A 283,584-nucleotide genomic window follows, 5' to 3' on the forward strand; every position below is an offset into this window, starting at 1 on the left:
TTTCTGTAGGGTGAGAGAACTTACCCCAGAATAGTTTGATTGAATGGGCTGACAAAATGGCTGTTCCATGGTATTCCACCCATTCAAGACCCAATGCCCAACCCATCAAAATACAAGAGACTGCCAAGGGATTGCATATGTATTTGAAATGTAGTATTTGCCATGGGCCATATCCTAATTTGGAGATAATTAAAACCTCCCCCCCCCTATTTTTCTTTACACCAAAGTAATGTAGGGGGCTAAAGACGTGCCAACCATCCCCTTATCTTGACTAGACTGTGGTTCATGTTAACATTCAGCAATGAATTTATAGTTGCCCCTTCTGTGTAGGCTGAATTATCAATCTACTCTAATCCTTTTCTCTCCTCCCCACCCCCATCAGCATCAGCAGAGTGAGACAGGCAAACCCCACTTCCAGCCCCGCATGCCCCAGATGGCTAATTAGGATCATGAAAGGAGGAAACATGCTCTGTAGCCTTCTGCACCTGGAGTGAGCCCTCTTGTATTAATTTTAGATGAAACACAGATCTGTCCTGTTTGTTGATTCAGCCTTTTCCTCACTTCTGCTTTGCATTAAACAATTCAGATTTTATCCTCTCAGAGTCACTTTTCCTCCCTTAGTTCCTGCTTCTTTAGTCAGAAATAGCAGGATACTTGAGCCTCTACAAATATATTTAAAATGTCAGTCCCCGTTGCAACATTTATTCTGGCTGGTACCTCTGGCCAATCTAAGGCTGCAGTCCCAAGCATACTTGCTGGGAGTAAGCTCCACTGAATTTAGTCAGGCTTACTTCTGATTAAACATGCATAAGATTGTGCCGTAGGCCCTGCTGATTTAATTGCAATTTACCCAGTTGATGCACATCAGGTTCCCGCCTAAGAGAGAATAATATGAGAGCCTAAAAGATCAGCCTAGGAGAAAGTAATGAGAAGTCTGGGGAAATATCCCTGGAAAAACAGAGAGTGCTTGTTTATATGTTATGTCTTATATATCATGTAGAAATTTTATTTTGTCTGTGTGGAATATATATATATATATATATATACATATATATATATATACACACACACACACACACACACATACATACATATATACATACAGGATATATATATTCCCTTTTGTTGAGCATGTCATTGTCTTTTATTTGTTCTGTTGGAAGCAGTTGTAAAACCGAGAGACTATGTGACATGCTTGACAAAAGGGAAAATTTCTGGATCTATAGAACACTTACTCCCAATGGCTTTAATCTGGAGGACACTGCATAGGCATCATACCACTCATACCTCTGGGTTTTTTTTTTTTTTGTCCTTAGGAACTTTCATCTCCTGGCATTGCAAGCTGTCACTCCTGATATTCATTTAACAGCAGAGCTACTGATGAGGGCGGAAGCTGAAACGTTTAGCTAAAATGCACACACACATGGAATTGTGTAATGTTTGAGCTAAATTGCCTACTCTTTAAAGAGAGGGACTGGCCATGGATGGGATGGAGAGGTGCTAAGTGGGCATGGTTAAAGAAGTGGGACTTTAAGATCAAGATGAATAAGTGCCTTGAAGATAGGGTTTCCCCCCTGTACTTCCAACACTTCCAACTTTTCTTCTTTTTTGGCTCATCCCTCATTCTGTGTGTCTGCTTTTCAACTGCAAGTGTTTTGAAGTGCTTAAGAAATCCCTTCTTCGTATATTAGCTAAGCTACAATTCCCAGTGTTGAGGCTAGCCACTCTCTCCCATCCACTGTCCCCATGTGTAATATGAGGCTTATAATATTAGCCTTATGGATCTGTTGTAAGGACTGCTAACATAAAGCATATGAAGTGCTCTGTGTGCTCATAAAAAGCACTGTATAAATACGTGCTATACTTCCTGGAAGATGGACTGTCGGCAAGGGACGGGTTGCGCCTCACAAAGGCTGGGAAGAATGTGTTTGGCCACAGCATGAAGAAGTTCATCAGGAGGGCTTTAAACTGAATCCTACAGGGGAGGGAGATGTAATGTTGGGGGTAACAATGGAAAGGGCTCATGCACCCCAACGGAAAGAACAGCTCTAATAGCCCCCAATAGTATTCTTCAAAAACATGTAGGAAGAAAGCCAGATTATAAAGCACATGGTCTTCGATGTCTATACACTAATGCCCAGAGTATGGGAAACAAACAGAATGAACCTGAACTCTTAATACAGGAGGGAAATTATGACTTGATAGGTGTAACTGGGACTTGGTGGGATAACTCTCATGACTGGAGATGCTCTCCGTGCTCTCTCTTGACAGCAATTGAAGGATATAACTTGTTCAAAAAGAACAGGAGGAACAGAACGGGAGGTGGGGTTGCGTTATATGTGAGAAATATGTATCTCTGCACAGAAATACAGGAGGATGAGCTTGGCAGCCCCATCGAGAGCATCTGGGTTAAAATAAATGGAGCAAAGAATAAGAGGAACATGGTAGTCGGAGTCCACTACCAGCCACCCGATCACGGAGAAGACGAGGATGAAACTTTTGAAAAGCAAATTGCCAAGGTTTCAAGGAAGCATGATGTAGTAGTAATGGGGGACTTCAATTTCCCCCATTATTTGTTAATAATTATTTGATATTTGTTGGGAGACAAATTCTGCAAAACATGACCCCTGCAAGAAATTCCTGACTTGCATTGCTGATAATTTCCTCATACAGAAAGTAGAGGAAGGACCTAGAGGATCGGCTATCCTTGACTTGGTCCTAACCAACACAGATGACTTAGTGGATCAAGTAGCAGTTACGGGAACTCTGGGAGAAAGTGACCATGTTATACTTGAGTTCTTGGTTTTAAAGGAAGCAAAAGCTGAGTGTAGCCAAATGTGTACCCTGGATTTTAGGAAAGCCAATTTTAATAAACTCAGAACAATGATCAGTAAGGTCCCATGGCAAACGACTCTAATGAGAAAAGGAGTCCAAGATGGGTGGGAGTTTTTAAAAAAGGAAATTCTCAAGGCACAATTACAAACAATTCCAAGAAGAAAAAAAGGCGGAAGACAACAGAAGAAGCCAATGTGGCATAACAAAGAGCTTAGAGATTACCTGAAAACAAAAAAGGACACATACAGGAAGTGGAAGGAAGGCCAAGCTACAAAGGAAGAGTACAGGCAGGTAGCACAGAATTGCAGGGATGGCATCAGGAAGGCTAAAGCTGAGAACGAGCGGAGGTTAGCAAGGGACGCTAAAAACAACAAAAAGGCTTTCTTCAGATATGTGCATAGTAAAAGACAGAGGAAAGAAATGGTGGTTCAGCTATTAAAAAAAGATGGCAAAATGATAACGGAAGACAAGGAAAAGGCAGAAGTGCTCAATTCCTACTTTGGCTCAGTCTTCTCCCAAAAGTGGGCTAGATGAAACAACTATCAGGTGGATCTACAGTTGGCTACAGGATCCGACTCAAAGAGTGCTTACCAATGGGATCTTCTCAAAGTGGGGAGAGGTAACGAGCCCAAGAACTGGGCATGTTTAGCCTTGAGAAGAGAAGACTGAGGGGAGATATGATAGTGCTGTTCAAGTACTTGAAAGGTTGTCACAGAGAAGAAGGCCAGGATCTCTTCTTGATCACCCCAGAGTGCAGGACACGGAATAATGGGCTCAAGTTACAGGAAGCCAGATTCTGGCTGAACATCAGGAGAAACGTCCTGACTGTTAGAGCAATACGACAATGGAACCAATTCCCTAGGGAGGTAGTGGGCTCTCCCACACTGGAGGCATTCAAGACAAGGCTGGACAGCCATCTGTCCGGGATGCGCTGACTTGGATTCCTGCATTGAGCAGGGGGTTGGACTCGATGGTCTTGTAGGCCCCTTCCAACCCTACTATTCTATGATTCTATGATTCATTCATTTCTACTCGCCCACCCCAACTAATGTGGCATTAGTTCCCATTTGCTCCGCAAAAGTGGAGGAATATAGCACTGCATGTACCGTGGAAAGAGCTATTTAGTTTCTGTGAAAATGTGGATTTTGACCAAATCTCTTGAAAAGTGTTTCTGTTTAGATTGGCCCCCTATAATCTAGTTATCTACATACGCCAGTTCCCAATGGTGGACTTCAGGGCACCCCTTTACTTTCACCTTTGCAGCAGAATGGTTGCCATTCCTTTGAATGGGGAGGAAAAAAGCTGCACTTGAAGATGCTGTTACAGTGACAGCGAAACCTGCCCTTCACCTCTAGCACTGTGGCCTGGTGAAATATACTTCCACACACAAAATTTGCAGTACGCAAACTCTCCTTCCACATGCGCACACGTTGTAATTATTAGGAGGATGGCATTTTGCTAGTTTCTTAAAAATAAAAGCTCATGGGTCCCATACGACAGACGCTGCATAATTGCTTTTGGAAGTCTATAACACAATGAATAACAAATCTACTGCAACTTGGCATCCACGCAGTTTCCAGTGTTGACTTCACTTTCAGTTGACTGACTTCCATTATCAAGGTTTTATTAACTACTCTAAAACAACGATACAGCTGGCATGCAGGTGTGCAAGGGTTTTCTCATCTGCTGTTGCTGGCTACCTAATCACAAGCTGGGATTCCTGAATCCGTGCCTGCAAATGATTCTCACAGCTGTCTTATTGCCACATGCCTTCCTGATCTCAAACAAATGATTTCTCAGTCTCTCTCTGTCTCCCCTCAACTTTCCATGAAGCGCATCTCAGTCATGTTCTCCTCTGAGCTAGGGCAAGGGAATTTGTATTGTTTCACTCCCTGCACTTCGCCAGAAGGCTGGAACTTGGAGGGTAGCCCTTTTCAGGGTACTTATTCATATGGGTATTGGATACTTATGGTATTTAATTATACATTTCTTTACATATCCACACGTTAAGCAGGGTCCAGACAATCCAGACAAACAGTGCTGGTCTTTAAAAACACAATTTATTTGCAAACACAACAATAACAACAGCAACAAAAACTAAAAAATGGGGGGAGGGAGAAAAGATAAAGAGGGGGGAAAGGATTTAACACTTCAGTTTCAAATATATATGTTAATATAAGCAGACCATATATCTAAGCATCCATACGAAATTGACAGCTGTCGGAGATCTGTTCAAATGTAGCAAGAACCGTCAGATCTTCAGTCTACTTAATGAGAGGTGGTGGGTGCTTATCCTTCCAAGTTTGAAGTTCAAGTCTCTTCTTTGCAACTGTAAGGGCTATCAGTACCCACTTTTGCTGTCTGTTAATCCCCACATCATAGGGATGTAACTTAAAAGCGCATGTACATCCGCTATTGTCACAGATTTTTCAAGAACAAAATTTATACAAGTGATGACTTCTGACTAAAAAAAAGCCACGACAGGACATGCCCACATCATATGCCTCAAGAAGGCATTGTCTTCATTACATCTCCAGCATCTGGCAGAGCTAGCCAGTGCTACTCTTTAAAGTAGGACCAGTTTCCCCAAAGTAAACTAAAAATAGTTCATTTGCTTCTCCTTTGTTGGCTATGTGCTCATTACAGCCTTGGAAGTTTTTATATCTTGGATTATGATGATGATTATAATGATGACAAAAACACATCACCTTTTGATCCTGCTTGTTTCCCTGTTCTAAGGGTAATCCTATGCATGTTTAGACAGAAAAAAATCCTACAACTCCCAGTATTCCCCTGGATAGGCCATGCTGGGAGCTGTAGGACTCTTTTCTGTCTAAACATGCATGGGTTCGTGTCCTAAGTGTAATAAACTAGTTAGTGAGCCAGTGTGATGTAGTAGTTAGGGTGTTGCTCTAGGGGACTCAGAAGAACCCAGATTCACATCCCAACTTAGTCATGAAGTTCCTTGGGTGAGCTTGGGCCAGTCACGGTCTTTCAACCTTTAACCTATCCTACAGGGTTGTTGTGAGGATAAAATGGAGAGGGGGAGAATCATGTAAGCCACCATGAGGAATGGTGGGCCATAAATGTAATAAATAATAAATAAAGGATGTATTTACAAACACGTCATTTCTTATTTTATTTAACACAGGACCTTTCACCCGCCCTTCCACTTCACCAGGTGTGCTTGAGGTGGCTTACAATATTTTAAAAATAATACAAAGAAAACACAACAAAAATCATAACAATCCATCCAAGCAAAGAAATTGAATAACACAGAGCAAAGCCACCAAAAATCCAAGCAGTGAGATTTAAAAAATCAAGCAGAAGGCAAGTCAAATGTTTGCCTAAATGTCAGCTGGTGGCAGAAGACCGTAACTGAAGGGACAAGGTGAACCTCTTGGGGTAGCAGGGATTTGCATCATGTGGCTACTGCCCTTTCCTTGTTTCTACCAAGTGCACGGGGTGGGCAACCTGGTGCCCTCCAGATGTTTTGAAGTACACCTCCCATAATCCCTCACCACTGCCCATTCTGGATGAGGCTGATGGGAGTTGCAGTCCAAACATTCGGAGGGCACTGAAGAACCTTTCCAGTTGAATGTGTTTGAAGTGTGAAGGTTTGAGGCCTACCGAGGCAAAGGGGGAAAAGGTCAGGCTTAGAGGCCTGGAGCTTTCTGTTGGGAGGGGGTAACCCCAAAAGGAGTAGTTTCATTTCCCCAGATTAGTGTCAGTTTCATTTTTCCAGTTAAATTTCATTTCTTCAGGTTTGAATCAGTACTTTCAGTTTTGGGGGAGTAGGGTATATAAAGACCATGAGAGAGCCAGTAAGAGCAGAGACAGCCAGAGCCTGAAGTGAGAGCAGAGCCTGAAGAATGAGCAAGAAGAAGTGGCCTAGAAAAGTCTAAGTGCAGGGTAAAGGAACTTGTGTTTTGCAACGTTTATTTTCTTTTAATGCCTTTTGTATCACTCAGCTGTATTCTGTAAATACGTTTCGTTGTGAATTGCTTGTTCTAAATCTACTAAGGATGCTGTTGTGGTTAAATCCTGCGTCTAGATTGCCAGTCACCCCATGTCTACAGCCTAAACTCCACGTTATTGGGAAAGGGAAGTTTAAAAGAAGGAAAGTGGAACTCTTAAGGAGGCAAGAGATCCTTCAAAAGTTGCTCAAGGGGTCCAGGTCATTAACGGAACCTTGACAGCAGGGGACAAGCAGGACCATAGTGCGGGAGGTAAAATAGATATTAGAAAAACACCACAAGTCTCCAGTGTCTTTCCCCACAAAGAAGCTCACCCTGTAAAAGGTTGCATTCTGAAACTTCCTAACTCTTGAGCACTAGCAGTGCTAGGCAGTGGAGTCTGATGTCAGTGGGGCAGTGAATCTGCTTTGGGTTTCAGTCAGAATTCTAAAGAGTTCTGACTGAAACCTGGAGCGGATTCATCACCTCACTGACATTGGAGCCACCAGCCTCCACTGATGCTAGCGATGCCAGTGAAGCTTCTGGGAATCTATTCTATAGCATAGTGTTATTTTCTGAGAAGGTCTGTTGTTATAAGTGCACAGAAACCTTCCTTTGCTGGAGTCCCGAGTTCCACAAAGCCCCCACACATATCTTAACCAGGCCCGTAAATCGACTCTGTGCATATCCAGCTTACAATAGTCCAGGGATACTAACATAGTACGGGAGGGTGAACCGAGCTTTGTCCTCTGGACAAACTCTCTTTGCGGCTGAAACAGTAGCTAGTGTCTCACAGCTTCTTGCTTTACCACCAGTTCCATGGTAGGTGGACAATGGACTTCCTCTTCTCTTCAGGTGACACAGGGAGGCATGAAGCACATCTGGACTGTTGCCAACTGCTGTTGTAGCATGGCAGCCTAGGAGCCATGAGGAAAAAAAGATTAGCCCTTCATGACAGCTGCTGGGCATTGGCATCAGAATGCGCACTCTGTTACGGAACTATGTTCCAAGCTGCTGCGTGCCGTGCAAGTCTTCCTATGATGATTAACAAGCTGTTAAGCCAAATGTGGAACCCAATAAACTGTCTTGCTAACCAAACATTGTCTGAAAATCGCTTTCTTCTGTCTCAGTTTTAAACTTGGGTCTACTAGCATAAGAAGAGGATTTATTGGCACATCTGTGCATAGAATAACATGCGCCAAATCCAGCTACCATTTTTAATCTCTGCTAGTGTAGTTGTCAAAGAGAGAGCCAGGGTGCTGTGGTGGATAGAATATTGTGCTCTGACCAAGGAATTGTGGGTTCAAACCCCATGTTTGCTACCCTAGATTTCTTAGAGGGGAGGCAAGGTATAAATGGAGTAAATAAATAACAAACAACAGCTTGCAGGGCCAAACCAATTCTCCACATGATGATTCCTATGTTTGCTGTAATTCTGTATTAATTGATTATATCTGTTTTGTGCAAATCCGATTCTGTGAAATGAGATTCTGTGAAACTTGCCAAAGAAAGGTAGGATATAAATCTAATACATGAATAAAGTAACTCCTTTATAAGGGATAGTAGGGAATGCTTGATTCCGTGATTAGGCATTCCACAGAATCATGCCAGCTGAATCAAATGAGCTTCTGGCTCATCTGGATTTCTCAACAGTTTCATACAAAATTAAACAATTGTTGCATATATATTTTTAAGGAATGAACTACCGGAATAGGTGTGATGTGACTTTTGACCCCAGGGTTTTATTCTATCATGGTCTGACTAGGAGGCCGAATCTACATGACAACGGAATGAGAAGTGCATCGGGGTATTATCCGGATTTTCATGAAATCAGCTTTGGTCTGTCAGGGACACACAAAGCAAGAAAAGTGGAGTATACAGCACCAAAAAAAAAAAAAACACTTTTCCAGTCACATAGAGTTTGAAATTTTGGGGTTGGGTGGGCAGAGCGTGGGAGGAGAGCTGAACGTCATCGACCCAGGAAGTGCCGCGCAGCGAATGAGAGAGGCTTTTCCCCACCCCTAGGCCCCCCAGCTCTTATAAATCAGAGAGCAAGTAATACCAATTCTGTAACTAGCCTGACTTGCCCATTCATCAGACTGCTATTTCTCCCCGTCAGAATGGCGATTTACCTCAATGGGACTAACTGGCCTGCCTTGCTCAGGTATAAAAGCACCACAGCGCTATTCCTCCCCGTCAGAATGGGACTTTCATGGTGGCTTCCTCCTCCTTGCCCGATTTATGAATGAGAAACAGCAGAGAGTGGAACTGCTCCTTTGCTCCCCGACCCCACCATCCCCGCTGCCTCACGCTTGCCTGCTCCATCCCTGGCTCCAGAAAGGCAGGGTGCTCGTTGTAAATGGGCAAAGAGGCTACAGCGGGAAGTGGGAGAGGAAGCCTCCAAAAGCCCCTATTGTGAATGGGAAAAAAGGGAAGGGTGGCCCTACCTCTTGACCACGCCACTGCCAGGTCACAGCCACATCACAGAGACACCCCCAGGATTTAATGCAGGGTGTGGGTGGGGATGGGGCACACAACAGTGGGACCGTTTGGGAGCCAACTTAACTTTAAAAAATGGAGCGAGTTTCCAAAAATTTGGCTTTTCAGGCCAGAAGCTGCTGGATGCTGCGGATTGGGGACCACATCATGTGCCATGAACGATATCAAAGAGTTCCCACTCCACACTAAATCGACTGTGAAGATGCCTCTAGGAGACGCACAACACTTTCACACCAGTGACTGCAAAAATGCCATATTTGAATTTCTCTGTTTCAAAACTGAATGAAAACCCAGATTGACTGGGACATAGTATGTTCTATTAAAAATGAGTTCTCTTGCATTTTCAGTGCCCCGTTAGCATTCAGGTGCTATCACCAGAGACTTAAAGCCGTTCTTATGAACACTTCTGAAAAGAAACCCCACCCCCACCGCTGCATCTTGAGATGGCATATACTAGAAGTGAGGGCGCAGGGCTATTTCACGTGTACCCCTTCTACATGGTGGTCAAATGATAAAGTCCCCACAAGTTGAATTGGAGCTGGTGGAGGGGAACAGGAATTATAGCACAATAAGCTGATCTTCTCAATGCTTCAACAATAATAAGAGCACACCTCATAATAGCTGTAAATTCCTTTACAGAAACTAGTGAACGCTGGTCTATTCTCCTCTGCAAGTTAGCATTGTGTAGCATTGTGAATGAAACGGGGAACTGAAAATCCCGTGTTTTCCTGAGAACGTTTCCCCAGGGGAGGTTTTGCCATGAGCCTCCCTCTCACCAATCTTCTGCAAATGTGTGTGAGCGCACGTATATATATATATATATATATATATACACACACACACACACACGCATACACAGATACATATACACACAGAGATACACACACACACACACACACACACAGATACATACACTTAACCAAGTTTCATGATGTTTATCTGAAGTCATTATCTCCTGATCATTTATTGTGCCTGTCTTTCTCTTCTACTTAAATTCTCATTATACTTTGCCATTTCCAAGGACCATGAACTTCGATTAGCATTTATTTATAACAAATTCCTTGGAATTATTCCTATAAGTTAAGTGAGAACACGTTCTCATTGTTTGTGGTGAAAGATACAACACCATGGAGTAAACAGGCACGTGCTTAGATCAGGTACCATTCCATCAGAGGTCAGCTCTAGAAGTTGTAGCTGTATGTTTTGGTGCAACCTCCTTAATCAGGTTCACAAAGTCCGTTTTTTCAATGCACGCTCTGCACACGTCTCCCCAGCTATCCAGGATCTTCCTCAGCTCAGCCACTCTCATCTTAGAGAGGTCTACCGATGTTAAATCAAGTTTTCTTTCTGTAAAAAATCTGCATCATAGGTTCTGTTTATTTTTAATTTACTTAATTTTAAATAAAGAAGCCCCCTCCTCCACAGTTCAAGCTCTCGCAAAAAAATTGCTCTCCCAATTTGCATGCTAATACACACTACAGAGACTGTCTCCAATTACCAGCCAGATGCCCATGGAATCTCATGGGTGAAGCCCATCCTCCATTGTGTATCTAGTATACCACCTCTGAACAAGACGGTTCTATTTAGCTAACTTGAGTAATAACCTTTGAAGATTTGTATGTGACTTTAGCCCTGTTTAGGTGTTCCAGCCTCACATGGTTAGAAACACATAAGGGAAGGTGGGGGCCACTTATGAATCCCCCCAAATGAGGAAACACATCACCAAAAAAGAGGATGAAAGAGGACACCAATTTGCATAAAATTTGCAGATGCTAATGTATATGCTTAGAATCTGCCGATGCTAATCTGCAAAAATTTGCTAAAGGATGCTAACATTTGCAGATGCTAATTTATAAATTATTATAATAATTTAAATAGAAATACAGTACACCTCACCATAACGTGGAAGGCTGTGATCAGGTGGCCTGCGTACCCTGCTCAGTCTTCTGTTCAGGTGCTGGCAATGGGCAACTCCAAGGCCTAGCTCTTTCTTCTGATGGTTCTTTATCTTTATAGTAAGGTTGGACTGGACTGTCCATCAAACAGAGAGCTGTCCTCTGTAAAAGAGGATAACTAGCCACTCCAAGAGTGAGATCACACTTGCTCTCCTCTCCCCCCCTTGTTGGCCTGCAGCATTCCACATGTTGTAGGGTCTGAAGTGGGGAAACTACATGTGTAGGGTTCCAAGTCATGCGGGGAGTCTTCTTGGGAGCTTATAAAGTGTAGAAACTGAGCTTATTTTAAGACAGGAGGCTACATTAACCTGACATAAGGTTTTTACTTACATATAAGAGTAAGTATAAGTTAGTATAGTATACATTGATAGTATAAGTTAGGTATAGGATGGGATAGCTGAAAGAACCAAAGATCACTAGGCCTGGTAAAATACTGGTTCAATAGGTTTAGTTTGTGCCAGAGTGAATTTTGGGAAGTATTTGTTTGGATAGTAGAGTCATTTGTTTTGGAAAAGAGAGAAGTTTTAAGAGAACAGGTTGCAATTAATGTACCTTTTTAGATATGTTGCCAACCACAAAGTACAGAGACAGGATGCTTAAGGAGAAGTCAGGGACTTTTCGAGTTTCTCTGGAATTAGCTAAGTCATCAGTAATAACGTTAATTTTATTTATTTATTTATTCACTCATTTCATTTCTATAAAGCTCTCTTTGGCTTTGGTTTGGAGGAGGGAGGTACTTAGATTTAGTGTATCAGGCTTAAATGAAGCTAGACCACCTTATAATAACCAATCAGTAGTAAGCTTATAGCATAATGGATAAAGGGTTAGCATAGGACTTATAGGTATAAAAAAGAATTTTTACCTGATGTGTGAGGTTCCTGCCTATTATCTCAATTCTGAAACAACAACTTCTTTTTGGTGGGAGAGGGGACAGAGCCTCTGCCAACAGAATGATAAGACTAACTCTTTTCTTCCTATTTCTATATTAACTATGAATGGTGTCTGTGAATGAATCTTTATCATAAAAAGTAGTTTATTTCACTTGAACCGGTTGCATGTGTAAATTATATATTTGTATATGAAACTCAGCATGTTATTGTGTCAAGACAGCCATATCTCCTAGCCTAAGGGCATCTCTACACCAGCCTAAAATCTTGCATTTAAAATGTGGCTTTCTGCTTCCATTTTAAATGCAGGATCACCACTGACTCCCTTTACATGCACTTCCTTCCCCCACCCCCTTCTCCCCATATCAGAGTCTTGCATTATCTGTCATTGATCTCGCTCCTCTTTTTGCCGCTTTAACTCTTTTCACGGAAAAAAATGAAGCGGAACGCAACGGGGTAATTTGATAGCTCATTATCTGTGAACTATTTAAAAATGGAACAAAGGGCATTTAGTGCAGGAGGGTCCCGGCAGGGTCCCGGCGTCATGTAAAGAGCCCGCAAACTTCTGTGAAGGAGCCATCTCAATCGCAGGATAAAAGCTCAGTGTGATGAAGCCCTCTGTCAAATTGTAGAACACAGGAAGTAGCATCCGGTCTTAATTCACATTTCTTTCAGCCTCCATGCATTGAATAGGGTCCGTGCTTGAGACCTTGGACCTGCAACACATGTAGGGCCATGGGTTACAGGGACAAGAAAGAGGGGGTGGGGAGCTCTGCTCCCATCCCCCAGGTCTAACTGCATGAGGCTTGAACATTCAAATAGGGTGTTTATCTAATCCTTTTATAAAAGCCATCTAAGAGCCAACATAAACGTTCTGCTATGTGTGATTGGCTTACTTACCTCTGTGTACGTGCATGCAGCCCCAATTTGGATCAGGACCATGCTGATTCAGGAGGGGAGACTTAGGGCATCTCTACACCAGCCTAAAATCCTGCATTTAAAATGGGGCTTTCTGCTTCCGTTTTAAATGCAGGATCACAACTGACTCCCTTTACATGCGCTTCCTTTCCTCCCTCCCCTTCCCCCTCCTTCTCCCTGCATCTAAGTCTTCCATTATCTTTCATTGATCTCGCTCCTCTACTTGCTGCTTTTGCCCTTTTCATGGAGAAAACTGAAGCGGAACACAATGGGGTGATTTGATAGCTCATTATCTGCAATCTATTTAAAAACGGAACAAAGGGCATTTCGTGCAGGAGACGCCTTGAATGATCACGGCGTCATGTAAAGAGCCTGCAAACTTCCGTGAAGGAGCAATCTCAATCACAGGATAAAAGCTCAGTGTGAAGGAGCCCTGAAACTCCCCACTTCCCATTTTTATGCCGAAATTCCACACACACCCCTGGTGGGGTGGGGGTTAAAAAAAGAAAAAAACATATCCACTGGACTCTTTTTTCAATCCTCCCCCCAGTGGGGGTGGAATTTCAGTACAAAAATGGGAGGGGGAAACTTAAATCCCCCCTCCCAAGTCGCCATGGTCCTGATCCAAATTGGGCCCCCACGCAGTTACATGGAGGTAAGTAAATTAAAGAACATCTAGTTTGGCCCTAAGTTAGTGGCCACTACCACCACACACTATGGAAGTGAAATAATATGAGTTGTAGGAAGAAATACTTTCTTTTGTTGATCCTGATTCTAACTGCTAGGTTTTATAATTTCAGAATGGAGGAGTCAGCCACGCTTTGCTTCTTTGTCCCAGCAGCCTGAAGTCTGCACAGCAATTGTAGAACCTCATCCAATTAAGTCTGCATCCTCTTAAAACACTCCATCTCAAGAAAGACTAAGGGCACAATCCTATACGTGTTTAGACAGAAAAAAGTCCTACAGTTCCCAGCATGCTGGCGGGAGCATGCTGGGAGTTGTAGGACTTTTTTTCTGTCTAAACATGCATAGGATTGTACTGCAAAACACAAACCTCATGGCTTCATCATCAAGCCAGTTTTTTCTTCCCTTCCATTTTGCTTAACATCCACCCCACCCTGATTAATAACTATGGAGAACTCAAACGCGTCCTCATTATTTCCTGACATTTTGGTTGTTCCTAATAAAAGTATTACCTAATGGTGATTTTGAAATTTTTGTAATGGACCAATGTGGTTCCCTATGCTTGTTGAACTATTTTATTGGGTGGTCCCAATTTCTGGTATTGTGAGGAAGAAAGTTAATCTGGATCCATTCTTTTAACGGTTCATAATTTCATAATCCTCTATCATGCCTGCACCCCATGGTCTACTTTTGAAAACTATAAAGCCTCAAACACTTTAGCTTTTCCTCATAGAGAAGGTTCCCCAACTTCCTGATCATTTTATTTTTACTTTTTGTATACGGTTCTGGTTACTCATCTCAATGTGAAAATAATGAAGGCCAAATCCTCTGGGAATCTTCACAATGACTTCAGCAGACTTTGTTCCCCTCCTAAAAGCTCTTTATTGGCATTTTAGTCCTGAGGATGGTGAGTGTGAGTAATATTTGGATCCAAGAACTTGAACAACTTTATAGTTAGAATTCTGCTAGTACCAGAAATTGAGAATGGAGAAGCACTCAAGGTTGACTCTCCTCCTCATGTAAATCTAAGATGTCTTAAATGTACAACTGGAAATGAAAAGTGTGAGTGACACAAGTCAGGACCAGCCTATGTTTTCAAACTGAAAATACACAAACTCAATATAAAGCGTGGTTCCCCATCCAGTGGTGTTTTCATTGGCAAATGCTGTGTACCATGTGGAAAGCCCCTAATTTTTGTACGTTAACAACTTGGCCACCCTCTTTCTATGGCTTTGGACCTAAACAGGATTTCCCCCTCCACCGCCCCAATTAAGCTTATATGGACAGGTTAATCCTTGAGGCACTTTATTAGCAGAACTCACTTCCAAAACCACTGAAGGCTCAGAGGCGGTGACAGCTCTGAGAAACTGGCCAGCAGCCATCTAATTTCCTGCATAAAAATCACGCTTGGAAATATATGTGGAACGGAAGTAGTACATGGCAATGCCTGAGCTGATGATACAGAATGCTTTTGCCTCTCATCAAAACTGTAATTCTGACACCAGTGAATAATACTAAAATGATGAAACCTGACTAGGGAAAGTGAACTTTATTCAGACTACTTGGTTTGTTGTTAATACTTAACTTAATTCAAAGGCATTATATAATAGTTCTCACATCTCCTCCTTAAAAGATGCAGTCATTTAAGAAGTGGGAAAGTGGAAATCCATATGAATCACCCAGCAATAAGAGAGAAATTGTGGCAACCACTTCTTAAAGGTTGAAATCATAATTCCAGATCAATATGACTCGTTTATGAACAACTACAAAACACAAACCTGAAAATCCCCAGACATGAGGGAAAAAATCTTTTAAAAATCTTTCTTGTGGCAAATGATAAGAAGAAAAAGGGAACCACATGGGCAGAAGCAAAAAGTGGCCACCATGAACAGAGTGGCCATGTTTAGCTTATCATCCACCCTTGTTTGCTCTGCATGTGCATTTCATCATACCGTATTTGAGCTCACAGATCTGAATGTCTGTTTTCTTCAGCTTCTCACAGATTTTAGACACAGGTACATGGGCACTCATTGGACGGCTGACTTCACTAAGTATCTTGGTAGCTGCATCGCTTGTGGCCCCAAGGTAGTAACACTACGGGGGGGGGGGGAAGGAGCCATGTTGTCAACAGCAATTCAGTGCTGTTTGGGTCAGAGACCTCTCCCTGTCCCCTCCCCAAACTCTCACAGCTGAAGTAATTTCAATTGAAGTATTTGAGACAAGTGAAAGACAGAAAGAAGGACATACCAAGCGGTTTTATTTTCCTTTTGTATTCATGCAACTCCTGACTAATTCATTCTCTATAGAAGCCATGGAGAAATCAGAAAGCTTTTCTTTTAAAGAACTGTAAAATCTTTCCAAAAGACCTTGACACACTGTAACAAGGAAATAAAACAAAAAATTAAAACACACACAGACACAATGCATAAATAAAACAGATGGCTCTACAAAAAAACAAAGTTGACTGTGAAAGATGAAAGTGGCTAACTTTGCATACAAAATGAGTTGGGATTATTATTATTTTAAGTGGAGGTCTTTCTTTCTTTCTTTCTTTCTTTCTTTCTTTCTTGCTGGAACTGGCTTGCCATCTTTGCAGCATATGTACATCCGATCTGGGAATGGTCCCATCCAAGAGTTGTTGGTACTTTCCCATGCCTCTATGTAGGTACTGTAGCTCACGACTGCAAACATAGAAACACTGATCCAGAGAAACTCAAGCACAATTTCCCCCTGGGACAACCCTGCAGTTACTATGGGAGGCTGGTGCTGTGAACTTTATAGGTCAGTGATGGCCAGTTGGTGACTCGTTTGGGTGGAATTTGGCCCCTGACTGACCTCATAACGCCGGAATGAGCCAAAGAGGTGTCTGAAGGCACAGGAACTAAACACTGGCAACAGAGAAGCCACAGAATATATAGCTTTCAGTGTTACAGTGAGGGCAACATTATACTCTTCTTTATTTATTTATTGCCTGCTTTTCCACTTCAAGGCCTTCAATTTCGCTTACACAATACCAAAACAAAAACAAAAAAGTATGTGATTCCCTTGTTCAGAAATGGATGTCACTGTTGGGAGGACATTGGAGATGCACTCTGATCCTTCTTCCCACAATTAACCTCTAAAAATTGTGTGTGAAATGAAGTAATTAGATCTCTAGTAGGAAAAGGTTCAACACATTTTCCACAGATGTGCATCTTTGTGATGTCATATTAATGGACATGTTAACTCTTCCCATATTGTAGGCCAAGGAGAAACTAGGATAAAAGAGTATTTAGAAATATCTCGTACTAATTTTTTCCGGCCAGTTCCCTATCTGTAGTTCTAGGGAAAGTGAGAACCTTCCTCAGTATTTGTTTCCATGACTGTATTAACACAGCTGGAGAAGCGCTACTGGTTCACACTGGAATACAGATGAATTGTACACATTAGAAGTTGTCAATGAGGGTGTCACCAGGAAAGTACCTACTTTTGTAGTGGCAGCAACTAAGCTTCGCCAGAACTTTTTGGAAAGCAATGCATTACTATCATTTAACGCAGTACTGTAAATGGTACCAGTTACCGCTTTATTTTATTGAGGGTTTTCTCATTTGCGTAGTTTTCTTCTGCATCAGAGCTGTTTGTTCTGGCTTGAAAAGAGGCAACCTTTGGTACTGTCACTACAAACAGTAATTAACTCTCACCTGCAGTGTCAGGCAAATATAACACCAGCTTGCTGGGGTTGGATGCCCGGCCTTATCTCCATCTATTGGCTTGTTGACCTCTAGTGACTGAATCTTGTTAACTTCAAGTGTTCAAGTCATTTATGGTGTCTCAGCTTTCTGACTGTGTCTTTTCACCTTTTAATCTCACCAGGCAAAACAGGTTCTTTTTCCCCGGCCTTCCACTTTCCCATCTTTATATCCATCATCTGTACTGTCTACTATGTTTCTGTAATGGAAACCAGCAACTCAATGATGTTTGTTAAAGACCCGGGCCTATCCTATATGTGGTAATAAATTTTACTGCAAAGCCACTATGCAGCTGAACACTTCCTTACCAGCATTAAAAGGTGCAGTGTAAATGTAAATAATATGGTTTTTCTGTGATGCCCTTATGCCACCTACAGGAAATACCACAGCACTTCTATCAATGGTTAGAATATTGCAGCCACACTGGGGCTGGTTAGAAGGAGCATGCAAGCCCCATGTTACAACAGCTTCAAGGGCTACCAGTCCATTTCCAGGTACAGTTCAAATTGCCAGTTAAGACCTACAAAGCCCTGAAAAGACTGTATTCTCCTATGTGAACCTGCCCAGGTATTAAGATCTTCAGATGCCAACATCCAAAGTGCCTTTGGTGGGAACTCAAGAGGGTCTTTCTGGTGGCAGCTTCCAAGTTCTCTGAGACTCTTGACCAAGGGAAGCCTGTCTAACACCGTTTTTAATTACGTTTTGCTGGCAGGCAAATACATGTTTATTCAAACAGTCTTTTGGCCTTATATGCTGACTCTGACAGCCACTGAAAGAGTTGCAATTTATTCAACTGGCTGTTGTTTTTATCTGTTTTATTGATGTTTTACCTACCTGTTTTTATGTTTCATTGTTTTGTATCTGCCAATTTGAGGTTAACACTTCACACATCTGATGAGGGCAGTGTCCATGAAACCTTATGGCTTGCAATTCCCATCACTGGCTATGCTGGCTAGGGCTGATGGGTGTAGGCCAAAACATCTGGAGGGCTACATGTTGCCCACCCCTGCTTTAAGGTGCTGCAAGACTTTGTTTTTGTTCTGTATTGTTATGGGTTTGTATTGTTATCATTCAGTCTGAATGATTTCTTAAGGATTCCTCCAAACCTGTAGTTGTGAAAAGAGACTGGCAGAATGTGTCAAACCTGTTGGGAAGTTTAGCCTGGTAGATTCCCTACTGTTAGCCGAGTGGTGGATGTCCTCAGAGATGGGCTATGTAGACTGTTCTGAAAGGGAACTTATCTTTCCTTCCTCTCTCCCTAAGGAATGTACTAATCCAGAGGTCTGTGAGAATAATAGAAGCAAACTAAGTCTGTAGTTAGGGCAGTCTGTGCTGGAACTGGATCTGAAAAGAGGAAGAGAGCTGACTTTGCTCTCTGTAGGAAACCCTATGGCAGTATGGGTTCCCCTGGCCATCTAATGGGAGCTGGAATCTGTTGGGAGTGTGCTCAGCCTGTATATATCTGCAAATAAACCTTATATCACAGAAAAGCTATACATCGATGGTGATGTCATTCTAAGGAAACTGAATCCTTGGTAAGTTCTGGAACCCCTGAAACCTCTCACTGCACAAAAGTGGGGTGCACATGCCTAACAGTATTTAACTTGTATTTTACTATTGTTAACCACATTGAGTACCATTTTGTGGAAAGGTGGGGTACAAATTTAATTACATAAAGAATGTGGTTTGTAGAACTATGAATTAATGCATAACTGATCTCTAGTCATGAAAAGCCTTTCCTTCCATAAATATGCTATAAGAATACTCATAGGCTTGTCCTTCCAAACGTGTGTGTGTGTGTGTGTGTAAATTCTAGGTGCAGTATCTACCACTTAAATATGCTCATTGTTGTATGCTACATTTGTTCTGAAATCCAAAGTATTTTGTTTCTGCCTGATATATACCTTACAGCTAGAAATAACTGACATGTGACAGGCCAGTTCCTAGATTCACAGTTCAATCCTAGGCATGCTTAGTCAGAAGTCCCACTTTCTTCAGTGGGGGGCTTACTTTCTAGTGTGTTTAGGGTTGCAGTCTCAGTAATTAATCCAGCTGGTATTTTTAGAAGGGAGCATTTCAACAAGTGCAGCTTCCCCATGGGCTCTCTTCCTGTTAAGAATGTTTCGACTTTCCCCCCTGCCATACACAAAAGCAGCCTGAAGAAGGGATAGATGAATTTGATGAACTCATGCAAAGTCCTCTGAATGGGCCTTTCATATCTTCCAAAGCCTTCTTACTCTGAAAGGATATCAGAGATGTTTGGGGGAGCTGGGTATGCATGGTCACCTATGACACCCACGCTTGGCATGTTCCTCAACTAGTTTTCACTTAGACCTTGCAGAGGGGGCGGGAAGGTGACATTCCTCCAACTTATCCAGATACCTTCATTTATGGCAACAAGCAAAGTCCCTGGAACATATAGTCTGTTTCCCCTGGTTCTTTAGTGACAATCATTTCTTCTCTGTACCCTTCTCCTGGATCGAATTCCAGGACAGTGGAAATGGCTGGTGGTAGACTTTCCCTCTGCTGAGAGGAAGACTGTTACCATTGTGCGTATCTGTCTCCCGCCATTTACCCATCCAGCAGAACTGGATGCTTCCAAAAGCCCAGGAAAGTGTGGCCTCACTAAATTATGCTGAGGTGCTTTTGCTTGGAACGGTTCACTGTGGGTCATGGATTCAAATCCTGCAGTCCATTGTGCTGGTCTCTCGAGTCTAGAATATGCAGGCAGGTTTTCCTCAGGTTCCCCAATCTCCCCTCTGCTTGAGGTATGCTGATGCCTATTCCGTTTGTGAAAAACACTCCCAGATCGGGTATTGTAATCCTTGTATTGATTTATATTGTCAATTCATAGATGAGCAAGGAGCTGGTGGCCTTACAAAACAGCCTTTTATTTTATTTTGCACCAGAAGCCTATCCTGGTGTGTGTGTGTGTGTGTGTGTGTGTGTAAGCTGTTCATATCTCAGGTCCTTATTCATAACTGGGTGGCCATCGGGAGCATGTAGCATATAAATTGGATTTTTTTGGAATGGGCATTAACTCATAGGGGATAGCCTGCTGTTGCTCTGGGCAAATCTTATTTTGCGGCACACAGCTATTTAAAATCCCAGTTGAGGGTTTCTAAGCTGCTCTGACTTGAATTAAGAACAATATTGTTTAGGAACCTGGAATGTAAGATCAATGAATCAAGGTAAGCTGGAGATGGTCAAACATGAGATGGCAAGATTGAACATCGACATCTTGGGAATCAGCGAACTAAAATGGACAAGCATGGGCGAATTTAATTCAGGTGACCATTGTATCTACTACTGTGGGCAAGAATCCCTTAGAAGAAATGGAGTAGCACTCATAGTCAACAAAAGGGTGGGAAAAGCAGTACTGGGGTACAATCTCAAAAACGATAGAATGATCTCAGTACGAATCCAAGGCAAACCATTCAACATCACAGTAATTCAAGTCTATGCCCCAACCACTGAGGCCGAAGAAGCTGAGGTTGATCGGTTCTATGAAGACCTACAACACCTTCTAGAACTAACACCAAAACAAGATGTCCTCTTCATCATAGGGGACTGGAATGCTAAAGTAGGAAGTCAAGAAATCACCGGGATAACAGGCAAGCATGGCCTTGGTGTACACAATGAAGCAGGACAAAGGCTAATAGAGTTTTGCCAAGAGAACACGCTGATCATAGCAAACACTCTTTTCCAACAGCACAGGAGATGACTCTACACATGGACATCACCAGATGGTCATTATCAAAATCAGATTGATTATGTCCTTTGCAGCCAAAGATGGAGAAGCTCCATACAGTCAGTCAAAACAAGACCTGGAGCTGACTGTGGCTCAGATCATGAGCTGCTTCTTGCAAAATTTTGGCTGAAATTGAAGAACGTAGGGAAAACCACTAAACCATACAGGTATGACCTAAATCATATCCCTTATGAATACACAGTGGAGGTGAGGAATAGATTTAAGGGATTAGACCTGATAGACAGAGTGCCTGAGGAACTACGGACGGAGGTCCATAACGTTGTTCAGGAGGCAGCAACGAAATCCATCCCAAAGAAAAAGAAATGCAAGAAAGCCAAGTGGCTGTCTGATGAGGCTTTACAAGTAGCTGAGGAAAGAACGGAAGCGAAAAGCAAGGGAGAAAGGGGAAGATATACCCAACTGAATGCAGAGTTCCAGAGAATAGCAAGGAGAGACAAGAAGGCCTTCTTAACTGAACAATGCAAGGAAATTGAGGAAAACAACAGAATGGGAAAGACTAGAGATCTCTTCAAGAAAATCGGAGATCTCAAAGGAAGGTTTTGTGCAAAGATGGGTATGATAAAGGACAAAGAAGGCAGGGACCTAACAGAAGCAGATGAGATTAAGAAGAGGTGGAAAGAGTACACAGAAGATCTATACAGGAAAGATCTTAATGTCCCTGATAGCCATGATAGTGCGGTCACTGAACTTGAGCCGGACAGAGCCTCTTGTTGAGGGTGAAAGTGGAGAGTGCAAAAGCTGGTCTGAAACTCAACATTAAAAAAACGAAGATCATGGCATCTGGCCCCATCACTTCCTGGCATATGGAAGGGGAAGAAATGGAAGCAGCGACAGATTTTACTTTCTTGGGCTCCAAGATCACCGCAGACGGTGACTGTAGCCATGAAATTAAAAGACGCTTGCTCCTTGGGAGGAAAGCTATGGCCAACCTAGACAGCATAGTCAGAAGCAGAGACATCACCTTGCCGACAAAGGTCCGTCTAATCAAAGTTTTGGTTTTCCCAGTAGTAATGTATGGCTGTGAGAGCTGGACTCTAAGGAAGGCTGAGCGCCGAAGAATTGATGCTTTCGAACTGTGGCGCTGGAGAAGACTCTTACGAGTCCCCTGGACTGCAAGGAGGTCAAATCAGTCAATCCTAAAGGAAATCAACCCTGAGTGCTCATTGGAAGGACAGATGCTGAAGCTGAAGCGCAAATATTTTGGCCACCTAATGCGAAGAGAAAACTCCCTGGAAAAGACCCTGATGCTGGGAAAGACTGAAGGCAAAAGGAGAAGGGGACGGCAGAGGATGAGATGGCTGGATAGCATCCCCGGTGCAATGAACATGGACTTGAGCAGGCTCCGGGAGAGAGCGCAGGACAGGGAGGCCTGGCGTGCTGAGGTCCACGGGGACACGCCGGAACAACACAGTCTACTTCAGCGGAGCAACAACAGGTGAACAAAACGCCCGTGCGAGCGGGTGTCACGTGCCCTTGCAGGCCGGAGAAGCGAGACACGAACAGTCCACGGAGAGCGCGCAACCGCACCCCCCCTTCGTCAGCTCGGCGCAAGGGTCTCTGCTCGGCAAGCGGCGGCGGCCCAGGCCGAAGCCGCCCGGCCCCGGGCGAAGCAGGGCGGCCGCGCCACGCGCCTCTTGACGGCGCGCTCCCGCCTCATTGCAGCAGCAGCAGCGGCGACGCCTCCCTCGATCGCAAGGAGAAACCTGCCTCGGTTGCCGCGCCCCTTGACGTCACGCCGAGCTCTGTCTGGATTGGCTGCCCTCCTCCAGCGGGTTTTGTTTTCCCGGGTTGGGGAAGGGGGGGGGGCGTGGAAAGGCGGGTGCCGGGTGGCCGTTGCGGAGCAACGGGCTGCCGCGAGGTGCATTGTGGGGAGGAAGGCGCGCGGCCGGAAGGAGGCGGGAGAGGAGCGCGCGAGGCCGGGCGCGGATGGCGGCCATCGGGGTCCACCTCGGCGGCACCTGCGCGTGCGCTGCCGTTTATAAGGTGGGGCTGGGCCTGGGCTTCCCCGTAGGGAGGAGGGGGAAGGTGCCTGCCGGGAGCAGGGCGTGGCCAAAGCTGCCCTGCGGGTGAGGTAGTGCCGGCTAGTGGGTAAAGCAGCTGGGCGGGGCGTAGGGGCGGGGCCGAAAGCCTTCCCGCCTAGGCCCCAGTCCGCCGCCTGAGGCCCTCTGCCGCCTCACGTGAGCCTGGCAGGCGCACGCGAGAGGACCGCCCGCTTTGCCGCCCCTCACGTGTGGAACGACCTGCTGCTTGAAATGCGCCCGCTGATGCCCTGGAAGGCCTTCAAGCAGGAATCAGGGCGCAGTCCTGGGCATGTTTGGGCAGGAAAAAGCCCTGCAACTCCCAGCATTCCCCAGCCACCTGGCTGGGGAATGCTGGGAGTTGCAGGGCTTTTTCCTGCCCAAACATGCCCAGGTCTGCGCCCTCAAAGGCTGTGTTATTCCTGCAGTCCCTCCCTCTTTAGAGCTCTTGTTCCTTTTGCCGACTTTTGTACAAGCGGCGCTGTTTTAAGCGGCGTCTGATAGTTGGATTTTTTTTTTTAGAGGAAATGGCATTAGTTCGAAGTTGTTTTTAGATATATGTTGTCTGTCTGTATCATCCGTATGCTTTTATGTAAATGATTTTTAACTGCATTTTGAGTTATGTATTTTGAGCATTTTTGCCCCACCCTTCAGCCGAAAAAGGCTCCCAGGGTGGCTCCCAGTGGCTAATGTTTAAAGTAGTTTAAAGCTCCTGCCCTCAGGCTTACAGTCTAAAAGGTTTTTAAACTTTGTATACTGTATTGTAATGTTTTGAAACTTCTGTAGATCGCCCGGAGAGCTTCGGCTATGGGGCGGTATAGAAATGTAATAATAATAACAGTGAAGCCTGGTCCAGCGGAACGAGGTGGGACTGAAGTGATAGTGTGGCTACGCTACTTCAGACTGCAAGTGTGGGAGGCTTTTTTTTTTAATGGCCCCCTATATCTGAACAAAAGCAACTTGGAACATTCCTTGCATGAAGAAGAGGTGCTGTCGGCAAAGGACTGCGACAGAACCTTTGTCTCTGATGTGCTAGTTTTCTATTGCCATGTGGTCCTTTATCCATCTGACTCCCCCAACATGATGCCTCTGGCAGCATCTGAAGCAGTAGGGCCCCTTCTGCTCGTTGCTAAATGTGTTGAATTACAACTGACTCTACATTTAGGGCGCAGGACTATGAGCGAAGGACAGGAAGGCCTGGCGTGCTATGGTCCATGGGGTCACGAAGAGTTGGACAGGACTGAACAACAACAACAACAATTATGCATGTTTAGACAGAAAAAGCCCTACAATTCCCAGCATGGCTGGCTAAGGAATGCTGGGAATAGAATAGAATAGAATAGAATAGAATAGAATAGTAGTAGGGTTGGAAGGGGCCTACAAGGCCATCAAGTCTAATCCCCTGCTCCATGCAGGAATCCAAGTCAGAGCATCCCTGACAGATGGCTGTCCAGCCTCGTCTTGAACGCCTCCAGTGTGGGAGAACCCACCACCTCCCTAGGGAATTGGTTCCATTGTCGTATTGCTCTTAACAGTCAGGAAGTTTTTCCTGATGTTCAGCCGGAATCTGGCTTCCTGTAACTTGAGCCCGTTATTCCGTGTCCTTCACTCTGGGATGATCGAGAAGAGATCCTGGCCTTCCTCTCTGTGACAACTTTTCAAGTACTTGAAGAGCACTCTCATATCTCCCCTCAGTCTTTTCTTCTCAAGGCTAAACATGCCCAGTTCTTTCAGTCTCTCTTCATAGGGCTTTGTTTCCAGTCCCCTGATCATCTTGCTTGCCCTCCTCTGAACCCTCTCCAGTTTGTCTGCATCCTTCTTCAAGTGTGGCGCCCAGAACTGGACACAGTACTCCAGATGAGGCCTAACCAGTGCTGAGTAGAGGGGAACTAGTAGTTCCCGGGATTTGGAAGCTATGCTTCTATTAATGCAGCCCAAAAGAGCATTGGCCTTTTTTGCAGCCACATCACATTGTTGGCTCATATTCAGCTTGTGATAGACAACAGTTCCAAGATCCTTCTCACTTGTAGTGTTGTTGAGCCACGTATCCCCCATCTTGTCACTGTGCATTTGGTTTCTTTTTCCTAGGTGCAGAACTTGGCATTTATCCCTATTAAATGTCATCCTGTTGTTTTCTGCCCAGCGCTCCAGTCTATCCAGATCACTTTGAATGTTGTTTCTGTCTTCCAAAGTATTAGCTATCCTGCCCAATTTGGTGTCATCTGCAAATTTGATCAGCGCTCCCAGCACCTCCTCTTCCAAGTCATTAATACAAATGTTGAAGAGCACTGGGCCCAGGACTGAGCCCTGCGGTACCCCACTCGTTACCTCTCCCCAGTTTGAGAAGGTCCCATTAATAAGCACTCTTTGAGTCCGATTCTGTAGCCAACTGTGGATCCACTGGATTGTTGTTTCATCCAGCCCACTTTGAGCTAGTTTGCTCATCAGGAGATCATGGGGCACTTTGTCGAAAGCTTTGCGGAAGTTGAGGTATATTATGTCTACAGCATTCCCATGGTCCACAAGGGAGGTTACTTGATCAAAAAATGAGATCAGATTTGTCTGGCAGGACTTGTTCTTGACAAATCCATGTTGGCTTCGAGTAATCACGGCATTGTTTTCAAGGTGCTTCCAGTTGGATTGCTTTATCATCTGCTCCAGAATTTTCCCAGGGATTGATGTCAGACTGACTGGTCTGTAGTTCCCAGGTTCCTCCTTTTTACCCTTTTTGAAGATAAGGACAACATGAGCCCTCCTCCAGTCATCTGGCACTTCCTCCGCCCACCATGATTTCTCAAAGAGAATAGACAGCGGTTCTGAGAGTTCTTCTGCCAGTTCCTTTATTACTCTAGGATGCAGCTCATCTGGTCCTGGAGAGTTGAACTCATTCAAAGTAATTAGGTGTTCCTTGCCCATATGCCTGTCGATCTCAAGCTGCAATCCTGCCCCTTCAGCCTGTACTTGGCCAGGAGGGTCATAGACCCTCTTTTGGGAGAAGACTGAGCCAAAGTAGGAATTGAGCACCTCTGCCTTTTCTTTGTCATCTGTTATCGTTTTGCCATCCTTATTTAATAGCTGAACAACCATTTCTTTCTTCTGCCTTTTACTATGCACATAGCTGAAGAAAGCCTTTTTGTTGTTTTTAGCATCCCTCGCTAACCTCGGCTCGTTCTCAGCTTCAGCCTTCCTGACACCATCCCTGCAGTTCTGTGCTACCTTCCTGTACTCTTCCTTTGTTACTTGGCCTTCCTTCCACTTCCTGTATGTGTCCTTTTTTGTTTTCAGGTCATGCCTAAGCTTTTTGTGAACCCACATTGGCTTCTTCTGTTGTCTTCCACCTTTTCTTCTTGTTGGAATTGTTTGTAATTGTCCCTTGAGAATTTCCTTTTTTAAAAGCTCCCACCCTTTTCTCATTACCGTCGCTTGCCATGGGACCTTACTGATCATTGTTCTGAGTTTATTAAAATCAGCTTTCCTAAAATCCAGGGTACGTGTTTGACTACACTCGGCTTTTGCTTCCATTAGAACCAAAAACTCAAGTACAACATGGTCGCTTTCCCCCAGAGTTCCTGTAACTGCTACTTGATCCACTAAGTCATCTCTGTTGGTTAGGATCAAGTCAAGGATAGCCAATCCTCTAGTTCCTTCCTCTACTTTCTGTAGGAGGAAGTTATCCGCCACACAAGTCAGGAATTTCCTGGAGAGGCCATGTTTTGCAGAATTTGTCTCCCAACAAATATCTGGGAAATTGAAGTTCCCCATTACTACTACATCATGCTTCCTTAAACGTATAGGCCGTGATCCCAGAATCCAAATCTCTCTCATCGGCACCACCTTCGTAGCCAGTCATTCACCCGGAGTATTTTTCGTTCCCTTTCTATCCCTCTTCTAACTACTGGAAGGATGGATGAGAAAACTATCTGGGCCCCAAAGTTCTTGAGTTTCCTTCCCAAAGCTTCAAAGTCTGACATGATCTCTTCGTAGCTCCACTTGGCGGTATCATTTCTTCCCACATGGATGAGAAGAAAGGGATACCTGTCAGTGGGCTTTATGAGTGCAGGCAACCTTTCAGTCCGTCTCTAATCTGTCCTCCCGGGAGACAACATACCGGGCAAGTCCACGGGTCTTCGCGACATACTTGGGTCTCGATCCCACGCAGCAAGGAGTCTCCCACTACTACCACTCTTCTTCTTGTAGGCCTGGGTTTCATCACCTCTGTTTGACTGACCTTCAGCCTTTTGCTCACTCTCATGTAGGTTCCCCTGTAATTCTTCCTCTGCAGGCTGTCCTCCAGTCTCATCCGCAAGTACCTGGAATCGGTTCCACAGCTCCACTGCTTCCACTGGTGCAGAGTGGCGTCTAGTTCTTCTCCTCCTAACTGTCACCCTTTTCCAAGGAGTATCCTCTACTCCATTTTTCTTCACCTCAGCATTTCCCACTGCCTCATCTTGCTGTTGCTCTTCAAGCTTCTGGTCTGCCCTTTGCTGCTGTAGTTTCTCCATTCTGTCCAAGAGCTCTTCGTGTTCTCTTATTCCCCGGAGGGTCGACACTCGCTGCTCCAGTCCACTTACTTTTTCTTCCAGCAGCGTGATCAACTTGCACTTGTTGCAGGTGTAGGCCATGTTGTTCTCAGGCAGGAAAACAAACATTGCACACAGCTTGCAGGTCACCACCACTGGAGAGTCTTGTCCTTCCATAGCCTCTTTTCCCTTTTTGTGTCTAGCTTTGTGATTGTTCTAGACTAGCCTGTGCCTGCTCCTTTGCTCAGTAGAAGTTAAAAGCAGAGTCCCACTGGTTGGGAAGTGTGTGTTACAAGACAAATAAATGAAAAAAAGTTAGTTATAAAATAAAATAATTAAAAAAAAATGTTAGGGGCCTCCCCCTTGACCTCTCCTGGCCAACTCCTTTTTGCTCCCCCTGTTCGCTCGCTCTCTGGGAGCTTGCTTGCTTCTGTAGTCCCTGGACCAGCTGGAGCAGCTTGCTCTGTTCTACTCAGCTGGGAGGTGGGAAACAGGAGTTATAGAACTTTTTTCTGTCTAAACTCTGCTTGCCTATTCCATTTGTTTTGCCTGAATTTCAATGGTGCACAGTCTGTGCAACCTCTCTCTGTTTTTTCAGTTATTTGGACAGAGATCAGATGTATGTTCTCCTGCATCCAGGGTGCTTATTCATGGGTGTGGGAGAGGGAGGCTGCCTAGGTCAGTCTTCTGCAACCTGGTGCCCTCAAGATGTGTTGGACTACAACTCCCACAATGTTGGGAATTATTAGAGTTGTAGCCCCAGCTTATCTGGAGAGCATCAGGTTGGGAAAGGCTGGCCTTGGGTTTTTAACTTTTAATTAGAAGCATAGTGGAAGTAAATCATATTCATGAGAATGTGGCTAGAATAGATGTTATAGTTTAAGTGTTGGAAATCAGAATGCAGAAATTAACCCCAAATTATTTATTATATATGTAGAAGATTCGCATTTTATACCAGCTCTCTTTTTGTAGAGAACCTTATACTTTAAAATGTATTGTTAGGGGGCTTAAGTTGTTTTCTTTTGTTTCTCTTTCATTCATTTATGAAATCTATGCATTACTTTTCACCATGGAAGCAGTCTCAAAGGGACTTAAGCAAGAAAAGAACCCCCCCCTCCCCAAATCCATAATCAATATAACAAAGGGAACATAATCCATAAGATGGTCAAGTTGTTCATACTGTTTTTTCTCCCTTTAACAAAATATGAAATTTCTTATTTTACTAAAGTCTGATACAAAGCTGATTCCAGGAGTAGTGGTGTTAGGGGAAGCAACGTTAGTTTGTGGTGGGTTTTCTTGAGAACAATGTATAAAACACTTCACATAAACAAAAGAAAGTAGTTAATGTATCTATACCTAACTCCATCAATTCACTTTTGCTGGGGTAGAGTTTTTGAAACAAAGCCCTCTCATATCTGCGCATATGTGAAATCTGCATGGAAGAGGCCACATTGCATTGCCATTGTATTCGTTATTTCAGGGTTTTTTCCTACATGTCTTAATGGTTTTATTACACTTATCTCTTGTAATTTTTTTCTGTGAGATTCAAGGAAAATTACTTTCCTGACCACTCTCTGATAGTATAACAGTAATATTTATTAGATTAAGGGAGCAATCCTATGGCTGCTGGTCAGCGGCTAGACGGCCATAGGATATCTGGTTTTCTGGGAGACGACCTCGGAACACTAACCTCCCCCTGCTTCCATGCTGCCTCGGAGGCAACGCGGAACAACAGCTCCGTGCTCGCAAGAGGAGCACGGAGCAGCTGAAAAGGGGTGTTCCTGGAAGGTTTCCGGGGTGGGGAAGGTGGAAATGCCTATACGACACATCCTATGTGTTGTACAGCAGCCTCCTCCCCCTCTCTGCCCTCCTGCAGCTAGACAGCTGCAATCTGCTGTTCAGCCGAAAATGCAGGGCAGGAGAAGTGCGGAGGGAACGATCCTCTCTGTGCTTCTCCTGCCCTGCATTGGATAGGCTGTCACCTCCGAGTTTGGAGGCGGCTGCCTGTATGAATAGGATTGCACCCTAAGACTGCAATTGTATGAACACTTACTTGAGAGTAAGCCCTATTGAATCCCATGCAGTGCACTTCTGAGTAAACATGCATAGGATTGCACAGTCAGGAGAGTATTTTTCTTATAATATCTTGGTTTGGGAATATAAAAATAAAAACATACTGGAACAGAAGGGCTGCACTGAAGAGTTCCCTTATTCATTATTTGTCAGTACTTAAAATTTACTCTGCTTTCCTTGGTAAGTTAATAAAAGATAAGGGTGTATTTGCTAGCTTCTAGTTCAGGAATAGAATCTAGCTTCTGTAGGACAGAATGTTTAAGTCAGGGTTGGGGAGCCTTTGGCTCTCCAAATGTTGTTGAACTACAACTCCCATAATCCCTGATCACTGACCATATTGGCTGGGGCTGATAGGAGTTGGAATCCAACAACATCTGGAAGGACACTGGTTCCCCATCCTTGGGTTAAGTGATCCTAAAAAGACAATGTTAAAACTTTTGAGGGGATTACAAGATGTAATAAACTTTGTCATGTTTCATTTGTCAATGAGTTCTTATCTGAGCTTTGTATTCAACATGTACGTTGCTTTTTTTTCAGGATGGTCGTGCGGATGTTGTTGCCAATGATGCTGGTGACAGAGTTACTCCTGCTGTTGTTGCATTTTCAGAAAATGAAGAGGTAATTTATCTTTTCCAGTAAAAGCTTGCTTTATTATTTATAATAAAACAATAAAGATCTTTTAAAATTCTTATTTTTGCAGGTTGTTGGTCTGGCAGCAAAACAAAACAGAGTGAGAAATCTTTCAAACACAGTTGTGAAAGTGAAGCAAATTCTTGGGAGGAGGTATGGAAAATGACACTGACCTTCATTTTGGGATTTAGTGTGGACTTATTCACAGAATAGAATTGTCAAATAAAAGTGAGCATTATTTCCAAGTAATGTAAGACAGTAAAGTCTGAGAAGTCCTACCTCTTGAAGCATAGTTTGTTGTTGTTCAGTCGTTCAGTCGTGTCTGACTCTTCATGACTCCATGGACCATAGCACGCCAGGCCTTCCTGTCCTGCGCACTCTCCCGGAGCGTGCTCAAGTTCATATTCATTGCATCGGTGATGCTATCTAGCCATCTCATCCTCTGCCGTCCCCATCTCCTTTTGCCTTCAGTCTTTCCCAGCATCAGGGTCTTTTCCAGAGAGTTTTCTCTTCGCTGAAGCATAGTTACTAACTGGCTATTTTTTGGATAGAACTGCTAAGTATAACAGAAATGGTCAGTAGTTGTTAGGAAAGTGGGTTGCTCTGTTTTAGTTTTTCATTTGTTTGACCTCTTCCCCCCCCCCCCCCCCGAAATAACAAGTCCAAATGTTGTTACCATATTTAAATCAGGGACTGAAGCAAGACCTCATGAAAAATTATTCTCGTACAACGAACATGTAAATAATAAAATAATATTTTAGTTTAATATTTTAAAGTGTCTTTCAATTTTGCTTGTTTTAACAGCTCTGGAGACCCACAGGCCAAGAAGTATATTGCAGAAAGTAAATGTTCAGTAAGTAAGAGTCTACTTCATATTTTTCTCCCATAAACAAGATTGATTTTCCCCTCTATTTCTGGTATCCTTTCTTATAATATTACAGCGTTCTTGCTTTTAGTTGTTCAAAAATGTTTTTTGCACATAGGATGTTGCCTGTGGAAGAGGCATGTTTTTGAGGCAGCAAATGCTATTGTGTGGGACTTGTTTTATAAATTGTACTAGTAGTGGGTTAAAGGGTACTTCTAGTGGGGAAACAAGGCTTGTTTTGACAAGGATCAGCTTTCTAATTATAGGAGCAAAGAAAATAATACTATTGGAGCAAATATATTTCTCCTTCAAGTGTACTCAAGATGGTGTACACTCAACACACACACTAGAGATCTCTTCAAGAAAATCGGAGATCTCGAGGGAACATTTTGTGCAAAGACAGGCATGATAAAGGACAAAGAAAGCAGGGACCTAACAGAAGCAAATGAGATTAAGAAGAGGTGGAAAGAATACACAGAAGAACTAGACAGGAAAGATCTGAATGTCCCTGATAGCCATGATAGTGTGGTCACTGAACTTGAGCTGGACATCCTCGAGAGTGAAGTCAAGTGGGCCTTAGGAAGCATTACTAACAACAAAGCTAGCGGAGATGACAGTATTCCAGCTGAGCTATTTAAAATCCTAAAAGATGGTGCTGTTAAAGTGCTGCACTCAATATGCCAGCAAATTTGGAACACTCAACAGTGGCCACAAGACTGGAAAAGGTCAGTTTACATTCCAATTCCAAAGAAGGGCAATGCCAAAAAGTGTTCAAACTACCGTACAATTGCGCATTGTACGCATTGTACGCAATCAAAATGGTGATTTTGAGCATCACCATTTCACATGCCAGCAAGGTTATGCTCAAAATCCTACAAGCTAGGCTTCAGCAGTATGCGAACCGAGAACTACCGGAAGTACAAGCTGGGTTTCGAAGAGGCAGAGGAACTAGAGATCAAATCGCCAACATTCGCTGGATCATGGAGAAAGCAAGAGAATTCCAGAAAAGCATCTATTTCTGCTTCATTGACTACGCTAAAGCCTTTGATTGTGTGGATCACAACAAACTGTGGCAAATTCTGAAAGAGATGGGGGTACCAGACCACCTTACCTGTCTCCTGAGAAACCTGTACGAGGGTCAAGAAGCAACAGTAAGAACCAGATATGGAACAACCGATTGGTTCAAAATTGGGAAAGGAGTACGACAAGGCTGTGTATTGTCGCCCAGCTTATTTAACTTATATGCAGAGTACATCATGAGAAACACTGGGTTGGATGAATCACAGGTCAGAATTAAGATTGCTGGGAGAATTATTAACAACCTCAGATATGCAGACGATGCCACCCTAATGGCAGAAAGCGAAGAGGATCTCAAGAGCCTCTTGTTGAGGGTGAAAGTGGAGAGTGCAAAAGCTGGTTTGAAACTCAACATTAAAAAAACGAAGATCATGGCATCAGGCCCCATCACTTCCTGGCATATGGAAGGGGAAGAAATGGAAGCAGCGACAGATTTTATTTTCTTGGGCTCCAAGATCACCGCAGACGGTGACTGTAGCCATGAAATTAAAAGACGCTTGCTCCTTGGGAGGAAAGCTATGGCAAACCTAGACAGCATAGTAAGAAGCAGAGACATCACCTTGCCGACAAAGGTCCGTCTAATCAAAGCTATGGTTTTCCCAGTAGTAATGTATGGCTGTGAGACCTGGACTCTAAGGAAGGCTGAGCGCCGAAGAATTGATGCCTTCGAATTGTGGTGCTGGAGAAGACTCTTACGAGTCCCCTGGACTGCAAGGAGGTCAAACCAGTCCATACTAAAGGAAATCAACCCTGAGTGCTCATTGGAAGGACAGATGCTGAAGCTCAAATATTTTGGCCACCTAATGCGAAGAGAAAACCCACTGGAAAAGACCCTGATGCTGGGAAAGACTGAAGGCAAAAGGAGAAGGGGACGGCAGAGGATGAGATGGCTAGATAGCATCACTGATGCAAGAATATGAACTTGAGCACACTCCGGGAGAGAGCGGAGGACAGAAAGGCCTGGCGTGCTATGGTCGATGGGGTCATGAAGAGTCGGACACGACTGAACGACTGAACAACAACAACAACAACACACACAAAGAATCCAAGAGAAAACCTTGAAAACTGACACACGGATAGGAACAATAAATACCAACAGCTGCTGTCTTGTTAACATTCAGAAACTTGATGGAATAGAAAACCTTTGTCTGCTTTCCTAAAATGGTGAGCATCCTTAGGGCTGGAGTTCTTAATTGTGGGGTCATTACATAAATGCCCTGTTCAAACATCTACAGCTTTCATTTCACAGTATCATTTTGATATCAAGAGGTGGATAGTTGAGGAGTTCACAAAGAAGAGCTGTTGTGTAGTATAATAGGCCAAGGCCATTGATAGCTGCAAAACTCTTGGGGCAGTATTAATTTTTTGTGTTCTTTGGAGCTCATTGTGGACTCTTATAGCTTACATGCTGTTATTCTTCAGGTCTGTGTGCTGACTCTCTTGACTTACTGTGTTACGTAGAGTGACTGAAGCCATTGTTGAGGGAAGAATCCCACTGACGTTTTTGAATCAAATCTTAGAACATTTATTACTATTTATTCAATATATAACCCAGCTATATGCAGAATATTCTTCTCTGATAAAAGGAAACGTGCATGAACTGTAATTACAGATACGCTTAGAGAGATTCATATTTGTATGTGTTTGTGTTCATTTGTAGGTCATTGAAAAGAATGGGAAACTTAATTATGAAATAGATGGTAAACTTGTTTCCCCAGAAGATGTCGCAAAATTGATCTTCAGTAAAATGAAAGGCAAGATACTCAAATGTACTGTTGTGTCCCCCCCCCCCCCGAAAAAAATTGATTTTACTGACTATACTGTTTGATTTTACTCGTTATGCTGTTTCTTTCATGTGTAGAAACTGCTCAATCTGCTTTGGGTTCAGATGTCAATGACACTGTTATTACTGTACCATTTGATTTCGGAGAGAACCAGAAGAATGCCCTTGGGTGAGAATACAGTTTTCAGGAGGGTTTTTATTAAGCACATTTTACTTCACGTAAGCTCACATTTTGAGCATATTTTCAGGAATTTGAAATATCAGAACCAGAGAGTAGAGTATTTGCCTTGGACTGGGAGATTGGATTCAAAAGCTCAGTTCAACCATAAACACACTCAGAGGCCTAGAGTGGTTCAGTATTAGTCAGCAGCAGTTCTCATCTGTCAAGCTGGAATAGATTCCCTGACACACTTCACTGGGTGGCCAGAAGTTAGACAGCCAACTCATAGCTACCTGGAGGACATTTTTACATAGCCATTTTATGTGGTCGTGATGTTCAGTTCTCAGTGGAAACTGACTCTGGAAACCTTGCTGAAGGCTGGTGTCTTGAGCAAAGGCCAGATAATCACAAATGTATAGATCTTGGGCACTCTGATGTTTCAATGGGAAGACCTAGCCAGTAGTGACCTCAGCTGCTCCTGGCTAGTTTTTACCAGTTAGAACAAGCAGGGGTCTGACTTGCCGTCAATTACCCATATTCCTCCCTCCTTACCCTACTATGCATTCTGTGTTTGGTGGACAATTCAATTCAAAATAATCTATAAAATAGGATAGGGTTCAGGCCAAGATGTTTTGCAGCTCAAATGGCACCTCCATCCCATTAAGACCAACACTTTAAAAAGCCTTGCTGCACCATTCAGACACAGATTCCTGCTTTCATCTCTATCTCCACACACACCCCTTTCTTCTGGTGCCACCTGAAGCAGGTCACCTCACCCTGCTGTATGGCAGGGCTGGCCCTGGCTCAGCCTCCAAGAACTTGTATTCACACACTGCCATCAACACAGTGGTCATCAGGGTTTTCATATCTGAGCTTATGTGAAGTAAGTGCAAGTTTGTTGTAATAGATGAATCTCTTTCGCTTCAACGTGAAAGTGGTTTACATTAATGTAAACTTTTCTTGGTATTTTATGCTGCGCCTCTTTCACTTGTCATGACATTTATGCGGTTTTAAAAGTACAATATATCTTTGGCTTGCTTAAGATGCGTCTTATAGTGGTATATTAGATTCAGCGATACCATTACAAGACAGGTATCTTCGCTGTTATGTATTGAGACAACATTAGTATGAAATGACATACCGATCTCTAACAGTCATGTCTTTATCGCAGAGAAGCTGCTGTGGCAGCTGGACTTAATGTTCTTAGGCTAATTCATGAACCGTCTGCGGCTCTACTGGCTTATGGAATTGGGCAAGATTCACCCAGCGGAAAAAGGTAATAATGAAGGTTTGTTGACGATTAGTCTTCATGCATCATTTTTGCAAGGAAATCCTAAATGCGCTTACACAGAAGTAAAACCCAATGGAACTCGTTAGTGTCTTTAGTATTACTGATTTGGTGTTAAACAGTGTGACATACTGATGCTTGGACAGGTACATGTGACCACTTGCATGTTGGATCCTTGCCCTTCATGACTGGTGAAATCTAGCAGGGAAGGGACAGCTGTTTGGGCCTTCGGAGAGGGGGCAGTCCCAGGTTGCCTGAAAGAGGCAGCGGTAAGAGCACTCCTTAAGAAGCCCTCACTGGATCCAGAAGATCTGAACATTTTTAGGTCGGTTACGCAGATGCTTTTCCTGGCCAAGGTTCTTGAGCTGATCAGATCCAGGTACTCTTGGATGAGATTGATTTTCTGGATCCATTTCAGTCGAAGTTCAGTCCTGGTTTTGGTATTGAGACTGTTTTGGTTGCCCTATATGATGACCAGTGTTGGGGAAGAGACAGGGGGAGTATGTCTCTGTTGATATTCCTTGATCTCTCAGCAGCATTTAATCCCATCAGTCATGGTATCTTTCTGGAGCAGCTGTCCAAGTTGTGAGTTGGGGGCACTGCTTTGCAGTGGTTCTGCTCCCACCTGGATGGTTGTTTCCAGAAGGTGGTGCTTGGGCGTTATTACTTAACTCCATGGATTCTCCAGTGTGGGATTCTGCAGGGGTTGATACTATACCCCATGTCTACATGACACTGCTGTGTGGGGTCATCCAGAGTTTTGGGGTGCATTGTCACCAGTATGCTGATGACACACAACTCTTACTTCTCCTTTTCATCTCAGGCAGGAGTGGTGGTAGATGCACTGAACTGGTGTCTGGCCTCAGTAATGGTCTGGATGAGAGCAAATAAACTAAGACTCAGTTCAGACAAGACTGAGCCTGCTGGTAGATGGTTCCTCTGTTCAGTTGGGTGAAGTGCAACATCTCTGGATGGCGTCCCTTTCCCCGTGAAGGAGCAGGTGTGCAGCTTGGGGGTACTCCCAGATCTCATTGTCATTGGAGGCTCAGGTGGCCTGTATGGCGTGGAGTACCTTCTACCAGCTTCAGTGGGTAGCCCAGTTGGGACCCTACTTGGATGAGGTTAGCTTAGCCTCAGGGGTCTATGCTCTGGTAACCTCTAGGTTAGGTTACTGCAATGCATGGTACATTGGGCTGCCTGCTAGTGCAGAATTTGGCAGCCAGGTTGTTGACTGGGCCTACACCAGTCCTGGCTCATCTGTACTGGTTGCCAGTTTGTTTCTGGGCCAAATTCAAAGTGTTGGTTTTAACATATGAAGCTCTGTATGGCTCAGGACCCCAGTACTTCAAGGACCGCCTCTCTGGATATGAACCTGCCTGGTCCCTGAGGTCAGTTTCAGAGTTCCTCCTTGGTGTGCCCTGTTTGAGAGAAGCTCTGTGTGTGTGTGTGTGTGTGTGTGTGTGTGTGAGAGAGAGAGAGAGAGAGAGAGAGAGAGAGAGAGAACAAACAGGAACAGGCCTTTTGTGTGATAACACAAAATGTTACAAGATGTTTATGGTAGGCTCTTCTGAAGGAAGCTCATCTGATGCCAACACCGTCATCTTTTCAGCACCAAGCAAAGATATTGCTTCTAATTTATGTGCGGGGGAAACTAAGCCAAAATTATTTGACAAAGATCATGTTACAGTTCTTTAATACTTTGCTTATAGTATTGTAAGAGAGGGAAACATTTTTCTCCCTCTCTCAAGTCTTGAACCCAAGGTCAGCCTACAAAGCTGCTTGGTGGGAGATTCAGGACAGATAAAAGGAAGTCCTTCTTCACACAGCGCATTGTTAAACTGTGGAATTCACTTCCACAAGATGTAGTTGATGGCCACCAATTTTGATGTCTTAAAAGGGGATTGGACAAATTCATGGGGGAGAAGGCTATCCATGGTTTCTAGTCCTGATGGGTTTATGCTACCTCCAGTATCAGAGGCAGTGAGCCTATGTAGAGCAGTTGCTGGGGAACAGGGGCAGGAGGGTGCTGTTGCACTCATGTCCTGCTTGTAGGTATCCTGCGGGTGGCTTGTTGGCCGCTGTGTGAACAAAATGCTGGACTAGACAAACCTTGCTCTGATCCAGCATGGCTCTTCTTATGTTCTTATGTAGACTGACTCTACTGTAAGAAAGAAAATCAGGGTCCTTTGCAACAGAATGTTTAAACTCATGAATTCTAACTAAATGTCAGTGGCAAGGAGCTGAAATTTTAGACTTTAACCAGTCTCTTATACTGTGTTTTAAATGGAGTTCAAAGACATCATTGTAGTGATTCCGAGAACCTGTTGTGGCTTTTAGTTGGGTGCTAATGGAGCCAAAGGCATATTGACCTTGCTTTTTAATTTAATTTTATTTTTGCATATGGAAGCAATGTGTTGGTGTACAAGCTTGGAGGAACATCCCTCTCTATCACAGTTATAGAAGTCAACAGCGGACTGTATCGTGTTCTTTCCAGCAACACAGATGACAGTATAGGCGGTATCTGTTTCACAGAAGCCTTAGCACAACATTTAGCATCTGAATTTCAGAGGTAAGTACTCCAGAATCTAAAACAACACATGGTGTTGTATACGTGTCTAATATGGAATGGTTGCTGTTAATTGCCTATTTTATACTCTGGTAGGTTGTCAGCAAAATTTGTACCATGCAGCAGACCTTTTTGAATGATATATGTCAGAGCAGTTGAGATTGACAAATGGTGCACTCAGATAGTAAAAAAAAGTTGTTACTGCATATTTGAAGTCCATTGTTAATTCAGCTTGGGGGAAAATCCCAGTCTTGTAAAGAGTCACTTGCCTGGTTGCCTGTTGTAAGAACTACTTCCAGGCAATCAGACAGGGAAACTTTGCAAAAGGGTCCCCACCCCCTTTCAGGTCATGGCAGATTGGTATGGGCAGGCAGGCTAGTACAATTTTTTGAGGTTTCTTGACTTTAGTGGACTTAGTTGCAGGACTGAAAGATCCTTGGTCATTTCGATCATGTACAATTGCAAGCGGCATGACAAAATAGAGCACTACTGCGTTCTGTTCATTTTCAGTAGGAGAGTTGAGCACATTCCTATCCATGTTCAGACAGAAAAAGGGCCTACAGCTCCCAGCATCGCTCCAGCCAGCCATATCCTTGGGCATACTGGGAACTGTAGGACTTTTTTCTGTCTAAAGATGTGTAGTATTGTGTCCTTAACTTCTGGCTTTGTGCTTCAGGAATACGTGTTAAAATAATTGTTCTCTTGCCAATAAGCACAAACTTTCCACTTTCAAGATTAGCAACTTGCCATATTTGTATTTTGAATTTGGAGCACATGATAATTTGTAGGAGCCAGTTTTTTTTAATTTATTACATTGACTTCTCTAACTTCAAGGGTAAGCAATCACTAGTATTTCAGAGTAGCTTTCCTTTAACTGTTAATGAGACATTTTCTTAAATGCAGATCTTATAAATGTGATGTGAGGGGAAACCCCAGGGCCACGATGAAGCTAATGCACAGTGCCGAAGTTGCAAAGCATTCATTATCAACACTGGGAAGTACAAACTGCTTTGTTGACTCCCTGTATGACGGTCTGGATTTTGATTGCAACGTTTCTAGGTAAGCCTAAATGTTATGAAATCCCTGGATGTGCAGTTGTTGTTTTTCTTGACTTTTTTTGAGGAAGCCTTTCAAGTACCTTGGATGGCAATCTTAGGCCTTGTTCCCTCTGCTTCGGTTGGTCGACGTGCAGAGGATGGGGACATGTGATGGGGTCTTTTTGTTGGTAGCATCCAGACCAGCCTTCCTCTGCCCGGTACCCTCCAGATGTTTTAGACTGCTGCTCCCAGCATTCCTGACAATTGGCTATGCTGGCTGAGACCAGTGGGAGTTCAAAACATCTGGGGGCACCAGGTTGGGGAAGGCTGATGCAGACTACATGGAATGCAAAAAGAGAACTTATTCTCAAAGGTGCCAAAGGGAAACTTCTTTATTTGAACCCCATGTGTTTCAGAGACAAAAGCTCCTTCGTCAGGGGCTGAAAACAGGCTAAACCAGCTTGCAAAGGTGGTGGCGGCCATCTTTCATACACCATCAAGGCTATCGCCATTTTATAAGATTGCCCCAATGAAGGAGCTTTTTGGTTCAAATAAAGACATTTCCCTTTGGCACCTTGGAGAATATGTTCTCCTTTTGCATTTTGTTCAGTTTGGGTGGCTCTCTTCTGTTTTTTGCTAATGTAGGCTATGGAATTCTTTGTCACTTGAGATCAGCAAATTACTTCTGTAAGCATGTTTACACTTAAAGCAACCTTGCTCAGATGTGTTTTTTATGAAAATGCCTCCTGAATTGAGCTAATTATATGTTATTGTTGGTGATATTGGTTGCTGTTATTATTGTGCTGCTGGTAATTCTGCTGATTATTTTGTTCTGTAATGACCGTTAGCTGCTCTGAAGATGGGATAGAGGGGTGGGGTATAAATCCTATAAATACAATCTTAAACATGCTTTAAGTATGTTCAAGAAAAATTAGGATATATAATATGCTGCCGTGTGTTTATGATGATACTTGGGTTTTAGTAACAGGTAGATAAGAATTATCTAGGTCTACTCCACTTTCCTTGCAGAGGGTACTGCCATAATTACAGTATCACAGGCTTCTTATGTTGGAACAGCTACACCAGGGTGTACTATTGGATTGCCCAATAAATATTTCCTTTCAGAAGAACAAATAAGGATTATAAGTGTTCCTTTTTGTGTTTTGCTTTTAAAAAAATTCAGGGCCAGATTTGAACTTTTTTGCACTGCACTTTTTAACAAATGCATAGAAGCCATCAAAAAACTCTTGCAGCAAGTTGGACTTACAGCAGATGATATCAATAAGGTAACAATGGAAATAATTTTGTTTATTTCTAATCCATTCTTGATCTTCTCTTGTTTTGAAGAATACTTGTGAATATGCTCAACGCATTTCTTAAGGCAGTTGATACATCAGTCTGGTTTGGATGATTTTTCAAGGCTTAGTAAGCCATGGTTTTTAAACCATGGGAAGAGTACTGGGGCCAAGCCCTCCTCTATAGCCCATCCCCCTTGAGCACCATTTAAGAGTTTAGTTTGCAGCTTGTATTAAGCTAGAGTCCCTGGTTTGGATATAACAGATAACTTTGGCTTAATCTAAGCCAGAAACTAAGCTCTGAGATGGTGTGCAGGGAAAAGGGCTAGGAAGGCATGCTCAGCCCCACCATTGCTCCCAGCCTCATAAACCATGGTTTATGAAGTCTCAAACAATTGTCTGAACTGAGGTATGGTTTGCAGCAAGCAAACTGTATAAATAAGCATGCCTTCGCTAGAACATGCCCCTTTGAAACAAGCTGTATATTAACATGCATCCTCCTGTATATATGAGTAGCACAAATAGGAGGAGTATAGTCCTGAGTAACATGATCATACATACTTAGTGTACAGAGCTGTTGTATAGATAGAACAAGCTTGTAGATAGCCACTCACCCATGGTCATCTCAGGTTAGTAAGAATTGTCTTTGCGTGGCCAGGCAGGGAAGACTATCTTTTTGGTTGTCTGCAAGAGCACTGGCTCTTTTTCTTCTGTCTTTCACACCATTGATGTGTCACAAATGAGTAATGTAGCTATGCGTAGCCATCTTTATGGCTCGTAATGTCTACAGAGCTGATATAAGAGATCTCATTGCCCAGATAAGGATAAGATAGCTTCAAACCTCAGTTGTTTTGGTATGCTTAGCAGCAGAGTTTTTGTTTTTGGTATAGAGCACTTAGGAACTATTCCAGAATTACTTGTATGCTACCAAATTATTCAAAATTAGAAATGCTGCAAGTACAAGAGGCAGCTAATTGTGTAATGTCTGCTTTCCATCCTTTAGCTTTTTGAGCAAATATGGGGGGAGGGGGGTGCTTCAGTAGTACCAGCGTTTTGGCCACTATTGTGCCTAAAAACATACTTACTTTGTTCTTCAATGAGTTTCAGGCTGTTGAGGACAAAGTTCAATGTGTAATCTAATCTAACTGCTCAGCCTCAGAACAAGAAGGATTTATATAAGAATCTCTTCCCCCAAATCATGAATCTTTGTGCAATCTCCACATGAGTTTTTGAAGCTAATATCTTCATTAGAGCATTTAAAATGTGTCTCACCTTCTAGGATTAATCTGGATAAATGATGTTCCGCATGAGTAAGATTTCAGAAAGGTAGTCTGAATGTTCACTTCCTGGTGTACACAAACTGTGTTTTTTTCCCCCCCCACCCCCGTTTTGATGTTGTCATGTTAATGCTTTGATGTCCTCTAGGTGGTTCTCTGTGGTGGATCTGCTCGAATCCCAAAACTGCAACAGTTGATCAAAGAACTTTTCCCCACTGTTGAATTGCTGAACTCTATTCCTCCAGATGAGGTCATTCCCATTGGGGCTGCCATAGAAGCTGGGATCCTGTTAGGAAAAGATAGTATCTTCTTAGATGATGAGACGTTGTCTGTTGAATGTTCTGCCAAAGATATCTTAGTCAAGGTAAGATTAATAGAACAGCTTTAGTTTTTAACCATCTTGTGCTTTTGGGATCATATTGACTCTATAGGTATATAAAAATATAACTTTGCTCCTAATATACCCCATTCCTTACTTCTCCTACACTAAAGGGTGGTGTTTCTGAGGTGTGTAAAGTATATTCCACTACTATTCCATTGTGTTTCGGGGGGAGGGGGGGCTTTAATGTGACAGTTTTCCTAGAAGGATTTTGGGAGTCACTTAGACCCTAGTTAAAGCGAATGGGTGGTGGAACGACACTGTGTACAAAATTTTAGCGGTCTAAGTGACCCAGGCATAATGAAAACACATATTTAATATATTAGCTATCTTCTTTTAATGCACACTTAAGATAAGGTGTTAACCATTCAGTGTTCTTTATTGATGCCTCAGGAGGTTTTGAGTTGAAGGAAAAAAGTGTGTTGGGTTTTTGTAAGGTCCCACAGGAATTAACACTGAGGGTCTTCACAGACTCAAATACTGTTCTGTATAGGCATATCCCTGTACTACAAATCATAATTTCATGTTTTTACAGTAAATATTTGTTGGTCAAATACTTTGAAAAATCCTGTGCCTAAACTGGAACAACTACTTGATCCCAACATCTGATTAGGGGAGAGCAATCCTATGGCCGCTAGGCACGATCTTGACAGCCATGGGATTTTTTTGGTTTCTGGGAACTTGGAGACATCACTCCAAACTCGGTTCCCAGAAACCATGCTCCTGCCCCCTTGTAGCTGCTGTGGTTCGTTCTGTGCTGGCTGCTTCTCCATGCCCGCAAATGGAGCGTGGAGAGGGTGAAAACGGGACTTCCTATCTGCTCTCCAGGCCCCTTCCCTCCCCCTTCTTGAAGCCATGGCTAGACATGCAAAAACTAGCATCTGGCCAAGAATGCAGGCTGGCTGGAGCACAGAGGAGAGGGTCCCCTCTGTGCTTCATCCGCCCTGCATTGGCTAGGCGTCGGCCTCAGGCTGACGTCTATGTCAATAAGATTGCAACCCTAAAGCACTTTTCATGAGCATACGATTTGACTAGTAGTATTGACTCAATACAGATACTTTCTCAAAAGCTACTTACTCAAAATCTCACCTTTTGAATAAGGGTCAACCTACGTGTTGTAATTTTGTGTGTGTGTCGTTGGAAGTAATCAAGCTGTCATGACTAATGATGGCTTCACATATGGTATCATTTCTGCAAAGTGCAGAGACTGCAAATCTCTCTTGTTTCCTAGGCAATGGATGAGTCAGGGGATGATAAATTCACAGTGGTGTTCCCATCAGGAACTCCTTTGCCAGCTCGAAGACAGCATACTCTACAAGCCCCAGGAAGCAACGCCTCTGTCTGTCTAGAATTATATGAATCTTTGAAAAAAAACCCAGTAAAAGAGGATGACAGGTTTGCACAGGTGAAGAAAAACATGTTTTTTTAATGGTGCAAACTTATGTGTGTTTACTTGGAAGTAAGCCCTGCTGTGTTCAGTTGGTCATACTCCCAGGTAAGCATGCATAGGATTGCAGCCTAAGACTTGTATATCTTACTTGTATATTCCGCAGGCATTTAAAGCGCTTCTGTCATAAATACCTCATGTCAAACAAGTTGTAGAACCTCCATTGTTTGTAGATCAGGATTAACAAAAACCCAGTTTTTCAAATTTAGATTGAAAAGTTACTAGCTTAAGTACTAAGTTATCCTTTAACAGAAACTTAAACTAAATAGAGAAAAATACAATTTAAATCTTGGTTAATATTAAATAATCTGAACTAAGTTTGGAACATTTAAGGTTGTTTAGTTTCATAAAATATTTTATGTATTATATACAATTTACCTGTAACATTTTGATGTATGGTTGACATTCCTAAGGAGCTACAGCTTGTTTGACACATGGGACAATATCCAATGGGGCTGCTGTGCTTACACAATGGATGTAGCACTAGTGTAAACAATGGCAATAGTATAAGCTGGCGCACTGGCTTTTCCCCAGTGTTGCACTACAGGTTGCTTAAGGTAGTGCTATGTCAGTTGAGTCAATTATCCATTGGATACCCCCCCATAATCAGTGAAGTTATCCATTAAGCAGTGTATTCTCTAACATAGTTGAAAATTAATAAAAGCAAATTTATCTAAAACATTTGCATAGAACGACTCTGCTTCTGTTTAGTGTAAATAATACTCTAGTTGTAAAGCAACATTGTTTAATGGTTGGATTTGCACCAGTGTTTAGGAAATCTATGAAGTAGAAACTGTGGGAAACGTGATTTTAAACTGATGACTTAAATTGGCCTTTTTTAAAGTAGCCACAATTTTAAATCCATCCTGTTGTAGATAGATTCAGTTGAATAAGTTACTGTACTGAATTGCTTTTACTTGACAATTGTTTCATAAATCAGTGTTTTACTAAATCTTTCCTTTGTTACAGAGAGAGGGAATGAGGAGCTTTTGAAGTAAGCATTTAGTGCCACTTCAAAGTTTGAGATCTTGATGCCAAACCATTATTGTATATTAATCTGTGTAAAGGTTCATCAAAGCAGAAACTATAGGGTATTAAATCAGTCAGAAGAATTAAGAATCAAATGTATATAGCACTCGATACAGAGTTAATATTATGTAGGTAACAGGGATCTTGTAAAATTAGGCTTCACAATGGATTATTGTATTTCAGAGCAAACTTTGTCCTTCTTAGAGCCCCCTTTTCCTAAAAATTGCCTCGACACTTTGTTATAGCTGAATTTTATATTAGCCTTCATACCTGGTAATGCAAAACACTGGTGGCTCGATTTCAGTGGAGCTGTGAATCCATTCCAAGTTTCAGTCAGAACTCTAAAGGTGCTATCCAAGGTGCTGAACCCTATCCTTCTTTAGAGTTTTGGCTGGTTCTGAGTGAAACCTGGAATGGATTCACAGCCCCACCGAAATCAGCCACCAGCCTCCACTGGTGAGAGTTGTTTAAGCCATGCTTACCAGATTTACAGGACAGAACCCCCGAGCATATGCAACCTGGCGTCCATGGGCACCACAGGTTAAATAAGCCACGATGAGCTGCAGTGTGTTGTCTGAACTTCGTCATTGTATAAAACTAAGTGCTTTTTAATCCAGTCCCTACTGCATTTTTTAGGTTTTGACAGTGGTCCAGCCTGCTAAAATGGATTAGATGTACACAACAGAGCATCTCAGTGTTTTTATTTCTTTATTTTTAAACAGATTATACTTCAGGATTTAGATGTAAAGGAAGGTGGTCTGCATGATATACTAACTGTTCTCACAATGAAAAGGTATTTGAAAATCAAAATATTACTTCACAGGTTCAGCACAGTAACTACATACAAAATACATATCTCAGAGAACTTGATATTTTTGGAACTGTTGGCAATTGTATCTACTTTCAGAATGTTGCAATAAATAAATTTGTAGATAAGATATTTATACACTAGGGAAGAACTAAAGAACAACTATTGTCTTTCTGTTCAGTTCTCCTCACTCTTAAAACAGAATATGTTTCCCAGATGTTTGAACCATCAACCGACACTGTGGCTCTCCACCCCCCTCCCCTGATCAGTGGGCAGGCATCCTTCTTGCAACTGTGGGGTAGCCTGTTAATACTGCTATCTGGGGTCCTGCCTTTCTCTTTGCCCAGGCTGTTAGGACTTACAGATTGGATCATGCTTTCTTGGCAATGTCAATTCTGGGATTTCCCACACCTGCCAGCTGTGGCATGGCTGCATCAGGGAATCCCAGTACAGCCTTACTCCTACTTAGGATGATGTCACTGTTTTTCCAGCGGCAGCGAAATGGGAACCAATGCTGGATGGGGCCTTCCTATTTGAATATGAATAGGCATAGAATGGTAGATGCACAGAAGAGGGTGGTTTAATTTCTCAAGACCCACTTCAGCCCCTCCTACAGCATGCTCTGGCACATAGTGGTAGAATTAAAAAAACCCCTTATATTCATTCACACAGATATGGTTTTCTAGTCTTCAGATGTTGGTACCATAAAAATATCTTTCTCTTTTCTTAGGGATGGATCATTACATGTTACCTGTACAGATCAAGACACTGGAAAGTGTGAAGCCATTACTGTAGAAGTGGTATCATAGCCTCAATTTGGAAAATTCTGTGGTTTCTTGGCTACTTGTCCCTTCAAACCAATAATTTTAAAAAGGTCTTAATTGGAAGATGCCATAATTTACAATACAGTCATTACTAAGAAGTATTGAAAACCCACTAATCATATTACCTGGTTTCAACCAAAGAAAACTAAAATGTTTTTTCAAACAACTGAAAATATCCCTGATGAGGATGGGAATGGTTAAGGCAGCCTCCATGGTGTTGTAGTGTTGTTTAACTGGATTATTTTGTGAACAATGTGCATTGGAGAGTATAACCTGAGTATTTGTTAATGCAAATGGTAATAAAACATGGTTTTATATTGATTACTCCATACTCCCATTTTTAGTAGCTATTACACCAAATCCACAGGGAGAGCAATCCCCTGGCTCCTAGGCAGTGTCTATGGGGCTGTGGATATTTTGAGCTCAGAGAGGAGGGAAATAGAGCATGCTGAGAGCAGGGGAAAGGAGGGACGGGGGAGGCCCACTTATGCTGTATCCCAAGGCCTCCCCAGCCGCCTCCTCACTGCCTCATGCAAAGATTGCCTGTGCTGCTTCTCCTACCCTGCATGGGATTGCGCTCTAAGCGAGTTTACACTGGGTTAAATAATTTATTTGAGTTGTACCTCGCCTTTCTACCCAGAAGATAGGACCCCAGTGGTTAGGTTGGCAGGGTCCTCCACAGCACTCCCTGGTGCTTTTTCAGTTCCTTTTCTAATTATGCCCAGCATGGAATGTGCCACTTTTCACAGCACCCACATGCCAGCTTGACATTCATTGAGCTATTCGCCACAACCCCAAGACCTCTTCCTCTTCTTCATCACCAGCTTGGGTCCCTTAGTATCAGCATATATGTGAAGTTGCGATTTGTTGCCCCAAATGTGCATCACTTTACATTTGCCTGCATTTGCCATTTTACTGCCTACTCTCCCAGGTTGGAGTGATCCTTTTGGAGCTCTTTGCAATCCCATTATATTTTAAATAATTTGGTATCAGCAACAAACTTGGTCACCTTACTGCTTACTTCTGCAAACATGTGGAGCAGCTCATTCATGTCTGCCTCAGCATTCACCTTACACAGTTCTTGACAGCAAATCCTGCCACAGTTTACTATTTAACTCTTCCTTTGAAATAAACACAGTAGCCCTTTTCCCCCACCCTTCATGGCAGTATTACTTTTCACAGAAGGAATATGTATTTCTCCTCTGGGGATGTGGGCTGTATTTCATATAATATTTTTTAAAAGCATAAATAGTGTGTCCTTTCAGAAATGTGTAACTCCCTCCATCCTAGAGAATGTTCCTGGCATTGAAAAGGGTGAGTTTCCAGCCACAAATCTTTGGGGTACAGCTGGACTACAAAGAATATGCACTCATACACACACACACATACCTGAATGGGTGAAAAAGACCATTTCTTAAAGGCGCATTTAAAAATCTTTCATTAGACAAAGATAGTAAAACCAAATTCCTGCTACCAAGGTATAGTTGCCCGGCTGAACACTATACTAGAACAGCATTCTTTATTGAACAATATACTGTCTAGATATACATAGTATAAGCCATAAAAAAGTACTAAAATATCAAACGTTATATACAGATTATCAAATCTATCAGTTTGTGCGTTCCTTGAAATCATTTTCTTAATTTTTTAAAAACTTTTACTATGGTCTCTGTTTTCTGGAACTCTAAATTGCAGCGTGCAATTTATTTCTGGTTAGATCTCCATTTGCTCTCAAAGTTTTCTAAAAGAACTATTCTGTGCATTTTAATGTTAATTACAAAAAAAAAAAATCAACATCAAAGAGTGACTTTGTATGCAAGATGGAGGACACAGGAAGCAGAATTAGCCAATAGTTTCAAAGGCACTAACTCAACTTGCACATAGGTCAACCGTTAGAATACATGATTCAGATAGGCTGATATTTAATAATACTAGGGGGGGATGTTGATGTTTTTTGTTTTGTTTCCCAATCAGTACAGATTCTCCCCTGCTGCCAACTTTTTATATAGGCTGCACAGTTGGTCTGCTATCGGGATCTCTGCTTCAGGGGTAGAGGGGATTTCAAAGTCAGAAGAGCTCTGAGAGTCTAGCTGGGCCTCAGGACTGAGTGTCCAGGATCTCTCTTTTTTGCTCTTCTCAAGTGCTGACTGTGTTAGAGGAGGTGCTGCTGTGCTCTCTTCCTGGGCCTTGACTTTGCATTCAGAGTTAATGTTTGTGGAAGGCGCATCACGATCCCAAGGCTTGCCACTTTGTGAGTCCATTTTGCTTTCCCCAGTAGAGGGACGAGATGCATAGAATATTGCTTTGTCCATTCCCCTCTTGAAAGGGCTAAGCTCAAGATTCCTTCTCTCTTGTGAGGAAATGAGCACAGTATCTGCTAGGCTGTCCCACCCTTGGCTGCCTTGTTCAGATATGTGTGTTGACTGAGAAGAGTTCTGGGAGGAGATGTGAGTAGAGTCACTGAAGTCCTCATTGTCACTGAAAAGGTTGGGAGACTGGGGCTCACTTGAATCTGTGGGGGGTAGAGCATTGTCCTCGTGTTCAGAGATATTGGTATCTTCCATATCACGCTTAAAGAAGGCATCCCACTTTGGCACTTCCAAATGAGACTGCTGCTGGTCCTTGTTTTGCTTGCAAGTGGACTCTGAATGGACCAGTCCTGGATTTTGCAGCAGAGTGGTGGAGTCTGCACCAAATGGCAGAATTTCAGCTAGAACTATCTCTTTCTCAGATTCTTCTTCCTCATCGTCATCCTCACCGTTGGATTCTTCACACTCCACAAAATCTACCCGCAAGGAGGTAGGCATGTAAGATGCCTTGCAACAACATGCTTTGTTACTGTCTTGATGGTTTTCCGGAAGAGGTTTATTCTCAGAGGGTGTAGTCTCTGGCAACAGTTTTGGAATCTTGTATTTTATAGGAATCAATTCGGGATCGAAGAGATCATCACCACCACCATCATCTGTCACAACAAAAAACAAACCCAGGAAGATCACAGAAGGTGGCGAGACACTTGAAGCCAATCTAATCTACAAATCCCTTAGAATCATACAATGCATCTTTTCGTGGAGTGCTTCAAACTCCAGTCAGAAGGAAAGGGGAGAATCATTCCATATCTATATTGCCAAAGCTCTCAACCCGTTAAAAATGGTATCATTATACATGCTCTTTTGTGAAAAAACAATTCCCTGCACACAAGAGACCTAGAACATTGGTTGCCTAAACCATTCTGACAGATGTGCTAGTTTTCTACGTGTGGGGAGCTTTCACTGGGTGAACATTAACCATGCAATTCCCTCACTTGAAGTGGTATACACCAGGATTCTGTCGGATCCAGTCTCTGGACAGTATCGCCTCGTTCTACAGGTGGAGCTCTTGCATGAGAAGTGCTTCTTCATACAGAAAATCCCCACATACAGAAAACTGCTAAGTTAGAAAGCTAGTTTAGAATCCTTCTCCCTAATATGCCAATTTTCTATGTGTTTGGTTTTTAATGGAGGAGTATTCCATTACATGAGAACCCCCATCTGAAGTGAAACAATCAAGACAACTTTACCACCTCATCTTCTGTTGGTCAGACCCAAGCATTAGTCTGCCACTTCTAGCACGCTTACTTTGAAGCACGGCCCTTTGAAATGAGGATTGAAGTTTTATTTCTCAGCTGACTCCAAGGTACCCAGACTCAGTTTGGAGCAATTCTAGCAGTAATACCCTTAACAGGAGTGGCACCTTTTGAAGCTGATTTTATCGCAGCAATTGTACATACACACGCAGACATCGCTTCAAACAGTGCCTCCATACAAGGCTACCCATTTCACAAGCCTGAGACAATTGTGTGGGAGCTGCTGTGAGTTTTGAACTAACCCTGTGGGGGATATCTTCTGGAATTTGCCAACGTGGTATAGCAGTAAGAGTGTTGAACCAGAACTGGGGAAACCCAGACTCAAATCCCCACTTAAAGCCATGAAGTTCACCTTGGCCAGTCACTTTCTGCCAGCCTAACCTACCTCACAGGGTTATTGTGAGGATAACACTGGGGATGGAAAATAATGATGTATGCCATCTATGTTTCTTGGAGAAAGGTTGGGATGCAAACATAATTAAGAAATACATTAAATTTGTTGCAGAGATTCTGTAATTATGGCATAAGCATGATTCATTGGTTCCAAACCACAAAGTACTCATTTCTTTTGCCATCTTTTATCTAGCTTGGGGGCGGGGGGGCGGGGGAGAGGAGAGAGAAGTACCCTTCTCTTACCTGTATCTGTTAGGTCCAAGATTCTGGCTCTTTTCAGTGCTCCGAGGGGTTTATACTGTGGCTCGATATTTCTGCTGTACATTCTGCAGAATGGCTTTAAGCTGAGAAGAGTAAGCAATGCTGAACATCACAACACTTCAGACTTGTAGAACACTAATTTGACTTTTCAGCTCACTCAGCTCTACTGCCCTTTTAAAATTAAAGAAATTCAGAGATGTGTAATGCACAAGAGCTGCTAAGATCAGCAGCATTACTTTGCTGGCCCTAGAGAGGTATTCATGCCCAACCCAAGAAAAGCCCACTTAAAAATTACCTTTCTGCTCCAGAAAATAAGCCCCCTTTCCCAAAGTTACCAGCTCTTTAGTACTTTTATGAATGGTATTGTTAATAATGTGATTGTCATTGTCAGTACTCTCTACTTTTAATTTCCCTTTGGGGGGGGGAGGGAGGGAGGGAGGGAGGGAAATTGTAAAGCCAATCATGTATACTCTATATATCCCTGCAACTCTCTGTTCATTTGATGAAGTGGAATACAGTTCAAAAAAAGCTTATGCCAGAATACATTTGTTAGTCTTTAAAGTGCCACAGGACTGTTTGCTTTTGCTGAAACAGACTGAACACAGTTACCCTTCTGGAAACAGTATATTTTACTACACTGCTCAAGAGATGAGGCTCCAACACACCACTGAAAAAAAAAAATATTAGAAGTGATAATTTCACAATGAAGCAGGTTCGCCTAATGGCTGGTGGTCATGATCCAAATACCTTTGATGCGCCTCAAACACACACACACACACCCCCCTTATGCAAAAATAGTTTGATTTTACTGAGGTTACCATTAATGTAGCAAAAGGGACCAAAGTAAAGAGACAAAAAGAGAGACTTGCATTTCTAGAACTCTGTCCTCTGTTGCACCCACTGGAATTACGTTGGGATAGACATTCACTGGGCAAATATACTTCAAGAAATCCTGGATCTACAAAAGGGGATTAGAGGAGGAATTGTTAATTATCAGCATGTAATGCCTTACAGTCCCTTTTTGCGTTATGATTTGCAACAGCCTTGAGAGGTCGGTAGCTTTTCTCATTTTACAAAGAAGTGAGATGGAGAGAGAATGATTAACCAAAGAACACAGTGGGTTTGTAGCCAAGATGGCAAATGACTTCCAATTCCAACACTACCCACTGACCCACACCAGCCCTCAGTGGTACTTCATCACCACCTTCATCCATTGCTCAGTCGGTGCTATGATCTGCACACCAGGTTGCTATGCTCTTAGGATGGCCCCCATTCACTTCTGTGAATGAATCCCAGCAAGAAAAGAGAGCTCAGAGTTTATACATATATATTCATATTCCCACACAACACTGATTTATACGGATGCCACTTTTTAATCCATCAAATTCCATATCAGTGAGGTAAGGCCACTAGGCTATCAAGGAGCTTACTGCAAACCAGAACTCCTTTAAGGACAGGACACAAAATGTGTTCAATGAAGTTTTCAATATCAGCACCTACTACTAGACAAAGAAGGCTTGAACATTCCAGCCAGGAGACCATCAGTGCTGCCTTGTTCAGCAAACACTAAAAAACAGGATCACCCATTCTGGGATCATTTGAAGCCCACGGACATTCATTACGGACTACTTCCTTTGGCGTACTTCAAGCTGCCCATCCTCAGGGCAGCAGCTACAAGAGTAAGCTGCAAACCAGGGTGTTTCTGGTTCAGCACTAATGACTGCAATGAAAAGAGTTTGCCTAGGCGTGCCACATCCTCTCAGCCTCGGTTCTTATCTGCAACTTGGAGATAACAGTGGCCAACTTCACAGGTTTGTGGTCAGGATTACCAAGAGAATGTGTGTGAAGTGCTACTTAAAGGCTAAGTGTTACTAGCATCAGTATACTTTTACTAGCCAAAAGCACATGTGACCAGGCAGGCAACAGACTTAAGTAAGGGCACCTGCAATAAACTACCTACAGTAACTGTTCTGTATGTTAAAGAGCAGGGAGTGGGGAACCTCTTGCAGCCTGAGGGCCAAATTCAGTTGCAGAGAAACTCTGGTGGGCGGGGCAAAAGGGGCGGGGCCAAAAATACAAAAGATGCCAGTATATTGTAGCTCAAAGCTCTTGTTGCCGATCTCGAAGCCTTATGACAGGCATGTCAACCTTTTAGAAGGGGGAGGAGGGAGAACACACACACACACACTGGGGAGCCACCCATCAGTGGTTGGGGAAAGGCGGTGGGGCCAGGGGAAGGGAGCATGGCCCTGTGGGGAATCCTGGGTTCTGCCCCCAGGCCACAGGTTCCCCACCTCTGTAATAAAGAGAATATCATTTTGCATGCATGTTATAAAAGGAATATGATTTTATAAAACACATATGAGCTACATACCTCACTGTAAGAAGAGTGAAAGGAAAAGCAAGCTCTGTATGAACTCTCCCCCGTCCTAAACAGAAAACACAAATTGAATGATTTTTTTCCTGCTGTTTATCAATATGTGAACTTGGTACAAAAGCAGCAAATCGTACATAAGAATCTACTTTAAGGAACAGCAGAACGTTCTCTAGAGTATGAATCCTCCCAATGAATTTAGTTAAGTTATGGAATTCGCTAGTGATAGGCACTAGGCTGTTGCATGGAGGACAGGCCTCTCCATGGCTTTTAGCCATATCCATGTTCAGAGACCTGTATCTCCAATAACCATATGTCTGGGATAAAAAAATAAGAGAAATTTGTCACTGTTCATGCCCCATTTGTGATCTTCCAGAGGCATTTGGCTGATCTCTGCTCAAGACAGAATGATGGACTGGGGGGCTTTTAGTCTGATCAAGCAAGACAGTTCTTATGTTCTTAGTGTTCTGTATACCACCTAGACCCTGGTGCTTAAATGTTAAATAACAGCAATTGGAAAGCCAAAGCTTCGCTTCACTTCACAGCATTTTGGTTTTAGAGATCAATGTATCCAGAAAAGACTGTGAAGTTACATTCCCAAGGCGACTGAGCAAGCCGTGCAACATTTTTTTAAAAAAAGAAAGAAAAAGTAGGCTCTGCTCACCTTGCTATTACATTGGTTTTCCTTGTCCTTTCTCCAAACCACATTGTGGATGGCTTGACGCTAATTATATGCAGTGGTCTCCTGTTCTGGGAAGTCATTCCACAAGGCAATCTGTTTCCCCGGAAAAATTCATCATCCTATTGGATAGACGGTACCAACTGAAACACACAGGCAGACCACACACAAGCAGTTCTCTTTTCAATATCTAAAGTAAATTTGCAAATTCTTCTACCTTATTCTCTTTCCCTGTTGTAAGTGAATCTACCCACCACCACCTACTGCTTTCCCTTTGTTTATACACCTATGAGCATTATCCTAGTTTCTCTAACTCTGAGGTAGCCACAGTGATATGGGGGGCACCCGTGGGCTCTAACACTTAACACCAGGCATGGCAACATGACTGCTGATAGATACGCACCCTTGGATGGCGACACGCGTGAATCTGGGTGTGCTGATTTGAAGTGACATGGTAGAGGATTTCTGGCATGTTGTTAAACATATCCAATCTGTTCACATGCACCTAAGGAATTATGTTCACAGTTATTAATGCCATTCTAGACTTAACTTAGTAAAGAGGCAATAAACTTCACATTCCAGAGGAATTTTCCTCCTCACCAAATGCAGGAGGAGCAGGATTGTGCCCACTGTCTTCAACAATGGTATGTGAATGTTAATGTGAAAGGACCCTTCCCATATTCCACTGTATAGACTAGGGCTCTTCCTTGTGATTTGTGGCCCTTAGACCAGGGTGAGCAACTTGTGGCTCTCCAGATGTTTTGGCCTACAGCACCCATCAGCCGTAGCCAGCATGGCCAATGGTGAGAGCCGGTGGGAGTTGTAGGCCAAAACATGTTGCCCACCCCTGCCTTAAGCCACCTAGTTCTTACACCCTCATAGGAAGAAATATCTTTTAACAGGGTGTAGGGAGGTTGGTCATGACATGGAGCATCCACTTTTGTTCAGGGGGCAGCAACCCCCAAGAGGCTTCACACCAATGATGGCACTAATATTAAGGATGCAGTTGAAGCTATGTGATCTTAACTCTGCAAACTTTTCAGATACTAATTCCAATATCTGGGGTTGGCAGGAGGGGGTCAGGAAAATAGTATGCCAATAAGAGTGTCTGGTAGTTCTATTGCTTTTATGCCTCCCCTTGTTGGTGTCTAGGTTGGCTTGCTTTTTAAAGCCAACTAATTTTGCCCACAGATCCCTTTCCCTCCACCAGCACCAACACCAACCCTGTGGCATATATTATCCAGATGCTGTGGCTTATGTAAGGCGGTCTAATATCTGAAAGCTCTGGCTTTCTGCCAGATAGAGGGTCCTTAGAATAACTGCATTTGAAGGGTCCCAAGTCCACCGAATGGCCCTTGCCCAGTTCTGTATTTTAGTTGCAGCTGGCTTATGATGCATTCCCAAAGAAGTCCTGCTGAATGGGAAACTTACCTTGACTCCAAGCTCCTCGCTGAGATTTGTGAATAAATACTCATAGCCGTAAGCTGCTTTGCAGTTCAGCCATATCACATGATAGGGACTGAGAGAGATCCAGCTTCGTACTAACTCTAACATACCCTTCATACATTCTTCCTATTAAAGAAAAAGAGTGCAAATTATGGATTTCAAGTTAAAGCCTGGTCATACCATGAATTTATGGTGGCTCAAAGCTGAATTTAATTCAGTTTTGCCTGCAGCTGATCTATGCTGTCTAACATCAAGCCATCTAACAACTTGTGTGGGCACTGCTGGAAATTTTTTCCATGCTTCAAGATCCAGGGTTCAGAAGAGTGCCAGGTGTCCCTCTTCCTGTCTCTGGCCATTCCACTGTGGGCAACAGGTGGGTGTTTCTACTCCTGTGTTTGTTTATAGATTAACTCACATCTGTTGCGCAACAGTACATTCCTCTGACAAGGAACAATTATTATACAAACATATTATGCTCCATCAGGCTGTTGGTCCATTTAGCCCAGGAAGATCTTCGATTGGCTCCAAGAAAGAACATCAGGGTCGTAGGCCACGAGTGAGCAGGGCCCACATCCCAAACTGGGCAGGTCCACCCCACAGCTGGTATGTGCTCCCTCCCAGGGCATGATTGCCCAGACTGATACACACACACTACACACACTCCTCCCTCGTGAAAATGCTCCCCACTTCCGGCAACTTGGCTTTTAAAACTAAAAAGGGCTGATTGCAGCACGGGGTTATCCATTCCGCTCTCCAGGAGCAACCCCCACCCCGAAAATGTCCCACACGCTACAATTCAGCTTTTAAAAAGCCCGATGGCTTCCTCCACCTTCGCATGCTGCAGAGAAAATCACTTCTCTCTGATCAGAGATAAGAGAGTTTCCCTGACTTGGGGAGAAGCTGGTGGGCTAAATGGTGACCCCCCCCCCCAATAGGCTGTATATGGCTCATGGATCAGAGGTTTCCTATGCTTGATCTAGCCTAATATGGTCTACTCTTGACTGGCAACAGCTTTCTAGGGGAGGGTCTCAGGCAATTTCTTAACCTTGCTACCAGAGATCCTTTTAAACTGGAGATGCCGAGAACGGTACTGGGGTTTTCTCAGTGCAGGCCATGTGCTCTACCATCAAGATTTGGGCCCTCTCCAAAACAGAGGGTGGATGTCAGTGAGATCTCTGGCTGTTTTAAAGGACCATCAGTGAGAACAGAGTGCAGGCAGGCAACCAACCCCCACCCCCTAGAATAAAGCAAAATAAAGCTACACTGGTAAATTGGGTTCAGGATACTCAATAACATGTAAATAAACATACAAGCCCAACATCTAACAAGCCTGGACCGTTATAGGTTACACAAGCCCTTAGTGGAATATCTGGGAGTGCTGGTCACTGATCTTTCAGAGGACAGTGTAAGTATGGATGCCAGGAGTTCCATACAGAACTTTTCTGGCTAGCAGCAAGACAAGTGAAACAACATGATTTTATCTCCTTCACTTTACTTACCCTGCTTGGTATCTGATAAAATTTGGGGTCGCAGAAAGTGGTGTCTAAATACACACTCTGGATGTCTTTCACTCTGGGAGAGAGAATGGCAATATTGTTATAGTACCTGGTATAGCAATATCAGATGCATGTTACTCATCAATATACTCAGGATTTGTCAAGATCCTGAAAGGTTGCATTTGCTTTCACAAGATGTCCACTACAGCTATCATTCCACAGAGTGACATGCGGATGCCGGACACCGACGGCTTGCTTGTCATCAGCTGCCAGGCCAAACATGCAACTCCTTTTAAAGGTTTGGACAGAGATACATAGTCTGGTGCTCGCGCAGAACTGGATCACACACTCTGTGTGCTGGGCTTCAGATACCTTGTACCCCAAGGATGGGGAATTGCCAGCCCACGGGCCAATTTGGCCCGCCAAGCCAGCCCATCTGGCTGGTGGGGCCTCAGGTGAGGCCACTCTGTGAAGCCCCTGCCCCCTCAGAAGAGAGAAGGGGTGGGAAAGGGACTGAGCGCTCAGTCACTTTGCGTTTAGCTGGTCGGGTCCCAAGGTCAAGGCTCAGCCGCTTTCTGGAAGGGCCGGCTAAGCGCGCTTCACTTCTTCTTTCCCTTCCTGGCATGGGGAAGGTGGAGGAGGAGCAAAGCTGGCTCCAACTGGTGCTTTGGCCAGGGACCCGGTGGGATCCTGGAAGCGCGCCCCAAGTGTGCATCACTTCCTTTGCCTTCCCCACAGAGGAGGAGGAGCAAAGCTGGCTCCAGGCAGGGACCCAGGAAGACCAGGTCAGGGTGGACCCCCACCCCCTGACGTCCTCCAGTTCACTGGGTAGGGTCCAGGGGGCAGTTCAGTCCGCAGACCTGAGGGAGCTCCCCTCCACTTTACCCCCTCTGACACAGGCAGCTTCCAAGAGCCATGCCCCTCACATCTACATCATTTTCAGCTTGACCACTAATAAGCAGGGTGGTGGCCAGGAGAGATGTCATGAGGTTGCTGTACGTGCACGACCTGTTCTCCAAGACCCTCGTCTCTAGGGCCTAGAGCATGGTGGGGGCAGAAGTCAAGCAGTTAGATGTCAAGCCCAAGATGTCACCACATTGGCTGACAGGCCCACTTAGTACAGGTGGTAGTGCTTAGTGGCAGGTCTGCTCTTTGGCTTTGCTCACCTGTGGGACCAGGATTATCAGAAAGAGGACCCTTTCTGAGGGCACTTGCCAGCCACAGGTGGGGAGAGCAGATTTCACCTGCGAGGTGCACGGCTTTTCAACAGTACCGGGTCACTGCCAAGGGGATAGAGTTATCCCAGCAAAAGTGTCATACATACCAGGTTAGGAGCTGTGGAGTTGTGCTCCCAATAACCAAAGCAGAGATGTGTCCCAGGCCTATTACAGCCAGCCCAAGATTAATAACCCTCTGCACACATTACTTGCCTGTCCTCAGTGCCCATTTGTTCTAGCGCTCTGATTGTTTTCCAGTACCAACATAGTCATCAGAGGTTATCTTACGCGTAAACTGTTTGTCACAAAACAAGGATTTTTGGATCTGCCTCAACGGCTCCAAACTACTGATTCTGTAAAGAACTACAGAGTATGAAGAAGCCACACCATTTACGATCAGTTACCTGCTCCCTGAATGCAAAAGCTCCATTCTGGCCACTTCTCCTTTCGCAAGTCTGAAATCCCCAGTGTACAGCACAGTGCCATTTTCTCCTTGGAACAAAAACCTGATGGAAACATATGCTTGTATGTTTCAGCAATTCACCCAGGGATTACCCCACCCAGTGGCAAAACCAGTGGTGCCCCAGGCCATTTTGGAACTTGCTCATGGGGGAATACAGTCCAAGGCCAACAGACGCCTCGCTTGTGTGTTTGCCTCCACATGATCTAGGAACATGTGGACAGAAGAGCAGGGCCATGCAAATGCTAGCCCCGCCCCCAAAATTTCTGTCCCCATTGGCTGGAGTTGCAACTTTTGTGCTTTGCGCAGAAAGCCTGAAGGGGGCATCTTCTTGAAATGTCAACTCTGGAAAAGCCAGGAAAGGAGGTTCTGCAGTGGCTCTGGTTTCCAGTTAACTAACTCATACGTTAGGTGAGCAGTATGTAGTGAAAGGGTAAAGCAAGGATAGGAAACATGGAGCCCATTGTGCCTATGGATACTGCCCCAAACGAAGTGCCCTGCTGATGCCGGTTACATTTTTATTTAATTAAAACGTTTTTTTCAGGTGAAGAGGAGTGCTTTGAAGTGGCCCCCAGCCACCCACCACTTGCATTCTTCTGAATGCCTCTGGGCCCCACATGGACCCAGCGACATTCTTAGAAAGTAAAGATGGTGGGTGGGTGGAGGCAAGAACTTCACTCTGAAGAGCTCCTGGCCACCCTCCAAAACAAACAAGAATGGAAGAAAAGAAGAGCCTGACCCCACTGCTGCTGCCTGGTCAGTGGGGAGGCTTAGGGATGGCAGTAGGGAAACTGGAGGAGGGCTGGTGGTGACTTGGAGGAGGAGGAAGTTGGCAAACTGTGGGCAATCGAATAGGGTTGGAGGAGGAAGCAGGGGGACAGGGGCTGGTGTTTTATGACTGGCTGGGCCCGCCATGGTGGCCATTTTGTGAACGGGCAGCCTCCATAGCAGCCATTTTGCGACAGCACCCACAACAGTCAAAACTCCAAATGCCTCCCCTGGCTCCAAACAGTTGGAGACCTGTGAGGTAAGGCATGCAGAACCAGTGCAGATGTAGTATTCTCAATATCTTGGCCATGCTTATAAGACTGCGAGGATTGTGCATTCCCTTTTCCTGGCCCCCACCTTCTCCCATGAGAATCTCCCTGCCCCCCAGCCTTAAGTACCGTTTCATGTTACATCAGCATTTAATGTCAACCACAGTTAAAGTTAATGAGCTTCCCTCTTAATTATGGGAAGAGACTCAAACCCTTGTTTCAAATCTGGGGTAAGACTGAATCCTGGCTAAGGAAGGCAAAAAAAAAAAGGGGGGGGAGTCAAACGAAGGAGAGAAGCATAATGCCCACAGGGCCCCCCCCCCTTTTATTCTGTGAGCTGCTGTGTTTAAAACTGCTGCCTGCTTAACTGATGTTAGTTTTATTTTTTTTGTTCTCAGGTTTAATTTTTACCTTATTTTGTACCACGTTGATTTTATGAAAGCTGCCTGATGTACTTTTGCAGAAAGGCAGGGTATACATTTATTATTATTATACCTGATTAATAATAATAAGGCCACCACCATTGTACTGGGATACACTATACAAGTTAACTGCATTCAGTTCGCATGCTGTGAAGCCCATAACCAGGGAAGGACATGGAGGAAGAGAATCTTGACAAACAGATCAAGAATGAACTAATTGCAACTATATCCTTATAGCGGCATAGACTATTATTATGACATTAACAACAATTTTTTTGTTGTATTTTCATCTCTGCCATTAACTATTTGAGGGGAAGAAAAATGCATACATGACTGATCCCGGGCAGTGGCCAGCTGGCAGAAGTGTTACAACTATATCTTCTTTCTGAAAGGAGACACAAGAGAAAGAAAAGACATACATTTATTAGTTAATCTTAGCTATGGATGTAACTATTCTTGTCTGGATGCTGTGCAAAGTGAAGACAAGGAGATGGGGCCAATATAGCCCTGTTCACCCAACACATCTGGGGATATGAACATGGGAGGGAGGATCACACCCTCTTGCTCTGCCCATACCTCTGTATGTTCATCTGTGCAGTCAGAGCCCTTCCACAATCTACTCCAGAGTTTACCTGGAGTACTAATTTTTTTTAGAGAAATGCATACATATTAGAGATGCACAAAAGAGGAGCAAAAAGAAGACTTTAGGACAAATGTAGAAAAATGAAGTAAACTAGTCAGTGCACTTCTGTTTTGTTGGGTAAGATTGAGGGTTCAGAGCTTAATTAGCACTCCTACCTTCTTTGGGGAATATTTTGATTAAAAATTTAGAGCAGCCAATATAACTACCTCTCCAGATGCTTCCTCCACTAGAGAAATCTGTGTTGGAGTTTCAACTTCGAGGGCAACCTACAGCAGACAAACAAAACAAACACACAGAGATGCATTCTAAGAGACACAAACTATATTTAAGGCGTATAGAGAATGGATGTTCTTATGGCATCATGGTAACTGCTATTAAGGTTTCAGTGACAAATGTGTGCCTCTAGGAGGTATGCCAATAATACAGCTTTCCCTAACCTTGTGCCTTTCAGATGTTTTGGACAACTCTCATTAGCCCGTGAGCATCTCCAATGGTGAGGAATGGTGAGCGTTGCCATCCAAAACATCTGGAGGGCACCAGGTTGGGGAAGACTATATTAATCTATGAAAAGCAACCGTGAACGTGTACTTCTTGCAGAACATGACTAGATCACATTCACCAAATCAAGAAGCCAGGCTCACTCAGAAAATCAAACTTTTTGTTTTGTTTTACTGAGGCTGTTCTTTTCCCCAGTCGTGTTCCTTAATTTCCTTGAAGCCTAATCCTCAGTGCTGCACCAATGGATGTCTCACAAAAAGGGCTGGAGGTTGTATCAAGCAGTAGCTTGAGGATTGCAGAATCCAAGATGCTTATGGATTTCTCTCTGCATTAAGAGACAACCAACATCTTCTGCAGTTGGGTGGGGGTCGGGGGAGAACCTGAAGTTGAACACTTTAAAGGAAAGATAACTAGAGGCTCTCCCTTCATAGCCCATTTTACTTAAAGATGTGACAGATAAATGAGGAGATGAAGTAAAACTTACTTGCTGGAACACTGCTTAGGTGGACTTTCAATTCCTAATACTATTGCTATTCTACCTTTGCACACATTGCTAGTTACAACAGTTTTAAGTTGCCAAACAGTGTCTGTTTTCAGCCATTAAACTAAATGGTCCAGTTTGTACATAACAGCAGGAAATCTTGGGTTAATTAACCCGCAATTTGCCCTGACATATCAATTCCACATTGCGTAATCAACCTCAGATTGGAGGTTGATTTGTATGTGCGAATCCGGACACTATAGGTTAATTGTGGGTTAAACAACCCATACTTAACCCACAGTTAGTTCTTAGGTTAACTGTGGGTTGTTTAACCCATGATTAGCCTATAGCATCCAGGTTTGCATGTCACAAATCAACTTCCAATAAGGCTGAAACAGCATGTGCCGGGGCAAATCCTGGGTTAATTAACCCACAGTTTGACGCTGTTATGTGAAAACAGGGCCACTGTTAATATACAAGAAGAGGAGTAACTTACAGTGTGGTTCTCCCAAAATTTATATCGTGGATTAGTCAGTAGCAACTCCTTTGTCACTGGTGAACAGTACAGACGAACTGTCAAGCTTTGAAGACAAAAGAAAGAGATATGCGGCTTAATATATATATCATGTCCTGTATCAGAGAGCTTCAGCTACTGGGTGGTACAGACATATAATAATAATAAATAAATACGCAAAAAAAATGAACTATTCATTCCATGCCCTCAAGCATGTTTGGGGCTTGAGTTTCTAAAAAGCAGATTCCATGTCACCTTGTGAAACCGGCCATTTCCATGAGCAGTTTGTGATTTGGCATAGCTATCTATGATTTAAAAGATAAAAATCCCACCTGGATAGCTTTTGTATTCCAGGCATCATCTGCTGCATTATGTGCCCTTTGGTCTTTTCCACCCAAAACAGAGCAAAGCACCCCTCTTATATCAAACATGCACTAGTTATTAGCCCCTGCCCAAGCTATGTGTTTGCCAAAATTTGAGTTCCAGATTCTAATACCTTCTCTGTGACCACTGAGCTATCTTTAGAGAAAAAGAAAGTGAGAGAAAGTTGACTACATATAAAAAATCTACATTGCAGAAGGTGCATGTGAAGTATGCCTAAATAAATCTGCAGAGTCCTTAAACTATTTTTAAAGAGAGCATGGGCGAGGGGGAGGGAGCAAGAGAACAAACTTGAACTATATTTTTCCTCATGTGGGAGAAAATGCATGGGCAATTTTTGCTAGAGGGGCTGCTAGGAGCTCAGGTTACAAAGACAGACAATTTCAGAGGCAAAAGGGTGCAAACTAATGCACAGCACATCAGAGAAGGTACAGATTACAATACTTAAGGCAGAATCTGAGAAACTTTCATTTTAAAAAGAGAAAATAGTTTCTTGTCCCCATTAAGGAGACTAGCTTGAAAAGTTTTGAGTAGATTAAAAGGTGCGCTTCCACCCCCCCTTCTACATCTACATACTTACTGCCCCAAAATATCCTAAAGGGAGGTAGTCCAGAAATCCACAATGATTAACCCAATGAGACACTTGACCTCCGATCGAATTATGCAACTGAAGAAAAGCTTCTTGTTCCCGATGAGATTATTTCTTTCCAACTGAATGTGATGTTATTGGAAACTTTTTATCATGAAATTTCCACTTAAGTTACCGGTAAGGCACACTAGAGTATAAAGTACCCAATGTTTCGAGGGTATACTTTGGATAACATAGCTAGTAAGTGACACAAGCACCTGCTTGTTTTTCATACTGCCCCACTGTGCAATTGTGTAATTCTCTACAAATGTGTACAGTAAGATGTGATTCTCTTCAGAGAATTACATGGATCACCTACTTTTCTGGTGAAATGAAACATCACTACAAAAACTTTTTTTTCATGTCACCGAAGTCAATATAATTATGTTAAAGAGACTGATAAAACTGCCAGTTTTGGAGAAGGATCTTGCAGAAAGGAAAACCCTGAATGAACAAACAAAAGCTGGAAAATGCAAAGGAAGAAGGAAATAATTAGCTGTGGCAAAATATTATTTCAAAGAATCCAGGGTGGTGGAATGAAATCTGATTTCCCCACTACACAAGTTACTGGTTCCATTACTTTAGCAAAAGTTGGCAGAAACCATTCGTTACCTGCATGCCAGTCTCCTTTTCATGGAAGGGGCCCTCAGTCCTTTCATGTGATCTGAAGATTCAATAAAAAAGATTCTTTCAGAAATCCACCATGTTTTGGGAACATCTTACAAACTTGGGCCTCAATCAGGGTAATACCTTGGTAAGGACAGGCACCAGCACCGATTCGAAGCTCAAAGAAGCTGGCTCAATATACATGCTCAAATACTACTGTTTGGTATAGACTGCTGCTGATTTTTTATGTTGATTGCGGATAATTCTAAAAGGCTGCAATACTTGTCTGAGTGGCTAGATTAACTGATTTTAAAATATTGCTTTCAGTACAGGTAACTTTTAAAAACTGTAGATGGCAAGCACCATCTTAGAAGAGGCCTTTCTGTCTCACCTGCAGGGAAGAATGCCTCCCCATATACCTGCTATAATCCTACAAGACACCTGATGTATCATCTAAAAACAAAGGACGTATGCATCTTGTTTCATAGCCGTTGTTGCATATATAGTCATATGCAGTTTTAATGAATTAATTGATCAATCAACTAAAACTCATACAGGTAACTAAGAGGGTGATAAAAAATAGACAAGGCAAAATCTTTTAGCAGACCAACTCTTATTTATGTCAGAACAAGCAAATTTCCGAAGTTAGAATTCTTCACCATATCGCCACACTCTGACAATCAAGGCAGTACAAAGCGGGTTAATCCCTTCTGTTTCCAGCATCCAGGCTGTGAGTGCCGTTGCTTATGTTGCCAAAACAGCACCACTCACACATACAACGAGGAGGCATCAACAGGGTTGAGGAACTCTTAGGTTTTGCAAGGGGACAAAGAATATTTAGAAAGAAGACCTTCAGAGGAAGAACCCCCCACCCGCCAAAGAGCCCGAGTTGGTCACAGAATGCTGGCTGAGTGGAAAAAATGGAGGGGAGGGGATGGAGTACTGTGAGGGCACTGAACAGCAGCACTCTGCACTGCAACATTTGGCTGAAGGTCCCACTTGTTACATTTGAACTCAAGCCTTGAATTTGCATGGTATTGAATGCAGCGGAGGCTGGTGGCTCCTACGTCAGTGGGGTGGTAAATCCACGCTGGGTTTCAATCAGAACTCTAACGGAGCTGTCCAATGTGCTGAACCCGTTCTGGGGATAGGCTCCAGCACTTTGGAAAGCTCCTTTAGTGTTCTGACTGGTTCTGGCTGAAACCCAGAGCGAATTCACCGCCCGACTGACATAGGCACCATCAGCCTCCACTGACTGAATGACATAATACCTAGGAGGCATGGTTCCACAGAAAGGGCAGAGCCGGAAGGGAAGATGATGTTTAAATAAAGCAGGGATGAGGAACCTCTGGCCTGATCCAGCACACCAACTTCTTCTTTTGCTGGGATGTAATAGCGGGGCAAGGCCAAAAAAGGCCCCACGACCACCACCTACCGGAAACCGGAAAAGCCCACAGCTAATGACTATGCACCATCACTCCTGCGTGCCCCAGAATTGGTGCAGGAGGATCCAGGATTGAGGAAACAACCTCCTTCTCTTGCTCCTTATATCACCTAACCGCAGCAGCATAAGGAAGTCCTTGATTGGCCTGCAGAGTTTGAGTATTCCAAGCTTGCTTGGCCACAACACAGCCCTTAAACATAGCATCAATAAAGCTGAAGGGGGGTGGAGGAAATATAAGGCTGCACCCGAAATGGCTGATACCCAATAGTCACATACTCCAGAAGCTCTCATTCCCTGAAGCGGGAGAGAAATCATAGTAGGACATCGTTCACGATGACGCTGAGAAGACAAACAGTATTTTGAAACTGATCCTCCTCCAAGGCTTTTTTAAACATCATTCTCAGAGAGTGCCAAAGGACTCATTTGTACTGCTGTAAAGTGCTCTATGTGGGGGTGCCTTCCAAAACTATTCAAAAATTTCAGCTGGTCTAGAATGCTGCAGCCAGACTATTGAACGGGGCTGGTTACAGGGAGCACGCTACTCCCTTATTACAGCAGCTTCATAAGCTATCGGTCTGTCTCCCAGCAGAATTCAAAGTGCTGGTTATGACCTATAAAACCCTATACAACTTAGGACCAGGCTATCTGAAAGACTGCCTTCTCCCATATGAGCCTGCCCATGTCCTAAGACCTTCAGGAGAGGCCCTTCTTTCGGGACTGCCACATTCAGAGGCACGTTTAGTGATGATGCGAAAGGGGGCCTTCTCGGTGGCCACTCCCAGGCTTCAGAACTCCCTGCCGATGGGTGCTAAATGTGTTCCCTCTCTGCTGTCCTTCCGCTGGCAGGCAAAGACTTCTCGATTCAAATGGACCTACACTGCATAAGTGGATCTGTTGGGTTGGATGCTGTTTTTACTCTGTTATTGCTGTGTTTTAATGTATTTTGTTTTGTGATGGTTTCTATTATAAAGTTTTACCTGTGCTTCTAAGATGCTTTGAGTACCATTTTTCTTGGTAGAAAGGTGGGGAACAAATAAATAAATAAAAATTTAACTCCCCCCACCAAATAACTCCTTTCATTTCCAACAGAGAACGAGGAAGTTGACAGCTGAGTTTAATTTTCCAGAAGATATTAAGCCGAAGTAACTTCTCCGTTTGCTCACTGGATTTGCATGCAACAAACGAATCTCCAACTTGCAAGCATCTACCCTGCACGATATCTCCTACTGCCTTTTTAATCCGATCCAACTCCAAAGGCCTACTATCTCTAAACTTAGTATCTTTCATCACAGCTTTAATTATAATGAAAAAATCCTGCTTCCTTCCCTCCCTTTGAGATCCCACTCTCAGTTCTTTGGATCCTGTTCCCATACTGTCCTCCTCACCCTCTTCTGCACTCTCACTCACGCACCTGCCCTTGCTTTCCTGTTACATCACACCATCCCAGTGGAGGCTGGTGGCTCGGATGTCAGTGGGGCTGTGAATCCACTCTGGGTTTCAGCCAGAACTCTAAAGGAGCTATGCAAGGTGCTGAACCCATTTTGGGTTTGGGTTCAGCACCTTGCATAGCTCCTTTAGAGTTCTGGCTGGTTCCGACTGAAACCTGGAGCGGATTGGCAGCCCCACTGACATCCAGCCCCCACAACACCAGCCCTATCCTCTGCCATGCCCACTCTCCGTCCAGGCGGGAGATCCAGGTTCTAGTCCTCACTCGGCCATGGAAGCTCACTGGGTGACTTTGGGTCAGTCCCTAAGTCTCAGCCCAGCCTACCTTACAGGGCTGTTGTGAGAGTAAAATGGAGAGGATTATGTAAGCCACCCTGGGTTCCTTAAGGAGAAAAAAAGGTGGGATATACATGCAACAAGTACATAAATAAATACTTGCCCTGTCTCTCGCCTGACAGAGATTGACCAAGGCTGCTTCTGTGCCAAAACTAAGCCTGAAACCAAACTGAAATGGGTCTAGATAATCAGTTTCATCCAGGAGTGCCCATACGTTGGGCCCTGGATTTGTTTCCAGGCCCAATTCAAGGTTCTGTGCTTGCCTATAAAGCCCTAAATGGCTTACGGGCCAGGGTATTCGAAGTATGATTTCTCCCATATGAACGTGCCCATATGTTGTGATCATCTTCTAAAACCCTGTTGCATGTCCCACCACCAAGAGGTTCAGTTAGTGGGAATGCGAAACAGGGCCTTCTCTGTGGCAGCACCCCAGTTCTAGAATTCCTACCTAGGGGAGGTTAGACTAGCCTCATCCCCAGTCACTCTCAGCCCAACCTACCTCACAGGGTTGCTGTTGTGAGGATAAAATGGAGAGGAAGAAGATAATGTAAGCTGCCCTGGGTTCCGTAAGGAGGGGAAAAGGCAGGATATAAATGCAATAAATAAATAAATAATAAAGAGGCAGGATGAGAGCCAGCGTGGTGTAATGGTGCTGGACTGGGAGCCGGGAGATCCGGGTTCTAGTCCCCGCTTGGCCATGGCAGCTCACTGGGTGACTCTGGGCCAGTCACAGGCTGTCAGCCCAGCCCACCTCACAGGGTTGTTGTTGTTGTGAGGATAAAATGGAGAGGAGGAGGATAATGTGAGCCGCCTTGGGTTCCTTGCGAGAGGAAGAAAGGCGGGGTATAAATGCAATAAATACATAAAAGCCGTCCCTCTCAGCTACGTCGCTACCTCCTCACTCGGCAGGAAGCATTTTCAAGCTGTTATTGATTCACTGCATTTTTATCCTGCTCCTCAGCCAAAAAAGGCTCCCGGAGCGGCTTACAATCCATGAACAAAGAAGACAGCTGTTTTCTTGTTGGATTTATTTATTTTTTTAAAGTTCCTCGTTCCAAGTTGTCGTTAGATATCTGTTGCTGTCTATACGCTTTTACGCAAACGGCTTTTAAACCTCGTGCGCGGTATTTTAACGTTTTAGCTTAAAACGTTAAAATTTTAACGTTTAATGTTAAATTAAATTAATTAAAATTAATTTAAAATTAATTAAAATTAATAATTTAAAATTAATTAAAATTAAATGTGGGGCGGTATAGAAATGTAAGCAATCATAATAATAACAATAACAATAATAAAGAGTGAGGGCCCCGCCAAGGTTCCCCCGAGCGCTACGAGGCGCCGCGCCCAGGCGCCGCGCCGGCTCCCCTCAGCGCCCCACCAGGCCCCGCCCGCTGGCCCCGCCCGCTGGCGGCACGGGAGCCCCAGCGGAGCGAGCGCTCCCGCGCCTCCCAACGGGCCGGCGGAGCAGGGCCGGCGCGGCCGCCTCACCCTTGTGGCAGTGGGACAGGAAGTAGGCCCGCGCTCGCAGATTCTCCCGGTCGAAGCGGTCTATCGAGAGGCGCGGGTACTCCCGCATCCGGCCGCCGAAGCTGCTCATGGCGCTGCCCGGCGGCCCGTCGCGGCTCGCTTCCGCCAGGCTTCCTCCGCGCCGCGGCCTCATTGGCTGAGGCGGAGGCCAATCGCCGGAAAGCCTCGGCGCTCACGCGGGGCCTAACCAGCCCGCCCCTTCCGGCCCTGGTGGGGCGGCTGAGCTTGGGGCCTGGCTCAGAGTTCAGGTCGTGGCCGAGAGATCGGCCGCAGCCTCCCTCACGCCGGGGCCTTCAGACTGTCTGACCCTCCCTCCCCTTAGCGCGCGATCCTAGGCACGGTTAGACAGCGAAAAGTGCATGCTGGGAGCTGTAGGCCTTTTCCGCTGTCTAAACATGCCTAGGATTGTGCACTTGCTTACTGTAGCCCAGATGTTCTCCCGCGCTTGTGGCCATGCAGCCTGCTGCTGCATGCAAAGATCTGTGGATCGACCCTAATCCAATGCTGGTATGAGAGGAACAGGACGGCGGCTTAAGATCACACGCAGAAAAACGCCCTGAGGACAAAGCAGTGGCTCTTTCCAAATCAGGCTGGGATGTATGAACGGTTCACTACCGCAGTTCAACGGGCTCTCTGTTAAGAGGGCAGGCAGTACACATGCCTCAGCGGGTGAGAGCATGAAGGCTCCATCTGGAAGCAGAAGTTGGTTCCTACTTCTTTATGGGACGGTGTAAAAGCTGGATCCATTAAATCAAAAACGGATCCTGATGATTTCATATGATTTTTAAAGCGCCCCCCCCCCACCAAACCACCCAGTCACAGAGCACATCTGCCCCCACGGTCGGAACCATAAAAATCATGGATCCGGAACTTGTTGGCACTGGCACCGCACAAAAACAAGGATCCGAGGCACGGATCCTCATGATTCTTACAGGGAAAATCCCCCAAACCACAATCAATTCACAGAGCACATCTGCCTCCCATGGACTGACCCATGAAAATCACGGATCTGCCACTGGCTGGCACCACCATGGCACAAAAACATGGATCCAAGGCACAGATTCTCATGATTTTTAAAGGGAAAATCCTCCAAACCAGGATCAAATCACAGGGCATATCTTCCTCCACAGACTGAATCATGAAAATCATGGATCCAGCACTCATTGGAGCCACTGAGGCACAAAAACATTGATGCGAGGCATAGATCCTCATGGCTCCTCTGCATTCTGCCAGGGATGGACAGTGTTGGATTCTGCCCTTAGTTTCCACAATTCAGCAAGTTCAGTCCTAGAAGGTATCCAGGGCACCCTGTGGTAAAATACAACTGTCTGGTTCAGTCCATGGGCACAGATGTTGTGTGATTTGATTACTGTTTTGAGGGATTCTTTGTAAAAAAAAGATCTGTGTCTTGGACCCATGTTTTGTGCTGTGGTGACGCAGTGAATCACTAGGTACATGTGTTTTCTACTACAGTCCCTGGCCACAGATATGCTTTCTGATTTGACAGTGAGTAGCGTGGAATCCACTGTAAAAATCAGATCCATGCCTCGGATCCACAGTTTTGCACTGTGGAGGCACCCATGAGTGCAGGAGCTGTGATTTTTCTGGTTCAGTCCATGGAGGAAGATGTGCTCTGTGATTTGATTGTGGTTTGGGGGATTTTCCCTGCAAAAAACATGCAGATCCATGAGGATCCGTGCCTTGGATCCACATTTTTGTGTTGTGGTGTCACCAATGAGTGGCAGATCCATGATTTTCATGGTTTGGTCCATGGAGGCAGATGTGCACTGTGATGTGATTGTGGATTGGAGGATTTTCTCAGGAAAAATCATGAGGATCTAGGCCTCAGATCCAAGTTTTTGTGCTGTGGCATCACCAGTGTTCCAGATCCATGATTTTCATGATTTAGTCCATGGAAGCAGATGTGCTGTTACTTGATTATGGTTTTCCCTTTAAAGATCAGGACTCATGAGAATTCATGCCTCGGATCCATGTTTTTGTGCTTTGGCAGTGCCAATGAGTGGCGGATCCATGATTTTCATGGTTCAGTCCATGGAGGCAGATGTTCTCTGTGATATGACAATGGTTTGGGGTATTTTTCCTGTAAAAATCATGAGGATCCGTGCCTCAGCTCCATGTTTTTATGCTGCAGAGGCAGCCACGAGTGGCAGATCAATGATTTTTATGGTTCCGTTCCTGGAGTCAGATGTGCTCTGTGATTTGGTTGTGGTTCAGGGGTGTCCCCTTTAAAAAATCATATGAAATCAAGAGGATCCGTGCCTCGAATCCATGTTTTTGAGCCATGGCAGCACCAATGAGTGCTGGATCCATGGTTTTTATGGTTCAGTCCATGGAGGCAGATGTGCTCTGTGATTGGGTGGTGGTTTTATGGGTGTCTGTTTTAAAATCATATGAAATCCTCAGGATCCTGTTTTGATTTCATGGATCCAGCTTTTACCCAGTCCCCCATTTCATAGTGGAGATGGCCTCAGTCATCTATAGTTTGGTAGTTGGATACCAGAGAAAGGGCCTTTTCGATAGTGGCACCGAAATTGAGGAATTCCCTTCCGAATCATGTTTACTAGCCATTTTCATTAATATTCTTTAGGCATCTGGCAACATCTGTCCTGTTTTCTTGAGATTTTAGTGGCATTTAGTTGCTTTTATGGTTTTGGTACTTCCCCCTGAAATTAATATTGATCTTTTGGATGCTTTTATTCTTGTTTTATCTGCAGCTTTTGGTGTGTTTTCAAAGAACTTAGATAATGTTTTTATATTTGTGTTGTTAGCTATCTTGTTGTTTTTAATAAGGTGAGATACAAATTTTTAAAAAATGTTCAGGACCAGGTATTATAAGAGTTGTATGTACAGAATTAAAGTAGATATAACCCCAATTTGTTCCTGCACTGATCCATGTGGATAGGTAATTGTTAAGTATAAGCTTCACCCCAAAGGCTAGGGATGCTGGAGAAATTTGAGATGGATGAAAATGAGCTTGGATTTCTAAGAATCTGACCTGAGGAATCCGCTGCGGAGCGACCCCCTCAGGCTGCGCGGAGCCCGTGGGCTTTTGGATGATTTTTTTACTTTCCCGAAATGTATGCATATATGCCTCAACCTGTCCTTGGCTGAGCTCCCCTGACTCAGAGCCTATGAGTAGCTGTTCCTCCACTCACGCCTCCTTGTGGCTCATGCCTTCAGTAAGGGGAAGAGAGGAATCTGCCCACATCAGCCCCACCCCCAGGCTTCATAGCTTTGGGTGGGTGAATTGTGTAGACCTAAAGCGGTGCTCCTGTTCCTATTCCTTAGTGCTCCTGTTCCTATTCCTCAAGCCTTGTAGTCCTGAGGGGTAGGTCTCAGGAAGCACCCCTCCCCTTCATCCTCTAGTGAAGCCTCAGGGTGTTTGCCACATTTCTTTCCTCTTCTCCCATCTTACTCATGTGATACCTAGTTATGCACCTATTGATCCAAGTGGGCAACATTTATTATTGGTTGCCTGCCTCCACAACCCCAGGTCAGTGTGGAGCTCTCTGAGTGCAGTGGGCAGGTGCCAGACGCTGAAGAACTGGCATGGGGATGAAGGATTCTCCAACTGGGTCCCTCCATCTTCCAAGCTGGCCGCTTGAGACTTCTGTGACCGGTCTGCCATCTCCCACCTTCTCTGTCTGGATGGGTGCTGAGCTGCTCCCTTGCCCATGTGTATAGGAAGCGGGGGGGGGGGGGTGAGGGAGAGGTATAATTTCACCTAGACCACATCATGAAGAGAGAAGACTCCAATGCTAAGGTTTACTAAAGGCAACACCTGTTTTATCATAAACTTTTGGAGAAGTCTTCCCCAACCTCTGCCTTCCAGATGTGTTGTACAACTTCCATAATCCCCAGGGTGAGCTGGGAGATTATGGGAGTTATAGTCCAACACATCTGGAGGGCACCAGGTTGGGGAAGGATGTTTTAGAGGATCTTAAATGGGAGTTTTTTTCTGTCTATCTACCTCCCATCCCACTAGTACAGGGACCCTTTAGTATGAGAAGCGGAGCCCTTCTCCTTGTGCTCAGCCACACAGGTCCACACAGCCAGTGAGGAGCAGAGGGAGGCCTGCCCACATCACCACCACCCTGGCCTCACAGCTTTGGGTGGGTGAATGGTGCAGGCCTCGAGAGGAACTCTTGGCCCTGTTCCCTCGATTCTCATGGCCTTGAGGTCTGAGGAAGCTTCTAGTGATGCCTCAGCATCCTCACCAAACGTCTTTCTTCTTCCCTCCTTTTGCCAGCATTACACCTGCCATAGATAGAGGGGACTTGCCTCTGCTTACTTTCCCTCCCCTTCCATGTAAGAATACACTCCCCTAGGCCTTCTTGCAAATCTTTCCGGAGATGTTGTACCCCTCATCAGAGAGATGTACTCCATCATCCTGATTCAGGTGTGGCAAGGAGGGCTTGATATCCAAGGGCAGGACGAGAAACCTGCCTCCAGCTACCAAGTATTTCAAGGACCTGTTCACCTTTCATCTGGCCTCATCCATCTTTCAGACCTCCATCTGAAGGGATCCAGGACCCCATGACTGCAAGGTCCTCTGGGCCTTGAATGTCAGTGGACTTGCCTGTTCTTTCATGCTAGCTCACTTTCTCCCGAAGTGAATCAGGATAACTGAAGGAAGCAAGCTGCCATGAAGCCCACGCAAAAGGACTGGGAGCAGCTAGCTTTTCCACGCATTTCCATGGCACTTCTGGCAATCCACCAAAGGCAATCTGCATTTCACTGCTGGAGCCAGTGACCCTCCATGACGCCCCAAACATGATACTGTGACCCAAGAAAGATCTCCCCTCCTGCTGGCATCTGTGGAAGAAACATGTAAGTGCAATATCCAAGTATCGTTAATAATGGGTTTCATTGCATCCCTCCCATACAGTCATGTGTGACTGGTGAATTTGGTTGATTTGGCTCATTTGGAAGTGACTGTTCTGGGCTACTCCGTTCCATTCTGTACGTGTTCTGGGCATTAAGGGGTTAATAATATACTTTTTCAAGGGTTTCTGTCCTAAAATATTGTTCTCAGGTGTCTCTGACACATACCATAGTGTTTGGCATGTGTTTTTTTTTTAATTTTAAATAAAAGAACCCATTCTGGCCCATTCCGAGTTTTACACTGTCCTGTTCCATATTCAGCACAGAGATGCTTCTGGAGCCTGAATAAGGAATGGAAGTTTCTATGCCACTGAATCCCAAAATATATAGTCTTGCGGGTGGGGGTATAATTTGGGGTGGTCCAATGTTTATTGGGGGGCACCCATGCGTCCAGTTCCTTATTCATTAATACATATAGGGTGCAATCCTATGTATGCTTCGGCAGAAAAAAAAGTCCTACAACTCCCAGTGTTCCCCAGCCAGCCATGGGTGGCTGGGGAATGCTGTGACTTGTAGGTCTTTTTTCTGCCTAACCATGCATAGGAGCGCATTATTCTTGGCTTGGGGGCAGACCGCGTGGGTGTCTTGTTTCAAAATGAAGGGTTGGGCTGGACCCGATGCTAAGTCCGGCCATCTCCTATAGGACAGCTGTCTGGCTGTGTTAGTATGTTAACAGTGGAGGCTGGTGGCTCTGATTCCATTCTGGGCTTCAGTCAGAACGAGCCAGAACTCTAAAGGAGCTAGCCAAGGTGCTGAACCCTATCTCCGAAACAGAATGGATTCACAGCCCTACTGAAATCAGAGCCACCAGCCTCCACGGGTGTGTTATTTATTTATTACATTTATATCCTGCCTTTTGTCCTGAGGAACCCAAGGCGGCGTACATAATCCTCCTCCTCTCTCCATTTTATCCTCACAACAACCCTGCGAGGCGGGCTGGGCTGAGCGCCGGTGACTGGCCCACAGTCACCCAGCGCGCTCCCGTGGCGGAGTGGGGCCTTGAACCTGGCTCCCCCGGCTCCCAGTCCAGCACTCTAGCCACCACACCACACGGGCTCTCATCCTGCCTTTTTTTATTATTTATTTATTTATTTATTTCATTTACATTCTGCCTTTCCCCCCTCTTTCGCGGAACCCAAGGCGGCTTATGTTATCCTCCTCCTCTCCGTTTTATCCTCACAACAACCACCCTGCGAGGCGGGCTGGGCTGAGCGCCGGTGACTGGCCCACAGTCACCCAGCGCGCTCCCGTGGCGGAGTGGGGCCTTGAACCTGGCTCCCCCGGCTCCCAGTCCAGCACTCTAGCCACCACACCACACGGGCTCTCATCCTGCCTTTTTTTATTATTTATTTATTTATTTATTTCATTTACATTCTGCCTTTCCCCCCTCTTTCGCGGAACCCAAGGCGGCTTATGTTATCCTCCTCCTCTCCGTTTTATCCTCACAACAACCACCCTGCGAGGCGGGCTGGGCTGAGCGCCGGTGACTGGCCCACAGTCACCCAGCGCGCTCCCATGGCCGAGTGGGCCCTAGAACCCGGCTCCCGCGGCTCCCAGTGCTCACTCTAGCCACTACGCCACACTGTCTCGCTCTCCATGAACGGCAGCCCACAGCGTGTTCCGGCCCCGCAGGCCCCAGCTCCTTACTCCTAAGCGTGGCAGCAACACCTCCATCGAAGCGCCGCGCTCACCCGCCGCCATCCACGCCAGGCCGGACAGGCCAGCGCGCCGCCGGGGCCACCGGACGCGCCTCCTCAACGGCCGGCGAAGCGGCTCAACCGCCGTCGCCCCCCGGCGCGAGCAGCTGAGTCAGGTGCTCCTGATTGGCCGCTCAGGGCAGCGCCCGCCCCCACGCGCCCGCTGATACGCTGCGGCGCTAGAGGCGGCTGCCATTGGCTCCTCCGAGGCGGGGAGCAGGAACGCCGGCAGTTGCTAAGCGACCGTAACCGCTGAGGGGAAGGCGGGGGGCCGCGGAGAAGAGGCAGCCGAGCTCGCGTGAGGCGCCCGTCGGGGAGCTGTTCTCCAGGGTGAGCGGTGGCCCCACTGCGGGGTCGATGTGGGGGACTCGGCTGGGGCCGGCTCTACGGCAGCTGGCTTGCCAAGGGGGGAAGCGCGATGCCTGGGAGAGTCGGCCAATACGAACGTCCCTTTCCCCCCCCTTCCCTCCCTTTAGAAATGAGCGTTGTTGATTGGGCGCCTTGCAGGCCCCGCCCCCGGGCATCGTGGCCCCGCCCCCGGGCGCGCCCCGCCCCCTTTCGAATGCCAACCGCGCGCTTGAATTCTCCGCAGGATCGCGAGCGTCGCGAGAGTTGATGTCGCGCGGCAGGCCCGCCGGTTCATTCTCCGGGGGGTCGTGTGGCCGGCTGGCCTCTTTGGCCTGCGCGCGCCTGTGGCAAGAGGGGCGAAAGGCCCCTCGGCTCGGTTCCTTGGCTAGCTGATGGTCCAAGCTAGGTGACGGGGTCAGACACGTGTTTGTTACGAGGCCCGCAGGCACTCTGTCAGCAGAGGGGCAGAGAGCCCCGAATGTTCGGTGGGGCAGGATTTTATACAGCGAAATACAGGGAAAATCATAGAATCGCAGGACAGCAGGGCTGGAAGGGGCCTGCAAGACCGTCGAGTCTAACCAGCAGCTCAGTGCAGGAGTCCAGGTCAGAGCATCCCTGACAGGTGGCTGTCCAGCTTCACAGAATCACAGGATAGTAGGGTTGGAAGGGGCCTACAAGACCGTCGAGTCCAACCCCCTGCTAAGTGCAGGAGTCCAGGTCAGAGCATCCCTGACAGGTGGCTGTCCAGCTTCACAGAATCACAGGATAGTAGGGTTGGAAGGGGCCTACAAGACCGTCGAGTCCAACCCCCTGCTAAGTGCAGGAGTCCAGGTCAGAGCATCCCTGACAGGTGGCTGTCCAGCTTCATAGAATCACAGGATAGTACGGTTGGAAAGGGCCTACAAGACCGTCGAGTCCAACCGCCTGCTCAATGCAGGAGTCCAGGTCAGAGCATCCCTGACAGGTGGCTGTCCAGCCTAGAATCGCAGGATAGCAGGGCTGGAAGGGGCCTGCAAGACCGTCGAGTCCAACCAGCTGCTCAATGCAGGAGTCCAGGTCAGAGCATCCCTGACAGGTGGCTGTCCAGCTTCATAGAATCACAGGATAGTAGGGTTGGAAAGGGCCTACAAGACCATCAAGTCCAACCGCCTGCTCAATGCAGGAGTCCAGGTCAGAGCATCCCTGACAGGTGGCTGTCCAGCTTCATAGAATCACAGGATAGTAGGGTTGGAAAGTGCCTACAAGACTGTCGAGTCCAACCGCCTGCTCAATGCAGGAGTCCAGGTCAGAGCATCCCTGACAGGTGGCTGTCCAGCTTCATAGAATCACAGGATAGTAGGGTTGGAAAGGGCCTACAAGACCGTCGAGTCCAACCGCCTGCTCAGTGCAGGAGTCCGAGTCAGAGCATCCCTGACAGGTGGCTGTCCAGCCTAGAATTACAGGATAGTAGGGTTGGAAGGGGCCTGCAAGACCGTCGAGTCCAACCAGCTGCTCAATGCAGGAGTCCAGGTCAGAGCATCCCTGACAGGTGGCTGTCCAACTTCATAGAATCACAGGATAGTAGGGTCGGAAGGGGCCTGCAAGACTGTCGAGTCCAACCAGCTGCTCAATGCAGGAGTCCAGGTCAGAGCATCCCTGACAGGTGGCTGTCCAGCTTCATAGAATCACAGGATAGTAGGGTCGGAAGGGGCCTGCAAGACTGTCGAGTCCAACCAGCTGCTCAATGCAGGAGTCCGAGTCAGAGCATCCCTGACAGATGGCTGTCCAGCCTAGAATCACAGGATAGTAGGGTTGGAAGGGGCCTGCAAGACCGTCGAGTCCAATCAGCTGCTCAATGCAGGAGTCCAGGTCAGAGCATCCCTGACAGATGGCTGTCCAGGCTAGAATCACAGAATAGTAGGGTTGGAAGGGGCCTACAAGACCGTCGAGTCCAACCCCCTGCTCAATGCAGGAGTCTGAGTCAGAGCATCCCTGACAGGTGGCTGTCCAGCTTCATAGAATCACAGGATAGTAGGGTTGGAAGGGGCCTGCAAGACCCTCGCAGGCAACCCCCTGCTCAGTGCAGGAGTCCGAGTCAGATCATCCCTGACAGGTGGCTGTCCAGCTTCATAGAATCACAGGATAGTAGGGTTGGAAGGGGCATGCAAGACCCTCGAGGCCAATCCCTTGCTCAATGCAGGAGTCCGAGTCAGAGCATCCCTGACAGGTGGCTGTCCAGCTTCATAGAATCACAGGATAGTAGGGTTGGAAGTGGCATGCAAGACCCTCGAGGCCAACCCCCTGCTCAATGCAGGAGTCCGAGTCAGAGCATCCCCGACAGATGGCTCTCCAGCCTAGAATCACAGGATAGCAGGGTTGGAGGGGGCCTGCAAGACCGTTGAGTTCAACCGGCTGCTCAATGCAGGAGTCCAAGTCAGAGCATCCCTGACAGATGGTTGTCCAGCCTAGAATCACAGGATAATAGGGTTGGAAGGGGCCTACAAGACCGTTGAGTCCAACCCTCTGCCCAATGCAGGAGTCTGAGCATCCCTGACAGGTGGCTGTCCAGCTTCATAGAATCACAGGATAGTAGGGTCGGAAGGGGCCTGCAAGACCCTTGAGTCCAACCCCCTGCTCAGTGCAGGAGTCCGAGTCAGAGCATCCCTGACAGGTGGCTGTCCAGCTTCATAGAATCACAGGATAGTAGGGTTGGAAGGGGCCTACAAGACCGTCGAGTCCAACCCCCTGCTAAGTGCAGGAGTCCGAGTCAGAGCATCCCTGACAAGTGGCTGTCCACCTTCATAGACTCACAGGATAGTAGGGTTGGAAGGGGCCTGCAAGACCCTCGAGGCCAACCCCCTGCTCAATGCAGGAATCCAAGTCAGAGCATCCCTGACAGATGGTTGTCCAGCCTCATCTTGAATGCCTCGAGTGTGGGACAGCCCACCACCTCCCTAGGTAATTGGTTTCATTGTATTGCTCTAGCTATGCTCTAGCAGCCACATTACTTGGAGGGACTCATACAGTCTGTCATCTGAAAAAGGGCTGAATGTGCTTTTCCTTGGACAGGATGGACACTTGCCAGCTACTGACACTCAGTGACTGCACAAAGTACAATGCTATCAGCCTGCAGTCTAGGGAGGAATCCATCCTCCTTTTGATTCTCAGAGAACTGCTGATAGCCTGTAATCTGCTTCTCACAGACTGAGACCAAAATGAGGGTGAGATCCTGTGTAACATGGAGGAACTCTGGTTCAGACTTAACACAAGCACATGCATTTGTTGGACACCTTATGCATATGCCAGCGCAATCTTAAAACTGCCTTGCTACTCTAGGGTACACACAACACATTAGGGGTGAGGTTAAAGGATTCTTTCCGCACTCGCCCCTCACTCCCAGAAGGGGAATGGCGACGCCCTTAAGAAAAATAGAAGCAGTGTAGGATGTGGTCTAGTGGAGGTTCAGCACCATGGCTAGCTCCTCCAGAGTTCAGGCTGGTTCTGACTGAAATTCCCAGTGGATTCAGAGCCCCACCAAAATGAAGAGCCTCCAGTGGTGTGGGGCAGAAAGAGGAACCTGTCTCCTAAATTATAATTTTATCAGACTCCGGACTTAGGTTAGGGTCATAGGAGGAAGCTACCTTATGCCAATTCAGCCCATTAGTCCATCTAGCTCAGTATTGGCTACTACAGCTTTCTCCAACATGGTGCCCTCCAGGTCTTTGGGATTACACCTCCCATCGGCCCCAGTCAGCATGGCAATGGTCAGGAATGTTGGGAGTTGTAGTCCAAATCATGTGGAAGGCACCAGGTTGGGGAAGGCTGGTTTACTACAAGTCTGTAATCCTACTTCCCTGGGAGTAAGTCCCATTGAATTCAATGGGGCTTACCTTTGAATAGACGTGCTAAGTGGGCTGTAAGGGGCGGAAGCTCTCCAGGGTTTCAGATAGGAGCCTTTCCTTGCCCTGGCTGAAGATGCCTGGAAATTACCCTTGGACTTTTTGCCATTAAGCTATAGACACAAATGCTCACATGTATATATATCAGGCAGTGGTGTACTGGGTAATTGCATTTAAAAAAAACATTCATAAATGATTAATTTTATGTATTTTAGTTGGTTTATTTAATTATTTATGTGGCAGGCATGCACAAATGTACTACTGGCCCTAAATTATTTAGGGAGTGCACCCAAAAATGTACTACTATGCATTTTACTGACGGTAGAACTGAGCAATAACTACTCCAGAGAGCTTCCAATTTAAATGTGAAGCACAAAACTGAAAAAAGCGGGAACAAGAATAGCATAGCATACAGATAGCCGCGCACTTTTGAAAGAAGCACACCAAGTGATTTTTTACATTTATTTTTTAGGTTTATAGCATTTTCCCCGCACAAAATGTGGCTGTGAACTTGTGATGTAATAAATCATTTCAGATTTATGCACACATCAGTTACTCTAGTTTAATACTGAGCTACTTTCCCTGATACTCTTGCTTTACTTCTCCTGCATCATCTGATCGAGTGTCAGGAAGCAATTAGTCCTATGAACACTGTCAGCTGCTGCTGCTCATATGACTTGAAGATGGCTTGCAGGTGGCCACTGGACCAACCGGAGTAGGACTTAAAATGAGGGGAAAAGAAGTAGCAAGTAAATCGAAATGGCTCATTTTTTCTCATCAAGTTGCATAATCTATCTTGAGGCATTTAAACATGGAGCTATAACTGATTTCTTTTCATATTTCATAAATGCAACTATTGTGCAGCTCTGCTTTAATTTTTTAATCAACAGTTTCTTTGTACTATTTCCCTGTATCTATAGTTCAGTTGTAGGTGTTTGTTGCATAAGTTTTGGAGGTCTTCCTCCATGACATGTCTCTTCAGATGATTTAGGTAAACCTATAATTTTGAGATCATGGGCTCTATCCAATGTTAGGTCCCTTTTATTTCAAAGGGTCTACTCTAAGTAGGACTAACATTGGATGCAACCAAAGAGGTTCTGAAATAATAACTTAAGGCTGCAATCCTGTCCCACTTACATGGGAGTAAGCTGTGTTGAACAAACTAGGTCTGACTTCTGAGTAGACATGTATAGGATTGCACTCTAAATACATTATTTTACTTTGTTGGAGCATTTTTGTTTGTGCTAGAGAACTTTTTAAATTATTGGTTGGGTCATCATTTCTTCAGCCTATTCACAAATTAATATTTCCCCAGCTTTAAAGGTCCCTTGCCTGTTCCAGCTAGTGCAAGAGAATGTCTGGAAATTACACATCTCTGTGGTAATGAAGGTGAATGGTGGACCAGTAATGCAGTCAGCCAGGGCGTATCTCTTCATAGGTGATACCAAAAGCGCATACAACACTTTCCTTTACAGTTCTCAAGTTTATTCAAAATCTCGATTCCTGTGTATTCACAGCTGCATTGAAGTCATTCACATGTGCAAACAAGCAAAACAATAAGATTCAAAGGCACTTTTAGTGGTGTGTGTGAAAACACTTCCTACTTTAGGCTAGAATGCCATTTACATTTTTTATTTCCAAATTTATTTGTTTTTGCAGGAGTTCTTATGGAAAATCCTGTTGTGTTCATGGATAGTAAGGATGTGTCATGTACAGCTTTCCCCTCAGAAGAAGCACCTATGATAGATGAGCCGGGTACGTCCTTCAGTAGTGAAGCAGATAGCATTGAAGACATGTAAGTGGTGATCATCCAGGATCTTCAGGTTAATATACCATTGAAGTCCAGCTTCACTCTTCATTGACAGATTTTCTTCATCTGTGGACATGAATTGTCTAAGTAAATGTTAATCCATCATATCCCAAGGGTTTGGGATGAGTAGTGGCACTAAAAGGTCTCCGTTGGTGATGCTGAGATCCCGCAGGCTGTTGGTTCTAGGGGATTTCAATGCCCGTGCCAAGACCGCCAGATCAGAGGCAGCTGACATACCTTGGACTTGGTTTCCTCAGCAGGGCAGGAAAAGGATGATCTGAGGGTGGAGGAACTTCCCTTGTCATGGTCAGATTACCTCCTGGTGAGACTTAGTGGCTTTTCCCCTCTGCAGAGGCAGGGGACCCATTAAGATGGTCCATGCCTGGAGGCTGATGGATCTAGTCGGTTTCCAGTCGGCTCTGGGGGATTTTCCAGCTGACAAGACAGGCACTGCTGTCAAAGCCCTGGTCAACCTGTGGAATACGGAGATGTCCAGGGTGGTTGACACAGTCACTCCGCAGCATTCTTTCTTGCTTAGTAGCGTCCAGATGGCTCTATAGTATATTCCAGAGATTAAGGCAATGAAGCAAGCTGGAAGACAACTAGAACACAAGTGGATAAAAACTCCTGATGAATGCAATTGAACTCCAGTAGGTGATCAACACTGAGCCTACTTAATGGCAGTGAAGGCAGTTACTTCAGTACCTTCATTGCATCCTCCCTATGTTGACCAGCAGAGCTTTTCCAGGTAGTTTGGGGCCTGCTACACACTGGCCCAAAGGAGGTAATTAAACACTCGGCAGCCTGCTGTGAACTATTTTCATTTTAAGGATACAGTTGCTTGCTTCCGTTGGGACCATGATTCCCCCATTTTAACAGATCAGTCTTGTGAGGTGTCCAGAGCACAGTGTGGTCCACTTTGAGCGTCAGTTAATATGGCTCAAGGACATGGATGAGATGCTTGGAGAGGTATGTTCAACCACTTGCATGTTAGATCCTTGCCCTTTATGGCTGGTGAAATCTAGCAGGGAAGGGACAGCTGATTGGGCCAAGGGGGTGAGAAATGACTCCTTATGAGGTTGCCTGAAAGAGGCAGGATACCCCTGTAAATGTCATGTGTTTGCTACATATAATTTCATTTACACACAATTATGGCATCTTGTTGTTTAGAATGTGCTAGCTTTGACTTGAGTTTTACTCTGAAAGTTAACAAACTATAATGAATTGATTGTGTACAAATATTTAGTACTAGTCTTTGGACATCCACGTTCAGTCAAAATTCTCTTTCAGCTCTCAGTTTTTGTACATTTGATTGTATTTTTAAAAAAATCACCTTTAGCAAATCAGTTGGTCATGTCTCTGGAACCACAGCCAGTATTGACATCAAACCGAAATCCATACATCGCGCCAAAACATGGTCAGATGAAGTTGAGAATCTATACAGATTTCAGCAAGCTGGATATAGGGATGAAACTGAATATAAACAAGTGAAGCATGTTGATATGGTAAGATCTGATCATTATACAAGCAATTATATCTTTCAATAGTACATACTTGTAAAGTCTTGTGTATGATGAACCTACCTGTAAACCATGATCAATATTGGAGGCCCTCCTCTGAAGGCATCCTCCAAAGGATCGTGTCTAAATGATACATAAATTATGCATAGTCATTGGCTGGGATCCAAAACACTGCATAACTAATTCCATATGCTCAAGATCTCTTTGGACCGATGATTCTGGAGCATCAGCTCCCCCTATCTGGCACATAGCAAACCACCTTTGAATCTGAGGGGACTTTCAGAAGCAGTGTATGACATTGTGTAGTGGGTGGTGGGGTCTGCTGTTCAAAGAACAAAAGTCAGAAATCCCACAAGGAATAACCAAGCCCTTTGGAGCAAATAAAGTAGCTCTTTGGAACCTCGCCACCATGATTAGGAAAGTGCAGAAGCGGCTGTTTATGTCATGCATCCGTGAGAAATAGATTCTCTCTGCCTTTTAAAAAACCGAATAACTGGTATTTATTTACACAATAACTGGAGGCTCTGCTTCCCTTGACTAATCCACAGGAATCTCTCCCGCGCCCACACGCATGAACAAAAGGAGAATTCTGGGATTATAGCTGTGTCTCATGTACATGCAGTACAGCTGGCATTCAGCCAAGGAATTGCATGCAGACCTTCCTGCCAGAGGAATTGCTGTGGCAGGGTCCCCCTCCAGCAGCCATGAAACCAGATTAGGCTGTAAAGAGGCAGTTCTTAGGATGCTTTGGTGTTGATCAGCACCAAACTGAGGTCATCTATTTATTTACTCAGTAAGGTTGAGCAATGAAACTGTTTCCTCCCCAGAGGGACATCATGCACCAAACAGGCTGTGTTTACACCCTCTAGCATTTCATTCTGAAGAAACAATTGTGTTGACGTTGCCCTTCCCAGGTGAGCATTCCATACAGTTGCAGTCATCAAGGACCTTGGTGTCACCATCACCAAATGTTGAAAATCATGAGATGTGAATAAGGACCAAGCTGGTCCTTTTTGCCTTCTAGTTTCTGATGCTTAGGGCATGCCTTTCTACTTTCTTAACCATCATGGAAACTGGGGCTTTCTGTGTTTTGGCTTTAATTCAAAGCTGAGACTGTGGCAAGATCATATGCGCTGTATGATGGCTGGTCTTTTATTGTTTAGAGCAGATTTTAGTTCAGCCATTCACATGAGGAACTGAACATCCTAAATTCACTGCTGAAAACACTTGAAAGTATCCTTTACTAAATGAGATGAATGGCCCACAAGTCTTTTCTATGATAGTCACAAGAATGGGTGTAACAGTAACATATTGTGGGATTGAAGATTTGACTTTTTTAACTTTGGTTCTCCAAGTCTTTTTAATCCTTCCGAGAATCAGTGACACAATTAAGAAGTTATAAAGGCAGGGACACAGATCTAGCAATCTTTCATTTTGTGAAGGTGGCAGAAGTATGGAGAGGCTTAGCGGGATACAGAAACAGGGATCATCAATGCTAAATGAATGGGAAGACCTTTCCTTTATCTCAGATTAGAATCTATCAATTTTACCAAGTATACAAAATATATTAATGAAATACAGAGAGGACATGTAACAAAATGTTGCAGTGTGAAGAGGTCCTGCGCAGGTTTCCATCCATTCCAACCCACAGTCCCCACTTTTCCATTGACCTGTGTTGTTGTCATCTCCCCCCCCCCGGTTGATCAGCATTCTATGCTCATAGGATGCTCAGTCCTCACTGGGCTATTTTTGGTTCCCCTACCTTTAGGGTGTTTTTCCTAAATATTTCTTCTATTTCTATAAATCTTGGGGTTCCTCCACACTCACTGATAATTCCCTCTTGTGCATGAGTTGTGCCATGTGGGCTGCATAAGGATCTGCACTTGGAGAATCAGTTTGCTATTAGTAGAGTCACCTATTTTATTATTTCAGGGGGTTAGTAACCTGCTCTTCAGGCAGCAGCCTCCAGAGTGGCTTAATAACATTAAATGAAAGTGTAAAATAAAAAGATGAATAGGTGAATAGAAAGATCTTCACCTGGAGTTGAAAAGGTATCTCAGGTGAATCTCACTGTTCCAGACTTGGAGCACCACAATGGGAAAATCTGATCTCCCATGGCTTAAAGGTAGTTCAAAAGCAGCATCTCGAACCAGGCCCAGACATTCCAGGTGTTGCCAGTTCAAGTCGCATGCAGCCGAATTGCACATCTGTAGTCCTATAAAAGAAGCTGGAGGACGGCTGATCAGCTGTTAGGCACTGAATGGGGAGGAGTGAGGTTATAGAGCCAGGGTTGGCGTCAAGGGTAGGCCTGGTCAGGCACCTGCCAAGGGCCCACACCCTAGCAGGGGCCCACTGACAAAAGCCCCCTGTACGTGCTCCTCTTCACCACTGCAGTCTGCTTGTTCACCTGCCTCTCATTCTGACCCAGACAATGGTGGTGGTGTGAAGAAGGAGCAGCAGATGCCATGGCCTACTTGCTCACTGGCTCTCTGTTCGTCAAGCAAGCAAGTGGTAGCAATGATGAGAAAAACGAGCAGGAGCAATAGCAGCTGGTGTCAATGGTGGTGAGAAGGTGGACTCATTGAGGGAGGGGCCCCCAAAAACCCTGGAGCCGGCACAGCATTGAGCCCTCAGTTTCACCTCCAGATAGCTGATTGGTGGCATTCCAGCTTTCTCTGCATTCACAGCCCTGGCTGGTGGATCAGGCTGGGGAATCACATGCGCGGCACCCATTTGCATGCCTGATTCCTCCATCCAGGCATGGATAAATGTGCACGTAGCCCCCAGCTGGACTGGGGTGTCTTTATCGTATCTTTTGTTACTCTTGCGTATGGATATGTTCACGTTGTGTCAGCTGAAACGTGAGCATTTTCCTCCTTGTCGTGCAGGTGGAAAGGTGGCCAGAAACTGGATTTGTGAAGAAGCTTCAGAGAAGGGACAATACTTACTATTATTATGACAAGGAAAGAGAATGTGAAGATAAAGAAGTCCATAAAGTTAAAGTTTATGCTTACTAATTTTTGTTACACCCCATTGTTTTGTTTTGTAAAAGTGAAATGGTTTGAAATTATTATGATTATTTTTGTTGTGAATGAAATGGAAACCATTAAAAGAACTGAAACTAACTTGATCTGATTTTAAATATGGCTCCATTCTTTCATATATTTTTTAAAAAAGAAACTTTAAAAATTGCAAAATGCGGTGGGTTGAAAGTCCAGTTAGTTTTTGGAACTCTGAGACTGCAATCCTAATACCCGTTTCCCTCCCTCCTGAGGAAGGGGAATGGCTTCTTCCTTATTTTGATTAAGATGGTCAGTAAAGACTATTCTGTTTCACCAGGCTGTTAATGTTTAATGTTCTGTTGCTCTTGAATTTTAACACCAATCTTAAATTGAATTGTGTAGTTTTTTGCTCCTATGTTTCTTGGATTTATGTGAAACTTTCATGTTTTTATCGCGCATTGCCTTGGGCACCTTCTAGGTAGAGGGTGCAATGTATACATTCAATAAATAAATAAATGCCTGGGAGTGAGCCCTGCTGAAGTCAGTCAGACTTACTTTTGAATAGACATGTATAGGGTTGTGCTGAGAGTGTGTATTCACTTGGGCCTATGTGGTATGTTTTCAGAGTGGTGTGGTCGCAGCTTTCCGCATGGCTTGATTCTACTTCACTTTAGTTACACATCGGTGGCTGAAATTATATGGGATGGGTTAGTCATGTGGGTACTGCCCATAGCAGCCTTCCCCCATATCTAGGCTGCTGACCCTGTCATGGTAGGAGGAAAGATATCTTCAGCTTTGCTTCAAATGAGCACCAAATGTGTGTTGATTGTGTGGGGAAAGAATATTACCTGGAAAGACCCTAATACCCTGGTTGCTAGCTAATTTTAACAGATGCCATATGTTAAACTGAGCAAGGGCTGAACGGCTAGCAGCACTGGCAAAGGGCTCTTCAGCTCCTCCCCCACCTGACTCCCCATGTGAGGCTTTGGCAGAACCTTTCCTTTAGACCAGGGGTATCGAACCACTTTCAGCCTGAGGGCTGAATTCGGTTTTGGAGAAGCTGGGGGTGGGGGCGTGCATTCCGGTGGCGGTGGTAGGCAAAGGCAACGTGAAAAAGCTGGGAAACCAGCAAATGGTCAGGGGAAAAGGGTGAGGCTGTCTGGGAAATCCCAGAGGTTGGATTTGGCTGATGGGCCAGAGGTTCAGCCCCTGAAGTTGCTCACTCCCATATCCCTGTGTCTTGGCTTGTTGACAAGTACAAAATTGTGTGGGCATGAAGGGGCTCCTTGGGATTACAGTCTGTAATGGAGGCCAGATGGAGAGCCTTTTATGGACTGCATTTGCCCCTCTCCCATTTACTTATCAGGTCCTAATACATGAAAACTGCAGTGTCCTCACCGCTCAAAGCTTAGGTACAGAAAGGGGTGACCTGTTTTGCAGGGAGAATGGAACGGGGGCAGCTATTTCATCAGTGGCGCCAACATGGAAACTGCCACACAGCAAAACAGTTTGAATGTTGGGCTGCGATATAAGACAGTACTTTGGTGAGCTGGCCCATCTAGACCCTTGTGCGGATCTCTGGGGCAACGCCACACTGTGCCTGAGAAACAAAACACGGAGGTTAGCTAATGTGATTGGCTAACGAGATAAATGTCTATCCTCTGTTTTTATGGGACCTGAAAGCAAGAGCACAGCTCTCCCATAATCGAGTCCTGGATTCCCCTGTTCATCTCTAGCAGAATTAGATTGAATGGTTGAACATATCAAATCCTGCCTGCTGTATACAAAAAGTATCCTGATGAAAATATAAAGCTAGCCTGTGTGCAGATATAATGTAACCGTGTGAATTATGGGCCTCAATGTTCATTGCAGGATTGCTGCCAAAAGTCCCATTGTGTCTTCTGAAAGAACGTTCTGTCTCCATGGATTCTCTGCTACGCCATTCAGATATTGGCACTTCAGGAAGCACATGGGAAAAGTACAGGGAAGATAAAAGCTTTTCAGGGGAGGTTGATGGTTTAGTGGCAGAGCGCACACCGTGCCTGCAGAAGGTGCCAGGTTTAGTCCCTGACATCTTCAGCCCAAAGAATCTCCGATAGTAGGCTCAGAATGACATCAGATAGCCACTGGAAGTTGACAGAACTGAGCTAGAAGGATCAATGGTTTGACACAGTATACGTTAGCTGCATGTATTCATGTGCAACCTTATGGGGCAGACCTATGGCCTTTCCACCACTGTATGACATTGGCCAGTTGCAGGTGCTACAGCGAAACACCAATAAGGTACTAATAAGCACTCCAATCATTGGTGCTGACTTCAATCTTGCATCAGCTTCATATTTCATAACACCCATTGCAAGATATACCCATTGCGCTCATTACATATACCCATGTATATGCCAGCCATAATTGAACCTTCTGTGGCTTGTAAGGCACCTAGAGAGTGATCAGTCAAGCAAGACATCAATTCAATTAACAACAACAGGTAGTTTATACGAGTATTGGTGTGAGCCAGTGTAGAACCACAGGACTCAGTCTGAGAGCCTGGCCCCCAGAACCTTAATGCACCACTAGGACAGCTGGTTAGAGAAAGGAACCACAGGCCCAAGCCAACAGATAGAAACCTCTGGGCTTCTAGTGGGTTGGATACAGGACCTGCTACTGTTGACAGAAGGGCTGTGCTCATGGAAGGTGCCTCTGCCCAATTTTTGGAGATCCACCCTTCCTCCCCAACACACCATAGCTCATCCCATTCAGCAATGTCCCCTGATCTTCTGCGTAGCATTTTCGGGGGGCTGGAGTGGCTGCGGTGGGACGGGGGGTGGGGCAGGGATGTCCACTTCTGCCAGCCCAAGTTACATATGTCTAAATCTAGATCCAACCCAGTCAGTGTGCTTAGGATTGCAGCCGAGCAGCACAATCCTAAGGCTTATAACGGCTCTTAAAGCTGCACCACTCGGACCTGGCTATCAAATGCCCTACTTAGCTCAATGGGACTTCCTACTAGATGTGCTTATGACTGCGGTCATTACCTGATTATTACAACCTGACGATTGCACCATCAGCTATGACTTGCAAGTATGAATGCGCCATCACAGATGTAATGACACAGATAGCACTTTCCTGTCGCATCACCCTAGATGCAGTGTTTTTTTATGGAGTCAGTTCATACATTTAGCTGCCAAGGGTACGATGATCCAGTCTAGAGAAATAAAGTGATGTACATGCATGTGTGAACAAGTCCTAAATCAAACGTGAAGTATGATGACAATAAAGTCACGAGGATTCTTCTGTATGTACTATTTACTCATCTTTAGAAGTAAGAATTTACCACAAAAAGGCCAGCTATGTCAATGAAATATTTTTTTGTTCGTTTTGAGAACCCATTGTTAAGTACATATTGATAGAATAGGAGAAATGTGATTTAAAACAATCCTTTCAAAAGGAAATGCTTTGTAATAATCACAAGTAATTATATTTTACATAATTACATTTACTTTGGGAACCATTTTAGATTAGATTTACCTTGGGAACCCTTTGGGAATAGTACTAGATCAAACAGACTTCGGCTACTGTCCAAAATACTAAATCCCCTGATGCTTGGAAGCATGTTGGCATCCTGTTTAGCCCACACCCTGGATCTGTCCTGTGTTGATAAGGCCATTTGCATTCTGACTAACTCTGAATTAACTAAAGTTGGCAACTCTCCCAGAGCAATGTTTTTCAGATTGTCTTCCGGGAAATCCAGGGGTTCCTCCCTCAAAGCACAATGTCTGTCACTAATGATATTTCCCTGCAGTGCACAACCACAGGGAAGCCTTTGGTATTTTCTTGGGCGCACTCCTGATAGAGAAAGAATCATGGAAGCAGTGCCCTGCGTGAACTGAGGGTGTGCTCCAGAACTTCCTATATTCAGGGAGCCTGTTGAGCATTGACTTCTCTTTTGAGGAACCCCAGAGAATCTGCCATGGAACCTTACTTGGTGCAGAAGGCTCATCAAGTTGAAAGTAACCCAATCCAGGATTGTACATAGCAGACTCCAACTCAGTGCTTGACAAGTCAAGGCAAATAGATCAGCACATCAGCTGCCAACCTAGCGCTGTTCTCTTGATTTTTGTTTTTACTTGAGGGCTGGTGTGGTGTGGTGTCCTCAGTGTGGGGAAACCCAGCATCAAATAGCCACCCAGTTATGAAGCTTTCTGGATGACCCTGGGCGAATCACCATCTGTCACCTGCAGCTATCTCATAGGGTTGTTGTAAGACCGTAATGTTATTCTGAACTCATTGCATTAAGGGTGACATACAAAGAAATAGATAACTGGAGTGTCCAGTTGTTGTTCAGTCGTTCAGTCGTGTCCGACTCTTCGTAACCCCATGGACCATAGCACGCCAGGCCTTCCTGTCCTGCGCTCTGTCCCGGAGCGTGCTCAAGTTCATATTCATTGCATCGGTGATGCTATCTAGCCATCTCATCCTCTGCCGTCCCCTTCTCCTTTTGCCTTCAGTCTTTCCCAGCATCAGGGTCTTTTCCAGAGAGTTTTCTCTTCGCATTAGGTGGCCAAAATATTTGAGCTTCAGCTTCAGTATCTGTCCTTCCAATGAGCACTCAGGGTTGATTTCCTTTAGGATTGACTGATTTGACCTCCTTGCAGTCCAGGGGACTCGTAAGAGTCTTCTCCAGCACCACAGTTCGAAGGCATCAATTCTTCGGCACTCAGCCTTCCTTATAGTCCAGCTCTCACAGCCATACATTACTACTGGGAAAACCATAGCTTTGATTAGACGGACCTTTGTCGGCAAGGTGATGTCTCTGCTTCTTACTATGCTGTCTAGGTTGGCCATAGCTTTCCTCCCAAGGAGCAAGCGTCTTTTAATTTCATGGCTACAGTCACCGTCTGCGGTGATCTTGGAGCCCAAGAAAGTAAAATCTGTCACTGCTTCCATTTCTTCCCCTTCTATATGCCAGGAAGTGATAGGGCCAGATGCCATGATCTTAGTTTTTTTAATGTTGAGTTTCAAACCAGCTTTTGCACTCTCCTCTTTCACCCTCAACAAGAGGCTCTTTAGATCCTCTTCGCTTTCTGCCATTAGGGTGGTATTGTCTGCATATCGGAGGTTGTTGATAATTCTCCCAGCAATCTTAATTCCGACCTCTGATTCATCCAACCCGGCATTTCTCATGATGTACTCTGCATATAAGTTAAATAAGCAGGGTGACAATATGCAGCCTTGTCGTACTCCTTTCCCAGTTTTGAACCACTTGGTTGTTCCATGTCTGGTTCTTACTGTTGCTTCTTGACCCTCGTACAGGTTTCTCAGGAGACAGGTAAGGTGGTCTGGTACTCCCATCACTTTAAGAATTTGCCACAGTTTGTTGTGATCCACACAATCAAAGGCTTTAGCGTAGTCAATGAAGCAGAAATAGAAGTTTTTCTGGAATTCTCTTGCTTTCTCCACGATGCAGCGAATGTTGGCAATTTGATCTCTAGTTCCTCTGCCTCTTCGAAACCCAGCTTGTACTTCCGGTAGTTCTCGGTTCGCATACTGCTAAAGCCTAGCTTGTAGGATTTGGAGCATCACCTTGCTGGCATGTGAAATGAGCACAATTGTGCGGTAATTTGAACACTCTTTGGCGTTGCCCTTCTTTGGAACTGGAATGTAAACTGACCTTTCCCAGTCTTGCGGCCATTGTTGAGTGTTCCAAATTTGTTGGCATATTGAATGCAGCACTTTAACAGCATCATCTTTTAGGATTTTAAATAGCTCAGTTGGAATACTGTCATCTCCACTAGCTTTGTTGTTAGTAATGCTTCCTAAGGCCCACTTGACTTCACTCTCTAGGATGTCCGGCTCAAGTTCAGTGACCGCACTATCATGGCTATCAGGGACATTAAGATCTTTCCTGTATAGTTCTTCTGTGTATTCTTGCCACCTCTTCTTAATCTCATCTGCATCTGTTAGGTCCCTGCCTTCTTTGTCCTTTATTGTGCCCGTCTTTGCACAAAACGTTCCCTTGAGATCTCCGATTTTCTTGAAGAGATCTCTAGTCTTTCCCATTCTGTTGTTTTCCTCGATTTCTTTGCATTGTTCATTTAAGAAGGCCTTCTTGTCTCTCCTTGCTATTCTCTGGAACTCTGCATTCAGTTGGATATATCTTCCCCTTTCTCCCTTGCTTTTCGCTTCCCCTCTTTCCTCAGCTACTTGTAAAGCCTCATCAGACAGCCACTTGGCTTTCTTGCATTTCTTTTTCTTTGGGATGGATTTCGTTGCTGCCTCCTGAACAGTGTTACGGACCTCCGTCCATAGTTCCTCAGGCACTCTGTCTATCAGGTCTAATCCCTGAAATCTATTCCTCACCTCCACTGTATATTCATAAGGGATATGATTTCGGTCATACCTGAATGGTTTAGTGGTTTTCCCTGCGTTCTTCAATTTTGAGGATTTTGCAAATTTTGCAATAAGAAGCTCATGATCTGAGCCACAGTCAGCTCCAGGTCTTGTTTTGACTGACTGTATAGAGCTTCTCCATCTTTGGCTGCAAAGGACATAATCAATCTGATTTCGATATTGACCATCTGGTGATGTCCATGTGTAGAGTCATCTCTTGTGCTGTTGGAAAAGAGTATTTGGTATGATCAGTGTGTTCTCTTGGCAAAACTCTATTAGCTTTTGTCCTGCTTCATTTTGTACACCAAGGCCATGCCTGCCTGTTATTCCAGTGATTTCTTGACTTCCTACTTTAGCATTCCAATCCCCTATGATGAAGAGGACATCTTTTTTTGGTGTTAGTTCTAGAAGGTGTTGTAGGTCTTCATAGAACCGAACAACCTCAGCTTCTTCGGCCTCAGTGGTTGGGGCATAGACTTGAATTACTGTGATGTTGAATGGTTTGCCTTGGATTCGTACTGAGATCATTCTATCATTTTTGAGATTGTACCCCAGTACTGCTTTTCCCACCCTTTTGTTGACTATGAGTGCTACTCTATTTCTTCTAAGGGATTCTTGCCCACAATAGCAGATATGATGGTCACCTGAATTAAATTCGCCCATGCCTGTCCATTTGAGTTCACTGATTCCCAAGATGTCGATGTTCAATCTTGCCATCTCATGTTTGACCACCTCCAGCTTACCTTGATTCATTGATCTGACATTCCAGGTTCCTAAACAATATTGTTCTTTACAGCATCGGAACTAAATGGCTGTTACTGAACTATGCAGCCTATGACAGCCTGGATCAACTATCCTTTTGGCCTTTAGGCCCACTGAGAAACCAGATAAAAATAAAGTGTATGTTTATATTTCAAACCTGGTTCAACTGTCATGGTTTCTCTCCTTGGGATCCTGGGAACGGTACATCTGTGTTGGGCATGTGGTTTGTCTAACAGAATTCACGGCACACTCAAGAAACTATAGCTCCTGGAGATCCTTCACAAAACAATAGGATCTGCTTAATTATCTGCAGAACCTCCTACTCTGTGTGAAAGACTTTCATACAGGTGTGATAGAAATTTTTAGTGTAACCAGTCAAAGTTTCTAGTGAAGATAGTCCCTATGTCTCAAGCCCCATCTATACAGCTGATTTAGTGTGGAGCAACAGGACATCAGAGTCATTCGTGACAGATAAAGCTGTTGCCAATCCGCAGCAACCCCACAGCTTCCCTCTGGAAATGGCACATTTTCGGAAAGTCCTTTTAGTGCATCTTTTTTCCTTAAAACGCGGCTCCCGCATGGTTCTGCTGCAGTGTGCCCCATCCCCCCCGCATTAAATCCTGGGTGTGCCTATTTCTGTGACCTGGTCAGGGGGAGGGGCCACTCTTTTTTCCTCCATTCCCCCTTTTTCTCAATTCGCAGTCGGGCTGCTTGCCCATTCACAATATCTAGCCTCTTTCCCCCATTCACAGTATCTAAGTATTGAAACAGTACTGTTTTAAGTATTCAAAATAGTGCAGTAGCTGCTTTCCCCATTCACAGTTTGTAGCCTGCTTTTCCCATTCAGGATATCGCAATAGCGCCGTTTCAAGCATTCACAATAGTGCAGTAGCTGCTTTCCCTTTCACAGTATGTAGCCTGGTTTTCCCATTCAGAATACCTCACTAGTGCTGTTTCAAGCATTCATAGTGTCCCAATGGTGGATGAGAGGGGAGAGGTGTGGGGTAAACTACAGGGGCTTAACTCCGTACTTCCAGTAAACTTTCTTGGAGCGTGGACAGGGGTGGGAAACAAACCTCTCTCATTCACCTGATGAGCACCTATGGGTTGATGATGTTCAGTTCTGCTCCCTGGACTCTGCCCACCCAACCCTGAACTTTCAAGTTCTGTGTGACCTGGGAAAGTGGGTTTTTAGGTAGTGTATACTCTGCTTTTCTTGATTCGTGTGCTGCTGACAGACACTGTAAATAAAGACAGATTGTCTGAGTAGCTATGGCAGAAAAAAATAGTAAGAGGTCTTTGAATGTATTAATGTACTAAGGGCACAATCCTATCGGTGATAAGCTGCCGCTTCTGAACTCAGAGGCGACTGCCTATCCAATGCAGGGCAGGAGCAGTGCGGAGGGGATCTTCCCCTCTGCACTTCAGCTGCCCTGGATTCACGGCTAGACAACTGATTTCGGCTGTCTAGCTGCGGAAAGTCAGAGCGGGGGGGAGGGGAGGGGACGGGACGCCGGACGACGCATTGGAAGCATCAGAAAGGCACTTCTGCCCTGCCCCCAGGAATGCCCTGTTTTTGCTGCTCCGCGCTGCTCTTACGAGCATGGAGCCGATCTGCGCTGCCTATGAGGCAGCGCGGGAGGGGGTGGAAGTCGGTTCTCAGGGAACCGACCTATCCTATGGCCGTCTAGCCGCTGACTAGCAGTCATAGGATTGCACCCTAAAGGACCTACTTCAGAACTATTCTGTGAGTTCAGCCTCTCTTGACTGCAATGGGAGTACTTTCTGAATTTGGAAGTGCTCCATCCTTTGTTATTCATCATGGACAGAATGCTCTGAGGTAATCATGGTATAGGTCTGGAAAAGGTCAAGGCACAATCATTTTTGTTGATTGCCTGACTTTTAATTCCAATAATACAAGAACTTTTGTTGTTGTTACAAGTGTTGTTGTTGTTGTTATTATTAACCTCCTATTGTTGCCCAGTGTTGGTAGAGAGCAAATGAAAAAGTCACAAACAAACCCTAAAATCCCCTGGAATAGTTAAGTAAAATACACTAAGGAACAGCACTGGAGCCCTAAATGTCTTAGAGCATTTTTTTTTTAAAGGCTGCAATCCTACCCAAAGTTTCATTATCATTAGTTCATTTGTATTCCACCTTTTCATGGTAAAACCATGCTCAGAGCAGTTTAAAGTAACATCAGAGTAATACACATAATGGGCTTCATCACACAAGGCAAAAAATCCTGCAATTTACTAGGGCTTCTGCTTCCGGAATCTTTGTGGGATTAGATCGGGTCCTTTCCACCTGGCTTTTCAAAAAAACTAAATTTCTACGTGTTTCATTATAAAGCCAGTAGGTGGTGCTATTGTTTTATTTGCAAAAAAAGCAACTTTAAACAGTATACCCTCATTTATGTCGACTCCATGGTGGGAGGAGGGAAAATGCCAGACTTTCGTCGTCATGGAAAACAACACAATATTACTAGGAATGGCGGAGAATTCCGCCACGGACTCCAATGAGGCTGGATTCTAAAGAATCCAGCCCCCCAGAGTCCGTGGCGGAATGGAGCACTCACCTCTGCCTCCCCCCGGAATCTGTCCAGGTCGGATCCCTCTTGGCGTCGATTCTGTGGAGCTGGCCGCCTGCTCCGCATCACTGGTGAATGTCGATACGACCGACAGCCATTGCTGTGCCATATCACTGTATAAGTAAGTCTCCGGACGCAAATGGCATAGTGGGTGCCATTTGCGGCCATAAAGCTGGTAGATTAGCCTAAATGCAGCTGTAAATGGCTGCATTTAGGCTAACCTACTAGCTTTATGGCCGCAAATGGCGCCCACTACGCCATTTGCTTCCGGAGACTTACTTATACAGTGATACGGTATCGCAATGGCTGCCGGCCGCCCGTATCGACAAAATTTGCCAGTGCTGTGGAGCTGGAGGCCGGCTCCGCATGATCGACGTGGAGCGGAGCTGGCCTGGATGGATTCCGGGGGGAGGATTCCCCTGCGGAACGACAGGTAGGGAATCCGCCCATCCCTAAATATTGCTCACAAAAGAGTGGGAGGTAGGGATGTACAAAAGTCACTTACCTTTTTGAAGGGTGACATTCGCGGTGGAGGGGAGGCGCTCCGTCCCTCCCCCCGAAATTCTGTCCAGCTGGCTCCACTCCGCGGAAATTCCACAGAGCCGCCAGCCAGGCCTGCCCGCAGCCCGACATCCGGCTGCTCGGCAGCCTGCAGGGACGCAAATGGCGGCGGCCATAGCCGCCGCCATTTGTGTCCCTGTATTTTGCTGTGATAGGCTACATAAATATTTACGTAGCCTATCACGGCAAAAAACCCAACAACACAGCGAACGCAAATGGTGGCGGCTACGGCGGCTGCCATTTGCGTTCCCTTTCTTTTTGCTGTGATAGGTTATGTAAATATTTATGTAGGCTATTACGGGGGGGGGGGGAAGGGAACGCAAATGGCGGCCACTACGCCATTTGCGTTCTTTTTTCTTTTTGCCGTAATAGCTGACGTAAATATTTACGTAGGCTATCACGGCAAAAAAAAAAAAGGGAACGCAAATGGCGGCTGCCATAGCCCCCGCCATTTGCGTTCCCTTTTTTTTTTGCCGTGATAGTCTACGTAAATACTTACGCAGCCTATCATAGCTTCTGCAGGGACGCAAATGGTGTCCCTGCGTTAGCCATGATAAGCTACGTAAGTATTTACGTAGCCTATCACGGCTATATGGAAGAAGCAATGCAGCGTGGACGGCACCAGGTAGGTGCTCCGTTCTGGGCCCATTTCGCGGGGTGGGGGGGCAAGGGGCTTCATTCCGCCATGGATTTCGGGAGGCCGAATGCACTGGCATTCAGCCTCACCGAGCTCCGTGGCAGAATTCTCTGACATCCCTAGTGGGAGGTTCCCTGGAGGAGGGCTGCATCGTGTACAGGACCTGCAAACGTCTATGAGCAAGCAATCTCCATAGGAGGAAAAAAGCCCTGTGTGAAGGAGCCCAATAAAACAATATTTTCAGACAATTCTCTAACAGTTCCAAGTCATACCAAAAGTTAAATAGTCATACATACAGACTAATTAAAACCTCTCACATTAATAAATATAGACCAAGAGTAAACGATCCAATAATCATCCAAACTAAGACCAAACAGGTTTATTTAACAAATGTAAACACTAGGAAAAATAACTTCAGGCACAGTAGCCTTTGTAGCTGAAGTCAGCCACGGCCCCGCCCTCCCAAGCCAGGTGGAAATGAGCAAGAGAAGAGCGATCACGTCCTGCACGACTCACAGCTAGATGTTCTCTCCTGAGAGTAAGCCCCACTGAACCCAATGGGACATACATTTGAGTATACATGCATAGAGTTGCACTATGAAATTAGTATTATACTGCAGTGATGGGCTTACATCTGTCATACATGGTCTGCCTTTTTGTTTACTTGAATCCCTGTGGTACACCCCATGTGGTTTACATGTTCAAAGCAAGAGAGCATTATTAGGGTCTCTTAGGGAGCAATCCTGTGGCCGATGGCTAGATGGCCATAGAATATTTGGTTTTCCAGGAACCGACCTTGGAGCCAGTGCTCTGAAGTTGGTTCCCAGAGAACCGACCTTCCCTCCCTTCCACACACTGCTTCGCGGGCAGCACGGAACAGCGCCATGCTCCATGCTTGCAAGAGGAGCACGGAGCAGCCAAAATGGGGCATCCCGGGGGGCGTCCCGGGATGGGGAGGGCGGAAATGCCGGTACAACACATCCTTTGTGTCGTCTGGCAGCTTCCTCCCCTGCTCCGCCCTCCCACGGCTAGACAGCCGAAATTGGCCTTCTAGCCACAAATGCAGGGCAGGAGAAGCGTGGAGGGAACAATCTCCTCCATGCTTCTCCTGTCCTGCATTGGTTGCCTCGAAGTTCGGCCGCGGCCGCCTATCTGCATAGGATTGCGCCCTTAAAGCATGACTGATCTGGGTTAAGTAAGCCATGAATATGAACTCCTGTTTAAGAATATATGAGGTGCCTTCCTCTCTTAGTCCACCTTTCTTTGTAGGAATCCCAGGAATGCTAGGTGGTCTACCAGAAACTGACAGTGGTGCACTGGGGAACATATTCTACCCTCATGCCCACTTCTGTTGGATGTTTCCTCTTTTCTGTCATGGGTTGGTGCTGCTCTTTTTTCCTGAATTAGGCACGTTCAAAGAAATGGGTACTGCATTAGGTACAATAAAAGAAAATGTCATGGCCGTCCATGCCCACAGCTTGCAATCTAACAAATAAGACACAAAGGATTAGGAATGGGAAGAGAAAAGCCTAATTAAAATAAAGCTTTTTGTTTTCATGCCATGTAACACTGATGAAAGCTCCTGTCAATCCTCCAGGGCAGAGACTGTGTCAGGAGGGGAAGCTTGCAAAAAGGAGGCAGTGTTAAGAAGCTTGCATGTAGCAATATGATGGATAAGAGAATGTGAAGGACTCCAACTTTTGGGGAAGGCGAGAGAGCAACGATGTACATCTCAGCAAACCAAGTAGAGATTCATGGCTTAACGAGTGTCAGAAAAAGAGACTGCGAGTCAGAGAGTAACAAGAGTTCAGTGAAGAAAGAAAGGAGTGAGAGGACATGTGATACGTTCAAAGCAAGAAGAAGTGTATACCGAAGGCCAGATGGAGCAGGCAGCTAAAGTAAAGACAGAGCAATAAAGAGGAGCCAGATGACAAGCGGTAAAGATGAGCCGTGTTGCAGAATTAACAGTGGACACCAAAAGCTGGGGGTGAGAAATAAGCACGACATTCTTAGCTCCCGGGTTTGTGTTTTCTTCATTAAGGGCGCAATCCTAACTAGAGAGGTGGCCGCCTCCAACCTCGGAGGTGACCGCCTATCCAAAGCAAGGCAGGAGAGGCACGAGGGGATCATTCCCTCCGTGCCTCTCCTGCCTTGCTATTTTTCGCTGGACAGCTGGCTGTCTAGCGGCGGGGGGGCCAACTGGGAGAGGAAGCTGCCATACAACACATGGGATGTGTCATATGCGCAGCTCCGGTCTCCCTGCCCTGGGACGCCCCCAGCCCCGCCTCTTTTCAGTCACTCTGTGCTGCTCTTGCGAGGATGGGGATTCTCCGCATGAGGGGGGTGGTCAATTTTACAGGAACCGACCTCGGAGCACGGGCTCCGAGGTCGGTTCCTGGAAATGAACATATCCTATGGCCCGCTAGACAGGAAAGGCCATTCTCATCTCTCGGCTTGGCCTTCTAGGGGACAGTCCCATATTGTGATCTGTAGTCCTGGGGCCTTCATAGTTCCTATATGTGCACCGTGCTGCTTCCATTGGTGCAAGCTATGAGCATTTTTATCATGATTAGTCTTTGCATTCTTCATGTGTGTACAGCAGCCTGGACCAGTGTGCTAGCAGTCACCGAGAAACAGCACGAATAGGTACAAGCTCATTTGTAATATCAGATGGGTGGGAAAGAAGAACCTGAGGATCACTTGGTCCATTGGAGACTTGGCCCTCAGGCCAAGGTCCAAGATGGCACAACAGCAATCTTCTTCAAGACATTGGATTATTTGATTTCATTGTTACTATTTTCTCATCTATGTGTTAAAGGAGATGTTCTCAGTTGGGTGTATACCGATATGCTTTAATGCTGATAATCCTAGACAAACCTTGCAAAATGCCTGTTGTAAACCCAGAGATATACCAGGAACATGGCCAATCGCTCAGATGTCACTATCAGCCTTTACTTGTGTTGGTGGAAAAATGTGGAAATACCGTTTCCCCCCTGACATTCATATAGCAAATTGGCAATTGTCAGCATTCACATGAGGACATCAACGTTCACCATATTTTGGACATTCATATATAAAATAGTTTTGACATGCAAATCATGATCCAGTCGATTTAAGGTTTTCCAGAGCATTATAAACCATTTCTTGTAGGCTAGCTACCCCCTGCCCCTTCCCACAGAATTAAAAATGCTTGGCGCATACTTCATTTAATCTTAAGAGACCCTCACAGAGATTTTATCCAGTGCTGGTTAAACACAGAAAACACCGCAGTGTTTCATCTGATAGATTTTGGATGTGCCTGGAACCCTTCACCGGCTTGATTTTATTTCTAGTCAGGCTACGCCTTTCTTTGCCCAGCAGTTTCATGAATGTATCAATATATGATGAAGGACTTTCCCTATCAGACTTCAAAAGCATCGCTTGATTCAACAATGCTCTCTGCGTGCAAGGCAAATGATGCTTGAGAAGTTAAGGAGACCAGTACAAGAACTTTCCCACAAATTGTACTTGGGATTGGAATAGAGGTCAGGAACAACGTAAGTAGCTCAAGTCTGAAGAATGACTCAACTTTCAAAAACTTTTCAAGAGGTCTCTAGATCTCTTTGATGTGCCAAGGCACGCACTAGAAATGGTTTAAGCCAGATACTGCTTAAATGGCAACGCAATATTGAACATAACGTGTATACAAAGTATCGCAAAGATCAATGTCTTAATAACGATAAGGAACAAGGAAGAAAATTGTACCAACTGCAAATAACTTTTTTTTAACGAAAGAAAACGCATTTACAAGCATTTACTAAGTTTCTATGTTTATTGAGGGAGGAAGCAGCCATATATAGAAACTTAGAATTCAATTTCTTCTGGTTCAATACTGTTTTTTTTTTTTTTAATTAGTTATTACTTTGAGATTTTTTTTGACTAAATAGATGCATGCATTTTGGATGTATGTATAGTTTATTTTCCCCTTCATGGATCACTGCCTTGTTGTGGCGAAGGGGCTTGCGTAACTCAGTGAAGCCATAAGCTATGCCGTGCAGGGCCACCCAAGACGGACAGGTCATGGCAGAGAGTTCTGACAAAATGTGGTCCACTGGAGAAGGAAATGGCAACCCACTCCAGTATTCTTGCCAAGAAAACCCCATGGAACGTATCACAAGGCTAAAAGAGATGACGCCGGAAGATGAGCCCCTCAGGTCGGAAGGTGTCCAATATGCTACTGGGGAAGAGCAGAGGGTATTTCCAAGTAGCGCCAGAAAGAGTGAAGTGGCTGGGCCAAACCCGAAAGGACACTCAGCTGTGGATGTGTCTGGCGGTGAAAAGAAAATCCGATGCTGTAAAGAACAATATTGTTTAGGAACCTGGAATGTCAGATCAATGAATCAAGGTAAGCTGGAGGTGGTCAAACATGAGATGGCAAGATTGAACATCGACATCTTGGGAGTCAGCGAACTCAAATGGACAGGCATGGGCGAATTTAATTCAGGTGACCATCATATCTACTATTGTGGGCAAGAATCCCTTAGAAGAAATGGAGTAGCACTCATAGTCAACAAAAGGGTGGGAAAAGCAGTACTGGGGTACAATCTTAAAAATGATAGAATGATCTCAGTACGAATCCAAGGCAAACCATTCAACATCACAGTAATTCAAGTCTATGCCCCAACCACTGAGGCCGAAGAAGCTGAGGTTGATCGGTTCTATGAAGACCTACAACACCTTATAGAACTAACACCAAAAAAAGATGTCCTCTTCATCATAGGGGATTGGAATGCTAAAGTAGGAAGTCAAGAAATCACCGGGATAACAGGCAGGCATGGCCTTGGTGTACAAAATGAAGCAGGACAAAAGCTAATAGAGTTTTGCCAAGAGAACATGCTGATCATAGCAAACACTCTTTTCCAACAGCACAAGAGGCGACTCTACACATGGACGTCACCAGATGGTCAATATCGAAATCAGATTGATTATGTGCTTTGCAGCCAAAGATGGAGAAGCTCCATACAGTCAGTAAAAACAAGACCTGGAGCTGACTGTGGCTCAGATCATGAGCTGCTTCTTGCAAAATTTCGGCTTAAATTGAAGAACGTAGGGAAAGCCACTAAAACTTTCAGGTATGACCTAAATCATATCCCTTATGAATATACAGTGGAGGTGAGGAATAGATTTCAGGGATTAGACCTGATAGACAGAGTGCCTGAGGAACTATGGACGGAGGTCCGTAACATTGTTCAGGAGGCAGCAACGAAATCCGTCCCAAAGAAAAAGAAATGCAAGAAAGCCAAGTGGCTGTCTGATGAGGCTTTACAAGTAGCTCACGAAAGAAGGGAAGCGAAAAGCAAGGGAGAAAGGGGAAGATATACCCAACTGAATGCAGAGTTCCAGAGAATAGCAAGGAGAGACAAGAAGGCCTTCTTAAATGAACAGTGCAAAGAAATCGAGGAAAACAACAGAATGGGAAAGACTAGAGATCTCTTCAAGAAAATTGGAGATCTCAAGGGAACGTTTTGTGCAAAGACGGGCATGATAAAGGACAAAGAAGGCAGGGACCTAACAGAAGCAGATGAGATTAAGAAGAGGTGGCAAGAATACACAGAAGAACTATACAGGAAAGATTTGAATGTCCCTGATAGCCATGATAGTGCGGTCACTGAACTTGAGCCGGACATCCTAGAGAGTGAAGTCAAGTGGGCCTTAGGAAGCATTAGTAACAACAAAGCTAGCGGAGATGACAGTATTCCAGCCGAGCTATTTAAAATCCTAAAAGATGATGCTGTTAAAGTGCTGCATTCAATATGCCAACAAATCTGGAACACTCAACAGTGGCCACAAGACTGGAAAAGGTCAGTTTACATTCCAATTCCAAAGAAGGGCAACGCCAAAGAGTGTTCAAACTACCGTACAATTGCGCTCATTTCACATGCCAGCAAGGTGATGCTCAAAATCCTACAAGCTAGGCTTCAGCAGTATGCGAACCAAGAACTACCGGAAGTACAAGCTGGGTTTAGAAGAGGCAGAGGAACTAGAGATCAAATCGCCAACATTCGCTGCATCATGGAGAAAGCAAGAGAATTCCAGAAAAACGTCTATTTCTGCTTCATTGACTACGCTAAAGCCTTTGATTGTGTGGATCACAACAAACTGTGGCAAATTCTTAAAGTGATGGGAGTACCAGACCACCTTACCTGTCTCCTGAGAAACCTGTACGAGGGTCAAGAAGCAACAGTAAGAACCAGACATGGAACAACCGATTGGTTCAAAATTGGGAAAGGAGTACGACAAGGCTGCATATTGTCACCCTGCTTATTTAACTTATATGCAGAGTACATCATGAGAAATGCCGGGTTGGATGAATCAGAGATCGGAATTAAGATTGCCGGGAGAATTATCAACAACCTCCGATATGCAGACGATACCACCCTAATGGCAGAAAGCGAAGAGGATCTCAAGAGCCTCTTGTTGAGGGTGAAAGAGGAGAGTGCAAAAGCTGGTTTGAAACTCAACATTAAAAAAACGAAGATCATGGCATCTGGCCCTATCACTTCCTGGCATATAGAAGGGGAAGAAATGGAAGCAGTGACAGATTTTACTTTCTTGGGCTCCAAGATCACCGCAGACGGTGACTGTAGCCATGAAATTAAAAGACGCTTGCTCCTTGGGAGGAAAGCTATGGCCAACCTAGACAGCATAGTAAGAAGCAGAGACATCACCTTGCCGACAAAGGTCCGTCTAATCAAAGCTATGGTTTTCCCAGTAGTAATGTATGGCTGTGAGAGCTGGACTATAAGGAAGGCTGAGCGCCGAAGAATTGATGCTTTTGAACTGTGGTGCTGGAGAAGACTCTTACGAGTCCCCTGGACTGCAAGGAGGTCAAATCAGTCCATCCTAAAGGAAATCAACCCTGACTGCTCTTTGGAAGGACAGATAATGAAGCTGAAGCTCCAATATTTTGGCCACCTAATGCGAAGAGAAAACTCCCTGGAAAAGACCCTGATGCTGGGAAAGACTGAAGGCAAAAGGAGAAGGGGACGGCAGAGGATGAGATGGCTAGATAGCATCACGGATGCAATGAATATGAACTTGAGCACGCTCCGGGAGAGAGCGCAGGACAGGAAGGCCTGGCGTGCTATGGTCCATGGGGTCACGAAGAGTTGGACACGACTGAACGACTGAACAACAACAACAACAACAACAATAGTTTATTTTCTCCAAACTGTGTACAGTTTGTATGTCTGTGTACAGATGTCTGAAAAGAACATGGTAGCAATAGCCCTCTCGTCCTGTTGCCCCCGAGCAACTGGGATGCAAAGGCACACTGTCTCTGATCCTGGAGATAGTATATAGCCATCATGGCAAGTAGTCACTGATGGCCTTATTCTCCATGAATTTCTGTAGCCCTCTTTTAAAGCCATCCAAGCTGATGATCATCACTACATCTTGTTGTCGCGGATTCCTATGCCCTATACCCGCCGTCCCCAACCCGACACCCTCCAGATGCTTTGAACTTACAGCTCCCAATGGCCTCAACCAGTACGGCTGATGGTCAGGATGATGGGAGTTGTGGTACAAAACACCTGGAGGGCACCAGTTTGGGGATGACAGCCCTATACTATGAGCAGCCCCTTCCTCTGTAACCTTTTCTTATATGAATGCTCAAGACACAGATAGAGTCTGTGAAGGTATGATTGGAAGGTATGCTGGAAGGTATGATTTAGGAATAGTTAAAAACATAAGAAGAACCCTAGACCATCTAGTCCAGCATTCTGTTCCCAACAGCAGCCAGCCAGGGCATGAAGGCAACTCAAGATCTCATACCTAGAGGGGGCACCACTCCAGATATCCATGTCTAATTACTGTTGATAGATCTATATCTGATATATCCCTGATTTTGTCTAATGTCTACTTTTTTTTTTTACAGCTGTCTAAGTGAATGGGCATCATCACATTTTGTGGCAGTGATACACTTCCTTTGACTCTCTTGACCCTACTGCCAGTGAACTTCATCAGGTGACCCCAAGGTTTAGAACGCTGAGAGAGGGGTAAAAAGAGCCCCGTGTGACGGCCAGCCCAGATGACCTTTTTCAGCTATTTTGCTTGCCTGTGCAAATTGTGCCTGCAATCTTCTGTGAGCGACTGTGGATGTGACACTGCTCAAGCTAGCAGACTCCTTTGTGCAAGCGGCTCTTTGTCCAGGTAAGTCCCAAGGGTGAGTGAGCTGCAAACATGGGATTCTTCTAAACACGCGGCTTAAGAACGCAGGGAGTGGTGACAAGCGCATGAACTGTGGTTCATGTTGCTAAGAGTGCAGTCCAACTGAACTCAATGGGGCCGACTCCCAGGTAAGCGTGTACAGGACTGCAGCCTTCGTCAATTAACCCTTTCGGCACCAGGTGAAGACCTTTTTATCTTCCCAGGCATTTTAGCTTTCTAGACTTTTAGCTTTGCTGTTTTAAATCTGTATTTTAAATTCCTGCACTGCTGCTAGGTTTTATTGTGGTAGTATTGTTATATTGTGGTTTTAATGTTCTATATGTGTTCTATTGTTTTACTGTGTGCCGTTCGGTTTTAATTTTTGTGAACCGCCCAGAGAGCTTCGGCTATTGGGCGGTATAGAAATGAAATGAATGAATAAATAAATAGGCAAATCTATACATGTCTACTCAAGAGTAAGTCCCACTGATTTTAGGGATAGGATTGCAGCATAAGAAGACTTCAGGCCTATGCAAACGAGCCAGTACCACTGAAGTCCATGGGAGTTACTGTTCAGTAAGCATCCACAGCAGCCTCTGCCAACCTGGTGCCTTCCAGATTTTGGGGCTTCAGCTCCCATCAGCCCAAGCCAGCAGGCCCAATGGTCAGGAATGCTGGGGATTGTAGTCCAAACATCTGGAGGGCACCAGGTTGATGAAGGCTATTCCATAGGATCAGGCAGCCAGTTAAGCCTTATCCTTAAGTGAAACAACGAACTGACAGGGCTCAAGAAAAGGGGCGTTTCCAGTGCTAAATACAGCACTAAAAGCATAGTAGAAGTTCAGTGCAAATGCTACAGATTACTCAAGTTTGTTTGTGCTTTAGAAGGAATCCACACATGATCTGAGCATCTATCGCCCAGGTCCCCTACACAGAAGATTCTAAGGTATATTCTTGGTTCAAGCAGGGAGACAGAATGCCAGGAGCAATGCGATAGTGAAATGTGCTATTTATGGCATGGTTAATAGTCCTTGAACCTGGGGTCCCAGCTGAGCATCTATCGCCCAGGTCCCCTACACAGAAGATTCTAAGGTATATTCTTGGTTCAAGCAGGGAGACAGAATGCCAGGAGCAATGCGATAGTGAAATGTGCTATTTATGGCATGGTTAACAGTCCTTGAACCTGGGGTCCCAGCTGAGCATCTATCGCCCAGGTCCCCTACACAGAAGATTCTAAGGTATATTCTTGGTTCAAGCAGGAAGACAGAATGCCAGGAGCAATGCAATAGTGAAATGTGCTATTTATGGCATGGTTAACAGTCCTTGAACCTGGGGTCCCAGCTGAGCATCTATCGCCCAGGTCCCCTACACAGAAGATTCTAAGGTATATTCTTGGTTCAAGCAGGAAGACAGAATGCCAGGAGCAATGCAATAGTGAAATGTGCTATTTATGGCATGGTTAACAGTCCTTGAACCTGGGGTCCCAGCTGAGCATCTATCGCCCAGGTCCCCTACACAGAAGATTCTAAGGTATATTCTTGGTTCAAGCAGGAAGACAGAATGCCAGGAGCAATGCAATAGTGAAATGTGCTATTTATGGCATGGTTAATAGTCCTTGAACCTGGGGTCCCAGCTGAGCATCTATCGCCCAGGTCCCCTACACAGAAGATTCTAAGGTATATTCTTGGTTCAAGCAGGAAGACAGAATGCCAGGAGCAATGCAATAGTGAAATGTGCTATTTATGGCATGGTTAATAGTCCTTGAACCTGGGGTCCCAGCTGAGCATCTATCGCCCAGGTCCCCTACACAGAAGATTCTAAGGTATATTCTTGGTTCAAGCAGGGAGACAGAATGCCAGGAGCAATGCAATAGTGAAATGTGCTATTTATGGCATGGTTAATAGTCCTTGAACCTGGGGTCCCAGCTGAGCATCTATCGCCCAGGTCCCCTACACAGAAGATTCTAAGGTATATTCTTGGTTCAAGCAGGGAGACAGAATGCCAGGAGCAATGCAATAGTGAAATGTGCTATTTATGGCATGGTTAATAGTCCTTGAACCTGGGGTCCCAGCTGAGCATCTATCGCCCAGGTCCCCTACACAGAAGATTCTAAGGTATATTCTTGGTTCAAGCAGGGAGACAGAATGCCAGGAGCAATGCAATAGTGAAATGTGCTATTTATGGCATGGTTAATAGTCCTTGAACCTGGGGTCCCAGCTGAGCATCTATCGCCCAGGTCCCCTACACAGAAGATTCTAAGGTATATTCTTGGTTCAAGCAGGGAGACAGAATGCCAGGAGCAATGCAATAGTGAAATGTGCTATTTATGGCATGGTTAATAGTCCTTGAACCTGGGGTCCCAGCTGAGCATCTATCGCCCAGGTCCCCTACACAGAAGATTCTAAGGTATATTCTTGGTTCAAGCAGGGAGACAGAATGCCAGGAGCAATGCAATAGTGAAATGTGCTATTTATGGCATGGTTAATAGTCCTTGAACCTGGGGTCCCAGCTGAGCATCTATCGCCCAGGTCCCCTACACAGAAGATTCTAAGGTATATTCTTGGTTCAAGCAGGGAGACAGAATGCCAGGAGCAATGCAATAGTGAAATGTGCTATTTATGGCATGGTTAATAGTCCTTGAACCTGGGTTCCCAGCTGAGCATCTATCGCCCAGGTCCCCTACACAGAAGATTCTAAGGTATATTCTTGGTTCAAGCAGGAAGACAGAATGCCAGGAGCAATGCAATAGTGAAATGTGCTATTTATGGCATGGTTAATAGTCCTTGAACCTGGGGTCCCCAGCTTCTTGCGTTCAGTGGGCACATTTGGAAAGCTGAGAGAATGTCATGGGCACTCTCGCAAGATGGCTGCCCTGGGGGGGCTTGCCCATTCATAAGATGGCTGCCATGGTGAGTGTGGCTGGTCACAAAACACTCCTTTCCTGGAAAGCAGGCTGGTGGGACAAAAAGAAAAGTAACTTGCCCAAGAATCTAAATAAAGATGGTGCTGGAGGGCAGAACTTCACTTTCCAGCACACCAGCCTCCCAATTAAAATGGGAAAAACCTTAAAGAAGTAAAAATCAGAAGGGGTAGGGAGCCTGATGGATGCCAAGAGAGCTGTCCATGGGTACGTTAGAGCCCAGCCACAAGCACCGCGTTGGAGACCCCAGCCATGAACTCTGCTGCCCTAGGTGCCTGTGTTGTTGGCCTTTATGGCCAAACTAGCCCCCTTGGGAGGGCAACATTTCTAAGAATTTGTGACCTAGTGCAGCGTGCCATACGATCAGCTTTAAAGCAGCATCACACAACTGATTTCAAATGCACAGTGGCAGTCATATTCTAAGATCACTCCCACACAAGATCAGCTTAAGTTGATCCTAGATGTGTTTTTTGGGAAGTAAACCCCACTGAGATCAAGGTGCTTACTCCCAAGTAGGAAACAGCCTTAATTGCCAATCAGTCAGGTTATTTTGGGTGATTTTTAAAAGTTGTCGCTGTACTAGCACAATTGTGGTAGCTGAACAAGAAAACAGAACTGACCTTACCATTTTAAATTTGCATCTATGGAAAGGAATCCAAATATGAAAATGAGAAATGGTCAGTGCCTTTTTTCCACTTTGAAATCCAATTTCTTCTCCTTCCAATTTACCCCCCACCCCTTACAGACCCCCTAAGAACATAAAACATGTTTTACACTGTAATCCTAATGCCTGTCTACTCAGAAGTAAACTCCACTGAGTTCAGTGCGACTTATTCCCAGGTAAGGGTGCACAGGATTGCAGCCTTACTTCATCAAGCCGAGATTCAGTCCGTTTCCCACAGTGTCTGACCAAGACGTTTCTGAGCGCTCACCAATAGCACACGAAGCTGGCGCCCTTTCCCTGGAGCTTGTCTGGCGTTCGTTAGGTATATACTGCCCCTGAACTTGGAGGATCCATTTCGCTTGCATGGCATCTGGGATCTAATACTGAACTCGCGGAGTCTTCTCTGTGCAATCAGGGCGGAAACGAGAGTGCAGCTCCCAAAATGAAAATAAGTGTGACTGTTCCTACTGTCAATGAAAACCGGGAAATAAATACTGCGCCCGCGGCAAAGCTCTGCCCTTGAGTTTCTCGTCCCCTGCGAGTCATGTCGCTCCACGGAAAACACAACGATGCTCTCAGCATGAAGATCTCTGATCCCCTCCCCGTGCAAACCGAAACACGGATTTCCAGCAAGGTGCGGGTATTCCCTGGTTTGCGATTGGATAAGCCAGGCCAATGAGCTCGCCGGGGAAGGGAGTACTAGGTTCGGCCGGGGAGGAGGGGCGGTTTGCGACAGTGCCCGAGCGCGAGATTAGCCGGCGAGGGAGCGGGAACCTGCCGCCGCCGCTTTAATTTCGGGCTTGTTTCGTCCCGCGGCGCATCAGAAAGGTAAGGAACGGCGGTGGAACGTTGGCGCCGGCAACGTTCGGGGTTGGAACGTTCGTTGCGGCTGCTCTGCGGACACGTGTTTGCCCGCCAGCTTGGCTCGCGGGAGGAAGAAGGCTTCGTGTGCGCGGGGGGCGGGGGGCTCCTGCTGGAGGCGGTGGGGAAGGGTCCGTACCTTCGTTGCACGGTTCCGACTTATTCAAAACGCCGTGATTCCGGCCCTCCTCCTTTTCCCACCCCCTTTCTCTCGGAGGCACGTTTTTTAAAGCGAAAGATACCTTGCGTGCGCGGGCCAGCGCCTGGTGTTTGCTGAGGTCGCTGCTGCTGCTCCCGAGCCAGAGAAGGGTTAATCCGGAAAGGGCTGCTCCCGCGATTGCTTTCTAGGGGACCGGGGGGGGGGGAGCGGGGGTGCGGGCGCTGAACCGCCGGTAGTTGCCTGAAAGTGGTGGACGGAGGAGGAAAGTTTATGGCGCTTTGATTTAGAACCGGAGACCCTCTTTGCAATCTGGGAGGTCAGCGGCGTCAAGTGCTAAGGAGATCTGATTTAATCGGGGTGGGTCGGCGAGGGGCAGGAAGGGGAAAGGGTCGGAGGTGCGAAAAATCGCGCCTCGTTTGCACGCTAGCCCGCCGCCCCCATCTCTTTTTTCCTCTAGATCCCTCTGGCTCCGGATTAAATCCTGGCATGAGCAAGACCCGAAGTAAACCCACCAGGCAGGTGGTGTTGTTACTATGAAAGCCCAGGGCATCTGCTCTCACGAGAGTGACTCTCAGCCCCATCGTGCGGGTTACCTCGGAAGTGATTCCCGCCGAGTTCAGTGGGCCTTACTCCCGAGTTATGGCTGCAGCCCTGTGCATGCTTGCTTCGGAGCGATCGCGGCTGAACACAGCGGGGCTTGCTTCCGAGGAAACGTGCATAGGAGCGGGCTGGGCTGCAGGTGTGCGCAGGGTTTCTGTGCTTTAGTGGACTCTCCCGTTTCGTTCCCCTTGCACAGGCAGCTCCGTAATTCTTCCCCCCCCCCCCGGGAGGGTGAATCTTGCGCAACAGATCCAGCAAAGCAAGAAGCTGTGTGTCCGCACAGGCAGCGGCAGAACGAGACGACAGAGTGCTTGAGGCGGTTCGAATACTACTTCAGCCTGCACCGGAGAGGTGCCGCTTTTGCATGCTACTCCACGTAAGCGCGTTCTCCTACACTGAGATCTGGTACGGAGAAAGGGTCTGTTTTTGTCCTTTGTCTAACGTGGTGCTTTTCTGTTTGCAGGGAGATCTTGACATGGGAGAGCATTCAAAACTGTGACCCTCCGCCTGCGGTCTGAAGTGGTGCGGTCCGTTCTAGCACCTCAGCGTGCCACCACCTGGTTCTGCTCTGTGTGTAGAGGAGGCCGGCGCGGGGCTTTTAGAGCAAGATGGGAAACCTGTGGCCCTCTAGATGTTGGGCGACACCCCCATCATCCCTGACCACTGCCCGTGCTGGCTGGGGCAGATGGGAGTTGGAGTCCAACATCATGAGGGCCACATGTTCTCCAGCCCTAGATGGAGCAGGGGAAATGGACAAATCTGTGCCATGTGATCTTGAAATTCACAGCCCTTCTCTCCGGCCCAACAGAGAGTAAACATAAAGCGTTGATAAACCGGGCATGTCATTGGGACTTATACAGACTTTCGCATAACTCTTACCTTTTCTTTCTCTTCCCAGCTGCTGATCATGAGGAGGAAAGCCGAGGTTTGGTGGGGAGCTTTGGATCCCCGGCTTTGAACCAGAAGCTGAACGCTACACTACCGGAGTGATGCATTTTCTATGAATAAACTCTTCCCTCTGCCTGATGCGTTGTCTGCCCTGGGCCATGGGCTTCAGGCCTCTTTGAAACAAGGGATGGCCCTGTCTTGAGAGGATCTGCCTATGTGGGAGTGAGCAGTTTAAAAACTGAACTTGAGAAGAGTTGGAGAAATAATGGAGGACTTTACCACCAGAACCTATGGGACCAGAGGGCTGGACAACAGGCCGCTGTTTGGAGAGACTTCACCAAGGGTAAAATGACATCCCTCATGGTTTACTTGCCTAACGTGCCTTCTGCCCTCCAGAAATGGGGTTTGTTTGCAGGGCTGGCCAAGACAATCTGTTGCTGCAAACGGCTGCATTAGGTGCACGCTGGGATCCTTTGCAGTGTTGCGATGTCAGCTGCAACTTGGCTGGAGTATGGCTGCATGCAGTCCAAAAACTGCCCCCAGCATCCTTCTCATCGTTGCAAAGGATTTTGGGATGCATCTTTCCAACGGAGTGCTGGTTCATTGGCGCTTCTAAGGCGATAGCTACCAGAGCAGCTGTGTATGTGAGGGAGAGATTAATTCAGAGAAGAGGTTTGGCTGCATTTTTTTGGCGGCTTTTCTGATTCTCGCTGGAGTGTCATGTTAGTGGCTGGTGGTTTCTGAGACGTGCAAGGGTTATCCATTCCATGAAACGCTGTGATTGTGTAATGTGTACAAGCCTTGCACAATTGCATGCCTTTAGTATGCAGTGCTTAAAACTCTCGCTCACTTGTGGGCTCTTCTGATAAAGAGTGCTTTGTGCTTTGGCAAAGCATTTTCCATGATAGACTTGCCTTGGAATCCCCTTGTTTTTAATGGGATTATTTCAAGGGCCTTTCTCTAGAAGTGCCCGTGTTTTTGTGAGTCTGGTCTGAGCAGTTGGTCTATGGAACTGGAAACTCTGAATCATTTTGGTTACATGGTGCTTTCGTATGAATCCATGCTCATCCAATAGCGACCATACAGTGCAATAATTCTTATTTTGAGCATTAATTATGGAATGTTTGTGTCTTCAGGTGCGCATAATGGTAGAGGTGCACCCCAGCTGATGTCATAATAAGTTGTGTGATCCAGCGTCTGCTGCAACTTTGTAGAGCAAATGAGAAACCTTTGGCTCTCCAGATGGGAGTTGTAGTCCACCAACATCACCTAGCCATTGGCCATGTTGACTGAAGCTAAGGGAGGTGGAGTCCAGCAACATCAAGAACCGGGGTTGGCAACGCGGCACCTGCAGGCGCATTTACACCTGCCTAGACCCCTGACAGCATCCACCCAGGCCCCTTCCTCACCCCAACCCCTCACTTTCTCATCGCTGCTTCTCCCTTCCTCCGCAGCCAGGAAGCAGGAAATCGGCAGCAGCGCAGTGATGATGATGGGGGTGGGGTGGAGCGGCACAGAAGTGGCGGCAAGAGAGAGCGGGCAAGAGGGGAGAAACACACACCGGCAAGCCGCTGGGCAGGAGGAGCAGAAGTGGCCACATAGTAGGCAGGTGCGGCAGAGGAAAGGAAATCATGGTTGGCAGGCAGAAGAAGGAGGTGAGCCAGGTGGCAGGGAGGAAGACAGAAGGAGAAGTGGTGTGGGAAGGAAATCCAAAGCAGGGAGGAGGAGGAAGGGGGCAGAGAAGAGAATATCAGAGAAAAGAGAGGACACCCCTCCCCCCAAATGGCAAATGCACTGACAGGCCAAAGAAAAAAAAGGAGAATGCACCCATTGGTGGCCTACTCTTGATCTAGGCTTGAGGGTTGATTAAGGGTTGCCTGATCTAGAGGGCCACAGGTTCTCCACTCTGTTGCAGAAGAGGCTGGATTATTTGCAGCCTAGGTGGGACCTTTTCTACTCTCCCTTTCTTCTGTTCCCTCCTCCCTTGGCTGTGGTTACAGATTCCCTCCACAAAACATTGGCAATTAGTTTCCTATGTATATACCAGGAGTGTGAAAATTGTGGCCCTCCAGATGTTTTGGCCTAGAGCTCTCGTAAGCCCCCAGTTAGCATGGCCAATGGACAGGAATTCTGGGAATTGTAGTCCGAAACATTTGGAGGGCACCCGGTTGGGGGCTGGCATATACTATGTCTGTAGGGCTCTGTAGCTGCTTTTCTACCTTGGCTCTTTTTAGTTGCTGAAGACTATGATTTTGTTTGAAAATGTGATGGGCTTTGCTCCCAGCTCCCATGTTTGTTCTTTTGGGACCAGTTAGATACTTATTTAGAACCATATATCTTGTTTATAGACCATGTTGGAATAATATGGAATAAGTAGTCAACTTGGAACATTTATTAGAAATTGTGTAAAACATTAAAAAAAGAGAAAAGAGCAGCAGACAGACAAGTGAACAAAGGGAAAAGACAAAAAGAGAACCTAAATTCATATTGGAAATATAGTTCCGTCTTGGCCTCAATGATTGTTCAAAAACTTTATAAACAAAGGTTATATCTCAACAAACCTGTCAACATGATATCTACGAAATAACTTCTTGAGAAATGACTTGATATTGTTAATAAAGCAATACCTCACGTGAAAAAAAAAAGTCATTCTGAAATACTTGGCATTTGTGGCACTTAGCAGTAGACCGCGGTATGTATTCCTTCCTTTACTCACGGGGCTTCTTAAGGGATTCGTCCTAATCCAGAATGTGGAATTCAAAGCTGTCTGAAAAAATAGACGCCTCTGGCTATTCTGAAGCTGCACCGCCTTGGGTGAAGTGCTTGTTGAAGCAAATGGATCAGCAGGAAAACTACAGGTTTTTTAATGTTGGGTTTCTGTATGGAGTGCTGCGTAACTGCCATTTCCAGTTCCTTTGGTGGTTAGGAATTGTTTCTGTGTTTGTAGGTCGCTTCAGAATGCCTGAATGTGTTTCTGGAAATTTAATTGTGCTGTCTTGCTGACATATTGATAAAAGAAAGCTGATCCTGAAGAGGAAGGAACATTGTTGAGCTTAGTGTAAAGACTGCATAGCATGGGGTAGCTTCTGAATTGCTCAGTGTTAGTATTTTTTAATATTGCAGTTGACATAAGATGATACTATATAAAGTAGGGCTCCAATGGGATTTAAACTACGATTTTTTTTTCATTGTTCAGTACTGAAAAAAGTTTGAAACAGACCATTGTTTTCTGAGTAGAATTTTGCACCAAACGTTAGAAGAAACTTGTTCCATGTGTATCTGTGGCCCATTAACCATGTAATCCTATAAGCATCTACTTGGAAATAAGCCCCACTGAATTCATTGGGACTTGCTCCCAGGGAAGTGTATATAGGACTGCAGCCTTGTTTGAATTTTCTTCTAACACAAGCCTGCGCATAGTTACTTGGAAGTAAACCTCGTTGTCTTCAATGACGCTTACTCCCTAGTAAGTGTGTTTATGATTGCAGACGTAAAGTTGCAAAAGAGTGACAGCGGTTTTCTTTCCAATTTCCCAGCATTTCTTTCTGGCCCGTTGTAATCAGTGGGATCTTTACTATACAGAAAGTGTATCTTTCTTTTCTACATTATTAGTCACTGTTCTTAGTCTAAAAATGTAATGTGGAAAGGATGGATATACACAACTGGATTGCCAAAAGATGTAGCAAGAGCTGAGCCTCTTGTAGTATTTGGCTCCCTTGCAGACATAGCTGCATGAATCCGGTCCTCCTCTCCACTCCTTAAAAAATTTAATAGCCCTTTAGGTCACTGGTCCCCATTATTCTACTGCAGTAATTCCCAAACTTTTGGGGGGTGCACAGGTGTGCCACACAGACAACGGTGAGTGTGCCGTGAGAAATGAATTAAGAGAGGAATCCTGTGGTCCCTGGGTGAGCGTGCCAGGGACCATATGACAGTTCAGACTCCCCCCCCCCCCCGAGGTTGGAGGCAGTGCTCCAACCTTTGAAGCAGGAGTCGAAGAGCTGACCCCCTTCCCATTGCAGCTGGTGTGGAGAGAACTGCTCTGGCTGCCTCCCTGAGGTGGGAAACCTGACCTCAGAGAGGGGGAAAACAGGTCGTTCCAGTGGACAGGGAGGGGAGGAGACTGGAGAGGCCAGGATACGATTTATCCTGAGCCTCCTCCCCCTCAGCCCCCAAAGTGCCCTCTGGCAGACTCCCCCTTGCTCGGCCTCCTGGACTCCAGTCCACAGAGCGCTGTGCTTGCCTGACTCAGCATGCGGCCTAGTTGGGCAAGCACAGCAGTCCCCGGTGGTCTGCTGAGCTGCCATTTTGTGAAAATGGCAGCTTGGTTTTTTTGTAAACATAATATTGCATAAATGGCAGCTGTAAAGGGGCCATTTACGCAACATTACAGGCATAAACAGCCCCTTTATGGCTGCCATTTGCCCCATTTATTAAAAAACTGGAGGTGCCATTTTTCGCAAAATGGCGGCTTGGCAAGGGATTGGGCAGCTGCTTGCTGGGTGGCTGCAAACTGTGAGGCAGCTTGTGTAGTGAATAGGGCCGGCCGGTGAGGGCTCGGCTTGTGGTGCAGATGGAGGCGAGTCTGTCCAGCCCTAGACAACTGATGCATTCAGTTGCAGATAATGTGTATCGTTAAGAGGTGCAGACAAAAAGGCTCATAAAAGGAATTGCTTGGCTGCGTGAGCCTGTTCTGATAGTGTGAGTCCAGGGCTCGTTTATTTGTTAAATGTCCCTTGAAAATAAGCCCACAAAAGTTACTAGCCTATGAAGCAATTTATTTACTTGCCTGCTTGGGGCTGGCAGAGAAGAGATGGAGAGCCCTGTTCCTCCTGCAGCAGCCCACTGCATTTCTGGGCTGGGTGTGGGGCAGAATGCTCTGTCCCTCCTCCACCAACCTACAATCTGTTTTCCCACAACCTAGCTGAGGACTGATCAGCTGGGCTGCTGGGAATAATGGGTGAAACTTCTGGCTCCTCTGCAGGACACACACACGGAGGCTGAGACCACAGGTTGCCCACAGGTGGTGTATAGTAGGGGTGGGCAGAAGGTAGATCTCCAGACGTTTTGGACTTCAACTTCCAGATGCTCCCGGCAGCATGGCCAATGGTCAAGAAGTTGATGTCGAAAACACCTAGCAATCCACTTTCTGCCCACCCCTTCCTACTGTAGCTCCTCTCCATCCCAGGGGAAGAAGGAGAATGAGGCGGGGAAAAGGAAAATAGGAGGCAGGAGAACAGAGAATGGAAAGGAGAATGGTTTACGTAGACTGGGGTGGAAGACGGCTGGGCTCTACCACTTAGCCTCGCTCAAGGCAGCCCCCAGCATCCTCTTGGCACTTAGCAAGTCTCACTTTGATCAAACACTGTCCAGATCTGGGGGAGAGAGAGAGAGAAAAGGGGTGTCCCCTTTTGTCCGTTTTGTGTGTATTCCAGTTTCCTTCTCTGAGATGATGGATGAACTGGGGTGTGTGTGTGTGTGTGTGTGTGTGTGTGTGTGTGAGAGAGAGAGAGAGAGAATATTGAAGAGAAAATGAAGAAACGAATGGATAAATGAAGTGGGGGGAGAGAAAGGGGGTGTCAGGCCCACTTTTGGCTTCCCCTCCAGATTGCAGCCCCTAAACACTTTCCTCTAGGGAATGCAGCCCTCAGCTGCAAAAAGGTTGCCCACCCCTGCGCTGCAGACTGCTTGAGGATAGGTGGCCATACTTTTGAAATCCTTCCCCGGGTGTGTAACCTTTAGCCTAGCCTGCTCCCTGATGTGATAGATATTTTGTCCACAAGGAAGCTTTGAAAAATAGGATTTCCCCCCTCCGCTGCAGTCTGGAAGTCTGCCCGCTTTGTTATGCGTAGTGTGTTGATCTGACTGTTCCCCCCGCCCCCCCCCCGCCAATTCTACATGAACTTCAGAAGGTTTCCCTTGTCCGCCTCTCCCCCCCCCCCCCCACAACTTGGTCATCCTGGGTGACTTCTCTTATTATGGTTGCAGTGTGGGGGGGCCCGCATACCTCGTTTTGTGTAATTTATAGAATGGCATGAAGCCAAAGACAGTGGTGGATTTAAAAGGCATCTGTGCAAATGATCTAAGCAGGCAGTTTGACACATAGAATAGCTGACATTTTATGATTCCTTGTATTATATACTCTGTTCTATTTATTTTACATATCTTAATTTATCTGCGTTTTGCTGTTTGGTTTTAATAACTGTTTATGTGCCAATAGAATCTAGGCATGACTGAAGATTAGATTCCTGTCTCTTCTCTGCCACAACGTGAACACTGAACTTCCTAGTCTTCTATCAAGCCTGCTTCTTTAATCAACCTCCGCAATACATAGAATCATAGAATAGTAGGGTTGGAAGGGGCCTATAATACCATTACCACAGAGTCCAGCCCCCTGCTCAATGCAGGAATCCAAGTCAGAGCATCCCCGACAGATGGCTGTCCAGCCTCATCTTGAAGGCCTCCAGTGTGGGAGAGCCCACCGCCTCCCCAGGGAATTGGTTCCATTGTCGTATTGCTCTAACAGTCAGGAAGTTTTTCCTGATGTTCAGCCGGAATCTGGCTTCCTGTCACTTGAGCCCATGATTCCGTGTCCTGCACTCCGGGATGACAGAGAAGAGATCCTGGCCTTCCTCTCTGTGACAACCTTTCAAGACTTGAAGAGCGCTCTCATATCTCCCCTCAGTCTTTTCTTCTCCAGGCTAAACATGCCCAGTTCTTTCAGTCTCTCTTCATAGGGCTTTGTTTCCAGTCCCCTGATCATCTTGGTTGCCCTCCTCTGAACCCTCCCCAGTTTGTCTGCATCCTTCTTAAAGTGCGGTGCCCAGAACTGGACGCGGTACTCCAGATGAGGCCTAACCAGTACTGAGTAGAGGGGAACTAGTACTTCCCGGGATTTGGAAGCTATGCTTCTATTAATGCAGCCCCAAATAGCATTTGCCTGTTTTGCAGCCACATCACATTGTTGGCTCCTATTCAGCTTGTGACCTACAACAATTCCAAGATCCTTCTCGCTTTGGGTTGATTGGGAGAAGGACAGAGAAACTTCATAGGGGCAGCGCCTTCCCCATGTTTTCTAAATGCCAGTGGCTCTTCTACATTGGCTTTATGGTGCTCCACACAAAATGTAACTGTTGCACTTCTTGCTGCCTACTTACAGTGGATCCGCTTACTCTTCCAGATGCTTTCTTGACAGATGCACATTGAATATTGCAGTTCTCTGTTTGCATCTGAGGAGGGTGGCTTCTGCAATACTGACAGATTCCTGCCATCCAAGTGCAGAAATTGTTCTCCCCAGAAGTTACACTCTTCAGGTTGGTGGTCTTGAACCTTCAAAGGAATGCCATATCACCTTCCCATAGCAAGAGAGGTAGCAAGCTGTCTTCCATTTCTTTTGCACTTGGGGTTTTCAGTATGTGAGGTGGGTCACCCAGTGGAGAATCAAGCTGTTTGCAAGGTGAGATTTACCTCAACTTTCCTGAGGACAAACGGCAGAGTAGGAAAACTCCCGTATCTCACTAATGTGGGTCTGTTTGTGTGCACAACTATGACAAATGATTCCCATTAACCTTAAGGCAAAGGCAGATGACCTATCAAAGAAGAACTTGTATTGCACGTCCCAGCTGCTGGCAGAACCCAACTTTGCTACTAAAATGACAGGGACATGCAGCAGCGAATAGAAAGCTCACTTAGACGTTAGTCTGACCTCTTCTTCCATGCTTCTGCCAGGCTGGCTGGGGGTTTCAAATGTTTAAAAAGGGCTGCATGAAGTGTTACTCGTTCGTTTGGTGCCTACGCTATGAATTTTTTGGCACCACCTTCTTATTTTTCCAGAAATTTTAATAACTGTTTTTAGATCAGTGCCCTGTTTGTTTTACTTTGGTTTTATGTGTTCGTGTGTTTCTTACCCTTTGCTGCTGATTTTATCTCGGTCTTGTTACGTACTGTTTTTACTTTTATGTTTTTGATCTATTCTACGCCACCCAGAGAACTTGGGTTACTGGGTGATTTAAAAGTATAATTTATTAATTAATTAAAATAAAATAAAACGTACATAACAAGGAAACTTTCATGCTGGCTTCTTCAAACTTGCACAACTCTGTTCCAAAAGCATGCTCTGGAAAAAAAGGTTTGTTTTTTGGATTGAACAGTCCTACAGCTCTAAAAAGGTTATGCCTGTCTTCACCCTTGGAATACACAGAAGCCTTGTACTGTAGCTTATGTAAAGTTAGTGATGCCTTTCTACTCCCCTTCAGATTGTTGTCACTCTTTCAATGTCCTCGCGGATCAGTGTGAACTGCACCTATATATTCTGTTTTATAGTTCTCTTTTAAAGAGTTTGCAGATCCCTTTAAAAGAGATCTGATTTATGCCTCATAAATCTGAGATTCAGCTGTCGTTTAGAAATGTAGGCTTGAATTACGGTGCCATAACTCCTGTCCTTTTCGTCTCTCACTGTTTTGGTAACTGGCAGGAGTTTGGGGAGAGTGAGGTTGCTGGCAGCCTATTTTTCAGTAGCCAGGCAATGCTAAAACCATGTGAACTTCTGTCTTGCCCTTTCTCTCATTCTTCTGATGCTAAATGAAGACCGCAGTATGGGTGCGATCTCTTGATATATGTTTCTTTCTGAATTACTGTCACAATGAATATGGTGTTATCCATATTATTCTTAATGTAAATGTTTTATTTGATTTATAGCTCCTGAAGAAGGAGACATCTCTGAAATGCATAGAGCACAATACATTTTCCTTTCTCAAGCACCTGCCTGGCTACTGAAAAATAGGTTGCCAGTGGGTCCGCCTCCCCCTTCTTTGATGTTGTTCTGTAACTGTTGGTCAGTCGCTCACATCAGTTTTGAGGAATATGGGCCCATTTCTCCTTACAGAACTGCTTCAACTCATTTACATTTGAGGGCTTCTTCGCACGAACAGCTCACCTCAGGTCCTGCCACAGCATTTTGATGGGGTTTAGGTCCAGACTTTGACAAGGCCATTCTAAAACACAGAGTTTCTTCTTCCGCAGCCATTCTTTTGTAGATCTGCTTGTATGTTTAGGATCTTTGTCTTGCTGCATGACCCACTTTTGGTTCAGTTTTAGCTCACGGACGGATGGCCTGACATCCTCCTCTAGAACCTTCCGATACACTGCAGAATTCGTGGTTGTGCCAAGGTCCTGAGGCAGCAAAGCAGTCCCAAACCATTTTATTTATTTATGTATTTAAAATATTTCTTGGCCTCCTTTCAGGGCAGAAACCCTCCCAAGGCAGCTTACAACAATAAAATACATTTTAAAAAGTTAAAATATTAAAAGTGATAAAAACAACAGGTAAGAGTTGCCACTGGGCAGGTTTTTCAATGCCGGGGCCATTCACCAGTCTAGGCACTTACACTCATGTGAAAAAGAAAGTACACCCTCTTTGAGTTCTATGGTTTGACGTATCAGGACATAATAAAAATCATCTGGTCCTTAGCAGGTCTTAAAATTAGGTAAATACAACCTCAGATGACCAACGCATGACATATGACACCGTGTCACTATTTATTTTACAGAAATAAAGCCGAGTATTATTGTGGGTGGTTGACCTTCATGAGAACTGCAGCATACATGTGGGGGAGGTTTAGCCCTTCCCTTCCCAAGCACAATTTGGACTAGAATGCACACCTATGCTGATATTGGCCGGGAAGAAAGCCCGTATCAGCACCAACAGGAATTTGGGGGGTTCCTGTTATCAGTGTTGAGGGGATTTTTGTGTGGGTAAATATTCCCACCACACATGCTGCAGTTCTGATGACCCCCCCCCCCCTTGCTGTTAATAGCACAAACAATCCTGACATGCTTCTCAGGGATTTTCGTGTCTAGTGCCTATCCTCGTGTCTAGTTTGGCTGTGAGTGCTGTCCACTATTTCTCCCCAAAATTCCAATGGTGATGCCAATGGTGACTGCTTTCTTTTTTTAACCCCTGTGTGTGTGTGTGTGTGTGTAGTGGGGGATTTGGGGGAAAAAACTGGGTGGAGGGAGGTTTAATCTTCCACTCCGGACGTGCAGTGGTCCTGATCCGAATCTGGGCTGCACACAGTAAACAAATTATCCGCAGCTATGCAATTAACATATTGTGTAGTTTGATCCCTAGTAATCCCTTAATACAGCTACAGGATCTTATGAAAGATGCCGTCTGGGATTGGGGCTTCTCCAGTGGCGTTTAAGATTCGGGATGGTCTTGTGCTGGAAAAGGCCATGGCAGAGAAGCTGACATTAAGGCTGCTCCGTTTATTCCCTTTTTATTTATTTATTTATTTTATTTATTGCATTTATACCCCGCCTTTCTCCCTCTCGCAAGGAACTCAAGGCGGCTTACATTATCCTCCTCCTCACCATTGTATCCTCACAACAACAACCCTGTGAGGTAGGTTGGGCTGAGAGTCTGTGACTGGCCCAAAGTCACCCAGTGAGCTTCCATGGCCAAATTGGGACTAGAACCCAGATCTCCCGGCTCCCAGCCCGTCACTCTCACCACTACACTACACTGGCTCTCTTCCTTGGGGGAAGAAAGGATGTGTATGTAGGAAATCATTTTATAGTTTTGTATGGAGATTCTTGCAGCAGTCCCTGACTTGCCTATCACATGGTATGTAAATGCACTGGGGAGCTGGAATTGACTGTAACTTCCCAGTATAGGTGGCAAGGGCAAAACAGACACTTGAGGGATAGTCAGATGACTTGGTTCGCACGACATAACAAACTATGGTAGTTTGTCACCCTTGTTTGTTTCAGTGTGTCTTGTCGTGTTGTCTGAACCCAGCACGATGGCTTAAGTGTGGGTTGTTAACCACACACAAGCTACCCTGAGAACCCAATGGCTTGTCGTTAGGTTGTTCAGGGTGGCTTGTCATGAAGTTAAAAAAGGAAAAAAGGTCTCAATTTGCTAGGAAGAGGAATATAGCTTGTCCCCGGCTGTGTCAGGATTCCCTTTTGTCCCTGCTGAACTTCAGTAGCCAAATCAAAACACAGACGCTTCTATCCACGGCTCTTTAATCCTTTTATTTCAATGGGTCATACAGATACAAATTGTCAGTAGCTCACAGGGTCTACAAAGGAAATGCCTTCAGGGAGTTCAGAGGGAAGCTACGAAGGTTGAAAGTTGCCCACCGTTTGAGAAAAGGCGGGCACGCTATCCTAACTTAAGGGATGGGGTGGGGATCTCCCTCTATCTCATGAGGTCTCTACGTGTAGCTGTTTCCTCCAGGCCAGTCGGGCAGATCGCCTCAGCTCTGCCCCTGCCATCTCTCTCTTGGCTCTGTGTCTGCACCTAGCGTCTAAGAATTCAGGCTCTCCAAGCCCCACCTCTCCCCGTTCGCTGTCTCTCACAGGGGTGTGTGAAGAGAGGCCCTCTCCATCCAGCTGGACTATTAAAACATGAGGAGTCTGTCTCTCCCTGTCTGGAAGAGTCTGGGAAAGTTCCTCCCCCACGTTTTGGGGTTCCCCTTCGGAATATGAGCTACTCTGCCACTGCTTATGCTCAGAGGCTCCCCTGACAGGCTGTGAGGAGTAGACAAGGAATGCTTTTCTTAAAGTGTTAAATAAAGAAAACCCTTGTCCTAAAAAGTAAGGTATGCCCCCACCCACATCCACTCAACATATATATTTGCCATATCTTTCAACACAGGTGCTTCGCAAGGCAAGAAAGCTGGGGGTGAGGGGGATTTTATTTATTCATTTCATTTCTATACCGCCCAATAGCCGAAGCTCTGTGGGCTGGTCACAAAAAGAAGACTCTCCTCACACCATGAGTAAAGATGTGTTGTGCTGCAAAGGCCCCTGGGATACGTGCTGGGAGCGGGCAGGAGGACGAAAGGGGAAACAAACCACGGCAAGCTGGTGGCTGCCTTATCATCTGTCGGTAGCAGTGTGGCTTAGCGAGCGATTAGCCAGCCCACCATGGCTTGTTTTCAGCATGGCTTATCGTGAAGTGCAAACCGGCCCAGCAAGTCTATATAGAAATTCCCTATAATTTCCGGCAGAGAAGTCTTCCCCCCCACTCCCTTTAGGAAAAACGGAATTGAAGTAGCAGCTCTTGGTTTTTGCATTGACAATGCTAATTGGATGAGGTCCCGCTGTAAGATACAAAAATTCCTTCCATTGCCAAACTGCAAATGTTTACCTTCTGGAGACTTAACTTGGAGCAAGGCAAGAAAGTGGGACTTGGGGGAGAATCTCATCACACCATGAGTCTAGTATGGTATAAATGTCAGTTTAAGGAGGAGTCCTGCAGGATTTGGTGTGGACTACATGTTACATGCAAAATAACATGTAGCAAACTTTCATTGGGAACAATAGCTTTAGGAGGGAGAGATACAGAGCGGAGATGTGTTGTGGGGGGAAGGGTGTTTAACTTTTCTGTCACCCCTTTTTCTGCTGTAGCTCCCCTTTGTGGACAACCGCTTGCCCAAGTCTGGCCAGCCAACCAACTGCTTGACCAAGCCCGGCCAGCCGACTGCATGCTTGCCCCTCTTAGTTTATTGCATCTAACAGGGAGGGTTTGTTGGCTGGGTCCAGGAGGCTGAACATTCCTCTTGGAAAGAGGCAGTGATCAGGCTGCTCCTGAAGGAACCTAATCTGGACCCAGAAGATTCAAAGAACTATAGGCCAGTTGCCAGCATCCCCTTCCCTGGGCAAGGTGTTTGATTAAATGGTTGCCAGTCAACTCAAGGCCCTCTTCAACGAAATACATTTTCTGGATCCCTTCCAATCTGGCTTCAAGCCTGGTTTTGGAACAGAACTTGCCTTGGTCGTCCTGTGGGATGACTTTTATTGAGAGAGGGGAAGTGCGAGCCTGTTGGTTCTCTTGGATCCTTCAGCAACTTTCAGTACCATTGACCATGGTATCCTTCTGGCTAGGCTGTCTGGGCTGGGTGTTGGAGGTATGTTATTGCTCTGTCCCTTGGCAGTTATGTAAATAACTTTACAGTTATTTCTGTCCCTTTACAGTTATGTAAATACCGCAGGGCTGTATTTTATCCTCCATTCTGTTTAACATCTACATGAAACTGCAGGGGGAGGTTGTCTGGAGGTATGGACTGAGGTGTCGCCAATACGCGGATGACACCCATGTCTGTCACTCCTTTTCATCAAATCCAGGTGAGGCGGTGCGTATTCTGAATCAGTGCCTGGGTGCGGTAATGGACTGGATGAGGGCCAATAAACAGACTCAATCAAGACAAGGTGGAGGTACTGTTAGTGGGTGGTTTGTCTGTCCACAGAGTGGTGTTCCACCTGTTCTGGAAGGGGTTATGCTCCTCCTAAAGGATCGGGGTTGCCGTTTGGGAGTGCTCTTGGGTCCACCATTGTCATTGGAAGCATTAGTGGCCTCCATGGCTAAGAGCACTTTTTATTAGCTTAGGCTGATACACCAGCTGTGACCCTATCTAGACAGAGATAACCTTCCTACTGTTATCCACACCCTGGTAACCTCCCAGTTGGAGTACTTCAATGCATTGTATGTGAGGCCGCCTCTGAAAACAGTCCAGAAGCTTCCACTAGGCCAGAATAGGGCAGCAAACTGTTAACTGGAACTGGATGATACAATGATGATAGGTTTTATGATCTCCTTTGGCTTTTGTTCCGTTCTTGGGTCCGATTCGAAGGGATCCCTTGACTCATATCCAATTCAAAGTGCTAGTATTAACCTTTAAAGGTCTTAGAGGCCAAGTTACCTGAAGGAATGTCTTCTCCAGGATATTCCTACCCCTTTGGTCATCTTCTGATGTCCATCTCGGGATGCTCCCACCAAATGAGGAAAGGGAAGTGGCTACTAGAGAGGGCCTTTTCAGTGATGGTGCCCTAGTTCTTCTCAAAGAAGCATGCCTGGTGCCTACTTGTAGTCTTCTCAGCACCAGGTGAAGACTTTTTATTCAATTTTTAAAATATGGTGGTGCTTTTTAGATCTTTGCACCTCTGCTGTCGGTTTTGTTTTTATTCTGTGGCCGTTTTAATCAGTTTTAGATTTTAGATTGTTTTATTATATTAGAGAGCAATCCTATGGATGCTAGTCATTGGCTAGACGGCCATAGGATATGTGGTTTTCCAGGAACCGACCTCAGGGCCCGCGCTCCGAGGTCGGTTCCCAGAGAACGAACCTTCCTTCCGCGCTGCCTTGCAGGCAGCACAGAATAGCCCCTTGCTTCACGCTCAGAAGAGGAGCGCGGACTGGTGAAAACGGGGCGTTCCGGGGCGGGGAGGGCAGAAATGCCGGTACAACACATCCTGTGTATCATCTGGCAGCCTCCTCCCCTGCTCCGCCTTCCTGCGGCTAGACAGCTGAAATCGGCCTTCTAGCCGCAAATGCAGGGCAGGAGAAGTGCAGAGGGAACGATCCCCTCCATGCTTCTCCTGCCCTGCATTGGATAGACAGTCGCCTCCGCGTTTGGAGGCAGCTGCCTATCCCCATAGGATTGTGTCCTTAATGTATTCTGTGATTTAACCACAGATTGGGAATATGGCCCTCCAGATGTTGTTGGCTTTCAACTCCCATTAGCCTTAGCCAGCATAGCAAATGGAGAGGGATGATGGGAGGTGCAATCTAGCCACAGCTGGAGGGCCACAAATTCCCTATCCCTAGTTTTAACCTCTATTTTGTGAACTGCCTAGAGCTTTTAAATCCATTTATTACACTTCTGTACTTCTCAATAGCTCTCTGGGCAGCTTACAAAGATTTAAAACCTTAAACATACAATATTGCACATAATATAAAAACCATTTAATACAAACATATAAGCAGACAAGTGACACATACCCCTTAACGGTTTTAACAATCAACAAGAAATCCCAGGACCCGATTAAAAACCTTATCATATACTGCCAAATGCCTGAGAGTAGAGAAAGGTCTTAACTGGGAGCCAAAAACATAATGGTGTTGGGTGGTATAAAAATACAATACGGAAATGTGTAGTATAAATGGCGTGAGACAAGATTATCATCATTAGTTTATTATTATTATTACATTTATATCCTGCTGTTTTCCTACTGCAAGGAACCCAAGGAGGTTCATAAGGTTGATGAGTCTTTGGATCTCAGATCTAATCTGTTTAAAACCATAAAGGTCAAAGCTGGAACCTTAAATTCAGCCAGGGAATAGATTGGCATTCAGTAAAGCTTACTTTAAAATTGGTATAATATGGTCTCAGTTGCTGGCTCCAGGTAAAAATCATGCCATTTTATACTGGACCAATTTGAAACTGCTTTGTTGTCATTGCGGGCCGTTATATGCATGCCCCCTTGCAGTAGTCCAATCTAGAGTTTACCAAGGATGGGATCTGAGTGTCGACTTCAAAGTTAATCTAGCAGGCTCCCCAGAGAGGAAGCGAAAGAGAGAGCAAAAATCTGCGGTTGTGCCATTTGACATTCTTAGAACTGTGTGCATAGGCATGTGAAAAAACACCTGCTAGTGGTTAGTTCTGTGCAAAGTGAGGGACAGTTCACAAAACTACATTTTAGGTGTTATGGCTGAATAAATTAGAATATCTTTATTATTGGGAGGTAATAAACATCTGAATATCTTCTCATGTATTATCAGGACTGTGCTCTTACTGTACAAGCACAGAAAATGGTCCTAAGTTCAAAACTCGGCATCCTTGAAATCTCTGTATAATATAATTTCTCTCTAAACCAATCTTTTTTTTTTTTAAAAAAAGCAAGTTTCTAGCTCTCAAGACTGTCAAGCTAGGTTTAAAGGCATGTGGGTAATGCCTGGCGAAAATCCAGAAGTTCTGGGGGTGGGAGGGAGAAATTGACGAGCATGATCAGAAGGCTTCAGGGCCCTGGGAAGCATCCCCCCTTATGACTAACAGAAGCAGAACAAATTTAGAAAAATTTAAGTAGATTTGTGGAGGTAGATTTGTGGAGGTAGATTTGTGGAGGTTTTAAGATTGTGGAGGTTTTTGCAGAGGATTGTGGAGGATTTGTGGTGGTTTTAAGATGGTGGTTTTAAGATTGTGGATTGAGTAGATTTGTGGAGGTTTTAAGATTGATCTCTTATTTGTACAGAATTTGGATGTTCTGCTAGTGTTCTGTAGCCACAGCTGGCAATAAAATTATGTTCCCCTTGCTGCCTTATTTAACCTACTATACTTCCCTGGATTGGGGTCTTTGGAGGAAGATCCATCTAGGCTTGAAAAATGCCTTCCATAGGCAGCAGAATGTGTGTGTGATATATTATTTCCATGTTCAACCCCACTGCTCTTCCTTGTACAGCCTCTTGCTACTTGAGAAGTCATCATTTTTATTTTTATGGTCTCTGAGGTTTGTTTGTAGCCAAAAGAACAATCTAGTCTGTGTCCAGGCTCCTGATCTGCTAAGCCACCTCCTCTTTGCTGATGTATTTTTAACCTTTCACTGGGCTAAGCTGCCGTGAAACTATAGTTGTCGCTGGGTGCTATGGGAAGGCAGCTTGAGAACTGCCTTGGGATTTCTGGATCGGTTGCTTCTAATCTCGGGATCCTGAAATGCCTGGTCTCACGAAGTGGTGTATCGTAGAGCTGTGAGTCCAGCAATCGGTGCTTTCCAGTTAACATTTAACATGCCTCAGAAGTGGTTTGGGATTGCTCTTCACTTTGAGAGAATGTTGCTCCGTGCTCCTGGATTGTCATCTCGCCCTCTATTTGGCAAATTCCCGTTTTGTGAAACTTGTGTTGAGTGCACCCTGGATTGGAGTAATCCAGGAACAGTTGGCCCAGGGAGTGGTGTTAAGGTAGCTGATGTCACTCCATCTCTAAAAGCTAAGCTGGTCCGGGCATGGTACATGGATGGGATGTGCTCCAAGCTCTCTGAAGGAAAGGACAGCTAGAAATGTAGCTGGGACTTCCACATACGAAGGAGGACGGGGCTTCTGTACCCCCTTGGATAAAAGAAGAAATGTTGGCAAGTGCAGCTTTTCAGGTGGGAGTGAGAGAACTTGTGCTTACGGAAGTTCCCTCTGATATGCAACGATATTGTGATGAAATGTAATAAATGAAATAGAGATTAAAGGTACAAGGGCCTGTTGTCCTTTGTGTTGGGGTGATCTAAATGTAGTAACCACAGAGTCTGTGGCTTCCTCAGGCCTGTGGGCCCTGTTGCTGAATGCCAGGTGGGACATAATAAAATCTCCCTCATCCATTATTTGATCGTGGCTGAGGAGGCTGACCTGGTATGCATAACTGAGGCTTGGGTGGGTGAGCTGAGAAGGAGGGGGGGGGGGTTCCTCTCCCAGCTGTGTCCTTCTTGCTTCTCTGCTCAGCACCAGTGTAGGCTTGATGGTGAGGAAGGGGGCATTGCTGATAGTTGTGGGAAATCTTGATTATTCATGCTGAGGCCACTGTGTCTGAGGAGCTCATGGCCTCCATGACAGCCACGTCCCAACATGTCATTGGCCCAACACACATGCCAGACCTGGCAGAGTCTAGACGTGATAGAAGTGAATAACACCATGCATGGTGTGGAGAAAGTGGGCAGGGAGAAGCTCTTCTCTCCCTCTCATAATACTAGAACCGGGGTCATCCGATAACGCTGAGCAGTGGGAGATTCAGGACAGAGAAAAGGAACTCCTTCACACAGCGCGTAATTCAACGATGGAATTCGCTGCCCCAAGATGTAGCGATGGCCACCAACTGGGATGGCTTTCAAAGGAGACTAAACAAATTCTTGGAGGGAGGCTATCAGTCGGTACTAGTCCTGATGGCTGTATGTTACCTCCGGGATCGGTGGCAGCACGACTATGTGCACCACTTGCCGGGGAACACGAGTGAGGGGTGTGTGTGTGTGTGTGTGTGTGTGTGCGTGTGCTGTTGCACTCATGTCCTGTTCCTGGGCTTCACACTTAGCCAACCAGCTGCCTGTGGGAACAGAATGCTGGACTAGACGGACCCTTGGCCTGATCCAGCACAGCTCTTCGTATGTATCAGTGATACATTGCTTTTATTGAATGCTGCTTTGGTTACAATCAAGAGACTGACGTGCAGTTGATACCCTTTCCTGAACCTTTGAAGGAAAACACTCAGATGTGGTTTCCCCACACCTGTCTTCTGAAGAGGGACAGTCTGAAGAGGTACCATCATCCACCTTTTTCATAACACGAAGATCAGCAACTGATTTTCTTTTTGAGAATGCAGTAAGAGGTAAGGTGTGGAAGGCTATGGCTCCACTCCCCATCTCCACACGGCCTGCTGGCAAGTCCTGTTTCCACAGACTCCGCTTTATCTGCATACCCTGTTTGTCTCTGGATTAACAATTTAGGGGCCAGGTGCTATCTCCCAAGGGCCTGGATGTGGGTCAAGGGCTCAGTCTACATTAAGGATCCACATCCAGGTCCGAATTGAACTTGGAACCTAGAACTCAGAAGGGCACCACTGCACCCCGTTCGGGTTTTCAGGGTGTGGCCCTTAAAGTTATTCCCTTGGGCAGCCATATGTCTTGGCAGGATTTGTTTTTCTTAACCAAGGCAAGGATGTGTGTTCTGTGAACAATGAGTTGTTCATAGCTGGTAGTACCTAACAAGCCAGTGGCTATTTTGCTGGCTGGGAGAGGAACTATGTGACTGCTTCAGCTGCAGTGTGAGGAGGTGAAGGAGAAGAGAACCAGCTTTCTGAGTACTTAAAAAAGAGAAGAAACGCCACACACACAAATACCGAAGAGAACAATGGCTGTGCTCCGTGGAGACAATGATCATTCCGAAAGATCGCAAGACGGGGAGTTGCAAATAGCTGAAGTAAATCGTCACACAGCTTCTGGAACTGCCCCCAAGCCATCTTGGAAAGTAAGCAAACCCCCTTTCCCCCCCTGGTGCTAGTTTACTTGTGCGGTGACAGCACTGTCTTCTTTTCGGGGTTTGGTGTCTTAATCGGCTGTGCTGCTTGCTGTGTACTTTGGGGAGCTTCCGTAAGTTGAAAAGGCAGAAATTACACCAGAACACGGGAAAGCTGCCTTGATCCGTGCAACGACCGGGACGGTGCTAAAGGTTGCCCCTTCTCCACTGCAGCCCTTTTCTACGTGGGTTGCCCCTTCTCCACTGTAATGCCGGAACAGGGCTACAGCTCCTGACACCAGCGCTGTCTGTCACCCAGTGAAACCTGGCAGAAATTCGTATCCTTCACTTGTAAGCTAATGTGGTCTCCCTTTCCCCCCTTCCGCCCTCGAAAAACATGTTATATAGAGCAACATTGCTGAAGTATGCAGAAACCCTCACTTTGTTACTAATGGACAGCTTCCTGGTATCCGTTTTGAGTTTTGGCCCTTAAGTACATCTCGGCGCATTCGTTGGCAAAAAAAACACACCAAACACCTTAAGAGGAAGGAGCCATCTTCAGGGCTGGGACCGTGCATGGAATCTCTACGGAAATGTTGCTATCGCTAATTCTCCACAGAAGGCTGCCAGATCCCATTTAATGCTGTGACAACAACTGATCCTAATCCCACCCTGGGCCTTGATTACAGCTGGGCAGGCCAGCTTGCCTCTTGTTTGCATTATCTCGCTTGTTTTCCTCAGATCTAGGTATGGCTAATTCCCGCTTCACTTCATTTGCTTGCTTTCCAGTGCCCTCGCACACTGCCTTGTTCCTCACCCACCCACCGCTTTGCAGGACCCTTTGGGGCTTGTGACCTCCTCAAAGAGGTCAGGGGCTGGCAGAACAGTCAGCGGTTCCAAAGGTTGGGGGGGGGTGGCCTGTCCTGAGAGAGAGTGTGCTAACAACAAATATTCCTGTGTGTATGTGTGCAAATGCATCTTGTCTCCAGCCCAGTGGTTCTCGGAAACGGCTTTTTGTTTTTGCAAACTGCTTGGAAATTGCTGGGGCGGTGGGGGAGCTTAGCAAAGCCACTTAATCATTTTTTCTCCCTCTACAAATCAAAGCATACGCACAACTCATCTTTTATTACCCAGAGTCTTGCCTTTCGAATGCGATGGATGTGCATGTCTTTGTGAGCAAAGTCCTGTGAAGTCAGATGAAATGTTTGCCACCACTAGCCTCAGGTCAGATTCAGCCTTCATCCTCATTCTGTATTTGGTGGTGCAGTGGTCGTCGACCTTCTTGCGCATGGATGCGCATGTCTTTGTGACATGCACAAAGGTCAGGTCAGGTTTGTGAGCAAACCTCAGGTCAGGTTCAGCCTTCATCCTCATTCCATATTTGGTGGTGCAGTGGTCGTTGACCTTTTTGCACATGGATGGGCATGTCTTTGTGAGCAAAGGTCAGGTCAGGTTTGTGAGCAAACCTCAGGTCAGGTTCAGCCTTCATCCTCATTCCACATTTGGTGGTACAGTGGTTCTGGACCTTTTTGTGGACCCCCAGTGGTCCACAAACCACAGTTGGAGAACTTCTGCTGCAGTGCACATGCTTTCTACACCCATGCTCATGAGCATTAAGACACCATGTAGTGCACAGCTTGCCACTTCGCACGCTGTTGCTAATGAGGTTCACTTTGAACTGTTCATAATATGTTATAGGAGAGCTGAGTTTTTAACCAAAATGAACACACGCTATCTTTGCTTTTGCATCAACAAAGGGCAGCCTGTTGAGGAGCAAATGGATGCAGTGTACAAAGACGTGGAGGAGAACCTCTGGCAGTGTGTTTTGGTGTGAAAATAGGCAGTCTTGCAAGTGTCTCTGTTTTCTCCTGGAGAAACGTTAAGAGGGCATATAAGAAGTCACTTTTATGTCAATGAGATTATGGCTGAATCCAGTACAGCCTTACTTGGGAATAAGTCTCATGTGGCATCAATGGGGCCACATCAGACCCACTGTGGTTAGGATTGGGCTGCAAATTGGCAAAATGAAGATGCATACCTTGCATAGACATCACCAGAGGACCCACATCCAGGCTCTGTAGCTGCCAAATTTTTAGTAGAAACTAGCCAGCTTCTGGTTTTCTTTCCCTCCCCAGTCCCACATGATATTATAAAACGTGAGGTCTTAAGAGCTCAGATTTTCTGAATTCCCGGCTCCTAGATTCTGAGTCCATGATCTGTCAGCTTTCCCCAGCCTGGTGCCCTCCCGATGTGTTGGATTCCCAGCCAGCATGGCCAGTGGCAGTCCCAGCACATCTGGAGGGCACCAGGTTGGGGAAGGCTGGTCTTTGTTCATGGCTGTGCAGCTATGCAGAACTGCTGGCTTCTAAGAATCGTCATCTCCCTCTTCTCTGGTCAAAGCCCACCAGTTTCCTACTCCTCTAGTGTTGCCTTTAGAAAACAGGGACGGCTGTGCCATTAGTGCTGCGGCGAAGGTGGCAGTCCCTACCACCCTGTCAGCTGCTGCCCCTCTTTGCACCTGTTCTCTCATAGCATCTGCTGGTTGCCACTCTTTTTAGCTGCCCCTGCTCCTGTGTCTTTGGGAATAGCATCACGTGCAGACATTAGCAGATGCTAATCTCAGTGCAGTGGTATTCCCCGTAGTAACCTATGGCTGCGAGAGCTGGACCCTGAGGAAGGCTGAGCGAACGAAGATGGATGCTGTTGAACTGTGGTGCTGGAGGAAAATTCTGAGAGTGCCTTGGACTGCAAGAAGATCAAACCAGCCCATACTCCAGGAAATAAAGCCAGACTGCTCACTTGAGGGAATGACCTTAAAGGCAAAACTGAAGTACTTTGTGGCCTTAAAGGCCACATCATGAGAAGACAGGATACCCTGGAGAAGATGCTGATGCTAGGGAGAGTGGAAGGCAAAAGGAAGAGAGGCCGGCCAAGGGCAAGATGGATGGATGATATTCTGGAGGTGACGGACTCGACCTTGGGGGAGCTGGGGGTGGCGACGGCCGACAGGAAGCTCTGGCGTGGGCTGGTCCATGAAGTCACGAAGAGTCGGAAGCGACTGACTGAATAAACAAAATCTCAGTGCTGTGAAAAGCTTCGTCAGTGCACTCTTGCAGGTCAGGCTGTTGCTGAAAGGCACATGGCCAGTCCTTTCCTTTTTCCTTTCCTTTTCTGGTCATTTGGCATACCAAGTCTTAATTACGATGCTTCTGCATTTTCCATGTCATGAAACGCAGCAGCCAGGAACTGGGTGACCGTGGCCACTGTGAACAATAATGTGAAATGCAGCAACAATAGCAAGGGGGAGGGACAGGGACAGACGATTAGTGGGCCCGTTGGAGAAGCTTGCCAGCTGTAAGTGGTCACAAGTCAATAGCATACTCTGATTAGTTTTCAGGGTCTTTGTGTTTTGTTTTTTAAAAAATGGAATTATAGAGCTAGAATCATAGAGCTTGAAGATCATCTTGTCCAGTACTCCCCAACCTGGAGCTCTCTAAGTGTGCGGAAGTCCTGCTTCCATCAGCCCTGGAGTACCGTCAGTTGTAGTCCAAAGAATCTGGAGGGCACCAGGTAGGGGAAGGTTGAGTTAGTCTAACCCCCCCTGCTCCTGTTATCCTCAGGCAGCAAGCCAAGGCTGGGGATAATGGAAAGCTTTCCCTAACCCAGTGCCCATCTATTTGAAGGAGCACCGGGTCAAGGAAAGCTGGACTTCACCTTTGTACTTGTCTGCAAATGAAGGGAGGCTCAAATCCTCAAAAGCCCCACTGCATCAGGCTGTTCACCAGTTAAACAAATATGAAAGACGCTCTAAAAGTTGACTTGTTTCTGTTCTGCTGACATAATAAAAATAAGTAACATGTTTTATTGCTGAAGTTATTTGACTCAAGGATCTCCAGGAAGTGGTGGTTTTTATGTTAACAGGATGTGTTTTTAACAAAGAACTGGCGTACATACGTGTGTGTGTGTGTGTGTGTGTGTATATATTGTTGTTGTTGCTCAGTCGTTAAGTGGTGTTCGGCTCTTTGTGACCCCATGGACCATAGCACGCCAGGCCTTCCTGTCCTGCGCTCTCTCCCGGAGTGTGCTCAAGTTCATATTCATTGCATCGGTGATGCTATCTAGCCATCGCATCCTCTGCCGTCCCCTTCTCCTTTTGCCTTCAATCTTTCACAGCATCAGGGTCTTCTCCAGGGAGTTTTCTCTTCGCATTAGGTGGCCAAAATATTGGAGCTTCAGCTTCAGTATCTGTCTTCCAATGAGCAGTCAGGGTTGATTTCCTTTAGGAGTGACTGATCTGACCTCCTTGCAGTCCAGGGGACTCGTAAGAGTCTTCTCCAGCACCACAGTTCGAAGGCATCAATTCTTCGGCGCTCAGCCTTCCTTATAGTCCAGCTCTCACAGCCATACTTTGCTACTGGGAAAACCATAACTTTGATTATACGGATCTTTGTCGGCAAGGTGATGTCTCTGCTTCTTACTATGCTGTCTAGGTTTGCCATAGCTTTCCTCCCAAGGAGCAAGCGTCTTTTAATTTCATGGCTACAGTCACTGTCTGCGGTGATCTTGGAGCCCAAGAAAATAAAATCTGTCACTGCTTCCATTTCTTCCCCTTCTATACGCCAGGAAGTGATGGGGCCAGATGCCATGATCTTCGTTTTTTTAATGTTGAGTTTCAAACCAGCTTTTGCACACTCCACTTCCACCCTCAACAAGAGGCTCTTGAGATCCTCTTCACTTTCTGCCATTAGGGTGGTGTCGTCTGCGTATCTGAGGTTGTTGATAATTCTCCCGGCAGTCTCAATTCTGACCTGTGATTCATCCAACCCGGCGTTTCTCATGATGTACTCTGCATATAAATTAAATAAGCAAGTTGACAATATACAGCCTTGTCGTACTCCTTCCCAATTTTGAACCAATTTGTTGTTCCATGTCCGGTTCTTACTGTCGCTTCTTGTCCCTCGTACAGGTTTCTCAGGAGACAGGTAAGGTGGTCTGGTACTCCCATCCCTTTCAGAATTTGCCACAGTTTGTTGTGATCCACACAATCAAAGGCTTTAGCATAGTCAATGAAGCAGAAATAGTTGTTTTTCTGGAATTCTCTTGCTTTCTCCATGATCCAGCGAATGTTGGCGATTTCATCTCTAGTTCCCCTGCCTCTTCGAAACCCAGCTTGTACTTCTGGTAGTTCTTGGTTCACATACTGCTGAAGCCTAGCTTGTAGGATTTTGAGCATCACCTTGCTGGCATGTGAAATGAGCGCAATTGTACGGTAGTTTGAACACTCTTTGGCATTGCCCTTCTTTGGAACTGGAATGTAAACTGACCTTTTCCAGTCTTGTGGCCACTGTTGAGTGTTCCAAATGTGTTGGCATATTGAGTGCAGCACTTTAACAGCATCATCTTTTAGGATTTTAAATAGCTCAGCTGGAATACTGTCATCTCTGCTAGCTTTGTTGTTAGTAATGCTTCCTAAGGCCCACTTGACTTCACTCTCTAGGATGTCAGGCTCAAGTTCAGTGACCGCACTATCATGGCTATCAGGGGACATTAAGATCTTTCCTGTATAGTTCTTCTGTGTATTCTTGCCACCTCTTCTTAATCTCATCTGCTTCTGTTAGGTCCCTGCCTTCTTTGTCCTTTATCATGCCCGTCTTTGCACAAAACGTTCCCTTGAGATCTCCGATTTTCTTGAAAAGATCTCTAGTCTTTCCCATTCTATTGTTTTCCTCGATTTCTTTGCATTGTTCATTTAAGAAGGACTTCTTGTCTCTCCATGCTATTCTCTGGAACTCTGTATTCAGTTGGGTGTATCTTCCCCTTTCTCCCTTGCTTTTCACTTCCCTTCTTTCGTCAGCAACTTGTAAAGCCTCATCAGACAGCCACTTGGCTTTCTTGCATTTCTTTTTCTTTGGGATGGATTGAGTTGCTGCCTCCTGAACAATGTTACGGACCTCCGTCCATAGTTCCTCAGGCGTTCTGTCTATCAGGTCTAATCCCTTAAATCTATTCCTCACCTTCACTGTATATTCATAAGGGATATGATTTAGGTCATACCTGAGTGGTTTAGTGGTTTTCCCTACGTTCTTCAATTTCAGCCGAAATTTTGCAAGAAGCAGCTCATGATCTGAGCCACAGTCAGCTCCAGGTCTTGTTTTTACTGACTGTATGGAGCTTCTCCATCTTTGGCTGCAAACTACATAATCAATCTGATTTCGATATTGACCATTTGGTGATGTCCATGTGTAGAGTCGCCTCTTGTGCTGTTGGAAAAGAGTGTTTGCTATGATCAGCGTGTTCTCTTGGCAAAACTCTATTAGCCTTTGTCCTGCATCATTTTGTACACCAAGGCCATGCTTGCCTGTTATCCCGGTGATTTCTTGACTTCCTACTTTAGCATTCCAATCCCCTATGATGAAATCTTGTTTTGGTGTTAGTTCTAGAAGGTGTTGTAGGTCTTCATAGAACCGATCAACCTCAGCTTCTTCGGCCTCAGTGGTTGGGACATAGACTTGAATTACTGTGATGTTGAATGGTTTGCCTTGGATTCGTACTGAGATCATTCTATTGTTTTTGAGATTGTACCCCAGTACTGCTTTTCCCACCCTTTTGTTGACTATGAGTGCTACTCCATTTCTTCTAAGGGATTCTTGCCCACAGTAGTAGATATAGTGGTCACCTGAATTAAATTCGCCCATGTTTGTCCATTTTAGTTTGCTGATTCCCAAGATGTCGATGTTCAATCTTGCCATCTCATGTTTGACCACCTCCAGCTTACCTTGATTCATTGACCTTACATTCCAGGTTCCTATACAGTATTGTTCTTTACAGCATCGGACTTTCTTTTCACCACCAGACACATCCACAGCTGAGTGTCCTTTCGGCTTTGGCCCAGCCGCTTCACTCTTTCTGGCACTACTTGGAAATTCCCTCTGCTCTTCCCCAGTAGTATATTGGACACCTTCCGACCTGAGGGGCTCATCTTCCAGCGTCATATCTTTTAGTCTTGTGATATGTTCCATGGGGTTTTCTTGGCAAGAATACTGGAGTGGGTTGCCATTTCCTTCTCCAGTGGACCACATTTTGTCAGAACTCTTCACCATGACCTGTCTGTCTTGGGTGGCCCTGCACGGCATAGCTTATGGCTTCACTGAGTTATGCAAGCCCCTTCGCCACAACAAGGCAGTGATCCATGAAGGGTGTGTGTGTGTGTGTGTGTGTGTGTATATATATATTAGAATCATTGAATAGTAGGGTTGGAAGGGGCCTACAAGACCATCGAGTCCAACTCCCTGCTCAATGCAGGAATCCAAGTCAGAGCATCCCTGACAGATGGCTGTCCAGCTTCACCTTGAAGGCCTCCAGCATGGGAGAGCCCACTACCTCCCTAGGGAATTGGTTCCATTGTCAGAAAGTTTTTCCTGATGTTCAGCCAGAATCTGGCTTCCTGTAACTTGAGCCCATTATTCCGTGTCCTGCACTCTGGGATGATCAGGAAGAGATCCTGGCCTTCCTCCCTGTGATAATCTTTCAAGTACTTGAAGAGTGCTATCATATCTCCCCTCAGTCTTCTCTTCTGAAGGCTCAACATGCCCAGTTCTTTCAGTCTCTCCTCATAGGGCTTTGTTTCCAGTCCCCTGATCATCTTCATTGCCCTCTTCTGAACCCTTTCCAGCTTGTCTGCATTCTTCTTAAAGTGCGGTGCCCAGAACTGGACACAGTACTCCAGATGAGGCCTAACCAGTGCTGAGTAGAGGGGAACTAGTACTTCACATGATTTGGAAGTGATACTTCTATTAATGGAGCCCAAAAGATCATTTGCCTTTTTTGTAGCCACATCACATTGTTGGCTCATATTCAGCTTGTGATCGACAACAATTCCAAGATCCTTCTCGCTTGGAGTGTTGTTGAGCCAAGTATTGCCCATCTTGTAACTGTGGATTTGGTTTCTTTTTCCTAGGTGCAGAACTTGGCATTTATCCCTATGAAATGTCATTCTGTTGTTTCCTGCCCAGCCCTCCAGCCTACCAAGTTCACTTTGAATTTTGTTTCTGTCTTCCAAGATATTGGCTATCCCGCCCAATTCTGTGTCATCTGCAAATTTGATCAGCATTCCCTGCACCTCCTTATCCAAGTCATTAATGAAAATGTTGAAGAGCACTGGGCCCAGGACTGAGCCCTGCGGTACCCCACTCGTTACCTCTCCCCAGTTTGAGAAGATCCCATTGACTGGCACTCTTTGAGTCCGATCCTGTAGCCAACTTTGGATCCACCTGATCGTTGTTTCATCTAGCCCACTCTGAGCTAGTTTGCTAATCGGGATATCATGGGGCGCTTTGTCAAAAGCTTTGCTGAAGTTGAGATATATTATGTCCACAGCATTCCCACAGTCCATAAGGGAAGTTACCTGATCAAAAAATGAGATCAGATTAGTCTGGCAGGATTTGTTCTTGACAAATCCATGTTGGCTTTGAGTAATCACTGCATTGTTTTCAAGGTGCTTCCAGATGGATTGCTTTAGAATCTACTCCAGAATTTTCCCAGGGATCAATGTCAGACTGACTGGTCTGTAGTTCCCAGGTTCCTCCTTTTTCCCCTTTTTGAAGATAGGGACAACATTAGCCCTCCTCCAGTCATCTGGCACTTCCCCGTCCTCCATGATTTCTCAAAGAGAATAGAAAGCGGTTCTGAGAGTTCTTCTGCCAGTTCCTTTACTACTCGATGGTGCAGTTCATCTGGCCCTGGAGATTTGAACTCATTCAAAGTAATTAGGTGTTCCTTGACCATATGCCTATCGATCTCAAGCTGCAATCCTGCCCCTTCAGCCTGTGCTTCGCCTTTGCCAGGAGGGTTATAGACTCTCTTTCGGGAGAAGACTGAGCGAAAGTAGGAATTGAGCACCTCTGCCTTTTCCTTGTCATCTGTTATCATTTTGCCATCCTTATTTAATAGTTGAACCACCATATCTTTCCTCTGTCATTTACTATGCACATATCTGAAGAAAGCCTTTTTGTTGCTTTTAGCATCCCTTGCTAACCTCAGCTTGTTCTCAGCTTCAGCCTTCCTGACAGCATCCCTGCAATTCTGTGCTACCTGCCTGTACTCTTCCTTTGTTACTTGGCCTTCCTTCCACTTCCTGTATGTGTCCTTTTTTGTTTTCAGGTCATCTCTAAGCTTTTTGTGAAGCCATATGGTCCCAGAATCCAGATCTCTCATGCCGGCACCACCTTCATAGCCAGTCATTCACCCAGAATATTTTTCTTTCCCTTTCTTTCCCTCTTCTAACTACTGGATGGATGGATGAGAAAACTATCTGGGCCCCAAATTCTTGAGTTTCCTTTCCACAGCTTCAAAGTCTGTCGTGATTTCTTTGTAGCTCCGCTTGGCGGTATCATTTGTTCCCACATGGATGAGAAGAAAGGGATACCTGTCAGTGGGCTTTATGAGTGTAGGCATCTCTTCAGTCATGTCTCTAATCCGTCCTGGGAGACAGCATACCTGGTGAGTCCAGGAGTCTTCACAACATATTTGGGTTTCGATCCCATGCAGCAAGGACTCTCCCACTACTACTCCTCTTCTCTTCTTGTTGTTGTAGGCCTTGGTTTCATTGCCTCTGCTTGACTGACCTTCAGTCTCTTGCTCGCTCTCATGCGGGGTCCTCTGTAATTCTTCCTCTGCAGGCTGTCCTCCAGTCTCATCCTCAACTACCTGGAAACGGTTCCATAGTTCCAGTGCTTCCACTGGTGTAGAGTGGCTTCTCGTTCTTCTACTCCTGTCACCCTTTTCCAAGGAGTATCCTCCACTTCATTTTTCCTCACCTCAGCATTTTCCTCTTCTGCCTTAGTTTGCTGTTGCTCTTCTAGCTTCTGTTCTTCACTTTGCTGCTGTAGTTCCACCATTCTGTTCAAGAACTCTTCGTGTTCTCTTAATCCCTGGGGGGTCGACACTCGCTGCTCCAGTCCTCTTACTTTTTCTTCCGACAGCGTAATCAGCTTGCACTTGTTGCACGTGTAGGCCATTTTGATCTCAGGCAAGAAAACAAACATTGCACAGACCTTGCAGGTCATCGCCACTGGAGAGACTTTTCCTTCCATAGTCTCTATTCTGTTTATGTTTCTAGCTTTCTGATTGTACTGGAATAGCCTGTGCTTTTTCCTCTATTCACTGGAGGTTAAAAGCACAGTCCTACTGTTATGGAAGTGAGTGTTACAAGAAAAAGATATTTTTAAAAAAAAGAAAAGAAAGAAAAGAAATGTTAGGGGCCTCCCCCTTGACCTCCTCTGCTGAACTGCTGTCCCTGTTCACTTGCTCTGATCACTCGCTGTCTGTGAGCTTGCTTCCTTGTATAGCCTCTAGACCAGCTGGAGCAGCTTCCTCTGCTCTGCTCAGCTAGGAGACAGGAAACAGACTGAAACTTCCTGCCCACACAGCTGCTGGGTGTCCTCAGACTGCGCCCCTTCAATTCAATTGGAGCTCTCAGGAGCACGTGGTGAGCACATGGCAACTCAGAATGGAAAGTCCCTGGGCTTACTCCAGCCCTCTCACCGCTTTGCCTTTGTCTCCTCTTCCACTGCGACTCCCCTGGCAGACTCCTGTTTGCTCTCCCCGATCACTCGCTCTGATTGCTCACTCTTTGGGAGCTTGCTTGCTTCTGTAGTCCCTAGACCAGCTGGAGCAGTTTCCTCTGCTCTGCTCAGCTAGGAGATGGGAAATAGGTGTGTGTGTGTGTGTGTGTGTGTGTGTGTGTATCACACATATAACACACACACACTGATGACTGGCAGCTGAAGCTCTGAACTGCCTTTACTGTGGGGAAAAATTGCATCTGACGTGACATCAGGTGATACTGATGTTAAAGTCGTCAAGTGGTGATTCTGTAGGCATGAGCCAGTCCCCAGTTGTCTTTATTCTATAAAACCACTTTTGTTGCATCTACATCTGGTATGTTTATATGAATATATTTAAATAGATTGAAATCTGGGCACTTTGTTTTTCAGTGCAATTTGTTTGCCATCTAGCACAGTTAGCACTGGATGACAGCTGATTTCTGATGGTGGAGTTTATAATAAACCTTTCATAGAAGTGGCAGAATGGTACGGCTGAGTGTAACGCTGCTGTCGTTGTTTGTCTTTCTTCCAGGATAGAATAATCAATTTAGCTGTTGGCAGTGTAACATCCTTGCTGCTTATAGTAAGTATTCAACTTATTTTGGCATGCTCAAGTCCAAAAACCAAACTTTGACAGTCACGGTTTATCAGAATGGCCTTGTTTGGTGGGTCTGCAACAAAATGTTGCAGTGTATTCTCACCTCCTAGCGGGAGTGCTTCTGTTCAGGGTTTCAGCCAACCCGCCATACCCTCTGGGATGTCGTAAGGGGCGGAAGAACTGCAGCCTCCAACCTGTTTCCCATTTTTCTTTCCAATGGACAGCAAACATTCTGGGCTTAGTCCTCCTTTGAACTCTCTTGAGGCTTTGAAGTTCTGTTTCCTCCCCCACCCCCTTAGGTTTTTTTTTTTAATTACTTCTGCAAACCTTCCCATGAGCACACTGATCCCCGCCCCTCTTTTTGCTCAGTAGGTCCATGTCAGGACTCACTGTCTGAGTCTGCTGTTAGAGGGAGTGGTGATACTGCCTCTGTACGTACGTTTCATTTAGGTGTCCTGGTTAATTTGATCTATGGTCTGTGAGTTGCCAAATCACTCTAACAGCAAACTCAGGCGGTGAGTGCAGAAAGAAGTGGAGCAAAAACGGGGCCATCAGAGACAAGATGGAACTCGTGAGGTTGGCAGAAACACCCCCCCCTCCCGTGAGGACTGAGCATGCCCAGTAGCCACAGCATGTTAACGTGTCAGTCGAAAAAAGGGAAATGGAGGTGGAGGAAGGAATGGAGTATCCTGGAGGACATGGCTGGTTGGCACTGTGAACAGAAGGACTGCTGTTAGAAGGGGAGGACCCACCACAGCATTTAGTTTCAGGTCCCACTTGTCCTTTTTAAAAAGCCCTCTAAGCAAGCGGCATCACTGCATCTCGGGGTAGCGAACGGCCATAAGTTAGTGATGCATTGTGTAAAGTAGATCCTGGTCAGGGCAGAATCTGTTACCTGGAATAGGAACCTACGAAGCTGCCTTATCTGACCTTGTCTGACCATTGGTGCATCCAGCCTAGTGCCATTTTCTGTGACTGGCAACAGCTCTCCAGGGTCTTGGGCAGAGGTCTTTGAGATCCTGTAACTGGAGATCCTAGTGGTAGGCTTGAGTTCTAGTATTAGGAGACATTTTTCTCTTATCAGGTCACCTCCCACCTCTGTCGGCTATCTCCCCCCCCCCCCAACTCACGTGTGTATTAGCCTTTCCTCAAGGGAAGCTGTTCTAACCCTGTGTTCATTTTAATTGCCTTTTGCAAATGACAGAGCTTCCATTAACATAAGCATTACCATAACTTGGTTTATTAAAGGCTCCCTATCTGCATGTCTTGTTAGATGTAATAACCTTGTTTTCGCATCGGTACAACAATCTGCAGGGGGATGTCCACTGATGCTAGGGGCATGTTAGGGGGCTTGTGGCTTAAAAATAAAGAAATAAAGGGTACATTTAAGTAAATGTAGCTTAAAATCATGATGAGCTGTCCAGGTCAGTGCTGCCTTCAAGATTAGGATCCTTTTTTTCCCTTTCAAATTAAAGACTCACCTGTGCCCTTAAAAGAGTCACAAAGCCCAGGCTAATCCCCACTGCGGTCACAACACACAGACTGGGTTCAGACAAGACACAGCTGCCCATCATGGGTTAATTCCCCATGAGCCATGATGGGGGTAGTTCTTCTACTGACCAACTGGAAATGAGCTATGATGCCCATGGGCAGCACACCGAACCCAGAGAGTGGGCTACACGCGGGTTCTTTAACCCTTGCATAACCCCTAATGCTCACCGGGTTTGCACGGCATGACAACTCCCAAGCGGGCGCTGCATATTCAAAACGGTGGCTGCGGGCGCTGCAGCCTCACTGTGGGTTCCATAACCCACAGTAGGCAGTTGTGTTGCACACACAGGCCCACGGCGTGCTTCTGATTTGTTTGTTAAATGAGCCAGGTGGTTAGAGGCAGTGCGATCAGTGGCATTATTGACATCCAGAATGTCCAAGGCATCCGGCCTGCAGCCAGAAGGGTCTTGACATTGTCTGGACTTGACGAATATTCAAATCTTTGATGGTATGTGTGATCTAGCCAGCTGCCCAGCTTCTCCCTCTGTTGTTCTACTCATGTACAGCAATGAACTAAAATTAGCATCCTGCTTTAGAAATACTTTACAGAATAGAGTCATTTTGCAAGCTGTTGAATTAGTAGTTATTGACCAGGCTCCCAAATAACGACTCATATAGTTGCCTCTGGTAAGAATCCTTTCCAAGAGAACAGGCATGGAAGCTTTAGAAAAGCTGGGTCTCTCCCCCCCCCCGCCCCCCCATTTAGGCCAAGCAACCAACATGAATAGGTGATGCCTGCTGGGCTGGTAGCATTTGTAGACTTTGGAAGGCCCTATTTATGGCACCGACATTTGACTGTTGGAGGAGAAAGACGTAATGCAAACTTGAACTAAAATGGAGGGAGCACATTCGTGGTTATAGATAAAGTCCCTCTTAAAGAAATGGGGAGCTCCTGACCATAACTAGCTAGTTTGCTGGAGTGAACGGTAATTGTGGAAAAACTACATGCCTGCTGATCTGGAGCACGTTAGATACTATTGTGGAGAGGATATTTATTCTTGTAAAGCGTGTAAGAAAAGCAATCGTGTACTTTCTGTGTGAAGATAATGCCTGTACCCTTGCATTCTTCCCCTATAGGTCACTCTAATCAGTGCTTTTTTCTTTCCTCAACTACCTCCAAAACCGGTGAATATATTTTTTGCTTTCTGCATCTCCTTGTGTAGTGTTTCGGCTGGCATTCTTGTAAGTATTGCTACACTTGCTTATGCTAAGATTAAATGGATCTTGCTCAGATTGGGGGAAGAGTAGTACACAATAGCACCAAACTGAATTTTGCAAGAGCAGAGTGAATAAAGACATAAACACATAAGCAATTTATAGTAGTCTGCATGGCTAACAAGCATGGATTCTAAGTCAGCGTGGAGATCTGAATTTAAGAATGGTAGTTGGAAATAGTAGCTCCTTAATTACAAGATTTCCATTCTTCCCTTGGTTTAGAAATGTTGAATGTGCGTGCGTGCGTGTGTGTGTGTGTGGGGAAAAGAGATAAAGCAAAGGTAAAACATTTAGGGTAGGGTAAAAACCCTCTTCAGGTGATCTGTCCCTTCCCTGTCAGCCTTTGGGAAGGTGGGGAGGAAGAGTGAACATTTGGTTCTGGCCCTGTTAGCATGCAGCCCCCAACAGAAAAAGGGTTCCCACCCTGATCTATGGCATCATTTATGGGAAGGTTCTCCTATACAGTCTCCCAGTCAAATGATGAGAGCTGCAGTGGGCTGATGCATAAATGCTAAGGACAAGGAGGGGGAAAATGCCAGTGTTTGATATTGTGGCTCTATAATTCCATTAGAGGCAAATCAACTGACAGTGTCTATTCCCATTCTTGAAAGTTAGCATTACGTGTGAAGAATGTAACACTGTCTCTTAGAAAAAATGAAAAAGCAGCTCAGTACCTGTTTTGACCAAAGTGTATGTGGGAAGGAGTGAGCGTATAGTGCAACCTGAGGCCCCTTCATGCATTTCTGTTGAGGTATGGGAGCTGCTTCTCTGGTTGTTTCCCCATGCCAGCATGGTTATGTTGGAAGCTTTGGGATGGGAAGGTCTTTCCCATCCAGTATTCAGAGCAGGAGGACAACTATTGGTCCACCTACATGTGCACTTCAGATTATTTGGAGTCCAACTCCCATCAGCCCCAGCCAGCATGGCCAGTGGTTAGGGATGCTGGGAGTTATAGTCCAAAGCAATTGGAGGACGAAGGCTGGCCTACGTGGTTTTTGCTTTGCAACCTTAAGGTGTGTATATGAGTGTAATCCTGTACACTATGATAGCATATGAAGTTGTGCCTCTACTTGAAATGCTCATCTAACACAGCTGGTTTTTTTTTCTTCTCCTCCTTAGATCTACTGGTATCGACAAGGAGACCTGGAGCCTAAATTTAGGAATTTAATTTACTACATCTTGTTTTCAATTATTATGTTATGTATATGTGCCAATCTCTACTTCCATGAAGTGGGGAAATGACTGCCATAGGGCATGCCCTAGAATGTATAAAGTTGTTCCAGGACGCCATTGTGGGAAGTGCTCACAGGATGGATAACTGACCCCAAACGGAGACGGTTTCATCAGTGCAAGCGGCAGACGGGTACTCGAGTTGTCATGCAGGTGTATATTTGAATGGCCCTTCCTTGTGGTGAGGTGAGCTATTGCGATATGACGTGACATCTCTGCTGTTTTGGGGGAAAGAGATAGCGCACTTACTGAACATTCCAACTGTACCCTTGTTTTTCAGAACGGCACAAGCTTTTTCCTTTTGGGAAAAAATTGCATTTTTATTACACTGTACAAAAACTGCAGCACTGCAAATGTCTGTACTTCAGTATAAATAAAAAGGCATTCTACTGTTACAGAATACGAAAATGTTCTCACTTGTATTAAATTGTACACAGTTATTTCTGTTCCCTCTCTAAGCAACCAACTGTTTTGTTAACTACAACTTCATTTTCACGTAGAGCCACAGACTGAAGACAAACTGACTTCTGAGGAAGCTAATTACAGCAATAAATATTGGGTTTGGTTTTTTTTACATATCCTTGTAGTATTGAGTCATGTTTCCCACCCAAGTTACACTCTAAGTCTGAACTTGTTCAGCTGGGAGTTTCTATAAAAGCACTGTCTGGACCATACCATCTCCCCCTTTGCTCCATTGTATTCATTTGTGGAGGTGGTTTTCCCTTATGTAATAGAGTTCTGAATAAGAGTTGGAAGGATTGTGAGTTTAAATTTACATTTTTAAAGTTTATTGCTTGGAGGGAGGGGCACTTACTTACATGCTTCCCTTTCTCCTACGTGAAGAATTGCTTCTAGTCATTCTTGGGCTACATCCATTGCCAGCAACAGATTTTTTTTTTAGCAACCACCAAAGTCAGGTGTGAATGTAGCAGTGTTTTCTACTACTGAATGCACTGGAAGTAACAGTATTAGAAAAACAGACCTTTTCTATTTTATGCTACTCCTTGCTTTCTGTAGTCACTGCATTATAACTATATTTTGTCCTGAAATAGGACAATCAATGCACAATAAGAACTGCTCCCCCCTGTGAAGACTCTTTCTTGTTCGTGCACTGTCGGCCTAAAACATCTAATTCCATCACTGCCAGATTTGGTTTCAGCCCCAAGCAGCCACATCAGGGATAGGCACTGCCTGCTAAAAATTAAAAACCTTGGCTTTGATCAGCTATTGTTATAACCCTTTTAAAGCATGAGATCAACATGCTTCTGTGGCCAGCAAACATAAGCTGAAGCTATCTCAGCAAATGCTTCATTTGGAAAGGCCGTTCAGGGGTTACAGACAGCTGTTTTGTGACACAAGTACATGCCACACTGGACCAGAGGACATGCTTAGTGGCAGCTCACTAAATCTTCAACATCCTTGGAGTCTTCAGAACCAGGACTATCCAAAGAGGAGCCAATAATATGGGAGTTCTCTCCATGGTGTTGCAATATAGGATCTGGAATGAACAGATACACATTAAATGGTTGTGAAATTACAAAAATTGATATATACAATTAATATACAAAAACTGATTTATTCATCTATAAATACATAACATTTATTTCCTGTGCTGCTATAACAAAATGGCGAAGTGTAACAACGCTAAGCTGGGAAGCCCACTGTTCATTTCTTCTATGTTTGGATGGGACTTGCTAAATGGGGCTAGAAGTCTTAACAGGTTTACCTTCCCAGGAGTCCTTTGCTCAGGGGATCTCACAACCTAAGACGGCATCACCCAGGTTGTTTTTAGACCGTCTCTTGCCTGGGGCAGCACTAGCAAACCCATGTTTCTCAGACTATCGTCAGGTAAAGTCCACAGAAGACAGATTTATTTCTCAGTAATATTAGGTCTGCATCCTTGTAAAAATAAAGCCACCTATGCGGGTGACGAGATCAGACTTGTACTGGTCTTGGCCAAAATCCATACTTAATAACAAGAGACACCACAGGTTGATCACCACAACATTTCTAGTTTTATAAGGTCATCAACTTCCAGTAGGGATAGGAAGATCAGACAGAAAACATACAACTTAAGATCATGGGGGAAGGCGCTCCTCTAAGTACCTCAGATACATGATGTGTTACCAAGGAAGCGAGACGTCTGCATTGTGGTGCCCCGACTACAGAACACCCTTGCCAAGGAGCTGCAACTGGTGCTGACGCAGCAATAGCTTTGGTGCCAGCTCAACCCCTTTTTGTTGATCAAAAGATTTTAATTGGCTGACTGTTTTATTGCATTGGTTGCCCTTCGTTTTATTGTGATGTTGTTGTTTTTGGTGCTTTTATTGTTTTAATTGTATCTGTATACACTGCCCTGGTATCCGTGAGGCTGAACGGTGGTTTTAAAATGTGTCATTGAATAAGTAAATGCAACTCACCTTAGGAGGGCCTGACCAGGGAAAAGGTGTAACCACCCACTCGTTCTGGCCTGGCTTAGCATTACAGGAACAAACCTTGGGTTTGTTAACTCCTCCCCTTCACTTTAGAGCTAAGCGCAGTTCCCTGTGACGTCTGTACATAGATAAGATAATTTTTGTGAACCACCCAGAGAGCTTCAGCTATGGGGCGGTAGGGAAATGAAATGAAAGAAGGAAACCACAGTTTCCCAATTACTGTTAAGCCAGGATATCAAACCATGGTTTGATTTAACTGAAACAACGTGGAAAGAAACTACAGTCCCCCAAGTTTAGACATCAGGAGGAACTGCACTTCCTTCTGAAGCGGAAGCTTCCGATCTCCGCCTTGTGTACGGTGGCAGTGGTGGTGAAGAGAACATGCAAGCCCAATGCTTGGGTAGGTGCGTTCCCATTAACACAGCTATGGGGAACCTGTCACTCTCCAGAGGTTATTGGACTCCAACTCCCATTATCACCGACCATTTGCCATGCTGGTTGGGGTTGATGGGAGTTGGAGTCCAAGATCATCCAGAGGTCGACAGGTTTCCCACCCTCCCATAACATTAAACCACTATGTCACGTCAGGTGTATGCATGTGAGAGAGAAATAAGATCCTAACAGAAGAAATGAAACGTGTATCAGTTAGGAATATTGCAAGCAGCATTCCCTCCTTGAGCTTTTAAAAGAAGAACCTAGACAGTTGCGTCAAGCTCAGGTTCACCGCAGTCACCTGTTAGTGTTGTCAGAGGCAAGACCGATTCACTGTCTATATCGTCCGATGTCTGAATGAAGCCACGGGGAGAAGGTACAATGAGAACAGTTTCATCCATAGTGGACTGTTCAACTTGCTCTTCTGTTGTTGGAGAACTGAGACTCTGTATGGACAAAACAAACAGCTTTTTTTCCCAGTTGTATGTACAGAATAGAAATGTGCTTTTGAAAAGGTCTAAAATAGCAGATGAAGTGTATGCTAATTGGCTTGCTCTAAATAAACTACCAGGGGTAGAAGATGGAAATTTATTCGCAGCTGCAGGTCTCGCCTCTCAGTTGCGAAGTCCGTCAAAGGTAGGTGAAATATAGCAGTGCAGTTATTAGATGTCTTTGCAATTAGAAAGGGGAAAGCAAAGTTCTCCCACTGCATTTGTCACCTTCTCTCTCTGAAGAGAATATCTCGGGGATCAAGTAATGTCTCAGCTGATGTGCCGTGGGGTTTCAACTGGTGTAGGAGCCAAACTAGGCAAGACGTAAGTGGATCTCCCATCTCAAAAGTTGTACCAAAAGCTGGGCTTTGGGGGTTTAGTTCTTTCTCCTTGTGTCATTTTCCCAACGAAAGTCACCCCACCCTCACAGTCACTCTTTCATGCAAGTAGGCATCCTTTGCTTGTGATTAGGTACTCACAAGTAAAACAGTAGGCCATTTGGAGCACTGCACATAGCTTTTAGCAACCCAGCAAGGGGTAGGGCAACTGGATCATTAAAGAGCTCTGTTATACCAAGCCAGAGCAGGGGTCTGGATGCAGCCAATTGCAGCTCTCCGGCGAGCGCACCTGCATAATACACATTTGTCATGTTCACACTTGGTCAGTCTCTCAAAGCTATCTTTAAAAGGATTTCAAATAAATCTACAATAATAAAAGGATGTGTGTATCTGTGATCTATTTGTCAATCACAGCCATAGCACCAAGGCCATGAAAGCTAGAGACCTGAAACTTGGCATGCATACTAAGGAGACCAAGGGGTTATTTTGTTTTTTTAAACGCATTAATTTTAATTAACTTAAATGTGTCCATGTGGCTGAAGCCTGCAGCAATGTCTTCAGCCACTAGGGGTAGCCCTTCGTTACCAGCATGTAGCTTTGCAGTCAACAGTTTGAAATTAGAGGAGCCAGTAGGCGGAGGGCCAGAGTTATATGCCTGCCCCCTCCCTGCTGCTGTGGGGCAGCTTCCCTTCAGGGGAATGGAGTGGACAGACACCTCCCTCAGGGACCTACAGGGGTGCACCATGGCAGGCGCCATGCCTAGGCATGGCTTCACTTGGGGCGGGCACAAGGTGCCCGTTCACACATAATGGTGGCAAATTATGAGTCACTTAACCCATGATTTGCTGCAGCATGTGCTGGACAGGTTCTGCAGCCATTTTCCATATTCCATCTCCAATCAGGTGACTGGAGGTTGCAACGTGATGTCCGAACCTGGACACTGTAGGTTAATTGTGGGTTAAACAGCCCACATTTAACCTAACTACTAATTGCAGGTTTAACCAACTCACAATTTGCCACCATTATGTGTGAACTGGGTCAACGTGTCCAACCCTGACAGCTGTGTGAATTTGCCTGAAGGCTTTGCTGCATCAAACTCAGGGCTATTCCAACCCATGCAAAACTGGGTCCATTCACCAGCAATAAACAAAAACAGGAAAAGTAACAGAAGCTGGTGCTATTTAACATATATTAAGACCCAAATGTGTGCCAGACTTGTCATGCCATCATGCTTGATTTCCCTTACCTCAGAAATGTATGTTCCGGCCAAATTGGATCGACGATTCTCTTCACGCTTGAGGTCTGCATCCAAAATCTCTTCTTCGGCTCTTGCCATGACCCTGTCTATGAGTTCAGTGCTATTTCTGCCATCAAATTTGGAGGAGTCATCTTCACTGTAAGCAGACTGCTCTTCAACAGTCAGCTTGGGCTGGTGGATGTCATCCGGAAAAGCATCTGCTTCCAGCGAAGTTGGAGGGTCCACTAGGTCGACTGGCTGAATGTCTGAATCAACAGTAAGTTCCGCCTGGGTTACGGAGGGAGAAATTTCTTCTGCTGCAACGGTGCGAATTATGACGCTTGGCGCATGACACTGTACTGTGACGTTGTCACTTGTGTTCAGCAAATGCTCTGGCTGTGAGAAATGGCCACAAAATGGGTAAGTGCCAAAGAGTGTTTAACGTTTCTAACCTGAGTTGATCCTACATCTGTAATTTAACTACAAGTTTCTTAGTTCGAAATGGCTTAAAGAGAGACAAACCCAAATGAATACAGTAGAGAACAGTGGGATCTGGAGATCCAGTTATCTCCATACATTGTGAATTTACTGCATCACATCTCTTCTACAATGGTAAAAGGGGGCAAGCTATACATTTTATAATAAATAATAAAAATGGGTAGAAAAATATCACAAGCCCTGACCATATTGGAGAGCTTAACAGGGTCCCTTTCATGGATGCTGCACATAACTTATGAGCATGGATTTGGAAGATCAGAGTTACAGTCCCATATCTGCATTTCCCTAGTTATCGTTTTCTTTCTGAGTGAGCTACATGACTGTATTCAGGATACTACAGTGATTTATATAGCTACGGAGAGTTAGGAAGAATTTGGTGGTGGTTGCAGAATTATTCAGTAGCCCTATCATTCCTGCAGAAAACACTTGAGGCTACAGAATGTTAAGCAGCTACTGCCATCTGAGAAGAAAAAGAAGGCACCTCACATAGAGTCATAGAATAGTAGGGTTGGAAGGGGCCAGAAGACCATCGAGTCCAACTCCCTGCTCAATGCAGGAATCCAAGTCAGAGCATCCGCGACAGATGGCTGTCCAGCCTCGTCTTGAATGCCTCCAGTGTGGGAGAGCCCACCACCTCCCTAGGTCATTGGTTCCATTGCCGTATTGCTCTAACAGGAAGTTTCTCCTGATGTTTAGCCAGAACCTGGCTTTCTGTAACTTGAGCCCATTCTTCCGTGTCCTGCACTCTGGGATGATTGAGAAGAGATCCCAGCCTTCCTCTCTGTGACAACCTTTCAAGTACTTGAAGAGCGCTGTCATATCTCCCCTCAGTCTTCTCTTCTCAAGGCTAAACATGCCCAGTTCTTTCAGTCTCTCCTCATCGGGCTTTGTTTCCAGTCCCCTTATCATCCTTGTTGCCCTCCTCTGAACCCTCTCCAGCTTGTCTGCATCCTTCTTAAAGTGCGGTGTCCAGAACTGGACACAATACATCTGGGTTTCTGGACACTAATGTTTGGCCTCAAGGATTTAATATCTGCAGCTCTGGATTTAATATCTGCAGCTCTGTCTCATGACCAGTTAGTGCATATAACCCTGCCTTATCTCAGAAGGGGCAGCTGGACCCCGCTGGGACTGCAGGAGTCAGCCCAATAGGGACGCGAGTGGCACAGGAAGGAGCCACTCAACTCAGCCAGCTTCAAACACTGGCTGAGCCGCTTTCCATGCAAAGAGAGGTATGGAGCTCTGTGCTGCTCTGCACATGAAAAAAACGGGTGGCGTTGACAATGATGACATTACGGGAGAGGGCTGGGATTGGGGGCGGGCCTCCCACCCCCTTGACATCATCCAGCCCACGGGCATGGTCCAAGTGGCAATCTGGTCCCCCAGATCAAAAGAGGTCCCCCCTCCACCCTGATCTAATGGTATAGCTACAGTGATTTGCAGTATATTGGCAAGGATCTCTGACTCCCCGTCATTTAGGAACAGCAACAACAAAAAGGCTCATCCCCAATTATACTGCTGAAATGAAGGAAGTTGGGGTAATCAGGAGTGGATTTTCGGTGAAAGGACTGAGTACAGCTCAGTTCTGGTACAGAGCACAAATACCTAGGCTCAGAATGTGCTCAGAGACCTCCCGTTCTTTAATTCTATGTCTTTTGCACTAGGCTCTGGTAGACACATCTCGGGATTCTAGTTAAAAAAACCCTAGGTAGATCCCACAAGCAACCCCTGAAGTAGATTGGGATGCGTTTCCAAATCCAAGTCCATACTTCTTGTGTAACCTTTTTCATTAGCCCATTTTTTCACAGAAGGAGTAACCCTAAGCCCTCAGGGAGGGTGCCTGAGAGGCCACTGGATATCGTCTCCCCATGTGGGGCAAGGCCCACGAGCAGAGAAGGAAGCCTGCCCCTGGAGGCCTCATTGCAGCAGACAGCTCTGCCCCTGCTTCTGTCTAACAGCAATCGGGGCTGAAAAGGGGCGTGCTGCAGACAGATGAAGGGAGGCTTTGGATCTGATGAATCCCAAGAGCCTTCATTATCTACACATTCCAGCATGGGGTGGGGGGATTTTCCCTCGCTGAAACCAATGGACGGGAAACATTCCAAAAGGAGAGAGCGGTGCCAAAAAAATGGAGGGAAAGGACTGCCCTGGCCTGCCCGGGACTGGCTGTGCTTGGGAGCGGCAGTTCGTCTGCCAGAGATTTTCCCTGCCTTGTCCCCCCAGGACAGGGCTGTTAAGCTGATAAGATACCTTGTCATATTCAGGTCTGCTGCTAGTCTATAAACTTGACTCAAAGGTCTTTTAGGCTGCAATCCTATAACTACTTATCTGGGAGTAAGCCCCATTGAATTAAATGGGACTTACTTCTGAGTAGACATGTGTAGGACTGTTAGGTTATTAGAGGGCAGAGTTTCAAAACTGGTTCAATCTCTCAGGGAGCCATACTTTGATACTAATTTAGTGATATATTTATAACTGGTAAATATAGAAGTTTTGGAATGCAACGTTGTCCAGTTTCTTCAGTAATTTCTCTATCATTCCTTGCTAAACCATTTTCAGCATTCTTCTGAGTATAATCTACATTCTTCCCAGGTTTGCATATTACCCAAATGCTTTTCTCTTCAAGCTCTTCAATCATGGTAATAAATTGTAGTGAGAGATGAATTACCTGCCTTCAATTGCACGTGCGTGCTCTCTCTCTCTCTCTGTACGTACACACACACACACACACCACATCTTAAATATTTTATAGAAAAGTGGATATAAATAATAGAAAATAAATAAACTGGAAGATTAGAGCACAGCAATGTGTGTTTATTAAGTATCAAAATGTGTGTTTAAGCATCAAATTCAGAAAGGCTTTTACGTTGCCAGATTCAAAGTTTTGCCATCTGCACTCTTGGAAGGCAGATTTATGAGGGTCCCATATCAAGAACGCTTATGCTCTTGTGAAGCGGGGGAAGTGGAGACAGTTGGACACGTTTTACTGTTCTTTTTATTGTGATCTTTGATGCACTTTTATTACCCTGATTTTACAACAAATCCCTGGCAGATCTGTTTTATCTTATTTATAATATTTTTTATCTGATCAGAATCCCTGTGTAACAGCAAAAGTGGCCAGTTTTTTTATCACTTGCTGCTGTCACTTGCTAGGGGGTGTTGAAAAAATCTTATTTTAACATTGTAATTTTTTTTTATATTGGGATTGTATGTTTTTAATCATGTTGTCTTGTGGTTATGCGGTCTGACAGCATGAGTTTTGTATGTTTGTTATTATTTATGCGCTGGTCTTGGACCGAAATAAAACATTCATTCATTCATTCATTCAAGTATCAAAATGGTAGGGAAGGATTGGGTTAAAGCAGAGCCATGGGTCTCTTGTGAGAGAAGAGGGTACTAACTTGGGAAGGGCGGGCTCCTCAGGGGTGAGGGGGAAGCTGGAGAAGTGAGACGAAAAGTCCCTCTTGGGTGATATGGTGGAATTGGCTTGTATGGCTCACTCCAGGGGGAGTGAGAAAAATGCTAGAGGATGTGGAGACAGTAAGGGGCCAGAACTACTCCTCAGAGTGGAAAATATGCCCAAAAAGTTTGTCTCTGCCAGTCCGTGCTAGTTTTTTTGATGCTTCTGGATGGAGCCTATGACCCTCAAAACCCACTATGTGGTGAACAATCAACTCTCACCCACAAATCATGCTTGTGTCATTTGGCTGGCTCACAGCGACCTGCAACAAATCATTGGACCTTGCCACAACTAGCCCATGCAGAGAATGCTCACCAAATGAAATGTTCCAATTATGTCAAATCAAAACTGTTTCGCACTGGACATTCTTTTTTATGTTTTACTAGAAGCCTGTTACAGCTGCTACGATGGACCGGCAATAGCTCTGAAGCGTCTCCCATCCTCAGCCTCTGCTGACTCTGTAGCTCTCCACGGCCCACCTCAAGATACGTACCGATAAGGCGTGGACGATGATCTGGTCTGGCGAGACTGGTGCAGCGGCAGCCGTCAGAGTTACGGTTGGAGTGGTGGTCAGTGTCAAAGGCAGCCCCTGGCTTGAGCTCGTCTGGAGTAAATAGGTGCCTGGAGTTCCCGTAGGCTGTAGATGGAAAGACTACGAAAAGAGGAAAGAAAGTCAATAAAAATGACTCGGCGGCTGACAGGCTCCTCAAGCACGCTCATTCCGAAGTCTAGGTGGAAGGAAGTCAGGCTCAAAAAGGAGCCCCTTTCCTAAATGTAATAAAAACTGAAATCTGTTGAAATCCCAGATATTTTATGACAATTACTACCCCACTGCCACCACATCCTTTCTCCTTACAGTCCACCCAGACTGAAAAGTCAGATCCCCTCTTATTTACTACATTTCCCCCATGTGTCTTCCCACAAGGCAGTGCACACAGCCCCCCATTTTATCCTCACAACATTGGGAAGTCGGTTAGGAGCAGAGATAGCAACTGGTCCAAGGTCACCGAGCTTCGTGGCAGAGTGGAGGTTTGAACCTGGGTGCCCCCCCCCCCAAGTCCCGGTTCAACGCTCCACCTGCTAATCAGGGAGAGGGCAACATGCAGCCTGCGGGAGTCCCCGACCCTGAAATTTGGGGCAGCGGCAAAAATATTGATGGCTTGCCACTGAATTTTGGTGGCAAACCACTATAGAAGGCTAAAATGGCCAAATTTAGTTTACTTTCAAGCAACGTTTGACCATTTCAGCCGTCCGTATCAGTTTGCTGCCAAAAATCAGCAGCAAATTGGGGGGGGGGGGGTTGCGCGCGCATGCGCGCGCCGCTGCCAAATTCACCAGTGTAGCGGCAGCTGGATGTGGCCTGTGGGGAGGTCAGGGTGTGTATGCGCGTGAGAAAATGCCTTCCCTCCACCAGAGTTGCCCACTTCTGTTAGATAGTGTTCATTCACTGTATAGAGAACAATGGGATCAAATCCAGCCTATAAAGGCCTACATGGCTTGAGCCCAGGTTACCTTAGGGAAGGTCTTCCCCCTTTTAGCTTCCTGGACAGAGATCCTCAGTTGAGGCCTCCTTTCAAATACCTTCTTTTTCTGATTATTACACTGGCAGGGCCAAGAAGGGCCTTTCTGATGGTGGCACCCCCTCTCTGGAATTCTCTCGACTGGGCCATCTCTCTTCCCATCTTTTGGAAAACAGTCAAGACATTTTTCTTCTAGCAGGCACGTGCAGGACGAGAGCAGAGGGCTAAGCTGGTGGCATTTTCCGTTGCTGTTACACTGTTCTAGCGTTATTTTAAAAGGTGGTTTGGAGTTTTAATTCTGGCTTGAATTGTAATCTCAATATTGCGCTTTATTGTTATTTTCATGCTACAAGCTGTCCTGACAGCTTGTCAGGCCATATGGCAGGATATAAATACAAAAAAGAACAAAATAAATAAATGTCAGAGTAGCACCTCTGTTAGCTCAACAACAAAGAGCCAAAGCTACTAAATGTTGTGGGCATCCTGTATCTGACAAGGTAAGGTCTTGTCTAACGAAGCTATAGAACTCTTTTTAATAAAAGACAGTGCAATCCGATGGATGTCAAAGGGACTTATTTCCAGGTAAGTGTGTATAGGGTTACAGCCTGAAATACCCAAAATGCAGTTAATGTAAAACCATAATACAGTTTCTTTAAATTGTTTTAAAGCTTCCAACACTTCCTACAGTAAGGTCCTGGTAAATGAATCTCACACTTTTTATAACACTTTCTATAACATAATAGCACCATGCAGACGCAGGGTATCTTTAAATGCAAAAGCGCAAACCAGTAAAGTGTGTTATAGTCAGGCCAGTTCTGGAGTACTTACGGGCAGAATCTCAAAGGTTTGTAGTGTTCCACTATTTAGCGTTATAGTCTCAGAGTCAACAGAAGCAGCAGGGGAATCAGCTGAAGCTATGTGAGTAAGGGGGAAAAATAAACACAGAAATAAGTAAAGCCGTGTTGGGGTGTATTTAATTGACAGAGAGAACATGAAGTGAAACTGAAGGATGTGTGCTCCAGAATGGTATGCACAAGATGGCAATGCAGGAGCAGGGAAATTAAGTGTGTACATAAAGAAGCCACAGTTACACAGATAATTGATTTGACCCTTGGTTGGGGAACAAGAAAATTACTACTGGGGTTACATCATGCAGAGATGTGGCAGAGGAAAGTACACACAGCGACCTGGCTTGGACGACACAACAGCCCACGTGGGTTAATTAACCCTTGCGGTGCCGCGGTACATGCCGTCTGCCATTATGAATATCCATGCGCCACTCAGGGGTTGCTATGGTTTGTCATGTCGTCATCATCAAATTTATATGCCGCTTTTCCACAAAAAGTGCCCGAAGTGGCTAACAAAACAGCAATACAACAACATTATAATAGGACCGCATTACAATCATAAACAACTCATTTAACTGATCCTAACATCATAACATTTCAGATTAATTACAAAATAGGCAAAATCAAACACTGCAACACAGTATCAATTATTATTTTTCAGTAGTGTGTAAACCAGAGCCCAATAAACTAAATCTTTCCTATGCATTAAGGCTTTAATAAACACTATGAACTGCAACAGCTGTGCCAGGAAAACAAAGTGTCATGTGAACATGGGGTGGCAGGGGTTATTTGAGGGTTAAACAACCCTTGCATAACCCACTGTCTGTTTTAGGATAATGCGAGGGCTGTTTAACCCTCAAATAACCCCCACCAGCTGGGTTCTCATGACCCCGGCCGGGGCTCGCATATTCATAATGGTGGCAGGCACACACTGAGCTCCTCGTGGGTAACTTAATCCATGATGGGCTGTCACGTCATGCGAACTGAGTCTGTAACTACACAGAGATTAATGAAAGCCTAAAACATTCTGCTAAAAGTTATTCAAGAGCAATTATAACACCACAAACATCCCACCTCTGTACACGTCTATGATGGCAAAGTGAGAATTGCGCAATCCATGCGATTAGTTGTGCACTACAGACTGCTCACCACAGAAGTGCAGAAATTTAAAGTGGCCTAAGAGAGGGGGCAGAATATGGGCAACTCTTTAAAGGTGAGCATATCACCTGACTCCTGCTTTTGTTTATGGGAGCCCACAGGAGCAGGCCATGCTCCAACTCTTCCTAGTGCTATTCTGTCTACCATCGAGAGAAGGAGCTGCTATCACTCCAAAGTAGAGGTAAACATGGAGAAATTCTGATATTCATTTACTCAAGGTATTTATAAGACACTTTTTAGGGCCAAGCCCTCAAAACAAGGTACACAAAATGAATGAAACTACAGTACATTAAGAAGCTCGCATTAAGTATATAGAAGATACAGCAAACAGGCGAATGAAAAAACTGCTTTGAATCACACAGCCATCAGTTTTCTTTAGGAAAGGCAACAGTAAAAAAGGTAGATTTATTCCTGATTTATTATACTTATATTTCCCCTCTCCTTCCAAGGAGCTCAGAGTGGCTAACATGGGCTTCCTGGGCAGTCTCCCACCTAGACCATGTACAGGGCCAGATCTTCTTAGCTTGAGTAGAAGAACTCAACCCTGTGCCTTCAGACCATTCTACAGGGAGGAGAAACAGCCTGCCTTTGCTCATGTGAGTACTGTTAGCCTGTGTGAGTACTGTTACGGATCTGGCTCTCTGTCTGAATTTTCTGCGTGCATGTGTGCGTGGGTGTGTGTGTGCGTGCACGTACACACTGCTGTCCTCTACTGGATGAAGCGTTCACTGCGCAAATAGATCACAGCCAGTAACTATACACTGACCATCTGCGTTCATACCTTCTGCATGGTCAACTCTCACATAAGCTAACCTGCAGTGCTGAGATCACTGGCATCAGTGTATTTCTTGCTATCTTGTGTCTTGCTCCCATATCATTCCCAGTAACATATGGAAATTCAGCCCGTATGGTTAGGATGGCTTACATGCCACATTAGCCACCTCTGCCCTCTTACAAGGTTCCTGTCACCACCATGGTACACATCCACACGATCTGATCTAACTACATGTGCAGGAACTGCATTCATTAGCAGAAGGAGCAAAGGAGCAACCATGGAACAGCGGCAGCCTCACCATATCAAGTTAACTCTTCTTCATCTCCAAACATAGCACGCCTGCTCAACGTTCACATTCTCATAGTAATATTTGTGGTTATCGCCACTCATTGAAGGAAAACCAGCACTGTGTGTATCATGTAAAATGCTGCTGCACTATATGCTTATCTATACCCAGGCGATGTCTAAGATCAACAGAGGAGGCCTTGCTGGTCATTCCAAAACGAAAGGAATGTCACCATGAAGAACCCCAATGGCGGGCCTTCTCTGTAGCAGCACCCACCCTCTGGAAAACCCTCCCCCATGTGGTTCGGGAGGCAGAAAATGTGGCATTGTTCAAGTGCCTCCTAAAAAGCAACCATTTCAGCCAAGCTTTCCCTGGGTTGTAAGCGCTGTTGGGTTTTATTTTGGTTTTACATGCTACTTTTAAAGTCTTACATTCTGTTTTATTGTGTTATATTTTATGGTTTTAGCTGTTGTGAACTGCCCAGAGAGCCTTGGCTGTTGGGCAGTATATAAATGTGATAGATAGATACATAGATACATAGAGAGAAATAAATAAATAATGGCATGGTTTGCACGATCATGGAGGGAAGTAAGTCACAGTGGGATTTGCATAATTACCCTCGGCAGTGTGGTTTGTTGGGTTGTGCGAACCTGGTCAGTGTGGCTTGTTGCTGTGGGTAACAAGCCACCCAGAACCTTACAACATCTCATGGGTTCATGCAAACCCAGTCACTGTGTGGTGGATATCATGTTCTGCTTATCATTGTGCATGCAAGAGAGGGGAAGGGCTCATGTACCCATATGGGTTTTTTTGTTTGTCTGGAGTAGCCTACAGATCAACTTGCTGGTAGACCAAAAAGAGATACTTGCATCTCTTAAAATCAGAAAGCCCATGAGGGGCTGGGGAGAAGAAACAAATCATGAGCTTCAGCTACTTACAGACATGAGTAATCTGGACTGGAATCTGTAAAGCTGCCATGGGGCCTGGAGAGTTGCCCGAATTCTCATCCAAGCGAGCCACTCGAATCTGAACGTGTTGAACCCCAGAACCGGAATGAGCGTTTGGCAACCCAGGTAAAGATTTATTCTCTGAAAGTTGGTGCCCTGGAGTGTTTTTTTGGCTTTCATGAAGCTGTTTCAGACCTTTGATAAGAACTTAAAAAACACAACACACAGTAACTCAGTGTTGCTGGAAATATAAGAGGAAAGCATTTGGAAAAAAATGGTGTGTGTGATTGATCATGAGAGATTAAACATAATCAAACTTTCTTTTTTTTTTTTACAATTAACTCCCCCACCCCTATGTATAAAGGGCAAGAGTTTGAGTAAACAGTGAAACATACTTGTCGAATTAATCCAGTCTTGTATTAAACCACTTGCCCGATCACCACTGGCGACCAACCATTCCGCACTGGTGAGTCCACCACATTCCCTCCTGGTGAGTGAACAGGGCTGCTGAGAGAGTTACAAAGTGATGTCCCTCCTTTGCCAGCTTGTTCAGCTTCCACACTGGCTGTGGAGGAAGGGAAGTCCCTTCCTCCACAGCCAGGACAGAAGCTGATTGGGTGGGAGAAGCAGGGACACTACATTTGCCACCTGCCCTAGCCTTACTATTTTGTATGTATGTCTGGATGTGTGTTCACGTGCTATTGATAAGGAAACAAACCTTATCAAAATGCATATGAAACACCCAATTAAAGCAGCAGCGGTTTTACAAATCCAGAAAACGCAAAATTCTACTGACTCAATCCTAGATTTCAAGAACCAGTCTAAAATAACAGTCTTTCAGTGCTTTTGAAAGTGTTTAGTTATATGTTGTAATCCACCTTGGGCCCACCCAAACTGGAGAAAAGCAGTATGCTAAAAAATGAATGGAAAAGTGCTGGAACGAATTTTGCTGGGTAGATAATCACACAAAATAGCATTTGTTTATCACTGCATAGGTTATTCAAGACCCCTGTCCGCCCATGCCTTAACACTGTTCTCCAATAGTCTTCTACTATCATCTTCTGCTTCGTGAAGCCCTCTTACTCTTCATTTGGGGAAGCTATACTGTTCAGTATCAGAAATCGCTGAGAAAGATCCAAGAGATGTTGTTAAGAGTTGCAGGTCTGAACCTTGCCTCTGCAATAAACTCACTAATTGGTCTTAGGACAAGCCACTCTTATTCAGTCTGAACTCTGCAATGCGGGGATAATACTCACCTACCTCTAAAGAGATAAGTGCCCTGCTGGATCAGACCAAAGGGCTACCTAGTACAGCATTCTGTTCCCACAATGGCCAACCAGGTGCCTTTGAGAAGCCCACAAGCAGGACATAAGTGCAGTAGCACCTGCCCACTCATCTTCCCCAGCAACTGGTGCACACAGGCATGCTGCCACTGATCCTGGAGGTAATATACAGCCATCAGGACTAGTACCGACTGATAGCCTCCCTCCAAGAATTTGTTTAATCTCCTTTGAAAGCCATCCGAGTTGGTGGCCATCGCTTCATCTTGGGGCAGCGAATTCCATTGTTGAATTATGCGCTGTGTGAAGGAGTTCCTTTTTTCTGTCCTGAATCTCCCACTGCTCAGCGTTATCGGATGACCCCGGTTCTAGTATTATGAGAGGGAGAGAAGAGCTTCTCCCTGCCCACTTTCTCCACACCATGCATAATGTTATTCACTTCTATCACGTCTAGACTCTGCCAGGTCTGGCATGTGTGTTGGGCCAATGACATGTTGGGACGTGGCTGTCATGGAGGCCATGAGTTCCTCAGACACAGTGGCCTCAGCGTGAATAATCAAGATTCCCCAGGATAATCATCCTGGGAGTCCTCAACGCCAAGAGTGAAGAAGTCCTTCCTTTTTCCTGTCCTGAATGTTCCACCATTCCGCTTATTTATTTACTATTATTTATTCATGTTACTTTTTTGCTGCTCTGGGCTGGTGGCTGGCACAGAGAGCAGCCAAGGGCCAGATGTGGCTTGCAGGTTGCCCATATGTGGTCTAAAGTGCTAAATAAATGCTAAATATTGTTTTCTGTTCTCATAGCTCCTCCCCACAAACCAACAAACTGCAGGCAAGTTGCAGCTTCAGAGGAAAGGCATACACAAAGAGAAGTTGCTCCTTTAATTTGAGCATAGAAACTATATTTAGATTTGGAACAAGAAGTTCCCTCCACTTCTGAATCACAGTGAATGAGACCATACTGCACAAGCTCTGAGGTTTCCCCAACCTCCCCAAGCAGTTTCCAAAAATGTCCCAGTAGGAAAATGCCAGGACTTCTGTTTAATCTCTTCAAACCTAAATGACTCTCATGATAGCACTAGGGACATTCAAAACTCCCAAGAACTAATTCCATTGGAGGGATTATCATTTCATAATTGTCATAAGTTTAGTTATATCCCCCACATTTGGTTTCAACTTGGTTTGGATAGTGAAGGTGAATTTCTGAACATGGAAGGAAACATCCTATCTAGTCCTGAACACTTTACCAGGAAACGAAACTTCTTTGTGGTTTGCAATCTGCCTCTTGATTGTCCACCATTTACTGCGAAGCCATTGCGGTGAGCGCACGCTGCTCCAGCCTTCAGCCAGCAGGTCCCAATTGATATCATTTTCATCACATACTTCAAGCTCTGCTATTCTGACAGGATGACATGGAAAAAAGTATGTATTAGGGAAGACAGCTTCTAGTGCAGAAGGGATCTTGAGTTACTTCTGCTTTGCTCGCGTTTTGTAAAACCGCACAATGGCAAATGGCACGCTGGTTCTCAGAAAGTAGCACGTGGTCCCAAGAGCAATCAGTCTGCATCGCAGATGCCAGCACACCGCATTCAACCCTTTGGGGGGCAGTGCCGGCAGAGAGACCCCCTAAGCCTGACAGGCCAGTGTGGACTCTGGCTTTCGCTGTCAGTTGCCTGTGAAGCACCTCCTCACTGTGGATAAACACTGGGATCGTCATCTTGCTCCCTTTTTACAAAATTCCGTCTTTATTCGAGCTGAAGCAAGAATATCCAAATATGAAATACATGGGAACTAGGCACACAACCACCACCATTGGGAGAGTTTTCCAAGATATTACAATACTTTACAAAGCAAAGTAAGAGACACAGAGGAATCCTGCCTAATTTTTTAATTCCACCCCCACCCACTCCCACTCACCGCCCTGCCAGGCAGGTCCTTTCCAAGAAAAATGGCACAAACCTAAGGATCAGGTTTATTTCATCTTCCTTAGTCCATTCAGTGCCTCCACTCTGTTTCCAGTTTAGGTAGTTGAGCCACTTGGAGCGGCACTGCTTTTCGGACCGCGTTCCAACTCGTTCCGCCACAGCAGCCCATGATACGCCTTGTGTGACAATGTCACCGGGCTCCGTGCTAGTTAATTCATGTACCACTTCTGCTAATCTCTTTTCTTCTTCTTCTGTCCATTTTCCTGAAATTTATTGTTAAAGTAGGTAACTATACATGGCATTGAAGAGGGAAAACATGGTTTTCTTGAGACTTAGGCCCCAAGTCCCCAGTTTTCTCTCTCCGGGGGTGGGGTGGAGGCTTCAGCAATTTCTCTACACCTCCAAGTTTTTAAACTGCTCTGTCCCACCTTATGGTTTGTTGATCAGTCAAAAACAGAGTTGGAGAAAAATACAGCTTCTTAGGGCGCAGTCCTATGGTGGCTAGACAGCGGCTAGACGGCCATAGGATTTTTTGTTTTCTGGGAACTGAGCTTGGAGCCAGTGATCCGAGGTCAGTTCCCAGAAAACTGACTCCCCTCCCCGACTGCCTTGTAGGAGGTGTGGTTCATCCCTGGCTCTGCACTCATAAGAGCAGTACAGAGCGGGGGAGAAAGGGGCGTTCCTGGGGGAGGGGAGGGGATGGCAGAAGTGTTGTTACGACGCTTCCTATGCACCATCTGCCCCCCCCGATCCGAGTTGCCCTGGCTAGACAGCCGAAATTGGCCATCTAGCTGCAAATGCCGGGCAGCTGGAGTGCAGTGAAGATCCCTTCTGCGCTCCGCCTGCCTGCATTGGACAGCGAACCACCTCTAAGTTTGGAGGCGGATGACTATCCCCATAGGACTGCACCCTTAAAAGCCTGATACAAAGACATCCTGTATCATGCCTACAATCCACAATTTAGTCAACTCTCTAGATGCATACTTGTTACATACCATTTGCTAGCATACGAAAGGTTCTTTTAACATTGTGAGCGGGCAATGAAGGGGCCAATGAAATTTAGTACAAGAACCAAGACACGAAAACTGAAAATGCAATCTTAATTAAATGTCCTGCTGATCTCCAAGTTTAGGCTCAACTCACATGTTACGTTTGTGACATACTTACTACTGCCATAACACAAGGATGATCCACATCACACTGGGAGCTCAGATCATAGGGATACTTCCCACACCCGTGTAAGCAGTGGAAAAGACCTATATCATTTGGGCAACGTGTGTGTTGAGGCATCTCCATTAAGTTATCTATTTAGTGTGGAAGGAGAGTGGCTTTGTGATAACAGCCATGCTATCACAAAGGCAATGAACAAAACACTATGTATTCATCTCGGAAGTACCATGGAGAGCTCCCTGAAAAAACACCACCAATGTACCGATGGCCACACTACTTGGGAGTATTGCACCAAGGACTGGAAAGAGTATGGAAGATACGGAGTGTGTGGAAGCTGCCAGGAGTTGGTGAAACATACAGCCTCTCTCTGCCTTCTAGCCCATCGTACCAACGTGCGTTCAGCAGTGGTCTATAACAAAGCGTTATAGCATAAAACCTTTATTCATTTAGTAAAGTAGTATTCAAAACATATCCTAAGACATATGGTGCTGAAGATTAACTTCAATCTATGTGTCTATGAACTGTTGACATAGGGAAAGCTACCACCGATGTAACTACATTTTCCTTTGCCAGTTATCTTAATATTTGTACCCGTATTGCAGGTATCCTTCATCAGCCTGCATCGGTCTTTTACTGAAGAAGCACTCCTACCAAGGGCAGCTCCTATAGTCGCCCAGTCATTGCCATGCTTTATTCTTAGCCTGAGAGGAAAAAAGCGTATTAGCACATAGCCCTGCATTACTGTGCTCACGGTATCAGCCCCTACACTATATAGTGAGCCTTGTTTGACAGGTAAGGCCAATGAGATCACTGTAGAATCCTTGAGCAAACCTTAAGTGGGACTGTTGGGTTGGGATCAAGAATCAAAGGCCTGCATTACAGTCCTTGGCAATGGTGAGGAGGACATTAAGGGAGTACTCACTTTGCATGCCCCACCCTGTTGCTCATCCCCGTCTCTTCCCTCCCTCCCTCCCTACATCACTGCTTCCTCTTCTAGAAGGAGTTGGGGAGAGAGTGGGAAATGGCACCCTCAGGGATTAGAGTCAGTCCATGGGATTTTAGTTGCCAACTGCAGACTGGAACAACTTCATTTATTTATGCACTACATTTATATCTCTACTTTTTCCTCCAAGGAACCCAAGACGGCTTCCATGGTCCCCCTCCCCTCTACGTTATCCTCACAGCAACCCTGTGAGGTGGGTTAGGCCGAGAGTCAGTGACTGGCCCAAAGTCACCCAGTGAGCTTTATGGCTGAGTGGGGACTAGAACCCGGATCTCCTGGCTCCCAGTCCAACACCCTAACCACTACACCACACTGTCTTTTATGGAAAGGGATCTACAGACTCTTCTGAACTATTTACAGAGTTGGATTATTACAAAATAAAACTTACTCCTTGAGCTTTTCAATTTCGTCAGGAGTGTACCTGTGAAACGCGTAAGCGAGATTTAGTTCACACACGTATATACAATTTATACATATTGGTAAAAGTAAGAAATTTTAAATGTCAATTTTTCTGGCCATTTGAGAAAAAGAAGTCCCAGGAGCCTTCGTTTTGAGCCATATGGCTCACAGGCCCTCAGCGTGCAAGTCCTGCACATGATGGGGCACGGGAGCCAGTCTCGGGCCCATGCACCCCGCCACCATGTAGAACCTCATATGTGACCATGAATCCAGAGGTGGTGCGAAAGTATGGGCACAGGTGGTGGCAGCAACCTGCTGCCACACTTGCCTGGACTGCATCTCCAATGGTTTGAGTCATAGAATCATAGAATCGTAGGGTTGGAAGGGGCCTACAAGACCATCGAGTCCAACCCCCTGCTCAATGCAGGAAGCCTGATTCCCAGGCAGTCTCCTAGCCAAGTACTAACCAGGGCTGACCCTGCTTAGCTTCCGAGATCCGACCTGGAAGCTCTGTGGCTTCCTGTGCTAATGCTGAGCGTGCACGTTGGGTGGGCATGCTCCGTGCAATCCTCATGGACGGAAAGGCAGTGAGGCAGGGCCTCACTGGCAAACAAGGGCCCGAACTGGTTCTCTCGCACTTGCATGGGACCCAGGTTTTAACTCTGAAGGTGGGCATCCATGCTGGGCTTCCATAGTCTATCAGATTTCTTCTTCTTCTTCTTGGAAGAGGACATAGGTGGATGGATCATGCAGGTGCAGTGTACACACATATAGATGTTGGTGCACATTGACCAAAGATTGTGAGGGATTGCACATGCAGCAGCAATGGTGGGGATGTATGCCTCAGTCCCATCCCCCCACCACAAGAAGAATCCAATTATCAACTGAGACTCTCTCAACTTAGTAATGCTGGGAATTCTGAATAATGGTATCGCAACTACAGCAAGGGACATATGTGTAGAAATCTACTACTTTATCACTTCGTGCTACATCATCATTTTCCAAGGTGTTTTTTTTAAATCTCCCACCTCGATTATTCAGGTCTTAACAGTTGCTATGAGTTCGAAGGGGCACAGGGCCATCCACAACCCTAATCATACCATCTGGGTCAAACGTTAGAAGGTTTCATACTTGCCAACGTGGTTTCGGTCATCATACATGCGAAGCACTCGTCTATAAACAGCAAAGAGAGGCCGGTTCAGACCACATGCAATGGTCCTGTAGAAATCTTTCCTTTCATCTTTTGACATCTCAAAGATGATTTCAGTGGCATCTTTTATTCCACGTGCCTAGTCACATTAAGATTTGGATGACAATTTAAGTTTCCCAACTTTTTACAATAAATAAAGACTGATGCTTTATTACTAAGTTCTGATGCTTTATTACTAGGTTCCGCAAAAAGTATCTCACAAAACTATGCAGCATATGTTGAACACTTGATTGGCTGTGTCACCAAGTCTGGTAAAGAACAACTAAATAAACCTTCGTTATTACTAAATATTGATATAAGTGCCCGATTATTATTCAGATTTAAGACTGTACCTGGGATATCTGATCACAATTTTTAAAATGCCAAGTTGGAAAATATGCAAAATTAATTTAAATTCGATCCAAATTTAGGAAGAAATGAACTTGCCCATTAAAAAGATGGCCTGTAAAAGTTTAAAACACAGTTGTTAATGTAACTAACCTTATTTTACTGGTAGCTAAGAATTGCAAAGTGTATTATAAAGTGAAAACAAAAAAGAAATCTAATTAAATTGATCTTTAAAATAATTAAGAAAAAACATAACCAGTGAGATGAGCTACCTAAAGGAGGTTGCGTGGAACAACTTTCCTTGGGCGCTTTTAAGGAAAGGCCGGATCACCTCCAGCCACAGGTGCTTTCAGTACATCAGGGTTGCATAACCTGTGGCCCGCGTGCAGTCCTCGGCCACTCCTGGTGTGGTCCACGAAGCCAGTGGTATTCCAGCAGATATGGGATGTGGCCTCGGGGTCAAAAAGCTTATGCAGCCCTTGGGCACCTGATATCTTGGCTTAGGATCTATTGGGTCTGTTACAAATACTAATTCCTTGAACCAATGCAAACTGTACATTCTTCTACTCCCTACTAACCAAAGCATCACTATGCTGGCTGGGGCATGCTGGGAATTTTAGGGCATTTTTTCCTGTGTAAACATGCATAGGATTGTGCCCTAAGAGGATCAATCAGAGATGGATTTTACAAAAAGAGTAGAGGCTACTCCCTCCAAAGGTGATGCTTCTTTTGCTACAAGCTGGCTAGGACCACTGGTTTATTTCAGTGATCAGTAACAAAGAGGGACATTCTCCCTCTCTCTTCCCTGCTGCAGCCCTCTGTGTCACCTGAAAATCTGGTTCGAAGGGTTTTCCAGCCCTCCAGAGCAGATTTTGGGGGTGGATGAGGATCGCTCGTCTCCTGGTTCCACGGACAGAACTGCTTCCATCAGCAGAATTACACCATTAGATGCAACCCATTATTTAAATGCTTTTGGAATAGCTAGAATGATTATGTATGATAGGCCTATTTTTAAAAAAAATGCAGTCAAAATAATTGTATATAGCTTTTTTAAACATGTACTTTCGAAGGATTAAAATCGGTCCAAGGGAGTGCTATTTAAAGTTTTTCTTTAAAATGTATGGTTGGATCAAGACTTAGTCATGCTTAGAGTAGACCTATTGAAATCAATGGCGGGAGTTAGTCATGACTAACTTAAATCCCATTGATTTCAATGGATCTACTCTTAGTATGACTAAGTATTAATATTAATTAATTAAATCAACAATGAATTAATTAATTAATTAATTAAATATGGTGGTGTGTGAGGAGCAATGGGGCTTTCCCACCCTCGCCTCCCCAGACCATTCCAGATGCTTAGGAACAGTTGGGGGCAGGTGGGAAAGCCCCACTGCACAAGCCGCATTCCACCCATGGAAAGTCTGGATCAAAGCCAAGCTAATTAATGTTCTAAAATGTATAGCACAGCCGAGATTGGCCGTTCAAACCAGCAGGCTAACTGACTGCAACAAAAATTGTAAAACGCCTAGAGAAATGAATTTTATGAGCCGTTTAATAAAGTAAATACATACATAAACAAAAACACAAACCTTTAAATAACGTTCGATGTTGCTCATCAAAATGTCAATTTCTTCTTTCGACCACATTCCCTGCTTCCATTTATGACCTTAAAAAGTAAAGAAAAACTGTAATGCAAACTGCGTATCATTAATAGTCAAAATTATGGGGAATAACTAGCTGAGATAGGGAAGGAAGCAGGAATCAAATTTTCATTACTAGTTAAGACAAGGAGTTTAACTGGAGCCAAAGCAATTAATTATACAGCATAGCTTTCCCCATCATTTTCTAAACAGGTATCACACAGAATGGCTTTACATTTGTGGTTCTGATTCAACCAATACTTATCAGTAGGCTTATTATGTACACAACACCTTCAACAATTTAAACCCTATATGTACATAAAATTTAGATTTATAGTACTGGTGGGTAGTGTCTAATAATTGCAAAGAAAAATCCCCAGTGTTCCCAAACAATAACAAAACAGCAAAAAGGCTGGAATAGCACAGGAACCAATACAATATGTGCTGTAAAAATCCATTTGCTTCCATGAGTTAATGTAAGCGAGCTTTAGTAAGTTTTCCCTGAATTATTTTAACAAAACATACCATCATTCCTTATCAAAACAACTTTATAAATTCTTGTGTTTTTGTCATTTACTATAAATGTTTGTAACGACCTATGGTTAAACATAGTATACACCATCCACAAACTGTTCATAGTTTATTCACATGACATTTTCATACACATTCAAGCATACATGCCACAACAGGAGAATGTGAACTAACCTTTGTTTGTTAAAGAATCTTTATCTTCTTTGGTTGTAAACCAGGCCTGGCTAACTGCTGACACTTCTTCATTGCCTAGAGAAGAGATTTCATCCAGTTGTTCATTCTGAAGGATCTGGGAAAGGTAAATTGAAGAGGAGGTCTCCAAATTTACATTCAGTGACTTGAAGTACTTAGCAATCATGAGTTAAGGATGCGGACACCTTGCAGTGCTTATATACTGAATCTGACTCAACTGAAATTCCCATTGATGATACCGAATCAAAATCAAAATGGTGCCCTAAAGGTTAAAACATGCTTATGAAATATATACAACCTGCCTTATTTTTCAGGAGGTAATCCTGACAAAGTTAGGGTATTTTTTTCTTCATTCGTGTCATCTGACAATGCTACACTTTTGTAGAGGAATACTGAGGCATGACCAATGAATAAGATCGCATGCTTTTTCATACCCAGGTCCAAAGCTGAAAATGCTTGCAATATCATTTAGCTTCCGATTAACATTTTAACATGAGGCATGCCACCGAACAAACAAACCTGCTATCAACTCTTAAAAGTGACTACAGTTTACTTACAGCCCTTTGTACTTGCTGAGCTGCCCCCTTCACTGAAGTAAAAAGGAAAAGCTCAGGAGCACGCTGTGTGTGCCATGCAACACAGGGGCTTGGCCTGCCATTACCGTGAGGACCACACAATTTCCTGCCTCAGGAATTAAAGTGGAATAGGAATGGACACCCATGGGAACAGACAATAGGAATAGACAACAATGAAGCAAATAAGGAAACCCATCAGCACGTAGGCAGGAAGGTACAAGAAAAGTATTTCTGTTGGTTTCAGAATATATTAAATATATTTGCATTTACTGATTAGACAAACACACCAAGAACATTGAATGGTACCAGGCCTATGAATTCATTAACTGACAGTAATGCTATTCTTATTTAATTTTCAGAATGAAACACAGTACACACAGAAGCGTGCCCAAAGACTGCTGCAAGCATCCTTTAAGCTATGTTGTACCTGGATCTGAGTAACGGTTCCTTCGTTAACCTCGTTGTCAGCTACCTCAGTGGTAGCAGTCATAGTCACCTCAAAGCTCTGGTCACTTTCGGAAACTTAAAAACATGCAAAATATAAAATTAGTACAGCACATTCACCCCTGTTGTGAGGAGAGATGTAAAATTTCAAGGAAGTTTGAGGCCGTGGGGAAAAAAAACATTTCCCCCTGTTTTTTTCTGAAAAATTGGAAATTTTGGAAAAATAGAAAAATAAGCAATACTTTTTTTTTTTTTAGTTCTCTTTACAGATCTAAAGTCACTTTGTTGCTTTAAGACAGCCTTCTGCAACCTGATGCCCTCCAAATATTTTGGACTTCTGCTCCTGTCAGCCTCAGGCAGCATGGCTAATGGTCAGGAATGCTGGGCACTGTAGCCCAAAACGGGGCACCAGGTTGGGGAGGGCTGCTTTAGGAATATAAAGCAGCCTTTCTGTTCCTAAAGTTATTTTATGTATGACTTGGTTTGCTCATAAAATTAGCATTATGTTTTAAAACGTTTAAAAGTAAACTCAGTAAATTTGTAATTGTGGTCTGAATAGATTAGAATTACATCAGCTGACCGCTACAGCATCAGAAACGCAGAACTCCATAGAACAAAACCCAGACTGTCAAGACTGCACATTTACAGTGAAGAACGCACATGGGTGACTCTACTCACAAGTTGCGAAATGAGCATAAATGTCTACCAGTAAAATATACTTTAGATCAATAATTTTAATAAGGAATGAAAGAACTAACTATGCTGGGAATCTTACAGAGAGAATTAAAAAAATATTTTCCCCCATGGCTTCATTATTTTCTGATATTTTACATCTCTAGTCTTTCTATAAAAGTATTCTTATCACATAGTTTTTAGAAATCATTTTGTGGGGAGTAAAGGCTGGGTAACAAGATATAAACACTTTGTCTTAAATTCTAAAATAAATATTTCATAATCCAAAGCTGTTCATTTTTTCTAATTTTTTGGAAAAAGCAAGAACGGTCCTCGGAAAAAAAATGGGAACCCCCCCCCGCCAAATTTATCTGTTTTTTTCCAGGCCTTCACATCTGTAGTTGTGGGCATTACATGTTATATACATTAAGGCTGGAATCCTCAACATGTAAACATGAAGAAGAATGCACTGTACAAGTTTATTCTGCACAACTATGCATGCTGTCAGTTAATACTTTTTAATCAACTTCTAAGATCCTAATAAAATTCAGGGGTAAAATGGTTACTAGATTCTACCAGTTGCTGGCATAGCTGTACTATAAGAGGAAAAAAAACACGATTAAGAAAAGCTTTCAAATTACATACATCAATTAAAATTAGGGTGGAGCCAAAACTACACCTACAGTTTCATTGATACACAGGAACTTGTATAGGGTACATGAAGGGAGACTGACTGAGTTTCAGTTCAGCTGAACTGCGGAGTTTTGTTGAGTTGAGTACTTTGGATTAGCTTTAAAACATGCCCCATTCTAGCAGGCTGGGGAGCTTCCCTGAACCATGCTTTTTGAGGACTGCACAATGGTCCTTAAAAAGCAGGGTAGCTCCTTCCAGCATGATCCTTTGGGGCTCGATGGAGACTCCACAGCCATTCAGCCAAGGCTGTAGAGCATCTTCTGTCTCGTATTTTCAGAACTTATATGGAGATTGCAAAACTCCTTTGTTTGAAGCTCCAGAAATTCTTGGGTTTGTCTGGGAAGTTCCCAGCTCCAAGACTGGAACGTTGAAACAGCCTTCAAAATGCCCGTTTTTTGTACAAGGTGCCTGTTTTTTCCAATGAAATTTCTACCTTGCCAAATTTCTACCTTCAACGCAAAAATTCAAACTGGCCATTATTCAGTTTAGCCAAAATTCAAAACAACAGTTCAGTAGCAAGAATTACTTCCCAAACTTGAGACAACTCTTTTCAGCCATCTGCCAACATTTTAACTGGTTGTTCCTATAAAACTATTGTTCGCACCTCCAACATTTCTATTACTAGAGAAGGTTGTTTGCCACAGCTTATCAACTGGAGAGCGTGTCATGAGACAGAGACCTCTGGGATTAGAGTGCAACATTGGATAGAACACAGGCTGCAGTTCTATGGTTCCTGGGAGGGCAGTCCAGAGGCCATAAGGGACTGCAGACTTCCCCCTCTGCAAGTGGAGAGGAAGGTATGCCCACAGAGAGGGAGGCCTGGGGAGAGGGGCTGCCCCTCCAGAGGTATTCCAACAATGGAGAGGCCAAAAACGGGTGGCCTGGGGGTGTTGTCAGGGGTGGCTAAGGACCTGCAGGATCTTAGGCCCTTTGGTTCCCCTGACAAGTTTCCAAACAAAGCTGGAAACGACAGCTCAAGAACTGCCATAGTAAATTCCCTCCAATGGAGGCAACAGGAAAGGAGAAATAACCAACCCCAACCCCCGCCACCCCATCCACCTTCTGCCCTGGCCAATGCAAGCCAGCAGGACTTAAGAAGTGGCAGTTCCTCTGCCCTGAACACAGTCCCCCGACCTTAAGATTACTCTGCCCAAGTAACAGCATCCGATTAAAACGTCATTTAAAATAGGGAACTACCATTAAATACGATGCTGCAAATTATTACATACCCTTAAGACAGAAACAGCTGAAGGTTATCAACTCTGAGCTCTACAGGTACGTACACAGAATTGCTGGACTATTTCAAGTGGACAGCCTTCTTCAGCAGCTTACAGTTGGAAGTGTACTTACTATAAATCCTAGCAGATAACATCCATCTTAAGCTGTTTCAGTCTCAATGATATATAACAGTCTGCAATGTTGAATTTAATATATGTTTTATAAATTAAAGGATGTTTTAATGATATGTGGTATCTTTTAATAAGCCTGTTCCACTCAATTTTGTAGCCTAATTCCTGAGCAAAGTAGAAAACTATTTGCTAGCGTTAGCTTTTATTTATTTGCAAGTCAGCAAACCCTGGCAATGCCAGAGTCTCCTGACTTACCTCTTTCCCCTCTCAAGATAAGTGATCAATAGCAGGAATAATAGTTTTGACAGATAAGAATTCACAGTTCCAGACAGAAAAGCAGTAATTTGTGAATGGCCCCAAACTGAACACAGTGGGATGCAACTAACATCCTGCAATCCTTGTTTCTACAGACAATGGTTGCTTCCTGAAGACCCAACACCTACCATGCACCTTGCCATCTGAAACACATTATAATGAAGAAGGTAAGTCATACTAAAATAACTTCAATCTATTCTCAAGTTGTGTTCTGTGATAGGAGGAGGAACCTGCCCTAAAACAGAAGACAGATTGAGTACTGAAATCCCACCAACAACTGAAGGAAGGAGATACCCCCTTTTCCCCTCCTCCTCTCCATACAGGGTAAGGCCATGCTCCCCAAACTAAGTTTTCCCACTGTGGCCATGCCCAGAGCAGACCGAGATGTGTTTATAGGGGGTTTTACACAATGCTCATGGCCAGCAGCATGAGAAACATCTATTCCATTTCAGGAGAGTTCCAAAACACATCCCAGCCAGTCTTTGCCAGCATGCTCAGGCATCCGCACTGCAGTCGACAAACCACTGCCTTGTCTACAAACTAAACCCACCTCTTGCCAATAGAGAAAACACCCACAGTCCCTTGCTGACTTTACTTAGGACTGAATTACTGTTAGCAGTGGCTGACTTACTTGGAACTGCAACAACAGAAATGCACGGAGTGGTGTCATCAATACTCTGGTCATCTTCGGAAGATAAGCAAAGCCTTTTGTGTGGAGGTTCGGTGCTGTCTTCAGAGTCTACTTCATCTGCCTCTGAACACACACACACAGAAAAACAACGCTGTGAATAAAACTCACAAGGACAGCTTTGCTCTGCATTTCCCCACTGCTTAAATGCTTACTGCAAATTAACAGACATTCATTCAAATACCTTCTATAACAATGTAATTGGAACGCCTATAGAAAATACATTTATTGAGAGATGACAGTTTTGTTGAGTCCTTGCTTTCTGAAGCAACGGCAAAGAACATTCACACTCTAACAAACACTGCAGGTCATTAAATAAGCCCATTTTAAACACTGATCCTAAATGAAAAGAACCTACGACTTGGTTGTATTAAACAAGCAAGGAGCAGTTTCTCCCTCTCCACAATGTATTGGTTTATATCACCCCAATGGATGCCATATATCATATTGTACAAATTACATCATTACAATAATGTGTTAATGGTCTAGACCATGGACATTTAAAAGAAACCAAAATGAAGGCTTTGCGAAAATGACCAGGAGATATAGTGAAGAAGCATTTATCCAGCTGAAAACATTGGGCAGAATCTAGAAACATTTGGGAACATATTCCAGAGCAGTAGTTCTAAACTTTCTTCCCTAGGGCAACCCTTCCAACACTAATCTCTCAGCCAAAGAATCCAGACCATATTCTAGAATACACCCTCAGTTGAAGGGGGGCACTTGCTAGGCCTGTTGGACCTCACCATTCCTTTGCGTGACGTGAGGGCACAACCTAGAACATGCCCAACCCTGCAGCTGCACATCGCAAGGCAAGTTTAATTGGTGGAGGGCAAGCTGTTTTTGAAGGAAGGGCTGTAGCTCAGGGTTAGAGCACATGCTTTGCATGTAGAAGGTCCCAAGTTCAATCCCCAGCACGTCGAATTAAAAGGATCAGGTTATGCAAAAGACCTTGACCCAGAGTTGCTGTCAGACAGAAAATATAATGCTGGGTAGATGGACAAATAGTCTGATGAATCATTACTGGTTTTCTCATTGATAACATCCTGAAAAACTTCCAAGGAACCCTGAGATTGGAACTTCCAAGGAACCCGGCCTGAGACTGCCTCGCCCAAACTGCAACATAAAAATACCCCAAGAAACTCTGGCTGATCCCATCCTGCTTTTTCATTTTTTTGATAACTATAATTTGAAATAATATGGAGAGAGCATACAGTCAAATAACAGTTGTCTATACCATCCTGAGGGCAGTGAAGAATAAGGTTCCCTTCAGTGTCTTGGGTCAAAGTCACAGAATTCACGGTTTCTACTGTCACTGTGTCAGACTCTTCTTCAACTGTGCTCATACTCAAATCTAAATGAGAACAGATCACAGATTAGCAATCTTTATCCTTAGTTTCTGTTCCACCGATACTGAACACATTTATGTTGAGTCTGTGGCCTATCTACTATCCCAGAATCAAGATGACCCTTTGCACTGGTAATAAGCCGTACACAAAAAATATGACTGGTAAATAAAATCACGTTATAGTCAATGCACAGAGCTAGATAACAGAGACTCAGACCCCTCACCATGTTGGATAGATGACAATTAACTCCCTGCAGAGGCACAAGGCCCCTTCTGCCCAGTAGCCAATCACAGCACAGCCTTAGACACATGTAATTCATAGCTGGGGAACCGAGGTCACATAACAAACATGGGCATATACTAATTCAACTTCAGGACTCTGACCACGCAAGGGAGGGGAAGGAAAGGAAATCCATGATAAGGAATAACGGAGAAAGGGAACATAGCAGCAAGCACAAAGGGGCACATTTTTTCCCTAAACAAAGAACCAACTTTTCCCTTTTCTGATTCCCTGGGGGCCATTCTTAAATGCCACAGGCAAACAGGTGAGTCGCAATGCACAAACCTGGAATTCAAGTAGCACTTTCACAAAATATAGACAATGCATCTCACACAGAACAGGAAGCAGGGTAGTTGTACAACGTTTTTGTTCTCAAAATCCTCACAGGCGTTTCACGTCAAGCTACTGGACATAGGCACCTACTAGGTACGCCACCTCAGCTTTGCCATAAACAAAGCATCCCACATTGATAAGCAGGTGAAGGCCCACCATGGGTGGAAAAGAAGCGACTATAAGCACTAACCACCCCTCACCTGTCCGTATACTCTCACAGAACAGAACTGGGTCTTTGGGGCACTTGAACACCAATGCTCAGCAGCAGCAGCTCAATACCACATTAACAATGCTGAAAAATAACTAAGGAAGGCAAATGAGATAGCAAAACACCCTCTCCTCCATGACATAGGACACACAGACTAAAGTATTGCCAACCCTGTAATGGTAAAACTGCTACAAGGCAATTGGTGCTCTAACTTTGCAGTTGTTAGTGAACTGTCCAAGGGTGACATTTTGATTGGCAGAGGGACCATCACTTGCCATAGACTCTGTGGACCTTGATGTCTCAATGGTCATGCATAGTTTTCTTCCAGCACTGTAAAAGCATTAAGCTGCCACTGAATATAGAATACCTGTCCTGCAAACACATCTACAAAAATTACTAGTACTTTGTTTTGCTTTTTTCAAACTAACCCACCCACCTACACATACCTTTGGTAGTCATTCCCCCCCCCCCCAATAAAGAATGAATGTTTCTAGTGCTCCTGCCTGACCACCCACAGACTGTTCTTGCCACAGGCAACCAGATGAATGGCTATTTATGAGTTTGACTAGCTTGTGTCTATGCAAGCAGGGGCATCCATCTTACCAGATGGAATACACGAGAGATAAATTATTATTTCTGCAGCATCTATATGTTAGGTGCTGTACATAAAACAAAAGTCGCAATATACTTTGCTAGTTCTTAAAACTACTGGCAATATTAATTGTATTGTAGAATTGCAAATTTCATGCAAAGTTTTCCATAGATTAATTTAATTCAGAGAGAGGCTATCTATTATAAGCTAGACTCAGCCCATAAACTATATGAATATTTGTAGGATCTATCACACCCTAGATCAGTTTTACCTAAATTATGTTCCACAACATCAGAGCTGTCTTCAGCCTCAGGTCCTCCTGGCTTGTCTTCTCTGTTAGAGATACAGCAAGTGGGTGCGCTTCCACATTCAAATTATCAGGTTCCAGAGAATATTAGATTATTATTTGTTTTATAAAATACACACCATCTGTTAAGAAAATGTGGATGCACGCTCCTTGAGCGGTAACGAGGATAGCCAGAAACCTTCAAAAGGTAAATGCTATCTCTGGTCACAGTAAATGCCACTTTTGTTATCATAGGTTTTAAAAACAGGGTATAAAATGTCTCTTTAGACAGCCCATGTTACTCTCGCTAACTGGCCATCTATATAGTATAGATTTAAAAAATTTAACCATAACAATCAAGTCATTCAGATTGTTAAACTATTAACAGAAATCCTCTTACGCTAACAGGTACTAAGAAGGGAAGCCAACAACAAGTTTTATTGTAGCTTTTCCAATGTCAGTTCTGCCATTTTCCCAGCTTCAGCTTTTTCTATGTTGTTAAGGAATGATAGGAGGGGAAATGAAGCACTTTAAAACTGCATTGACGTTAATGCTTAACTCTTTCCCTGTGACACCAATGGGACATAAAGTGCTTAACTTTGGCTAGATCATACCCTTCAGCCAGGTCCACACAACGTATGACCTACCAAGCCAAATGCAGTCCACCAGCCCTAAACAATGGCCTGCCAGGGGTTCAATAAGCCACCTGTTTCAGCTGTTTGCCTAGAAGTGGAAAACTGGGAGGTATGTGTCAAGCAACTTAAACTTTAATTTAAATAAATTATATAAATAAATAAAACAGGTAGGTGATGAGGCACACTGGGAATCAGGCAATAAAGTACCCATTAATATTTATTTTTAATGTATTATTTCTTGCCCCCTCTTTTTTCCTTGTAACTCAAATCAGTATGCACAGGGTACTGATACGGGCACTGCTCAGACCCAGACCTGCTTTGCTCCAGAAAAGTAGCTGTATCATGCATCTTCAGAACTTGCCTTGACACCAAAGTTCAGCTACTTCCGTGGAATAAAACAACTTTCTGTGTTTATGTCTGATTATTATAAGAGAGCCAGTATCTGAAGGAGAAGCCACTGCCGAGGGAAGACGGCGTGCCTGCTGCTGCTGCGTGCCGCCGCCGCCACCACCGCTCTCCCTGTGGACTTCTGCCTGGCAGACTGCCATTCCCTGCAGGACCAGGCCCCCAGGTATTGAGCCAGCTGTGCTGACTACCTTCACCTGTCCCTTCTTGGGAGGGCTATATAAGTGGCTGGCTGAGGTGGCCTGGGAGAGCCAGGATCTGCAGAAGGAGCCACCACCCAGAGAAGAGGGAGTGCTTGAGGCTGGTGCTGCCACCACACTCTCTCTGTGGACTTCTGCCTGGCAGCATTTGTAAAGGGGATGTATTTTGTTGGTTTTTGTTTAAGTGGGGGTGGGGTTTTGGGGGGATTCTGTTGTGTTTTTAGGGGTGGGTAGCCTGCCTGATAGGTGGGAGCGAGGGGGCATGTGTCCACCTGACAGAGGCAGTGGGGGGAGCGTTGGGGGCCAGAATATACAGAGGCTGGGTGGCAGGTGCTTGCGGAGCACTAGGGACAGGACAGGTAAGGGGAACAAGGGAGAGATGTGTAATGTCTGTCCCCTGTTCCGGGCCTGTCCAGAGCCAAAGGATAGCTGGGGGAGGCGTGACTCCATCTTCTGGCCTTCATTTGCTGCTCTGCAATGCCAGGTCTGTTACCCAGAAAACATCTGTCATCCACGATATGATCCAGGATGAGGGTGAAGACCTGGCATGCATTACAGAGACCTGGCTGGCCAGGGCAGCTGCTCCAACTCTTGCGGCCATGTGTCCAGCTGGATTTTCGTATGCACAGCAGCTGAGGGCTGGGGATCGGGGAGGGGGAGTGGCTGTTATCTACTGGGAGTCCTTGGTCTTCATCAGACCCCCTTTCCGGGAGACCAAGGTTGCTGAGTGCATGTACTGGAGGTTGGGCCCGAAGAGCAGTCTGGGGATTCTGCTCGTGTACCGCCCACCCCTCTGCACAACTGACTCCCTGGCCGAGGTGCTTGAGGTGGTCTCTGATGTGCATGTACAGTCCCCTAACTTAATGGTGTTGGGCGTCTTCAGTGTACATTCAGAGGCTATCCTCAGGACTTCATAGAGACCATGGCTTCCTGAGTGCTGTACCCTATTCCGACTGGGCCCACCCGTGTAGCTAGATCTTGTGTTTGTTTCTGGAGAAGCGGGGAGTGATCTGGAAGGCGGGGGTATATCCACCACCCCCTTGTCATGGTCAGATCACTATCTGGTGACATTGGACTTCTCGGTTCCACAAAATGGTCCATCTTATGGATCCGAATGGATTCCTGAATGCGCTTGGGGATTCTCTGGAGCACGCAAATGGCCACTCGCTCGAGACCCGGGTGGGTGGGTGGAATGCTGCAATCACTGGGGCATTAGATCTGGTGGCTCCGAAACACCCTCTCTCCCTGAACAGGGTTCGAACTGCACCATGTTCAATCCACGGTTACGAGCTCTGAAACAGGAGGAGAGACAGCTAGAGCGCCGGTGGCGGAAGTCTCGCTCCAAAGATGATTGGACACGGGCTAGAGCTGTATCTTCAGCCTATCATGTGGCGGTGAAGGCAGCTAAAAAGGAATATTATGCTGCCTTTATTGCATTGGCAGAGTGCTGTCCCAGGAGGCTGTTCCAAGTGGTCCGGAACCTGGCTGGTCCAGTTGCTCCGGAACCGCTGGAGCACTCTAAAGCCTCCTGTGAGGCCTTGGCAAGGCACTTTGCAGATAAAATTGATCAGAAGAGGAGTGTTATTCCATGCGCTGTGGACACAGTTAGTGAGCGAGTGGCGGCCTGTGGCAAACCGGTTTTGTGGGATCTATTCCAGCTTCTTCCTTCTGATGAAGTGGACAAGGTGCTTTCATCTGTAAAGCCGACCACCTGCTTACTTGATCCCTGCCCGTCTTGGCTCATTATGAGCTGGAGAGAGAGGCTGGGTGAGGGGATCAAGGCGGTGGTGAATGCCTCCCTTGAGGAGGGAGTGATGCCATCAGCCCTCAAGGAGGCAGTGATAAGACTGCTCTTAAAGAAGCCCTCCTTGGATCCTCAAGTTCTGAACAACTTTCGCCCAGTCTCGAATCTGCCATTTTTGGGCAAGGTGATTGAGCGGGTGGTGGCAGTGCAGTTGAAGGCACACTTGGAAGAAGCTGATTATCTAGATCCATTTCAATCGGGCTTCAGGTCTGGGCATGGGACAGAAACGGCCTTGGTGGATGATATGAGGAGGGCTTTGGATAGGGGCGAATGATTCTTCCTTGTTCTCCTCAACCTCTCAGCGGCTTTTGATACCGTTGACCACTGTATCCTCCTGGACCGCCTGGATGGGTGAGGCACTGGAGACACCATATTACTGTGGTTCCAGTTCTTCCTCTCCGGCAGGTACCAGAGGGAGGCACTGGGAGAGGAGGTTTCGGACCCGTGGCCACTCACTTGTGGGGTGCCACAGGGTTCCATCCTCTCCCCGATGCTATTTAACATCTATGTGAAGCCACTGGGGGCTATCATCAGGAGGTTTGGGGTGCAGTGTCATCAATGTGTGGATGACACACAGCTCTACCTCTCGTTCAAATCTTCACCAAGGTTGGCCGTAGAATCCCTGTCCAAATGTCTGGAGATGGTGAGTAGTTGGATGGGGAGGAATAAGCTGAACCCTGACAAGACCGAGGTACTTTTGGTGGGAGACAAGAGGAGGCTGGGGGATGTTGACCTGGTATTGAATGGGGTTTGGCTACCCTTGAAAGACCAGGTCTGAAACCTGGGGGTCATTTTAGACTCCCAGCTATCCATGGAGGCTCAGGTGTCAGCTGTGAGCTGGACAGCGCTGTACCAACTCCATCTGATACGGCGGCTGCACCCCTACCTTCCCGACCATCTGCTCCCATCGGTAGTACATGCCCTGGTCTCCTCTCATTTAGACTACTGTAATGCACTCTATGTGGGGTTACCCTTGAAGACATGATTCAAGTGTTGCTCACCATGCTGGAAGCAGGAGAGTTCAAGTTCTTAATGCCTCTGAAACAGCCAGCTCCCTGCATGAATTTAGGCTGTGATCCAGAATTCTCTATAAGAATTCTTGCAGCAGGTTCTGGAGCACACTACGCTTGTACAGGAATTTCCTGCTTATGTAGCAAAAGTCTGAGAGTTAATCCTGTTGCCATCAAAGCCATAATCATTTATTTTGGCCTTTGCTAAAACACGCAAGATTATACAGAATTTAAATAAAGATGGTGTAACATGAAACTCTGCAAGAGCTCCCTATAAATTTCTAAAATTCAACTATTTTATTATCAAAACTTTTTTATAATCACAATGTTCACTTTTACCTGAGTGAGTTATTCAGAGGATTTCTAATCCTACTTATATATTTTATTCCCACAGAAATAACCATGTGCAAAGCAATATAAAATGGAGGAGAAAGGTAGTGTTTTGTCAGAGAATGGATGGTTAAAACTGGATAAGTAGAGGAGCAAGGCACAGGCTGGTTGGGGGCAATGCACGTATAATAAATACAGACCTGGTTTGCATGACATGATGACCCACAGTATTTCGTCAGCCTTGTTTATTTCAAAGTGGCTTGTCATGTTGTCCAAACCCAGCATGGTGGTTTAGGCGTGGGTTGTTAACCACGCACAAACCACCCTGAGAACACATGGACTGGGGTTGTACAACATGACAACCCATTGTGGGTAGCTAACCATGGAGGATTATCGTATCGTTGGAACCCAGACCGCTTTCCGCAGGGCGGCTTATTTGGGAGCAAAAAGCTGCCCTGACAACCCATGACTTGTTCTAGAAGTTATCCTATCCATGATAGATTGTCCTGTCAAATGAACCCAGAACAACTGTGAAAACCCCTGCCACTCTTCACGATCGTGTCCGCCTGTGCTGCCTCAAGCCTCCCTCGCCAGTGACTGCCCCCCCAACAGTGCCCAAATGACACTTTTAGAGGGACTGCTGGTTGTTTGCCATCCCCTTCAAAAAAAAAAGTTTGGTCCCTCAAAATGGCACAATTGTGTTTGTCATTTTTAAAATTATTATTTTGTTGGTCTTTCACAAATATGTAAGTCCACACTTACAGCTGTCCCATGTGTGTAACCCTGCCTTGTTAATGTTCTGGTAAGTTTCAACCATCAAAGGGAGGGAAGTGCAGTAGGTAACATACAAGGAAATTAACAAGGCGAGAGGACATATAGGCAAATTTCTCTCCCTTTTCTGGAGATAATTTTTTTCTCATTTTTTTCTCTTTGTTTTAAACCCTGCCCCTATAGGGAAGGAAGAAAGCTTAAATCCCCCCTCCCAAATTGCTATGGTCCCGAATTGGGGCTGCACACACTTATCAAGAGGCAAGTCAATCACACATAGCTGTGCTAAGAAGAGGAACGTTGCTTGTCCCTGGCTGCGAGGAGCAGCCAAGGAGGCTTTTTTTTTTAAGTGTTAAAGAAAAGAAATAAAACCCTCAGCCACCTTGTCCTAAAAAGGTAAGCATCCCCCTTCCACTCTGGATTAATAACATTGCGTTGTACCACAGATATATATATATGGAGATATGGATGGATGGATGGATGGATATGGACATCTATCTATCTATCTCAGTGCAGGTGGCTTGCAAGGCGGCGGGGGGAGAATCTCATCACAGCAGGTGTACAGATGAGTTGTGCCACAAAGGCCCCTGGGATATGTGCTTGGAGTGGGCAGGAGGGCGAAGGGTGAAACAAACCATGGCAAGCTCACGAGCCCGAATGTTTGTCGACAGCATCATGGCTTAGACCTGGTTTGCATGATCACTTCAGCACACTGTGGCTTATTAGCCACTGTGGGTTGTGGCGCCCATGGGTGCCCTGTTGCCAACCCAAGCCCCCGCAACTTCTCATTAGGTGCGATTCTGGTGAGAGTGGGTTGTTGGGGTGGTTGACAAACTACCCAGAACCCACAGACTGCTTTAGGATTGCGGGTGGCTTGTTGAACACCCCAACAACCCACCCTTGCTGGGTTTGCATGTAATGAGAAGCTATGGTGCACCCTCACTGTGCCCTGAATAGTCAAAACTGTGGAAGCTGCTACAACAAGAAGCCCCACAGGGAAATTTATCCATGGTGGCTTCTTGTAATGTGTAAACTGGGACTTAGTGAGTGGCTTGTTTTCAGCATGACAAGTGAAATGGCCCACAGTATACTAATAAGGACAGATGGGGGGGGGGGATTAGGTTGCCTCCACACTAGAGCCCTTTAGTTCTACTGATGCATTGTTTTTTCATAATTCACTAGAAGTGGAATTAAAACAGAGGTTCTACACAGTCCTTAATACAGCAATCTATTATCTAGCAATGCTGCTCTCATCAGCCACGAGAACTCTTTAATATTTGGTTCACAAGTCAGACACATTCAAAAAGGTCCTTTCAACCGTTAATTGAAAAAATCCTCCTTGCATGTTCCACCCATTCCCCCCCCCCCGCCCCCTGTTTATCAGGGCTTGGGGATCAATGATGAAATCTGCTTAATTGCCTCAGGTGCTGTTAATTATTTCCCTCTGAGGCTTGTTCCCGATTGGTTATGGCTCAGTTTAAGTGGTACTGCAGCATACTCTCATTTGTGACTGAACCTGGCATTTTATGCCAAAATGTTTCACACTTAAAAACTGCTTATACATTTTAAAAAGAACAATTTTATAAACTGAATGTGTAATTATTGGTCGTTTATTGTGGTTTGGAGTGACGTGTCATGTGCATCACCTAAGTATTGGTTTATTGAAAGAAAAATAATCATTTAAAAATCCACAGCCCAATGTGACCTTGCATTTGACTAAGTAGGCTCAGACCCAAGTATGTTTTGTAGCATAATAAATACGTTAAGTCTTAGGTCTCACAAGACTCTCGTATTAATACTGATGGCCTATTTTGCAAGTTGAGCAAGAAGCAGTTGGTTTTTTGGACCACAATGATCTACTCTGAGGGAGTAGAATGAAAGCATGTATTTTGAAAGGGAATATACGAAAATGGTGAGGGTTTTTCGTTTTGTGGCACTATAAAGCAATTGTGGGTGCAACAATCCGATCTAGTTTTGAAGACAGTGTAGAAGAATGGACTTTGGGGCTCTGAATAACTTTTGTTTGCTCTTCAAAAGGCTAAGGTGTGTACTTTGTAGCTCTTGAGCAGGGGTGGGCAACTTGTGGTCCTCTAGATGTTGTTGGACTGCAATTCCCATCAGCCCTAGCCAGCATAGCCAATGGAGAGATATGACGGAAGTTGCTGTCCAACAACTGGAGGGCCACAAGTTGCCCATCCCTGCTCTAGAGCATGAAGGCAATGGTGCACTGTGCATATCTAGATGCAAAGAGATGGAGACACTTTATACTACATGCAGAGAACTGAATATGTTTATTTTTATATTAACATTTCTGTGTCACTGTTCAGCCAGGCAAGTCCCTCACAGCAGCTTACAAAATAAACGTACAAGCAAAACAAGATGCTAACAAGAAGAGCAGCAGTAAAAACTTTACCAAAAAGAAAGACAGCCAGTGTCAGTATTAAAACAGTCAAATTCAGGAGAGGATTCATGTGAAACAAGGCAGCCTTGACTTACATTCTGGAAGTCGAGAGAGAAGGGGCCAGGCAGGTTTCCCAGAGAGTACAAAAGTTTGGGCACTGCCACCAAAAAACCTTATCCCACATACCCATCAGCTTAAATCAGAAAATGATGAGACACAAAGCAGAACCTCCTCCAGACAATCTTAACTGGTGGGCAGAATCATGTGGGAGCAAGTTGTCCTTTAGATACCCTGGGATCAAACTGCTTTAAGGTTTTAACAAGCACTTTCAACTGAGTTCAGGAACAGATTAAGAGCCAGCACCGACTGAACAAAATTGGAGTAATGTGCTCTGAGTAACGGGATGCTTAGCAATAGCCAGGTAGCTCCATTCTGCATCAGCTTCAGTTTCCAAACTCTCTGCAAATGCAGCCCTACATAGTGCATGTTGTTGCAGTCCAACCTGGATATGACAAAAGCATGTACAACAGCAGCAAGATCGGTCTTCTCAAAGCACTACCAGTTTTTACCTCGGCCAGCAGCTTAAAGTGAACAAAAGCATTCCTGGCCAGTCACAATCTGGAGCAAAGCCAAGTCCAGAAGCACTCCCAAACTGGTCCTTCAGAGCGAATGCTACCGACCCAGAACATCAGCAGTGCGTTAGGACAAGCATCAATGTGATAAGTAGCCTCAAAACTCATGCTACAATATATCAGCCTTTAAGGTGCCACAGGATTTTGCTGTTATGGGGAATGCAAAGTCTATAGATGTGCTTTGGGGATTGAGGGAGAGAGGCCTTGGACTATTTTTTACCTAGCATTTCAGAGGTGGAAAAATGGCATTAATTTGGAAATCCAGTCTGACAATTTGGGGAGCAGGGAGGATTCACATGCTGAAGCATTCGTTTTCCAGGGAAAAGGTACAACTTTTGAGATCAGCTGTTGGGGGGGGGGGCACAGTATGGGATAGAATCGTAGAATCCTAGAATAGTAGGTTTGGAAGGGGCCTACAAGGCCATCGAGTCCAACCCCCTGCTCAGTGCAGGAATCCAAGTCAGAGCATCCCTGACAAGTGGCTGTCCAGCCTCACAGAATAGTAGGGTTGGAAGGGGCCTACAAGACCGTCGAGTCCAACCCCCTGCTCAGTGCAGGAATCCAAGTCAGGGCATCCCTGGCAGGTGGCTGTCCAGCTTCACAGAATCATAGAAACATATAACAGTAGGTTTGGAAGGGGCCTACAAGGCCATCGAGTCCAACCCCCTGCTCAGTGCAGGAATCCAAGTCAGAGCATCCCTGGCCGGTGGCTGTCCAGCTTCACAGAATCATAGAAACATAGAACAGTAGGGTTGGAAGGGGCCTACAAGGCTATCGAGTCCAACCCCCTGCTCAGTGCAGGAATCCAAGTCAGAGCATCCCTGGCCGGTGGCTGTCCAGCTTCACAGAATCATAGAAACATAGAACAGTAGGGTTGGAAGGGGCCTACAAGGCTATCGAGTCCAACCTAGGGATGGCGGAGAATTTCTCCCTGAAACTTCGGGGGGCCGAGCGCCAACGTGTTCGGCCCCCCGAACAAGTTTTGGGGAGAAATCCTCCACCCCCCCCGCCCACCCCCCCTGGGACGGGACTTACCTTCCCTGAATGTCCCTCCCGGCGGCGGGTCCGGCTGGCGGTTCGAGCGGGGCGGGAGCAGCAGCCGGTCTTTCGACCGGCTGCCGCCCCCGCCATTGCAATGAAAGAAAAAAAAAAAAAAGTCCCCTGATAGGCTACGTGACGATTCACGTAGCCTATCACGGCAAGATTTGCAAAGTCAGCCGTGATAGGCTACGTGAATCGTCACGTAGCCTATCACGGGTGACTTTAAAAAAAAAAAAAAGTGTGTACGGATAATGGCGGCCCCCACAGGGAGCCGCCATTCCCCTTCCTTATTTGGTCGCTGTAGTCTACATCAATGTTTACATAGACTACGGCGAAAATAAGGGCAACGCTATTTGCGTTGCCCTTATTTTCGCCGTAGTCTACGTAAACATTGACGTAGACTACAGCAACTAAATAAGGAACGCGAATGGCGGCTCCCTATGGGGGCCGCCATTCGCGTACGCGTTTTTTCTTTACTTTCGTGTTCGCGGCCGGGCGAGGCGGGAAGCCTCCCCCCCCGGCCTGAACTTCGCGGGGGGAGCAGCGAAGCGCTCCCCCCCACCGCGAACAAGCTGCGAGAAAAGGTAAGTGACTTTCGTTCACTCCTAGTCCAACCCCCTGCTCAGTGCAGGAATCCAAGTCAGAGCATCCCTGGCAGGTGGCTGTCCAGCTTCACAGAATCATAGAAACATAGAATAGTAGGGTTGGAAGGGGCCTACAAGGCCATCGAGTCCAACCCCCTGCTCAGTGCAGGAATCCAAGTCAGAGCATCCCTGACAGGTGGCTGTCCAGCCTCACAGAATAGTAGGGTTGGAAGGGGCCTACAAGACCGTTGAGTCCAACCCCCTGCTCAGTGCAGGAATCCAAGCCAGAGCATCCCTGGCAGGTGGCTGTCCAGCTTCACAGAATCATAGAAACACAGAATAGCAGGGCTGGAAGGGGCCTACACGGCCATCGAGTCCAACCCCCTGCTCAATGCAGGAATCCAAGTCACAGCATCCCCGACAGGTGGCTGTCCAGCCTCGTCTTGAACGCCTCCAGTGTGGGAGAGCCCACCGCCTCCCTGGGTCACTGGTTCCATGGCCGCATTGCTCCAACAGTCGGGAAGTCTGTCGTATTGCTCCAGCGGTCAGGGTGCAACGCGGTAACAAGCTGCGCAACTCAGGGGTGCGAAACGTGGAGGCCCGGCCAGCGCTTCTTCCGTGGTGGGGGGCGTTGCGCTACGCGCCCGCAGCGTTTCGCGGCGCTTCAGGGGCGCAACGGGAGAAAAGGGGAGGCCGAGGGGAAAGAACTGGCGGCGCCACGTCATCCTCCTTCGGCTTACGGGGCATCTCTGAAGCGTGGAAGAAGAGCGGGCAGGAGGCGCCGGAATGGCTGGAGGCGAGGGGGGATACGGAACGACGCGCTACGCGGCAGGGCGAAGCAGCCTGCGCGCGCGGGGGCGCGAGAGAGGAAGAGGGGGAGGAGGGCGGCGACGGCCCGCTCTGCAACGGCCCGCCGCCCCGCGCCCCCCCACATCCCCAAACATGACACGGCACGTCTCCCCCCCCGGCCCGCGCCTCGCCTCGCCATTATTCCGGCGCCTCCCGCACAGCGCTGTGCCCCGCGAGCGCGGCCGGACCGCGCTGCGCGGGGCAAGAGGAGCGGGCGACGCCGGCGGAGGTGGGGCGCCGCGGCGGCCGCGGCGGGGGCGGGCGGCCGCGCGGTGCATCGGGGCGGCGTCACGTTGCGCCCGCCGCGCGGTGCCTCTCCAGAAAGCCGCTGAGGGGAAATGGAGGGCGGGAGGGAGGGAGGGAGGGAGGCGCCCGCCGCCCGCGGGGCCCCCGCGGCGGCCGCCGCCGCCCTCGCCCGCCTAGGCCGCGCGGCCCCCGAGGCTGGCCGCTCCGCCCCCGCGGCGGCGGCGGCGGCGGCGGCTCGGGCGCTGCGAGGCGCGCCCGGCCAGGCCCGGCCGCAACCCAGGCAACCGTCGCGCGCACCACTTACTTCCTGTTTTGGGTCCGGGCACTTGAGAAACCAGGATGGAGGCTCCGAAATGCCAGGATGGAAGCGCCCGCCTGAGCGGCCGCGGCAGTAGCAGAGCGGGGGGCGGGGCGCGCGGAGGAGGAGGAGGCGAGCCCGCCAGCCAGCCAGAGAGCGGCCCGGAAGCGGCCCTCGAGGTCCCGCCCGCGACTTCCGCGTCGGCGCCACAAAGGTCACAGGGGGACTGCGGGGGCGCCGGGGCGGGCGCGAGATAGGTCGCGGCCCGCCTCCCGCCCCGCGGGCCCGTCCTCGCCCAGGGAGGCTCGCCTGCCGGGGCGCGCCGCCTTCCCAGCCTTGGTTCAGGGCGCCCTGACTCGGGGGGCAGCGGGCGTCTGCACTTCCGTCCGCTTATTGCATGCGCTGATACCCCCGGGGTTGGCTTCGGGTGCAGCCCCGTCCCCTCTTCCAGTTGCGTTGGGGTCAGGGGCGTTGCACCGCGTGGCGCTCCCTGCGGAGCTGGGGGAGGGAAGGCGCCCTTGCCGGGACCCTTGTATTCTAGCATGGGACATGAAGGGCGCGATCCTGTGTAGGTTTGCACGGGAAAAGCCCCACGGACAAGAAAAGGCCTGGCTGGGGGGTGCTGGGAGTCGTGGGGCTTTTTTCTGTCTAAACCTGCGTAGGACTGCGCCCTAAAAAACCAGCAATCGATGACACCGGCTGCACCGATTCCTCTGGAAAGGCCGCAGGAATAAATGCTGCATTTCCCAAAAGGCCTTAGAGGAAAGTCACCCTTGCTGAGACCCTTTTATTCTATTATGGGACATGAAGGGTGTAATCCTATGCAGGTTTAGACAGAAAAAGCCCTAGGGCATGCTGGGAGTTGTAGGACTTTTTTTTGTCTAAACCTGCATAGGATTGCGCCCTAAAAAACCAGCAATCGATGACACCGGCTGAACCGTGGAAGAAAGCACCGATTCCTCTGGAAAGGCCGTAGGAATAAATGCTGCATTTTCCAAAAGGCCTTAGAGGAAAGTCACCCTTGCTGAGACCCTTTTATTCATTCATTTATTTCTATACTGCCCAATAGCCGAAGCTTTCTGGGCAGTTCACAAAAATTATGGGACATTAAGGGCGTAATCCTATGTAGGTTTAGACAGAAAACGCCCTACAGACAAGAACAAGCCTGGCTGGGGAATGCTGGGAATTGTAGGACTTTGTTCTGTCTAAACCGGCATAGGTTTGCACCCTAAGAAACCAGCAATCGATGACACTGACTGAACCGTGGAAGAAAGCACCGATTCCTCTTGAAAGGCCGTAGGAATAAATGCTGCATTTTCCAAAAGGCCTTAGAGGAAAGTTACCCTTGCTGAGACCCTTTTATTCATTCATTTATTTCTATACTGCCCAATAGCCGAAGCTTTCTGGGCAGTTCACAAAAATTACAGGACATTAAGGGCGTAATCCTATGTAGGTTTAGACAGAAAAAGCCCTACAGACAAGAACAAGCCTGGCTGGGGAATGCTGGGAGTCGTAGGGCTTTTTTCTGTCTAAAGCGGCATAGGATTGCACCCCAAAAAACCAACAATCGATGACACCAACTGAACCTTGGAAGAAAGCACCGATTCCTCTTGAATGGCCATAGGAATAAATACTGCATTTTCCAAAAGGCCTTAGAGGAACCAGAAAAGAAAGATGATTTGGTTTTACTTCTATTTAAAAACAGCACAGATCATTGTGGGATTCCAGACAACACTGCATTCCTACGGATGTAAGCCCTCTTGAGGACAGTGGGACTTGCTTCTGAGCAAAAAAGCATCATTAGAGTAAGCACTGTAAGACTTCAATCCTATGCAGTCTGATCTGGGAGTAAATCCAGGTGAACTAAGTAGGTATCTTATTTCTGAGTAAATGTGCATAGCAGTGGATACACATACGTACGTACATATGCTTGTCAACAGTAATTTTTGTGAACCGCCCAGAGAGCTTCGGCTATTGGGCGGTATAGAAATGAAATGAATAAATAAATAAATAAATAAATAAACAAACAGTAGAGCCCAAAGGCCATGAAACGGAAGATCAAACTCTCTTACATTGCAGGGCTGCCCCTCTGGTATTGGTTGCTGCTCTTTAAGGACTGTTGCTAACAGTGCAATATTGTACTGCCTTTATACAAATCTATGGTACGAGCACACTTAGAATACTGTGTACAGTTCTGGTCACCATACCTAAAAAAAGATCGTAGAGCTGGGAAAAGTGCAGAAAAGGGCAACCAAAATGATCAAGGGGCTGGAGCATCTCCCCTATGAGGGAAGGTTACAGCAGCTGGGATTATTTAGCTTGGGGGGAAAAGGAGGGTAAGGGGATGTTGTATGAGCAGAACACGGCCCTTGTTCGTTGTCTAGCTGGACAGTGGATCACGCTAGACATGGGTAAGACTTCTGGATCTAAAAGCGCTTTATTGCATGGCCAGCAAGGCACTCTGCCAGCAAAGGGGCAGAGAGCCCTGAGTGTTCAGTGGGGCGGGCTTGTATACAGCGAAATACGTCACATATAGGGAAGAACTCTAGCCATGCTCTAGTAGCCGCATTACCTGGAGGCATTCATACAGTCTGTTATCTGGAAAGGGACTGAATGTTCCTTCCCTGGGATGCTTGCCAGCTACTGACACTCAGTTACTGCACAAAGTACAATCTTATCAGCCTGCAGCCTGGGGAGGAACTCATCTTCCCTAACAATTCTCAGGGAAACGGCTGACAGGCTGTAATCTGTTTCTCACAAGACTGTGGAGCTAAGACAGGATGACCTAGTGTACAAACATGGAGTAACTCTGGTTCGTACTAAGCACAAGCATGTGTTGGACACCTTAAGCAGACGCCAGCAGCATTCTTATAACTGTGTTGCCATTCTGGGGTACACATAACACATTAGGGGTGAGGGTTAAAGGATTCTTTCCACAGGGAGATGTGATAGAGGTGTACACAATTATGCATGGTGTGGAGAAAGTGGATAGGGGGGCATTTTTCTCCCTCTCTCACAATACTAGAACCCAGGGTCATCCCATGAAGCTTCTTCGCCCAGCACATAGTTATACTATGGAATTTGCTACCATGATATGTAGTGATGACCACCAATTTGGATGGCTTTAAAAGCGGGTTAGATAAATACCTGGAGGAGAAGGCTATCAGTGGCTACTAGTCCTGATGGCTATGTATTACCTCCAGTACCAGAGCCAGTAAGTTTATGTACACCAGTTGCTGGGGAACATGGGCAATGTTTAATTTTATTTGATTTTAACAATATATTAGAGTATACACAGTTGTCCATTGTTTATTTAAGACATTTCTTGCCCGCTCTTCATTATAAAACAATCCCGAAGCAGAGTACAAGCATTAAAACACAGTAAAAAAATACCACATTGACAAAAAACATAAACAGAAGAACAGTAACAGAAAAATAACTGTTTGCACAATGCACTAAAAGAAATGAACATGCAACATGCATGACACATTCAGACTGAGAATTATAGTAAACCATTTTTTAAACATTTCAAATAGCTTTCAGCTGTGTGGTAACTGACAGAAAAATGGTTTTTAAAAATTCACTTTGCTGCCTATGTTAGAAAAAAATGCCCACGTTCTTTCTAGAAGGACACAGTTGTAAACTGACAGGGATCTTTTGGAGTCCTTGCTTCTCTCAATTTGTTAAAAACATTTCACCCCCATGACTGCAACATCCCAGGGCATGTTTCTACGCTATCAGCTTCACTTTTTTGGCAAGTTTGTTGCGATGTTTCCCCAATCGCATCTTCTCCTTTTCCTTTTTCCACAGCCCTTCAGGACCCAGCTTATCATCGCTGTAGCCTGGGGCTCTGATCTGTTTCCACTGAGCTCTGATCGAATTATTTTCTTGATGGCTGGGTGGTCTGAGCGGAGTTTGGGTTGGGTAACATCAGTGTTCCTGCCTCCTTGGCTATGTTTCCAGGACAACAGAAAGAGAAGCTAATGGAGGAGTATGGGATTTTTAAAAAGGAATCAGCTTTGCTGTGAAGAGAGGCTTCCCGCCTCTCTCCTTTTCCCTGAAAGTCCAGATGCACCTGCATTTCAGGAGCAAACCTCATTGACCACAATGGGAGTTACTTCTGAGTAGTCACACATATGCTTGTGCTGGGAAAGGGAGGGGAGAACACAAAGAAGGAAACCAGCCCCCATTTTCATCCAGAGGAGCTCAGTGACCACAATAGGAGTTACTTCTGAGGAGACAGCAATGGGTTTGTTGTGGGAAAGAGAGTAGTAAACACAAACACGGAAACCAGCTCCCATTGTAACCCGTGGGACATCTATAACGAAGCTGTGAAGTACTTTCTTCCTAAGGCAATTCATCAGAGATCCCACTTGGTCACTTAATCTCACTTAAGGAATTGGTGTGCCATTTCAATTGAGGGGGAATCTCTGTAAGTTCTGATGTGGCCATTCAAAGGCAAGCCTCATCGACCACAATGGGAGTTACTTCTGAGGAGACACTAATGGGTTTGTTGCGGGAAAGAGACTGAAACCAGACCCCATTTTAACGCACAGGATCTCTATAAGGAAGTTGTGAATGAGTTATGTCCTAAGGCAATGGACCGGAGCCTCGAGATCGCGCTTAATCGCATTTAAGGAATTGGGCTTTGATATGTGCCGTGTCAATTGAGGGGCTTCTCTGTTATTTCTGTAGTCATTGAGAGGGCAAGCCTCATTCAGCACAATAAGAGAAAACACCCCCTGACTGGGGTCAGTGCTTATTTTCAATGATGTTTTAAAAGTTGGTCCCTCAGCATCCTGCTCCAAAACGGCGATGAAACTTCTGGAAAACAAGGTGGGAAAGGATTGGGTCACTGAGGTTAGAGTGACACACCCACAAAGACCGGGCTACATGCTCCATGGGCAGGACTATGATACCGAACCCAGCATGGTTGTGGAAACTGGTCAGTAGTGGAACCGAAGTAAGCTGGAAAAGTCGGGACTATAAGCAGTCTCAGAAGAACCGTTTTTTCCATGTTAAAATGCAGGGCTGGTGCTGAATGGCCACGACGTCATGGAAACACAGAAACCTCACCACACAGCCAGGTTGGAGTAAATCGCTGGTGGAAACACAGCCCTAGCTCTCGTTAACAGCTAATTATTAACATCTGTAATCCTAGCTGCAATTAATAGGCACTTAAGCATCCTCCCTATTTCTTGGCATTTTTATAAAACAAATCTTTTCAGAGAGTCTAGTAATAATAACCTGTTGTGAAGAAATGCCATGTACATAACTGTTGTTATATAATGTTTACTTTGTGTGGCCTCTGTGAGGCTATAATATATCTGAATAGCCTGAGGCCTTGTTTTGTTTCTGTCAAAGTCCTGTATAGTAGTTGCTTAGTGATGTTCTGAAGTGTGAGAGAGAGACAGTTGCTTTGACTATTGTTAGATGGAGCCTCGGGATTCTAGCTAGGTGGAGAAAAGTGGTTGGGAAATGACAGTTAAGGAGTCCACAACAGTCTGTGGGGAGAAGGTGTGCTGGTTGCTGTGGGGTGTTTTAGAAGGACTAGGAGAAAGCTAAGGGGAAAGTGAATAGCTAAGGCCTGGATATTAAGCTATTCTTTCTCTGTGGGATAACCTTATGTGGCTTGTGGGCAGCTGGTTGGCCACTGTGTGAACAGAATGCTGGACTAAAAGGACCCTTGGTCTGATCCAGCATGGCTCTTCTTATTTTCTTATGGCGGGTGAAGATCAGGAAAAGGGAGCAGGTGGCTGTGCCAGGAGGCTGCCCTAAGACCTTGCCAGGAGAAGCTTACAAAAGTAGACAGTAAAAACCCAGATAAATTGTCCAACCAGCCAAAAATGCAACAGGAGCAGCTTTGATGTCAGAGGAAGACTGTACCCAAGAGCTGGACCTGGTTGTGTGTGTATTTGGCTGGGGTGAAGGTTTAGGGAATTTGGCCTGAGGTAAAAAAAATAATTAAGAGGCTTGTAGCAGCAAGCGTGTCTCTTGAATCCTTAAGAATGGTCCTAAGCAATCTTTTGAAAACCCACCAAATAAATATTAGTATTCCCTGATGTACAAAATACCCTTTAATAAATTAAGGGTGTAATCCTATGCATGTTTAGTCAAAAAATAAATCCTACAATGCCCAGAATCCTCCAGGTAGCATGGCTGGCTGGGGCATGCTGGGAGTTGTAGGACTTATTTCTGTCCAAACATGCATAGGATGGCACCCTAAGTTGTTTAGGGCTCAATCCTATGGCCGCTAGTCAGCGGCTAGATGGCCATAGGATCGATCAGTTCCTGGGAAATGACCTAGGACCCCGCGCTCCAAGGTCAGTTCCCAGAGAACTGACTTACACCTCCTCCCGCGCCACCTCGTGGGCAGCGCTGATCAGCCCTGTCCTCCATGCTCAGAAGGGCAGCTTGGAGCGGGTGAAATGGGGAATTCCCGGGGTGGGCCAGGGTGAGGAGGTCAGAAGCGCCGGTACGACACTTCCTATGTGTTGTCTGTCTGCACCTTCCCGCACTCCAAGGTCCCGCGGCTAGACAGCTGAAATCAGCTGTCTAGCCATGAAAACAGGGCAGCAGAAGCACAGAGGAGATCCACTCCTCACCACTCCTCCCGCCCGGGTTTGGAGGCGACCGTCGATCCAGATAGGGTTGCTCCCTTCATAGTTCATTTGGTCTCTAGTGTTGATGCCCATCTCACACCTAAGCCTCTTATAGCAGGCCACTGGGAGGTTTTTATGTATTCTAAGTGAATCGGGGGCAGCACAAGAGGGGCAGCTTGGGGAACCCTGAGTTATAGCAGCAGAGAGTTACTAAGGCCCTGAAATATAAGCATTTTCAGGAAATAAAAAATCCCATAGGTGGGATTGCCCAGTGATAGAGCAGTTTCCCCACAGGGGGTGGCAGTGCTAGGGAGGGAAAATCTCCCACACCTGACATAATACATATGGTTAGAACCTGTGCCCTGTAGCATCATGGGAGTCGAATTTCAACAGCAATGCCACAATTATGATTTTTACACTTTGTCTTATAGTGGGTATGTTATTGTGCCTGAGAAAAAACAGATTGTGACTATCTTATTCACAGTGCATAGCAGAATATGGACAGTTTTACTACATGTAATCCTGTTTTCCTTGGGGAGAACAGAAGTAGTTATGCTGAATTCTGGAATGGCCCATGTTATCTTTTAATTCTATTTTATTATGGTGAAAGGATGTTCCAAGTTATTGCTAGAACTGAGTTTTTGTGGTAAAAATAATATCTATTACTGCAGTAGGATTAGAGAAGTGTGAATCTTACAGATATCATAGGATACTATTTGTTCCAGGAGTAAATCAGTGACCATGTGCTATGACTACAACCTAGTATGAGCCTCTTAACCTTTCCTGTGGTAGCCATATAACACCCATGTTCCTCCAGTTTTGCCATGGGTAAATACTAGGCTGCAATTACATCAGTCTAATTTAAAAACAAGGTATGACTTTTTTCTTCAGAAGTATTATTTTATTCATACATACATACATACATATATATATATATATATATTAATGCTTTGACCCAGGGGGCTGGACTCGATGGTTTTATAGGTTCCTTCCAACTCTACTATTCTATGATTCTATGATATATATATAGATATATAGATATATGTATGTGTGTGTATATATATATATATATATATACACACACACACACACACACACACACACAGAGGTATAGTGCAAGCCTATGCACATTTCCTCAAAAGTAAGCCTCACTTGTTTAATGAGACCATCTCCCAGGTAAGTATGCATTGGGTCACTTATTCAATTGGTTAACTGATTGATCATTTGACTAAAACACATGACATTAATCAACTTTAATTTCCATAATCATGGGATAGCCCTAGTAAATACTGTTAACTATAGAGGGGAGCTGTGTTTCCCTAAATAGTCAGAGATGTGCACTGGGGAAAATGTGATTGTCCGCTGCTCCTTGGCATGTTGAGCGAGGCATCTTCCCTTCACACTTTACATGTTTACCATGGAAAACACCAGCGTAACCTGGCTGCCATGTAAAGTGTGAAATTGCTCTAGAATCTAAGTACTAACCCAGCTAGCAAGCCCTTTGCTGTAGTTAGTGTGGGTGCATAAGCAAGTACAATATGTGAGACTGGGGAATGTGCTTACTGTTTACAGAGGTCAAGCGGTTAACGTTAGGTGCCTTAAATTGCAATTTCATGCTTTTGGGAGCACGAATACATCTGTGAGTACCCTAATTCTTCTCTTTTGTTGTTGTTCTTCAGTCGTTAAGTCGTGTCCGACTCTTCTTGACCCCATGGACCATAGCACGCCAGGCCTTCCTGTCCTCTGCTCTCTCCCGGAGTGTGCTCAAGTTCATATTCATTGTATTGGTGATGCTATCTAGCCATCTCATCCTCTGCCGTCCCCTTCTCCTTTTGCCTTCAATCTTTCCCAGCATCAGGGTCTTTTCCAGAGAGTTTTCTCTTCGCATTAGGTGGCCAAAATATCTGAGCTTCAGCTTCAGTATCTGTCCTTCCAATGAGCAGTCAGGGTTGATTTCCTTTAGGATTGACTGATTTGACCTCCTTGCAGTCCAGGGGACTCGTAAGAGTCTTCTTCAGCACCACAGTTTGAAAGCATCAATTCTTCGGCGCTCAGCCTTCCTTATAGTCCAGCTCTCACAGCCATACATTACTACTGGGAAAACCATAGCTTTGATTAGACGGACCTTTGTCGGCAAGGTGATGTCTCTGCTTCTGACTATGCTGTCTAGGTTTGCCATAGCTTTCCTCCCAAGGAGCAAGCGTCTTTTAATTTAATGGCTACAGTCACCGTCTGCGGTGATCTTGGAGCCCAAGAAAGTAAAATCTGTCACTGCTTCCATTTCTTCCCCTTCTATATGCCAGGAAGTGATGGGGCCAGATGCCATGATCTTCTTTTTTTTTAATGTTGAGTTTCAGACCAGCTTTTGCACTCTCCTCTTTCACCCTCAACAAGAGGCTCTTTAGATCCTCTTCACTTTCTGCCATTAGGGTGGTATCGTCTGCGTATCTGAGGTTGTTGATAATTCTCCCAGCAATCTTAATTCCGACCTCTGATTCATCCAACCCGGCGTTTCTCATGATGTACTCTGCATATAAGTTAAATAAGCAGGGCAACAATATGCAGCCTTGTCGTACTGCTTTCCCAGTTTTGAACCAATTGGTTGTTCCATGTCTGGTTCTTACTGTTGCTTCTTGACCCTCGTACAGGTTTCTCAGGAGACAGGTAAGGTAGTCTGGTACTCCCATCTCTTTAAGAATTTGCCACAGTTTGTTGTGATCCACACAATCAAAGGCTTTAGCGTAGTCAATGAAGCAGAAATAGACATTTTTTTTGGAATTCTCTTGCTTTCTCCATGATCCAGCAAATGTTGGCGATTTGATCTCTAGTTCCTCTGCCTCTTCGAAACCCCACTTGTACTTCCGGTAGTTCTCGGATCACATACTGCTGAAGCCTAGCTTGTAGGATTTTGAGCATAACCTTGCTGGCATGTGAAATGAGCACAATTGTACAATAGTTTGAACATTCTTTGGCATTGCCCTTCTTTGGAATTGGAATGTAAACTGACCTTTTCCAGTCTTGTGGCCACGGCTGAGTGTTTCAAATGTGCTGGTGTATTGAGTGCAGCACTTTAACAGCATCATCTTTTAGGATTTTAAATAGCTCAGCTGGAATACTGTCATCTCCGCTAGCTTTGTTGTTAGTAATGCTTCCTAAGGCCCACTTGACTTCACTCTCTAGGATGTCCGGCTCAAGTTCAGTGACCGCATTATCATGGCTATCAGGGACATTCAGATCTTTCCTGTATAGTTCTTCTGTGTATTCTTTCCACCTCTTCTTAATCTCATCTGCTTCTGTTAGGTCCCTGCCTTCTTTGTCCTTTATCATGCCCGTCTTTGCACAAAACGTTCCCTTGAGATCTCCGATTTTCTTGAAAAGATCTCTAGTCTTTCCCATTCTACTGTTTCCCTCGATTTCTTTGCGTTGTTCATTTAAGAAGGACTTCTTGTCTCTCCTTGCTATTCTCTGGAACTCTGCATTCAGTTGGATATATCTTCCCCTTTCTCCCTTGCTTTTCGCTTCCCTTCTTTCATGAGCTACTTGTAAAGCCTCATCAGACACCCACTTTGCTTTCTTGCATTTCTTTTTCTTTGGGATGGATTTCGTTGCTGCCTCCTGAACAATGTTACGGGCCTCCGTCCATAGTTCCTCAGGCACTCTGTCTATCAGGTCTAATCCCTGAAATCTATTCCTCACCTCCACTGTATATTCATAAGGGATATGATTGAGGTCATACCTGAGTGGTTTAGTGGTTTTCCCTACGTTCTTCAATTTCAGCCGAAATTTTGCAAGAAGCAGCTCATGATCTGAGCCACAGTCATCGCCAGGTCTTGTTTTTACTGACTGTATAGAGCTTCTCCATCTTTGGCTGCAAAGGACATAATCAGTCTGATTTCGATATTGACCATCTGGTGATGTCCATGTGTAGAGTCGCCTCTTGTGCTGTTGGAAAAGAGTGTTTGCTATGATCAACGTGTTCTCTTGGCAAAACTCTATTAGCCTTTGTCCTGCATCATTTTGTACACCAAGGCCATGCTTGCCTGTTATCCCGGTGATTTCTTGACTTCCTACTTTAGCATTCCAATCCCCTATGATGAAGAAGACATCTTTTTTGGTGTTAGTTCTAGAAGGTGTTGTAGGTCTTCATAGAACCGATCAACCTCAGCTTCTTCAGCCTCAGTGGTTGGGGCAAAGACTTGAATTACTGTGATGTTGAATGGTTTGCCTTGGATTCGTACTGAGATCATTCTGTCATTTTCGAGATTGTACCCCAGGACTGCTTTTCCCACCCTTTTGTTGACTATGAGTGCTACTCCATTTCTTCTAAGGGATCCTCGCCCACAGTAGTAGATATAATGGTCACCTGAATTAAATTCGCCCATGCTTGTCCATTTTAGTTCGCTGATTCTCAAGATGTCGATGTTCAATCTTGCCATCTCACGTTTGACCACCTCCAGCTTACCTTGATTCATTGATCTTACATTCCAGGTTCCTAAACAATATTGTTCTTTACAGCATCGGACTTTCTTTTCACCACCAGACACATCCACAGCTGAGTGTCCTTTCGGCTTTGGCCCAGCCGCTTCACTCTTTCTGGCGCTACTTGGAAATTCCCTCTGCTCTTCCCCAGTAGTATATTGGACATCTTCCGACCTGAGGGGCTCATCTTCCGGCGTCATCTCTTTTAGCCTTGTGATACGTTCCATGGGGTTTTCTTGGCAAGAATACTGGAGTGGGTTGCCATTTCCTTCTCCAGTGGACCACATTTTGTCAGAACTCTCCGCCATGACCTGTCCGTCTTGGGTGGCCCTGCACAGCATATCTTATGGCTTCACTGAGTTACGCAAGCCCCTTCGCCACAACAAGGCAGTGATCCATGAAGGGGAATTCTTCTCTTAAATTGCCCCTATTGTAGAGGGCATCTAGAGAGATATTTTTATCCTGTTTTCTTTCTTGTCCTACGATACCATATTTTGAGAAAATGTGTATGGTTTTGGCTGATTAGAATGAATATGTTATGTACCACGTTTTGTTATTTACAATGGCCTCTTTTAAAACTAGGTGGAGTTATGTGTAATCATATTTATTAGTGGTAGAAATTATCGATTTGGTCCTTTATTGCGGATTTTTTGTGGGTTCCCCCTTCTTTCCTGTTTTGTGATAAGCTAACCTTTGGTCTTCAGCAAATAAAGATTGATTGATTCTCTTAAACTGAAGGTTTTTTAAATCTTTGAACAACGCCATCTTGATCCTTTAATCGTGTGAAGTTTGTATCACATCATTAAATATTCTGATCAGTATGAAAGCTACTTATTTTCTCTTACTAAATTTCCCATTAGAGCTACAGTTCTTTCATGTTTTCAGTAAATGTCCATTGCAGGTCAGGGTGGGCATTCTAGAAAAGTATCATATGCTACTCTGAATATGTAGAGCATGTAGTTGCTGAAGATCTGCCACATTATTTACATCAATGTCCATAGTATATTAGTCAATACCTTGATTGCTTGATAGTGAGAAAGGGTTATTTATTGAATTTGTTAAAAGACAGAGTATTTGTTTTGCCAGCAATGAGGGAACTGTAATGGAAAAGGTAGCCTGAGCCTGCAAACAATGGAAACTTTTCTTTTTACTGTGCATGTGACTGATTGTTTTTATTACTATTGAATGCAATATTTTATATTTCTAGTGTTTCTATTGTACCTTTTATTGTTATGATATATGCTCCGAACAGATAAATATCCATACTGTTGGCTGGCTGGAGAATGAGGGGACTTTTAGGACTTTTTTCCTGTTTAAATACGCATAGGATTGTGCTCTGATTTTTCAGTATAATTTTCCTCTTTCCAAAGTGGCGCTTTACAGCCACCAGATGTCTCTGTTGTTCACATTTGTGATTTGCTGTTCCATAATTTCATAAAGCATGTCCTTTTTTGTTTTGTTTCTTTAATGTTCTTTTGGGAATGAATGAGTATCCTTCTGCAGCAGTGGTTCTCAAAACAGTGGTACCTGGTGTGGTCCCTGAGACTACCACAGAAACCATAGAGGAAAACAAGTGGGACCTGCAACAGAATGTTGCAGCCTGGAGTGCTCCTGTTGTGGGCCAGCCAGCAGGTCCTTTTTCAGGATACTTTATTCCATTCTCCCTCCATTCTGCTCCAAACAGACAATCAGCATTCCGCACCCACTGAAAATATTCAGTCCTCACTGGGCTATTTTGGGTTTCCCCTCCCCTAAAACAAAATGGTACTTGTGCAAACTCTGGCATTCCCCCAAGACTGCTGATATCTCCTGGTGGGTGGATGGTTCCATTTTGGCTACAAAAGCAACTTCTCTCTTCAACAGAGCAACTGGCTGCTGGTGAAGTTCAAGAAAAAACACCAGTGTGCAGGCTCCTCCTCCATGCATGCGTATAGCTTCACTGGATTGTGACCACAGATGACAAACACATCATTTGAGTTTTAGTTCAGAAATCTTTCAAGCATCCTCCCATGTGGTAACAAAATATGAAAGTCTTCAAAGAAGAAGGAAACTAGAATGGTGGTCCAACAGAGTTAAGAACTATGACTACACACTGGTAGTTTTCAAACTCTTCCAAGGGAACCTTGGACATTCATTGGGGCTCCTCAGAGAAGATCAGTAATGATGGACAAGCTTCCCTGAAACACAGCCTGTCTGCCCACTACTGATATTCAGCTGTCATGTGCAGATGCAAAGGAGCGTTCACTGTGTTTGGGTCACATTCTTAATTCAAGATGCAAAGGGTCTGGTCAGTGCAGTGGGCAAACCTAGTATGCGCTCTAGGCTGCGGCCTGGAGTGCCCTGCAATGTGCTATGATTCTGTGACAGACACTGCGTGGTTCCTCAGTAGTGTTCCTTGAAGGATAAAATTTGAAAACCATAGATCCCCACACACGGTGGTTTCCAAACTGACTGGATTCCTTGGAAGGCAAGCATACTTCAGTGGGAAGATCAGAAAAAGTGGACAAGCTTTTCAGAAAGACAACTTGCTTACCATTACTGATCTTCCCTTGCAGTGCACAGCAACAAGAGTAGAGGATGTGTTCTAGGGTGCAATTTTAGCATCCCATGTGCACCCTACCTACAAGATGCCAAGGCTCCTTTGCAACATGCAGAGATGCGTGGGAGATGCAGGGGCACCTTGGAAGACAAGTCAATGCAGAAAGGGGTCCCTGAAGCTAGGAAACTTTATACCCACAGCTCTATAGTTGCAATGGGCCAGCATTGTAATGCACTTCCTATCAGTGTCATATGCTGGGGGAACGTGGGAAGAGAAACTTAACCTTGATGAAAAGGACTGCTAAGCTGATTAGAATCAGTGGGTCTAATGATGCATCAAAATGATGTTTAAAAGGCTAGAAAGCTAAGCCAATCAATTCTAACGCATCATGCATAACTCTTGTAAACATCATCATATATTTTAGACATGGCAGAATGGACCACAAAACAGTCTGATACACATATAAACAATACTACTTTTGGAGCATATGGTTTTGTTTATTTTCTTGCACTGATCAAAAGGCTTCGGTTGGACTGACTGTATAATTACAAAGGTTAATAATTGCACAGATATTTTAATGTACAACATTACTTTTTGCAAACGCAATATTGCATATTCAGGTCCTCACTGAATACTCTCACTGAGCCAGGTATGGAAATCACTAGAGGGGTTGCCTGGTTATACGGTCAGCACTACTAGAACAATTCTGGAACAAATCAAACCACACAGCCCCACTCCTCCATCTACCTCCTCCTTCAAGAAAATGAAAATGGGAGAACAGAAAAAAAGAATGTATCCTGTTGGATACCCAGCAGTAACAGATCTCAGCCATCACCTCATCTCCCTCTTTATTCCCTCACTGAAGAAGGTGGGGGCTAGGGTGACCACATGTCCTCCTTTACAGAGGACAGTCCTCTATTTGAAGGGCTGTCCTGTCCAAATCTGGTTTAAAGATAAAGTACTGTACAAAGAGAGAGCAGGGGCCTTGTAATTGCCCATCAGCTGTTAGCACCTAGGCAGCAAGCTGCGCAGGCACATAGGTCACCCGAGCCCCTTCATGAGCCTTTTACTCCGGGGTGGCTGCGAGTCAAGGTCCCTCGGCTAGATGACACAGTCACCACTTCACAGCCATCTGTGGTTTTCTCCTGGAAACTGCGGATTTCCGAGGTGGCATTTTGCTGCGATTTTTTAGGGTTTGCTGTGAGTTTCTGTGCAGTTGTGGGCCGTCTGTCCTTTCCCAGAACCAACTTTGCATTTTGCGGTGGGCACACTGTAGGCATGCATAGTGTTTGCGTCGCTCTGTGATGCCCCTTTGTCCCCCTGTCCCTTCTCAGCTGCGCAGTTACAGAGGCACAGAGAAGCGTTTTCAGTTATTTAATCACACTTTTGCACATTTTTGCAGCTTTGTATCTTCACAACAGTTGCTTTTGGACTCAGTGCCCAAGGACCGGGGGGGGGGGGTTCTTGGGGGAGGACCACCTTTGCCCTGGCCACCATTTCGGAGTGATGGCTAGGCACGTACCGCTCACGCTTGTGAGTGCGAACCATCATGAGAGTCTCGGGCTGGGGAACTGACAAACAGATGGCGTGGAAATGAAGGAGCACAGAAGTTAGCCAATTTTTAACTAACGAGGGAGGGAAAGACACAACAGAACCCCTAAAATACAAAACAGCCAATGAAATGTTGCACCCCCACGCTGACGGGACTGCACAGCTGCGCATTTAAGTATAATGGCAAAAAAAAAAGGGCACGGAGGAGTCTGTTAGAGAAGCGTGCAGTAAATCGCAAGAGTAACGCGGAGGATGCTAGTTCGAAGCTGCTTTGCTGCGCAGTTGCGATGGGGTGTGTGTGAAAGCAGTGCCATGTAGATGGGGCCCTGGTCTTATATGGGATTTATTATATTTCTATACTAATTATTTCTAAATTTGCATCTATACATATAAATTAGCATATGTACATAGGCAAATCTATGTCATCATTCCTCTTTTTGGGGGCAATGCATAAGTGGCCACCCTGACCCTGTCTGGTTCTCAGCTGTTGCCTTCTGAGGGAAAGGGCAGTAGTCAGAAAATAAGTAGAGTAGGGGCAAAATCCAAAGCAGCATCCTGCGCTTGTTGGACTCATTTGTTCATTCCAAGCTCCACTCATACAAGGGCAGGGCTCGAAGTATACGAACAACAGTCTCACAATTCACAGAGTGTCTTGTGGTACTTTAAAGACTCACAAATTGGTTATGGCATACACATCAGTCAGTCAACTTAACCTGAAAATTGTACGTGAAAGCTATTGGAAGTCTCACACTTCTAATGCATGCCATCTGTTTACTTTCAACCCCACTCCCCCCGGTCTCCAAGACACTGTAGTACTCCAGTACACAGCAGAGCAGTTAAGGAGCCATGCAAGGAAGATGTGACTAATTTGTGAGCTGTTGCAAAGACTGCACAGGAAAGAAGCTTGGGGCAGGGGGGGCGGCTGGGGGCTGGAAGATGTTTACAAATTATTATACAGCAAAAAAAAAAAAAGGTTGGAAGTTGGGAGAAGATGAGGATAAAGAAGCGGCATGATTGAGATACAGTCTAAACCTGCAGCACAACAGAGAGACTGAAGCAAAATATGATGCTGAGCTGATGGGTTTAATGGCAGGGTGAGTGGCAGTGGTGGCAGTGGTGGTGACAGAAAGGGGCAGTGAGTTTAGACAGCAAGGTTCAGAGGAGTGACAGCATACCTTTTTTCTCCATGTCATTTTGACCGCATTTCTTTTTTTCCATGCCCCGTTAGTTAAATTAACATTAGAAATGAAATTCAGGAGATGGCATAGAGATGGTGTCAAGGAATCCCAGAGTTCTTTCCTGATCTCTGCCACATCAGGGATTCGTTAAAATGGAATTTAATGGCCATGTCTGTTCAGAATGACAGGCTGGCTTTGACTGGCTTGCCGAACAGTGGAGGTGACCTGCAAAATGTGTTATATGGCAGGGATGGGCAGACTGCAGACCACCATGGCCCATAGCCCTCTACCATCAGAAAACCCCTCAACAAAGATGGCGGCAATGCATATTGGGCATGCCTATACAAAGATGTGCATTGCCACCACCGGTTTTGAGGGATTTTTAAGCAGTGGGAGACGAGGATGCTGCCAGACTAGGCTTTTATCATGCAACCGCCCTGCTTCATTCATAGAATGTTCCTGGGAGTCCAGACGTCCTTGTCTTCAATTTGTAACCTTCTCACCATTTGCCACTGTTCCTTCAGTCTTTTTTTTTCTTTCCAGAAAAAAAACATTAAGGAGGAAAAGATGGAATTGCTGCACAATGCCTTCTGATTGGTTGCGCTAGGAGCTCTCCATCTGGAAGCACCCAACAACATAGGGCTGCCAATAGGATCTTCTAGGCCTTGGGCTCCTTCACACTGAGCTTTCATCCTGCGATTGAGACTGCTCCTTCACAGAAGTTTGCGGGCTCTTTACATGACGCCGTGCTCATTCAAGGCGTCTCCTTCGTTCCATTTTTAAATAGATCGCAGATAATCAGCTATCAAATTACTCGGTTGTGTTCCGCTTGAGTTCCCTCTGTGAAAACAGGAAAAGTGGCAAGGAGAGGAGCGAGATCAATGAAAGATAATGGAAGACTTAGATACAGGGAGGAGCGGGAAGAGGGTGGGGGGAAAGGAAGCACGTGAAAAAGGGAGTCGTCGTGATCCTGCATTTAAAATGGAAGCAGAAAGCCCGGTTTTAAATGCAGGGTTTTAGGCTGGTGTAGAGATGCCCCTTGTATGCTATTTGTATTCAGCTCCCTCTATGGGGTGGAATCTGGCTACCTGATAGTCCCAATGAGTCCCCAATATATTCACCTGCCCGTGGCAGGGCCGACATGGACTGCAGCAGTTCACCCAAAAACTAGTCTGTGGTCCGCCAATGGATCATGATCAACAGCGTGTTTCCAACATTAGATAGGTGGTTGCTATGTGGAAAAGGGAAGGCTGAGTCCCAGCTAATTGTGGTAAGAAATGAGGAAAGTCCTAACAAGTAATGTAATCTGAAGAAGAGTTCTGAGATTCAAGGCAATGGAGTACTTTCTCTCTCTCTGAGCAATAACTTTCTTTGTCTCTTCTACCACCCACTTTCTTCTTTTCACTTCACCAAACGTTCAGTGACATATGCAAAGTGCAAAGCAGGCAACAGCTATTTACAGATGCTGATGAACATTTTAGCTGTGACAGACACAATGAAAAATTGTTTAAATGAGCTGGAACACCCACATTAGCTTCATCATACTTGGTGGCATGACCACGTAAACTTCCCTGGAGGCAAGAAAGCATTTATCGAAAGACAGAGATGCTAAGGGGCATATTCTACACTCCTCAAACACTTTGCCTTTACTGATGATTTAATCCATTCATGTCAATTCCCCGTCAAGCTCTCAGATGAGCTACGTTAAATTGACTTGGATCATTTTTGTGCTAGTTCTGAAAATGGGCATGATCATTCCATTGGATAAAAGCCAATTTCTAAGAGCTGCTAGTCATTGTTGGCCTTTGATGTGAACAACAAGATTATACGATCCCTGAAAGGCATTAAATGTTATTGCATTTCAAATGTAAAGTTTCTCCACATCTATTAGTGTTGTTAAGTGATTTGCACAGCTAGATCTATACCCCTAGGATGAGCCCATCAATGGAAACTATTGCATTTTTAATTAATATGTGGAGTCATTTTAGTTGGGGAACTCCACTGCTTTGCAGACAGGAAATAAATTGTATCCAATTTATTTTTCTTTTTATATTGTTTCAGTTTTCTAACTTAGATTAGAGTTTTCAGGATTAGGTAGACACAGTGGTTGCTGTTTCCTCTCCACAGCCAGTGTTACAGGCAAAAGGTTGACAGCAAGAACGCAAGAATGGCAGTGAAGGCTCCAGTGCCTTGCTGCTCCCTTGGTTGATATCCATCTCCTGCTTCTGAGTTTCAAATGAGTCAGCTGGTGGTTGCCTATAAATGCTTACCTATTCCTCTCAGTAGCGGTAGAGGAGTATGCAATGTATATGTTGGTAGGAGCTTGAGTGTATGCGTGTGGCGAAAGCACTAGAAATTCCAGAAAACAGGCTAGGGATAGCAACGGGAGGCCTGGGGACCAAATCTGGCCTCCAGCACAGCCCACTTTCCCAAGTCCCTCTTATTCTTCCTATTATGCACCTCAGCCATTGTCATTAAATGCAGGCAAAAGGCTCTTTAACCCTTTCCCCCACAGCAAACAGCAAGAGAGATGCTCTCAGATTCCCCCTTATGTGCCTCAGCTGCTTGCTCTTCTGAATGAGTGAAAAGAAAAATGGGAGTAAACAGATGAAACACATGAAGAGAACACTAGCAGAGTCCCTGTTGTTCACAATGGGGTTGTTGTTGTTGTTCAGTCGTTCAGTCGTGTCCGACTCTTCATGACCCCATGGACCATAGCACGCCAGGCCTTCCTGTCCTGCGCTCTCTCCCGGAGCGTGCTCAAGTTCATATTCATTGCATCCGTGATGCTATCTAGCCATCTCATCCTCTGCCGTCCCCTTCTCCTTTTGCCTTCAGTCTTTCCCAGCATCAGGGTCTTTTCCAGGGAGTTTTCTCTTCGCATTAGGTGGCCAAAATATTGGAGCTTCAGCTTCATTATCTGTCCTTCCAATGAGCACTCAGGGTTGATTTCCTTTAGGATGGACTGATTTGACCTCCTCGCAGTCCAGGGGACTCGTAAGAGTCTTCTCCAGCACCACAGTTCGAAAGCATCAATTCTTCGGCGCTCAGCCTTCCTTATAGTCCAGCTCTCACAGCCATACATTACTACTGGGAAAACCATAGCTTTGATTAGACGGACCTTTGTCGGCAAGGTGATGTCTCTGCTTCTTACTATGCTGTCTAGGTTGGCCATAGCTTTCCTCCCAAGGAGCAAGCGTCTTTTAATTTCATGGCTACAGTCACCGTCTGCGGTGATCTTGGAGCCCAAGAAAGTACAATCTGTCACTGCTTCCATTTCTTCCCCTTCTATATGCCAGGAAGTGATAGGGCCAGATGACATGATCTTAGTTTTTTTAATGTTGAGTTTCAAACCAGCTTTTGCACTCTCCTCTTTCACCCTCAACAAGAGGCTCTTGAGATCCTCTTCGCTTTCTGCCATTAGGGTGGTATCATCTGCATATCGGAGGTTGTTGATAATTCTCCCAGCAATCTTAATTCCGACCTGTGATTCATCCAACCCGGCATTTCTCATGATGTACTCTGCATATAAGTTAAATAAGCAGGGTGACAATATGCAGCCTTGTCGTACTCCTTTCCCAATTTTGAACCAATTGGTTGTTCCATGTCTGGTTCTTACTGTTGCTTCTTGACCCTCGTACAGGTTTCTCAGGAGACAGGTAAGGTGGTCTGGTACTCCCATCTCTTTAAGAATTTGCCACAGTTGGTTGTGATCCACACAATCAAAGGCTTTAGCGTAGTCAATGAAGCAGAAATAGACGTTTTTCTGGAATTCTCTTGCTTTCTCCATGATGCAGCGAATGTTGGCGATTTGATCTCTAGTTCCCCTGCCTCTTCTAAACCCAGCTTGTACTTCTGGTAGTTCTCGGTTCGCATACTGCTGAAGCCTAGCTTGTAGGATTTTGAGCATCACCTTGCTGGCATGTGAAATGAGCACAATTGTGCGGTAGTTTGAACACTCTTTGGTGTTGCCCTTCTTTGGAATTGGAATGTAAACTGACCTTTTCCAGTCTTGTGGCCACTGTTGAGTGTTCCAGATTTGTTGGCATATTGAATGCAGCACTTTAACAGCATCATCTTTTAGGATTTTAAATAGCTCGGCTGGAATACTGTCATCTCCGCTAGCTTTGTTGTTACTAATGCTTCCTAAGGCCCACTTGACTTCACTCTCTAGGATGTCCGGCTCAAGTTCAGTGACCGCACTATCATGGCTATCAGGGACATTCAGATCTTTCCTGTATAGTTCTTCTGTGTATTCTTTCCACCTCTTCTTAATCTCATCTGCTTCTGTTAGGTCCCTGCCTTCTTTGTCCTTTATCATGCCCGTCTTTGCACAAAACGTTCCCTTGAGATCTCCAATTTTCTTGAAGAGATCTCTAGTCTTTCCCATTCTGTTGTTTTCCTCGATTTCTTTGCATTGTTCATTTCAGAAGGCCTTCTTGTCTCTCCTTGCTATTCTCTGGAACTCTGCATTCAAAGGGGTATAAAGGGGTATATAAAGGGGTATATAAAGGGGTATATCTTCCCCTTTCTCCCTTGCTTTTCGCTTCCCTTCTTTCGTGAGCTACTTGTAAAGCCTCATCAGACAGCCACTTGGCTTTCTTGCATTTCTTTTTCTTTGGGATGGATTTCGTTGCTGCCTCCTGAACAATGTTACAGACCTCCGTCCATAGTTCCTCAGGCACTCTGTCTATCAGGTCTAATCCCTGAAATCTATTCCTCACCTCCACTGTATATTCATAAGGGATATGATTTAGGTCATACTTGAACGGTTTTGTGGTTTTCCCGATGTTCTTCAATTTAAGCCGAAATTTTGCAAGAAGCAGCTCATGATCTGAGCCACAGTCAGCTCCAGGTCTTGTTTTTACTGACTATATGGAGCTTCTCCATCTTTGGCTGCAAAGCACATAATCAATCTGATTTCGATATTGACCATCTGGTGACGTCCATGTGTAGAGTCGCCTCTTGTGCTGTTGGAAAAGAGTGTTTGCTATGATCAGCATGTTCTCTTGGCAAAACTCTATTAGCTTTTGTCCTGCTTCATTTTGTACACCAAGGCCATGCCTGCCTGTTATCCCGGTGATTTCTTGACTTCCTACTTTAGCATTCCAATCCCCTATGATGAAGAGGACATCTTTTTTTGGTGTTAGTTCTAGAAGGTGTTGTAGGTCTTCATAGAACCGATCAACCTCAGCTTCTTCGGCCTCAGTGGTTGGGGCATAGACTTGAATTACTGTGATGTTGAATGGTTTGCCTTGGATTCGTACTGAGATCATTCTATCATTTTTAAGATTGTACCCCAGTACTGCTTTTCCCACCCTTTTGTTGACTAGGAGTGCTACTCCATTTCTTCTAAGGGATTCTTGCCCACAATAGTAGATATGATGGTCACCTGAATTAAATTCGCCCATGCCTGTCCATTTGAGTTCGCTGATTCCCAAGATGTCGATGTTCAATCTTGCCATCTCATGTTTGACCACCTCCAGCTTACCTTGATTCATTGATCTGACATTCCAGGTTCCTAAACAATATTGTTCTTTACAGCATCGGATTTTCTTTTCACCACCAGACACATCCACAGCTGAGTGTCCTTTCGGGTTTGGCCCAGCCGCTTCACTCTTTCTGGCGCTACTTGGAAATACCCTCTGCTCTTCCCCAGTAGCATATTGGACACCTTCCGACCTGAGGGGCTCATCTTCCGGCGTCATCTCTTTTAGCCTTGTGATACGTTCCATGGGGTTTTCTTGGCAAGAATACTGGAGTGGGTTGCCATTTCCTTCTCCAGTGGACCACATTTTGTCAGAACTCTCTGCCATGACCTGTCCGTCTTGGGTGGCCCTGCATGGCATAGCTTATGGCTTCACTGAGTTACGCAAGCCCCTTCGCCACAACAAGGCAGTGATCCATGAAGGGGTCACAATGGGGTAGAGAAGGTGAAACAGCCCTTTGCCCATATCTTGGCTTACGTGGGAGTGAGTCAGTGGTGGAACCAGTTTTCCTGGCCCTTTAGTCCTCATTGATTTATTTAGGGCACAATCCTATGCACTGCTGGCTGGGGAATGCTGAGCGTTGCAGGACTTTTTTCCATCTAAGCATGCATAGGATTGCACTGTTTAGTGTCTTACTAAAGTTCATCATCAAATGTTGTGAAATAAAGCTATTTTTCATGCGGCACTGGCAAGAGAGCTTTCTGTGTTTCTCCTCAGTGTCTCAAAGAATCCCATTCAGAGATGCCTTCTATTCCAATAAGAGGGTGCAGAAAGGTTTGTTATTTTGAGTGTGTGTAGCCTTTTCAAGGAAACACATCATAGAATTTTCAGAAAGCCAACTGGTAAAAACAGCAACACCATAAAGCAGTTATCGGTGGAAACAATAAGAACAATATTATCATTAAGGCTGTAATCCTATACAGACTTCCCAGGGAGCAAGTCCTATTGAGTTCAATGGGACTGACTTCTGAGTAGATGTGTAGGATTTCACAGTAAGTAACATTAAAATAACAGAAGCAGATCAAAACCATTCTTAAAACATACCGCAATAAAATCACCCCAAAGCAGACTGGATTTTTTTTTTTTTTTTTTAAGTGGGTAGTCCTCTTCTAAAAGCCAGCGAAGAGGGGCCATATGTATCTCGTGGGTTATCTTTGCTCCGTTTTCAAGATGGCTGCTGTTAAAGATCAGTTGCTGTTTCAGGGGTATATAGGGACAGAGCATCATACAAACAGCACATCAGTCCAAAAAGTAGCAAAAAGGATGTTGTCAACTCTTTGCTAATACACAAAATGTGGATTGTAAAGGAAGGGGGGCAAATTAATATTACAGCTTGTTACAAAATGCAGATTCACATCTGATTTATAACTTTTGGCACAGCACCATAAACCGGTCAAAACAGATCAAGAATGAATAGCACTGGGGACCAACATTTCCAAGGAGTCCAGGTAATGTTGCCCAGAGGTTCAAGACATTGAGCAGAAAGGGACTGTCTAAAACACAGTAATTCAGCAGTTGGGGTCAAAGTCAAGGTATCTACTCATAAGAACACAGGAACATAGGAAGAGCCCTGCTGGATCAGACCAAGGGTCCATCTAGTCCAGCATTCTGTTCAAACAATGGCCAACCAGCTGTCGACCGGGAACCCACAAGCAGGGCATGAGTGCAACAGCACCCTCCCACCCATGTTCCCCAGCAACTGGTGTACATATAGGCTCACTGCCTCTGGTACTGGAGGGAGCACATAGCCATCAGGACTAGTAGCCATTGATAGCCTTTTCCTTCAGGAATTTGTCCAGCCCCCTTTTAAAGCCATCCAAATTGGTGGCCATCACTACATCCTGTGGTAGCAAGTTCCATAGTTTAACTATGCGCTGTGTGAAGAAATACTTCTTTTTGTCTGTCCTGAATCTCCCACCAATCATCTTCATAGGATGAACCTGGGTTCTAGTTCTTTGAGAGAGGGAGAAAAACGTCTCCCTATCCACATTCTCTACACCATGCATAATTTGTAGGCCTCTATCATGTCTCCCCTTACTCTCCTTTTTTTCCCAGGCTAAGGAACTCCCAAGCTCAATGGGAACAAAGCTCAAGGAGGTGGCATGTGGTAGTTTTAAGGGGGTGGCCAGCAATGCCTGAACTTGAGTGTTTTGCCCAGGTGAAGTCCCAGGCTTGACTTGAAAACATTTATAGTTAGGTCAGATCAGGGAGGACCAGTAGGCTGAGCTAAGCCATGTCAGGGAGAACTACTTGGAGGTGGAGCCATATTGGAGCCTGATGAGAATGATGCAGTCCTCCTCTCCCTCTATTTGAAAGCCAAATGTACCTCTCTGTAAAGAACACCAGCATGCAATTTGCAGTTCAGGCGCCAGTCGATCCCAACAAGGGTATAGCCAGCTGTTTTTAGGTTCCAGGCTGAAATGCCTTGTGCACGTGATAAAGGAGTCTCATTTGATTCGTCGCCCATGACAAGCATGGCAAAGCTTCCGGATGCGGGCTGAGCCATGCTGTGAAATCATGATTTGTCCTCGTGATAAACTCTTCAAATGACCGTCTCACCTGCGCTTTAATGTTTTTAGGGAGGCGGGAGATCTTAAGGATCTCTAATGTTCTTCCTTACTCCTTTACACCTTTGCCATAAGCAGTGCTAAAACAGAACGGTTGTGCAAGAGCCTTTATGCCACCTTGGGCTAGCCAGTGAGAGCTTGGAAGCCTTTGCATAACAAAATGGGTGGCTTGTGAGCAGAAAGTCATCTGAACTTTTAGATCACAGCAAATAATATTATCTGTAAGGCCAACACATTAAAAACAGGTTGTGTTACTTTTTAAGCAGCTGATCCTGAGTTATCTATAGAGGAAATTCTCCTTCATCCATCTGATGTGACTTGTTTTCAAAGACCAGCCGGAGACTTCTTTAAATCTGTGTTCAGTAGGGGAAATGTCTTACACAGTGTCAGGACTGACAAGCAGAAAAGGAAATTAAATGAAACAGGCTTCCTAAAGGAAACACAATCCAATTAAAGGCTTCTCATACAAAGCTGCCAAGTGTGATTTAAAAAGTAGATTTCTAAAAGCGTTCACTACCAATTTAGCAAAGTTTGATGTTCATCTGATGACAGGGTTATTCACCGAAACACATCTGATAAATTAGCAGATCATCAGTACTTAAAAACTAAGCTCCATAGAAAAAAGTAAAAGGTGACAAATCATGCCTGTAGGCTTATAATCGAACAGACAATTTTCTTCTCAAATATGTATCTACACTCCCCACCCCTTGGAAAATAGCAGATAGGGGAAGATTTTGAGCAGAAAAATGCTAGAAATAAAATGGTTAAGCACTCCTTTTTCTCCCCTCCCCCACTAACCACCATGCTGTTCAAAACTGCAGCCTCCCAAAGGTTGCTATTATTATTTTTTAAGTGGGAGAGAGGAGAAAACAGAGTTAGGGCCTCCTTAGTTGCATTTGTGTAGTTTGCCACTGAGGATGCAGAAGAAAAAAGCAAAGGAAGGAGAAAACTGGACACTGTAAGATCTTAACTTGGGAAGACAATTTTTAAAATAAAGAGTTTTCAGATGCTGCTTAACACAGGAAGAGCTGGGATGGAGCATACGCCAGGAGGAAGGGAGTAGAAAAACAGAAAGAGCAAAGACAAACAGTAGAGTAGCAGATCTTAGGTTTATATGTTAATAAGGTACTTGAAGAATGTAGTGTGTGTGCAGGAAGATAAACAGAAGAGAAAAACGGTAAGGAGGAGATGCAAGTGTGGTATATAAATATACTGTGTTCTCTAATGTCATTAAGAGAAGACCAGGGAAGTTTGTGCTCTGTGCTAAAACAGTAGACAGCACCGATATTCCATTCCACTGCAACAACAAAATTCTTGATATATAGTTCAATTCTGCAACCTGTATAAATTATGGAAATTAATCACACTTGCTTATTTTGCATCATGCAATCTCCTTCCTCTCTGAAGCCCCTTTCTTGATCATTCACATTTTACTCAACCATCCCTCTGGCTTGGCAGATTTTACCAGGCCTAAATGTTGTGCTTGTCATATGAACTTGCTTTTCTAAGCAATTGAAAGCTGAGTTTTTCAGGAAGCTGAATTCTGTGTCCAATATTACAGACTCCTGCAGAGAATCATGGGATGTCCACTATCCACTGGGTGATGTATTAAAATCCATCACCTGTCTTTGTTGCTGAACTCTCCCCTGTGAGTGTGCCTTCTAGACACACTTCCAGGCAAGCTGTCCATCAGGGATGCTTGTCCACCATTACTGATCTTCTCATTGAGGATTAGAGACTCTGATAAGCTTCCAAGGAGCCAGAGTTTGGAAACCAGTTTAAGAATCACTGTTATCCAATGGTCTTTTCTTAGCTCTATTAAGAGCTATTTGAAATGTTTAAAACTCCATTCATTCCTGCCCTTCAGATTCATAGCCTCTTAATTCCTTTTTTTTTCTGAGGGTTAGTTCAAGCATGTTAGTTCAAGAATTCAGCCCTTGATGTCTGCAATATCTAGCAATGTTACTTCAACTGTGATAGTTTTCCAATGAATGAAGCGTAGAGAAATTAAGTGTATACAGGTAGGTGTTAAGCAGGAGGAGTTATAGAATAAGACCACAGAATAAGTAAATCTAACAAGAAAAGGTTAAAAAGGAGAACTGACCTGCCCTCTAGGGTAGCCTTGTCTCCTTTGTGGTATGCCCACATGGCTAGTACGTGGGCTGCTGGAGTAGGGATATATACATTCAGCTAAAATGTTGCTTGTATTATCCCCTTGTTTATTGATAGATTGTTTACGTATGTTGTATTAACTGAATTGGTGTTTAAGTATGGAACTGAAAAATTATTGATAGGTTTATTGTAGCATTCCTGTTGTTGGATATTTTTGTCCATATTGTTTGTCTTTGACCTCTTTGTATTGTTTTTGTATCATGTCATTAGCCACTTTGGACTTCTTTTTGGAGGGAGAAGTGGGGTATAAATAAATTGGATGAATTAGTTTTGGATAGCAGTGATTTTCATAGAATCATAGAATGGTAGGGTTGGAAGGGGCCTACAAGACCATCGACTCCAACCCCCTGCTCAAGGCAGGAATCCAAGTCAAAGGATTTCACACTATATTCTCAGGTTTTCTACAGGGGTTCCTCAGAAGCTTGTTGGGAATTCCTCAAAAAGAAGATTTCTAATGGGGCAAAATTTCTCTGAAAAACAGCTTCCCATGTCTTTGATCCTCCTCTAGAATGCATATTTGCAAGGAGAGACCTGAGCCTGTTCTATGGCACACTCTCAGGGGGTATCTCCATGAGCGATTTACTCTGAACTGACCGTGTTCGGAGGTAATTCGGGATATATGATGTTGTGGCCATCCAGCAGACATCCCGGAGCTTATCAGGGAAAAACTGGATTTCCTGAGACTGCTTAAAGTCCGATTCTTTTCCTTAAGTCAGGCTCTCAGCGGTATAGTTGCCCCAACCCCCGCATTGACCTCGGGTATGCTAGCCCTTCTTAAATCATTCTTAAAGTGATGGGAGTACCAGACCACCTTACCTGTCTCCTGAGAAACCTGTACGAGGGTCAAGAAGCAACAGTAAGAACCAGACATGGAACAACCGATTGGTTCAAAATTGGGAAAGGAGTACGACAAGGCTGCATATTGTCACCCTGCTTATTTAACTTATATGCAGAGTACATCATGAGAACTGCCGGGTTGGATGAATCAGAGGTCGGAATTAAGATTGCTGGGAGAATTATCAACAACCTCCGATATGCAGACGATACCACCCTAATGGCAGAAAGCGAAGAGGATCTCAAGAGCCTCTTGTTGAGGGTGAAAGAGGAGAGTGCAAAAGCTGGTTTGAAACTCAACATTAAAAAAACTAAGATCATGGCATCTGGCCCCATCACTTCCTGGCATATAGAAGGGGAAGAAATGGAAGCAGTGACAGATTTTACTTTCTTGGGCTCCAAGATCACCGCAGACGGTGACTGTAGCCATGAAATTAAAAGACGCTTGCTCCTTGGGAGGAAAGCTATGGCCAACCTAGACAGCATAGTAAGAAGCAGAGACATCACCTTGCCGACAAAGGTCCGTCTAATCAAAGCTATGGTTTTCCCAGTAGTAATGTATGGCTGTGAGAGCTGGACTATAAGGAAGGCTGAGCGCCGAAGAATTGATGCTTTCGAACTGTGGTGCTGGAGAAGACTCTTACGAGTGCCCTGGACTGCAAGGAGGTCAAATCAGTCCATCCTAAAGGAAATCAACCCTGAGTGCTCATTGGAAGGACAGATAATGAAGCTGACGCTCCAATATTTTGGCCACCTAATGCGAAGAGAAAACTCCCTGGAAAAGACCCTGATGCTGGGAAAGACTGAAGGCAAAAGGAGAAGGGGACGGCAGAGGATGAGATGGCTAGATAGCATCACGGATGCAATGAATATGAACTTGAGCACGCTCCGGGAGAGAGCGCAGGACAGGAAGGCCTGGCGTGCTATGGTCCATGGGGTCACGAAGAGTCGGACACGACTGAACGACTGAACAACAACAACAACAACAATGCTAGCCCTGCCCAGGGGTGTGCCTTTCACCGTGACCCCTGTCAAGGGGTGTTTCCTGTGTGTTTCCTGTCCTTGCACAAACCAATTAGTGTCTACTCCGAAGTAACTCCCATGGTGCACAATGTTGCCTGAATGCCCACATCAGAATTGACAGAGATCTCCCTCAACTGAAATGGCACAGTTTAAAGCACAAATTCCCTAAATGCTGAAGCGCAATCTCGAGGTTCTGATTCTCCATTGTTTGGTGTATTGCCTTAGGAAGTAACTACTTCACACCTTCATTATACAGATCCTGCGCAGCATCGGGTTAGGAAGTGGGCTGGTTTCCCATTCCTGTGTTCCCCCCTCCCCGTCTTTCCTAGCACAAACATATGTGTGTCTACTCGGAAGTAACTCTCATGGTGCTCAATGAGGCTTGCTTCTGAAATGCAGGTGCATCTGGAGCTTCAGGGGAAAGGAGAATGGGAGAGAGAGCGGGGGGGGGGAAGCCTCTCTTATTGGTTGAGCAGCCCCTGCCAGTTGTTCAATCCAACCCCCAACCCCACCTGGAAGTATGTTATGTGAAGCGATTTTTACTGGTGCAGAGCACTCGTTCGTGGAGCCCTGCACGGACCAAAGTGCAGCAAAGCTGATTCCTTTAAAAAAAATATCCAGTTCTCCTCCATTCGCTTCTCCTTCTGTTGTCATGGAAACACCCCCTCAGTTTACACAGTGAGGCACAGTGGTACAGCCTGACCAGCAGGGCCAGCCCTACTATTAGGCAGAGAGAGACCACCTCAGGCAGCAGTTGTGAGGGGTGGGCAGCAGCGGTAGCACCTTGGGTGTTCCTCTTGAGTTCCCCAGCCATTCCCTTCTGAGGGAGAATAGAACTGTGTGTGCCCCATGACCTGCCTGTGCTGCCGAAACTGGCCTGCAGCTCTCAAGCATATTATAGGATGCTGTCCCATCATCGGTAAGATTCAAGTGCCATTCCACTTGGCTTCCGTACATTTATTTATTTGATTTATATCCCACCTTTCTACCGAAAAATAGCACTCAAGGCAGCTTACAAAGCAATTTAAAATAGATTGAAACAATAAAACACATGAAAATACAATAAAAACATAACAATTACAAAATAAAAACAGCACCCAACCCACAGACCCACTTACAGGACAAAGGCCATCTTGCAAAAAGCAGTCTTTGCCTGCCATCTGAAGGACAGCAGAGAGGGAGCGAACCTAGCCTCCCTTGGGAGTGAGTTCCACAGCCTGGGAGCAGCCACCAAAAAGGCCCTCCCTTGTGTTGCCACCAAACGTGCAACACAGTGGCGGTCTCAAAAGAACGGCATCTTCAGGAGATCTTAATGACCGGGCAAGCTCGTACTGGAGAAGGCAGTCTTTTAAGGGGCCTGGAATGGGAGAGTTCCATCTTGTTCTTTGCCTCAGGGAACAAAAGGTCTTAGGCAAGTCCTGCTGACCAGTGCCCCACATGAACTGAGCGTACACCTAGGAGATACTCCAGAAGCCTCAGCAACGCGCAAGGTTTCCATTGCAGACATGCAGGGGTTCCTCAGCAAAGAAGTCGATGTGGAAAGAGTGGCTTCAAGGCTGAATGTTTGAAAACCACTGCCCTGTCCTGAAAGATTCATAACTTGAAGTAGCCGAAGGGAAAAAGTAATATAAAAATGCATATTTCAGCAGAGCTGTTCTTCATATTACACAAAACGAAGTGGCGGACCAAAGTGGTAGAACTTGGGGCAACACCACACGAAATTGCGGTGGTCTGGAAGTATATTTTTATTAATTTATTTATATAGGGGATTTTTTTAAATGGCTGCTTCTCAACAGTGCTTCTCCCAAAGCAGCCTCCAAACAAAGCTACTTTTAAGAAAATAAATATAATATAAACACATAATTCAAAATAAAATAATATGAACACGCAATTCAAACCAGTACCAGCAGAGACGCATAAAATACTAGTCAGCCCCAGATCAAAACATGTCAGAAAAGGCAAAAAGCCCTCTCCCCTGACTAGAATGGATTTTACCATCTTCCGAAACGATGGCAATGGGTAACGAGGGTGAACCTCTCTGGGCAGGAGTTCCACAAGTCCACAGCCACTACAGAGAAGACTCTGTCTGGCTGAGGTCATCACTTCAGGTGCTCTTAACTCACAGAGAGGAATAGGAACAGAGGAAGCGGCCTTATACTGAGTCAGTCCCTTGGTCCATCTAGCCCAGTATTGTCAACACTGACTGGCAGTGACTCTCCGGGGTTTCAGGCAGGATTCTTTCCTCACCCTACCTGGAGAAGCTGGGAATCAAACTTGGGGACCTTCTGCATGCAAAGCTTGTGCTCTGTCACACTGAGCTATGGCCCCATATTTGCAAGAAGGCACTCTGTCAGATAACCGGAACCCCACGTTGTCTAGGATTTTTAAGTTCTAAAGCAGCACTTTAAATTGTGCCTTGAAAGGAGCGGGTAGCCAGTACCACTGTTTTAGAACAGTTCTCTGACCAACGCTTATTAAAAGCCTTGTTGCTGTATCCGGTGGATCAGTTAAAATTTCTGGACAGCCTTCAAAGGCAGCCCCATGTAGACCACGTTATAGTAGTCAGTTCTAGAGATTAGCAAGGTGTATATACGTTTTTAATCTTCTGGGACAGGAAGTACTTGGTGGATCAGGCATATTTGAAATTAACGCTCCAGGCCATGGCAGAGCGGTCATCTATACAGAGGACAGTCCTGTCTTTGAAGGGTTGCCCGGTCCAAGTCTGCTTTAAAGTTGAAGAACCTGAAGAAGGGAGAGCAGGGCCCTTGATGTTACTCATCAAGAGTTAGGCCTTGGAGAGCAGGCTGAGCAGATAATTTAGTTTCTAATTAAATAGAAATGATCTAAATAGATAATTTCTATTTCAATTATCATTATTCTTTCTAAATTTGCATCCATACATATACATTGGCTTGTGTAAATTCTATGCAAATTCCTGTTCTCTTGTCTTTGGTGGCGGGAGTGGGGCAGGGGGTGCGGAGAGATGCACCTCCTCTTTTTTGGCAATGCAAGTAGCCACCCTGGGCCACTGAATGGCACCTGTGTATCCTGCAGCAATGTCAGATCCAGGAACATTCTGAAGTCCAAATCAGCTCCCAGTGAGTGGCCATGGGTGTAGACAAAACACACTCGAGTGGTGGGTTAAGAACAGACTTTTACTGGAGATATAACAACATTACATCTTAAGGTAAGTTGGCTGAGGTCAGCATCATGGTCAGTATCACTTGCAGGAGGAAGAAGGAAGAAGAGAGAAAAGTACAGAGAGGAGGCAAAGAAAAGGCAGAAAGACCTCCCAGCGATCCCCTCCCATCTCACTCAGGTCCATATTATCCCTTCAAGTTCAGGTTAAGTGACTCATGGCCCTAGTCCTGCCAACACATTCCCAGGAATAAAGGAGAAAGATTTAAAAAAGAGGAACCTTTAGATTAGACTTGTCAGATTGTTGTTCAGTCGTTCAGTCGTGTCCGACTGTTCGTGACCCCATGGACCATAGCACGCCAGGCCTTCCTGTCCTGCGCTCTCTCCCGGAGTGTGCTCACATTCATATTCATTGCATCGGTGATGCTATCTAGCCATCTCATCCTCTGCCGTCCCCTTCTCCTTTTGCCTTCAGAGGAACTAGAGATCAAATCGCCAACATTCGCTGGATCATTTCCCAGCATCAGGGTCTTTTCCAGAGAATTTTCTCTTCGCATTAGGTTGCCAAAATATTTGAGCTTCAGCTTCAGGATCTGTCCTTCCAAATGAGCACTCAGGGTTGATTTCCTTTAGGATTGACTGATTTGACCTCCTTGCAGTCCAGGGGACTCATAAGAGTCTTCTCCAGCACCACAGTTCGAAAGCATCAATTCTTCGGCGCTCAGCCTTCCTTATAGTCCAGCTCTCACAGCCATACATTACTACTGGGAAAACCATAGCTTTGATTAGACGGACCTTTGTCGGCAAGGTGATGTCTCTGCTTCTTACTATGCTGTCTAGGTTTGCCATAGCTTTCCTCCCAAGGAGCAAGCGTCTTTTAATTTCATGGCTACAGTCACCGTCTGCAGTGATCTTGGAGCCCAAGAAAGTAAAATCTGTCACTGCTTCCATTTCTTCCCCTTCTATATGCCAGGAAGTGATGGGGCCAGATGCCATGATCTTCATTTTTTTAATGTTGAGTTTCAAACCAGCTTTTGCACTCTCCTCTTTCACCCTCAACAAGAGGCTCTTGAGATCCTCTTCACTTTCTGCCATTAGGGTGGTATCGTCTGCATATCGGAGGTTGTTGATAATTCTCCCAGCAATCTTAATTCCGACCTGTGATTCATCCAACCCGGTGTTTCTCTTGATGTACTCTGCATATAAGTTAAATAAGCAGGGTGACAATATACAGCCTTGTCGTACTGCTTTCCCAATTTTGAACCAATCGGTTGTTCCATGTCTGGTTCTTACTGTTGCTTCTTGACCCTCGTACAGGTTTCTCAGGAGACAGGTAAGGTGGTCTGGTACTCCCATCTCTTTAAGAATTTGCCACAGTTTGTTGTGATCCACACAATCAAAGGCTTTAGCGTAGTCAATGAAGCAGAAGTAGACGTTTTTCTAGAATTCTCTTGTTTTCTCCATGATCCAGCGAATGTTGGCGATTTGATCTCTAGTTCCTCTGCCTCTTCGAAACCCAGCTTGTACTTCTGGTAGTTCCTGGTTCGCATACTGCTGAAGCCTAGCTTGTAGGATTTTGAGCATCACCTTGCTGGCATGTGAAATGATCGCAATTGTGCGGTAATTTGAACACTCTTTGGCGTTGCCCTTCTTTGGAATTGGAATGTAAACTGACCTTTTCCAGTCTTGCGGCCATTGTTGAGTGTTCCAAATTTGTTGGCATATTGAATGCAGCACTTGTCAGATTAGACCTGTTTAATACATTTATGGAGCTTTTAATGTGGGGAGCATTTAAAAATATAGCTGTTCACCTGCAGTCTGGTGTAGCAGTACAGCCCAGAATTCTATCAGCTCAGCCTTGTTCTGCATGGTGTGTTGGATGACTCTACATTAACCTTCCCTCCAGATGTTTTGGACTACAACTCCCAGCATTCCTGACCATTGGTCATGCGGGCTAGGTCTGATTGACGTTGAAGTCTAAAACATCTGGAGGGCACCTGCTTGGGGTAGGCTGCTCTAAATCAATGCTCTGGGCTTATAGTTTTCCTTTTGATCACCCCGATATATATTTACATGGATCCATTGTTTCACTGTTTGTGCTGCTTTCACAAAGTTTGTGAATGCAGCTTTGTTTCCTCTGTGAAGCCATTGTTTTAATTAAAGGCTTTCATTGTAGTTGGGCTGCTCTATGTATGTGAGTGAAAGCATAATAGCAGAGAACAGAAAAGAAAAAAGAGCACCAATGTCCCTCTTATACCCTGCAATTTCATCCCATTATTTATTCTTTAACAACCTTGGAAAAACAAGAGAACAAAGAACTGCTATTATTTGTGGATGGATAAAGGCATCCAGTTTCTCTCAGCCTTGCAAAGAGGAAGATTATTTTTATTAGTCCACTTAAAACAAAACCTGAGCAGCCCACATTTCCCAAAGGGCATTACAGGCCCCAGAAGATGCCCCCCTCCCCTCACTTGAGCCCTGAACTTGCATTCCCAAGAGTGAACAGAGCTGACCTTTCACCAAGTAGTAATTTACTACTGTGTTCAGGTAACCACTTGATGAACTGGTCTGTATTATCCTGCCAGCAAGTGAGGAAAATGGTTTTGGATTATATGAATGGTCTCCAAGTCTTTTTTCTCTGTTCATATAGCTGAAAAAGCTGGTGAATAAAATGTAGGGCCTTATACACCCAGATTAGACAGTATCAATGATTTTTGCTTCCCCGGTGGTTGGAAATCTATAAGTTCTTCCTCTTTTATAATGTATACAGTTCTTGAAAGAGTGACATAAAACAAAAGGCTCCCCGAGGAGTTATAATCTGGGGGTGAGCGTGTAGTAGTAGCACTAACACAGGGATGGGCAACTTATTACCTTCCAGATGTTTTGGCCCACAACTCCCATCAGCCCTAGTCTGCATAGGCAATGGTGAGGGATCATGGGAGTTGTAGGCCAAAAAATCTGAAGGCCCACAAGTTGCCCACCCTTGCACTAAAGTTATATCTAAAGCAGGGATGGGTAACTTGTGGCCCTCTAAATGTTTTGGACTATAGCTCCCATCAGCCTTAGCCAGCATAGCCAGTGTTGAAGGATGACAGGACTTGTAGGCCAAAACATCTGAATGGCAACAAGTTGCCAACTCTGGTCTAGAGAGAAATCACTAGTATTTCACAGATTAAAACTGGGAAAACTTTGTGTATTTACTTGCGCACGAGTCGCGCTATCGCGCTATTGCACAATAGCGCATATATTAAGGGGTGCCTGCTAATGCCTGGTATTTAGAGGGAAAGGGAAAAAAATGGGCGGAATGGGAAGTCTACTCAGAAGTACATCCCATTGTGGTCAATGAGGCTTGTTCCCGAGATTGCCATTAAGGAAAGTAGAGCTTGGAGGGGGGAGCCTCTTCTATAAGTTGAGCAGCCCCTGCCAGTCTGGTGATGTTCACTTCCAATCCCCCCACCCTACCCGGAAGTATGTTTCCGTCAGCGACTTATAATGGTGCGATGCAGTCCTTCGTAGAGCCATGCGTGGAGCCATGCCGATTTCATGAAAACTCTGGCATTCCTTCATTTGCTTCACCCTTCCATTTTCGTGGAAACATGGCCCAGGATACTCCACTCCACTCCACTCCACTTCAGTTTTTTCCCCCTCCCCATCAGTCAGTTAGCATTCCATGGCCACTGTGCATGCTCAGGCCTCATTGGGTTGTTTTTGGTTTCCCTCACCTTAGTGTTTTTTCCCCTACTCCCAGGTAAGTGTGCATAGTATTGCAGTCCTACTATGGGAAGGCCTCAGTCTCAGGGAGTGGCATCAGAACATTAAAATAACAACCCAGAGACATCCTACAGCTTTTAAGGGTGCGATCCTATGCATGTTTAGACAAAACAAGTCCTACAACTCCCAGCACTCCCCGGTGTTGTAGGACTCCCCCACCCCCGCATGCTGGCTGGGGAATGCTGGGAGTTGTAGGACTCCCCCCCCATGCTGGCTGGGGCATGCTGGGAGTTATAGGACTCCCCCCCTCATGCTGGCTGGGGAATGCTGGCAGTTGCAGGACTCCCCCCCCCCATGCTGGCTGGGGCATGCTGGAAGTTGTAGGACTCCCCCCTCCATGCTGGCTGGGGAATGCTGGGAGTTGCAGGAGTTTTTTTCTGTCTAAACATGCATAGGATTGCACCCTAGGTCTAACAGATTTCACAATGGCATGATGGAGTTGCCTAGTTACTGCCAGATCATATATTACTCCAAAGTGCCCCCCGCCCAGTGTTTAAATATACCTGTATCCAGCTAAATCAAAGGTCACTTGACATATAGGCTACTCAGTGAAAGGTGTTTAACTTCAGGCTAATATTATTTCTACATTGCTTTTGTGATAAATTTTTGTGTGCATGCACTTTTATGTGACTGACTCATCTGTGATATTTGCTTTGCGAAGTTAATCTTTGGGTGGCACTAGATGATAAAAAGAAGCAGAAGCCTCTCCTCTCCTCCCCCACTCCTTCTTCTCTTCCCTAGTAACAGCTAGCACAGGGGTGGGCATTCTTCAGGCTTGCAGAGTTTTGTTTTTGTACTAGAATGCCAGACCCAGATATAAAATGGCTCCTCGGGGAGGGGGGCAGGCAAAGCCAATTATTGACTGCACCATATAAACTGTACGCTGGCATATATACAAATCTACCCAAGTTTTTACCATAGACCATGGATTCTAGCACCTCACCCTTAAGCCGGCCAGCAGAGCTGAACAAAGACCTGGAGCTTCTTCATACAGAGCTTTTATCCTGCTATTGAGTTGGTTGCTCACGGAAGTTTGCAGGTCCTTTAGAAGATGTCGTCAACCTCCAGGGCGTTTCCTGCACTAAATTACCTTTATTCCATTTTTGAAAAGATCGGAGATAATGAGCTATCAAATTACTGCGCTTGATTTCCGCTTGAGTTCCCTCGTAAAAAGAGGAAACGGTGCAGTAAGAGGCACTAGACTACAGCACCATCTAGTGGCTGTATAATGAAACACGTCGAAGACTCAGATAAGGGGGAAAAGGAGGTGGGAAAGGTGGGGGGGGAGGAAGCCCATGTAAAGGGAGTCTGTCATGATCCAGCATTTAAAGCGGAAGCAGAAAGAGGGATTTTAGCCTGGCGTAGAGATGCTCCTGGTCTAAAGCAAACAATTAGTATTCCTGTTTTACACGTGAGGAACAGTGAGGTTCGGAGGTAAACCATTAGCACAAAGCCAGGCACGGTAGAAGTTGGTTGGTTTTTAAGATCCCCTTGCTCTTGTTAAAGTTGAAAACTCTTGGCGATCTTCTGAAAACCACCCAGAGATCTACCAGTAGACCCCAATCGACATTCTGCCTGCCTGAGCTAGAAAATCTCAGTACGTGGCATGACAACATCATGGGCAAGAGCTTCCCCAGTTCTGCAAGTATTACCTAATGAAGTAGAGTAAGATCTCCTAAAGGATCAGGTTTGTAGTTTGGGGGTGCTGTTGGATCCAGCATTCCCACAGGTGGCCTCGTTGGCATGGCACTTACGCTGACATACCAACTATGCCTTTATCTGGACAGAGATAGCTTAGCTGCAGTCATCCATGCTTTGATAACCTCGCATCTGGATTACTGCAATGTGTTCTATGTGGGGCTGCCTTTTAAAACTCAGCTGGTCCAAAATAGGGCAATGAGACCGCTAACAAGGACTGGTCGATACAAACATATTACACCAGTGCTTTGTGAACTCCACTGGCTCCCAGTCTGTTTCCAGGCCCAATTCAAAGCCCTAAACAGCTTGGAGCCAGGTTACCCAAAGGACTGTCTCCTCCCACATATACCTCCCATATATACATGTAATAAATAATTAAAAAAATTACAGAGCAACAAGACATATTTATTTATTTATGACACTTGAATACCACTGAATATAATACAATCTCTCAATATTAATAATAAATATTAAAATACATTTACGTCACATGTTGAGATTGACTAGACATAGCTAGGTGAAAAGGGAGCAGGAGACACGGGGATGCTGCTTTTGATGGCAGTTGCATACTTGCTGTATCGTTTAGTTCCGTTTTTACATGTATTGTAATACACCAATATCCAGCAAGTCTGTAAATTGTAAATGGCACAATTGTGTTTTTAAAGTGTAGGACATGAGCATAACGATCTCATTGCTTATGGGCTGCAATCAAAGGGTCTCATAGGTGTGTACAGGTATATTGATGTCCATACTAAGGCGGCTTCTTCTTCTTCTTCAGCTATTTTTAGGTATTGTTTAACGGAAATTATGATACAACCAAGTAGAAAAATATCATACCAATCCCAGCAAATATAATAGCTAAATAAAAAGAGGAACTAAATCATAAAGGAAAAAAAACCACAACTCCTTAAACATGTAGAGCCTAATAAAAGAAATGAAACAAAGCCACCTCTCTTAACCCCCCTCTCCAAACCATCCCTTGTGATCAAATCTTATACATTTACACAATAGCTGCTCGTACTCTGTCAGATGCCACTCTTAGAGTTCCAAGAATATTCATCATATGGCGGAAGAGGTGGCTGTCTATCCTGTCCTGGCTGAGCTGAGAGCCCCAGTGGGAGGGGAGCACTAAGCAAGCGCTGAATGACAACTTGAGTTGGCATCAGGTGGCAGGTATCCGACAACAGATGTTACTAGGTTCAAAGGAGTTGGATCCGGACAGCAAAAAGTCAAGTCCTGAGAGAGTATGTGGGAGGGCTCCCAATGAGAGCACCCAGATATAAGAGGGGGCTGAGCTCAACTGAGCACCTAAATAGCAGAGCAGTTCTGCTGCATTTCCCCAGTCCTGAGGTGTGAGCAAGAAGGAATTTAAAATACCCGCTCAGACCCTTAGGGCATCTTTGGAGCCCTCCTCTGGGTGCCCCTACTGAACAAAGCTAGGCAGATGGCTACAAGAGAAAGGGCCTTCTCAGTTGTGGCACCCCATTTATGGAATCCCCCCTCCCCCGAGATTCTCCTGGCGCCAACATTGTTATCTTTTCAGCGCAGGCAGAGACCTTTCTTTTTCCCCAGGCATTTTAGAGACGTTGTTTTTAGATGTTGTGGCTGTTCTTATATATCTTTATATTCATCTATTCCTGTGCTGTTTGTCATTTTGGATTGCATTTTACTCTTTTAACTACTTGTAATCCAACTAGAGAACATCCATTACCTATTAATAAAAGAGGCAGAACCCTTGCGTTTTGTGTCACGGTGTGACCTTCAGAGGTGCCCTCTGCCTTCTTTGCTAGGAGCTTAAAGGGGCCTGACGGGCTCTGAGCCCTTGAGGAGGAGGTGTAGCTATGGACGCTGGGTCCTCACTTGAGGAGCCTGGCCTCAGAGGCAGATTCAGGAGTCAAGCCCACTTCCTTGGGGTGGCCTGCAGAGTGCTGCCCTTCAGGTGAGACCTCAGACCGGCGTGAGCCTGAAGCAGACTCCTGCTGGCCCCCCACTACTTTGGAATCACTTTCTACCATTAGGCAGAGTGTGGCAGCTGATTCTCATGAGTGTCATGAAAAGGCAGCTGATGGGACGTTAATTTCTTATTATCATTATATTTTCGCTCCCAGGGAGAGGCGCATGTGGAATTTTTTGCCTCCCGTGCCAGCCTTGGTTAGTATGCACCTTGACTCGAATGGGGCGGGGTGGAACCATTTTCTGTTCTTCCTCAGGCAGCAAAATGTCTTGGGCTGGCCTTGCTTTCCAAGCAACCTGGGACATGCAGAGCTGGAGATATAGCCTAGGAAGTCAAGTTAGCTGCATCATTCCAAGCCATTTATCTTCAGCGCAGAAAATGTGCATTCAAGCTGCTTCTACTACACTTATAGAGGGTAGATCTGTCTCCAACCTGTGAAATAGCCATGGCTTTCTGGCAGCGGATGCCACTGGACGTTCCCCAGGGCAGTCCTGGTCTGGCCCTAACATAAACACATTAAATATCCCGTTTCCATGTCTCATGTTAAAATATCTCTCCCCACATTTGTATCGTGATATGGGCCCAAGCCACAGTGATCACATCCAAACCTTCAATTGCTCACAGGTTCATTCTTTGCAGGGAGCGAGCCTGTCTCAGTGTTAAGACCGAGATTCATTAAGATGGCTGTAGGAAATAACGTCCGCTTAATTAAAACATGTCACTGGGTGTTTTTTTTTTATAGGTCTGGCTTGAGTTACGGCCCTATAAAAAGCAGATGGTTTATTTTTTATGCTTTCCTCATTGATTTATAAAGCATCCTAGGGAAGCAAAACTAAACCAAATCTGGGCCAATGCATCAAGAAAGACACATTCTGTTGCCACAAGCAGGAACTTTTGGGGAATTACACAATCACTGTACCACTTAACAAGGCCACATTTCCTGTGGAGAAATCCCTTAGGGAGGCTAGACATGACAGGCTTCTTCACACGGAGCTTTAATCCTGCTACTGAGATTGGTTACTCACGGAAGTGTGCGGGTCCTTTAGATGACGTCGTCAACCTCCAGGGCGTCTCCCGCACCAAATGACCTTTATTCCATTTTTAAAAAGATGGGAGATAACGAGCTATCGAATTACAGTGCTTGAGTTCCCCCATGAAAAGAGGAACCCCCAAAATAAGAGGAGCCAGACCACAGCACCATCTAGCGGCTGTATAATGAAACATATGGAAGACTTAGATAAGGGGGGAAAGGAGAGGGGAAAGGCGGGGAAGGAAGCACGTGTAAAGGGAGTCCGTCGTGATCCTGCATTTAAAATGGAAGCAGAAAGCCCCTTTTTAAATGCTGGGTTTTAGGCTGGTGTAGAGATGCTCGACATCTGACTAACAGCTCAGAACTACATAAACAAATTCTGGATGTAGGTGTGGTCATGCTGCCCGGGGTTACTAGCAGCTGTAGTCTAGCACATTTGGAGGTCACCAGGTTGGGAAAGGGTAAACTAAGGGGTAGGGAAGAGCTGGCGTAGTACAGGGACTGAGCTATGACTCAGGAACCCCTCTGTCACAAACTCACTAGGTGGCCTTGAGGAGCCTTCCTTAACTCGGTGCCCTCCAGATGTTGTGGACTACAGCCCCATCATCCACCACTGCTGCCTGGAGATGATGTGTGTTGCAATCCAAGATGTCTGCAGGGCAGTAGGTTGGGGAAGATTGCCTCAAGCCCCCACCTTCCTCTCTCAACCTCAGTACTCTATCCCCAATTTGGAAATCATAATAATATTGATCTAACATACAGGCTTGTAATGTGAAGTACTTCCTATACTCTTCTCAAGCACGAAGAGCTAAGTGTCACTGAGTGTGGCAATCTTATGAGCCTGAGAGGAACTGGAGGAGGATATGCTTATACACTCCTAATGACATTAGTGCTTCTAATGCAAGAGAATTGGGAAGAACAAATACAAGTCGGGAATCGCCAATGGGATTCAACACCCTGCGGAAGAGTGTGAGGTTTGGAGGGCAGACCTGACCCCTGTTGCTGCCACACCACTTGCTATGGTCGGATGACATGAGCGGTTATCACTGATGATGCCGATCTCTGCAGCAGCTGATGAGAGAAGAGTTTAATTGGAAATTAACATCACATACTGATTGCCAGCTAGAGAAGGAGTCTTGGTGTAATTTCAATCAATTTGCAAAAGAGAAGCACTTCAGTGGCTTTGCAAAAGCAAAATCCCACATCACTTGTCAAATGCCGTGTTTGTAAAAATCTCAATCCTTTTCTCCCCCTAGAAGCAAAATATTAAGTCCTCAGCAGCCCAGTCTAACAGCTGTGGTGCATATTCCAAGGGGTTTGATCTGCGTATGCAGGGTTTCTCCCGTTCAATTCAATGTAATTAGAATGCTCTCTAATGAAGTCCCAGTCTATGCAAATGGCATCAGATCAGGTTGTAGAACTTTCCCTGGAGCGTACCACTTCAGACTGCGGTCAGGAGGGTTGCAAGTTTGAATTCTTCTCCACGAACCCCCTCTTGCCAACTGCCATGTAGAAAATTAGCAAGTCACTTCTCCCTAACATCTAGTTTTCTACGCAGAGAGAGTTGTTATATGAGGGAGGCTTCCATAATGCAGTTTCCCCCAAACTTTTGCCTAATGTCATGCAACCCACGAGCAGTTTTGCTGTTTTCTGCCATGGCCCAGGGGCATGTTTCCATGCCGTTGGCTTCACCTGGCTTGCAGCTTTGTTGCGATGTTTCCCCCATTGCATCTGCTCCTTTTCCAGTTCCCACAGTGCTGTTTCCACTGAGCTGTAATTGATTTTCTTAATGGTTGTGGGTGGAGTCTGAGTTGGGTCTGATTACCTCCTCTGTGCTCCCACCTCCTCCTCTTGCTGAGTACCCCCTGCCTCTCCCCCTTTGCTGACAGAAACATACTTCTGGGTGGGGTGCGGGGATTGAAGGTGAATGACATCAGACTGGCAGGGGCTGCTGAACCAGTCAGAGAGGCTCTCCCCTCCAGGCTCTACTCCCCTTAATGGCAATCTTGGGAACAAGCCTCATTGACCACAACAGTAGTTACTTCTGAGTAGGCTTCCTGGACGTATGCCTGATTCCGCCCATTTTTGTTCCTGCTGACTGTTAACAGCAATACGACAATGGAACCAATGATCTAGGGAGGTGGTGGGCTCTCCCACACTGGAGGCATTCAGGATGAGGCTGGACAGCCATCTGTAAGGGATGCTCTGACTTGGATTCCTGCATTGAGCAGGGGGCTGGACTTGATGGTCTCATAGGCTCCTTCCAACCGTACTATTCTATGATTCTATGAAATAGCAGGCTACTGCATTAGGAGGCACCCCTAAACCTACCGCATTAGCAGGCACACGCTATCTCATTATCGCACTATTGCGCAAGTCTGCCATCAATACGCATACCCTCCATGTCAGTATGTTGCTAGGACTCTAATGCTCTATCACTCAATTGCGAAATAGCACTAACACACGTTTGCGCTATCGCATGATAGCACTATCACGTGATAGTGCATTACTCCAGGGATGCCTGCTGACTCCTGTTGAGGTCAAGGGGGCTTGTTCTGGAAAATGCGCTATGGCACAATAGTGCTATCACGCAATAGTGCAAATGCGTGTTCATGCTATTTCACGATTGAGTGATAGAGTCATAGGAAGATACTAGCATAGAGGGTGTACATATTGATTGAAGACCTTTACAATAGTGTGATAACGAGATGGTGACTTAGCGTGTTATATGAAAACTAGATTATGATGCTTGCAGCATTGTTTCCCTGGTCCAAACGACACAAAGGAATATTAGCTGCGGATCCTCCCCATGTGTAGTTCTGGGGAAGCAAGCTTAATGTCTTTTTCTTTTAAGAAAGAAATATCCTTTTGAATGTGCTCTCACCTCAAGCTAGGGCAATGTATTACTGCCTGACTATTCCACTTCACACTGCCCCTTATGCTTCATTTGTCCCAACCACCATCCTGATGCTTTTGATGTATGTTCAGTGAGTTTATCCCTTGCAAAATGTCAGAAATGAAATGTGTCTGAAAAGCAGAGAGGTTTTTAGTTTCACTCAGCTGATCGGGTTAGAACTTAGAAGCAAAAGGTTAATTGTTTCTTTCACATGATTTTTCCAGCTAGTATGCGGTCATGTCAGCCGGGAGACTAAGCTAATCTTGAGGGCAGCTGCTAATTGTTATCTGCTAAATAGATGAAGACATCTGTTTAGATTTCCCTGTTCAGCAGTGGTGATTAATAACATCAGATCAGAGGCATATGATACAACCACCTTTTTGCCACAATGCTTTCACGACATATGGCTGGTTAGCTGTGCCTTTTGTCTGAATGGAGAAACGTGCGTGTTTATCTAAAGCATAGGATTGCCCATCAGCATATCTGTCTGTCTATCTGCCTGTCTATCTCTGAGTAGAAAACCATTGTTCTGTCGAGTAGCCAGTTTGGGGACCTGAGGACCCAACCAGAAGTGACAACGGCAGGTGTGTGTTAGTGGGAGAGCAGGAAAACAATTAAAACTGGAGGAATGGTGGGCAGGAGAGGGGTGACAAACCCTTCCCCGGCTGCCACTTTTGCCCTTGCAATCATTCCCCCTCCCACCATGTTTCTCCTGGCCAGGCTTCAAGTCTGAAAGTAAGGCTAGCTGAGAGAAACCGGGAGGAGGGGAGAGTAGTTTTGAGACAAAAGCAGATGGGGAAGGGTTCCAGTTTAAATTGCCCCCTCCCCAGCTTTACAGCTGTATGGGACCCTGACCTCCTTGGGGAAGGTTGGGATACATTACAGATGGAGGACTTCTGGGTTTCTAGGACTAGGTTGACAGTCTCCAGGTCCTCTGTCGAATAGGGGCTATTGCCAGGCATGCTCATATGCCATCTTCACATTGCCCACAGTTGGGGGATAGGCAATTGTGGTAGAACTTCCCAGGTGTCGTTTTTGTTGAAACAGACATATTTTCACGTCTAGCAAGGACCTTTTAATACAAGCAAGCATCACTTTCCACTGCTCTGCTGCCATTAACAGCACGTTGATCTACAGAATCAGTAGGGCTGAATCTGCACATACCAATTTTACCCTTATCATACTGCAATGATAACTATTGGTGCACATGACACCAGCGGGCACCAATAGTTATCACTGCAGTATGATAATAGTGAAACTGCTATGTGTAGCTTCAGCCCAAGCAAAGCTTTTCACAGCTCAGATGTAAGTACTATACCACCTGTTAATAGTCTGTAGATCACATTTTTGTTGAAGGTGCACGATAGCAGGGTCCAGTAAAAATGCTGACAACATAGACAGACCTTCCTCTTATGGCCATGCTGGCTGGGGATGATGGGAGCTGTAGCCAAGTTGATCCGCAAGTTAAGAAGGCGCAGCCACACTGGAAAGAAAATACTTAAAGGTGTCTGTGTCTAAGACTTAAAAGTAAGTTGTGATTAACTATGACCCAGGCAGACTCAAAAGGTGGGGGTTATAGAAGATGCCAAGAATTTGAGCACTTTCCAAGAGTTTTAAGACGGCTAACCACGGCATTCTGCAACATGCCCTTTCAAAACATGTTGTGCCGTAAAAACTCCCAACAGGTGCACTTGAATTCCCACTGCTGAGCATTACATCACTATTAAAATCTCATGGGAGCCGAGTAAGGAAAACATTTGTTTAATGCCATGTCAAACAGTGCGAGGAACAGAGTGTTTTGTTTATTACTACTATGTGCAGCGCAGTCCTAATGTAGAGTTGAAATCAATGGACTTCGGAACACATCTATCTCTGCATAGGATTGCAGCCTTAGCGGTTTGCTAAAAGAAGGAACTTTAAAGGGAGACTCCAGTGTGAAACTGCTGAATTAGAACTTAATCCAAAACTTTAATGCTATCTGTTTGGGCATGAATAGAGCCAATGGTTTCTTGTCCCATTTAGAAATGCTAGGGTGATTGTGCTATCATCAATGACTGCCCTTGTGAATTGTCATTGTGCATAAATTTAAGCTTGAATGGAATTGTTAGACTGTAGTTTCTGAATTTCACCGCCATTTGGACCGACTGTTTACATTTTTCTCTCTATGCCCATGTGTCTGTGTGTGTGATACACAAACACATATATTCCTGCTTACTGAGAAGATTTCTTACATCTGATTAAGCGGATTATTTAATTAGTTTTTAAGGCTCTGTTGATTTGGCTAAAGCAGGGACAGGGCACATATGGCCCTCGAATAATGTTGGACCGCAACTCCCATCATCCCTCACCATTGGCTATGCTGGCTGGGGCTGATGAGAGCTGCAGTCCAACAGTGTCTGGAGGGCCACACCCCTGGGCTAGAGGAAGGTTCAGGATATCCTCTTGAACAGTGTTGGAAGCTCAAGAATGTCAGAGAGGGAATGAGCAACCGCAATTCCTTTTTATATTACAAGCCCCTTCTAGGAAGTTGATGTGCAGGGAAAGCACGTTTACAGAACTAGAACTGTTAGGAAGCGGTAATTAGACTGCAGCTAATTTCACAGAGGGAAAATATGCTAAATCAGAATCCTTTCCCTTTCTGACAGGTACAGTTTCCATTTTCAAACGTTAATTTGACACCTGGATTTCTCTGAGCAAAGTGTGCCCATTGGATATTCGATATTTTGCGCACTAACAATGAAATCTTCACATTTTTGCCATGCATTAACACCATGATACAGCATAGCATCTAAGAGCATGAGTAGCGACTTTGAAAGTCCCAAGTTCAGATCTCATCTCAGTCTCAAGAGTCACCTGGTCATACCACTTTTCTCTTGGCTCCAGCTCCTTCCCCCAACCTGCAATAATCCTAACCTATTTTACAGGACTGCTGTAAAATATTTACTGGCATAACATCTGTGAACTGGCTTGAATGCTCTTAAGCACTCTATTTTATTTATTAAATTTATTTTATTTATTTATTTATTAAATGTATTAATCGCCCATTTGGCTGGTCACCCAGCCACTCTATCTGCTCCAAGCCTTCCAATTCAGTGGGGTGCGCATGTATTCCCCATCAGGTATATTGATGGCAGCCTAAAAGAATGAGGCTTTTCTCCCCAGGAACGAGCCCCAGGATGGGGCTGTATCTCAGTGGTGGAGCCCCTGCTTGGCATGCAGAAGGTCCCAGGCTCAATCCCCAGCATCTCCAGGTCGGGCTGGAAGATGTCCTGCCTGAAACTGCGCTGCCCATCAGTGCTGCCAATGCTGGACTCGGCTGGACCAACGGTCTGACTCAGTATAAGGCAGCTTCCTATGAAGTCCCGGGCTGAAATCTTGCCTCTGCCATGAGCTCACTTCAATTTCTAGGGAGGCGGTGGGCTCTCCCACACTGGAGGCATACCAGATGAGGCTGGACAGCCACCTGTCAGGGACGCTCTGACTTGGACTCCTGCCTTGAGCAGGGGGCTGGACTCGAGGGTCTCGTAGGCCCCTTCCAGCCCCACTATCCTGTGATTCTATGAGGCTGGGCAGCCACCTGTCGGGGATGCTCAGGCTTGGACTCCTGCCTTGAGCAGGGGGCTGGACTCGAGGGTCTCGTAGGCCCCTTCCAGCCCCACTATCCTGTGATTCTATGAGGCTGGGCAGCCACCTGTCGGGGATGCTCGGGCTTGGACTCCTGCCTTGAGCAGGGGGCTGGACTCGAGGGTCTCGTAGGCCCCTTCCAGCCCCACTATCCTGTGATTGTATGAAGCTGGACAGCCACCTGTCGGGGATGCTCGGGCTTGGACTCCTGCCTTGAGCAGGGGGCTGGACTCGAGGGTCTCGTAGGCCCCTTCCAGCCCCACTATCCTGTGATTCTATGAGGCTGGGCAGCCACCTGTCGGGGATGCTTGGGCTTGGACTCCTGCCTTGAGCAGGGGGCTGGACTCGAGGGTCTCGTAGGCCCCTTCCAGCCCCACTATCCTGTGATTCTATGAGGCTGGGCAGCCACCTGTCGGGGATGCTCGGGCTTGGACTCCTGCCTTGAGCAGGGGGCTGGACTCGAGGGTCTCGTAGGCCCCTTCCAGCCCCACTATCCTGTGATTCTATGAGGCTGGGCAGCCACCTGTCGGGGATGCTTGGGCTTGGACTCCTGCCTTGAGCAGGGGGCTGGACTCGAGGGTCTCGTAGGCCCCTTCCAGCCCCACTATCCTGTGATTCTATGAAGCTGGGCAGCCACCTGTCGGGGATGCTCGGGCTTGGACTCCTGCCTTGAGCAGGGGGCTGGACTCGAGGGTCTCGTAGGCCCCTTCCAGCCCCACTATCCTGTGATTCTATGAGGCTGGGCAGCCACCTGTCGGGGATGCTCGGGCTTGGAGCCCTGCACTGAGCAGGGGGCTGGACTCGAGGGTCTCGTAGGCCCCTTCCAGCCCCACTATCCTGTGATTCTATGAGGCTGGGCAGCCACCTGTCGGGGATGCTCGGGCTTGGAGCCCTGCACTGAGCAGGGGGCTGGACTCGAGGGTCTCGTAGGCCCCTTCCAGCCCCACTATCCTGTGATTCTATGAAGCTGGGCAGCCACCTGTCGGGGATGCTCGGGCTTGGAGCCCTGCACTGAGCAGGGGGCTGGACTCGAGGGTCTCGTAGGCCCCTTCCAGCCCCACTATCCTGTGATTCTATGAAGCTGGGCAGCCACCTGTCGGGGATGCTCGGGCTTGGACTCCTGCCTTGAGCAGGGGGCTGGACTCGAGGGTCTCGTAGGCCCCTTCCAGCCCCACTATCCTGTGATTCTATGAAGCTGGGCAGCCACCTGTCGGGGATGCTCGGGCTTGGAGCCCTGCACTGAGCAGGGGGCTGGACTCGAGGGTCTCGTAGGCCCCTTCCAGCCCCACTATCCTGTGATTCTATGAAGCTGGGCAGCCACCTGTCGGGGATGCTCGGGCTTGGAGCCCTGCACTGAGCAGGGGGCTGGACTCGAGGGTCTCGTAGGCCCCTTCCAGCCCCACTATCCTGTGATTCTATGAGGCTGGGCAGCCACCTGTTGGTGATGCTCTGACTTGGAGCCCTGCACTGAGCAGGGGGCTGGACTCGAGGGTCTCGTAGGCCCCTTCCAGCCCCACTATCCTGTGATTCTATGAGGCTGGGCAGCCACCTGTCGGGGATGCTCGGGCTTGGAGCCCTGCACTGAGCAGGGGGCTGGACTCGAGGGTCTCGTAGGCCCCTTCCAACCCTACTGCTATCCTATGACTCTATGCATTGCTGAGCGCAACCCGCTCTTTCTCCGCCTTCCCAACCAACCCGTCTGCGACATGGGGCTGACCCCGGCCCACCTCACAGAGCTGTTGTAAGGCTTGGCACACCGAGACCGCCCGCTCTCCGGGCGCCGCGGAAACGCGGCCGGCGGCGGCGCGCGTCCGCGGCGCCTGGCCGCAGCTGCGGAGGCCGGCAGGCCCCGCGAGCCGCTCCGCCGCTCCTCCCGCGGGGAAGACGCGCGGCTCCCGGGCCTGATGTCATCGCAGGAGCCGAGGCGCGCCCCTCCTCGCGCGCCTGCGCTCTCGCGCGCGCCTCCCCCCCCCCCCGGGGCCCTCCTCGCCCTCTTCGCCGTGCCGCTCATCGGCGTTGTCAGCCGCCGGTCGCCCTCCGGAGCGCGCGCGCGCAGGTGGAGCGCCGCAGCCCCGCCGCGAGGCGCGGCCGGCAAAGTCGCGGGCAGCGCAGCGCGTCCGCGGCTCCGGCGGCGCTCGGCCAGTTTTGTGCGCCCTGCAGCGGAGCGGGAGGACCTCGGCGGAGCGGGGCACCCGCGCGGCGCGGCGCGGCGCTTCCCGCCGGGGCGGGAGAGGAGCGGCGAGGGCCGGCCGCCGGGCAGGGCGCTGTTGCGACGCGCCGCTGGCCAGCCCCGGCGGCGGCAGGGCGCGCGCAGCCCGGGCGGCGTCCCGCGCGCGGTGGGCGGCGGAGCGCGAGAGGCTCGCCGGCGGGGATGCCCCGCACGCCGGCGAGCCGGAGCGGGCGGCGGCCGGGGAGCCCCTCGCGGCCCCGCGGGGCTCGGCGCGCCCTCGCCTGGGTGGGCGCCTGGGCTCTCCTCTGCTGCCAGGCGGCTCGGCGCGTGGATGCCGTCGCGGCTGCGGCCAGCCTGCAGCTGCCTCAGTGCCAGGAGGTGAGACGGGCGCCCCTTCTCCCCCCACCCCGCTCCTCCCCTCTCGGGCTCGGCGGAAGTTCTGGCGGGGCAGCTTTCGTGAGGCAGAAACGCGGCCGGTTAGAAACGGCCCCCCGCCCGTTCGCCCACTCCCGTCCTCCCAGTTGGGCCCGGGGCGGGGCGGGGGCTCCGCCGCTCTCGGGGGCGCGTGCGCGGCGCAGGACGAGGTGGGCCTTTCCCCCTGGGAGGTTATTTTAAAATCTCTTTTGCCGGTTCAGAGAAGGACCTGAAGCAGGGTAAGCTCAGCGGCGCTGTGGAGACTCGGTGACCATTTGCGTGGAGTTTGCCGAGGGTGGAAGAACGCCGTGGGTAAATTCCAGCAGAAGCCCTAATTAGAGTAGACCCATTGAAAGGAACGGGGCGTGCGTTATCCCTGACTGACTGAAGCGCCATGACTTACAGTGGATCCACTCTCAGTAGGATTTACGCTGGATTTTCCCCCATGATGTACTTTTACCCTCAGAAACCTCTGTACACATTATCATTGAGTCTCTACAGTGCCACTGAGCTTATCTTCGTAACCTTTGCAATAAGTAGGTGATTAGCGGTATTATCCCCATTTTGCAGAAGAGAGAACTGAGCCCACAGGGCTCCTCCGCCCCCCCTTTTTTTTTACTGCTCTGCTCCTGTGCCTTTATAACAGCAGCATGACACACAGAAATCGAGCCGTTAATTTCTTGGCATGGAGATAAGTGGTGTTGGAGAAAAAGCCCTGCCTGCGGAAATTCTGTGTGAGAGGAGCAGCCCTTTGAGGCCGAGGGATAGTGGTGATGGGTTTAAGAGTGCAATCCTCTGTCTTCTCTAGTGGGACTTGCTCCCAGGAAAGTATTATAGGATTCCAGACTACTCACTTCATAACGGAGGTGAGAGTTGAACTGGGAACTTCCTGGCTCTCTGCTCATATTTTGTGGAGCAGTTAACACATTACACCTGAACCCATGCATGGAGATCCCAACGGGCTTTCTAAGGGTGCGATCCTATGCATGTTTAGACAGAAAAAAATCCACAACTCTCAGCATGCCCCAGCCGGCCATGCTTCCTTGGGGATGCTGGAAGTTGTAGGGCTTTTTCTGTCAAAACGTGCATAGGTTGCATCGTGCTCTAAAAATAAAAAGCAGCGTTGAGCGGGGGCAGCTTTGGACAGAGGAGCTTGGGGAAGAGATGAGAGAGAGGGCTTAACTGATGGTCATTTTTCCCCCCTGATAAACATAGTTTCCTGAAGCGGCTTTCTGCCCTGCGATGCACATACAAGCACAAATAACACCCTTGCATGTAACATGTAGTTTGCCTATACCAGCCTCCCCCACGCTGGCTGCGAATGATGGGAGTCACAGTCCAGCACGTCTGGAGGGTACCAGGTCGCAGAAGGCTGCACACTACCCTGTCCCAGCTCTCATTGCTGTGAGGCAGAAGCAGCACCATCGTCATAATAGGTTGCTGTCATAGTTGGCTGCGTGGCATGATCCTAGAGGTGCATCTGCCAGGATCCTTTGTGGTGCTGTAGAGCATGCCGGGGCACAACGCACACAGCCTCATAGTGACTGAGAGTTACTCCCTCCCTAGCACCCTCTGCAGCATTGCAAAAGATTCTAGGGCATCCCCATTGTAATGGATTCGTCATACTGCCATTCCAAGTAACTTGGGTTTCTTGTGGAATGTAGGGTGCTGCCTTATATTGAGTCAGACCATTGGCTTATCTAGCTCAGTATTATCTGCACTGACTGGTGGCGACTCGCCAGGGTTTTGTACAGGGGTCTTTCCCGGCCCTAGCCGGAGATGTCAGGGATTGAACCTGGGGCCATCTGCATGCAAAACAGGCGCTCTGTCAGTGCCGAGCTTTTTTAGCGAGTTAGGTTGCACCCTACCTCGCCCCAGACCATTGACGGCAGCTTTCGCCAACCTGGTGCCCTCCGGATCTTTTGGACTACAAGTCCCATCATTCCCCAGCCAGCATGGCCAATGGGATGATGGAAGTTGTAGACCAAGACATGTGGAAGACATCTTGTAGACCAAGACATCTGTTCTACAAAGTATACATGATGTAATGTACCTATATCTTACACTTACGGATTGACCATATTCTCAGTCTCTTTCATACGCCTAAACGTGTAAGCTGTTCCATACAAGAACCTCATGCCACACTAAGTAATTTAGCCTATAAGATGCTACAACAATATGCTTTTTTCCTTTGCGACATAAAATCATAAGAAGAGCCATGCTGGAAGAGACCAAGGGTCCATCTAGTCCAGCATTCTGTTCATACAGTGGCCGACCAGCTGCCCATAGGTGACCCACAAGCAGGACATCAGTGCAACAGAACCTTCCTCCCTCCCTGCACGGGATGACCATAAGCTAACTTCAGAGGCTTACAATCATCACAACAGGATTGCACCCTTAGTCATAGAGCTCAGGAACTGGCTTTTATAGAAAGAGATTAAAATTTGTAATCCAACTTTCTAAAAATAGAAAGCAGCGGTTTCCTCCTGGCTACATGAAATAAGAAGACTCTCATTTCTCACCAATGCCTAGGGAGAAATAGAAGCAAGCAGATTTCCTTGGAGAAGAAATTTAAAAGACTTGGCACCACCACTGAAAAGGCCCTGCTGAAGGCAGTGGTTGAATATCATGTATAGATGGTGTATGCAGCAGTGCCAGCGAGAGGTTCTCAGTGCGAGTGGACATTTAGGAAACTGCCTTGGACTCAGAGTTGACCCTATCGTTCGGCAAAGTGAGGCAGCTGCCTCAGGCAGCAGATCCTAGGGGGCTGATCCAGTGGTGGCAAGATGTAGGATGCTTGCCGTGTGCCGCCAACGGTGCCACCACTGTTGAAGTAAGATTCCACTCTGTATCCAGTTGGGGGGATGCCATCTTTTCCCTCACCTCAAGCAAGCAAAATGTCTTGAGCTAGGTCAGATTATTTGTGCTTATAGTGCAGTATTGTCTACTCCAACTGGCAACAGTTTTTCAGAGTCTCAGTGGCCTCCCCCATCATCCAGTCCTTCTCCTGGAAATTCCAGGAATTGAACCTGGGACTTTCTGCATGTGAAGGAGGTGCTCCACCACTGAGATACGGGTTTTTATTGTTCTCAGAAGAAGTGATGTTGTTCTGCCTGCTGTTCTGATCCTGTCAGCACCGAAATGTGGAGAATGTGGATAAGGAGACCTTTTTTCCCCTCTCTCATAATACTAGAACCCAAGGTCAACCTACAAAGCTGCTTTGTGGGAGATTCAGGACAGATAAAAGAAAATACTTCTTCTCACAGTGCACAGGCAAACTTTGGAATTCACAGCCACAAGACATGTGATGGAACGCTATCTCCAACCTCGGATCTGGGAACCCAAACTATCTTATGGCCCCTCAGATGCTGTCTAGGGGCCATAAGATCATTCCTTCTGAAACTGAGTTGAGGGTGAGACTACACAGAGAAAAGGGTGAAGATGTTGGGGCAAAAAATCCCAACTTCAAGTATAGCCTGATGGGATCTAAGCTAGCGGTGACTGACCAGGAAAGAGATCTCGGGTTGTGGTGGGCAGCTCAGTGGAGATGTCAGCCCAGTGTGTGGCTGCTGTAAAAAAGGCAAACTCCATGTTAGGCATAATTGGAAAGGGAATTGAGAATAAAACTGCCAATATCATACTGCCCCTATACAAATCTATGGTGTGGCCACACTTGGAATACTGTGTCCAGTTCTGGTTACCACACCTAAAAAAAGATATTGTAGAGCTGGAAAAAGTGCAGAAAAGGGCAACTAAAATGGTCAAGGGGCTGGAGCATCTCCTCTATGACAGAAGGTTACAACAGCTGGGATTGTTCACCTTAGAAAAAGGGTGGGTAAGGGGAGACATGATAGAGGTCTACAAAAGTATGTAAGGTCTGGAGAATGTGAATAGGGAGACATTTTTCTCCCTCTTGCAAAATACTAGAACCCTGGGACGTCCTATGAAGCAGATTGGTGGGAGATTCAGGACAGCTAAAAGGAAGGACTTCTTCACACAGTGCATAGTTAATCTATGGAACTTGCTACCACGGGATGTAGTGATGGCCACCAATTTGGATGGCTTTAAAAGGGGGCTGGACAGATTCCTGGAGGAACAGGCTATCAATGGCTACTAGTCCTGATGGCCATGTGCTACCTCCAGTACCAGAGGCAGCGAGCCTATGTACACCATAGGCTGGGGAACATGGGCGGGAGGGTGCCGTTGCGCTCATGCCCTGCTTGTGGGTTCCTGGTCGACAGCTGGTTGGCCACTGTCTGAACACAATGCTGGATTGGATGGGCCCTTGGTCTGATCCAGCAGGACTCGTCTTATGTTCTTAAGTTCTTACTTTCAGATAGAGACTAGCTTCATTTTCAGTTGTTCCCACTCAGTTCTCTTGAAGAAAATAAGGAAGCTTCAAGACATATTGCACCCCTGCTACTGGAACCTTGCTAAGAGAGTCCTCAGCCCACACACCCATGCACACACACTCTTTATGATGGACCTTTTACAACTAAATAAATAGACAAGACAACAATATAGCTGCTTGTATTTTACCCATTAAAAATACTTCAGACAATCCTGTTCTAAAGTTGGTCCCCCTGTCTCCTCCAAGCAATTCTTTGTGTTTCTTAATAGCTGGTTATCCATATAGAAGCCATAACAAGCTATTTGTTTTTCTCCTTGGATCAAGTGAAACTCAAGGTTTTGAGGTCTGGCTGACATGCCTGCTGAACTTAGCATCTTTTTGAAGTGAAACAGTTTGGGGAAATGTTGAGGTCTTTCTCTGTTCATCCATTGCTTTCAAGGCCAATGCGTTAACTTTTCAAGGGCTCTCGACTCTACCGCACTTTAAAAAGGGTGTAAACGTATAGTAATTACAGCAAAAGATTTCCGAATCTGGAAAGCTGGGGTGGAGACGTATATATTAACACCCTCCCTGCCCCAAGAGTGAAACCAATTTTTGTTTGCCTTTAAATATGATGGCCTTCATATGATAAGAGTCCTCTTATCAAAAACTGGAAAGGAAGAGGGAGGGAGAGACAGAGAGGAAAAGCTCCGGTTATTTATTGTTACTCTTGCAAACACTGGTGGTAATTGGTAAATGAATGGTAGGAGCAGGAGAATGATGAAAGGGAAAAGAGATGACAGTTTTAGCTGATACTAAATTTCCTTCTTGCAATTGCAGTGATTGTTATGGTTACCGAAGACTGCGTGTGTGTGTGTGTGTATAATAGGACAGATGTATATTTGTGGTTAATCCACATATTGTTTACTCATGTTTTACAGCAGACACTGATAATTCAAAGAGCACAATATTAATTGGACTCAAATGTTGGCATCTTCATTTCAAGTTCAGTCTGAAAGGGGAGGGCTCAGTGGCAGTGGGTGCTTTCCATGCAGAAGTTCCCAGCGTTAGTCCATGGTGTCCCCAGTTATAATGTAGAGGGGCTGGGAAAAACTTCTCCCAGAGACCTTGGAGAACCACTGCCAATCAGGGTAGAAAGTACTGGTCTGGATAAAACAATAGTCTGACCAGGGGCCCATCTACATGCAAGGTTTTCTCCGATGCTGCTGTAGCTTAAAGTCGTTAGGGACACATGACATTGTGGCCACCCGCAGCCACGCTGGAGTTTACCTGTGGGTAAACTCCATTTTTGCAGAGTATTTTACTCCATTGATTTTCTTTAATTTGGCTCCCCTGCAGTTCAGTTGCTGTGTGCCCATCTCTCTGCTTTAAATTCAGTATGATGAGGGCATTCCTAGGGGTGTGTCTTTCACCTTACTCTGCCCTCCGTAACTTAGGTAACTAAAGTAACTCACCTGCCTGTCCAGCACATCAAAGCCCTAGAGTGCTCTTTCAAGCCTCCAGAATTGCCCTGTACTGCCATTTTGCCAGTGGGAGTAATTCACCTCCGTGATGATGCATTCTCTGATGTTTGCATTACTTCGCTTCTCCATTGTTGTGTTAAATTGCATCTCCAATATTGTGTAAAGTCGCTTCTTGGATGTTATGTAAAGCTGCTTCTCTGATGCTAAGAGCTTTATCGCAGTAGCGATCTGGCGAGGTCTCTGGAGCCTGTCATTGCGAGTGGGGAGAAATTGTCCAGAGAAGGAGAAAGGGGTATGTGTGTATAAGCAATAACTCCGCAACAGTTTGCTGGAATGGGGCAAAATTGGGGGGTGGGGGTGGGATGCTCTCTTCAGATGCTTCACTCGAGATTTCGGCTTCTTCTTTGAAAAATGCATGTATTGGGGAAAGGGGTGGGATTAATTCCCCGATTGTTTGCTGGAATGGGGCTTATTTGCACTGGAGGGGTGCTCTCATGGGGAGTGAATATCTAGCCTGCCTTTTTAGTGCTTTTTCTAGCTTTCAGAATTGTGAATTAGTTACTCTCCAGTCATAATAATGTAGTAGCAGGGGGAAGCCTAGACAGGGGTGAGAAATAAGCCTCTGTCATTGGTTGAGCAGCCCCTGCCAGTCTGATGATGTTCAGTTCTACTCCCCCCATCCCACTCGGAAGTATGTTCCTTTCAAGCGCTGTGTGGCCCATGACAACCGGATTTTAAAGGTATGGTACGCTCAGCTTTTCTTGCTTCATGTGTCCCTGATGGACCAAAGCTGATTCCATGAAAATCCGGATAATATTCCAACACACTTCTCATTCCATTGTTAGGAAGATCCCCCCTTGGTATAAGGCAGCTTTGTGTTGAGAAGATTCCTGGACTGCATGGATGTCCATAGTCAACTATTTAAAAATGTCTGTTTATTTTCCTGTTGCCAGTAGACAGCAGTCTTGCAGAAAGGGATAGTCAAAGCAGAATATGCCCTCTGGGGTTTGGTGGCTGGTAGCACAAAAGTCTTGGCTCATCCATGTGGTTATCTGGCAACTTTGGGCTGCCCTGGCTGTGCTGAGGTGGGGCTGTGTCTGCCTCTCTGTGTAGTTTTTGACTGTAGGATTGTGGTCTCAATGTATATGGGTTATCCCATTTTATACTGTATCCACAGCAGTAGCCTAACTTAAAAACAACAGAAATCGAGCTTCTTCTGAGTAACTTCAGGGAAATTTCAGTTAACAATTAATGCTTTCAACCAAGGGATGCCACTATCCTTGTTTTATCCTTATGTAACTCACTTGTCTTTGCCTTATACAAGTACTCCTTATTATCCCCTTCTATCTATAAGGAAGAGTGGGTGGACAGATTCTGTTTTGACAGCAGAACTCCTACCCATGACTAAGGGTACATGTATATAAGCCAGCATAATGTGCCATAGACAGCTAGGTTTGTCAGTATGCCAAGCTGTATAAAAGCAGACGAGCAGTGTATTATTTTAAAAAAGAGGCTTATAAGAAAACAGATGGAAGATATTGTAAGATTCATCATCAATCTTAACTACTACTGTGGTTTTGAGCATAGCAACGTCCAACTCCTGCATTTTTCCCAATACTGAACATTTGGAAATATGACATGGCTGGACCTGTTGGCCAGTTTTTTCTAGCCCAAAATAGGATTGCCAGCTTGTGTTTTAAGAAATGCTGCCCCCACCCCAGCAGCAATAGACGGCATAACCAAAGCAGACCAGGGCCAGATCTACACAAGTGTGTTTTTTAACGTTCTAATGCCTGACTCACTCACATGACGCACTCCTCAACCCAATATTCTTATGCTATTTCCGCCATTATATTCCATATTGCTTGAGATGGGCTTTATGTTTTTAAAAACTTCTTGCAGGGTTTTTCTGGTATATATTCAAGTATGTGCTACCTTCACAGTATTATAACTTTTCCCACTGGGAGTGGCTGACAGTGAGTGGGATGAGGGAAGTGACTCTGGGGGCAGGGTCTGCATGGAGGAAGTCCTGTGTCCTCCATTTTGTGTTGTGGTGGTGTCGGCAGTAATCAGTTTTCCATCCCCTGTCTTTATTTCTTTAAACTACTTGTTGCTGCGCACCTCCGCAGGTGTGAAGAAGACCTCTATTTTATCCAAACATGGTTGCGCAGGTAGTTTGGAACATGGTGCGTAAGGGGTGGAGCCGTCTGGTTTTGTCAAGGGGATCATTGGCAGCACGCTCTCACACAGCTAATCGTCTGGAATTGATGGAAGAGGTGCAGTTACGCTACAATGTGTAGGTGGCATGCACTGTACTTGAGCAGATTCTGACAATGTGGGCAGAGTGTACTGTATGGCATGGTACTACAGTGATGATAATTATTACCAGATAGGAGGAGGAATATGGAAAGAAAAAGGAAAGAGACCCCACAGATCGCATAACTTTAGCAGCAGCCTTGGAAAAAACAATATCTTAACTCCCTGAATTAGATGATACGAATGTGGACTAGCCTTCCAAGAACAGTCACAGGAGCATATAAGCTTATTAGTTTTTAAAACTGAGTGGCATGAATGTATTAGAGGCCTAGAGCTGTGAAATGTTCTTTCTTTGGCTGGCAGTATTAATGCAAACCTTAACATTACACTATAAAAAAAAAAAGATGAGGAAAAAGCTGGCTGGGTGGAGGAGACACTAATTTTTATTTATTTATTTATTGCATTTATATCCCACCTTTTTTCCTCTTGCAAGGAACACAAGGCGGCTTACATTCTCCTCCTCCCCGTTTCATCCTCACAACAACAACCCTGTGAGGTAGGTTGGGCTGAGAGTCTGTGACTGGCCCAAAGTCACCCAGGGAGCTTCCATGGCTGAGTAGGGATGAGAACCCGGATCTCCCGGCTCCCAGTCCAGCACTCTAGCCACGACACCACGCTGACTCTCTAATGGGATTCTGCCCCACAGTTCAGTTTTGTTGAGGGTCCAAAAAGGCTGCAGGGAGGCTTGGCAAAACAAATGTTGGGCTCATTGCATGGGAAGGTGAATGTGATGCAGAAGGATAACCAACAGGTCTGTTTCTCCCCATCTGAGGAGCAAGCGAAACCACACATTGGGAGAAAGTAATTCAGGGAGGAGTCTCACTCAAGGTGTATCTTGGCATAGTTCCATTACAAACCAATAGAAAAATATTGGTGGCTGACTGAGCCATGAAACCTTTGACACGTTTTTGAACCTGCCATCTGTATTTGAACATGCAAGCAGTCTGTAATTTGATATCAGTCTGAAGTAGGGTTGCCAACTGATCAGAAACAAATGGCCTGGCCGTGGGTGTATGTGTTTTGCTTTCAGGCTAGTTGCCAGAAAAGCAAGGAGCAAGGCTATGGTTTATTTTAGCACTGTGCCTTACAGTGGTTTATGCTAGATGCTTTCTTCAGACCTGCCAGAAAGTGTTAAGCTCTACCCCCATATCTACACCAAAGGACTAGGTTGATAAACTCTTCCAAAAACTGCTGGGCTCCATCCACATACCTGATCTGGGCTGTCCACCCAGGTCCTGTGAGGCATCAGAACTGCTGAGTTCAAGAGTTGGCAATCCTAATCCGAAGGAAATTTTAGAGAGGCGCTGAAGACATAAAAATGTGAGACTTAGACTGCTCAAGAGCTCTTTTAAATCTCATGCCAGCTGCTCTGTGTGCGTGTGATGGTTTTAGTCCATTTTTGTTCATCTCCTTCCTGTTGCTTCAGAAAATCTCCCCCTGCCCTCTTTGCCTGAGGGCAAAATGGGGGAAATAAAGGTCAGAAAAATCATCCACAGAACTATAAGCAAGAGAACAATCTTGCATTTTTTTTCTTCCTTGAAGTTGCTGAGTTGCTTTCCCAGGCTGTTCAAGTGTCCTTTTATTTATTTATTTAGATTTTTATTCAGTCTTCCTAGCCCCAAAGCTTGGGGTTGTTAACACTACTTCAAACCAGAAAGTGGAGCGAGTGGATTTTTTTTCCTCCTTAATCTTTGCTTTCTACCAGGAAGCTCTTAGCTGGTAAAAATAATCAGAGGTGTGACAGGGGTTACCATCTGGCTCTTTGTTTTCTGGGCTTGCTTGTTGAGGAAGCAATTTCATTGGGTTGGCTTGGAAAAAAAGTAGCACTGGTGTCCAGGTAGTGATTAATTTTCTATTTGCATAAATGTAAATAAACATGCAAATTAGCAATTGTTACTATATTGGGAAAGTTGCAGCCTCAGGTCTAACTTAACAGCTGCTTTGCGTGTTACGGGAAAGATGAGTTCCTGTTAGTCTACCATGGGCTTCACCACACCAGGCTTTTTATTCCACAATTTACTGGGGCTTCTGTTTCTGGTTCCTGTGCAGGATTAAAGATCAGCTCCTTACACGTGTTGCAAGTTCTCCACAGCCTCAGGACAGGAAGCGAGAGGGTGAACTGTGAATCAGTGGGTCTCCTGATGGTTCCAAGTCTCTCTCTCTCTCTGCAAAGTGGTGCAGGGGCTTTGTTGCTGTCAATTGTTTACATGGGTGGGGGCATTGCTGTCTTCTTCCTCCCCTGCCAGCTCTGTGGTCACTTTGAGCCTCTCCTAGCCTGGCCAAGAAAACCACAAGCAGGACACAAGTACAACAGCATCCTGCTGCTCATGTTCCCCAGGAACTGGTGTACATAGGCATACTGCCTCTGATACTGGAGGTAGCACATAACCATCAGGACTAGTAGCCGTTGATAGCCTTCTCCTCCAGGAATGTATCTAACCCCCTTTTAAAGCCATCTGAATTGGTGGCCATCACTACATGTTGTGGTAGCAAATTACATAGCATAACTATGCGCTATGAAGAAGGACTTCCTGTTATCTGTCCTGAATCTCCCACCAAACAGCTTCATGGGATGACCCCGGGTTCTAGTATTTTGCGAGAGGGAGAAAAAGGTCTCCCTATCCATATTCTCCAGACCATGCATAATTTTGTAGACCTCTATCATGTCTCCCTTTACCCTCCTTTTTTCCAAGCTAAACAATCCCAGCTGATGTAACCTTCCCTCATAGGGGAGATGCTCCAGCCCCTTGACCATTTTAGTTGCCCCTTTCTTCACTTAACGCTCTCTAGGAAATGGAGCCCCAGACCCTTTGAGAACCTGTTGCGATCTTTTTGTGAAGCACTTTGAGGATAAAGTTGCTTGTCTTCACAGTGAACTTGACACTGTTGTTGAACCAGATCCAGTTGAGGTTTGTGGTGCCTCTGCCTGCCTGATCTTGTGGGATCCATTTCAGTTACTGTGGCCTGATGAAGTGGACATGATGCTCTCTGTTCTTTGCCCTTCGTGGCAAATAAAAGCTAGGTGGGGGCAGGGTATGCCTGGGTGGGTTCAGAGTGTGGTACGTGAGGGGGTGGACTGTGCTGCTATTAAGGTGGCAGCAGTATGCCCACTCCTTAAGAAACCCACTCTGAACCCTAGAGCCTTGGATAACTACCAACAGGTTGCTAATACTCCCTTTTTGGCCAAAGTTCTCAAGAGGGTAGTGGTGGGCCAGTTGCAGACTCTCTTGGAGGATGTCTGCAACTGGACCCATTTCAATCAGGTTTCAAGCCTAGCTATGGACTTGATCATCCTGATGAGTGACCTGTATTGAGAGAGAGAGGGAGTTGCAACCCTGTTGATTCTATTCGAGCTCTTGCTTTTGATACCATCAACCATGGTATCCTCCTGGACCAGCACATAAGAGTATTAGCAACCTGTTGGTAGTTATCCAAGACTCTAGGGTTCAGAGTGGGTTTCTTAAGGAGTGGGCATACTGCTGCCTCCTTAATAGCGGCATGGTCCACCCCCTCACGTACCACACTCTGAACCCACCCAGGCATACCTTGCCCCCACCTAGCTTTTATTAGCTGCAAAGGGCAAAGAACCGAGAGGGCACATGGTCAGTCATATCGATGCAAGCACCATGCCCACTTCATCAGGCCACAGTAACTGAAATGGATCCCACAAAACCCTCCTGGGTTTTGGAGGCACTCTACATCAGGGGTTCCTTGGCTTCTTGAGCTGTGGGGTCCCACAGGGCACTGTCTTGTTCCCAGTGTTATTTAACATCTATATGAAGCCTTTGGGAGCACTCATTAAAGATTTGGGAGCAAAGTGTCACCAGTATGCTGATGACATGCAGCTCTGTCTCCCTGTACTGTCTGCATGAGGTTTGGCTGTGCAAATCCTTGGCCAGTGCCAGTTGGCTGATGGCCAATAAACTGAGATGGAATCCTGGTAACAGAGATTCCGTGAGTGAGTGGTTCCTGTTTCCAGGAGATAGGCTTGTTACCTGTTCTAGATGGGGCTGCACTCCCCCTGAAGGAGCAGGTTCATAGTCTGGGGTTTTTCCTAGATCCACCATTGCTGGAGGCTCAAATGGCCTTGGCAGCTTGGAGTGTCTTTTTCCAGCTTTGTCTGACACACCAGCTGTCTGTCTGTCTGTCTATCTATTATGACTGCATTACTGCATGTACTTTGTGTGGGGCTTCCCTTAAAGCTGGTCTGGAAACTGCAGCTAGTACAGAATGCAGCTGCTCAGTTGTTGTCAGGTGCCACTTCATATCAACATGTAACACGTTGGCTGAAGTCTGCACTAGTTGCCCATTTGTTACTAGGCCAGGCTGAAGGTTCAGATACTAGTCTGTAAAGCTCTAACCACTTGGGATACTTGAGGACACACCCTTCTCGTCCTGCTCCATCACTGAGATCTTCTTCAATTCATTGCATAATTGATGATATTATATTTGCATTTTAATAGCAAGTTTTGGGTTATATTCACAAAGAGGAGTTTCTGCTTAAGCCATCAGGACACTCTAGATAAGTTGCCATATATAGCTGAATTAAGTTGTATAGGCCTTGTACCTGGAATGGCAACTGGTTCTGCTGATGGGCAGTGTGAATAGGGATGATTTACAAGGGTCTGGTTCCGAAGCAGCACCTGTCCCAAAATCCAGGCACTGCTTCCCACACTCAACTCTCTCTGTTACAGTCCATTCTGCCTGTTCTCTCCCCCCCCCCCCATTTTCTGTGAAGGAAATAGAGGGTTTATGCATTCATGTCTCTGTCTTTTCCTCCTTGTGAACTGTTTCAAGAAGAGACAGGGCTGGCAGCTCAGGGTCAGATGGCACCCTTCAGCTCTCTGGATAGCATGTTGCTGACCCTTCGCCTAAAGCGTTTGATTTCTCTCTCCGCCTCTGCAACAGTGGTTTCTTTACTGTGAAGCAAGTCACACTAAAAAGGTCACTGTTCTTCCTTCCTCATACCCTACAGGGTTTGCTGTCCGTTCTCTTGCACTCTGAGACTAACAGGAAGGCTTCTAAAGATATCTTGGGGTAGGGGGTTATTGTACTCATGTGGCCATCTAACTGTATCACCATTCTTTCTCTAGTAGTGGAGGGACAGGGTACAGGATAAATGGCATCTTCTGACAACAGAGACTTGAGTTTAGAATGCTGTGGCCCGGAGACGCTATGTTGGGTATGAAGGAAAACAGGGCACTGAGTAGACCATAATGCCAGTGTTACAGTTTTTTGCAACTTTCTTCGCTTTTCCACCCTACTGTGTCCCCCATTTGTACCTAGGACCTTATCCCATTCCAGTGGATGGCTCTCACAGCAATAGTCTTTGAATTTACATCTGTAATTGTTACTTGCTCAACTGTTAGTGGTGAATGACAGTGAAGGTCTCATATTCACGGATGTGGCAAACCTGTGTTTTGGCTTTGCAACTTCAGACTGCAGATAGGGGCTCAAATGTTGAAATGGCAGAAGGAGAAGAAAATATTCTTACATATAGAAAATAAGGGTTTTTTTTTTTTGCTAGGCTAGGCTCCTTCTCTCCCTGACATGCTAGTTTCTATGTGCAGGCTTTCTGGGGGCATGGAGGAGCCCATATACAGGTTTACTACCTCAGTGAGAACTAGGTCAAATAAAAATTGGATAATTATACCATTTGAGCCATGAGGACTCAGATGTGAAGAGAGGACCTTTTCCTGCTGTTCCAATTAAATGTAGGTAGTAGAAATAATTCCTATAAGAACCTAAATAATCTAAAAAGCTTTATTCCTAAACAATTGTCAGAGGTGGGTGGGAAAAAGGGAGCATTTGAGAAATATTAGTATGAAGAGTTTGGTTGCAAATCTGCTCAGCTTTCACCTCTTGGCCAGCACACATGACAGTTGATTGTTCCAGAGCCAGCCAAGACATTTTGGTGCCCATCCTACCTCTCACTAATTTACATGGGACATGATTTACTGGGAAGCTCTCTTGTGCAAGCCCCGTTAAAATGAACAGGAGTGCTCCGTGGGACAGATCTGTCTATCTCCCTCTCTGCTGGCATTCAAAACTTGCCACCTCCATACCATTTAAAGAAATCATGATGTGATAAACATAATGTTCCCGTTTTCCGTGATGGTAGGATGCTCAGGGAAGGGATCATTCTCCGACTGCAGGAGACTGGATTGCAGACTTAAAATGACTTTGCAATGATCTGTCAATTTACAAATATACAGGATGAGCAAGTCTTATGGGACACTGAAGCAAGCGTAGGCAGGTTCAGTCCCAAAGTAACAGCAGCACCCCTGAAATACAAAATACATTTTTTTCTCTAGAAATCTCAGTGATTCTGCCATCACCTCCAGACTCGAAAATGGTGATTTTTTTGGCCCTTCTTGTCCCTCATGCATGACTGGCATTTGGAGTGTGGCATTGCTGGGTACCTGCTAAAGCCTACACTTCAGCTGGGGGCCCATTGCCACTCCCTGGAGCTCCCTGGCCCTATTGTGTCTTCTCCTTTCTGCTGCTGTCTCTTCATGTGCCCTTTCCAAATAAGCAGTTGATAAGCAAGGAGAAGTAGCCATAACCTGCTGTTGGATTATTTATTTGTTACATTTATATCCTGCCTTTCCTCCAAGGAGCCCAAGGTGGTGTACATGATCTTTCTCCTCTCCATTTTGTCCCCTAACTGTGAAGTAGGTTAGGCTGGGTGTCAGTGGCTGGCCCAAAGTCACCCAGTGAGCTTCATGGCTGAGTAGGGACCAGAACCCCGATCTCCAGAGTCCCAGTCCAGTACTCTAACCACTATACCACACTAGCGCTCTCTATGTATTAGAAAGGGGAAAATCTGTGGGAAAAGTAATATATTCTAGTAACTTAGCACTAGAGTGGCTTCAGAATGCCAAGCTGGTGGAGATGTAGTTGTTCCACATCACTTCTTAAGGAAGGCTAGAGCTTTATAAACTATTTCTTTTCTTTGCAAAATAACCACTTCAAGGTTTACAAATTGACTGCTCACCAAGTGATAGGCCATGAGGGGCAATTCCCTGACTTTGCACAGCACAGGGTTATACATTTCACTTAGTCCAAGATAAATGTCCGATTACAGAACCAATGAAATAGAGGTAAGAAATACTTATGCTCATGAACTCTTAAAGTTCCACATCAGATATTGGCTGTGGAGAAGAATTTTGTTTGTTTTAAATTCACAGTGATAAATATAAGGTGATTTTTTTTTTAGCAAACTCTTTTTTGGATCTAAAACTTATTATTTTTATACAGCATTTATTACCTGCCCTTTAGCCAAAAAGGCTTTTGGAGCAGCTTACATAGATAAGGAGCATGACAAGTAAAACTTATTATTTTTTAATCTCCATTCCTTTATCTTAAACATAATAGAATGGTAACATTCTATAACAGAAAGTTAGTTTCAAGAAGGGGAAGGCTATTTACTAATCCTGCGAGAATATTTTCTACTTTATAGAGTGCAATCTATTGCACAATTGCCAGCACTTTAAATACATAAAGGACTGAATTTTGTAAACTCTTTTATGTAGGAGGTTTGCAGGACTTTTTTTTTTTTTTAAAGTCTCATGCTTCTACGGTGAAGGAATAAAAGCAATTTCATAAAAGCTAGGAATGGTTAAGAACACGTATTGTATAAATAACCAGGTGACAAGCTGACAGCAGAATTAAGGGCAGAACATTGTAAATTGTGAACGCAAACATTTTTAGGGGCATTGGATACTACTGGTTTATGTATATCCCACACTTGCTTTATAAAACTTCCATTTTACATGGAATTCCCATGGGTCCTGAATTCTATTTTGGAGAAACTCTCAGGGCTAGTTGATTAATCAATGGGGTCATGGTAAGGGCCAAATTCCATTTATTATATTGAGTATATATTTGGCTCTGACGTGCTGCTGCGATAGGGAGTGAGAGAGAAAATCCTCAGGTTGGTCCTTCAAGTTGGTCTTTCAGTCTAACTATGTGCAGAGTTATTTACTATAGGCAGTGGCAGCTGGTAGCTCTGATGTCGGTGGGGTGGTGAATCCACTCCAGGTTTCAGTCAGAGCCAGCCAGCACTCTAAAGAAGCTATCCAAGGTGCAGAGCACCTTGGATAGATCCTTTAGAGTTCTGACTGGTTCTGACTGAAACCCAGAGCAGATTCACTGCCCCACTGCCATCAGAGCTATCACCCTCCGCTGATCGTAGGGTAACACACTTCCTCCATATCCCACAGCCCCAGGGAAACCTTGTATGATGCATCTTAGCTGCTTTAAGCAGCGGAAGCTGAGATGCAGCAGGCAAAGGGCTTTTAAGCCCTCGCATACATGATATATGAATAGAAATGGAGGTTTTGGCAGCGCCTTTCTGTTATTATGCCCTTCAGCTGCTCACTCCCATTTGCAGCCTTGTTTCCTTTTCTCCCTGAGGTGTGAACAGGGGTAATTAAAGAGCCCTTTGGCCATGTCTCAGCTTGGGCAGGAGTGAGTCAATAAGCCAGAGTTGTAGTTGCTGACTGGCCTTGCTCAGTTTTAAAAAAAAAATATGTATGCTCTCTGTTAAAAATGAGTTGCCAACAAGGTTGTTATATCCTGCAGGGAAGCCAGGACCTTATGCATGTTAAATAATATAACTAAATCAGCAAGCACCAGCCCGAGGAACTGTTTCCTTTGCTTTTGCTCTCTCCTTGCAGGTAGGGCTGCCTGCTGTCATCTTCCCTGCCCTTTTAAACCAGCCTTTTCATGGTGGTGGGGGATGATGGTAGTTGTACTCCAACACATCTGGAGGCCACCAGGATGGGGAATGCTGCTCTAAGCATCCAGAAATGGTGGGAGTAAGGGTGATACCATGGTGCCTCCTTCCCAGTTCCTCTTCTCCCTGCCTCCTCTGGAGTAAAACTAAAATTCTGCTTATTTTCATGTTTAAGGGAGGAGGGTAGCCAAAAGGAGTGCAATAGCAGCATCCTCTCTCACTGCTCTGACCACTTAAGCTATTAGAACTTCAGTCAGCATCCCATAAAGGTGCCAGAAGCAAAGGTCTCCTATGCTGTTTGTTGCAGCATAGAAGCAGGTAAGTTTTGGCAGGTGCCGCTTTTCCTGCAGGACGAAGACAGTCTACGCTGCTTGAAATGCTTCCCACCATTTAAGCAGGTGTGGGCAGACATCAGGCTTGCAGGTCTTTACTAGAACCCCGAGGCCCACCAAAATAGTGCAAAATAGCAGCCTTCTGGGTGGGATGCAAAGCCAGATGCAAAATGGTGGCTCGTGGGGTGGAGCCAATTCCCTGCTGCATCCCACGTGCCCAGTATGCTGGGGTGACCTATATATAGAAGTACAAACCTACATCTGAGTTGCTACAGGTTATAGATTCTAACTGCCTAATTTAGCAGGGAGGAGCGTTTTGGTTGTTTCTTTCATCAAAAGATCGGTAGTCAGAAAACCTTGTTGATCTACAGGAAATAATCTATCAATCTACCATTCGATCCCTTTCTACCTTCTGCACAGCCCTGTATTAAAGGACTTGACCCTCTTTCTATGGTGATGAGATGCTCGGGAGGACAGGGCTTCTGTATCGCACCTTTAGTAGTCGTGCAGAAGAAAAGATCTGGGCAGGTGCCACTTTTCTCATCCCTGCGGACAAACATCCCCTTCTGCATAACTATTCAAGGTAAAAGAGCTCCATAGTCTTTTGCATCTGGTCTCTCCCTGTCCTCCTTGCTACCAGTGTGACCGACCATTAAGTCAGCCTTATAATAAGCCCTATAATAAGTAGGTTGTAATCCACCACCAGACCAAGATTCTTAGAAAGCTTGATTCTGCTGCTAGGACCACAGGTTGTGGCTATCCTGTGCCTCTGTGGAATCACAGCTTATACACAGCCTTGGTTATTGCCAACAGAGGCAGCAAAAATATTTTGTTCTGGAGGCATTCAAGATGAAGCTGGACAGCCACCTGTCAGGGATGCTTTGACTTGGATTCCTGCATTGAGCAGGAGGTTGGACTCGATGGTCTTATAGGCCCCTTCCAACCCTACTATTCTGTGATTCTATGAAGCTGGACAGCCACCTGTCAGGGATGCTTTGACTTGGATTCCTGCATTAAGCAGGGGGTTGGACTCGATGGTCTTATAGGCCCCTTCCAACCCTACTGTTCTATGATTCTATTACCTCTTTTGCATCTGGTCATTAGATCTTTCCTGGAAAGTTTATAAAAAAAACATTATCAGCCATTGTTATTGGCAGGACTCAAAGATTCCTCCTCCAATCCATTAACATTTTAGTGCTCCTTCCTGTCAAGCCTTACAGCAGGCATGAAAGGTCATGGTTGTAGCTCTGGACCAAGGATGGGATGTCTGTGTCAGGATGCAATTGGCATGGCGGCGAGACTTTGGGAGGGCCTATTTAAGGTCATATCTACCCCTGCTGACTCAGTAATGTTTTCTTGGTGTCCACGCAGCCACCCTGGAACACAGTGCAAGCACAGGCTGGTTGCATAATGAGCGGAGTAGGAATTTTTTTAGTTGTCTTCCTCATTGGCTGCGGAAGATGGAACGGGGGGGGGGGGGTCTACTTAGCACTGCTTTCCTGAGGGAATTGGCTGATAGTGTGGGGTGTTGTGCCTTAGCTAGGATTGGAGATGTGAAGGTCTGGAAAAAAAAAACTGGTAAAATTCGGAATCCCCTCCCCCTAGTTTTTTGTTGAGGACTGTTTTTGTTTTTTCTGAAAAACTGGAAAAATTGTACAGCTTTGGATTATGAAATTTTTTATTTTAGAATTTAAGACAAAGTGTTTATATATTGTTTCCCATTCTTTACTCCCCCCCCCCCGATTTCTAAAAACTATGTAATAAGAACACTTTTATAGAAACACTAGAGATGTAAAATGTCTGGAAATATTGAACCCATGGAGAAAAATGTTTTTAAATCTCCTCTGTAAGATTCCCAGCATAGCTATTTCTTTCACTCCTTATTAACATTATTGATCTAAAGTATATTTTACTGATAGACATTTATGCTCAGTTTCTGAACATGTGAGTAGAACCACCATTGTGCATTCTTGACTGTAAATGTGCATTCTTGACAGTCTGGGTTTTCTTCTATAGAGTCCTGTGTTTCTGATGCTGTAGCAGACCTTCAGTGTAGTTCACATCTAGTCAGACAATAATTACAAATTTACTGAGTTTACTTTTAAAAGTTTTAAAACATAATGCTAATTTTATGAGCAAAGTTATACATAAAATAACTTTAGGAAGCGAAGGGCTGCTTTATGTTCCTAAAGCAGCCTGGTGCCCTCTGGATGTTTTGGACTACAGTGCCCAGCATTCCTGACCATTGGCCATGTGCCTGAGGCTGATGGGAGCTGAAGTCCAAAATATGTGGAAGGCACCAGTTGGGGAACGTTGTCTTAAAGCAACAAAGTGTCTTTAGATCTGTAAATAGCTCAAAAAAGAAAAAAGAAAAAAAAGAAGTATTGCTTATTTTGCAATTTCCCCCAAATTTCCATTTTTTTCTGTGGCCTCAAAATTCCTGGAAATTTTACATCTCTAGCTAGGATAGGGCAATTGATCATGGTAGCAGGACATTGAAACAAGGAAGAAGGAGGAGGACATAGTAATTTGTGAGCACCTGAAGGCACCAGGAAGGGGCTTTCCAAGACTTCATAGAATCATAGAATAGTAGGGTTGGAGGGGGCCTGCAAGGCCATCGAGTCCAACCCCCTGCTTAATCCAGGAATCCAAGTCAGAGCATCCCTGACAGATGGCTGTCCAGCCTCGTCTTGAACGCCTCCAGGGTGGGAGAGCCCACCACCTGCCTGGATAATTGGTTCCATTGTCGTATTGCTCTAACAGTCAGAAAGTTTCTCCTGATGTTCAGCCGGAATCTGGCTTCCTGTAACTTGAGCCCATTATTCCATGTCCTGCACTCTGGTATGATTGAGAAGAGATCCTGGCCTTCCTCTCTGTGACATAGAATAGAATCATAGAATAGCAGGGTTGGAAGGGGCCTATAAGACCATCGAGTCCAACCCCCTGCTTCATGCAGGAATCCAAGTCAAAGCATCCCTGACAGATGGCTGTCCAATTTCATCTTGAATGCAGTGTGGGAGAGCCCACCACCTCCCTAGGGAATTGGTTCCATTGTCGTATTGCTCTAACAGTCAGAAAGTTTCTCCTGATGTTCAGCCGGAATCTGGCTTCCTGTAACTTGAGCCCATTACTCTGTGTCCTGCACTCTGGGATGATTGAGAAGAAATCCTGGCTTTTCTCTCTGTGGCAACCTTTCCAGTACTTGAAGAGCGCTCTCATATCTCCCCTCAGTCTTCTCAAGGCTCAACATGCCCAGTTCTTTCAGTCTCTCTTCATAGGGCTTTGTTTCCAGTCCCCTGATCATCTTTGTTGCCCTCCTCTGAATGCTCTCCAGTTTGTCTGCAGCCTTCTTCAAGTGTGGTGTCCAGAACTGGACACAGTACTCCAGCTGTGGCCTAACCAGTGCTGAGTAGAGGGGAACTAGTACTTCCCAGGATTTGGAAGCTATGCTTCTATTAATGCAGCCCAAAATAGCATTTGCCCTTTTTGTAGCCACATCACATTGTTGGCTCATGTTCAGCTTGTGATCGACAATAATTCCAAGATCCTTCTCGCTTGTAGTGTTGTTGAGAACTTGGTGTTCTGAGCTATGTGGTAGGAAAACCCTTTGGGACTTTACTGGCTCTTGCTGTCAGAGGCTTGTGGGGTTGTGACTCAGGAGGGCCTCCATCAACACTGAAAAGGTGAGGACAGAGCCTGGCAGTGAACTGTTTCCAGTCTGATACAGTTGACAGGTGGAGGTATTATCTGCCTACTGCTTTAACAAGACGTCCACATGGTTAGATACACTGCAGATCTCCTCTTGTTGTTAAAGCTAACAATCTGTGGCCATAGTCACTCAATGTCAAGTGTTGTCTTGCTTTTTTATTCCAGGAGTAGGTGCAGTTAGCTGACCAGAGAGATATATATTGGATAAGGAAATCTGAGATAAACAAAGCCTTAGCATCAATATTTTATATTGTTAATGTGAACTGTTTTAATAAAGGGCGACCTTGGAGGAAGATACTTTTGCTACAAAATAATTCATTAATTACAAATAGTGGTGGGCAAGACAGAGAAGGGAGTTGGTGGCTCATCCGCATATCAAGAGTTGCAGTGGACGAATAAAGCTGTAGTACCTGGTTGTGACTGTTCCTGAAGAGGCCCACAGTTTCATGTTTCATATGCACAGAAAAGATGGCGTTCATTTCCCCTTCTGCCATGCAAAAACAGCATCTGTGGCCTTATTAGTTATTAATGAGAAATAGATTTTACTTAATTACCAATGTCAAGAGGAAGTGATCCTTTCTGCTAATGGCCATCTCCATTCCAATTATCTCTAAAGGGTAATGAGAGCTCATTTTTTGTTAATGTATCTCATTAGCGATGGATCATATTACAGCCAGCTAACCTGCGGCTACGGTATAGAAATGGACTTTTTTTCCTGAGAGGTATGAAAAAAATATTTCCCCCCCCAACTACAACCAGTGGCTGAACATGAATGATTTTTCTTAAGGTTTTAATGATTTGTATCTTGCTCTATTCACAACCCAGTTGAGTCTTGCATACATTGGGCTTAGATCCCAGTACTTCAGCTTACCTGGTTGAGGGTGTCGGGTTGATTACAAGAAAGGAGATGAATATGACGTGTTTCATTCTGTGTTGATAAATGTAGATGAAGGACGGCCAACTGGAGCTGGCAAATGAAGAAAACTAATTCCCCTCTACTCAGCACTGGTTAGGCCTCATCTTGAGTGCTGTGTGTAGTTCTGGGCACCACTCTTTAAGAAGGATGTGGACAAACTGGAGAGGGTTCAGAGGAGGGCAACAAAGATGATCAGGGGACTGGAAACAAAGCCCTATGAGGAGAGACTGAAAGAACTGGGCATGTTGAGCCTTGAGAATAGAAGACTGAGGGGAAATATGAGAGCACTCTTCAAGTACTGGAAAGGTTGCCACAGAGAGAAAGGCCAGGATTTCTTCTCGATCATCCCAGAGTGCAGGACACAGAGTAATGGGCTCAAGTTATAGGAAGCCAGATTCCGGCTGAACATCAGGAGAAACTTTCTGACTGTTAGAGCAATACGACAATGGAATCAATTACCTGGGGAGGTGGTGGGCTCTCCCACACTGCATTCAAGATGATATTGGACAGCCATCTGTCAGGGATGCTTTGACTTGGATTCCTGCATGAAGCAGGGGGTTGGACTCGATGGTCTTATAGGCCCCTTCCAACCCTACTATTCTATGATTCTAACTGTTGCTTAGTTTTAAAGCTACAACATGAATCTCCATGTTGCAGCTTGGTAGACCCCCCCCCCATATAATTCTGTTCCCTACCTTTTTTTCTTCTTTTCCTTAAACTCAAATTCTACTGTTAATCTGGAGTAACACCTTTAATTTAATCAAGACAATGAGAGTGTAATCCTGTGACTCTTTTGACACTGGTGTAGACCACTTTTCTGTGTTGCAGAAAGAGAATTTTCAGCAACTCACTGCTGCTGCAATTAAAATTAGGATGGCTTCCTTGAAAGTGAGGCTTGTATTAAACAAGAGATTTTAAAGACATTTCCAGAGAGTCTCTCTCTCTCTCTCTCTCTCTCTCTCTCATTTTTAAATGTAGTTCTGTGTTTTATGAAGCAAGTATGGAATTAAATGTACATGGGAGACAGTTTGCAGAACATTGTGGCAAGTGGGAAATGCCAAAATGCAGTTAGCCATCTGTTAGAAAATCAGGGGAGACAGACAGCTAGGATCTAAGGAGAAACATTGTGTCCCGGATTCTGCTGAATTAAATTTGCACATTCTCCATTCATGTAAATAATTACTCAAATCTTATGCTGGTGTAACCAAGCACAACATTTGGCCCATTAGCCTATATATCTTTGAAAATAGACTAGAAAACTTTCTTTTTGAAAGGAATATAAAATACATTTCATTTGTCTTAGATCTGAGCAAAACTCAAAGACAATTTTATTCAATATATGACTTTAGTGCATCCTCTTACCAAGATTTTCTAAGACTTTTCTAGACTGAGTGGGAAAAACTTGGAATTATTGAAGCAGTTTTATAACTTTCATTGTCTAAAAAAGATTATGAGTAGATTCTAGGATGGCTGGAATGAGCACTGAATCAGGGTTGGGACTATTTCTGTCTTTAAAGTCAGAGCTATCTGAAGACAAGGAAGGAAACTAGCAGCACCAGGAAGCTGATAAGAATGCCAAGGAAAGGTGTGATTTACAGATATGTTGGTGAAGTCTGAGTGATTTTTGTGATATGTGAAATGACCTTTCCGCATTGTACTGCCAGTGAGATGCATGTCACTATGTATTACTCCTCTGGTCCTTGCTGCCCATTACCACATTTTGATAGGCTAGTACAAAGGTACATTGCCTCCGAACATGGAGGTTGTATTTAGCTACTATTTATTTGTCGATTACCCACAATAACTAGGAAAGGGCTGTAGCTCAGGGTGGTGGAGTACATGATTGCATTAGGGATGGACGAAAGTCACTTAGCTGATCCCGAAGCTTGCTTCGCGGTGGGGGGGGGGCGCTCCGTTTCTGCCCCCAAAATTCTGGCCGGGGGGGAGGTGCCCCGTCCCTCCCCGCTGACATTCTGGCTGGGGGGAGGCGCCCCATCCCTCCCCGCCGAAATTCTGGCCGGGGGGGAGGTGCCCCATCTCTCCGGCTGCGAATCCTGTTGTCCTGCTGGGATGCAAATGGCGGTGGCCGTAGCCGCTGCCGTTTGCGTCCCTTGGCTGCAGTCAGCCTTGATAGGCTACGTAAACCCTTACGTAGCCTATCATGGCTGACTTTGGAAAAAAAAAGTGCGTACGCAAATGGCGGCGCCCACGGGTGCCGCCATTTGCGTTCCTTATTTTGGCACAGGTAGTCTACGTAAATATTTACGTAGACTACCCGTGCCAAAATAAGGAATGCAAATGGCGGCGCCCATGGGCGCCGTCATTTGCATACGCGCTTTCCCCCCCCCCCCAAAGTCAGCCGTGATAGGCTACGTAAGGATTTACGTAGCCTATCACGGTGTTTTTTGAAAATCTAGCCGTGATAGCCGTACGTAGCCTATCATGTTTTACGTAGCCTATCATGTTTGTTGTTGGGGTTTTTTTTTACACTTGGAAATAGCGGTGGCAGCAGCCGGTCAGAAGACCGGCTGCCGCTGCCGCCGCCGCACCGCTGCCGTGAGCCGCCGCCGTGAGGGAGATTCGCCAAAGGTAAGTCCCATCCCGGGGTGGCGGCGGGGGGTGGTGGCGGACCGTTCCTCCACCAATTTCGGGTGGCTGAATGCGTTGGCATTCGGCCTCCCGGAGATTCATGGAGAAATTCTCCGCCATCCCTAGCTTGCATGCAGAAGGTCTGGGGTTCAGTGTCTGACATCTCCAGGTAGGGCTGGGAAAGACCCCTGTCTGAAACCCTGAAGAGCTGCTGACAGTCAGCGTAGACCAGGCTTCCCCAATCTGGGAGTCTCCAGGTAGGGATGTTGGAGAAATCCATGATGGATTCAAATGACTTTGGATTTCTATGAATCTGACCTGTGGATTTCCACAGTGGACCAACTTTTTCTGAGTGATGCAGAGTCTGTGGACTTGCAGACTTTTTTCTTTTTCTTTTTAAACTGGGGGGAATTTGCGCAAGTGCACACTTGTGCAGATGCGCATTTGCAAACACAAATGAAAATATTGTACATCCTGTTAATTTGGTCCTGTTTAACTAAAGAACCTACACCAAATGCGTTCCAATCACCCTGCTGGATAACCAAGCCAAGTCCAAACAGGCAAACGTCAGCATGGACTAAAAAGTAAATTGAAATCCATTTAATGCTTTATTTAAGACAGTTACAAAATTAAAGTATCATGATGGAATGTTAGAAACTTTCTCTGATTATAGGGAAAGGGAATGTAGCAAAAATATGAGATTAACAACAACAATTGCAATTGACAAAGCTGGCACTACAAATTTAGCTAGCAAGATAACACTTGAGCTTCTAGCATTGCTATGACCCCTCCTCCTTATCCTCCTGCTTACTACTTGCTGCTTTAAATCTAAACTAAAACATGCTAAAAATGGTTAACTTTCCCTTTTACTTCCCCCTGCACATTACTTGAATATAAAAGCTTAGCTAAAGCATTACTAAGTTCCTCTAGGCTTGTGAAGAATTACATTCAGTTAAAGGTAGACGCTAGAGTAAAAGGAAAAGCCAAAAACTTGGAAATAGTTTAAGATCCATCTTTAGAAATAATTCGAAGTCGCAAGCTCAGAAAATATTCTAAGGCCTAACTTCAGAAGGTAAGGGGTTAAAATTATTTGCAAGTTCTAAAGTTAAAGAGTATAAAGGGGTCCATAGTTACTCAAATCCGGTGGTCCAGATAGGTGAGGCAGTGAAGTGAAGCAGCAGCAGCAGAGAAGGTCCTTCTTCACATGGAGCTTTTGTCCTGCTATCGAGATTGCTCACTCGCAGAAGTTTGAGGACCCTTTAGATGACGTCGTGAACCTCCAGAGCGTCTCCCGCACTAAATTACCTTTTCCCATTTTTAAATAGATCGGAGATAATGAGCTATCAAACTACCCCACTTGTGTTCCGCTTGAGTCCCTCCGTGAAAAAGGAAAAGCTGCAAGAAGAGGAGGAAGATCAATGAAACATATGGAAGACTCAGATAAGGGGGAAAAGGAAGAAGAAAGGGGAAAAGGAAGCACATGTAAAGGGAATCCATTGTGATCCTGCATTTAAAACGGAAGCAGAAAGCCCTCTTTTAAATGCAGAATTTTAGGCTGGTGTAGAGATGCTCAAGACCTCTTGCTACCTGTGCCTTTATATACTTGTTCTGGTCAAAGGTGGAGGTCCCAGTGAGTGATAACACAAGCATCTTCCAATCAAAGACGTGGTACATGAGTAGTTAGACTACCCGTTCACCAATTAGGTGTCTATTCCCCAACGATCTAATGTTTTATGCTTTTAATGCTTCTAACGCTCATATAACCACCATGCTATTTTTTCTTAATTTTGTGACTTCCTTAAATAAAGCATTAAATAGATTTCAATTTACTTTTTAACCTGTGGTGATGTTTGCCTGTTTGGACTTAGCTTGGTTACCCACCAGGGTGTTTAGAATCCGTTTGGTGTAGGTTCTGAAGTTAAACAGGATCGAATTAACACATCCCTAAAAAAAAACACACATCCAATTATCTCAATGAGCTGATGGAATGAAAGATGTCTGGCAATCTGCAAAACACAGATGGAAGGGATTTAACAATCTGTACATCCCTACCACTGGGTGTGTTGGACTACAACTCCCAGGCATCCTCCAGCCAACCATGTTTTAGTCCAACATATTTGGAGGGCACCAGGCTGGGGAAAGGGGGTGTAGATAGTACTGAACCAGATGCATCAGCATTTTGACTTGGTATAAAGCAGCTTCTGGTGTTTAAAGCAGCTTCTATGTTTCTCGAGGCTATACATGAAGCAAAATAAAGGATGCACTACAGCTGGACAGCATTTGAGTGGTGAGCCTGCTGGGAGAGTGTATCCACCAATTTTTACTTAAACACACAGGGCATCTCTACACTAGCCTAAAACCCTGCATTTAAAATGGGGCTTTCTGCTTCTGTTTTAAATGCAGGATCACAACAACTCCCTTTTTTACCAGCTTCTTTTCTCCCCTCCCCTTTCCCCCTCCTTCTCCCTGTATCTGAGTCTTCCATTATCTTTCATTGATCTCACTCCTCTTCTTGCCACTTGTCCTCTTTTCCTGGAGGGAACTCAAGTGGAACACAACGGGGTAATTTGATTATTATCTGCGATCTATTTAAAAATGGAACAAAGGGCATTTAGTGCAGGAGATGCCTTGGATGATCACGGAGCAATCTCAATCGCAGGATAAAAGCTCCGTGTGACGAAAGCCTCAGTCTCTTCTTCTGGATTGAGCCCCAGGGAAATGATGGAGTTGTGCCAGCTGTGCACAGCTCCCACCGACTGGAAACCAGTGACATCATTAACCCATTGGCTGCCTCCTCTCTGTAGCATTTCGTAAATGTTTTTAAATGTTACTTCTGTTCTTCTCCCAACCCCTGCAAAAGGGGGATGAATGTATATATCTGATTGAATAAAGTTTGGCTCTTAAAAATACAAGAAAAAGGTGGACAGTTGCTGCTGATTATGTAATCAGTTTGCTGGCCAGTATGTCTGGCAATTCATTGCAAAGTTGGGGAGGTAGCTGGGCTGGAGTTGCTGAAGAACAACTAGCAGTGAATCCTGATTTACCTCCTCGGGCTTACAATCTAAGGACGGACCACATGTTATGAGGACCCCCCCCATTCCCTCTGAGCTGGGCCCCAAGGCCAGAAGTAAGCCTGGCTGCTGGGAAAAACCATTGCGGGGAGGGGTTTGCAGAGGAGAATTGGTGGGTGCGGAAAACATAAGCATCTGACCTCATGCCTGCCTAACTTGCATTCATGCTAACCAGCAGACATGTTTTTAGGAATCACGTCTACTAGGAGAAAAATGTAGTTTTGCCTTAGACACACGAGGGAGAGCGGAGAGGTATGTTTTTAACTAGTATTACAACATGTGGCAAAGTTCTCTCTGGGAAGGAAGTTCCCAGCAGCTGTTAGTGCTCTGATCCATAGCTGGGAAAAGACTAATCTTGCATATTGCATTTGTTGTATAGCTTTCATGGCTAACAGCTATTCATAGACCTATTGTTCAATGGAGGCTCATCAAAGCCTTTGCCTAAACGTTGTTGGAAGCATTGCAATTCATTCTTATTTTGACTGGCAAGCATTGGGTTCATAACTATGGGGCTGGGCTTTGCATTTTTCAAGAACAAATCCTGCCAGATGAATCTGATCTCATTTTTGGATGAGGTAACCTCCCTTGTGGACTGTGGGGATGCTGTGGACATAATATACCTGGACTTTAGCAAAGCTTTAGACAAAGTGCCCCATGATATCCTGATGAGCAAACTAGCTCAAAGTGGGCTAGATGAAACAGCAATCCGGTGGATCCACAGTTGGCTACAGGATCGGACTCAAAGAGTGCTTATCAATGGGATCTTCTCAAACTGGGGCGAGGTAACGAGTGGGGTACTGCAGGACTCAGTCCTGGGCCCAGTGCTCTTCAACATTTGTATTAATGACTTGGAGGAGGAGGTGCAGGGAATGCTGATAAAATTTGCAGATGACACAAAATTGGCGGGATAGCTAATACTTTGGAAGACAGAAACAAAATTCAAAGTGATCTTGAAAGACTGGAGTGCTGGGCAGAAAACAACGGAATGAAATTTAATAGGGATAAATGCCAAGTTCTGCACCTAGGAAAAAGAAATAATGAACAGTTACAAGATGGGCGATACTTGGCTCAACAATACTACTAGTGAGAAGGATCTTGGAATTGTTGTCGATCACAAGCTGAATATGAGCCAACAATGTGATGTGGCTGCAAAAAAGGCCAATGTTCTTTTGGGCTGCATTAATAGAAGCATAGCTTCCAAATCCCGGAAAGTACTAGTTCCCCTCTACTCAGCACTGGTTAGGCCTCATCTGGAGTACTGTGTCCAGTTCTGGGCACCACATTTTAAGAAGGATGCAGACAAAGTGGAGAGGGTTCAGAGGAGGGCAACAAAGATGATCGGTGGACTGGAAACAAAGCCCTATGAAGAGAGACTGAAAGAACTGGGCATGTTTAGCCTTGAGAAGACTGAGGGGAGATGTGATAGCACTCTTCAAGTACTTGAAAGGTTGTCGCAGAGAGGAAGGCCAGGATCTCTTCTCAGTTATCCCAGAGTGCAGGACATGGAATCATGGGCTTGAGTTACAGGAAGCCAGATTCCGGCTGAACATCAGGAGAAACTTTCTGACTGTTAGAGCAATATGACAATGGAACCAATTCCCTAGGGAGGTGGTGGGCTCTGCCACACTGGAGGCATTCAAGATGGGGCTGGACAGCCATCTGTCAGGGATGCTCTGACTTGTATTCCTGCATTGAGCAGGGGGTTGGACTCGATGGCCTTGTAGGCCCCCTCCAACCCTACTATTCTATGATTCTGTGATTCTACGATGGGAGAAATGTTTCATTGCCAATAGCAGAAAGAGAAATATCTATCTCTATCTCTATATATATTAACAGCTAGATTAAGGACGTCACTTGACCGGTGTCCCATTATGCAATACTCTTTATGCGCATCCTACCTATGGCATGTGCCTGGCACACAGCCAGAAGCCATTTGAGTGCTTCTTTGCCATACTGATTTGAAATGAATTGGGATTTAATTTTGCAGCTCCATTTCACAGCAAATGGGATTCATTTTTACAGTTACCGTTTTTCAAAGCAACGGATGCAGAAAGAAATTTCTCCTTGATCTTGTCTCCATTTTGACAAATGTGCATACTTATTACATTAATTAATTTGTTACAGTTCTTTATTTCCTGCATTTTAGGATACAAATCCTTCCAAGGTGGCTTAAAAGTAAAAATCAAAATGCAGTTATAAAATCACAATAAGGATATATCAAAAACATACCAGCTCATCCGACTCCTTCCCAAAGTGCAGTTGGTGTTATTTGGTCCTATAGGGGGTGGGATGGGACAGTCCAGCTGAAGCAGGCTCTGATGTTACCTTTGCATGCCTCCCTTGCTCCCCTGTAGCATATAGGGTAGCATGTACTGGGGGCAGCTGGAGTAGGCAGGGAGGCAGTAATGAAGAGGATGGCTGCAAACCTCTGAAGCTGTCTTAGTTTTTCATTGCTCTGTGCCTTAATGAGAGCTGTGCACCCAGCCTTAATGAATGTACATAGAAGCTTGAATGGCAATGTTGGCTTAGGTTATTTTGCGGCTGTTAGTTTTGGGTGCGCAGTTCCTGGCTTGCTCAACCATAGTTTAGCAGCTGGGAATGAGCAATAGGCCCCCTCTTCACCCCACTCTTCCCCTCCTCCTTTTCTTGCCCATTTGAAGTTGGTTTAAGATTCTGGCTAGTAAAGACAACATTAAACCTCAGTTCTCCATTTGGATGTAACAATGAACTGTGGCTTAATTAAGCCAGGATGTAAGGGAGGGGAGGGGCGAGGGGGGAGTATATGATCCTGTAGCTTGTTCCCAGCGATGAAGAAGAAGAAGAATATGCTATTTTTCAACATAAATTGTATTATAAGTACATAATATATATTATGTACTTATTCACCAGGTTCAGATGACACACTGCAGCTCATCGTGGCGCCCATAGGGTGCCAAGATGTATAAGCAGCCTCTGCCCAGGGTTGTCATGTCATGCAGACCCGGCGAGAGTGGGTTATGCGAGGGTTAAACAACCCTTGCATAGCCCTAAAGCACACCATGGGTTCCGTGAGGGTTGTTTAACCCTCACATAAACCGCACTTGTCAGGATTGTAGGACATGAGAATACTCAGAGCGGGGGCTGCATATTCAAAATGGTGGCCTCCACATGTCCCGCAGTCTCACCATGGGTTAAATAACCCACAGTGGACTGTTGTGTCATGTGAATAGCCCTATTGTATATCTTTCTATGCATATAAATGAAATGCAAAGAACAGTGCCAGCTCCAGGTTGCGGAGGGCCCTTGGGCAAGACATCCTCAAAGGGCCCCCTCCCTCACTGAGTCTCACCACCCTTGTCACCAGCTGCTCTTTCTCTTTCTCCTCCTCTTTCTCATCGTTGCTACCATTTGCTTGCTTGCTAGGCAGAGAGGCAATGGCATCCACTGTTCCCCCTTGACACTATTACCATTGCCTGGGCCAAAGCAAGAGGCAGGTTGCAGGGCTCTTGCCATTGTGTCTTCTGCTCTGGCGTGGGCCCCCAGCAGGTGCCTGTCTATGCCACCCCTTGTTGCTAGCCCTGGCAAAGAAGGATGATTTCCCCAAATACCCTGACACTGAAATGAAAATAACGTGTCTTTAAAATACATGCACCTTCTTGCTTAGCCATTAGCATGCACATGGCTGCTGTCTTCTGTGTTTTCCCTTTTAACTGTTCTCTTTTATCTGGTATGAGCACAACTGGAAAACGGTACTTCAAAAAGTAATAATGAGGAATTGCTCTAGCTGCAAAGAGGAAACCAGCAATGAAAGCCCCACCCCCTCAAGATAGCATGAAGGGCCAGTTCAGGAATGTTGCAGCTACATGAGCGGAAAGGAGGAAATTAATTATAGGAGCAGATGCAGCATTTAAAGAAAGGAGGAAGCTACTAAAGGGACAATGGAAGGGAGAAGGATCTTTGCTATAATGGGACTTCTAAGTAAGAATAGTAGGTTCTTACTCATGGAGACAAGAATTGCTGGGGAATATAGCACTGTATTAAGTAGTGTGTGGAACCATTGTTTTAATTCTACTTCTTGCGCAGTGCTAGAGGGCCCTAATGTGGAAGTAGCCCTAGAAAGTTAAAAAATAAAATGCAGTTCTGATATCCCAGTAATATTCTTCATGTCAAGGGTGAAACTTTTTGAAGAGTTTCAGAAAAATATTGCTGCCAAGACAGGAATTTACATTTGAACTGAAGTTTGTTTGTTTTCTGTAGGGATAGATGGACTGGTTCTGTTCCAGTTTATGTCACTTTTTTCATGTGTTCAGTCCATTCTATCCTGTTTCCATATTAATCTGTGAATTCCTAAAAAATCTGCATGAAATTTTGAATGTAGGTATTTGTTTAGATACACATTTTAAAATATACCCCCCATGTGCATTTAAGAGCATATTTTCAAACCTTTTTTGATTCAGTCATGCATCAGAACATTTGGGAAGCGTGAAAGCTGCTGAATAGCTTAAGGTCCACTCCGTACATTAATCCGAGAAGTGTGGATCAGCTCAGTTTATATCTGAATTAGCAAAGATTGAATTTCCCAAGCATCCCTATTTTTGTCCCCTCACCTGTTCAGAACCTCTCAGCCAAGCATCTAACAGACTTACTTCATTTATATGCAATGTTTGTCCATTGGACACCATTGCTTGCTATGAGCAATTCTGTGTCAGGCTGATTCAAAGAAAGAATCCAAAGTAACTGATGCCTCTCTAACAAGCTGGCATTTCCATTTATAAAATATGTGCACATTTTTCAATATACAGAAAGGGTTTTGCCATGCAGAATTTAAACAGGAATCACAAATGGAAGTACAAAATTTGGGCAGAAGCTTGTTTCCGTGTAAAAGGACACATGATTCTACTAATTCTGTCTGTCTCTCCATCATACACTGAATTATATGCTTATTAGTTCATCAAGAGTTGTATACATTCATTACAATATACTTCTTTCATGTGAAGCCTTTAGAAGTCAAAGAATTAAAAGACACACACACACCTGTCTGAGGTTCCCTAAGTGTAGCTAAATGCAATCATTTATCACAGGAAAAAGTCAGTTTATAGTGCCTTTCCTGTCTCATTCTTCTCGAGCAAAGGTTTCTTGTAAACGTGCCCCCATTCACACATGCAAATAACCATTTAAACTTGCGGTCATTATGTGGCAAACAGATGTGAACTCTCCATAATGGGTTAATACAATTGCTTCTCTGTACACTACAGTAACCTATCTGGCTTGCCTTGTTTATGTCTTGGAGCAGAGAAGAAAAATATCCACCCTACTGAGTGGCCATAACTTGCTGTCAGTGCCAGAACTGGGGGCTGCTGTGCAATCTTTCTGTTGAGTAAGAGAAAAGATTTCTGCTATTTTCTATTTAGTCATTTGATTTGTTTACCCCACCTTTCTCTTTAATAATATTAAAGGCACCTTTTCTCACAAGGTTGCTACCACTCTTGCTTCTTCACAGCGTGGGCCTCCATATTCCTTGGGGCGAGGGGCAGAGTTGTATGTTTATGAGTGTATTTGTGCGTGTGGATGCATATGTGCGGTCTTTGCATAGAGGCATTGGGTTACCCAAACAGATGGAGGCAGGTAGGATTATTGCCCTTTCCACAGACAAATTCAGGACAGTCCAGCCATTTACTGTCAAAGAGGTAACATGAGTAGGATGCCACAGGGGCTTCATTGTAATTGCACTATAATCATGGCTCATCTTTTTAAAATTAAGTCTTGAGTTTGAAAATAGACCACTGATACCTTCTGCTCATCATAACCACTTAGGGTGCGATCCTATGCATGTTTAGACAGAGAAAAGGCCTACAACTCCCAGCATTCCCCAGCCAGCCTTGCTGGCTGGGGAATGCTGGGAGTTGTAGGCCTTTTGTCTATCTAAAAACATGCATAGGATTGTGCCCTTATAATCCTACAACAGATTCAGTTTCTAATATGGTTATGACAAAGAACACATGAACATTTTGTTTTATATAAAACTTGCTTGGAGTACTTATTAACGATAACATTTATAGCACTTTTACGTATTCAACGCGCTTCACATTCAATGTGCAGTTGTAATCCTTGCAACAACCCTGTAATGTAAATCGGTATTATTATCTCTCATATTGAAAATGGGGGAACTGAGGCTAAGAAAGGGTAGCTTGCCAAAGCACACCTAGTGAGTACATGGCAAAGGTGATATTTGAACCAGGGTCAGTTAGTGGTTGCTCTTTGCTGCCTCTAGAAAAAACCCTTCCCCCATTTAAAAACAAACACTTTTTAGAGTTTAAGTAGGGTTGCCAATAAATGAGTAATGCTGATATTTCAGGAGGCCCGTCCATAATAGGTATAAATATGGAAAACTCTGCCTAAATAAGCACAAAACCTATTATGGATGGAGCTGTCCATTTTTTGTGGTGGTGTCTATCCAAACTTTAAATAGACTTGCTTTCACAAAACCCCCTCTGTATATGGACAAATCCTGCCTGTAATAACTTTGTTTTATCCTATTGTGAGCAGGGCCCCTGAAACATGAGATGCCCATTAAAACGATGACTAGGTGGCAACCCTAAAATACAGTTTGGATAGATCCTAATAAAGGAGAATTAATTGGAACCATGTAATTCATTATATGTTGTACTGTAGCTTCTGCTAAGTTGGTTTCCTCAGAAGCTAAGGAGGTGTTCCTGTTATTCCACCCCAGCTCCTAGAACATAGAAACACAACCTGTTGTCTCCTAGGTAATAGAGCAGGAGGTTCATTCTCCATCAATATATATGGGATGCTATGAAGAGGCCCCTTGCGGATACGTCCTTATTCTTGGGACTGAGTGTTACCGCAGATGGGTAGTTGTTTCAAGGGAAGTATAACTGAAAAAGCAGAAGCAAGTCACTCGTGGGCCTGTTTCCTCTGACCCTTGAGATATTCCTTTAAAGGGTTACACTGAGTGCCAAACCACATGAGAAATGGAAGATCCATGACTGGATCTCCTGACACTACTGGAAGATCATATTTTTAAATAAAAGCAGCCATGGGGGTCTCTATGTTTTGATTGGAGCAGTGGCTTTGGGGAAGGTGGTTAACTCTTCTCTGATGCTATTTTGCTGATCTAATTCACCCCCACCAAAGCTGTTTGCCCCACAGCAATAAAAATAAAGGTACCAGTGTGTTGTTCCAGTGTGGCTTGTGTGTTGGGAATGGAATGTGGGAACCGGTCCCCCCCCCCCACACCCCCATTGTGGCTTTTAGTTAAAAATGAAAACATTTGGAGATCGAGTCATGGATTTCGTGCATCGTGTATGTTTTTGCCTTGAGTGCAAGATTTCTGATTATCTTGAACATTCTTCCCCATATGTTAAAATATTGAGGATCCCGTTACTAGGGTATACCTAGGCTTAGGAGCAATAGGGGGCACCTGCCCTGGGCACAACCTGGAAATGAATGCAAAATGCATATTCAAGCTCATGGAAGGTATTGACAGTTATTATAGCATAACATTGTTTTATGAACCCTTCTTGTCAGTATGGAATAGTTAGGCATGTATCCAGAAAAGTAGATGGAAAAGCCAAATATTAGCTTTCTTAGAGGCTTAATGAGAGCATCAGGCCATCACTGCTATTCCTCAGTGCAGTACCACTGTGGTTGGGGAAGGGATCAGTGTAATAAGTTTGGGTCCATATTGTAAGAAGATAACATGGTGGTTTTTATTAAATAGAGTTGTAACAACAAGCATTTCTTTACTGGAGCTCTCTCAGCCAGTCCAGGCTCTACCCCCTTACCCCACTCTCCAGTGATCATCTCCAAATTCCCATCCCAATGTTTCTTGTAAGGAAATGTCTCTAAATCACTACAATCGCTACATCTCCTTTTTTCTCAACCAATAGTAACAAACACCAACAGTCAACTCTGAACTAAATTCTGCAGAGGAGAGGTTACTAGCACATCACTCTTGGGTGAGACTTTACCACTCACTTCCCTGCTCTATACCAGGCTGCTGACATATATTAGCTTTCTCAGAGGCTTAATGAGAGCATCAGACCATCACTTCTGTTCCTCAGTACAGTATCATTGTGGTTGGGGAGGGGACCAGAGCACAGTGGTCAAGTACATGCTTTGCTTGTAGGAATTCCCAGGTTCTATCTGTGGTATCTCCAATCAGAAGGATCAGGTAGAAGGTGATATGAAAGACCTCTGCCTCTGAAACCCTGGAGAACCACTGCTGGTCATAACATACAATACTGGGCTAGATGAATCTGTTATAAGTTGGCTTTGTATGTTCCTCTTTGGCTTTATGCCCACATCATCATGCAAATCCTGATGCCCTCCTGGTGTTTTGGACTACACTTCCTGGCATTCCTGGCAATGGGTCATGCTGGCTAGGGCTGATGGGGGTTGAAGTCCAAAACATCTGGAGGGTACCAGGTTGTGGAAGGCTATAAGAAAGCATATCTACCTATTGAATACTGCTGGCAGGAGAGGAGAAAATCAGGGACCTGTGAGGCAGCCAGTAGTCTTTCTTTTTTCACAGCAGCTTTTGAGCTGACTTACAGTGGGACAGCGGGGAAGTCTATCTCTCAGCTGTGAGAACCTGCAATTTCAGCAACAGCCCCCTTAAATTTCTGCAGACATTCTTAACATATCGAACATTTTCTCAATCACACCCTGCAAGGGTCATTCCACAGTAATTCCTGTTTTTTGTTTCACTTCTTTACCTCTTACGTAGAATCTCTCAGATTTTTAAAAAACTATGTGTAGTGCCAAGCACAGTTTTAGAGGTGCGGAGTTGGGAGCCTACCCTGGATGTAGCAATGACTGACTGTGGCTCTGTGAGGAATTTTATAGAATGCTCTCAGTCAAGGTGCCATTTTTGTGGCTGGGAAGGTGCTTGGAGCCTCTACTCTACTGTGGCTGTGGAGGAGGAAAGGCAGAGGTGTTGCAACCAGGGATGTACGCACTGTGTGAAATCCGCTCTGTCTGTGTTTCTCAGATTGTCAGGTGCCTTTTGTTCCATCGTCCGCTCACAGATGGATGCAAACTTTTCTTGTCATGCGGAAAAATACATAAATAATTATGTAAACAATTACATAAGAGGTTTAATTAAAATTTACATAATTTACCTTAGTATGTAACATTTAGCATATCGTCCCCCATCCCATTCAACTTTTCCTCAGCGGAAACTTGCGTATTTTCCTATGAATAAATATGCGCAAGTTTCGGGAAAGTAAAAAAATAAATCTGAAAGACCACAGACTCCCTGTGGCCTGAGGGGGTCGCTCTGCAGTGGATTCCGCATGTCAGGGTGGACACTGAGCCCATAGAATCCCAGAGTAGTTCTGATTCTGAGGAAGAGCAGTCGCTCCTGGGAGAGGAGCGCGCTCCTCTTTCCCAGGACCAACAGCTGACGGAGATTCCTCCCACCAGCATTCCTAGTTTAGTTAGCAGTCCAAGGAGTGACCAAGCACAGATAGCAGACTTGGTGGATGCGCGACGCAGACGCAGAGAGCGGCGCCAGATGGAGGGCGTGGAAAGGAGGCGAAGTGCCAGGTTGGCGCGCAAACAACGGCTGCGCCCAGAGGCTCCAAGGGAAAAGGGGAGGGACTCTCCCTAGTCCTTAAGTTCAGGGGTCTGCCAGTAATTCCCTTTCAAACGGGGACCAACTGTTCCAACTTAGGGCATAGGTACTGTGCTGCTCAGATCTAGTTGCAATCGGTATAGTTGTTAAGTTGTAAAAGAAGAATAAAGCTTTGAAAGGAATCCCTTTGTCTGTGTCTGGACTTGGCTACTGGTTTAGACAGAGAGAGGCCTCCAAGGAGCCCTTGACACCGCAGGTCAGATTCCTAGAAATCTGAGCTCATTTTAGTTCATCTTGAATTTCTCCAGCATCCCTAGTTGCAACACACTTTGTCTTTCCCCCATCATTTATTTCCATTTACATGTGTCTGGTTGCACCGTCTTGAGCTGCTATGCTACAGCAACACAGCAGCTCACAGAGCTGCATTGATGCAACATCCCTTACGCTGAGTTCCAGTCTGGAACCTGATCCATAAATCATTAAGAGCAGAAGTAGGCATTTCATTTGCCCTGACGATGCTGCCTAAAAAGGTTGCCTGTGATGAGTTTTTCCCCACTTGCCCGTAATGTTTAGGCATACTCATGTGATAATACAATAAAGAAATAAATATAATCATGTTGTGCTATTCCCCACTCTCACCAGCCACCACTGATGATATGGAGTGGGGGCAGGGAAAACTGTGATGTGGTGAGATTGTGACATGGGTTTGTGCCTAAATGCTATACGGAGAAGTGGGAGAACTTGACACAGGTCTGCCATTTTCTGCTTCAGCCCTGTGTCAAGGATAACTTCTCATTTCCCTCGCACCCCGTAATTCTGAAGTAATTAGATTTAAATGGATTTAGTCCCACAAATGGTAGCATGGCTAAAATGACTTAAGTTGAAATATTTTGTCTAACTGATTTGTAGTTCACAGCCAGGGCTGGCATTGTTTTATTTATGTCCTGAGATTTGTTGTATCAAGCTCTCTTGCATAAATGAAAATGTAATATGCAAATCACTGGAATGTACTAGAAGCATCACTCATAACGCATAATATCATTGCAGGGAATTTACATCCTGCTGTATGTCGAATTGAACAGGGGGCATTTGTCCTTCACCTCTAGCAGCCAAACATCCTGGGTCGGCCTTAGGTCATGAATCATAGAATAGTAGGGTTGGAAAGGGCCTACAAGACCACTGAGTCCATCCCCCTGCTCAATGCAGGAATCCAAGTCAGAGCATCCCTGACAGATGGCTGTCCAGCCTCGTCTTGAAGGCCTCCAGTGTGGGAGAGCCCACCACCTCCCTAGGTCATTGGTTCCATTGTCATATTGCTCTAACGGTCAGGAAGTTTTTCCTGATATTCAGCCCGAATCTGGCTTCTTGTAACTCAAGCCCATTCTGTGTCCTGCATTCTGGGATGATCGAGAAGAGATCCTGGCCTTCCTCTCTGTGACAGCCTTTCAGGTACTTGATGAGCGCTCTCATATCTCCCCTCAGTCTTCTCTGCTCAAGGCTAAACATGCCCAGTTCTTTCAGTCTCTCTTCATAGGGCTGTGTTTCCAGTCCCCCGATCATCTTTGTTGCCCTCCTCTGAACCCTCTCCAGCTTGTCTGCATCCTTTTTAAAGTGCGGTGCCCAGAACTGGACACAGTACTCCAGATGAGGCCTAACCAGTGCTGAGTAGAGGGGAACTAGTACTTCCTGGGATTTGGAAGCTAAGTCTTTCCTTTGTTACTTGTCCCAAGCCTCTGGTATACTGTCTCCACACATGAATTTTCCATTTTGGTTAATAGCCACTGATGAAGGTCCTCCATGAAGGTCTGGGTGGATGTTGAATATTTTTGGGAAACTGTCCTGATTTGCCAAGGAAGTGATTAACTTGTGGTTGGTTGGGGCAGTATCCAACAATGTCATTCCATAAGCTCAAACAGCACTAGTAGAGCTCCACTGAATCTTTCCATTGCACAGATGGTTGTCTGTTATGCTTGTGCAACTGTTTGTGTAAGGCGTTACACAACGGGTCACACAATGGGTTGCATAATGGGATGCACAAGAGTGATGTGCAACTGGTTGCCCAGAGGGTTGCACAAGCATAATGCACAACTGCTTGTGCAACTGCACTTGCACAAATGTAACTTCAGTTGGATTCTTCTCTAGTTTCTGCTAGCACAACGTCAGTTATATGCTGCCCTTTGTCTCCATGCTTCTATGAGGCAGCATCACGATAACAATGAAGAAAGAGAGAGTGTTTTCTCAGTGTCAGCCTAATTAGTCCAAAAAGATTATTAGAGCATTTGACTGGGTTAGATTCTCCTCCCAGTCCTCCCACGCCCACAAACACTAATCCCCCTCTTGTTCTTTTTTAAAAGAAGGTTTAGATTTTTTTTAATAGGTACATCTAATCCCTCTTCACATGTAACTATAGATAGCACATGGGTTTCTAAAGATTATGGAAGCCCATTTTAGCAAAGGATTTCTTTTAATAGCACTCTACACAGTTAATTGGGTTAAGAAAAAGAAGGTATTTTCTGGAAGATACAAACCAGCCTTTCCCAACCTGGTGCCCTCCAGATGTGTTAGACTATCCACAGGCCCTTCTGAAAGGTACCAGGTTGGGGAAGCTGATGGAGTGTCCAGAAGGAATGGGGGAGTGGGGGAATGACCTGATCACAACAATTAGTTCTGCAGTGATTGCGTGACAGGCAAGATGTGTGCCATTATGTTGGTTCTTAGTGTTCACAGCAGAAGACTATCTTCTGCACAGATAGGTAGGTTCTGCACAGATAGATAGGTACAGAACTGTACCTTCTGTACAGGTAGACTATCTTGTCAACCTGGATACAAAAGCACAAGTTTCCCAAGGTTCCCTCACAGTTTAACCAAGAAATACAACCCAGCTTGAGGTTCTTCAAATGAAGAGGTAGTGCTACGTAGATAGGAAAAGGCTTCGTTTCTCAGTAATTCGCATTAAATTCTATGAGATAAAAAGTCTGAATCATGCAGCCCATTCTGCTTAAGCGCTGGTTCACATCTGCATGGACATCACTTGCACCTGATTACTCAGTATTTCATGATTAGTAGTACTTAGGGCTGAGGTGGACAGGATGATAGCAGACCCATTTGTTTAAACCTGGGTAAGCTCCAATCACATATAAAAGCTGAAATGGAGGGCCAGCTTTTAGAGCTAAAGGGGTGCATGTGTGGTTTCGGAGACCTTCAGTGGTGGAAAATGTGTAGAACGAAAAAGTCCTACAACTCCCAGCAGGCCCCAGCTAGCTTTGCTGTTGTAGGACTTTTTCGGTCTAAGAATGCATATGATTGTGCCCTAAATAAATAAAGTGTAATCTGGGACATAGTCTCAACTTGTGGAACAGAAGATCTGAAATGGGGCAAAATGTACCCCTTGCCCCAGATGCTAGTCAACCGGGGTAGGGAACAGGTTTAGACTGTACCCCAATCGTGACTGCAAGTGGGCCTCTTTCATTTTTCACATTTTAGTGAATGGCTGGCATTTTCCCTATGGGAACAGGAAAACACAATTCTTGGTGTGGGCAAAATGGTGCCTTCCACCTCTGGCACTGGAGCACTATCTCTGCACATTCAGGAGAAGGTCTGGAATGGGCTTCTGCATACATGCAGCTGTATGTGCATAGGCTTCTGCACATGATTGGGAACCCTGTTTGTGCAGTGTTTCTGACCTATGCCAGGTCAGACTCATGGATGAGCCTATGCAAATACAGCTGTGTATTTCTATGCACATAGAAGCCCCTCTCAGACCTTATGTTGGACGGGTGGAAGCCCACCAGCTCCCCGCTTCACATGTTCAGTGCACGAGTGGAAGGAAGGTCTAAACAAGGCTTCAGTGTTCCAGCCCCTCCTTGGGATTATGCATTTTCTCTCTCTGAGCATGGCAGACAAGGATGTACCATGGTGCTGTGAAGTACACATAGCCTCCCACCATACACTCCCTGCCCATTATAACGGCAGGAATGCCGGTAATTCAAAAAGATAACACTGTGATTTTCTACTTATAGGCAGGACAGTGTGTGCTGTGTGCATCAGTCAGAATACCATGCCAAAGTAACCTAGATTCAGTGCCAAGAAAAACTGGATTCTGTGGCTACTATAAATTATGCAAATCAAATACACTTGCACAATTTCATATGCATGATTTATTCTGCAGTTTTGCTATATTCTTTTTTTCCTGCTTGTATTAGTCACGAGGAGAGGCCTAGGGTGTATGCAGCGCATTGCAGTGGTCCCCTGGACTGCTGAAAATCCTGTACCCCCCCAGCAAATCAGCCTGCATGCAATGGCCTGTGGGAACATATGGGGCTACTGGAAAGCTCTTGTCCTAGTCTGGGATTGCATGGAGACACCGATTGTATGAACCAGCGCCCTCACATGGGGATTGGGGTGCAAATGGCCATAGAAATTTGTGCGGTTGTGGTGGTCTTCAAGCCATTGCAGCCACACAAATTGTGGTAGCTGCATGTCCACTCTGCATCTGGAATCTGGAAGCACTCATATAATCACTTCCTTCTTATGGTCATGGCAGGGTCATGAGACTGACAGTTGCCCTACATGCCCCTGGAGGCTATTGCACCGTGGCTATGTGCTGTCTGAACTGATGTGTCTTGGTTTATTTTGTTATAAGTAGCATAATCACATCTCTCTCCTCCATCCCACACCTTTGCTTGTTGATGCAACAAGTTGGTGTCCTGTCCATCATTCAATCTGTTTCCATTCATACCATTCCATTTCCAATGTCACTTCCATTCACAGAATCATAGAATCGTAGGGTTGGAAGGGGCCTATAAGACCATCGAGTGATGTGGGTTTAATGGAAAAGTTTGAATTCATATAGGGAAATTTTCTAGAAAGTTTTCAATATTAGGCTAATTTACACAGGGTAATTTGCTTTGGAAAATTTCCAGTTTGCATCAGGATTTTTTTTTTTTGATGTCTTAGAGAGTGATGTAATTTAGCATGCTTTAAAAAACTTGTATTTAGTAAACAAGCTAAAAAACAACAACAGTACACATGTTAATGTTTTTCCCCAATGCACAACAAGTATTTGACCTGAAATATTTGGGGGGGGGGATCAAAGCACACTTAATGTGATTTCAGTTTTATTTTATGTAGAAATTTTTACTGGAATACTTGTAAAAAAGTTAAAGACAATAGCATGTACGCAGGAACACCAGACGTTTCCTTATACAGAGTCATAACAAAAATCCATCGAGCCCAGTATTGTTGACATTGACTGACAGCGGCTCTGCAGGGTTTCAGGCAGGGGGTTTCCAGCTCTACTTGGTGAAACCGAGGATTGAACCTGGGACCTTGTGCATGCAAAGCTTTTCCTCTCCCGCCAAGCCTCAGGCCCTTCGTCAGTATACTTCCCTTCCATTGTTTAAATTCAAGAAAAAAAATGAGCAAAGGTACTGAAAACTGTTGACACACTAATAAATTTTAGAGCCCCAAAGAGCTGTGCATGATATACTAACAACCACTCATCTACAACTTTAAAATGGCCAAGCTTACCTAATATTATATTTGCAGTTGACATCCATTCTTTGTTACTAATGAACTTATGTAGTGGAATTCTTTTCTGCAGAAAAATAAAGTGCTGGAAAATACTGCATTTTGGAAACCTTTCCACTCCACATTACTGATGTCCATTCATACCCCTAGCATGATAAATTGGGCTATGTGACCCTTTTATTATACTCCTTTATTCAGAATTAAGTCTTAGTGATCTCAGTAGGACACATTCCCAAGTAAGTGTCTACAGGATTACAACCTTGGTCTCATACTGAGAGAGGAAAGGAGACATGGCTAGTCAGTGGGTTTTTATATCTGTCTCACTCAGCTAATCTCACCTGTTCTTCAACTGCCAGAGGAGATTATTAGTGCTGTGCTGAATTTCCATAAGGTTTGGTTTGTGATGTGAAAATTGCTGTATCATGGGAGGGAAAAGCAGGAGTGAGCACCTCCCCCTCGCCTTCCACTCTCAATATTTTCTCCTGCCTGTTCATAGGCATGGTGCAGCTTGAAAGGGCTCTCTCATTGCCTGCTGCATCACGGATCATGCAGTGCTTTGGTCTTCAACTGGTCAAGAGCTGGGATCCACCTGGAACCCAAAACTGCATCAGGGAACCCACTTCCAAGAGCCCATGCACCTGATCTCTGTGTGTAGCCCAGTGGTAAACAGGTGGAGTCTATCCTCCTCCCCCTCCAAAACCTGCCAAAATGACAGCAGTGCCATGACCTACCTTAGGGTAGCTCATAACCCACCTCTGTGTCACGACCCACCTGGTAAAGGCCACTGATGTAGTTGAACTGCAGACTGGAAGGTCGGCAGGACAGCAGTTCGAGACCCGAGGCCGCGTGACGGAGTGAGCTCCCGTCTTCAGTCTCAGCTTCTGCCAACCTAGCAGTTTGAAAGCAAGAAATTGCAAGTAGATAAATAGGTACCGCTTCAGCGGGAAAGGTAACAGCGTTCCGTGCACCTCGGTGTTCAGTCATGCCGGCCACATGACCACGGAAGCGTCTTCGGACAGCGCTGGCTCTTCGGCTTAGAAATGGAGATGAGCACCACACCCTAGAGTCGGACACGACTGGTTGGGGACACCTTTACCTTTTACATGGGGCTATATAGCTAATCAGATGTATATAGCCATACTGCCCTGTTTTCCTTGCCTGCCAGCACTGCATGTTAAGACATTCATCCTGATCCAGCTTTAGTTCCACATAGTTATGCGTGACTAGTTGGTGTGAAATTTAGCTAGGGATGTGCATCCAGAAGCAAATGTCTTCCATCCACATTGCATGGCTTTCAAAGGGATATGCACCCATGTTCAGTCCCAACTGTCATGTAGTGTAATGCGTAGCCAGAGTATCGGTGGGTTGCTGAGTGCCATGACCTACATTTTGCTGCAGTTGTGTCAAAGCAAGAGGGGTGAGAAATGAGGAAGCATGGAAGCCATGCTTGATTTCAGTAGGCAGTGGGTAGTCTAAATGAAAAAGTGCAAGGCTGCATGGGCAAGTCTCATTGTCATTAGGAGGCAACGCAATCAGGAACAATAGGTCACATGATAAAATCCATCATTTATCACATTAATTAGGACATTTAGGAGTGCATCTAACTGAGCAAAGTTGTTTTCTGATGCGGGGTGTAGCAAACAGACAATCTCCTCGCTGTGTGGAAGGAGTATGTTTAGCACAAGTCATACTGGGAATAATACCAACAAAATGGGTGATAATCATTTCCCTTCCTACCCCAAAAGTGTCATCTCTGGAAGAATCCATGTGATGCTTAAATTAGCACAGTTGCTCTTCTAGATTTGCAACAGATCTTCTTTAGATTATTGACTAGTACAGCTGAAGGAAATTCCTATATGCCTTCCCCAATTGAGCATGCTCCAGATCTGCTGGTCTACAACAGGGGTGCAAAAAGTGTGTCCCACGGGCTTCAGGCAGCCCCCCCCCCCGCGCGCCCTGTCTGGCGGCCCCTGAGACCCCCAGCATCTTCTGCCACTGAAAAAAAGAGAAAAAAAATACTACAAAAATGGGATCTGTGGTTCCTACCATAGAATCCTAATTCTTAGAACATCCTAGGAAACAGTGTTCGAAGGTTCCTGCCTGCTGGGGACCATTTTGGAATGAGGCTTCTATGGCAAGAACCATAGAGCCTGTTCCTAGAGTGTTTTTTTCTTTTTCTGGCAGTGAAGGGAAGGGCTCAAGCTGTGCTTGAATAGGTGCATATATGTGTGAGTGAGTGGGGGGAAGAAGTGAGTCGGGGTAGGTTGTGTGTGTGGGAGGAAGGTGTAAGGGACCCTGGCCCCAGGCAGATTACCCCCAGAGAGATTAACCCCAGGGCTGAAAAGGTGCACCCTGGCCTACAGTTCCCATCATCCCCAGCCAGCATGGCCAGGTCATGGTGGCTAGGAATGATGCAGGTTGTAGTCCCAACAGATCTGGAGGGCACCGAGTTGGAGAAGGCTGCTATATGTTTTTTCCTTTTTTTGCTGTATATACTTGGCTTGAGAAATTCTTAGAACATCGTTAACTATGTCATTCTGTGGAAGACATAATACATGTTCACTGTCCGAACAGAGCAAGGCAAAGCTCGGTGAAGGCTGTAGAATGAAAAAAATGCACATCTATTTTTGGCTTTGTCCTCCATCTTACTATTAACCTTTTCAGAGGAACCTTACAAATTGATTTTGGTTGGCTTCTTGAAATACTTGGAAAAATGTCAGCCTTCCATTAAGAAAATTATACAGGTTAACCCATAGTTGGTTTCCAAGAGAAATATTCACCTTGAGATCCTGATATAAAACCTCATGTTCACCACAGCGTTTTGCTTGGGTTTTTGCACAAATTCAAAAGCTTGAGAGGTTGCAACCCAGGGCATCTCTACACCAGCCTAAAATCCTGCATTTAAAACGGGGCTTTCTGCTTCTGTTTTAAATGCAGGATCACGACTCCCTTTTTCATGTGCTTCCTTTCCCCCCTCCCCTTTCTCCATCCTTCACCCTGCATCTGAGTCTTCCATTATCTTTTGTTGATCTCGCTCCTCTTCTTGCTGCTTTTCCTCTTTTCAAGGAGGGAACTGAAGCAGAACACAACGGGGTAATTTGATAGCTCATTAACTGCAATCTATTTAAAAACGGAACAAAGGGCATGTAGTGCAGGAGACGTCTTGGATGATCATGGAGTCATGTAAAGAGCCCGCAAACGTCAGTGAGCGAGCAATCTCAATCACAGGATAAAAGCTCAGTGTGAAGGAGCCCTTTGTCTTATACCTTTAACATTGCCAACGAGGGGGAAGAGGATGCAGCCACAGCTTCTCCTGCTGGTCCTTTTAATATATCTATATAAATCTGTCTTTCTCCATTTCTCCCACTGGCACAAACCTCATAGATAAGGTTGTGACCCTCTGCCATTGATCTAAACTGAACCATAAAGCTGTTTGCTTGAGAACAAGTTAGTACTGACCTGTAAAAACACTAAGGGTGCAATCCTATGCAAGTTTAGACAGAGAAAAGGCCTAGAATTCCCAGGATTCCCCAGCAGCATGGCTGGCTGGGGAATGCTGGGAGTTTTCTCTGTCTAAACTTGGATAGGATCGCTCCCTAAGTTTACTAGATTATTTTGTTGAGAAAGCAGTAGCAATATTAGATTGTATATTACTAACAGAAGTAACAATAGTTAATTAAGTTACTGTAGTCATAGGGCCCCACTCTGGAAACTCTTAACAAGGTTGTGTTATGCCAGAAAGCCATACATCCAAACATCTATAAGCACAAAGCTTTAGCTGATTCCTCTTTGGGGGTAATTTTCTTCTGTACAGCTGAGAATTAAGGACATGCTTCTATCTTTTTCTTTTAGTGTTTTACTTTCGTAGGCTTGGTTCTAGATTTAGCCATACTCAGAGTAGACCCATTGCAATCAAAGGGACTTAAGTTGATTCTTGGTTACAATGGGTCTACTCTGAGTATGACTAAATCTGGAAGTAACCCATTGGGAATAGAAAAGAATATATGAAAGATGGCCTTTCCTTCTAACACTGATTGATGGATTCCAATTTAATAAGCAAAGGTTATCTTAAACTTCTCAGCAGAGCAACCGTATGGAGTTTGGCAGGAGAGGAGTTTGTGGTGGTGGAACCACCATTTGCTAAACCCTTTTGAGCTTATGATGGCCAAAGCAGAAGGGCAGCTTTTTTCTCTTCCTTCCCTGTT

General features: G+C 45.4%; 6 protein-coding genes and 1 long non-coding RNA gene across 35 annotated transcripts; 3 read left to right on the forward strand and 4 right to left on the reverse strand.

The window, feature by feature from the left end:
• Window positions 1-10,458: 10,458 nt before the first annotated feature.
• CDNF (cerebral dopamine neurotrophic factor) lies at window positions 10,459-19,770 on the reverse strand. The gene is given in 4 exon segments (XM_084811913.1): window positions 10,459-10,637; window positions 15,687-15,828; window positions 15,982-16,109; window positions 19,749-19,770. Coding segments are annotated over 4 exon segments (471 nt in total).
• Window positions 19,771-23,125: 3,355 nt separating this feature from the next.
• Window positions 23,126-46,631, forward strand: HSPA14 (heat shock protein family A (Hsp70) member 14). Of its 2 annotated transcripts, XM_084811156.1 has the most exons (14): window positions 23,126-23,217; window positions 30,383-30,463; window positions 30,546-30,628; window positions 31,280-31,328; window positions 34,078-34,171; window positions 34,279-34,369; window positions 35,532-35,636; window positions 38,056-38,217; window positions 39,118-39,273; window positions 40,435-40,537; window positions 41,972-42,187; window positions 43,434-43,607; window positions 45,401-45,471; window positions 46,217-46,631. In XM_084811156.1, the coding sequence occupies exons 1-14, from the start codon at window positions 23,161-23,163 to the stop codon at window positions 46,293-46,295; spliced, it is 1,521 nt and encodes a 506-aa protein (XP_084667282.1). In that variant the 5' UTR covers window positions 23,126-23,160; the 3' UTR covers window positions 46,296-46,631. The 2 variants fall into 2 exon arrangements, with proteins under 2 accessions (XP_084667282.1, XP_084667281.1); XM_084811155.1 differs by lacking the exon at window positions 46,217-46,631 and having other exon boundaries at window positions 45,401-45,694.
• A 1,094-nt stretch (window positions 46,632-47,725) lies between these two features.
• Window positions 47,726-74,928, reverse strand: DCLRE1C (DNA cross-link repair 1C). Of its 2 annotated transcripts, none has more exons than XM_084811153.1 (14): window positions 68,183-68,328; window positions 63,475-63,526; window positions 61,836-61,920; window positions 60,567-60,626; window positions 60,047-60,102; window positions 58,203-58,304; window positions 56,585-56,657; window positions 55,071-55,211; window positions 54,043-54,144; window positions 53,625-53,761; window positions 52,961-53,015; window positions 51,456-51,544; window positions 50,569-50,669; window positions 47,726-49,272 (listed from the first exon to the last, which is right to left on the reverse strand). In XM_084811153.1, exons 1-14 carry the CDS (start codon window positions 68,289-68,291, stop codon window positions 48,281-48,283), a joined length of 2,154 nt encoding a protein of 717 aa, XP_084667279.1. In that variant the 5' UTR covers window positions 68,292-68,328; the 3' UTR covers window positions 47,726-48,280. The 2 variants fall into 2 exon arrangements, with proteins under 2 accessions (XP_084667279.1, XP_084667280.1); XM_084811154.1 differs by lacking the exon at window positions 68,183-68,328 and adding an exon at window positions 74,774-74,928 and having other exon boundaries at window positions 47,764-49,272.
• Window positions 74,929-75,079: 151 nt separating this feature from the next.
• Window positions 75,080-85,924, forward strand: MEIG1 (meiosis/spermiogenesis associated 1). Of its 2 annotated transcripts, none has more exons than XM_084811186.1 (4): window positions 75,080-75,153; window positions 80,709-80,844; window positions 82,199-82,364; window positions 85,268-85,924. In XM_084811186.1, the coding sequence occupies exons 2-4, from the start codon at window positions 80,717-80,719 to the stop codon at window positions 85,394-85,396; spliced, it is 423 nt and encodes a 140-aa protein (XP_084667312.1). In that variant the 5' UTR covers window positions 75,080-75,153; window positions 80,709-80,716; the 3' UTR covers window positions 85,397-85,924. The 2 variants fall into 2 exon arrangements, with proteins under 2 accessions (XP_084667312.1, XP_084667313.1); XM_084811187.1 differs by lacking the exon at window positions 75,080-75,153 and adding an exon at window positions 75,414-75,774.
• LOC146340222 (uncharacterized) lies at window positions 79,263-108,643 on the reverse strand. The gene is made up of 3 exons (XR_014784491.1): window positions 108,358-108,643; window positions 82,193-82,332; window positions 79,263-81,461 (listed from the first exon to the last, which is right to left on the reverse strand). It is a non-coding gene; the product is annotated as an uncharacterized LOC146340222 (long non-coding RNA).
• Window positions 97,991-145,319, forward strand: TMEM243 (transmembrane protein 243). Of its 22 annotated transcripts, none has more exons than XM_084811165.1 (7): window positions 108,824-108,917; window positions 109,568-109,629; window positions 109,911-110,115; window positions 110,609-110,941; window positions 140,507-140,557; window positions 143,201-143,305; window positions 144,458-145,319. In XM_084811165.1, the coding sequence occupies exons 4-7, from the start codon at window positions 110,864-110,866 to the stop codon at window positions 144,578-144,580; spliced, it is 357 nt and encodes a 118-aa protein (XP_084667291.1). In that variant the 5' UTR covers window positions 108,824-108,917; window positions 109,568-109,629; window positions 109,911-110,115; window positions 110,609-110,863; the 3' UTR covers window positions 144,581-145,319. The 22 variants fall into 22 exon arrangements, with proteins under 22 accessions (XP_084667298.1, XP_084667311.1, XP_084667291.1 ...); XM_084811171.1 differs by having other exon boundaries at window positions 109,911-110,086; XM_084811173.1 differs by lacking the exon at window positions 109,568-109,629 and adding an exon at window positions 110,174-110,232 and having other exon boundaries at window positions 109,907-110,086.
• DMTF1 (cyclin D binding myb like transcription factor 1) lies at window positions 144,872-187,835 on the reverse strand. 5 transcript variants are annotated; one of them, XR_014784490.1, is made up of 17 exons: window positions 187,665-187,750; window positions 174,646-174,762; window positions 173,352-173,474; window positions 169,675-169,769; window positions 168,655-168,769; window positions 167,899-167,975; window positions 165,904-166,061; window positions 164,762-164,794; window positions 163,962-164,071; window positions 162,235-162,463; window positions 161,523-161,674; window positions 155,808-155,893; window positions 153,953-154,111; window positions 149,511-149,897; window positions 148,406-148,553; window positions 147,737-147,881; window positions 144,872-146,066 (listed from the first exon to the last, which is right to left on the reverse strand). XR_014784490.1 is itself a non-coding variant. In XM_084811161.1 (17 exons), the coding sequence occupies exons 2-17, from the start codon at window positions 174,752-174,754 to the stop codon at window positions 145,957-145,959; spliced, it is 2,304 nt and encodes a 767-aa protein (XP_084667287.1). In that variant the 5' UTR covers window positions 174,755-174,762; window positions 187,665-187,835; the 3' UTR covers window positions 144,872-145,956. The 5 variants fall into 5 exon arrangements, 4 of the variants coding, with proteins under 4 accessions (XP_084667287.1, XP_084667285.1, XP_084667284.1 ...); XM_084811161.1 differs by lacking the exon at window positions 148,406-148,553 and adding an exon at window positions 158,985-159,200 and having other exon boundaries at window positions 187,665-187,835; XM_084811159.1 differs by lacking the exon at window positions 148,406-148,553 and adding an exon at window positions 158,985-159,200 and having other exon boundaries at window positions 174,623-174,762; window positions 187,665-187,831.
• Between the last annotated feature and the right edge of the window lie 95,749 nt (window positions 187,836-283,584).

This window comes from Heloderma suspectum, chromosome 7 (genome assembly GCF_057233095.1).
Source record: "Heloderma suspectum isolate Gila_16-S chromosome 7, 16-S_ref, whole genome shotgun sequence".
In the NCBI taxonomy this organism is placed as follows: domain Eukaryota; kingdom Metazoa; phylum Chordata; class Lepidosauria; order Squamata; family Helodermatidae; genus Heloderma; species Heloderma suspectum.

Excerpts from the sequence above, each read along its gene's own strand:
- HSPA14 (XM_084811155.1), top strand. The coding sequence starts at position 23,161 with ATGGCGGCCATCGGGGTCCACCTCGGCGGCACCTGCGCGTGCGCTGCC. Across the intron at positions 23,218-30,382 it reads CGTGCGCTGCCGTTTATAAG|GATGGTCGTGCGGATGTTGT; the intron begins GTGGGGCTGGGC and ends CTTTTTTTTCAG. Across the intron at positions 38,218-39,117 it reads TTAGCATCTGAATTTCAGAG|ATCTTATAAATGTGATGTGA; the intron begins GTAAGTACTCCA and ends TCTTAAATGCAG.
- DCLRE1C (XM_084811153.1), bottom strand. The coding sequence starts at position 68,291 with ATGAGCAGCTTCGGCGGCCGGATGCGGGAGTACCCGCGCCTCTCGATA. Across the intron at positions 60,627-61,835 it reads AATTTTGGGAGAACCACACT|GTTGCCCTCGAAGTTGAAAC; the intron begins GTAAGTTACTCC and ends TGTCTGCTGTAG. Across the intron at positions 53,016-53,624 it reads AAAACCAATGTAATAGCAAG|GACGGGGGAGAGTTCATACA; the intron begins GTGAGCAGAGCC and ends TTTTCTGTTTAG.
- MEIG1 (XM_084811186.1), top strand. The coding sequence starts at position 80,717 with ATGGAAAATCCTGTTGTGTTCATGGATAGTAAGGATGTGTCATGTACA. Across the intron at positions 80,845-82,198 it reads GCAGATAGCATTGAAGACAT|CAAATCAGTTGGTCATGTCT; the intron begins GTAAGTGGTGAT and ends AATCACCTTTAG. Across the intron at positions 82,365-85,267 it reads AAGTGAAGCATGTTGATATG|GTGGAAAGGTGGCCAGAAAC; the intron begins GTAAGATCTGAT and ends CTTGTCGTGCAG.
- TMEM243 (XM_084811162.1), top strand. The coding sequence starts at position 109,644 with ATGAAAGCCCAGGGCATCTGCTCTCACGAGAGTGACTCTCAGCCCCAT. Across the intron at positions 110,087-110,173 it reads GCTTTTGCATGCTACTCCAC|GGAGATCTTGACATGGGAGA; the intron begins GTAAGCGCGTTC and ends TTCTGTTTGCAG.
- DMTF1 (XM_084811161.1), bottom strand. The coding sequence starts at position 174,754 with ATGAGCACAGTTGAAGAAGAGTCTGACACAGTGACAGTAGAAACCGTG. Across the intron at positions 164,795-165,903 it reads GACCGAAACCACGTTGGCAA|GTACACTCCTGACGAAATTG; the intron begins GTATGAAACCTT and ends CGCGTTTCACAG. Across the intron at positions 147,882-149,510 it reads CCGGAACATACATTTCTGAG|AGTCTCAGTTCTCCAACAAC; the intron begins GTAAGGGAAATC and ends TTGTCCATACAG.